The 288358-nt window shown below is 37.3% G+C and overlaps 2 protein-coding genes and 1 non-coding gene across 13 annotated transcripts; 1 reads left to right on the forward strand and 2 right to left on the reverse strand.

The window, feature by feature from the left end:
* Positions 1-26284: 26284 nt before the first annotated feature.
* DCUN1D1 (defective in cullin neddylation 1 domain containing 1) lies at positions 26285-56615 on the forward strand. Of its 2 annotated transcripts, none has more exons than XM_043473626.1 (7): positions 26285-26421; positions 37994-38210; positions 39379-39547; positions 41694-41824; positions 52105-52187; positions 52432-52528; positions 53816-56615. In XM_043473626.1, the coding sequence occupies exons 1-7, from the start codon at positions 26419-26421 to the stop codon at positions 53893-53895; spliced, it is 780 nt and encodes a 259-aa protein (XP_043329561.1). In that variant the 5' UTR covers positions 26285-26418; the 3' UTR covers positions 53896-56615. The 2 variants fall into 2 exon arrangements, with proteins under 2 accessions (XP_043329561.1, XP_043329562.1); XM_043473627.1 differs by lacking the exon at positions 26285-26421 and adding an exon at positions 34728-37770.
* Positions 56616-87337: 30722 nt separating this feature from the next.
* ATP11B (ATPase phospholipid transporting 11B (putative)) lies at positions 87338-197449 on the reverse strand. 10 transcript variants are annotated; one of them, XM_043473630.1, is made up of 32 exons: positions 197134-197449; positions 173621-173737; positions 166944-167033; positions 165224-165304; positions 162484-162591; positions 162170-162298; positions 161460-161563; positions 159088-159135; positions 157535-157615; positions 156888-156952; positions 154124-154205; positions 146592-146742; positions 145555-145752; positions 143519-143761; positions 142741-142916; positions 141446-141514; positions 140049-140122; positions 139861-139964; positions 136428-136609; positions 133912-134115; positions 128763-128916; positions 127438-127540; positions 124129-124274; positions 122902-122961; positions 121032-121159; positions 119432-119570; positions 110613-110678; positions 109994-110097; positions 108429-108594; positions 105744-105829; positions 95029-95162; positions 87338-90894 (listed from the first exon to the last, which is right to left on the reverse strand). In XM_043473630.1, the coding sequence occupies exons 1-31, from the start codon at positions 197158-197160 to the stop codon at positions 95060-95062; spliced, it is 3588 nt and encodes a 1195-aa protein (XP_043329565.1). In that variant the 5' UTR covers positions 197161-197449; the 3' UTR covers positions 87338-90894; positions 95029-95059. The 10 variants fall into 10 exon arrangements, with proteins under 10 accessions (XP_043329565.1, XP_043329568.1, XP_043329564.1 ...); XM_043473631.1 differs by having other exon boundaries at positions 90841-90855; XM_043473633.1 differs by lacking the exon at positions 105744-105829.
* On the reverse strand, positions 178368-178439 carry TRNAE-UUC. Its single transcript has one exon. It is a non-coding gene; the product is annotated as a tRNA-Glu (tRNA).
* Positions 197450-288358: the final 90909 nt, after the last annotated feature.

A 288358-nucleotide genomic window follows, 5' to 3' on the forward strand; every position in this document is an offset into this window, starting at 1 on the left:
TGCTGAGTTCCCAAGTAAATCTGATCACACAGTAGTTAGAACATCCATTTTTCCAACAAGGCAGCAGGAAACTCAATACACTAAGATGTGGGTCTGGGTGAAGGTTGATGGCATATGATGTGCAGAATACAGGTCTTCAGGAGCTGGGGGAAGAGACTTCAGTGGGCAGGTGTGCTCAGGGTAGGTTTTTTTTAAGGAAGGAGAACCCAAGGGCAGTAGCAGGAGTGCATGGAAATTATACACTAGAAAGGAAGGAGCAGAGCCCACACTTGAAAATGAGCAAGTTGGGTATATTCAGGAGCAAATCTGCCCAACTGGAGAGGGAGGTGCTTGGATGGGCGAGTAGGGACAATAAGAGATAAAGTATGAAATTTAGGTTGGGACCAGAAGGTAACTGGCATGGAATGACAGGTTTAGATTTTATCTTGCAAGTTGTAGTTATCCACTGAATTATTTTTCAGCAGGGAAAGCAGTGATTTTGGAAAATTTTATCTGGTTTATTAGAGTCTGTTTAAAAAAAAAACTTTGACATTATTTTATAAGGGTGAACATTTGTATACCTTATGACCTAACATCCCAGTTCAGAAATGCACAAACACACTTGTGCACCAAGAATGTTGATAGCCACGTTACCCGTAATAGCAAAGCGTTGGAAAGGATCCGAGTTGGTTGGCAGGAGAAGGAATAAATCACTGGTATGGCACACAGTGGAATACTATGTAACAGCAAAATAAACAAGTTAAGAGCATCAACATGGATGAATCTTGAATTCATAATAGTGAAATAGCATGTACCAGGAGATATACACAGTATGGTACTATCTTTACAGATTTGCAAAATCAACTATATTCATATGTATATATAATAAAACTATATTTTTTTGTTAAGGTATGGTTGATTTATAATGTGTTAGTTTCGGGTATACAGCAAAGTGGTTCAGTTTTATATCTATTATTTTCAGATTGTTTCCCATTATAGGTTATTACAGATTATCAAATATAGTTCCCTGTATTATACAGTAAGTCCTTATCTATTTTATGTACAGTAGTTTATATCTGTTAATCCCATGCTCCTAGTTTACCCCTCCCCCACCATTTCCCCTTTAATAAAACATTCTTTAAAAAGTAGAATTAAAAATTAAGACAGTGATTAGCTCCAGGTAATTAAGCAAGGGGTTGACATGTATGAAGTATGTACAGGTAGATGCAGGTTACTGTTTAGTGTCCTAGTTGTACGGCTGGATGTTTGGTTGATCACATACATTACATATGATTCAAGTAATATTTTAGAAAATTTATTCTGGCAGTAATTTGCAAGTTGGATGGAAGAGAAAAGGACTAGAGGCTGGAAAACCAGTTAGGAAGAGATGCTTACAGATAGTCATGAGGAAGTAAAGGAAGAGACCATAAAAACCAGGGCTTTTTTTGGTGGTGCCACAGCACTCTCAGCAATGAAAGCATTGAGTCCTAATCACCGGACAGCCAGGGAATATCCTAAACCAGTGCTTTTAACTATACTTTTAGCAACACAGCCTTTTCCCTTGTGTAAACAAAACTTTCTATTTTGACGAGAGGGAAGAGCAAAGGTGCTTTGGTAGAAATTTGGGGTTGCTGTATGGCCCCCTTCATACCCTTCAGGGGCACAAGTTCTTTTCTATTTCATGGTGGAGGAGCTCTGTGGATCACAAGTAATGATGTGTAGAGAAGGAATTGGAAGCCAGCTACCCCAGTTACCCATAAACTGGAGACATTCTTTGAGATCACTGCTGTGGTGCTGTGTGAGTATTTCCTTTGCACATGACTACATCTATTTCTTCTAAAACACTAGGGCATTTGCTGTATACCCGGGCCTCTGAAAGCAAAGATGGTAAGAAATGGTTTTTGCCCTTGCCTCAATTAACGGGAAACAAGATCCAGCTGTATCCAGTAATGTACTGTAATTGATGGTAAGTAGTATAATATGCTTGGGCACCAGGTGCCCTCAGGGGGGAGGGTCAAGCGACTGGAGTAATAAATTCTACTTTGGGTCAGGAAGCTGAGGGAGCAGCAGTGACATTTGAACCAGCCTTTGGAGGAAAGCCATTTGCCAGACGCAGAAAGAAGGTAAGACCAGGCCATTGCAGGGAAAGGAACTAGCAGGGCTAATAATAACAGCGAGGTGTGAAGGTGCACACTGGGGCACAGGGTGATCCAGCAGGGGCTGGGCCACGGTGGGCGTGGCCGAGCAGGGCTGCCCATCGGGGACGGGCTCTATTCTGAACACAGTTGGGAGCCCTGGAGATTTTCAAACAGACAGGTTTTTCAGAGTTATTTCTGGCCACGGTCTGGAATATAGATTGGAAAGTGGAAAGAGGCTGGAGACAGTGAGTCCGAAAGAGGCACCAAATATGGAAGCCTGGCCGGGGTGGGGGGTCCATGTTCATGTCTCCTTGACTTCAAAGTAGCTCTTTTTTGGATAAGATCCATTTGTAGGCGTGGATCAAAACCTGAGCCATATTGTTAGTTGGAAGAAAGCTGTTTGCTACCTTATCTTTGACCATAACATTCTGGATGCAGTGTTTTAGGACTATAATAACAAAACAAAATTTCAGAGCCCTGATGGTTGCTTTTTAACCACTGAGGAAGACATATAGCGTTGTAGACAAAACAGCTTTGGAGTGACAGTTCCTGCATTCAGGTCCTAGCCTGACTACTTACTGTAGTATCTTGGGCATGTCCTTCAACTTCTCTGAGCTCTGCCTGTGAATGAGGGTAGTAGCACTACCTCCCAGAGTTGTTGTGAAGATTAAATGAGAAAATATAGAGGCTGACTATAGCACTGGGCTTGAAACATCATTTATACTCACCTGGCAGTTATTAGTAATTTCTAACTTCAGTTACTGCGTAAGAGCAATTAAGAAACTGCACTAAATTAAGCCCAGCTGGTTATTCTTGCCAGAAAAATTCCCAGGACCTGTGGTGGAGGAAAAATCCTGCCTGGTCATGCACCACTCTGTCCCCTCTCCCCACTCCCTCAGCTCTAGCCCGCTCCAGGGTCAGCCAGGCACCTGTCGACCTCAGGCAGATTGGTGCTATCAGGGGAAGCCTCCATCAGCCCCTCCCTCTACAACAGTCAGCTGCCAGGCTGGCTTGTCCCAGAGCCTGTCTGCCTGCTAATGGGACAACAGTGCTTCCAGAAGCAGCTTGCCTCTTGCGCAAAGGCTGGGCCTGGACCTGCTCCACCGTCCGCATCAGTTGTCACTCATGTTTGTGGCTGATACTTGGAGGGGAAATCATGGTATCTGGCTGAAGCCTGTTTGAGTGGGCATTACCATTCCACTGGGCAGCATTGTAGAGAGGGCTCTTACTTAATTCAACTATCTTTTTTTCCCCCACTATCACTGGCTTCTCTTCTCTTGCACAAATACCATTTTTGACTCCCCAGTGGTTCCCTTAGGAATATTGGGTGTCGGAATGTGCATCTATCTTCTGCCTACACATAGCACTTCTGCTGTTGCCGTTAAAATATTTACAGTGTTGATAGTAATACTTTGCATTTCTGTTGCACCTTTCATCGGAGGATCTCAAAAAGCACTCGTAGATATTCACACTAAGCTTCAAAATACCCAGGAAGAGGAAAATGTGATTTAAACTGCATGGTGAGACTGGAGGAGATGGCTGTCCCCAAGTACTTTGCTCCAAGCCCAGAGCAGGGAGTCTTGGGTCATTAGTCCCTTCCTGCTAATGACACCCTGCTCCCTGAGGGCTGGCCCCAGGGAGCTGCAGCCTTGGGATTAGTAGTCTAACTACTAATTCAGAGTCTGGGTAGACTCAGAGTCTGAGTCTCCGAGTATAAGTTAGACTGTACTCAGTATAGGGCATCCCAGGAGGCCCTGCTCACAACTCTCAGTCTCTGGCTGGGTACGAGCAGTCTTGCCTATCCACCCCCACACCCTGTGAGTAACCCTGGAGACACTATTTCTTCTGCGAGTGCCTGGACCATTAGCAGATATCATAGCCCTGATACCAATGATTACCCTGTCAACCTGACATTTGTCTCCCCACCTACTGGATTCCAGGAAGCAGAATGACTTGGTGCCTCTAGTTCGGACTCAGTCTCCTGCACTGAGTTGCCCTCCCTGAAGCCTCCAGCCACAGCCTGTATGTAACTTCCTCCCTCCCAAGAAGGCTAACATTCTCTGTTCTTACCACTGCTGGTTAGCATTTTCCTAAACCCTTTGATTACATTTGAAATAACTCTCATTCCACATACACCACTCCCACCACCAGAAAAAAATTTTCAAAATCACTAACAACAACAAAGGTAACCTGGGATGTCTCTGTCTTCCCAATTGTTTTTATTCCTTTTTCATTACCTCCTATATCATAAAAGCCATATGGTTTTCTCCATTACTGAAAGCAGGCTTCGTGTTAATTTTCATGCAGACTGGCACCTGCCTAAGTTTGTTCCTGTTACATATTTGGCCACACACAGAGCTTCCTTTTTTGATGTCTCCGTCTAAACAGACTTCTCACCCACAGTTGCCCTTGACCTTCCCTGCTCCTCTCCCAGAACTGACCCCTGCTGAAGTCATTCCTTGCTATCGTATACGCAAGATAAGCCATAGATAGATCTTTAGTTCCTCAGCCATGTAAATATTATTAGTCTCTTCTCAAATAAATATTTAATTTTGGAACATCTACTTTTGCTTTATTAACTATGCCAAAGCCTCTGACTGTGTGGATCACAAGAAACTGTGGAAAAATCTGTATGCAGGTCAAGAAGCAACAGTTAGAACTAGACATGGAACAACAGACTGATTCCAATCAGGAAAGGAATACATCAAGGCTGTGTATTGTCACTCTGCCTATTTAACTTATATGCAGAGTACATCATGAGAAATGCCAGGCTGGATGAAGCACAAGCTGGAATCAAGATTGCCAGAACAAATATCAACAACCTCAGATAGGCAGATGACACCACCCTTATGGCAGAAAGCAAAGAACTAAAGAGCCTCTTGATGAAAGTGAAAGAGGAGAGTGAAAAAATTGTCTTAAAGCTCAACATTCAGAAAACTAAGATCATGGCATCTAGTCCCATCACTTCAAGGCAAATAGATGGGGAAACAGTGGAAAGAGTGACAGACTTTATTTTTTTGGGCTCCAAAATCACAGCAGATGGTGACTGCAGCCATGAAATTAAAAGATGCTTGCTCCTTGGAAGAAAAGTTATGACCAACCTAGACAGCATATAAAAAGCAGAGACATTACTTTGCCAACAAAGGTCCGTCTAGTCACAGCTATGGTTTTTCCAGTAATCATGTATGGATGTGAGAGTTGGACTATAAAGAAAGCAGAGTGCTAAAGAATTGATTCTTTTGAACTGTGGTGTTGGAGAAGACTGTTGAGAGTCCCTTGGACTGCAAGGAGATCCAACCAGTCCATCCTAAAGGAAATCAGTCCTGAATATTCATTGGAAGGGCTGATGCTGAAGCTGAAACTCCAGTACTTTGACCACCTGATGCAAAGAACCGACTCATTTGAAAAGACCCTGATGCTGGGAAAGATTTGAAGGTGGGAGAAGGGGATGACAGAGGATGAGATGGTTGGATGGCATCACCGACGTGATGGACATGAGTTTGGGTAGGCTCCAGGAGCTGGTAATGGACAGGGAAGCCTGGCATGCTGCAGTCTATGGGATTGCAAAGAGCTGGACATGACTGAGTGACTGAACTGAACTGGATATATTCCCATGCTTCAAAATCCAAGAATATATATTAAAAGATATACAGTGAAAATCTCCTTCCCACCCACACAGCCCCGTCACCTCTACCAGTAGTAGCCACTACTTTTTCTTTTTTGGCTGCACTACTTACCTTGCAGGATCAAATCTGTGCCCTGGGTAGTGAAAGAGTAGATCCTAACCAGTGGACCACCAGGAAATTCCCTAGTTAACCACTATTGTTTGTTGTGTATCCTTTATTACCTGAAAATGGAGTTCACCTCCAAAAGATACAACCAAGCCAGAGACTGGGAGAAGGAAGGATTTTTCACTTTCAGCAACTAAGGAGACCACCAGGATCTCTCCCAAAACAGTGTCTCTCCCAAACAACAAAATTGGGGAAAAATTTTTTTTTAATGTGGACCATTTTTAAAGTCTTTGCTGCATTTGTTACAATATCGCTTCAGTTTTATGTTTTGGTTTTTTGGATGTGAGCCATGTGGGATCTTAGTTCCCCTACCAGGGATCGAACCTGCACCCCGTGCATTAGAAGATGAAGTGTTAACCACTGGAGCTCCAAGGAAGTCCCTGGGGAATTTTTAAGCTAACAGTGTACTACATACGCATGAAGGGGCTTATGTGGTATATGCATTATTCACGAAGGGGCCGGAGCAGTTTCAGCATAGAACTGGAGCAAAGATTGACAGGCCAAGCTTTAGTTAATTGAAGTCATGAGGGTCAGAAAAGGTCAACATCATCATTCCCTAGATTCCAACTAGTCTGGGATCACCTGGGTGAGGACCAGAGTTCCTGCAAACAACTCAAAGATATATATCAGATTGTTAGGTACATTCCCTTGAGGAGCACTCTGTTGACAACTGTTTATTGACTGCTTTCCCTTTATTCCTCTCTTCTACAGTAAAAGTCAAGTTCTGCACTTAGCTTTTTTATTTAGTCATGTGTGTTAGAGAGCCTTCCTTAACCAAATATAGGGAGTTTCCTTATTTTTACAGCTGCATGGTATTCCATTTGTTCCACCAAATGGATATAATTTATTCAACCAGATGCTTATTGGCAGGCATCTAGGTTGTTTTCAACATTTTAGCATTATTAAGAAGTGCTGCAGTGAATAATGTGACAATATCTTTTTTTCCCGTACTCAATTATATCTGTTAGGATAAATTCCCAGAAGTGAATTGCTGGGTCAAAGACTAATAATGAAGTATTGAAAAATTAAGTTAAAAACACCAAATAGTTGAAGGTATTATTACTGTGCCCACAAGTAACAACTCACATTTATAAAGCCCATTTTAGGATGTAGTGACATTTCATCACCGAGAGGTACCGCCACTGTTTTGTTGTTGTTCAGTCAGTCAGTCGTGTCCAACTCTTTGCAACCCCATTGACTACAGCACGCCAGGCTTCCCTGTCCTTCACCATCTCCTGGAGCTTGCTCAAACTCATGTCCAATAAGTTGGTGATGCCATCCAGCCATCTCATCCTCTGTCGTCCCCTTCTCCTCCCGCCATCAATCTTTCCCAGCATCAGGGTCTTTTACGATGAGTTGGCTCTTCGATCAGGTGGCCAGAGCATTGGAGCTTCAGCTTCAGCATCATTCCTTCCAATGAATATTCAGGGTTGGTTTCCTTTAGGATTGACTGGTTTTATCTCCTTGCAGTCCACGGGACTCTCAAAAGTCTTCTCAAACACCACAGTTCAAAAGCATCAATTTTTTGGCGCTCAACCTACTTTATGGTCCAACTCTCACATCACCACTATTATCCTCATAAAAATTTGAAGGGACTGAGATGATGAGAAACTTCAACACAATCATATTTTCAGTAGTTGTTGGGACCAAAACTGAAACCAAGACTTTTCGTTCCAAAATTCTTTGTTAACTATATAATGCTATCTTCTGGGGGAGTGGGGTGGGTTAGCAGTTTTGTTCATCAAAAACTTACATTCCCCTTATTACCACACCAAACTGGGGTCTGCTCGTCAATTTGCAGTAAAGTTAATCTACTGACACTGGTTTGCAGTGAAGGAAAGCTCAGCATTTATTGTAAAGGTGCCAATTTAAAGCTCCCTGAAGGGTTTCCTCCTCCTGAGAAATCTGTATGAAGGTCAAGAAGCAACAGTTAGAACTGGACATGGAACAACAGACTGGTTCCAAATCAGGAAAGGAATACATCACCTATTTAACTTATATGCAGAGTACATCATGAGAAATGCCAGGCTGGATGAAGCACAAGCTGGAATCAAAATTGCCAGAACAAATATCAACAACCTCACATAGGCAGATGACACCACCCTTATGGCAGAAAGCGAAGAACTAAAGAGCCTCTTGATGAAAGTGAAAGAGGAGAGTGAAAAAATTGTCTTAAAGCTCAACATTCAGAAAACTAAGATCATGGCATCTAGTCCCATCACTTCAAGGCAAATAGATGGGGAAACAGTGGAAAGAGTGACAGACTTTATTTTTTTGGGCTCCAAAATCACAGCAGATGGTGACTGCAGCCATGAAATTAAAAGATGCTTGCTCCTTGGAAGAAAAGTTATGACCAACCTAGACAGTATATTAAAAAGCAGAGACATTACTTTGCCAACAAAGGTCCGTCTAGTCACAGCTATGGTTTTTCCAGTAATCATGTATGGATGTGAGAGTTGGGCTATAAAGAAAGCAGAGTGCTAAAGAATTGATGCTTTTGAACTGTGGTGTTGGAGAAGACTGTTGAGAGTCCCTTGGACTGCAAGGAGATCCAACCAGTCCATTCTAAAAGAAATTAGTCCTGAGTATTCATTGGAAGGACTGATGCTGAAGCTGAAACTCCAATACTTTGGCCACCTGATGTGAAGAACTGACTAGTTGGAAAAGACCCTGATGCTGGGAAAGATTGAAGGCAGGAGGAGAAGGGGATGACAGAGGATGAGATGGTTGGATGGCATCACCGACGTGACGGACATGAGTTTGAGTAAACTCTGGGAGTTGGTGTTGGACAGGGAGGCCTGGTGTGCTGCAGTCAATGGGGTCACAGAGTCAGACAGGACTGAGCAACTGAACTGACTTTTACAATGTAAAATAACTCAGGAAATGTGCCTCAGACACTACTATCTAGGTACTCCAGAGAGGAGTAAAGCAGAGGATATGGGAGAGGAGTCTGTCCCCCGAAGTGCCCATAGGGTCTTGCACAGTTACACTCTTACCCATTTTCTGAAAACCTTTCCTCCTTGGCTGAGTATTTTTTCATGCTTTCAAATCTCCACCCAGAGAACTTAATGGTACCAGGGCCCTCATGTTTGCTTGACCAGAGGATCCCAGTCATGCAACTGGCCAGATGCCTTTAAAAACTCAGTGTAACTTAAGGTGGAATTGAAACCTTGGAAATAAAAACTATTCTATTCCGAATGGGGGTTAACATTAAAATATCCTCCAAACAAACGGATCCTCTGATGGCCTCATTTCTAGAATAAGATTATCCACTTGAAGCCTTAATAGAAATACCATGTTTCAACATTGACAAGCAATTTGTTAATTTCCCAGTTGAAAACTGTGGGATTGGACAGTAGATGGAGGCAATGAGGTCCACAGTTCTCCGAGATTTATGATCCTTGAAAGGACTTTGGAAACATCTGACATTTGGGGGAAAATGTAGGTAGATTCAGTAACAGTTTAGGTCTTCTAAGCAGAAGGGTAGAATTTCACCCTTTTCCTAGAGAATGTGAAAACAGATTAAGGGAAAACATAGGACTCACCAAGTCCAGCATTTCACTTATAAAACTGAAAGAATTAAAATTTAAGACAATTTCTTTAACTCTTAACTTTTAAAAATGTTTGTTTCTTATTTAGTTTGCATACTTTTATTATTTGCTAATGTGATTCTCCTTTCAAAAAAAATCTGACTTGCTTAAATATATGAAAACATTTAAAATATTAAAACTACACAGTGGAATCTACATATAAGAAAACTGTATAGGCAAAGGGGCTTCTTCGATGGCTCAGCCAGTAAAGAATCTGCCTGCAATCGCTGGGTCAGGAAGATTCTCTGGAGGAGAAAATGGCAACCCACGCCAGTATCCTCGCCTGAAAAATCCCATGGACAGAGGAGCCATGGGGTTGCAAAGAATCAGATACGACTGAGCACAAACCCCTGCCTATGGGCAAAAATATTTGTCCCTTCCTCCAACAGAATAGCATACACATGTGCCCAGAAATTTAATTTTGTTATTAAAACAAAAGTGGTTTGATCTCTTAGAGACACTAAGAGAAACCACAGAAAAATGTATCAATACCTTAATTATTTTTTGATTCACAGAAATATACCTGTCACAAATCAGAATATGTGTATTGATTTGACTGGTGTGTTTCTCCTGGTGTGAAAAACACTTGGAAGCCAAATCATAATGTTGAAGCTTCTTGTTGAGCAAGAACCCAGAAGAAAGGAGTTTGTTGCATGGTAAAAGACCTGACAATTTAATGTGTCTCTCTCCACAAAAGCAATGTATACTGTTGGCTCCAAAGCCCCAAAAGGTTGAAGACAAGCTACCAATTTCCTCCCCTGGGATTTCCCACTTAAAAATTTTTCATTTGCTCATTCCTATTTTTTTTTAAATATATTCTTTCTTTGGATTTGTTAATACCGCTATTAGTCTATTTTCCCTAAACTTTCCTGATAAGAATCACTTGGAGCCCTTGACAAGAACAGATTTCTGAATAAATTTCTAAGGGAAAGGACTGGCATTCTTCATAGTTAACAAAGGCCCCAGGAAGCTTTGGGAGTGACAAGTTAGTCCAGTGCATCTGTGTAATGTTCCTACAAACCACTGCAGATCCTGATCCCACTGGTCTAGAGAGGGCCTGAGATTCTCTGTTCCTAACAGACTCCCAGGCACCTAGCCAAGGGATCGCATTTTGAGTAGCATGCTTCAGTGGTTCTCAGAAAGCATGCCAGGCCAGCAGAATGGACAATAGCTGAGGACCTCTTAGAAATACAAAGCCTCAGCCCCACCCTACACCTACAGAATCAGAAACTCTGGGAAGGGGACCCAGCCATGTGTTTTAACAAGGTCTCCAGGTAAGAGTTTGATACACCTTAAAATTCAGTAAGCCCAGATCTAAGGCTATGCTTAGCTGCTTCTTACTGTTTCTGATCAGGAAACGATTTCACTTGAGATGAACCTTTGTGTGTTTCTCATTTTCTTCATCTGTGTACATTTAGATAATTTAACTTCATTTGAGGTGGTGACTTGCTAGCACCATTGTAAAGGGTTCAGGAAATGTTGGCAAAAAAGTCATCATGGAGTATTTGAGGGGAGTTTGTTCCTTCTTATCTTTACATTTTATTTTTTAAAGGTCACCGAAGAAAGGATTTTGTATTAATACAAGGTAATGGATTGTGCATGAGTGCTTAGTCAGTCAGTTGTATCTGACTCATTGCGACCCCAGGGACTGTAGCCCGCCAGCCTCCTCAGTCCATGGGATTCTCCAGGCAAGAACACTGGAGTGGGTTGCCATTTCATTCTCCAGTGGATCTTCCTGATCCATGAATCGAACCAGCATCTTCTGCATTAGCAGGTGGATTCTGTTACCACTGAGACCACTTTAGATTGTCAGTACAAATGCATAAAGGGACCAAATACTCAGACAACACCTGTAAGTGAAGTAACTGGAGTTCAGGGAGGAGGTCTGGCCTCGGAAAGTAGATGTTCTGCAGCTCTACCCAGCTGGTGCCAGGTCAGGTGGGAATGTGGGCCCAGAAGTGGGCACATCTTCAAACTGCTTACAAGAAGTCAGAAAGTCGACTTTTTACATGATATCTCTTTATTTTTTCAAAAGGTTAGCAAACTATTCACGTTTGTTACAAATATTCTGTGTGCCTAACAAGGTGTCTGTTAGCAACTCTATCTCAGAAAGACTAGTCCGGGAGGTAACAGGCTGGCCTAGTCCTCCTGTGCATCACTGAGATGTACTGAGTATGTCTCAGGAAGAACAGACAGCCAAGTGAGATCTATTCCCAGCTCTGAGGGGGCCACAGCTGTGAAACGCCAACCCACTCCGCGTACCATGCTCCTGTGAAAGGCCAGTCAATTCTCTTCTCTAAGCAGCTCTCAGAGTAGTCAAGGGGTAGTGCTCACAGAACTATTCGGCACATTCTAAATGGGGAAATGGCAGTTTTACACTCTGTAACCCGTCTGGAAGCTAACAATACCTAACAGTCAAGATAGTGGTCTAAGGGCAGATTCAGATTTTGAGGGTCCTGAAGCTTATACAATTTGCGGGGACTCTAAGGAAAAAAATGTGAAATGAGGAATACAAAATTAGCTATGAAAGTACACAGAGGTCTTAACCAAAGATGAGGAAATGTTTACTTTTGCAAACTTTACAAAAAAACCCAAATGCCCAGGGCATTGGAAGCAGAGGCCCTGGAGTTTCCGAAGTGTCCTTACACATCTGCCTCTGTCCTGGTGACCAGTGGGTGCAGGCAGGAGTTGGGGTCAGGAAGGCAGGTGTTGGTGTTCTAGGGTGCTGGTGATGTTGGTTCTTAACCTGGGTTGGGGGTTCATTTCACAACAGCTTGTTAAGCAGTGCACTTATGTTTCTGTATTCTTATGCATATTTCATAATTTAAAAAATAATTTAAGCTTTTTCTAAGTCAGCAAAAATACTCATTGGGTGAAGCAGGTCATCAACAAATATTTGTTGAATGAATGAACAAATGAATGCGTTTTTGAATCTATTCGGCCAATATATGTCAAACACTAATGTGTAAGGATCCCTGCTAGGTATTGTGTTATTAAATGCTTTATAGTATTTAATACTTAAGTAAAAGAAGTAAAACTTAAAAAAGAAATTATATTTTATTTCACCATGTTTAAAAGTTAACCTGACTCTTTTACTATATTTTATATATAAATAAAAATATAAAAATTGTTTTATATATTTATAAGCTGGATACATACTTTAAAAAGAAGAAAACAGGGACTTCCCTGGTGGTCCAGGGGCTAAGACTCTGTTCTCCCAATGCAGGGGGTTCGATCCTGGTCAGGGAACTAGATCTCACATGCCGCAATTAAGGATTTGCACGCTGTAATTAAAAACCCTGAATGCTGAATCTAAACCTGGTGCAGACAAGTAAAGAAATAAGAAGAAAATGTATTTAAATTTAATACTCTTTTTAGTTTTAAATAAAAGGACTTATTTATTTAGCATATTCTAAAGGCCAGTTGACTTATTGGAAAAGACCCTGATGCTGGGAGGGATTGGGGGCAGGAGGAGAAGGGGATGACAGAGGATGAGATGGCTGGATGGCATCACTGACACGATGGACATGTGTTTGAGTAAACTCCGGGAGTTTGTGATGGACAGGGAGGCCTGGCGTGCTGCAATTCATGGGGTCGCAAAGAGTCGGATATGACTGAGCGACTGAACTGAACTGAACTGAAAGGCCAGGAATATATTTTTAAAATCATGCATAATTCCCCCACACTAGCAGAGTCACTATTATTATTTTACTGTATTTCCTTTCAGCCTTCTATTTACAGGTACACTTTTTACATAATCTAAATCATTATGTTCATAAAATTTCAACCCTGATTGTTTTTACTTATACATCATAAGCATCTTCCATCTTGGTACATGGTCTTCATAATTCTAACTTTAAAAACTTGTTAATTATCCCTTAGTTATCCTGGTAATCAAATAGGATATAATTTATATAACCATTTTCCTCATCTTAGACATTCAGCTTATTTAAAAATTTTGCTATTATAAAATGAAGTAGAACTTATTTTGATGTACAAAACTTTCTTTTTTCCTATTAGGATCATATGCTTAAGGATACACATCTCTCACTTGTTTTTCCTATAAATTCATATATTTTATTTGTCCACAGTAAAAAAGAACTAGAACTGGTGTGGAAGTGAAAAGGAAACAGGTGGGGAGATGGTACAAAAGGGAAAATCCCTTGTGCATAGATTTTCAAAACTTTATCTTGAGTCAATCCAAGACAAACCTTCCATTTTTGTATTAAAATTCATAGGATGCATTTTTCTCCTATCAAGGATGTTCCCTTACTTTTATTTGGTGACCATGGATAGCATGCCAAAACTGACTGATTCTCTCTAGACAATTAATTTCTCAGGTTGTCAGAAACTGTGATAGCTATCAAGAGAGAGTTTTAGTAGTCAGGTGTTTCAGATTTGCATTTGCTCATGTCAAATATAACATTTTCATTTCAATTTAATTCAAGAAATTGAGGATCTATATTGTCTCAATTTCCTGTACCAAAAATCTGGACAGGTGCTGTGATTACTTTTTTCTGCTTTGAATATATTTACATGGAAAGTCATAAAAAGTTCTCATTACACGTTTAATTAATTATCTTTACTGTGAAATCTGGGTGTAAGTATTGGCAAAGCACTCAGAAGCAGGCATAAATAAGACACAGTCCCTCTGCTCAAGGAGTCAGTAAATTATTAGGAAATCAAGAACATAAACCTGAGTTAATTAACTTTCTAAGTAAAGTTTATGTTCTTAAAAAATGTGTAGACACTCCAGGGAAATGTAAAGACAACACATTTACTTGATGATATTAAGGAATTATTGTTGCTTTTTTAGATGAGTTACTGGTATTGTTTTTTTTCCCCTAAAGACCACTTCTTTTAGAGATACTAAAATACAAATGAAATAATAATATCTGAGACTTGCATCAAAATCATGCAGGCCATAGTATAAGTAGGGTTAGATGATGCAAGGCTGAACTTGAGATGATAATTGTAGAATTTGGGTGATGCTTGCATGAGAATCAATTATACCATTGGTGTATTTTTATATATTTGAAAATTTTTACAGTAAAAAATTATTATACCTTATTTAGTCTTCCTTTGTTGTGATATCAAAACACTATTTTTTATATATGTTTTGATATATACGTGACTGGAGCCTCAATAATCCAACATACCATTTGACACCCTCTCCACCTTCATACCCCAGGCCAGTCTGCCTGCATTTTCCTCCTGGGCCTCGACCAGACCCCTATGATCAGGTCTCAGCATCTGCCCTGCATTACTTAGAGGCAGCTACCTGGGAGGGAGATGTTGACAAAGTAGTGTGGTTAGTGAGAAAATTGACTCCTGCCTGAAGTTTAAAATCTATGTTTATTTTGGAATAAACCAGAAATGATTCATCTTATGAATTTCCTCAAGGCCAGTGGAATCCTAAATTCTCTTGGGTGAGTTTGTTCATTCTGAGCTCTAATTGAAACCACAACATGGAAACTGGTTGGCTCTTCTCTTATATACAGTATCTGTTAGAAGCAGTAACATCTGCCAGCATCTCAATTCTTGTCTTCCTTGACATTGGTATTGATTTAATCAATAGAGTATACAACTAACACAACAACAAAAATCCAAATCAAAAAGCTTCCAGTAAAATAAATGGAAAATTACAAAATAAAAATCTTAATTTTATGCAGTTTTTACAAGCAAGGTGAAAGTGATTTGCTTTTCTTTTGAATTGTTTTGAACTAAAATTGAAATTGGAGTATAAACTTGGTATACTCTCATAAACTGTTTCTTTTCTTATATTCCCTCTTTGTTGAAATTGTTCCCCTTAATTCATTGAATTATATGACTGTAATCATTTAAGTCACTGTTACTAAATAGAAAATCAGATGCCACTATTATTTAATTTTAGATATATATTACACATGAAGATCCCATCAATGAGAAGGGAGTAAATTTTTAACATTTTGAAAGGTCAGTTTCTAATATCTATTGCTATCTAGTTTAATGGTTCCCAAGTTCTTTACCCTTTCATTTTTTAAATTAGTTTAATTTTTTTTTTTTTTTTTTACTTTTTGGCCACAAAGTGCAGCTTGCAGGATCTTAGCTCCCCCAAACCCGGGTCAAGGCAGTGAAAGCCCAGAATTCTAACCAATTGGCCACCAGAGAACTGCCCCCAAATACACAATGAACTCTTTTTTTCAGTTGGACCAGGCAGCATATGAGATCTTAGTTCCCTGACCAGGGACTCTACCCTTTTAGATTCTCCTGAATTGTTTCTATTAACGAGGACTTTTGGTGTTAAACCATTTTTTTTCCTTATCAACATGCATTTTTAAAGAAGTCATAAAGTAATTTCTCCACTTTTTTTTTTAAAGCAATGAAAGAACATAGGCAGTTCATAATGAGCTTGGAGTAACATGTATTACTACTTTGAACTGAAACAGTCCCAGCTAAAATGAAAGAATTTCAATCATTTTAGCAGTAGAGAGCTTTTCTTTAGCTAAACCATTTCTGTTGGACTTTGTTAGATTTTTTTACATGTTGAAAATGGTCTGTGCTGTGATCTATATTGCTATCTTTCCAAATGGTAGTTGGGGTAATAGCTCTAATTCATAGAACTATATCATTCAAGGCTCCTATAGAAGTAAACTGGTAGCAAAAAACAAATAATGTATGACTCTTTCAGATGATTTTCCTCCTCATTGATAAGCATTATTACACATAACATTGTGGGAATTAGTAAATAATTTTCTGCTTGCATGTGTGTGTACTGGATTGCTTCAGTCATGTCCAACTCTGCGACCCTATGGACTGTAGCCCGCCAGGCTCCTCTGTCCATGAGAGTCTTCAGGTAAGAATACTGGAGTGGGCTGCCATGCCCTTCTCCAGGGGATGTTCCCAGACCAGAGATTGAACCTGCATCTCTTATGTCTCATGTACTGGCAAGTAGGTTCTTTACCACTAGCACCACCTGGGAAGCCCTTTTATTTGTATACTTGCTCCCATTCTTTCGTTTCTGTGTTCTCCTGGTGTAAGACCAATCCCTGGCTCTTGCCAGAGATGAGAGGCATCCCGAGGCTGACAAGTAGACATGTGCCCACCAGGCAGGCAGGTGGTGAAACAATTGGTTTATGTGGAAGCCCTTCATGTCCCTGCCAGGTATAATTGATTCATAATATTATATTTGTTTCAGGTGGACAACATGGTAATTTGAAGTTTTTTACAGATTATACCCCATTTAAATTTATTATAAAATATTGACCATATTCCTATGCTTAAATATATATAATATGTACAATATTATATGTATGCATATGATATATAATATATTTAATATGTATGAATATATATATAAATAATTCAAATAATATATTAATATAAATAAGCTACCATATATCCTTGTATTTATTTACATTATACATAGCAGTTTGTACCTCTTAATCCCCTACTCCTATTTTGCCCCTCCCCACTTCCCTTTCCCCACTGGTAACCATTAGTTTGTTCTCAATATCTGTAAGTCTGTTTCTTTTTTTGTTAGGTTTATTCATCTGCTTTATTTTCTAGATTCCACATGTAAGTGATATAGTATTTGTCTTTCTCTGTCTGGCTTACTTCACTAAGCGTAATACCTTCCAGGTGTCACTCCATGTTGTTGCAAATGGCAAAATTTCTCTTTTTTTATGGCTGAGTAGTATTCCAGTGTGTGTATATGTGCATGTGTGTACTCTCACATCTTCTTTAGATGCACACTTAGGTTGCTTCCATATATTGGCTATTGTAGATAATGTTGCTGTGAAAACTGGGGTGCATGTATCTTTTGGAATTAGTATTTTTGTCCTGTTTGGATATGTACCCAGCAGTGTAATTGCTGGATCATGTGGCAGTTGTTTTTAGGTTTTGAGGAAACTCCATACTGTTTTCTTTAGTGGTTGCACCAATCTATAGTCCTATCAACAGTGTAGGAGTGTCCCCTTTCTCCACATCCTCACCAACATTTGTTATTTGTGGTCTTTTTCTCACTGATTTTTCACACAATACTCTGAGGTAGATATTTTAGAGATGAAGGAACTGGATCCCATATTAAGGAAAATGCCAACATTGTCTTTATAATAAGTGATAGAGTCTGGTTCAAGCACAAATCCAGGTAACTCAAAGCCCACACTCTCCTGCTTCACACAGCCTCCCTTGTACCCATAATCCTGGTGGGTTTCCTGGATGCAGTGCTTGTAAACCTGTCCAAAGACTCTTTCTTCAAGTCTCATTGTTTCCACAGTGCCTGATCCTAAGCTCCTGGGGTGGGTAGGCAATGATGCTGGAACTGTTCTTTCTTTATATTTCTAGCACTTCATACTGTGGCTGACATGTAGGTGTTCAATAAATGCTGAGAACAATTACATATCCTGAAATTTTGAACAAAGCTCAGACTTGAAGTTGGAAGGAAACCAAGAATTTATCTAATCCAAACTTGCCAGTCAGAGGAACTGAGGCCCAAAGGAGACAGGTATGATATACTCAGTCATATGCAGACATACTAGAACACTATTGTCTTAGTCTGTGACTTTTTCATGTCATCCCATAGGTCTATTTCAAATATTTCAAAGCTGATGCCACTCCTCAGTTTGTTAAATAAAGAGAACTACAGGGACTCTGTTAATGGTCCAGTGGCTAAGACTCCATGCTCCCTGAGCAGGGGACCCAGATTTGATCCCTGGTCAGGGAACTAGATCCCACATCTGAGAGTCCGCATGCCACAACTTAAAGATCCTGCACGCTGCAATGAAGATCAAAGATCATGGATGCCCCAACTAAGATGCAGTGCAGCCAAGTAAATACATAAAAATAAATATTAAAAATGAGAGAGATACAAATGTAAAGAGGAGAAAAAAAAAAAAACAACGGATCAGAACTTCATATAACGCAAAGAAAATATTCCAACTGCAGGTCACTTCATAACTATTATTCAAGATTTCTTTTGAGGAATCATCCATCTCAAAGACTGGAGTCAAATCTTAGGCACTTCCCAGCCACAAGATCAACCAAACAAATGAAACACCTGACTCAGAGGGTAGTGGACTGAGAACCTGGGCTCTGGGCCATATACTTCACCCAAGGTATGTGGCCCCGTCACATGCACCCAGCCCAAGCCAGGTGTTCTCTTACACATTTCACAGCTTGTTGTTACTCTGTACGGCTGTATCCTATCGATCAGGAATGAAAATAATCCCTTCCTGTCTCCTAACCCCTCCCTCTGGCTATTCTTTCCAGCCAGACCTGATCTGCCAATTGTGCTGTCACCAACGCCTGCCTAGAGCTCACCGGTCAGGCTGGACCCTGGACCTTCATGCTTGCTTCCCCTCCACTCAACCCTCACCCTCCAACCCTTCTTCCCGGTCAGACTATCAACCAAATCAAGGGACCTCTTCAAATTCTCTAAAATTCATTACTCAGTTGATCTGCAGCCACATTTTCCTTTCTTTTGCTTGTGGTCAATTAAGGGTGGCTAGGTCACATTTCATCTCTAAAGAACTTTGCCCTGTCATCTCCTGTCCCAAATGACCTAAAGGGTGTTTCCAGGTCTCCCACGACAGATTAACCTATTTGGGTTTCATCTTTAGATTCCTTCCCTGACTTCCTCTTTCTGTATATTTTTTTTCAAAATTATAATCTCATAATATTAACAGTTTTTGGTTTTTTTTTTTCTTTTTTAACAGTGCTATCGGGCTAGCCTGACCTTGATATTAACTTTTTAAAAGTTTTACAACATTTGCACAGAAACTTTCTTTTTCACCAAACTCTTCTCTCATCACCCATCCCAAATAATTTCTTTGAAAAGAGTGACATATCTTGAAGGGAACAGAGGAAATGGCATTTATTTACTGTGTAGCCCTGAGAAAAACACCTCAAAATTCTAAAGTGCTTGTGAAAGGCATTTTAGTGTTTAATATGTCTTCTTTTGATTGAAAAATACAGAAGTTACATTTAATAGGATGACATGGTCAAGGATCAGGCAGATTATTGTTGCTTGGTAGACATTTATAAATGTGTATAGGTGATTTTCCTATTTTTCTATGCACACTGAAAAACATTTATCCCAGATATAGGTGCATATTTAAAGAATAAGTCTTGGAACTTCCTTGGCCATCCAGTGGTTAAGATTCTAAGCTTCCAATTCAAGGAGTGTGGGTTTGATCCTTGGCTGGGGAACTAACATCCCACATGCCTATGACACGAAATAAAAAAAAAGGAAGAATTCTTATCACCCCTTTGCCAATGTTTTTCTAAAATATTTATTTATTTACAGCAACACTGGGTCTTCACTGCTGTGCAAGGGCTTTCTCTAGTTGCAGAAAGTAGGGACTACTCACTAGTTGGAGTACATGGGCTTCTCATTGCTGTGGCTTCTCTTGTTGTCTCTTGCCAATTTTTTTCCCCTCCAATTGAATTATGTTAGCTTCCCAAATGCTACATATTTTTGTGCTCATGTGTGCTCAGTCACTCAATGGTGTCTGACTCCTTGTAACCCTATGGACTGTAGCCTTGCAGGCTCCTCTCTCCGTGGGATCTTTCAGGCAAGAATACTGGTGTGGGTTGCCATGCCCTCCTCCAGGGGATTTTCCCTACCCAGGGATTGAATCTGCGTCTCATCTCCTGCATTGTAGGCATATTCTTTAATGCTGAGCCATCAGGGAACCCATTTTTGTACTATTATTGATTATATATTGATATTCCAGGTTTACTTTGGTTTTCATCTATCTCCTGGAAGTAAGGTCACTGGCTACTCCTATTTGTTGGGCATCCTCTCCAGGCCAGCCACTGTCTAGGCCAGTGCTGACTGATACAATAGCCATTCAGCATATGCCCAAAGCCATTCAGCTTTGGACCAGAGCACTTCAAATGTGACTGGTCTAAACTAAGATGACTTTAAGTGTAACATACATATCAGATGTCAAAGACTTACCATGGAAAAAAGTAAAATATCTCAGTATTTGGAGTACATGTTGAAATGCAGATATCTTAGATATCTTGGGTTAAATATTGAAAACGAAACAGGTAAAAATCTGTTTCTTTTCACTTTAAAAGTTTTTCAATACTAGAAAAACTTAAATGTCATACATATCTCACATTTGTGGCTTGCATTATATTTGTCAGACACTGCAGTGCTGGTGTAAGTGCTTCATACATATCACAATGCATGAATGAATGAATGAATAAATGAGACAAGCTCTACTTTCCTGATCTTCCAGGACAGTTCACAATAGACTACCAGAAAGGAACCAAACAAACTTAGGGGTTGATAGAATCTCATTATAATTCAACCCAGTCTTTTCATTTTGAGAATAACAAGTCCCAAAGAAATTTGCATGACATGCGCTCTTCACTGAATAAAGACAGAAAAGCAAGGTTTTGATTCAATACCAGCTTTTCCTCTGTCATCATCAGCAGAGAATGCCTTGGGGAGGATACCAAAAGTACCCAGGAATAAATGCCTGGGATTCTAGGGGATCATCTAGCTTACTACCTGCAGAACTGTTTCAGTCATTAAGATCTCAATGAATTTACTCTTTGCAACTGACCAGAGTTGTTCCAGACAGACACCTGGTCTGAGCCACAGTCCCATGAAGGAGGGACCAAGCTGAGCCAGGCAGGGAGGTCCAGGATGGACATCTTGGGACAGTAGGGCATTGTGACATCATCAGTGATGGTCTCAGACAGTTTCCCATTGCTGGCCCTCCAGTCTCAGCTGTTACTGCAAGTCCATTCCTCTACCATGAGTGTGGAGCAGCTAAAATCAACAGATCCACATGTACCTTGAGGTGACAGACTGGCTCTGGTGAATATTCCCATTTTCCTATTTAGAGGGTGACCCACTAGAATACTGCTTTTGTTAGCTCTCTACTATTAGGAGGACAATGGTATCCAGTTTCCTAGGGACATTCCTTGAGGTTTATTCCCTTGTCCTAATTAAGGATTCCTCTTCAAATGGTTCAGAATGTGGGGGAGAGTCTCAGGCAGTCACTTCTTTGGCATCACTGGTAACATTTGTCAGTGACAAGAGAGCCCCAAACCTTTCAGCTCTTCCCCTACTCTAGTGAGTTTGGTGTGAATTTGGGACCATGGCTCTCACACTAGACAGCCCTGCCCTGAGGCCTCTGCTTTACCCTTTAAAAAATTATGATTCTGAACTGATAAAGTCTAAATGTTATGTTTCACTCAAACTAAAACAGTCTCATTTACTATTAACATATTTATAAATAGGCAAGCTTGAATTCAATAAGCACATTTATGTAAATGTTGGGCAAAACTGAGTCCACTCAAGTTAAGAGTGGGAGGGTGCTGGCTGTGCATCCCAGACTAGTGCCTTTGAACTGTAACTGTGTCTACATAGTTACCCTGCAAGCTTAATTTTAGCTAGATGAACTACCAGAAATGTTAGCAATCTGTCTTTTCAGATTACTTATGCTCTTTCTTTTTGCTGAAAGATAGATTTTGAAAGTATGAGATCCTTGGTTTTACATGTTTCTTTAAACAGACTCGCAACAATTTTATCAGCAAATATATATGTCTTAACATGAATTTTAAACTTCGAAGGCAACAATCATTTTCAAATAGTTTCATGTTTTACCTTGAAAATTGTATTATGTACAAATACTGAATATTACTTTGTCTATATAGCTATAGGTATACAGTGACTATATATGTGTGTATGCACTCACTATACATACACATAGGTATGTGACATATACATATGTGTATCTGTATATCAACATCTTTTTCTATATCTATGTGTGAATACAGATTTCTAGTGGGGGAGAGGGAGAATGATAGTGAATTCTGGCTAGATGTTTCCATCTTATTTCCTGCTATATTGAGATTGTCACTGCAGAAAATAATCTTTACAAATTCTGTACTTAAAAAACCTCAAGTTCTTAAATTAAATACTTGAAACCTCATGACGAAAGAGTGATATGAACATGTTAATTAATATTCTTTAGTTAATTAAATCATGTCATTTATGCTTTATCTTTAGGAATTTTCCATTTAACAATAATCAGGACAATTTTAACAAGTATGTTTCTCTCACTCAACCACAATGACTGAGTAATAATTCTCCATTTCACATTCAGTACTGTAGCTTGGAAGTGCAGTAATGGGTACAGTTGCTACTACATTTACCATCTGACCATATGGTATAACATACATCTGCCAAGGAGTAAAGACATCCCATTACAATAACAAACAATACAGGCACAGTCTTAAGGCAGATCAAAACATTAGTCAGATATCATCTTTCTTTTAATTTATCCAAGTATTACCATGGAGTATGTATATATGTATATATATATATCTCCTATATTCAAGGGACTCATTTTGACACTGAACACTCAGAGATGAATGCTACTGAGTGTTCTGGCCTGGAGCAGCACACAGTCTGGCAGGGGAGGTCATGGAGGCAAACATTATCATATATGATGTCATAAGCATAATAGAAGTGTATATAAGCTGTCACAGAAGTACAGAAGGAGAAATATACCTGGTGGAATGCAAGGAATGAGGTCAGGAGCTTATCACAGAGAAGATGGTCTCTGAGTTGAGCATGGAGGTTTTGGGTAGGAAATAACAGTGAAGTGGTTAAGAGAATAGAGTCTGTTGCCAGATTGCACACATGCTGTCGCTTCAATTTTGTCTGACTATTGGCAACCCTATGAACTGTAGTCTGCCAGGCTCCTCTGTCCATGAGATTCTCCAGACAAGAATATTGGAGTGGGTTGCCATGCCCTCCTCCAGGGGACCTTCCCAACCCAGGGATCAAACCCACATCTCTTATGTCGCCCATATTAGTAGGCGGGTTCTTTACCACCAGTGCCACCTGTCTGGGTTTAGATCTCAGCTTTACTACTTATCAGCTGAAGAACATCTGGCATGTTACTCAACCTCTCTGTGCTCATTTCTTCCTTGGTAGAGTGGGTATAATCTTTGCACACACTTCATAGGGTTGAAGAAAATGGCAACCCACCCCAGTATTCTTGCCTAGAGAATCCTGTGGACGGAGGAGCCTGGTGGGCTGCTGTCCATGGGGTTGCACAGAGTTGGACATGACTGAAGTGACTTAGCATTCATGCATGCGTAGGGTTGAAGTGAGGATTATGTGACTTAGGCTGTGTATGGTTTTAACACAGTGCCCAGTATATGGAAAGCCCTCAGTCAGTCTTAGGCTGCTACCCAGAGATAGCAGAATGAGAGATGGCAGGCTTGGGTTGTTAAAACAAATATGAGGTGCATTTGTGTGGAAGGGGGTGGAAGATTGCAAGGTTAGTGAACAGAATACGGGGAGAGAGCCTTGTATGCCACACCAAAGGGGCTCACATTTATGGAGCCCAATGAGAATGTTAAGGATGAAATTCAGATTTGTGTTACAGCAAGAGAAGTCTGAAACAGTAGGGAAAGAGTAGAGGCCAGAACTTGAGTTAAGAGGCTACTGATGAGAAGAAATATAATAGAGGCTTGGCTATAGAAGGATAGAAGATAGAATGCAGATTCAAAATTATTTAGGAGGTGAAACTGATGAAGTTTGGTGAGCAATTAGATTAGTGGGATGAAGTAGGAGGAGTCGTGAATGACTTAAATTTCTGACTTAGCTGATCTGAGAAAAAGACAGGAGAAAAAGATTTGTGGATAAGGTTTTGGATCTGTCAAGATTGACAGGCTGGTGAAGTAACCAAAATTAATGTGCAGGCCTGCCACTCAGGACCTAGAAGTCAAGATTTAGGACTCCTGAAGATATAGATAATAGTTGACATTGTGGAACTGTGAGTGAGAGCATGACACAGCTCATATACAGGAAGAGATTCAGGGATAGTTCTGAAAAGTCTACCATTTAAGACCCAAAGAGAGCTGAGCCAGCAAAGGAGAGTGTCTCATAGCAAGGAGGAAACATAGTAAAAGGTGGAATCATGGAACATAATGGAGAGGAAATCTAAGGCGAAAGTGTTCAAAGGCAGTAGAGAGGTCAGGTAGAATGAGAAGAACTGTTTGCTGGAGGTGCTCTTGTTTAGTCGACAAGTCATATCCGACTCTTTTGTGACCCCATGGACTGTAGCCTTTCAGGCTCCTCTGTCCATAGGATTTTTCTGGCAAGAATATTGGACTGGGTTGCCATTTCCTTCTCCAGGGGATCTTCCTGACCCAGGAACTGAACCTGCGTCTCCTGTATTGGCATGTGGATTCTTTACTGCTGAACCACCAGGGACGCCCTTGCTGGAGCTGGCAGTCAGGAAAAAAGAGCTTAAGAAAACCCATGAACTGTTACCTTAGTGAAGTATAAGTTTGCGGAAAGAGAGACAGTGAACACTCTTCATTAAGACCCTAGATGTTAAAAAAAAAAAAAAAGACCCTAGATGTTACTTGATATTTCAGGTCAAATGCTAGGTGAATTCCTGGAAGGAGAACATCTATGGCTGTGGTCCAGCTTCAGGCTTGCTGCGTTAGGTAGATCTGGTCTGTCTTTACCGAATATTTTCCCAGGGCTTAGCAAGGAGTCTGGGACATTAATATGTGCACATTGAAGGCTGGTGAAAACAAATGAATGTATGCTTATTGGTAGCCAGGGATGGGTCTTGGCAGAGTCCTGGGAGCTCCTGATACACGGCTGCTCCAGGAAGTGTCAGGAGGACCCCCGGAATAGCCAAAGAAGTTTTGATAAGAATTTCAAAGCCATGAAGTCATTGGGTTGATCTGGCAGCCTATGCTAGCATTGGGGGGAAAAAGATGTTGGTGAGTACAGTGATAACAGGTGAGAATGATAACACTTCCACTCAGGTTGGTTCTGTACTGAAATACAGATTTTTTGGCTTCAGCCCTAGATGTGATTTTTTTAATGTTTGCTTTATTACCTGTTTTCTTATTTCCTTCCTTTGTGAAAGCGTCTCATCTCTTTAACTGGATAGTCAATTTTTTAAGGTCAGGGACCACTCCAAAGAATCTTTTGTACTCCCTGTAGCACTTGATCCCCAGCAGAAAATCCAGGTACCCTCAGACTCATCAGATTTATAACCAAGACTGTGTCAACCCTTGGTTAAAAAAAAAAAAGTTCTTTATTTTCCAAACTTATCATAGGAAGGTTGAACTAAGCAGAGACCAAGCGGAAGGCACTGATATCCGCCACCAGAGTGGCATGAATGAGGCCCTGAAAGCTCAATCCTCCTAGCCTGGAACCCTAGGGCCATCCCACTGGTCTTCCTGTGGACACAGGTCTGGGAAGAGTCTGGGCCATTCTAAAGGGCATTCCGGCTCCCACATGGCTAGACCATGGTTTCCTCTAGTATGTCCACGTGGGGGACCCGATGCAGTCCAGATACTGGACTGGGATAAGAAAACACTTGGGGGTAGGAGGTGTTTTTACTATTTTCTCCACCGCCCCCCCCCCCCCCCCGCCCGTCTTTTGGTATTGATGGGAAGGGGTGGTTTGGATCGGATCTAGCGCGTCAGTCCTGGCCCTTCCAAGTGGTCCCCGGCTGCTCAAGTCTTCGGCCCCGGCTCTTCCCCTCCTCGAGTCGGTGGAGACCCGGCCCGGCAGTCCCACGGCGTAAGGAGCGCGTAGGCAGCGTAGGTGGTGTCCCCTGGCCCCCCACACGCCGGGGGCCGCCGGGCGCGGCGGGAGGATGTCTGCGCGCGCGGTGCGTGCGTCGCCCCCTGCCCCGCCCGCCCCACCCGGGGGGACCCCCGCGCCCGGGGGAAGCCCCGCGCGGGGCGCCCGCCGCCCGCCCCAGTCCCTCCGCCTCCCGGAGGCCCGGGGCTGCCTCCTCGGGCCGCGCCGGGGCCGCCCCGCACTGCGCATGAGCGGGAGCCCGGCGAGCCCGTGAGAGGAGCCGCCGCTGCCGCCGCCGTCCATTCGCTGCGGAGCCGGAGGAGGAGGGGAGAGGCCTGGAGGACACCAACATGGTGAGGCACTGCGGCCGCCCGCCCCGCCGGCTGGGGGCCGGCGCAGCCGCGCACCCTCGCCCCGGCCGCCCTCCGCCCCGCGGCGACCCCGCCGCCCGGAGCTTCGTCCTGCGGCCTCCGTCCCGCTCTCCGGCGGGGCTCTCCTCCCTGCCTCTCCCTTCCTCCTTCGCCCCTTCCCGCCCGGGCGCCGCCGCTACGCGAGAGCCGAGGAGGCGGAGCGGAGCCGGGCCTAGTCGGGAGCCCCGGGGAGTTTGGGACGCGGGGAGCGGCCCCCGGTGCCCCTCGCTGGGCCCGACGCGGCGGGAGCAGGCGTTGGGGCGGGGGGGAGGGGATGGGGCAACGGCCCGGTCCCTGCCCGGCCCCCACGCCGGCTCCATTGTGTCTGGCCGGGGACCGGGGTCTGGGGTTCCGGGTAGGAGGCTCCCCCCGCCCGAAGCCGGGGCTTCCCCCTCCGCCCCGCCGGGAGAAGGAAAGACTTTCCCGGCGCTCTTCTCCCTCCTCCGCTCCGGCTCCAGCACCCCTCAAGTCTCCAGGCAGTTTTGCTTGGGGCGGGGTAACAGCCCTTTTCTTTCTCCATCACCTCTCGCTACGTCCCGTGCTCTTGGAAAATGGGAGTTTCACTGGCCAGTTGGTGGAGGTTATATTTACCTCTTCTGAGAACATGGGAGACCGCTGAGCTGGGGGGACGTTGGGGGAGGGGGGAAGTACGGAAGTGCAACCTGTTCTCATTTCATAAAATTAGGAGAAACAGACTTGCTACCTTTTGAGCACATATTTTGTTTCCTTGAGGTGGGAGGAGTAATTGCTTTATTATGCCAGTTAAAGACCATTTGTGATTTTTAAAAAACAGTTTGTCAAGTTAGTCCCCTCTGCTTTTTTGTTTGGAAAACGTCCTACAAGCTTCAAGACGTGGTGTTCAAGTTATCTGTTTACAGTTTGGTAATAATGTACCTGACTCTTGGACTTTTTGTTTTTCAGAAGCGATGTTGGCATTGTAGTCTGAGCATGAGTTGAATTCCGTGCAGGTTACTGTATGAATAGACAGTAAAAGTGATATTATTGTCCTTTTGCTCATGGGGAACATAAAGGCCTCTTTGAGGAGGGTGTATGTGTCTTTGCTCCAGTGTCTTTGTTTTTGGTTGGTCTTATTTCTGCTGAATGACACTTAACTCGTCTCAGCTTCCAACTTAGCAGAATTTTGGTGTCGTGTATGAATATGTGGTTTAGTTTGCCGTGTACTCAAGACCTAGGTTCTGCGGTAAGTTCAATGAAAGCTGACCATTTGTATTTGTAAGAAAACTTTGCCATAAACTACTGGTTAACGTTTAGACTGATATTACAGTGTTCAAAGATCCAGCAGGGCGGCTAAACAGTTTCCAATTTCTTAAGTATTTTGACGGTCATAGATGTTACTCCTAAAGTTTCCAGACGCTTGGCTTGTAAGAGTAAGCTTGAAGTAATGAAATGTAATTCCCTGGTAAACACTAAGTGAGCCCATCGAAATGCGTTCTGTTCATAATAGCCTCCAATCACCATTATCCTCTGGAATCCAAGGTGTTGATAATACTCATTACCTGTTCATGAATTCAGGATTCACCTGATTCAAATGAGAGTTCACCTTGTATTGGGACTCGTAAGCTTTTGTCCTTTTATTGCTATTGAAGTAGCTAGTTTTGGAACTTAGCCATAACTCATTTAATTACACTAGTAATGGGAAGATATTACTAATTTAAAACACTTTTTTTGTGGCTGAACTCAGATCATGTCACCAGAATTGTCTTGGTATGCTTTTGTTAGTTTGGAAGCTAAATCACCACGGGCCCTAAAAGAATTGAGGCCATAAGAATTTTCTAGTTTTTCATTGTAAATTTATTTTACTTACAGTTGCTTCTTGATACAATTTTGGGGCTAATGTTTCTCGGTGTAACGCAGTCCATTTCTAGAGCACATGGTATATTGTCATTCCTGGGATTTGGGGTCAGACTTAAATGATGGAATATCTGAATTTTTTTTTAAATATTTTATTTTGTATAAGAAACATGTTCATTTAACCTACCTGACACCCACATAGAAAGGTCAAAAATAGCTCCAAAACTAGACAATATTTTGTTACTCCTGAAAGTCTTTTTAAAAAAAGTGTTTGACTTCTGGCTTGTTTTCTTATTTGTAAGAGACAGGATTTGATAAAGGTACATTCAGCTAAAATTTTTGATTTTAATGATTTTTCTTAGATGTGTGAGAAGTTGTAAACTGTGTGACCTACTAGATTTTTATAGACTCAGCATCATGAAATTTTTAGACCTGAAATATATCTTCAGAGATCATCTAATTGACTCCTCTTCCCTCTTACAGAAGAATAAATTGAGGATCAAAGAGGTTTTGAGGTTCAAGTTTGCAAAATTGTTAATTGCAGAACTGAAACTAATTTTTCCTGGTTTTACTATTTTCCCCAGTACTTGTGGTACATACAGTCTTAGCTCACATGAAATCTAGCGAAATGGTTGAAAATTGATTTGAAGTTAATTTATTCATTTAAACAGAGGAAAACCCAAGTGTTATTAATGAAAATGTTAAATAACAAAATTCAGATGAGTGGTTAGTGCTGTTAATTTACTATGTTTTTAATTTTTTTTAAAAATGTGTGGACTTTGAAATTTAAGATTATATTTTCAACAAATGTCAGAGTTTGTAAGTGTAGATTAATGTAGGCCTGTTCAAGGTTGTCTTCCTTTTGTTTCACATTGTTTTGCATATACATAAGTAGATTAAGGGAGGGCCTTAATTAATTTTAATAATTATTTCTTAAATGCCTACTGTATGCCAGGCAGTGTTCTGGGCACTGGGGATGTGGATACACACACAGACAGACAAACACATATATGTATATATATGTGTACACACACACACACACACACATATATACATATATATATATATATTTTTTTTTCCCCCCCGCCTTGAGATAAAAATCCCTGCCCTGGTGAGGGTTGCATTTTTACTAGGGAGAGAGAAATAATAAGCATAGTATATATTTTTTCTTCCTTACTGTGTTAGAAAATGTTAAGTGCTTTGGGAGAAAAGTAGTGTTGGGTGGGGGGAATTGGGAGTGCAGGGGTACAGTAGAATTGGGGGTGCAGAACGATGTTTGCACCACTGATGAAGTAGATTTTGAGCTGACTGGGAGATGAGGGAGTAAGCCACCCAGAAATGTGGTCAGAGAGTTTGAGGAACAGTGAGTCCAGTGTGGCTGGGGGAGAGGGGCATGTTGGGCATTGGAGCAGATGAAGTCTGAGTGGTAAGGAGTGGAGATGGGCATGGGTAGACATTGGAAGGATGTTGTGTTTTTACTCCAAGAGAAATGGGGAGCCAGTGAAGGATTCTGAATGGTATGATAGACCTTGTTTTACTGTCTCATAGTGTCCTGTTACAGTTATAGATAATTATGTCCCAAGCAGTTTTTAAAGACAAGAAGAAATGCAGCTTCTGTGTGAATTTGAATTCTGAATAAGGTGACTGCCCAATATTTAATAAATACTAGATGAACATCAAGTTTACCTGGCCATGCTAGTTAATAAAAACAGCACAGTACAATCTCTTTTGTAGGTTGTTTTTGAGTTTGTAGTAGTTGGCATGTCATTTAATGACTATGCAAAAAAACTGGACCTTTAGGGAGAAAGGAGGACATTAGTGTTTATTGAGAACATACCCTCTGCTAGTCAAACAATTCACAGCTGTTTTTTATCTCCACTCCAATTTGTGGGATAGGGCATTGCTACTTCCTTGTATCATGTCTGAAAAAGTATGTTCAGCGTTTCTAAAGAGATGACCAAGGTAAAGAGTTAGTATGTGAGAGAGCAGGGATTAGAAGCCTGGTCTCTGGTTACACACTTTGTCTACCCCTCCTCTTTTTTTTTTTAAACCCAGCAAGCAGCCTTTCTGTATGGGTGTGGAATTTTTGATTGATTTCACTCTGGTTTCTTCCTTATATTGAATAGTGACCTAGTTGTTTCCATATCAAATCAGATGATCTGATGTAAACACTTAAGTAATTGAAAAATTAGAACTCTTTTGGTACATGTGATAAAAAAGTTGAAGTAAAATTAACTTGTGGTGGTGGGGCTTTTCTTTTTTTTTTAAGTTTTAAAAGAGCTGAGCTTATTTGAGTCAAGTGGCTCTTTTGATTATGACTTCATAAGTTGAGTCAAGCATAATGAAAATCTGTGTGAAAGCCCCCTTTTAAATTTGAGTGTGTGTTGCTCAAGTTGTGATAGTATTAGCCATGACATTTGATGAAGAGAGATAGTTCCAAATAGGATTCAGTTGCTTTGTGGACACAAACAAGCTCTTGAATAACCTGCTGACTATCTAGTTTACCTAGTCACTTTAGATGTATATCCCCACCTAAGAAAAAGCCAAAACAAAAGGGGGAAATGCCACCGAAGTGTCTTTCATCATTTTGTTGAATCCATTTTATATAATTAGTACCCAGTAAGAGTGATTAGACTGCTTATTTGCATTGTAAAATTTTAAGAGCGGTTTTACTTTTAAACAGTTTTTTGCTAAAGAGTTCTATTGCAATCCATTTTCGAATCCCTTAACACTGAACAGTGTTCAGCAACAGAGGTTTAAGTTGAATTACATGGCCTATTCCTTTGTAATATTAGGATGTTTGTATTTCAGCAAACATTCAAAGCACTTATTTATTATTCAAGGATTTTAATATTTCTAGGTTTAGGAATTGAGTAGACACCAAATTTTAGAATTAGGAGATTTCATTTTTCAAGGATCATTTATTCTCTTTGTGAAACAAATATCCATGACCGTTGAATGCTGGTCATTATTATAACTTCTTTAACTGTGAGACTTTAAAAATCTCATTTAATTCTTCGTTGTTTGTTTTCACCTTACTAATCTTTTTGTTAATATGAGATTTCATTAGAAAAGATGTTTGTGGAGGGAAAGAGCAAATTTAAATTAGCTGCCTTGCCTACTTGTTAGATGTTTTGGCTTTAAGTTTGGGATATGAGTTGAAATATGATGACTAACTCAAGTACTTTAAGGAGGTTATTTCTGTCCTATTATCAAAGGTAATCAGGAATTTTAGCAAAAATAACTTTTTAATAGTCAAAACAGTCTTCTCTAAACCAGAATCAAAACATTTATTAATTTACAGTTGTAGGCATCTTTTGAAAATAATTCTGAGGATGGGAAGAAGAAAACTCCTTTAAACTTTCACCAATGGAACATTTTTAAAAAACCTTTGAGATACAAAAGAGATACAAAAAAAACCTAAGGTACAAAACCAGTTTGGATCTTACAAGTGTACTTCTGAAATAATTTTTCAGGTGAATTGCCATTATATAAAACATCATTAGGTACAGTGATTACATAGTACAGTACATTATTCCACTTTTGACTTAGAACTATTGCAGCATCTCTCTAAGAAGAGTTCATTTTAATTGTCATTCCAAGTGCAGGAAGTATATGGATGAATGATGAGAGCCACAGAACTAAGTAACTGTTCTAAACTGCAGGTTATAATTTAGGTGGATACTGAAGCTTTGGGGTTTCGTTTTGCTTAATATTTGAAATTGTACACATTTGATTCTATTTTCTGGCCATAACCTGCATATGCTTTGTTTCTTCTCTGAGTTTTGAACTTTCTAATTGGAAAAGGAAACCCTGACTTTCCCTAATTTTCCCCTTTGTATAGTTAAAGCTATAGATTGTAGCCATGTTTTTAAAAATAGACTATGACAGGACAGTAAACACATTTTTCTTTGAAATAGTCTATCCACCTCTTCCCCCCTATTCCCCTTCCCCCAAAAACCTAAAAGGAAGTTCTACCCCTAAATTAGTCTTTTGGTTAGTAAGGGAATGCTTAATGTGCAATTTTTGGTCAGAATGCAAATTGTATACATTTGAAAGGAAAAAGGTCAGTTGATTAGTTATTTAACTTTCCATAAAAATAGGTGAAGAAATATTGCTCACAATTCCCCTCTCCCCACAGTGCACACAGTAATTGCTCAGTGGTTGCACTTTTGCCCTTTTTGTTTTCTCTCTCACTTAACGACAGTGTAAAATAAATGGAAAAACTGCATCCCTTGAAGCTAGGCACCAGGGTTTCATTTCTGGTTCTGCTACATTTTGGGTAAGTCTGTCTTTAGATAAAAGGAGCTCTGAGTCTTGATCTCCACATTGATTTAAAAAAAAATCAATGATAGGCAGCTTGGACAATTAATTATTTAATAATTAAATACCTAGCACAGAGTTGGCACACAGTAGGAGGTCAAATGTTAGCTAAAAATTTTCTGAGTATGGTAGTTGTTATTCTTTATTACTGTTTTACTTACACAAAGTTACTTTTTTCTCTGGGGTATATTCTTTGTGGACTTGTAAGGAGTCCTTACTATGTTCTGATTACAATTCTAAGAGTTTAACTTGAATTAGTTCAGATAACCTTCACACCCTGTTTACAAAATGAAGAAACTGAAGTATATAGAGATTAAGTAATGATCCTAAAGTCACACAGCAATTAAGAGGCATAGGTGGTATTAAAATCCTGCCAGTCTGATGTGACAGTCTGCATTCTTTACCTCTCTGTTGCAGGTAGAAGGGAAGAGAATTTCTAGTGACTCCTACCTAGATTCTTAGCCTGGCCTTCTGATAGAACTTTGCCCCTAGGTGAAAGTCTTCTCTGGGAATAGAAAGTAGTCTGGTTAGTTGGATTGATTTTTCTTCTACTTTTGATTTCAGACCTACAGTCTGTGAGAAGGCCTTTTTATAGATGAGTGGTTTGGGATGTTGGTAACATTTGGCTATATCTGCTGGATACTATGTATCATATATAGAAAGTATGATTTTTCTGGACTTACACCAGCTCTTCTAAATTTCAGATGAAGTTAAACTGTTAATTATATGGTAAACACATGAGAACCACATCCAGAGTTTTTAATGAAAATTATGGGTGATCATTACAGTGTTTGAATTTTTAAAACATTGTCTTTTGTGAACTAAGATTCATCAAATCCTGAGATAACTAGAATTGAGTTAGAAAATTAATTCTTTTAAAAATATAAAGGCCTTGGTGTCTGTCTTTCTGGAGTTTAGACTGAATTTGAAATTTAAAGGGTGAGAGATTGAAATTTAAGGGTGAGATTCTATTCAGAATAATAGAAATAATAAAATCTTAATTTTTTGTTTTAAAAATGCCACCTATTAAAATTATTTTTATTTTGAAATTGTTACCTAGAAAATAATTTTCCATGTTCAGTGTTTTTCTTGATGGAAGTACTTGTGTAACTTTATTATCATTTTTTGTTTTAGAGCTTTTTTGAGTCCCCATTTTTCTATTGCAGTAGACTGTTAAGTTCATTCACTTGGCTATATGATACTTGGCTATGTCCAAAGTATTTGTCTGATTTTTTTTTTTTTTTGTCCCAGATAAACTGTTATTTTAAATGTAAATTCCAAAGTTCTTGAGTGGAAAAAAAATTGCAAACATCAGCTAGATTTAACTATTAAACAATATATATTGATAACCACATTTTTTTAATTTTGGAAAGATGAGTAAGTAGGTGCTTTTTACTGTTCAGATTATAGTATTTCTAACTTCAGTAATCTTTGATATAATTGTTATTAGCTTTCTATTACAAGACACAGTGTTTCTTTTTCTCCCTCCCTCTCTTCCTTCCTCTCTCTTTCCCCTTTGTTTTGCTAGAATTAGAAATAATTAAGGTCAGTTCAGTTCAGTTGCTCAGTCATGTACAACTCTTTGTGACCCCATGGATTGCAGCATACCAGGCTTCCCTATCTGTCACCAGCTCCCGGAGCCTACTCAAACTCATGTCCATCACGTCGGTGATGCCATCCAACCATCTCATCCTTTGTTGTCCCCTTCTCCTCCTGCCTTTGATCTTTCCCAGCATCAGGGTCTTTTCCAGTGAGTTGGTTCTTTGCATCAGGTGGTCAGAGTATTGGAGTTTCAGCTTCAGCATCAGTCCTTCCAATGAACACCCAGGACTGATCTCCTTTAGGATGGACTGGTTGGATCTCCTTGCAGTCCAAGGGACTCTCAAGAGTCTTCTCCAACACCACAGTTCAAAAGCATCAATTCTTTGGCATTCAGTTTTCTTTATAGTCCAACTCTCACATCCGTACATGACTACTGGAAAAACCATAGCTTTGACTGATGGACCTTTGTTGGCAAAGTAATGTCTCTGCTTTTTAATATGCTGTCTAGGTTGGTCATAGCTTTTCTTCCAAGGAGCAAGCACCTTTTAATTTCATAGCTGCAGTCACCATCTGCCGTGATTTTGGAGTCCCCCCAAATAAAGTCTGTGACTGTTTCCACTGTTTCCCCATCTTTTTGCCATAAAGTGATGGGACTGGATGCCATAATAATTAGGGTCTATTCTGTATTTTATACATTTTACATACTTCGCCAATATTGAATTTCCTTGAAAATTTGATAATCTCTAGATAGTTTTCACACTTGAATCCTAAAGATTGTATTGCTTAATCTTGTTTAGTGACCACCCTAGTTTGTTCCTTTTAAGTAAGTCTTAAATAGCATGTACTACATTTGAGTGCTGAATCATTGTAGTTGTCATATGTTTTTGCTCTTAGGAAGATACCCACTGGCTTTGTAGTAGAAATAGAGACACTCCATCTGTTTTTTCTTCCACCTCGGTTTTCTGTCCACTTCTCATCCCTTATAAAATACTTCTTTGCTGTCTAAATACCCTTTTCCTCTTTCTCAAGTTGATAGAAATTTAAACCTTTGAGCTGTACTGTCAAAATCAGAACTCCTTGCCTGATGCCCCCTTGTGGCCTGGGAAAAGGGGATGGGTGTGTTGTAGCTCTCCTAAATAGGCTTGGGGAAAGGGTGGCTCTGTGTAGCCCACTCCAGCTTCCTCTAGGCAGCCTTTGGGACTACAGAATTGAGTACATGGCTCCCTAGTAAGAGAGCAAGTGTTAAGATTTATTCTAGGCACAGAGAGCCGACAGAGGAACCAACCGGTCAGAGTGCATTAAAAGTACAAGAAAAGGGAGGATGCTCATCAGACTTTGCACAATGGAATTGCACATTACGACTTGGCCTAGCAGGAACTCATACTGTCAGTTCTCAGTGAGGTATCACTCATTAGCCTCTGTGGTATTGGAAATGGGTAGCTGCAGCCCTTTTTCTTAAAATATATTGCTCCATATACTGGAAATTTAAACCCATTAAAATAATTTGTTTGCATATACATGGACATTATTTATACTTTTATTTCAAGTAAGATATGAAATGGAGTTAATTCACTTATATAATTGTTATTAGTTTTTATGGATAGGACTGTTTTTTATCTTTGTCCCCCCAATTTTCTAATATCTTGCTTTCTGATAGGAAGTCATTAGTGCAGTGAACAACTTTTTGACTGGCAGAACTGACTTAAGCTGTGTTTTTTCTCCCTCTCTTCAAAACTCACTCAAGCCTCAGGAAATAACATGGGATTTAATACTGTATGATATCCCCCCCCAATAATTTTGATTGCTTTGCTGCTTCTTAATTTTTAGGAAAATGGAAATGTTTAATTTAAAAGTTATTTCCAGATTGTGGCCTGTAGTTGTTATACTTCTAGGTTAATCTCCAGCACTTTGTGCAGCGTTATACAGTGGTCAGTGATGATCATAATGACCCTCAGGAACTTCCCTGTTCTTCAGAGGATTAAAACATATGTCATATACTACATCTCTTAGATACCGTATCACTTACATGTATTGTATCTCTTAGAAAGGTATATTCATTTTAAAAATAGCTTTCAGTAGCAAAAGTTGAAATCAGAGTGGTTTCCTTTCAGTTCAACAGTATATTAAGACAGGTATCCGCCTTGTCATTTGATTTCATTGTGGGTTTGTTGCAATTGAATAACATCTTTAGGTACTTTTCAAGTTGGGACTCCTAGACATTTGAGAGATGTGTCAAATAATGGGATATGAGTTATCTGGTGTCCAGAAGTGGTAGATTTATTTATGAAATAACAGGAGGCTAGTAAATTGATAGTTTCTCAATTTTAATGGAGAACAGAGGTTGAGATTTTAATGTGTAATCCTAAGCAATAACACATTTACAGAGAAGAGTATGGCTGACAGATTGGACTCCAGGGTTTTAAAGATGGGGTTGGTTTTCATATTTGATTTTTGCATAGCCTTATTTTTACTCTGTGAAAGGTGGAAATATTTATATCTTCGTTAGTCTTTTTCCTGAAAACCTCAAAAGATTTGTAAGTATGTACAGCAAGCAGTGTGGTTTATAGAAAGATTAGTAAAACTCAGATTCATGAGATCTTTCTGTTCTTGACCCATTTCTACTAATAACCTGGGTGATTTTCTTTTAACAAATTCCTTAACATTTGGGGTCTGTTCTCTCATCTGTACAATCAGGGGATTGAGGTTTGTGATCTGTCTGGGCCAGATCAAAAATGCTTGGGTTCTCAGATGTGTTGCTTAAACCACAGAACACTGTATCTATTAATGTGTGTCCTACTCACATGCTTTTTCCTCTTCATTGGCAATAGTAGCTCAGAAAGAACCCACGTGTTTTGCTGAGAGATGGTATTAGGACTTGCGAGAGGGAAGAGTAATAGTGGGGAGGCTGAAATTACACAGGAGACAGCTTGCATGAGGAGTCAAAGAATGTGGCCCTTGAGACTGGGAGAGAGTGGAGGGCCTAACTGCCCTACTTTATTTTGCTTAGGACTCAGGGCAGATGAGAAATGAGTATGTGTCAACACAAGGCCAGTGAGAGAAGGTTATTACAGTAGAGTCTGGCTAGAGAGAATGTCTCCTAGGCTCAGGCCAAGGGAAAGAGGTAATTTCTTTCACGGTGAAAGAAGGAGAATTCTATTAAAAGATTACCTTGGTTGGGAGGATGCAGGGTACTTGTTCATATTTCACTGCTTCTGGTTTGATTGAAAATACGAGGAAATTCTCTTGATAATTATCTTGGTTCCTGACCCCTGTAAGGAGAAATGTAGAGTACCTCATACCCTGTTTCTTGTCACATGTGGTAAAGATAGCAAGAAAACCAGGGTCGGGGGTGAGTAGGTTGGGTGGTGAGGTTCGGGAGAATTGTACCCCATATCCTTTACAATGTGTTTTAGGACTGCAACAAATATCTGTTAATCTCATTGTTCCTCAGGGTCACTTGAATGTTCTGACTGGCTTAAATAATATCATCTTCCCCACCACTCCTTAAGCATCCCTTGGAACTTTGTGCTTGGTTAAGGTTTTGAGAGTTAGCTCTGCTTCCCTCCTAGAGCCTTTATATATTCTCACAGGACCCACTTTTAGGAGAAATGCAGGGTGGGTGAACTTCTTTTGCCTCTGTCCTAGTTGCTTTTCCAAAATGGTAGCGATTTTGTGTTTTAGATTTTTAAAAAATTTTCCGTATTAATAGATCAAAACATTAAGCTAAATGTTATTTTATGAGGCACATGTATTGCTAAAAATGATTTAGTAAGCAGTATAGAAATACTTAGTCTTTTGTGATGTTACAAAGTTTCAGTTTATTTTCTGGTTTCAATAGAACAAGTTGAAATCATCGCAGAAGGATAAAGTTCGTCAGTTTATGATCTTCACACAATCTAGTGAAAAAACAGCAGTAAGTTGTCTGTCTCAAAATGACTGGAAGTTAGATGTTGCAACAGACAATTTTTTTCAAAATCCTGAGCTTTATATACGAGAGAGTGTAAAAGGATCATTGGACAGGAAGAAGTTAGAACAACTATACAGTAGATACAAAGGTGAGTGTTTGCTTGTGACTTTAAATATTTTGAACCAGGTTTTCCAGAGTTACATGCTTCTTGTGAGAAATCAAATAATACAGAGGACATTAATTGGGTGGATGTGTCTAACAGAGCTCTTTAGATCTTAGAATTAATTTAAGAAATCTGAAAAATTATTTCCCTCTTTTCACTAAAATTTCTTCTTAGTGTCTTTATTTCCTTACCCTTTATTTGCCTCCTTTTTTCCTTCTCTGTTACCCAGTTTGAGAATGGGGACTGGGGGGACTAGGTTTTTTCCCTCATTTTCATAAAACTCAGCTGAGCCTATTTTAAGGAAACCTGCGTAATAATTTTAATAATGTTTAAATAATTATAAAGTAATATATACTTTTAAAAAGTTAATACATAATAGGTTGAATAAAGAAAAAGTCAATAGTTTCTATGTCTTTTATTCTCCTGAGAGAACCAATATTTAAGAGCCTGGTGTCCAACTTTCTGTGTCTTTTATGCAGAAATACATATATAGAATTATTTCAAAGTTTTTCCAAAGGTGGGATTATATTGATATACATAGCTCTTCCCCCAAAGTCAAGGGATGTGCGCATTTTTTGGACAAGTGTATGAGTACTTCTTTCTCCTTGTATTTGTATCTAAATTTTTGCTGTCTGAAAAGTAAATTTTGATAGTTGGGGTTTTTCTTTAATTTGAATAGCAGATGTTTGTCTTGTGATTAGAATTGAATCACACAGTTTGGTTTTTCTGATGTTCTCTAAGAGATTTCTATAATGAAATTAAACTTCAAGGAGAAAAGAATTTCTGTATATAATACTGTTTAGAGTGCCTTTGTTAAATGTGGATATGTTCAGTAAAAATCCTTTTTCCCTGTATAGGAATGTCAGATTTTCTGGTGGTGTGTAAGTATGGGACTTTTTTCATATGAATAAATGAGACTTTTAAAAAACCAGGTCCTATCTAGTGCCTATCCTGCTGTTTAAGAATGCTGTTTCAGGGGCAAAGTGGCTTTAAATATTACAGGGGGAATGTAACAGTTAAAGCAGTATTTCTTTGTATTTTTGGTCTCTTGTGATCATTTTAAAATATGGAACAGAAAGCGTTCCTTTTGTCAGTTTTAGGAGTAGCTTAGAAAGTATGGCACTAATTTCATATTGTACTGGTGTTTTTAAAGATCCTCAAGATGAAAATAAAATTGGAATAGATGGTATACAGCAGTTCTGTGATGACCTGGCCCTCGATCCAGCCAGCATCAGTGTGTTAATCATCGCGTGGAAGTTCAGAGCAGCAACACAGTGCGAGTTCTCCAAACAGGAATTCATGGATGGCATGACAGAATTAGGGTGCGTGTGTAGTCTTCATATGAAATCAGTGCACTGCTATAAGAGTCACTGTGGAACTGATATCCGTGCCCCAGACATTGCTGTAAATAGAAATGGGCTAATACGTTAGTTCCTTCCCATGTCAAGTTATCTGTGTAGTTAGTACAACCTGTTCTGTTCTATTTGCTTTATGCTTTTATCATTAGTTTCTGAGGGACGTTCATAGTATTAAAATTACTGTGCTTTAATATTTTATGTGGGTAAGTGAAGTGAGCAAGTTTTAAGTTATTTCCTAATGTGAGGTGGTAAACTCTGAATTTGTAAACAAGCTCCTAGAATTTAAAAATCCTAGAAGTTACTAATTACTTTTTGTTCTACACAAACCTTGACAACTGATTAGCTAAATGTCTTGGTATAAATAGATTGAAAAGTCATAGGTAGAGGTTTTACCTGTGGCCACTAGTTGTCTGCATTTAATGAGGCTCTGAAAGTATTCAGTCTGTAATCAGTGACAGGCTGTCCTTACTGTTTTTAGTGAGTTCTTTTGAATAATAAAAGCTGAACATTTGTTGAACATTCATTTCAGGAACTATGCTAAGTAAGTACTTCACCTACCATTTCACAATAGCTTTGTGATTGTAGTAGTGGTTATACCCGAATTTTAGAGATGAGGAAATAGAGGTAGAGAGAAACTAGAGAATTAAGTAGTATTAAAGCCAGGATTTGAGTTCAGTCATTCTGATTCTTGAGCCTGCAGGACCTTGTAATCAGTCAGGGTCCAGACTGGACACACAAACCATACCAGCGATTTGAACAGGGTAAATTTTAGAAATTATTATATTGTGTAAGTGGGGTAAAAGAAAATTCTAAGTATAACAAAGGTGGCAGCTGTAAGAAGTTGTCACCACCCCTGGAGATGAGGGAAGGAAACAAGGAAGGAACCTGGAAACTTAAGAGGATCCCCACAAGGCTAAGATTCTGACCCTGGAAGACAGTGCCTGGCTACTTCTGGAGCATTGTGCCTGCTTCTCTGATGGAGAAGAAGCTAGCTCTAAGGGTCACTTGCTGCAGAGCTGTGCAAGTTGCCACCACTGATGAACACTGCTAGGACCTCCCAGTACACTGACACCCTCGCTCTCTGCAGAAAACAGACTGGGCTAAGAAAAATTCCTTCCTCCGCTTCCAGTGTTTCATCGCCCTCTATTGGTAGAACCTAATGGTGAGCCAGCTGGCAAGAAAAAAATGAAGCCTCACAATTTGTAGTCCACTGCAAACAGCCACAAAGTAGGGCAAAGAAGGGTGAATTTAAAGCTGAGAAACAATAAATTAATATTTCGTCTCGACACTGTGTTTTATAGCCAGAGCCAGCCTTATCCTGAACTTGCTGGAGTTTTCAATACTAGGACTGGTTTCACTGGAACTCTTTTTTTCCCTCGTTTAAAAGTGAGTTCATGTAAAATGTAATGAACTCCCAAAGCAGAATTTTAATTTGCAAACTAATAATCTGGGAGGTGTTATAAAGACCATGAAAGGAAAACAAAAGCAAAAATGATTTGAAGGAAAAAAAATATAGTGATTGGTTTGTGGAATCCAAAACAGAAGATTTCTACCGTAAGCAAAGTAGGACTTGGTACTTGAACCCATTTAAGCTCCTTGGAAATTGAATGGTTTCAGATATAGAAAAAAGCTTAGTACTGATTTGAGATAACTTCAGTTGGAGATGGTACTTTGAATATAATGAGAAGTTTTCAAGAGGAATGCCTGTTTCCTCGCCTAACCAAGAGACTGAGCTTTCAATTTGTTTGGAAGCTGGACCTGTGATTTGTTACCATGTAAGGAATACTACTACAGTTTAAACTGATGATTGCAAAGCTGATTAATACATTCTCATATGTTCACTACAGCTGACTTCTACCATTTGAGTGTATTGACAGTCCCATGAATACATAATTAAAAGTCATAGCCCATTTCTCTTAAAAATAGTGATTATTGCTAACATTAGAACTTTTCTTCTTCCAGCTAATCCCATACTTGTTTATGTAATTTAAAAAGATGAAATTTTAATGGATTTTTAAAAAGAGTTCTATGAAATAAACTGTTATAGGAATAAATAAGTTTTTGATTTATAAAGAAAAAGCTTATCTTTTATAAACTTAATTTTGTATAGATGTGACAGCATAGAAAAACTAAAGGCCCAGATACCCAAGATGGAGCAAGAATTGAAAGAACCGGGACGATTTAAGGATTTCTACCAGTTTACTTTTAATTTTGCGAAGAATCCAGGACAAAAAGGTTTAGGTAAGAATTTTTAAAAATTATATTTGGTGTTTCAAATACATTCAACTACATTGACCATGTCACTTTTGTTTTGTAATTAAAAGTTCTGTTTTGAGCATAAAGTTATTACTGGCTACTGAAAAACAATGAAAAACAATGAACTTCTAGTTAATCAGAAAATACCCTGCCTATTCAGTAATAGGGTTACCCTGGATACTATATATGAACCACTGATTTTTTTTTTAAGAACTACAATACAGGAAATAGTTATTAAAATTCCACTGACATGGGTATGTATGTTTGCTTGTTTATTTTTCAGAAGATACTGTAGGATCTTAGGATCATAAGTTTTTCACTGTGTATCTGTTGAAATAGCATTTTAACATTTCTGAGTCTTAGCATGTGACTTTATTCTTTTTTGTAAATCCTTTTTTGATTTGAAGTATTTGGAAACTGTAACAAAGAATAAAAAGGTGATTTTTATTTATCATCTTACCCCAAAATAGCCACTGTTAACAGTTTAGATCAGTCAGTTTATACTGTAAAAATAACCATACATTTGCTCTGGGGATGATGGCTAAGGAAGTGGAAGTAAAAACTTCAGTGTAATTTGCAGATCATTCAGAGAAAGTAGACAGTAGCACATAATACAAAATTATAAATATGAGTATGAGGGTTTTAGATAAAAGGAGAAATGAGTAAAAGCAAGAATGGTTGGAAAGTGCTTCCTGGGCAAGAGGGAATGTGAACCCAAGGATTTGATATTTGGCTGGGTAAGTGAAGATGAAAGATGTTCCAGGGAGAGGGTAGTTTTAAATAAAGGTCTCAGACTTTAGAAATAAGCTTGGCTTCTTTGTGGAAAAGAGAAAATGATTTGATTTCAGTGCAAATGCTTGTTTGGAGCATAAATTGGTGAGACACAATAAGACTCATATAATAAGGCTTCTTTTAAAAACAGGACAGAAGGGCTTAAATTGGAATCTGTGGGCAGTGGGGATGCACCGAAGATTATGATGGTGGCGCAGTGTGCCTGGCAGTGTGCTAAGTACTTTACATACATTGCCTCATTTAATGTTTAACAACTTTACGAGTTACTCATTCTTTCATTCAGTAATTCACCAGCTACCGTGTGCCACTCATAGAGTGCTAGACACTTATCCTTATTTGGCAGATGAAGAAACGGAGGCACAGCATGTTAAATGATGGAAGTGAGTTTGTTTTTTGATTTTGAAGATAAGGTAATTGGAGAGGCTAATAGGTGCATCTTGTATTAATCATTCTTTATATTTTAGATTAGCGAGAAAGAACTTTGAGAAAAGGATTATGGAATTAGACCGAGGAAGCGACTGAAAGCTTCCCCGGTAGCGCTAGTGGTGAAGAACCCGCGTGCCAATATAGGAGAGGCGCGAGTTTGATCCCCGGGTTGGGAAGCTCCCCTGGAGGAGGGATAGGCGACCCACTCCAGCATTCTTGTCTGGAGAATCCCATGGATAGGGGAGCCTGGCTGGCTACGGTTCATAGAGTCACAAAGAGTTGAACAAGACTGAAGCGACATAGCATGCACACACAGGACATGACTGAAAGCTAGTGGAAAGGATGAATGTACAACATTTGTACTAGAGAATTGATCCAAAGAGTGACTAAATGTGACGGAATTAAGGATTTACAAAATAACTATTAAGCAAAATTTGGAATGATGAAGTCGTCTTTTCAGTTAATTTCGATTGGATTTTATTCTTCCAGGAAAACTCCTCATTTTACCGACAAAATAAGCTGGGATACCTAGGGTTAATTTCTCTGTCTTGTATCTGTGGCCGCCTGTTAACTGGATTATTTTTTCTCGTCTCCTCTTATCTTCCCACAAATAAAAATCGATTGAAGCATTTGAATTTACATGTGTGTGCTTAAAGAATTATTTCTGTTGTGTTTAGAACGTATCACAATATTTTGATATAGATTAGAGAAAATGTTGTGCATATTAGATATTGATTTAAATGGGGCTGACATATTGCTTAGTTATATCCCTACCTCTCACTGGAGCACAGTATAAATGAAATTTTTGGGTGAATATGTAGTTTTGATAGTGAATCTTAGTTTTTATTGTATTCAGTCAGTTCAGTCGCTCAGTCGTGTCCGACTCTTTGCGACCCCATGAACCGCAGCACGCCAGGCCTCCCTGTCCATCACCAACTCCTGGGAGTCCACCCAAACCCATGTCCATCAAGTTGGTGATGCCATCCAACCATCTCATCCTCTGTCGTCCCCTTCTCCTCCTGCCCTCAATCTTTCCCAGCATCAGGGTCTGTTCAAATGAGTCAGCTCTTCACGTCAGGTGGCCAAAGTGTTGGAGTTTCAGCTTCAACATTAGTCCTTCCAATGAACACCCAAGACTGATCTGCTTTAGGATGGACTGGTTGGATCTCCTTGCAGTCCAAGGGACTCTCAACAGTCTTCTCCAACACCACAGTTCAAGGGCATCAATTCTTCAGCACTCAGCTTTCTTTATAGTCCAACTCTCACATCCATACATGACTACTGGAAAAACCATTGCCTTGACTAGACGGACCTTTGTTGACAAAGTAATGTCTCTGCTTCTTATATGCTGTCTAGGTTGGTCATAACTTTCCTTCCAAGGAGCAAGTGTCTTTTAATTTCATGGCTGCAGTCACCATCTGCTGTGATTTTGGAGCCCAAAAAAATAAAGTCAGCCACTGTTTCCACTGTTTCCCCAATTATTTGCCATGAAGTGATGGGACCAGATGCCATGATCTTAGTTTTCTGAATGTTGAGCTTTAAGCCAACTTTTTCACTCTCCTCTTTCACTTTCATCAAGAGGCTCTTTAGTAGTTCTTCACTTTCTGCCATAAGGGTGGTGTCATCTGCATATCTGAGGTTATTGATATTTCAATAAAATTGACATTTTTATAGCTGTTGGGTATATTAATATGATGGTATATTGGAATTTTAGATTACAGGAAAAGTTGAGAAAAGTATACTGAAGAATTAGATTTTAAAATTGTTTTATTGTAGTAAGTATTGAGGTTAAGAAAAAAATAACATTGTTCAATGGGTATAGAGTTTCTGTTTTCTAAGGTGAAGAGCTCTGGAGATTCATTGCACAATAGTGGGAATGTAACTCACATTACTGAACTATACACTGAAAAATGCTTAAGATTATAAATTGTATGTGTATCTAACCACAACTTAAAAGTTGTTTTAAAAAAGCTTCAAACTGTAGAACGTATAGCACAAAGTGAGCCCTAATGTAAAATAATACACTTTTGGTAATACTATTGGCTCATCAATTATAAGAAATATACTAAAGGCTTCCCTGGTGTCTCAGCTGGTAAAGAATCTGCCTGCAGTGCAGGAGACCCTGGTTCAATTCCTGGGTCTGGAAGGTCCTCTAGGGAAGAGATAGGCAACCCATTCCAGTATTCTTGGACTTCTTTGGTGGCTCATACCAAAGAAGAATTGGCCTGCAATGAGGGAGACCTTCCTTCGATCGCTGGGTTGGGAAGATCCCCTGGAGGAGGGCATGGCAACCCACTCCAGTATTCTTGCCTGGAGAATCCCCATGGACAGAGGAGCCTGGCGGGCCGCAGTGCACGGGGTTGCAGAGAGTCGGACACGACTGAAGGACTAAGCGCAGCACAAAGCAGTACCTTAAAGATGGGGGAAGGTCGTGGCGTGGCACTAGTGATAAAGAACCCTCTGACAGGAGACAAGAGACTCGTGTTCAATCCTGGGATCGGGAAGATCCCCTGGAGGAGGAGATGGCAACCCTCTCCAGTATTTTTGCCTGGAGAATCCCATGGACAGAGGAGCCTGACTGGCTACAGTCCATAGGGTCTCAAAGGGTTGGACATGACTGAAGTGACATAGTATACGTGCATGGGGTAAAGATACATGGGAACTGTGTACTTTTTGCTTAGTTTTTCCATAAACCTGAAACTACAAAGTCTTAATTTAAAAAAATGTAATAAAAGATCATAATTTCTCTTTTTGTTTTTGCACCGATGTTGGGTGTCAGGAAGTGTAATGACTTGCTTAGTTGAAGTTAATTAAAAAGAAAGTAGTTTTCTTGACAGTGTTTCTAAGGGTTTACAGGGCTCTAAATTATAATATTTGGCAGAAGGGAATTAGGAGATCGTAGGAGAAGAGTTGAGGCCTCAAAAAATTGGCGGAGTGACAGTGACAGCATTGTGGTTTATTTATAAATAGCTGGGCTAGCTATAATGAGAGCTGGTGTTTCCCGTATTTTCTCATTTTCTGTAACCTTATTTCTTATGACACCAGGATAGGATACTTCCTTTGTCACCGTCTGCTTCAGTCACCTGCCATTTCTGGTAGTCTTCTGAATCTTAAATTTGAAAGGGATTTCATAAGTTCTGTGTTAAATCTAACCTATGCAATGTAGCATCTGTACCTGATGCTCATTTAGCTTTTATGTTTGAACATACAGGGTGGGGATTGAACACATGTCATTTTAGAAAGTGGTTCATTCTTATCACAGAATACTATTGTTATTTTTCCTTATGACATCTTCGTCTTTATAACTTTTACCACTGTTCTTAATTGTCTTCTGCAGCAACACAAAGGAAGGCTAACCCTTTCAAGATTTTTCTCATTTATCCTTTCTCATTTTTTTCAAGTCAGCATTCCAAATTTTAACCATTCTTCATTTGAGAAGACCTTTGTTATTCCTGTTGCTGTCACCCCTAGATAACATTTCCAGTTTCTTGGTTTCTCTCAAAATAGATTTCTTAAAGCTGAATATAATACTCCAGAAGGAGGCTATTTAATGTAGAACACCATGGGTCTGTTATTTTTTGCAAGACTGTTCATTCTATTAATTTGTCCAAAAATTGCTTTTGTTTTTTAACAGCCATATTATTTTTAGGATCATCCTGAACTTACTAAAGTCTATAGGTTATTTTCTTGTAAACTGTTGGGGTTCAGCTAGAATTTAGAAATTTTTAACATTTATTAAACATTTAATATTTAGAACTTATTTTATAGTTTTTTAATGTGTATTTTTATTTACACAATCCCATTTGGTTCTCATAACAACCCTTTGAGCTAAGTAAAACACCCTGTCATTAAGATAAGGAAACTCATGGTCAGAGAGGTTGACTTTTAAGGTCACGTAACTTTAGAGTTGTTAGAATTGGGACTCAACCTCAGATCTTCTGACTCCACATTTTATGTTCTTTTTATTGTATTATGTTGTGCTAACTTAGATATTTCTAGGTAAATTAAGACTTTGTGAATAGGATTTTAAATCACCATTCATCCTCCCTAGTGAGTTAGCAACATTTTGTTTCCCTTTAGGGACTATGTTTGGATTCAGTCTCAATTCATGTCCATTTTTGTCTGGCACTCAGCTGATCATCTTTTATGAAACAGAACATAGCCCTTGTTGATTCTCTGTGAAAGAGTGACACTGGGATTACCTCTGTTTGCATTTTTAATTTTATTATAAGGGCTTAAGGCTTCATTCTGCAAGTATCTCAGCTTTAGGTAATACTGTTACTGGGCCTTTCTTGTGTCTCTTTCCCTCTGTGTCACCCTTCTGTTTGTTCTAATTGCTGTCATTGCTTCTTGTTACATTATAGAGTTTGTTTTCTTTCCCATACTGCTTCAGAATCTATAATAATAATTTTAAAAATTACTCAAACAACAGTAATAGTAAGAACATATTCCAGACTGTTCTAATACTTCATGTGTATTCTCTCACTTAATTCTTAAAACAACCTCATGAGGGCAGGTGCTGTTATCTTTATTTTAACCTGAATTACAGCAAGGTGAGCTTCGTTGCCCAGGGCCTGCTTAATTAGGGGAGGAATTGAGATTTAAGATGTTAAACCACTACATTAAACCGCTTCTCTCTCGCTGAGCTGTTCTCTGTTATTCAGACATTTCTGACTAAAGGGCAGCTTTTCTTTTTTTTTAATGGCTGAGCTGTGCATCTTATGGGATTTTAGTTTCCTAATCAGGGACTGAACCCAGGGCCCAGACAGGTAGAGCGCTGAGTCCTAACCAGTGGACCACCAGGGAAGTCCCTAAAGGGCAGGCAGTTTTTCACGTGCTTGTGGCAATTGACATTTTATTCCTGTAAAATTTAATCTTCTGTGTTTCAGCTCCTAATAAAAATTTATTAATATTTGAGTATTCCTGTTTCATCCAAAAACATTTATTGACTGCTTACTCTGAGAGCATGGAGTTAGGAGCATCTTTGTTTGGGTGAGTTTGCAGAGTCTTCACAAAGATTATAATTTTTGATCCTTGAAGAATGAATATATTATTTCAAAACCAAAAGAAAAAGAAGCCATCTTGAATGTGGAAAGATTAGCAAGTTCAATTTCTTGGAGGTGAGAGACAGAGCACCTTTGAGAAACTGCAAGTAAGTCTATTTGACTAGAAATGTAGATTTTATCTGAAAGCAGTGGGAAACGTTGCAGACTTTTTAAAAGTTAGTAGATCTTGTTTCTTGATTTGCTTTAGATTTACAGCAAAATTGAGCAGAAGATACAGAGATTTCCCAATTATCCCATTCCCCTATATTTACATAGCTTTTCCCATTATCTAATCCCTACCAGAGTGGTACGTTTGTTACAGTTGTACCTACATTGACACATTGTTATCAATCAAACTTTAATTTTACAGTCGGGCTCACTCTTTTTCTTTCTAAAAAGTTTATTGAAATATAGTTGATTTCCAGTGTTGTGTTAGTTTTAGGTGTACAGCAAAGTGATTCAGTTATATATGTGTGTGTGTTTATACACACACACCTTTTTTCATTATAGATTATTATAAGATATTGAATGTATTTCCTTATGCTATATACTAGGTCCTCGTTGGTTCTCTGCTGCATATATAATAGTGTGTATATTTTAATCCCAAACTCCTACTAATTTATTCCTACCCTAGGGTTCACTCTTGATATTGTGATATTGTACGTTCTGTGAATTTGGACAAATGTATAAGGACATATATCTACCATTATAGCATCATACAGAAAAGTTTCACTCTTCTGAAATAATTCTGTGCTCTCCTGTTCATCCTTTCCTCCCTCCTAACTATTGGCAACCACTGATCTTTTTACTGTCTCCAAAGTTTGCCTTTTTTTAGTTGGAATCATACAGTGTGTAGCCTTTGCACACTGACTTCTTTCACTTAATAGCACTATTATGAATTTGTTTTCTCCCATATCTTTTTGTGGTTTGATAGCTCATTTCATTTAGCACTGAATAATTTTCCTTCATCTGGATGTACCACAGTTTATATGTGTACCTACTAAAGGATATGTTGCTTGCTTCCAAGTTTTGGCAGTTATGAATAAGCTTCTGTAAACATTTATGTACAGGTTTTTTCATGGAAGTGAAACCAAATTTATATGCCTGCAAGGTCCATCAGAAAGCAGTGTGGTCCTTTAAAAGGAGTGGAGGCAGAACTAGAGGACGAGAAGTTGGTTATGAAGCTAGAAATGAAAAGGACCCTGGCATAGGCCCTTTTCAGGGCCTGTGGGGATGGAGAAGAGAGAGATTCAAAAGGTACTTAGAAGCCAAAATGAGAAAGCTTTGTTTGAAAGTGTGATGAGGAAGTTAGCATTAATCCCCATTTGGGAATATTTGGAAATGTGCGAGGGATAGTTTTGGTATTGTTAGAATGACAGGGTTTCCTTTAGGATTAGGGGGCTGCTCAGAGACCTGCAGTGCGTAGTTCTGTTGCTCACAATGAAAAATTGTGTTTCACTGAGATAACTGTAGGTTATCACTGTAGGGTGATAACATTCATTGAAAGAGCAGGAAATGGTAGATCTGTAGAAGTAAGATACTGAGTTGAGTTTGAGTCCTTTTGAATTTGAATTGTTTGTGCATATCCAGTTGAAGATATCCTTAGGCAGTTAGATGTAAGAGTCAAGAATATATATAGAGAAGTTTCAGATTTTAGGACTTGTTAGAGACGGTTGAGCGTAAAACTTGAAAGAAGGTAAAGGTTTGAAAAATCTGAGAGAAGTAGAAGTGGTTATTACTGACATTCAGTGTTATAGAACATCAACATTTAATGGATGAATAGAGGAAGAGGAGAAGTAAAAGAAAGCCAGAAAGGACAGAGGGAAAAAAAGCTAAAAGAAGTGACAGTTCCATCCAGGAGATGTGCTCAATTTTGTGAAATATGGCAGAGAGCCAAGTAAATTAAGGACATTAAGGTTTATCTGGCAACCAGAAGGGCTTGGTGACCGACCCTTCAGAGATTACTTTCAGTGGGGTGAGTGAATTAAAATTAAAGTGTCTGGGGGGTAAAGAAATTGGACAATGAATGTAGATTACAAAAAGTTCTCTTTTACAACCTGAACTTTCAAACATCATGCATATATACTTCTACTCTTTTAAGATTCTTAGATTGGTATATCAGCTGAGAAATGGGCATTTATAGGTGTTTCATGGTTTACAATTACTTGAATATTTCATTGTTTCTCATTCTTATTTTCTAAAAGTTAAAAAAAATGCTAAGTGATAAGCTTAGTTTTCATAAATTTAATGCATTTGAAGTGAAGGATATCATTAAGCATGCTAATAACAGCAAATCCTACTAGACAGGCTAATGACAGCAATTTTACTGCACGTTATCTCTATGATTTGTATGCTCTATGTTTAATTGGTAAGAAAAATAATAAAGAACCTGAAAGGAATATTTGGTGTAAAGCTTTAAAGATTGTGAAGATTAAAAAGGATTTGTGATTAGGGACCGAGGTCCTGTTTCTAGTTCTCATAAAATATGGGGATCTGAACTTGACTTTCAGACATGTTTTTGTGAGCACATTAAAAATAAAAGTAGAAGACTCCATGTACTGTTCCAAAATGATCTGTGAAGGGAAGGAGAAAGAGGGTAGTTAGTAAGAGGGTGGAGAGATACAAGAAAGAAAGATTTTTTTTTTAAAGTTAGTTGATAACTTGAGTGTGTTTGTTTGTGGAGGGGGAAGCCAGAAGACAGGGCAAAGTTGAGGATACAAGGAGAGAAGAAAACTAATCTGTAAACTAAAAGGCAGGATGGCATATTGGATCCAGAGTAATGGTGTTAGGGGCTTAACCTTGGATAGGAGGAAAAAAGAGGCACCTTTTCCATTGAGTTTGAGGGAAGACATAATGATGAATTTGGAGGTGAGTACATATTTGTAAATAGAACCATACGTAGGAAGCTTGTTCATTCAGCAGTTTCTGAATGCCTGCTATGTGTTTCAGTGCTAGTTTGGGGATATGTAGTCCCTATCCTTGAAGAGCTTAGGATCTAGTGAAGATGGGAGATTTTTTGCCTTATGTTCTGTTACATTTTTCTTTCAGGTAGGATGTGAGCCTGTTTTTGGAGTCTTAGTCTCTCATGATTCTTCAGATTATTCAGAGTAGTTTGGAGTTCATATCAAAAGAACTTTTAAGTTACTTGGGATGGAAGTTTTCCTGACCTGGAAATGTAAATTTACTCATAAAAGCTTGACATAACTACTTCAGTTCCTCTTTTAAGACAGATACATATTTTGTCATGCGGTAATACTGCTTCTTTACCCTTCTCTGCTCCAGTTAAATAGTCATTTATATCCTCTTCATCAAACTTTTAAAAAGACAGATCTTAGTTAATTATTAATTTTAAAATTTTAATCAGTCTTCTTAATGGTCTCCTTGAGGTGAGACCATGATCAGTCAGCCAACAACTTGGAGTGTAAGATTAATTAGGATTGCGGATAGCAACTCTTTGCATTACAGCATATACATGTACTTTGGTGGTTGTCATCTGGGGGCAGTTTTGCATCCCAGGGGACCTTTGGCAATATGTGGAGATATTTTTGGTTGTCACCATTGGGGATAGGAAACTGCTCCTGGCATCTAGTGGGTAGAGGCCAGGGATACTGCTAATGCTGTAATGCGTAAGACAGCCTCCCGCAACAAAAATGATCTGGTCCAAAATGTCAAAAGGGCTGAGGTCTGCTGTACATTAACATTTCAATACTTATGATGTAGTCAAACATGTTTACCTACATTATCTCATTTAAACTTCAGAAACCCCTAATGAGGTAAGTGATACCCTTCTTGCCCTGAAGGAACCTTTGCGTTGGTGATGGAATCAGGATATAAAGCTTGGACTTAACTCTATAGGAAATTTTTATTATGTAAGTATTCAGGACACAAGCCTTTTTTTTTTTTTTTTTTTAAATTAAGGCTATCTTTGTCTTACTTGGTGTTTTTTTTCAGGGACAAATATTCCTGGCATTTGAAGTACATAATTTATTTTTAATATTACAGATCTAGAAATGGCCATTGCCTACTGGAATTTAGTGCTTAATGGAAGATTTAAATTCTTAGACTTATGGAATAAATTTTTGTTGGTAAGTTCATGTTTTCTGCGGTTTGGTGTTTTCTAAATTTTTGCTTTGTTTGAAGATAAATTAACATTTTAAAGGATGCCTAACTCATTTCAGAACATGTAATGGATGTAGAATGAGAAATTTGATTTCCAGAATTTTATTACATAGGTTGTTTTGCATTCTTGTACTCAGCATCTTCTGGACTGTTTTTTTGAAACTCTTTTTAGTGAATTGGATGCTTCTTGTTATTTTTTTTTCTTAATAGGAACATCATAAACGATCAATACCAAAAGATACTTGGAATCTTCTTTTAGACTTCAGTACAATGATTGCAGATGACATGTCTAATTATGATGAAGAAGGTAATGAACATTTTGCTCTACCAATTCTTTAAAAATATCTTTAATCATAAACCCTGGAACTTCTTGTCTACTTTTGTTTTTCTTAGATTTCCCTCTTCTGAGCTTTTATTTGTGCTCTTCTGAATGTAGAAAATGCCTTCATCCTCTTTTACCAATCTGTATTGTTTCCTTAAATACCAGCTCTGTATTCATGTCTTCCAGAAAGGCATGAGTAATTTTCATTCATGTTTTAGATTTTCAGTCTACTTTAGGAACTTATTCTTTTCTTAATGTACTTTTATAGTACTTGTATTTATTTTTTTATTGTCTGTTTTTGTCTGTGAACTTGATTGTAAACTCCTTGAGTTTTGTGACTTAGGCCACGTGGAAATGGACTTTATTTTCCTACTGTAGTACTATTGGCATTCAGTAAATATTCACTGATTAAATACTTGTCTGCTGTTTCTTCATGTATATAGAAAGGTAACTCTACCATCCACTATCAGGATATTTTTGTTTTCTGGAACTGGTAGTAGTTTACATTGATTTCTTCACAGATACTTACCTAGTTCCCCTTGAGAATTAGCAAGATATATTTTGATATCTTTGAATAGACAGGTGTTCTTTGAAAAATCTTTAATAACCTTGGTCTCCTTAAAAGTGTTCTGGAACTATTTAACCTAACCACAGATAATGTTATTTCATCTTTGTTTTCATTGTCATGTATTGTTTTCTTTATAAGAATTGAGAAATGACTGATAATTGATGATTGTGCTTTCTGTTAGGCTTTATGCAAAAGTGGAGAACTTGCTGATTTGGAAGTTACCATAGCAGCATGTATAGAGGCATGCATATATGTAATTTAAGATCCTTTAGTAATTTATTATCATGAAATAGGTTAGTGTCTGATCCTTGCTTTTAATTTCTTTTGTAAGATTGTCCTAAAATGCAGAAAAAGGTTAATTTCAACCTAATATGCTTTCAGCACTGGCAATGTGTCATCATATCAAGGCCGGATTTGACCAGATTACTTCAGTGGCCTTCAGAAAACCATATATTACTAATTACCAGGAGAGTTATTTTTTATCATTCAGAAAATGATCAAGTGTTGGAATAATAGAACTATGAGAAAATGCAAGGAATAGGTAGAAACTTTAAAGAACTAGAAATTTGGAGGTCTTATCAGTGGGGATATTTATAATGATATATTTTAACAATTATAGGGAAGATATTAAAAAAGGATTCTATTAAAATACTATCCTTATTTCTGCTTTTGTTTCTTTCCTTTCTCACATATCCCCCCCACAGGAGCATGGCCTGTTCTTATTGATGACTTTGTGGAATTTGCACGCCCTCAAATTGCTGGGACAAAAAGTACAACAGTGTAGCACTGAAGGAACCTTCTAGAATGTACATAGTCTGTACAATAAAAACAACGGAAAATTGCACAGTCAATTTCTGCTGGCTGGACTGAACTGAAGATCAATCCTCACAATTCAGACTGAGGGTTGAGACAAAACTTTAAGGATACATCTTGGACCATATCATATTTCATTCTTCTAATGGTGGTTTGGGCTTGTCTTCTAGTCTGGGCCGCTCTAAACATTTATTATTCCAACATTGTGGATTTCATCTTATATCTGTGGACCATCCTAGTTTATTCTCCCATAAGTCTTAGAAGCTTTATGGTGATTATTTTGAAGTTTCCATTCTTGCATAAAGCACAATGCTGTCTTCATCAGAAAACAAGTTTGGCATAAGAATTAAACATATGAACATCACAGTTTATAAAAACTTCTTAAATATATGCTTTGGGCTAGTTGCAAAGACTATGCTGATAGCACTTCCAGTGAGAGTGATATATTTAAGTGTACCAGATCTGGAATGGTGTTTTGGTATGGGGGGATTTTTTTTTTTTCCTGGCAAATTACATGTATTGTTAATGTGAGTAGAGTATCTGATGAAAAAAAGTCAAAATAACCAACGTGAAAAATTTTTAGGATAACTTGGTGTGCCTACCCAAAATTTTATTGTGTTTTAGACCCTCGATTTCAAAAGGTTCCACAGAACCTAGTCTGCACTTATCTTACCCATGTTTATATATAGTTGTCTTACAGGGGCTTTTATTTAGAAAAACATCTGCATAATGTTAGATTCTACTCCCGTCTACATTATGCACCTCATAATTGGATTTCATTATGATTTTGAAATGCTTATATGCCTGTTGAGTAAGTTAAACTATTTAATTTGTTTGAATGTTTTAGATTGCTACATAATACAATATTCTAAATTTAGGCATGAGGGTTTATTTTTGTTGTTTTTTTTTTTTGTCAGCACACTATGGAACACAAATGAAATTCTCTTAATTTATAAGAAGATAGTAGGAATTAAATTTTGAAAATGGTTGTAATGAGCCATGAAGTTCAATTCTTATAGGTACTGCTCTTTCAGAAAAATAGTCCATTTTTGATGACTTCTTATTTTGTTGAAATTGTTTTAACTGCTAATCACTGTGGTTGCCAAATACTTGAGGAGCAAAGATTTTCAAGCAAGCATGCTCTTGATGCAAAATACAAATCTGGCTTCTATTTTCATAAATTATTTAGTTTCTACTATGTTTTTATTTCACTCAGCTCAGTTTTCACATCAAAGCGGACCTGTATCTTGTGTCTATTTTTTTTATTACAAGACCGGTGAACTGCTTTCATGCTGAAAATGCTCATTTCTCTGTTCACTTCTTGACACGTGAAGAAGGGTTTATTGCTTTTTTAAACATTTCTTTAAGGCCGGTTTAAAAAATGAAAAACTTCAGAGATTGGATGACTGGTTTTTAGCAGGAGTAGATTTTGCTTGGTGTATCCAGGCATTCTGTAAGGTCTAATGTTGAAATTATCAAAGGAATGTACTTCAGGAAAGCAGTACATTATAATGTAGATGTGGAAATGATTTAAAAAAACTTATATATTAAAGCTACTTTTTATTTACATGATTTTGAAATTGACTAGAAAGCTCTTCCCATAGATATTAACATTCTAATCATAACTTTAATTAAAAAATATGATTCTATCAAAAGAAAATTTTGAAAATTTCTATTCAGGTTACTGGAATTGGTTATTTAAAGAAAAAAAGAAAGAAAAAAGAAGAATCCTGCTGCTTTCAGTATTTCCTGATTTCATATTTGTAAATATTAAGAGGAACTTCAATTATGAAATATTTTAATAAGATATATATATATATATATATATGTACTATTTTGTTTCCTGTCTTAAAGATTTTGAGTTACGGTATTGTTTTTGAATTGATTAATTAATTCCAGTACGCTGTGTTTTGAAATGAGATCCGATTAGCTTTTTTCCCCCAATATAAATTGTTTTTCATAAAAGTCCGATATTGGTTCGTGGCCTAGTGCCTTGGGTTCTACAGACTTTTCCTTTTAAATGCAAGACCTTTTCAACAAAATAGTGTTTGTCATCAGTTTGGTACTAAACATTTATAATTACTGTGTAATTATAAACAAAACAATACATAAAACTTTGAATATAATTATGTAGCATAAAAGTTAAGGTTGTTAACTCTATGATGGCATCTTAGAATTAAACAATACTATTACTAGGGCCTGAAAGAGAAGACTGATTTAATGTGGTGTGATTTTTCTGAGGATAAATGTCTGCTTACAGGGAATATTTTGTACTAAGAATGCTTATACATAATGGCCATGTGTGTGTGAGTGTGTGTGAAAGAGTGAGATTGACAGGTTGAAAGGGACACATATGCTCACACACACACACAACTTGAATTGCTTTAATTAATTAGTGTTTCAGTCTTTATTTTGGTTAACTCCCCATGCTGATTCTTTGTTTTAAACTGAACCACAGGTACAGTTTCCTTTTTGCCAAATGTCAAAACAGGTACACATTTTAAAATGTAATGCTTTTTAAATAGTAAAGTGTATAAAATTAGAAGTGCCCACATATAAAAATACTTGAGATCAAGGTTATCTTTAGTGACTATCATCTGCATATCTCTGTAAGTTCAATTGTGTTTCTTACATCCCTGTCATATTACCAACAGAGGCAATAAAAGCTTCAGTGAAATTGCCATGACTAAATCTTTTCACATATTATTTCAGTGTAATACTTTTAAAGACTAAAATATACCGGAAAACTTTTCTAGAAAGGATAATTATTTATGGAAAGAGCATTGTAATGGCAAGTTTTTGGGAGAAAAGACCTGCCAAGTCTTGTTTACTATATTTAAAATGTTTACAACTATACTGGGCTGCTTTATTTAATTAACAGTACTGTAGTTGTGTAATATGGCTTTGTAAGTATATGTTCTTCATTAGACTTTTAAAAAGTTTTAATGAGTGAAAGAGAGTTAATAAAATAACATGGGAAATCTTTTATATAGTACCCTTACTGGGAAATTCTTATTTAAGCAAGGTATACTATTTTTTTTTTTTCCTCAGAAAGATTTAAGTGAATGAAGTGTTCATCTATTTTTTATTTGATGATAATCAAGAGGTTTGAGTAGTTGTAGCCAGTTTAACATGCACTTTGCTTAGATTTTTTAAAACATGTTACTATGAAGACTACGTATTGTAAACCTTCTGTAACTTTTACATATGAATGACAGAAGAAAGTTAAACCTAATGAAAGAATTTTGGAATAAAGGAAAGTGGTGCTGGGGAAATTTATTATAGTTCACAAAGTATGCCTTTGTAAACCTGAATCAACTTTTAGCAAGAATTAATTTATGGAGTTCTAAATGTTAAATTGTATATATTTAATAGAAAATACTTATTTGACACCTTAGCAGTTTTCTTTAAATGTTACTTTATACTTTTAACAACATGATTTATATTGCATACATAGATGTTTTGATAAGATTTTATCAAATTTGATAATGTAATGATAAAATGTTTTTAAAATGTGAACTATTTAACATTTATCTTAATAACTGAGGACACAATACCGGATTTGTGATTTCTACATAATGTGATAATTAGGGTTCAAATTATGGTTCATCATTTAATTGATTATAAACAAGTATATTTCTGAACTCTTTACTTGCCTCCATTTTTACAATCATATAGCAATAATTTCTATTTTTATTTTATAGAAATGTGGTGAAGTTCTGATACCTTTACCTTTGATTTCAGAAGGGGAAGTGGTTTACATTTTGTAGTTTTACGTTTGAAAATTCCTAATAGTACAAATCCCCTTTTCCAGGTTTACCCTTACTCTTTGTTGCCATTTTGGTTGAATATTTGCTTGATTTGTATTTGATTCTGGAGGCGGATAGTTCTGTTTTTTTTTTTAAACTCATAATACAGTTACATAAATGGTTTTACCAGAGCATTCTTGCTATCTATTTTCTTTACTGCCTGTTGGGTACTTGGCATTTCTTGCTGACAAACTCATTTATTTGACAACTTTCCACTAGGCTCAGTGTTTTGTGTTAATGTGGCTTTTGACTTCTCTTTCTTTGGTCTTTTTTTAATCTGCCATAAATAAGGAAATTATGATTTTAAAAAAGTGCACAGCTGTTGTAGTAGATGGAATTCCTAAAAAGTAATGTCTTTATGGAGTTTTAAAGACAGATATTTGGGGAATCATTTTATAATTATGTTTTAAAAATTGAGTTTCTAAAACATTTTTTTAATCTAAGTATAACCAAGTTTTTCTTAAAAGTATTGCTTATTTATTTTCAGCTTATCTTTTGTGTTTGTGCTGTGCAGAAATCAGTGTAGCTTGTAACTTAGAGCATTGTTTTTCAAGAAACACCTTGAGGCTGCTATATTTCATGAGGTCAGAAGCTTTCTACTGTATCTCTTGTATGTTATTGGCATTTCACATGAGATTTGGTCTGGGGAAAAATGTTTGGTTAAAAAGGTGTTTTTCTTTTTTTAATACCTGGCTTAGAGGGAACATTTTTCAGTGGGCTAGGAAGAGATGGAGTCAGATTGAAATTAAAGCAGGCTTGATTATGGAAAGCAGCACTGCTTTGAAAAGAAGAATCCATCACATGAGGTTAAAGTGAAGAATAGTTTAGAACCAAAAATAGTAAAAACAAAGCTTGATTTAAAACAGTGAAAAAGTTTGGAAACGTAGAGGCAACATGTGAATGGCTTAATGAGCAAAGCAAAGAAAAAAAATGGATAATATTCATTTTATATTTAGTATATATATTTAGGCACACATATAATTATTAAAATTTTATTTCAGGTTATGAAATATTTTAAGAAAACTCTGGATCTAATGGAAAACTTGGGCAATGCCAAATGAGATTTTTACAAAAAGGAGTACTGTAGGGCATAAGCTTAGTGGCTAAGGAGAAATGCTAAGGTAAGCTATAGAAAGTGCTTTGTCATATAGTTACATTACACAGAGATAAAAGAGCAATATTTGATCAGTAAGATTTGGAGATGTGTGTACATGAAATCTTTTGAAAATACTTATGTTTAGTTTCCAATTCTTAATCCTGAGAGTGTGTTGGTATTCATTGTACTGAAATTATATGTAATGAAAGCCAGAGCTTTAAAATAGTCATTCATAAGACTGTTGTAATGGTACTCAATAGGAACAGCTTTATTGAGGTATAATTTACACACCATGAAATCCAACCATTGTAAGTGTACAATTCAGTAAATTTTAGTAAGTTCATTAAATTTTAGTAAATTCATAGAGTTCTGAAACCATCACAATCCAGTTTTGGAAAATTTCCATCATCCTTAATAGAAGTTCCTCTCATTCTCCTTTGCATTAATTGCTGCTCTTACCCCAAGACCTAGGCAGTCACACTGATCTGTTCTATAAATTTCCTGTCCAGAAATTACAGGTGACTAGAATCATACAATCTGGTCTTTTGTTTCTGGCTTGTTTCCTTTGGCATAATGTTTTTGAGGTTCATCCATGTTATGGTATATACCTGTACTTAATTCTTTTGGTTGCTATGTAGTATTCCATTATATGGATATACTACATTTTGTTTATTAATTCACCAATTGATGGACATTTGGATTGTTTACATTTTTGTTATTATGAATAATCTGTGAATATTCCCTGTATATGTCATTATGTGGACATATATTTTAATTTCTTTTAGGTAGATTCCTAGGAGTGTAATTGTTGGATTGTTTCAAAATTTTACGTTTCACTTTCTAAACTGCCAAACTTTTCCAGAGTGGCTGTACCATTTAAACATATTCCTAACACAATATGCAGGATTGCAGTTTCTCTAAATCCTTGTGAGTATGTTATTATTATCGCCATCCTGGTCGCTTGCTTCAGTCGTGTCCGACAGGCAAGAACACTGGAGTTGGGTTGACATTTCCTTCTCCAGTGCATGAAAGTGAAAAGTGAAAGTGAAGTCGCTCAGTCGTGTCCGACCCTTAGCGACCCCATGGACTGCAGCCTACCAGGCTCCTCCGTCCATGGGATTTTCTAGGCAAGAGTGCTGCATTGGCTTGCCATCATCATCCTGGTAGATCTGTATTTCACATGTACAAGTTATATATATCTACCTATCCTAATTCGTGTGTATGTTGGATGTGCAATTTAGTTGAGTATAAGGTGGCCTCAGGGATTGTTATAAAATTACTTGCTATGTACATATATTTGGTTGAAGGCAGTATTTTCTGCAAATCAGTGAGGGTAGTTACTGCACTCTTCCAATGGGGGTTCCAGTCCCTTGGTGAATTCCAGTGAGGAAATGAACTGTGTAGGTTAAGAGTGATACTGATGGCTGTTGCATTGTGCTACTTTGTGTACAGTGCTTGATGTAAGTTCCCAGTTAGCCTGTGACTGGTGGTAATACTTAAAATGTTGTATAAATAATTGCACAGACATATCAGTCTCATTATTAATTTTCCCAGAGCTCTTTTGTTCTGGGAATGAATTTCTTAAGTTTGTAAAACTTGTTAAGTTTCTTAAGTTTGTAAAACTTTAGATGATATTGTTTAGCTGCTTCTAGCCACTTTTGCTCTTAGAGTGGACATTGGAGTAGTGTTTATTTGTAATAGAAAATTTCAGGATATACAACCGTAGATTAGTATAATGAACCTACTTCAACACAATAAATTCATGTGGCTAATCTTGATTTATTTATATGCTACCCATCTTCCCAACCCTGATTTATTCTGAAGCAAGTCCCAGGTAGCAAATTTCATTTGTAAATATTTCAGTATGTATATCTGATAGATAAAGCTCTTAAAGATAACCAAAACACTGTTATCAAGCTTAAATGTTAACAATTTCTTAGTAAGTCAGCATTTTAAATTGTCTCATAATTTATTTTTCCAGTTCAATGTATATCTGTAAATTTCTTTTAACTGATGGGTCCCCGTACCTGCCTCTCTTCTGCTTGAAGTCCATTTGTTTGAAAATGCTTTGGTTGCTTTATATTTTAAAATTTCTGTGCAATTTATGTTTAAGGTAACCTTTGATGTGCTTCATCAAAAAATATTATAACTTGAAAATATTTTGGAAGTTAATGAAGTGTGGTATAGAAAGCTATAATAATTATATCAATAGACATTCCCTTAACTTTAAAAATATAATGGGACTTGTATTCAGAATATATAAAGAACTCTTACAGTTAACAATAAAGATAACCCAATTTACAAATGAACAAAGTACTTGAATAGATCTTTCTCCAGAACATATATACAGATGAAAAAATATTCAACATCAATAGTCATTAGGGAAATGCAAAGCAAAACGACAGTGAGTTATCACTTCACACCCTCAAGGATTCCTTTAGTGAAAAGGACAAGTGTTGAAGAGCATGCGGATGAACTGAAACCTTCGTACATGGGTGGGAATGCGAACATGGTGCAGCAGCTGTGGAACAGTTTGGCTGTTCCTCAGAAAGTTAAACATAGAGTTAGCATATGACTCAGCAGTTCTACTCCTAGAAATAGAACTGAAAACATTCTCACATTCCAGCCCCTGGTAACCACTGTTTTACTTTGTGTGTCTTATGAGTTTGATTGTTTCAGGTAGTTTTAGGTGCTTCATAGGGCTTCCCTGGAGGCTCATCTGGTAAAGAATTCAGCTGCAATGCAGGAGACGTGGGCTCGATCCCTGGGTTTGGGATTCACTCCAGTATTCTGGCCTGGAGAATACCACAGTCCATGGGGTTGCAAAGAGTCAGACATGACTGAGCAACTTTTACTTCACTTCATGTACTTCATATAAATGGAGTCTTTATTACAGTATTTATCTTTTTGTGGTTGGCTTATTTCACTTAGCATGATATCCTCAAGCATCATCCTCATTGCAGCATGTGACAGGAATTCATTGTTTTTAAAGACTGAATAATATTCCATTGTAAGTATATATATCACATTTTACTTTATCCATTTATCTGTCAGTGGACATTTGACTGTTGTGCTACTGTGAACATAAGTGTGCAAATATCTTTTTGAGAGCCTCCTTTCAGTTCTTTTGGATAAATACCCAGAAGTCCTATAACTGGATCCTGTGGCATTTCTTGTTTACATTTTTTGAGGAACTTCTAATCTGTTTTCCACAGCAGTTACACCATTTTAGTCTTACCAACAGTGCACAAGGGCTCCAGATTCTCCACACATCTTCATCAACACTTCCTGCCTCCCTCCTTTCCTCCTGCCTTCCTTTCCTTCCCCCTTAGTATTTGTCATCCTAAAGAATTGAGATAATATCTCATTGTGGTTTTTAATTACATTTCTCTGGTTAGTGATATTGAGGATCTTTTCACATGCTTGTTGGCCATTTGTATATCATCTTTGAAAAAATGACTGTTTAAGTCTTTTGCCCATTTTTGAATTGGCTATTTTGTTTTTTTGTTGTTGAGTTATCAGAGTTCTTTTGATATTCTAGATGTTAAACACTTGCTCAAATGTTACTAAGTTCAGTGTGTCTCTATTGGTTTTCTGTCTGGATGATCTTATCCATTGATGACAATGGGATATTGAAGTCCCCTACTTTTATTATGCTGTTGTCTATTTCTCCCTTTCAATTTCTTCTTTTGTTTTTCTTTATATTAAAACAATTTTTGTGTGTGTGTGTGTAATCTTGGATTTTCAACATGAAAGATAATATCTGCAAATATAATTTTGGTTTTTTCCAGTTTAGATGCTTTTCATTTTGTTCTCCATCTTAATTGCTGTGGCTAGGACTTCAGATACCTTGTAGAAGTGAGAGAGTGGGCATCTTTGTCTTGTTCCTGATCTTAGAGGAAAAGCTTTGCATCTTTCACCATTGAAGTATAACGTTAGCAGTGGACTTTTCATATATGATCTTTAAATCTTTTATTATGCTGAGGTAGTTTCCTTCTATTCCTAGTTTGTTGATTTTTTTTGTTGGTGGTGGGGTGACAGGAAAGGGTATTGAGTCTTATCAAGTGTTTTTCTGCATCAGTATGGTCATGTGGTGTTTGTCCTTCACTCTGTTACTGTGGCATATCAGAATGACTGATTTTCATATGCTGAACCATCTTTGCATTCCAGGAACAACTCCCACTTTGTCATGTTGTACAGTTCCTACTGGAACTCTCCACAGAAGGTAATCAGAGATGTTACACCTCTTCTCTTTAAGGCTCTTTGTTGTTGTTGGGTGTCTGGTGCAGCAGTATGGCCTTACCTAATACAACATGCACTGAATGTGAAGGTTTTCTAAGGGAAATAAGAAAACTTACTGAATTGGATTCTCACTTTTTATTTCCAGATTCATTAACAGCTAAATCTGTAACTTGCTTAGAGGCTTGAGGAGAAGAAAGTTTAGCTCACTGGATCACAAACTTTATCTCTGTTTTTTAGTTTACTTATTTTTAAGGTAACCACCTAGTTCTACTTCTGGGGATTCTGCAGAGCTGGAGCTCCAAAAGAAAAGGAGGCACCCACGTGATCTAGATCTAGCAGAGAACAACAGTAGTTCAAAGTCCCTGAAGCATGTATGAACTTGGCAAGTTCGAGGAATGGAGGGTAAGGTAGTGAGGTGGCTGAGGAGCAGAGACTGGGCCATGAGATGAGAGGCAGGCAGGATTGCACATGATTCCACATGGCATATGATTTTGTGAGCTAGCACAAGGAGAGTGAATTTCTAAGTGCAGCCTTTGGAGATTTTAAAACAGGAAAGAAGAAAACTTTTGAGTTTTGCTTTTAAAAGATGACTGGCTGCTATTTTGAGAATGATTCCCAGCGAGTTAGGAGTTTGCCATCTGGACAAGAGGTGATGCTGGTTTGAACTAGTGCGACAATGGTAGAAGAGAGGTGGGCAAACGAAGGATATATTTTAAAGGTGGGGTCAAATAATTTAATGATGGATTGTGTTGGGAGGGAAGGAAAAACTCTTAATTGAAATGGTTGTATAGATGATGCTGTCATGTAGCATAATGGGTGATCATTGGATTAGAAATCTGGGAAAATCAAGTGTTCTGTTGTTAGATATCAATGTTTCTTACTCAAACAAGTAAAAATAAGTAATGTCCCAAAGTATAGCCAGATACTTGAACATTTTTGGGCAGGACAGTCCTGCATTGGATCTCGGAGCTGTACATTTTACCCCAGGAAATGAAAAACTGCCTCTCTAGGGTGACAGTCTAAACTGCACACATATTTTTAAATGCTGGGTAGGGTAGTTCTGGGGGCTTCCCTGGTGGCTCAGCAGTAAAGAATCCGCCTATAATATAGGAGACACAGAAGACACCGGTTCAATCCCTGGCTCGGAAGATACCCTGGAGAAGGTCAGCAGTCTCCTCCAGTATTCTTGCTTGGAGAAAATCCCATGGACAGAGGAGCCTGGCAGGCTGCAGTCCAAAGAGTGACACAACTGAAGTGACTCAGCACACGTGACGTAGTTCTCCTTCAGGCTGTACCTCTAGTACACCATTGCAGGCGTAAGGGGTCTTTACATCTGTGTGTGTGTGTTCTCAGGCATGGACACTAAAAAGTACAACTTATGCCATCAGTTCAGTTCAGTTGCTCAGTCGTGTTCAGCTCTTTGCGACCCCATGGATTGCAGCACACCAGGCCTCCCTGTCCATCACCAGCTCCTGGAGTTTGCTTAAACTCCTGTGCAGCGAGTCAGTGATGCCATCCAACCATTTCATCCTCTGTCGTCCCCTTCTCTTCCTGCCTTCAGTCTTTCCCAGCATCAGGGTCTTTTCCAGTGAGTCAGCTCTTCACATGAAGTAGCCAAAGTGTTGCAGCTTCAGCTTCAGCATCAGTCCTTCCAATGAATATTCAGGACTGATTTTCTTCAGGATTCAAAATATTATAAAAATAAAATACTTCTATATTTTAAAAATATAATAAAAATAAAATACTTTTTATGGTACTTTCAGTCCTAAAGGAAATCAGTCCTGAATATTCGTTGGAATTGGAAAGCATTATAAAATAGTTTTACAAAACTTAATTTCTTTAAAATAATTGTTTAAAGCAAAAGGTGTTTAGTTGGGTTTATAAATGTAAACTACATGACAGTAGTACAAAGGATTGGAAGAGTAAATGGAATTTTAAGATTATTATAAATGAGGTGAGTTAATATGTAAAGACTGGTTCACTGCAAGGATGCTAATTAAGTTGCTTCAGTTGTGTCCAATTCTTTGTGACCCCTATGCACTGTAACCTGCCAGGCTCCTCTGTCCCATGAGATTCTCCAGGCAAGAATACCAGAGTGGGTTGCCATCTCCTCCTCCAGGGGATCTTCCCAACCCAGTGTAGGAACCCGAATCTCCTGTGGCTCTTGCATTGTAGGCAGATTCTTTACCACTGAGCAATGTAAGGATGTTTTGTAAATCCTAGGAATTGCCACTGAAAACAGGTATAACCATAAAGCTAGAAGGAGATTGAATGCTAAAAAACAACCTGAATGAAGGCAGGAAAGAAAGAAGCACAAGAGACAATAGAAAAGAGCAAGATGTGAAGTTTAAATACAAATATATTAATGATTATATTAATTAGACTTCTGGAATAGACAAAAAGCAAGACCCAAGTAGATGCTTTATACAAGTCATGCATTAAATATAAAGACAGAAGGACTAAAAGTAAAATGATATATCATGTAAACAAGCATAAAGGAGTGTGGCTATGTTAATATAAAGTATAAAAGGACATTTCACTTTGATAAAAGATCAGTTCATCAAAATATAATCCTAAATGTGTATGCACCTAATAACAGACCTTCAAAATGTATGAAGCAAAAAAAAATTACAGAAATGGGCAAATTCACAATTACAGTTGGAGATTTTACTACTCATTCAGTAATTAGTAGAACTGTCTAAAAGCCACACACACACACATACTGATTTGAAAATGACAGTTGATGTTTATAGAACATTCAGCAACTGTAGAATACAAATTCTGTAGCTCATACATGCTACACATTCTATAGTGCAGTTGGTAGAATCTCAACTGGGAATATGTTGGACGTGTAGATCAGTTTAGGAAAAACTGAAATCTTGACAATACTCAGTTTTAAGAGTTTAGGTTCTTTTAAAAAAGTTTTATTTTTGGCAGTACTGGGATCTTCGTTGCTGCATGCGGGCTTTATCTAGTTGTGGTGAGTGGAGGCTACTCTCTAGTGTGCAGGCTTCTCATTGTGGTGGCTTCTTTAGTTGCAGAGCATGGGCTCTAGGGCTCATGGACTCAATAGTTGTGGAGCGTGGGCTTAGCTGCCCCTTGGCCTGTGTTCTTCCTGGACTAGGGATTAAACCTGTGTCCCCTGGGTTGACAAGTGTACTCTTAACCACTGGACCACCAGGGAAGTCCTATTTCCATAGCTTGGCTATTGTGAATGATGCTGTGATTAACAAGGAAGTGCATTTATCATGTTAAAATCCTGTTTGTATTTCCTTTGGGTATATATATCCAGAGGTGGAATTGCTGGATCATGTGTTAGATCTATTTTTCTAAATTTTTTGAGGAACCTCCATACTGTTTTCCATAGTGGTTAGACCAGTCTACATCCTCACCAACAGTGAATTGAGGGTTTTCTTTTTATCACACGCTCACTGGCATCTTTTTTCTCTTGTATTCTTAATGATAGTTATTCTAAGGTGTGAGGTGATATCTCACTGTGGTTTTGATTTACATTTTCCCAATGATTAGTGGGATGTTATCTTTTCATGTGCTTGTTGACTGTTTTGAGTCCTTTCTGGAAAAATGTCTATTAATTCTGCCCATTTCTTAAATACATTTTGTTGCTAAGTTGTATGATTTCAGTATGTTTTGGATATTAACCCCTTAACTGATACATGGTTTGCAATTTTTTTCTCCCATTCTGTAAGTTGTCTTTTCATTTCGTTTTGTTCTTTTTGCTGTGCAGAAGCTTTTGGGTTAGATGTACTCCCACGTATTGATTTTTGCTTTTATGGTTGTACTTCTGGTGTCATGTCCAAAACATTGCTGCCAAGACTAATATTGATGAACATTTTCCCTGTGTTTTCTTCTAGGAGTTTTATGGTATCAGGTCTGATGTTTAAGTCTTTTGATCCATTTTCAATTGTTATTTTGGCCACACAGCAGGCAGGATGTTAGTTCCCCAACCAGGGATCAAACCTGTGCCCCCTGCAGTGGAAGTGGAATCATAACCCTGGACTGCAGGGAAGTCCCTCAAGTTTATTTTTTTTGGGTGATGTGAGAGAGGGGACCAGTTTCATTTCTCTGAATGTGTTTCTCCAGTTTCCCCAGCACCATGTGTTGAAAAGACTGTCCTTTCCACATTTGGTGTGCTTAGCTGCCTTGTGTATGCTAGGATTTAGTTCTGGGCACTCTATTCTGTTCTGCTCTAGCAAGTACAGTAATTCCATCACTGTATTGAATAGAAGTGGTGAGAATGGGCATCCTTGTCTTTTTCCTGATCTTGGGGTAGACACTTGGAATTTTTCTTCACCGGGTATAATTTAGCTGTGGGTTTGTCATATATAGCCTTAATTAAGTTCCTTCTATACCCATTCTGTTAAAGGTTCCCCCCGCCACCCCCTCCCCCAGCCCCAGCATCAGGATTATGGATCTTTTCTTTCATTATCCATATCTGGTTTTACTATCAAGGTACGCTGGCTTTGTAGAATAAGTTTGAAAGTGTTCCCCTTTCCTTGATATTTTGAAATTTTGAGAATGATGGGTGTTAAATCTTCTTTACATGTCTGGTAAAAGTCTCTAGAAGCCATCTGGTCCTGGAGTTTTCTGTGTTGGGAGATTCTGATTACTGATCCAATTTACTGACTTTTGGTCTATTCAGTTTTTCTGTTTCTTTCTGCTTCAGTCTTCGTAGGTTTTGTGTTTCTAGAAATATATCTATCTTGTCTAGGTTATGTAACTTTTGGCATATAATTTTTCAAGTAGTCTTATGATCCTATGTATTTCTCTAGTATCAGATGTCACATCTCCTTTTCATTTCTAACTTCATTTAGTTAAGTCTTTTTCTAAGTGTAGCTAAAGACTTGTTAATTTTCTTTATATCTTTTCAGAAAAGCAGCCTGTAGTTTGGTTGATTCTGTTCTTTTTCTGGTCTCTATTTCATTTACTTTCACTCTAATCTTTATATTTTTCTTCTGCTTAATTTGGGCTTCATTTGTTCTTTTTCTAATATCTTTAGGTTATTTGAGATAGTTTTGATTTCTTAATATGTACTTAATACTTGATAGGTTGTATTTCCATTTTCATTGTTTTGAGATCATTTTATTTGGCTGTGCCACGTGGCTTTCGGATATTAGTTTCCCAACCAGGGATTGAACCTGCACACTCATCTGTGAAAGCATAGAGTCCTAACCACTGGACCACCGGGGAATTCCCAAAGATAATTTTTAATTTCCCTTTTGATTTCTTCTTTGACCCATTGTGCTGTTTAGTGTCCACATATTTGTAGATATTTTGGCTGATTTCTAGTTTCATACCATTTTGGTCAGAAAAGATAGCTGGTATGATTTCAGTTTTCTTAAATTTGGTAAAATTTGTGTTCTTGTTTTATGGTCTATCCTGGAGAGTGTTCCGTGTGCACCTGAAAGAATGTGTATTCTGCTGCTGTTGCATAGAGTGTTATGTATATGACTGTTAAGTCCATTTATCCTAATTCCAACATTTTCTTACTGTTTTTCTGTCGGGAAAATTTATTCATTGCTGATGGCAGGATACTGATCTTTCCTACTATTATTATACTGTTGTCTACTCCCTTAAGGTGTTAGTTCAGTTCAGTTCAGTCGCTCAGTCGTGTCCGACTCTTTGCGACCCCATGAATCGCAGCACGCCAGGCCTCCCTGTCAATCACCAACTCCTGGAGTTTACTCAACTAATGCCCATCGAGTCGGTGATGCCGTCCAGCCATCTCATCCTCTGTCGTCCCCTTCTCCTCCTGCCCCAATCCCTCCCAGCATCAGGGTCTTTTCCGGTGAGTCAACTCTTGGCATGAGGTGGCCAAAGTACTGGAGTTTCAGCTTCGGCCCTGGGTGTTCATTGGAAGGACTGATGCTGATCTCCTTTAGGATGGACTGGTTAGATCTCCTTGCAGTCCAAGGGACCCTCAACAGTCTTCTCCAACACCATAGTTCAAAAGCATCAATTTTTCGGCGCTCAGCTTTCCTCACAGTCCAACTCTCTCACATCCATACATGATCACTGGAAAAACCACAGCCTTGCCCAGACAGACCTTTGTTGGCAAAGTAATGTCTCTGCTTTTTAATATGCTATCTAGGTTGGTCATAACTTTTCTTCCAAGGAGTAAGCATCTTTTAATTTCATGGCTGCAATCACCATCTGCAGTGATTTTGGACCCCCAAAAAATAAAGTCTGACACTGTTTCCACTGTCTCCCCATCTATTTCCCATGAGGTGATGGGACCCGATGCCATGATCTTAGTTTTCTCAATGTTGAGCTTTAAGCTAACTTTTTCACTCTCCTCTTTCACTTTCATCAAAAGGCTTTTTAGTTCCTCTTCACTTTTTGCCATAAGGGTGGTGTCATCTGCATATCTGAGGTTATTGATATTTCTCCCGGCGTTAGTATTTGCTTAAAATGTTTGGTTACTTGGGTGTTGGGAGCACATATATTAATGATTGCTCTAACTTCTTGATGTATGGGCTCTTTTTTATCATTATAGAATAACCTTTGACTTTCATTACCACTTTTGGCTTGAAGTCTCTTTTGTTTGATACAAGTATGGCTTCACCATCTTTTGGTTTCCATTTGTTTGAAATGTCATTTTCCATTCTTTTACCTTGAGCCTGTGTGTGTCTTTAGAGCTGAAATAAGTCTCCTGTAAACAGCATATAGTTGTCTTTTTTTTTTTAAACCCGTCCAATCTGTGCCTCTTGATTGATAAGTTCCACCCATTTACATTTAGGGAGATTATTGATATGTAAAGATTTACCACTGCCATTTTATTTTTTGCCTTCTGGTTATTTTCTCTCTTCATTGTTATCTTTTTCACTTTTGTAAGTTGGTGATTTTCCATGGTGATTTGTTCATTCTCTTTTATGTATGTGTGTCTGCTGTAGCTTTTTGTAGTTACCATGAGATTTACATAAAATATCTCATAGAAATAGTAGTCCTTTTTTTTGCTGATAGCAATTTATTTCCATTTGTCTAAATATGTTCCATCCTTTACTCTTCCCCTTTTATATTTTTGATTTCTCAAATTATCTTTTTTTATGCTGTGACTTTGTTACTAAGTTTTAGTAGCTATAGTAATTTTTAATGTCCTCCTTTTAACATTTCTAATTGTTTAATATACTATTAAATTTTAGTTTTTCAATTCTATCACCTTAATCACTTGTATGTACTTTTTTGCCTTTTAATTTCATCTTGAAGAGCTCTGATCAATGTTTCTTTTAAGGCAGGTATAGTGGTGGTAAACTCCTTGAGGTTTTATTTGTCTGGGAAAGCTATTATTTCTCCTTCCTATCTGAAGGATAACTTTGCTGGATATGGTGTTTTTTTAAAATTGGAGTATAGTTGATTTGCAGTGTTGTTAGGTTCTTCTCTACAGCAGAGGGAATCAGTTATACACATATCTGACCTTTTTTTAAAAAAAAGATTAGACTGTGCTGGATCTTGTTGCATCACGCGGCATCTTTTGTTATGGTGCATGGATGCTAGTTATGGTGTGGGCTCCAGAATTTAAGGGCTCAGAATTTCACGGGCTTACTTGCTCTGCGGTCTGTGAGATCTCCCCATACCAGGGACTGAACCCAAGTCCCCTGCACTGCAAGCCAGATTCTTAACCACTAGACCACCACGGAAGTCTCATATCCACTCTCTGTTAGATGATTTTCCCAAATAAGTCATTACAGAGAATTGAGTAGAGCTCCCTCTCCTGTACATTAGGTCTTTATGATCTATATATAGTAGTGTATATATGTCATTCTGCATTGGGTATTCTTGGCTGAATTTTTATCTTTCAATATTTTGAATATGTCATCTCACTGTCTCCTGGTGTGTAGAATTTCTGTTGATAAATCTGCATTATAGGAGTTCCTTTGTAGGTTATGGGTTTTGCTTTTTTTCCCAATGGCTGCTTTTAAAATTCTTTATCATTGATGTTTGAGTCTTAGTGTATCTTGGAGGTCTTTTTTTCATTGAGATAAGGTATTCTATTAGCTTCATGGACCAGTATATCCAGTTTCCCAGGTTTAGGAAGTTCTCAGCTATATTTTTTTGAACATGTGCTCAGCTCTTTTTTCTCTTCTCCTTATGGTATACCCACTAATGCTCTGTTGGCACCTCTAATGGCGTCTGTAAATTCTCATGGGGTTTCTTCATTTCAAAGTATTACTTCTCTCTTGTTTTCCACCTGAAACACTTCTATATTGCTATCCTTGAGCTCATTCTTTCATCTGACCTGCCCTATATCCAATGCTTTCTAATGCATTCTTCATCTCTTTTCTAAGTTCTTGATACCTGGAATTTTTTTTTTTTTTTTAGAATTACAATCCTTTTGGTATAGTACTCCTTCTACTCATTGATTTTATTCCTGAGGTCATTGTTATTACCTTTCTGAGTTTTCTTATAGCTTGTTGAATTTCTTCGTAACAACTATTTTGAATTCTTTATCTTTTAGATCACAATATAAAAACTTTTGTGAAACTGTAATACCATGATTTTTTTCAATAGTATTTGATGAAAAGTGCCTTTGCTGCTGCATTTGAAGTAGAGAACACCTTTCTTATTTAGGTAAGACTTTGATTCAGCAGGTTAGCAATTAGGAACCTTCGTTTTTTCAGAATGTTGCACTATAGCACAAGTTTTTGATTTCTCTTAAAGCTCACTCACCACTAAGGGGTTGGGAGTGTGCATATAAAGAAAGAAAAAGTTAGCAGACAGAAATATAGGGGAGAAAAGGGCAGTGGCAGAGTTGGGTGAGGTATGTCATTGGCACCTGGGGCTGCCTAAAGCCTGGTAAAGGGATCCTTGAATATGTTTGTGGGTGGCCTTCTTGCCAGAATCCTGGGGCAGACAGCAGAAAAGAAATCCTTTCAGTTCTCTGCTTTCTTATTTTAATATTATTGGTAGTTGATTTACAATGTTGTGTTTCAGCAGTGATTCAGTTATACATAAATATATGCTCATTCTTTTTCAGATTTTTCTCATATTGGTTATCACGAATATTGAGTAGAATTCCCTGTGCTATACACAGTAGGTCCATGTTGATCATTTACAGTAGTGTGTGTGATGTCCACCCAAGCTCCTGATTTATCCCACTTCAGCATTGTTTTTGATATCTGAAAGTCTGCTAGTGTGCTTCTGCTTTGTAAATATGTTCATTTGTATCATTTTACAAAATTAGATTCCACATGTGAGTAATATCATATTTGTCTGACTTCACTTAGTACAATAATCTGTAGGTCCATCCACGTTGCTGCAAATGGCATGATTTCATTCTTTTCTAAATGGCTAAATAATATTCCATTGTATATACATTCCACATCTTCTTTATCTATTCCTCTGTCGATGGACATTTAGGTTTTTACCTTTTTCCCTTTCCCTCTCCTCAGTCACTGTAACTCAGTCGCTGAGAGCAGTCGGTCCCTCCAGCATGTGTGACCAGGGAGACCCCCACTCACTATCTTTGCCCTCCATCTCCATTGCCAGAATGGCATGCTAGCCCACCATTGCCACTAATGTACTGGGTCTTCTGCCTCCTCTGAGATCCCAATCCACCCACTGTTGGATGTAAGGTAGATGGATCTCTCTCAGGTCACCTGGTGTGCTGTGCAGAGATACTTTTCCTGGGCTATGGATGTCCAGTTAGTTGTAAATCAAAGGGGAGAGGAAATGCTTCTGAGTCTGAAGCACCCCTCCTGATTTGCTGAAACTTTTGATTTTACATCTATGTTTATGAGAGATACTGTGGTTTAGTTGCCAAGTTGTGTCTGATTCTTCATGACCCCATGGACTGTAGCCCACCAGGCTCCTCTGTTCATGGGATTTTTCCATGCAAGAATATTGGAATAGGTTGCCATCTCCACCCATCAAAGAGATTTGGTCTACAATTTTTTTTCTATGATGTCTTTATCTGCTGTCAGTATTAGGGGTAATGCTGGGCTCAAAGAATGAGTGTAGAATGTATTTCCTCTCCTATCTTCTAAGAAAGAATTGGTATAATTACTTCCTTAAATGTTTGGTAGAATTCACCAGTGAACCCATCTGGCCTTGTTGCCATTTTGCAACGTTATTAATGATAAATTCACTTTCTTTAGTAGATATAGGCCTATTCAGATAATTTATTTCTTCTCATTTGAGCATTGGACAATTGTGTTTTTAAAGGAATTGGTCAGTTTATTCTAGGTGGTCACAGTTGTGGTCATAGTTGTTCATAATATTCCTTTATTATCCTTTTAACGTCCTTGGGATCTGTAGTGATGTCCTCTTTCATTTCTGGTGTTAGTTATTTGTGTCCTCTTTTTTTCCTCAGTTAGCCTGGCTAGAGATTTATTGATTTTATTGCTCTTTCCAAGTACTGGAGTTTGGTTTCATTCATTTTCTCTATTGATATGTTTTCAACATCATTAATTTCTGCTCTAGTTCTCACTCTCTCTTCTGCTGCTGACTTTGGTTTTAACTTGTTCTTTTCTTTCTGGTTTCCTAAGGTGTAAGTTATTCTAGATTTTTGTTTTTTTTCTAATGTATACACTTAAATGTTATAAATTTCCTTCTAAGCACTGCTTCTGCTGCATCCCACCAATTTTGCTAAGTTCTGTTTTCATTTAGTTCAAAATACTCAGTTTAGTTAAAATTTCGCTTGATTTCTTCTTTGACCCATGTGTTATTTAGAAGTGTTGCTTAATCTCCATGTATTTTAGGCTTTTCCAGTTATCTTGTAACTTATTTTTAGTTTAAGTTCTAGTTCTGAGAGCAGATATTGCATAATTTCTGTTCTTTTAAAGGTGTTTTTTTGTCCCAGATATGGTCTATCTTGGTGAATATTTATGAGCTTGAGAAGACTTTGTATTCTGTTGTTGGATAAAACAGTCTACAGATGTCCATTTTATTCAGTTGATTGATCGATTTTTAATTCAACAATATCCTTAACTGCCTGTTGGATCTGTCCACTTCTGATCAAGGTTGGTGAAATCTCCAACTTTGACAGTGAATTTATCTATTTCCATTAGTTTTTGCCTCATATAGTTTCATGCTGTTTTTAGGCACATACACAATAAACTAACCCCTTTATCATCATTTAATGCCCTTATTACTGATAATGTTTCTTTCTTTGAAGTCTGCTCTTCTTGAAAATTATATAGCTGCTCTTTCTTTTGATTAGCCTTAGTGTGGTCTATTTTTTTTCTATCCATTTACTTTTAATCTACATGTCTTTATATTTAAAATGGGTTTCTTGTAGATAACATACTGTTTGTCAGAGTGGATCTAAAACGAAGACCAATCTATTTTTAAACTGGTACATTCAAATGACATTCAAAGTGATTACTGATACAGTGGTAATATTAATACCTATCATATTCATTACTGTTTTCTAATTGTTGCCCTTGGTTCTCTTTTTCTGGCTTTTGTAGTTTTAATAGCATATTCTAAGATTCTGTTTCTCTCCTTAGCATATTATACTTTTTTCCCTCACCTTTTTTAGTGGATGCCATAGAATTTGTATGTACTTTTATAGCTAATCCAAGTCAACTATGAAATAACACATCACAGGTAGTGTACATTATAGTAACAAAGTAATCCTAAGTCCTTTGTACAACTGCTGTTATTCACTTCATTTATATATAAGCATATACATTAGCATACATAATCAAATACATTGTTGGTATTTGGAAGAAACTGTTATCCTGTTAGATCAATTAAAAATAAGAAAAAAGTTTTAATTTTACCATCACTTATTACTTCTTCACTGCTCTTCCTTTATACAGATCTGAGTTTTTGACCTGTATTACATTCATTCTCTCTAAATGTTTCTTGCATGGTGAATGAATTCCATCAGTTTTTGTTTCAGAAAATCTTTATCCTTGACTTTTGAAAGAACAGTTTTTCAGAGTACAGAAATCTACGTTGGTGATATTTTTTTCTTAATCTCTAGCTTTCTTCAGATTAGACTGGTGATCTCTGAATCTCCTGGATCTGTGGTTTGATCTCTGCCATTAATTTGGGGTAAAATCTGTCATTGTTTCAAATATCTCTTCTCCTTTCTCTGTTTCTTCTATTGATATCACCATGTGTACATATGTTATACCTTTTGTAACTGTCCCAAATGTATTGGTTTTTTTTCAGTCTTTGCTTACCTCTCCAATATTGGGGTAGAAGTTTGCTCTCTATTCTCCAGTCTCTTATGAATCTAGGAAGAGTTATTGATTTTTCAATCTGTTTCAACTTCTTACTTGCTGTCGGGATGGAGTGGCGACTTTAAGCTTTTAAATGTAGAACCAGAAACAAAGTCTTGGATGTGCACATGGAACATTCACCAAGATATATCCAATGCTAGCTTTTAATACAGTCCCAAGGTTTGAAATCAGAGTATGTTCTTTGACTATAACAGAATTATAAATTAAAAATAATATATACCCCAAGTACTTGGAAATTAAAAATTTCTTATAAATTTAATCACTAAAAGACATAGAAAACTTAATTAGATTACATAAAGCTTAATTCCTAAGTAGGTAAGTCACTCATAAAGCTAGCATACAGATTAAAGTAGTAAAAAAAAAAAAGTGATATACAATATAAAAAGTAAAATGTGATATCAAAAACCTGAAATGTAGCTGGGGGAAAGTAAAAATGTAGTTTTAGAATGCGTTCCAACTTAAGTTGTTATCAATGACAAAGACTTTTGTTATATGTAAACTTCATGGTAACCACACAGGAAAACCTATACTAGATATACAAAAGATAAATAAATCTAAACACACCGCAAAAGAAAACCATCAAATCACACAGGAAGAGAAAGTAACAGAACTGCAATACAGCCTGAAAACAATGCACAAATGGCCAATGAGTATATACCTACCAATATGCAGAGTAGCTGAATAGATAAAAACCAATCCAAGACTAAGCTATATGCTGCCTACAAGTAATGCACTTAGATATAAGGACACACACTGACTGGAAGTGAAAGTGAAAGGACTGAAAAGATTCCTTGTAAATAGAAAGCAAATGAAAGTTGTTTTGGGTATATTTACATGAGACAAACAGGCTGTAATAAATGACAAAGAAGGACGTTACATAATGATAAAGAGGTTAATCCAACAAAAGGATACAATATTTGTAAGCATTTATAAACCCAACATAGAAGCACTTAAATATATAAAGCAAACATTAAGACTTACAGAAATAGCAATACAGTAATAGGATACTTCAATGTCCCATTTTCATCAATAAATACATCACCCAGAGAGAGAAATCAATTAGAAAAAACCACCACTGTCTTTAAATGACATGTTAAACCAGATGAACTTAGACGTATATAGAATATTTCATCCAAAAGCAACAAAATATACATTGTTCTCAAGTGCACAGGAACATTCTCCAAGACAGATTTTAGGCCACAAATCAAGTCTTCATAAATCTGAGAAGAATGAAATCAAGGTTCTTTTTTTGAGTACATGGCATGAAACTAAAAATTACAGAATAAACCTGGAAAATTTGCAAATATATAGATTAAACAACATGCGACTGGACAATCAAAGGATCAAAGAAGAAATCAAGAGAAATAAAGGATTAAAAAAAGGATACTTTAAGGCAAACAAAAATGCAAATAATACCAAAACTTAGGGAATACAGTTATTAGAAGGAGGTTCATAGTGAGAAGTGCCTAGAAAGGAACTAGAAAAAGATGACTAAAGAACACTGTAATTAGTAGATGGAAGGAAATGGATTCAAAAGATAACAGAGAAGATCAAGAGCTGGATCTCTGAAAAGTAAACAAAATTGACAAACCTTTATCTAGACTCATTAAGAAAAAGAAAGGACTCAAAATGAGAAATGTTAGAGATGTTACAAGTGACACCACAAAAATACAAAGGATCATGAGATTATGAATGATAGTATGCCAACAAACTGACTAGCCTAGAAGAAATGGATAAATTCCTAGAAACACATAGAATGAGTAGATCAATTGCTAGTAAGGAGATTAAATCAGCAATCCAAAACCTCTCAACAAAAACTCTAGGACCAAATGACTTCACTAGTGAATTCTACCAAAATTTAAGTAATACCAAATCTTCCTCTTTTCCAATTTTTTTGCATGAGTAAGTACTTCCAATTTTACAAGGTTAGCATCACCCTGGTACCAAAACCAGAAAAGGACACTGCAAGAAGAAAAATTACAGGCCAATATCCTTCATGAACATAGATACAAAATCCCTCAACAAAATACCAGCAAACAATTCAAGAATACATTAAAAGGGTCAGAAACCATGATCAAGTAGGATTTATTGAAGGGATCCAAGGATGGTTCAACATTTGCAAATCAATAAATGTAATATACTATTATTGACAAAATGGGGGATAAAAATCATACAACAATCTTGATAGGAGAAAAAGCTGTTGACAAAATTCATTCATTTATGGTAAAATTCTCAACAAAGCAGGTATAGAGAAGATTCACCTCAGCAAAAAAAGGCCATTTGACATGTACACAGATAACATAACATGCTCAATGCTGAAAAGCTAAAAGCTTTCCCTGTAAGATCAGGAACAAGACAAGAATGTCCCCTCTTGCCACTTTTATTCAACATAGTATTGGAAGTCCTAAGCAGAGCAATTAATTAAGCAAGAAAAAGAAAAGGCATCCAACTCAGAAATAAGTATACCTTTGCAGATGACATACATACAGAAAACCATAAAAGTGCCACCAAAGACTTAAAACTAATAAATTCAGTAAAGTTGCAGGATATAAGATCAATATATAGAAATCTGTGTTGTTTTTATACATGAATAACAATTTTGAAAAAGGAAAAAAAAATTCTTTCTGAAAGCATCAAAAAGAATAAAATATCTAGGAATAAATTTTAACCAAGGAAGCAAAAGACCTGTATACTGAAAACCATGACACTGAAGGATACTGAGGATGACACAAATAAATGGAAAGCTGCTTTGTGCTCATGAATTAGAAGATTACTGGTAAAATGTCCATCTTATCCAAAGCAAATTACAGATGTACTGCAATTCTCATAAAAATTTCAACGGAAATTTTAACATAGAAAACAAACAATCCTAAAATTTGTATAAGACCATCAAAGACCTCAAATAGCCAAAGCCATCTTAAGACAAAAGAGCAAGGCTGGAGGCATCATGCTTCCTAAATTTCAAATACATCACAAAGCTCTAACAGAACAGTATGGTATTGGCATAAAAACATATATAGATCAATGGAACACAATAGAGAACCCAGAAATAAACCCATACACCTGTGGTCAATTAATTTAAAATGAAGGCATCTCTTAATAAATGGTACTGGGAAAACTGGACCAGAAACAAAAAATAACTCAAAATGATTTAAATTTTAGACTTAAAACCATAAAAGTCCTAGGAAAAAAAAAATAGGTGGTAAACTCCTTGACATCAGTATTGGCACTGATGTTTGGATTTGACATAAAAAGTAAAGGCAACAAAATAAAAAAGTAGGACTACATCAAGCTAAAAAGCTTCACAGCAAAGGAAGTCATCAATACAACGAAAACACAACTGAATGGAAGAAAATAGCTGCAAATCATATTTCTGACAAAGCGTTAATTAATAATGCAAAATTTATAAGGAACTCTTACAACTCAATAGCAAGAAAATAAACTCCAATTAAAAAAATGGGCAAAGGCTCTGAACAGGCATTTTCCCAAAGAAGACATAAAAATGGTACATGAAAAGGTACTCAACATCACGAATCATCGGGAAAATGCAAATCAAAACCACAGTATCCCCTCACACTGGTTGGAAAGGCTATTATCAAAAAATAAGTACAGGTGAGGATGTGGAGAAAAGGGAACCCTGGTACACTGTTGGCGGGAATGTAAATTGGTGTTGCTTTTATGGAAAACAGTATAGACATTCTACCTATGATCCAGCAGTTCTACTTCTGGGTATTTATCCAAAGAAAACAAAAACATTAACTTGCTAAGTCCACAACATAACCTCAGCTATGTAGATGACACCACCCTTATGGCAGAAAGTGAAGAACTAAAGAGTCTCTGGTTGAAAGAGAGAGAGGAGAGTGAACAAGTGGCTTAAAGCTCAACATTCAGAAAACTAAGATCATGGGATCTTGTCCCATCACTTCATGGCAAATAGGTGGGGAAACAGTGGCTGACTTTATTTTTCTGGGCTCCAAAATCACTGCAGATGGTGATTGCAGCCATGAAATTAAAAGACGCTTACTCCTTGGAAGCAAAGTCATGACCAACCTAGATAGCATATTAAAAAGCAGAGACATTACTTTGCCAACAAAGGTTCGTCTAGTCAAGGCTATGGTTTTTCCAGTAGTCATGTATGGATGTGAGAGTTGGACTATAAAGAAAGCTGAGCACTGAAGAATTGATGCTTTTGAACTGCGGTGTTGGAGAAGACTGTTGAGAGTCCCTTGGACTGCAAGGAGATCCAACCAGTCCATCCTAAAGGAGATCAGTCCTGGGTGTTCATTGGAAGGACCTATGTTGAAGCTGAAACTCCAATACTTTGGCCACCTGATGCGAAGAGCTGACTCACTGGAAAAGACAGATGCTGGGAAAGATTGAGGGCAGGGGGAGAAGGGGACGACAGAGGATGAGATGGCAGGATGGCATCACTGACTTGATGGACATGGGTTTGGGTGGACTCCGGGAGTTGGTAATGGACAGGGAGGCCTGGCATGCTACGGTTCATGGGGTCATAAAGAGTCGGACATGACTGAGCGACTGAACTGAACTGAACCATGTTCACTGAAGCATTATTTACAACTTACAAGATGTGGAAACATGTTCAATAATAAATGGATAAAGAAAATATACATACATATATAAAGGCGTGAAAGTGAAGTCACTCAGTCATGTCTGGCTCTTTGCGACCCCGTGGACTGTAGCCTACCAGGCTCCTCTGTCCATGGGATTCTCCAGGCAAGAATACTGGAGTGGGTTACCATTTCCTTCTCCATGGGATCTTCCCAACCCAGGGATCGAACTTGGGTCTCCCGCATTGGAGGCAGACGCTTTAACCTCTGAGCCACCAGGGAAGCCCACATAAAGGCATATTCAGCCGTAAAAAAGAAATCCTGCCATTTGAGACAGCATGATGGACTCGGCATTATGCTAAGTGAAATAAATCTGACAGAGAAAGACAAATATCATATGAGCCAACTTAAATATATGTAGAATCTTCCAAAAAAAAAAATCCCAAGAAAACTGAATTCATAGAGATTAGAGAAGATTGGTTACAGGTGGGGGCTTAAGAGTTGGGTGAAATGAATGAAGGGGGTCAAAAGGTACAAACTTTCAGTTACAGAGTAAGTCATGAGGATATAATGACAGTATGGTGACTAAATACTGTATTGCAAGTTTTAAAGTGCTAAGAGATCTTAAGAGTTCTCATCACAAGAAAAAATTTTGTAACTATCTTTGGTGAGGGATGTTAACTAGGCTTATTAACCATTTCACAATGTATACAAATATAAAATGATGTTGTACACCTGAAACTAATGTTATCTGTCAATTATACCTCAATTAAAAAAAAAACAAAACCAAAGAATGTATGGAAAATAACCCAGAAAGGAGAAATTATTTCAGACATATGGAGGTAAAGTCTTATGAACTAAATTGAAATATTTAAAATGGATAAACTCCTAGAAATATATAAAATGTATAGGAATAATTTGAATAGACTCATCAACTGTAAAAAGGGTATTAGAAATAGTAAAGACCTGTCCTCTCAAAAAACCTCAGGTCTAAATGTTTTTACTCTATCAAATTCTACCAAACTTTCAATAGCTGTTTTATGCAAGTTGTTTCAGAACCCAGAAAATGGGGAAGTGGGAAGCTTCCCATCTCATAAACAAAAAATCCATACCAAGAGAGTAAAAATTATAGGCCCATTTTGTTTATGTACACAGATGCAAAATCCTAAATAAAGCGAGTTAAATGAATCCAACATAGCACTAAAAATAACAGATCATGAACATGCAGAATTTGTGCCAATAAAGCAAGGATTACTTAATATCAGAAAAACTCATCAATATACTTCTCTACATTAGTAAAACATTTCATGATAATTTTAATTGAACCAGAACAATCACTTCATGAAGTTCAACACCTGTCTATAATTGGTAGTAAATTAGGACTAGAAGGAAACATTTTTAACAAGGGAAAAGCTATGCATATGCAAACCTTACAGTACACGTCACGCTAAATGAGTTAAACTTAGATGCATTCTCTTTAAGATAAGAAACAAGATTAAGATATCCTTATTACCACAAATGTTTTAACACAGAACTGGTACACTATTAAGAAAAAGTGTAGGGAATGGAAGGAAAAAAAAGTATATCTTCCAAATGTTTAAAAATCAAAACACTTCTAAATAATCCAGGGGTCAAAAAAGAAATCATAAAGGAAATAAAATATTCTGATTTTGAATAACAGCAAAAACAAAATCAGTGGGATGCATCTAAAGCAGTACATAGAGAAAAGTGTATAGTTTTAATGTTTAATTAAAATCAATTATTATATAGTTTTAATGTTTAATTAAAATCAATTATCTAAGGTTCAATTATCTAAGGTTTAATTAAAATTATTATATAGTTTTAATGTTTATTATATAGTTTAATGTTTATTATATACTTTTAATGTTTAATTAAAATCAATTATCTAAGGTTCCAAAAGCCAAAACAGAAGATCAAATTAAAACCAAAATAGAAAGGGATAATAAAACTGAGAGCATAAAGCAATACAAATAAATGGATAAAATTAACAAAGCCAAAAGTTGGTTCTTTGAAATAAATCAATAAACTTGATTAAATCCCTAGCATGATTTGTCAGGTAAAAAAAAAATCAGGAAAGAAGCTACCAATATAAAAAAGAAAAGCAGAAACATAATACAGATCCCAGAGTCATTAAAAAGATATAAAAAATATTCTGAATTATGTCAGAAATATTGGAAATTACATAAAATGGACAAATCCTTAAAAGATACAACTTTTCAAATTTTTCACAAAGAAACAGAATGAATAATCCTGTATCTGTCATGATCCACAATATCTTCACTGAAATGCCCCAAAACCCCTCTTACTCTCGGTCTTATGACTTCAGTGGTAAATTCTTCAAAATATTAAGAGTTAAAAATAACATCAACCTTATAAACTCTTCCAACAAAGGGGAGGAAGGGACATTTCCCAAACTATTGTGAGGCCAGTGTAATAACCCTAGTACCAAAACCTGACAGGGATGTTATAAGAAAGTGAAATTACAGATCCATATCCTTCCATAAGCACAGATACAAAAGCCCTTAACACAGTATTACCATATCAAACAGCAATATATAAAAGGGTAATACATCATAACCGAGTGAAATTTATCTCAGACATACAAAGTTGATTTAACATGGAAAATTAACCAGGATAGTTCACCATATTACCAAACTGAAACATAAAAAATCACATGATCATCTTGAAATATGGAAGGAAAAAATGGAGAATTTTTGAAATTCAACACCTATTCATGGTTCTCAGCATATCTATTAAACACTGTACAGGAAATTCTGGCCAGTGCAATAAGGTGATAACAAGAGATAAAAAGACATGAAAATTGAAACAATTCTTAGATGACATAATTGTGTGTATCAAAATCAAAAAGGTTCTACACAAAAGTTAGAAAAATTGAATGAATTTTGCAATGTTGTTAAGTTACAAAGTCAAAGGCACAAAATTAACTGCATTTGTGTAGAACAGTAATAAGTAACTGGAAGATTAATTAAAAAACAATTCTACTTACTGCAGCACCAAAAATCTTAAACATTTTAGGAGTTTGCCAGATTTCTACACTCTTGAAGACTACAAAACCTTCCTAAAAAGACCTAAGATAAATGGAGAGAGATAACATGCTTATGAAATACAAGAGTCAATATTAAGATGTCAGTGCTTCAAAAAATGATCTATAAATTCAGAGCAATCAAAATCATATCAGGACTTTAAAAAAATTCATCAGCTGGTTCCAAAATTTATATAGAAATGCAAAGAACCCAGATAGGAGAGCTAAACTTACTACCAGATCTCAAAGTTAGGCAGAAAGCTATGGTAATCAAGAGTGTGCTACTGGTATGAGGATAAATGACCAGAATAGAGTCCAGAAATAGACCCATATTTATACAGTTTTATATAGTTTTCAGTTTTTTGGCCACACTGTGCAGCTTGCGGGATTTTAGTTCTTAGATCAGGGATTGAACCCATGCCTCCTGCAGTGGAAGCTTGGAGCTCTAACCACTGGACTGCCAGGGAATTCCCCACTCAGTTAATTTTAAAGAGGCACCAAATGAATTCAATGGAGATTGAGAACATTTTCAACCAATTAAGTAAACCAAACATATTTTACAGGGTTGGGAGGAAGGAAGTTATTCAATCCTTACATAAATGAATTTAAGATGGATCATGAATTTAAATATGAGACTGCTTTCAGAAGAAAACATAATTACCTTTATGAACTTGGGGTTGATAAGAATATTTTGGATAAGACAGAAAAAACACATAACCAGAAAGGAAAAAAAAAGAACTTCATCAAAATAAAACACTTCTGGCTCCTCAGATCACTCTGGCTCCTGTATAAGAAAATATACAAGCAGAGCACAGACTGGAGAAAAATGCAAGTAATACATACATCTGACAAAGAACTTACATCCTTATGAAAAGGATTCCAACCATTCTGTAATGAGACAAGCAGCCTATTGAAAAAAATGGCCAAAGACATCAACAGATTATTTCAGAAAAATATAAATTGCTAGTAAACATAAAAAAAGGAGTTAAATGTCATTTGTTATGCAAATTAAAATCATGAGCTATAATAAAACTGAAACACATTATTGTACACAAATGCACATAAAATGGCACCCACAATCACTTGGGAGAACTTTTTGACAGTTTCTCATAAAATGAAACATAGACCTACCTTATGACCCAGCAATTCTACTTGTTATTTAATAGAAATAAAAACATGTCCATGAAGAATGTTCATAATAACTTTATTTATGATCACCCTGAACTGGAAATAACTCAAATGTCCATAAACCAGAGAAAGGATAAATTGTGAGATGTTCACAAAAAGGAACACAACTGAGTAGCAAAAAAATACTCCAAACTATGCAACAAGATGTATGAATCTCACTGACATCGTAAACAAAGTAATATACAAAAGTGAAAATGTACAATTGCATTTATATGAAATTCAAGAACAGGTAAAGTTAGTCTATGTCAACAGAAAACAACAAAAAAAAATGGTTGCCAAGGGCAGAAAGGGAGAGAAATTTCCTGCACACTTTGAGAAGGTGGAAAGGTTCTCTATCTGGGTTAGGATTACAGAGATACACATTTGTTGAAACTGATAAAATGTAATCCTAAAGTCAATGCACTTCACTGTCCACAGATTTTACTTGAATACAGACCATTTTACCTTAAAGTCTGCTACTTCCAAAAACAGCTGTTCACAGATATGTGAATTCACTTCAATTGACTGAGTTGGCCAAAAAGTTTCTTCAGTTTTCTACGTAAAATAAGTCACATTTTTCATTTTCACCAAGAACTTCATTGAACAACAAATTCACCATTTCATTCCACTACCTTCTGTCATTTTTCAGGCAACTTCAAAATTCCATCTTCCCAAAACTTATCTTTTTGAGCAAAGAACTGTTCCAGGTACCTTTTACAGTCTTCCAGAGTTAAAAAATTTTCCACTAAGAGGATTTTGTAAAGACAGAAATAAATGGACATCTCAGGTACAGTATCTGGTGAATACAGCAGATGAATCAGAACCTCCCAGCCGAGCAGTAACAGCTTTTGTCCAGTCATCAAAGTCAGTCGGTCTTGATCCTGATGGAAGATTATACATTTTCTGTTGACTGATTCTGGATGCTTTTTGTTGAGGGCTTCTTTCAGTTGGTCTATTGGGAGCAGTACGTGTTGGAATTGTTTGGCTTTCTGGAAAAAGCTCACAACAGGACTTCCTTCCAATCCCACCATAAGCATTCCAATCCCACCATCACTTTCTCTGAAGACTGGCCTTTGGTGTGGTTGGTGGTGGTTCATCTTGCTTGCCCCACGATCTCTTCTGTTCCACATTATTGTACAGTATCCACTTTTCACTGCCCATCATAATTTGTTTTAAAAATGAAATGTTTTTGTTATGTCTCAGTAGAGTATTACATGCAGAAATATGGTCAAGAAGGTTTTTGTTTTTCACTTGACTTGTGTGAAACCCAAACATCAAAGCAATGAACATAACCAAACTGGTGCAAATGCCTTTTAACTCTTGATTTGGATATTTGTAGTTTGTTGGCTTTCTTCTGATGGTATATAACGCTGATCACAGTGCCTTCTTCATACACCACACTTATCTTTTTTTTTTTGCATTTCAGTTGCATTTTTGTCTTTCTTAAAATAATAAGGCATAATAAATAATAAAGCTGAAAATACTGCTTTTTCTTCCATCTTCAATATTAAAATGGTTACACAAAAATCCACCAATTTTGATTTTTAAAATGCACATTTATATGACAACTGTCACAGTACAATCTAACAAAATTGTTTCAAATTAAGTTAAAGACAACTAATTTAAGTGCTACCAAAGCCAACTTAGGAAAAAACTGAATGAACCTTTTGGCCAACCCAATACAACAGCTTTGAGTCAAAATAAATACTCTTTAAAATAAAACTTCAATTGTTTTTTAATTCACTACATGTTCTGGTGAAATGCTGCTCAGAAAATTTTACTTTCTTGCCCTATGTCTTAATCATTAGGAACATGATTCATTATGTTGTACAATAAACATTAAAGGCTGAATATCTTAAAGACAGTCTGAGTCCTCAATGCCTTTTAAAACAGATGCCTATTTCCAGCCATATGACCCAGCAATCCCACTCCTGGGCATACACACCGAGGAAACCAGATCTGAAAGAGACACGTGCACCCCAGTGTTCATCGCAGCACTGTTTATAATGGAAGCAACCTAGATGCCCATCAGCAGATGAATGGATAAGGAAGCTGTGGTACATATACACCATGGAATATTACTCAGCCATTAAAAAGAATTCATTTGAATCAGTTCTAATGAGATGGATGAAACTGGAGCCCATTATACAGAGTGAAGTAAGCCAGAAAGATAAAGAACATTACAGTATACTAACACATATATATGGAATTTAGAAAGATGGTAACGATAACCCTATATGCAAAACAGAAAAAGAGACACAGATGTACAGAATAGTCTTTTGGACTCTGTGGGAGAAGGTGAGGGTGGGATGTTTCAAGAGAACAGCATCGAAACATGTATATTATCTAGGCTGAAACAGATCACCAGCCCAGGTTGGATGCATGAGACAAGTGCTCGGGCCTGGTGCACTGGGAAGACCCAGAGGGATCGGGTAGAGAGGGAGTGGGAGGGGAGATCAGGATGGGGAATACATGTAAATCCATGGCTGATTCATGTCAATGTATGACAAAAACCACTACAATATTGTAAAGTAATTAGCCTCCAACTAATAAAAATAAATGGAAAAAAAAGATACCTAGATAAATTGACTTGTCCAGGGTCGTGTTCTAGCTCATTTCAGAAATAAAAAAATATATACATTGTCATCCCTTGCAAATACTAACACATGTACAAAAACAACAGCTTACCTTTTTAATAAACACCAATGAAATAATGTGTTTACAATGATTGAGCATCATTAGGACAGTGGAATATTTCAGACATAAATATATACAGTATATTTTAATAAACACATTTCTTTTTCTTTTAAATTTTTTGGCTACACCATGCAGCAAGTGGGATCTTAGATCCCTGACCAGGCATCAAGCTTGTGCTCCCTGCATTGGAAACGTTGGAGTCTTAACCATTGACTGCCAAGGAAATCCCAGAAAGCACATATTTTCTATTCATTGAAGGCATTTCCAAATTTACACTGGCTGGTTTTTCATGAATGATGCATTTGTAGTTGAAGTGTGTTGGTCTTTACAGTCTGTACATTTCAATCAGACAGCTTTCAGAAACTGTACTGATAATCTATAAAACTTGGGTAACAAAAGAACTGGATTTCTGAAAACTGCAGTTAGTGAAAGGCATATAATAACATTTCTTTACTGGAGAATAAATGCAGTAAAATTTAACTACAAAAACTTGGCAGTGCTGGTTTTGATGAGGAGAGGGTGGTTTAAAATGCATTTAAATAACAGAAAAAGACTTACTTATATAGGAAATTTTTTATTTAATATAATTTCATAAACTTTAAAAAATTACTGAGCGCTGCACAACAGGTATGCTACATTTACTGACAATGAAGATAACAAGTTATATTAGATAGCCACAGTGTCTGAGGTCCAGAATTTTAAACTGTTACAATAGTATTTCCAACTATTCTTTTTATTCATAAAAATCTAACAATCACCATTATTACAAACATATCATTAGTTATGCTCTTTTGCAATAATATCATTCAGGTTATCTCACATAAACAGCACTTTAATAATGTTCTGTTTTTATGAAAATAGAAGGCATTTTAGATAGAAATAAAAGTGTCTCTAAAGGGGGGCCAAAAATAACAAAACATGTTTCATATAAGTCTTTGGTGTGTTAAGTTTTATTAACACATGCTTACACCCCAAATTGATCTTTAAAGGAAAAACACAAAACATGGGATGATTTTTCCCTTTTCTCCATCCCCAATAACTTTTCAATAACTTTTCAGTGTATTTTAAAACTTTTGGTATAAATTGTAAATATTTTAGTGGTTGTGATTCCTGCCTATTAGATAGGAGGCTCAAGCTTATCACACAAGGCCAATTTCACAATCTTATGCAGTAGAAATGACCCTGTTTAACCTCCTACTCAGGACAGTGCCAGAGTCTGGATCAGGTCTGGGAAGCCGCTGGACATCAGAGAGATTAAGACCCAAGGAGGTGGTTAGTTAAGAGAAATTAAAACTTAATTCTCTCCTTTTTCCTTCTCAACCCCACAGCAAGCCTGGGTAGCTATAGTTCCCCTGGCCCACACTCTATTCCTTCCAGTGTGAGCCTAATGCTTGTTGAAAGTTGAGGCAGGATTGCTGAGTCACCTAAAGCAGCTGATGGGTAATTTTGGAAACTGACTTGGTGATTGCTACTATCTTCAGGGCTACAGCCTTAAGGCTAGGCAAACACAAGCAAGCGAAGCAAATAGATTTGAGACCAGTAACTAGCAATAACACATGTAGCATGGTACCTGGTGTTGGCAGATAAGAGTAAGTTAATTATCAACATCGTACTTTCCAAAGAATTTTAAAGAGATATGCAAGGAGGAAAATTTACAAATACTCATTATGCAGTAACAATTTTACAAAATGACTATCTACAGAACTATTGGAGGTTTGCAGACAACACTGTTACTTTCTTAAACAACAGAAAATCCTTTTCTTACAATTGCAAGAATTCCTTTAAAGGGAGTAGGTTTTGAACAACAGAGTAGGATAAGCATGTCAGCAGATGCTATTTTTCAGATACAAAGTTCCTAAATAACTTCAAATAGTGAATGCAAAAAATTGTATCAATCATACTTTGAGCACCAAATAGGCTGGCTGAGTTCATGCCTTGCTATAGTTGGTCAGAGACTGCTTGATGGCTTTGCAGTCCTTCCCTAGTATTAGTAGTCAGTTAAATTGATGGCAAATAAACACCAAGGTAGATGCAATGCCCGGCTACCAAATGTCATTTTGTTATATGAACATTTTACAAGACATTCTAAGAGCAAGTTTGCCATTGTCATCCACTAATACTCTACTGAATATTTTCTGCAGTATTTCCTCTTCTGAAACATGAAGTGGTAAGGGTACACACTGTAAATTTTTATTATCCCTTTATAGTATTTCCAGAATAACAGCATTTTCCTAAACCCAATCTAAGGTAAAGATGGGCTATTTGCAAAAATTAATATTTAGGCTGAAATTTATAACCTAATATATCCTTGCATTATTGAAACAGACAAATGTTATACTGGCAAGAAAACAGCTTACCAGTGAACAAAGGTAAAGTCTTAATTGTATGATTCTTTCCCTACAAGCCCAATTCTAGAAGTCTTATATTCATGAAATGGGAAAGGGGTGGAAGGGTTGTGCAAAAAATAAATGTACAGAAAGGAATTACCATATTCAAAAAACTTTGGCAACCATTCCCATACAATTTTAAATGTATATGTATTCAATCATATGCTTAGGAAGAGTTTTAAACTAATAATCATTTCCAAATTTTAAAACAACATTACTTTTTATGAAAACAAATGATAGCACTGGATCTACATGTTAAATTCAGGATGGAAATCAAGTACTGAACTGCAGTGAATTAATGGCAATCATACAAACCTGATTAATCATTTACAGCACTTAAATTTACTGCAGCCATTACCGCATATAATTTAGCATTTTAGAGTTTATTTCATTTACATTCTATAGCCATACCTTATAATGGGACACCGGGTAGACTTGACTTTACTGTGGTAGGCTGCTGTAACTTAGATAACATACTAACCTAAAAATAACAGGATTCTCATCTGAAATTCTTCATTCTAAGAGCTAGCTTACTGAAAGGCAAGAGCAGTTCTAAGCTAGTCACAAAAAGAGGCTCTTCTCATTTTACTGATTTAATTATCCTAAAATTTTGATTCATATAATTAAAAGTATTTGCAATATTTGAATACTTTCCAAACTGTTTTTTATTGATATAGTTGGACTTCACAACAGCACTGTAAAATACTATAAACAAAGCCTTCAGATAGACAAGAAAAAGCAAACTGACATATATTAACCAGATTAAAGCATGCAAAAGATCCAATGATAAACACATTAAGTAATATGCAAATGTGTCTAATTTACCCACTACAGGTTCTTTACATTGTCATGAAAATAGTAAATATTAATTTGAAATTTGGTGAATGGACTTGATTCTTGATTTATATATGATATGGTATACCTTTTTGCATGTATATGGTTAACTTAACTGGTTGTGTTACAGTACACTGAAAGTTTGGAACTGATATATATTTATCTATACTATCCATAGTGCAAGTAAATAATGGTTGGAAATGCATTCTCCTAATTTGTTCTGTGAACTTAGAAAGCACTAAAGAATTAACATGGGTCACCGAGGGACCAAAATTCCTTACTATTCACATTAACTTTTCCCATGAAAAGCTTCAAATATAACTCTAATAAAAAAATAGAGTTTTCAAGGCAAACTTTTCAGCATAATTTACAGAAGCAGATTTAAATAGAAGACTCAATAACCAAGCTAATACTAAAAAATACAATTAACTAGGAATTAGCTCCCTTTTCTACCTTGATATTAAAATAGAGTGGCCTTAGGAAAAGGCTGAAATGCCATTAGGAGTCCCATAAACACATGGGGACAACCCAGATAAAGAGATGAAAAATGTCTCTTTATTCACAAATTTTAACATGTTTAAATTAAGATGGTGGCTGACATGGGTGCATGGTAATATTTTTTGTTTGTTTGCCATTATAACTCTGAGTGGGCATGAACTACTTCAGAGATTTCAGAAAGTAATTCCACAGAGGTAGTGTGGCCATTACCAGGATGCTCACACTCAGTTTTAGGTAAGGAGTTGAAATGGCTCCCACAAAGTACTACTGCCCCTTTAACAAGTAGATGAGTCCATTGTGGAGAGGGTCAAGATGCTCCTGTCGTTGGTATAGAAAGGATCCGATGCACTCCATGATCTAAAGTAACAATAAGAGAAAAGTTTGGCTCACCAGGACCTATGTATCAATTGAGAAAAAAATTAACTCTAAAACTTAGGAGCAAAATGCAGTTTGAGTATTAAACTAAGCACTGATTGATTCATTTTTAAAAGCTAAAGAGAAGTTCTTTTTACTAGCACTGAATGACCAAACATTATATTATACAAAAACTTGGGAAAATTAGTCATCGTATAAAAATATTAGCCAAAATCCACTAGTATTAAAACAATTTCTATAGGTAGTAAAGCATGAGACACTCTTAAAATCTTAACAATTCAGTAAGAAACAAATATGTTATTAAAGTTATGCACATTTGGTTTTCCTGAAAAGCAACTAGGCTGTATTTGATATAACAAAAGCAAACAACAAAAAGCCCAGTTACCAAAAGCTTTAGAATGAAGTAATAGTATGTTCATATTATATTATAATTTCTTTTCAGATATAAATTCTATTCTAAAGATTTTAGCATAATTAGCTTGAACAAAGAAGATGTTTTAATTCAACAGGTATCAAAGACACCTGGAAATCACTAGGATTTTCACTTAACTAAGAACAAATAATCCTCTACTGGTCTGTAAAAAGTTAACTACTGTCTGAATGAAAAGACCATATGCAATTCATTATATAGTAGTTTATTTGCAGCTGTACCAATTTCAGCTAAAAAACTTAAGAATGAAAATAGCCTGCCATGCTTAAAATAGCCTAACCTATTTCAAGGACAGTTTAGAATTACCAAGTTAAAGGTGGCTGTTCTTAGAAGACTTAAAAGCACTTAACAATAAATACATTTTATATAACTTTTACCAGGGTTCCCACTTTCCTTAAATAAAGATGTTAGAAGAAGAGAGTAGCACTTAAAATGGCTCAAATTCACTTTTCTCAAAAATCTGTTTCCTAGAGACTCTAAAGTGTGTATGTAGTTCCAGTTTAAATCGATTAAGTGAGCACAATCACAATGAAGTTTAGAAGCTGGAAAACTTTACAAAGCTGGCGAAGAGGCAGACAGACAAGTAACAACTATACCAGTGGTTTACAGGTTCTCTAATTTTACTAGTTTCCGGAAAACTTAAACAGTATCTACCCTCCGTTAAGAAGGGCTTGTTCACTACTGTCTCTCTAGTACCTAGAACTATGCCTGGTACATAGTAGGTACTCAGTATTGGTAAAATAAATGAATGAAATGGGAACATTTCCTGGTATTGAGGCAAGGAAAAGTATGCTCAGGCACAGATGACAAAACATAACCATAAACAACACTCCTAAACTGCCAATATTTTGTACTAGTTTTTCCTATTTTTCAACCACTGCTTACATAGAAAATCCTCTTAGGTAAGCTGTCTTTCATTTTTGATCTTTTCAAAGCACATATGTGCATTTATATTGTTAAATATCATATTTGACAGAACATTAAACCCGGAGTTATATATTAACTATTAACTCCTTTCTATTTAAAAGACAATTTTGATTAGAATAAGTAACTGCTGGTAAATTACATACAGAAAAGCATTTACTGCTGAAGCACAGACCTTCAGAGTACAACATGGCATATCTTTTATAGAGCACCATGATGCTACCTTTGAAACGTAGCTTGCAATATGGCATATTTCTCTGACAACATCAATTAATAAAATTTAAGTAGAATAAAGGATGGTAAAACTTTATTAGTTTTATTAGAAATCTGTTATATGAAAGCACTAGTTGTATTCAAGTAATTACCATTATCTCTTATGTTTAATGTTAATGGAACAAATATCCAAGGGATTCTACATCTTGTAATAGACGTTAATCTTGTCCTACTTTTTAAATTAGACATAAGAGAGAGATGTAGAATAGAAGCTGTTCCAGAATCAAAACAGAGTGCCAAATGTACTTCACTAAAACAATTACATGTAAAAAACAAAAACAAATGACTTTTCAAAGTTTAAATATAATGTTAATGGATCTATGGTAATTTTCATATAGCCCTTAGAAAGGCACAAAGTGGTTTTGCATATTATATAATTTTATCCACTAAAAAAAAAATAGAACAAATCGAACAAATCTCAAAAGACTTTTTGGATTATTCATTTGAAGAAAACAGGGAGATAATGACAGTAGTAACCAATAACATAACCGGAGATGTTGAACAAAATTGGAAAGCTATTTATAGTCTGTCAAATAAGATATTCACTACTGTTAAACATTTTATTACCAAAAAAAAAAACAAAAAAAACACCCAACTCTTACACAAGAAAAAAGTGAGATACAACTTTAAGTGAAAAAAAGTACAGATGAGAACAGACACATTCAATAGAATATGCAGAAAGAAACCCCATATAATCCCTCAGGCAGGTTCAAAAGGGATAACGTAGCAAAAAAATGGCTATGTTAAGAGTAATGGGGCAGATTACCTTAATAACTGATATCCAGAAAGTGGGAATATATGTAAAGCAGAAAAATATTCTGGGCTTATTTAAAACTAATTCTAATCTGTTTTAGTAGTTAGTGAAGACATTTATTGTCATTAAACAGAAATCTTGTGCTGAAAAGATAAATAAAAAATTCTATACAAGTTCTATAGCAGTCTCTTAGTCTAATTCCCACCTTAGTTCTGTGCAGTAAACCTGTCTTAATAAGTAAAATAATATATATTAGGTCTTTCTGGAACTTCCTTTGGGAGACTCACTGGCCTGGGTACATGACAGAACTATTTCTTATAATGCATTTTATAATACAATTTTGTAAGTCATACAAGTCACAATAAATTCAGCTGCTCATAGTAATTCTTATATATGGAATAAAATGACTATAAAATAATGTCACAGTGTTATGGAAATGTTCTTGATCACATTATAATCAACAAATGGGGACTGAAACCATATACATATTAAAAGAATTCTATTTATAAATGCAACTGTACCATAAAGAAATGGCCATAACTAAAGGCAAAGTGGGAGTGAACAAGTTTGCCAGTAAAAGTTACCTGAATTCTAAGGTACAAGAATAATGTACCTTATAATAATAATATATAATCATTAAGAATAAGAAGAAGAATGTCATGCTCTTCACTTTTAAAACATAAAGCCAACCAAATATTAAAAATTCTTTTATCAACAGATAAAAGCAGTGTTGCCTCCACCCTTGATTTCCTGCTCCATGGGGTCTTTCCACACTTTTCCCCAGCATGGCACATATAGAAAGTGATCCTGTTCATGTGGCACGCTGTGGACAATGGAACTCACCACTCATCTGTGCCCATCTCTAACACATCATGGGCACGAGTGCACTGCTGCTGTCACTTTGGAACTTTAATATCATTCACTTAAAGAACACCAAAGTGTGAAACAATTTTCTATTTCTTAATATTGCCTAAATAATAGTATGTCTCTTGGGGAAATGTAGAAAGAGCTGAATCAATTTCACTTTTAAATAATTTAAGTGGTAAATATGGCATTTTTGTTATGATTCAAAAGCACAAGTCTAATTCAAGAAATACATTTGGGAAGGGACAAAAAACAATAAAATTCTTCTAAACCATAATTTAAAGACCCATTCTAACTTATAAACTTTTAATTAGGCCATAAATAGCAGTAAAAACTTAAAAACCACAACTTATTTTAAAACCTCATTACACAGCAGCAGCACACAGATAAAAAGGTATAGGAGAGCAGAAATACAGCCTTTTTTCTGTTTATAAATATCCCAAAGTCTCAAATGACTTACTAGACAATATACATGAAGAATAAGAAAAGCAAAATCTCTTGATTTTTCCTATTATGTGCATATTATTTTGTAAATACAAAAAGCAAACAAAACAAATACAGGAAATAAAATAGTATAGGTATAACAAAAAAGAGAAAGTTATAAAAGCAAGAGTACCATATACACACTCCTATTCACCACATTTGAGAAAGACTGTAAAGCAAAAATTTTTTGTTCATTAGATGAAAAGTCTCTTCAAAGGTGCCTTCTCTTCCTTTGTTAGTGAAAGAACCCCCTATCCTAAAGCCACGAAGTGAAATAGCATCAAAGAGTGCTAATAAATAGCACACTTCCTGCTTCAACTGGTAAAAGCAGGGGCTGACTGATTAGGTATCTAGAGATGTAGGTTCAACCTGTTCCAGTTTATAGGATACTCATCTGCAGCAAAGGCTACTTAGAGAAATTTCACACCTGCTGACATGGGATGGACTACATCTTCCTATTACTCGCTCCAGCATTCTTCCAACAGATGCACACGCTGTTTCTCCTTCTGAGAAACAGCACATGGAGTCCAAGCACTTGATACTTGAATTTGTTTCAGTAAGCTGAAGGAGGTGAAGCAGAAAAATATTAGTTACTGATAGATTTGGACTTCCAAAAAGCATTAAAAAAAATAACAACAAGTACTTTAAAACCAAAAGTAATGCATACATGTTTTATATAATATGGAAAGGTATGGGAAACTTTAAGAGTGATTAAAAGGCACTATGTCCTAAATTAGAGGTTGAGTAAAATAGTTATATAAAACAAGTAGCTGAATCTTGTATAAATCTGGAAAGTTTGTGCATTTAAAATTTTTTTTCAAAATTTATCTTTTGGCCCCACCACACAGCACGTGGGATCTTAGCTCCCCAACCAGGGATGGAACCCACGTCCCATCCCATGTCCCTTGCACTGGAAGCACAGAGTCTTAACCACTGGACTGCCAGGGAAGTCCCAAGATTGTGGATTTCAGTATCTTAATATATTATGATCAATATGATCTACATCAACCGCTCAGAAACTTAAAGAAGTTTAATTCTTCTTTGAACTTTTTAGGTGAAACTGCTCTTGCAACTTCAATTAAAAATGTCCAGTAACTGAGAAAAGCAGAGTTTAAATTATTTTGAAGACTGGGAAATAACCAGGCAGGACTGAATTCCAATCTTCAGCAATAACACCAACAGCAGCAAACACCTTACATAGTGTTTACTATGTGGTAAGTTCTAAACACCATATAGATATATATACATACACCATAAATAATTCTTGAAAAAAACTATCATTTGCCTCAAGTTGCTAAGCAACTATTAAGTGCTAACCATGTCCATAAACAGCTCATCTTGTTTTTTTAAAAATTAACTGATGATAAACTATTAAAGTCGATTAAGTAAGTAGTACTATTTAGGTTTAAAACTGAATTAATTTCTGTAAGTATGCAAGCTTTATATTGAGGAGGGATAAACAACCGGGCAAGATTACTTAAAGCTACAGTAGTTAATAATTTCAATCCTGTTAAAATAAGGAGGAAAATGGTATAACCACATAGCCCAATGACTCCCAACCTGGTTTTGACACAGTCAAGGGTACTCCTAAATTTCTCAAGGGTTATTTTAAACAAACTTATTTTCATTTACTTTACATGTATAACATACTGCATAACAAATCTCTCAAAAATATAGAGGAAGGAAAACAACAACAATAGATCATTGGAGTGCTACAATTCGCAAAGGTTGGGAGTCACCAAGTGTTGAGTACAAGCATGGCAACAGGGGACATGCATGGGTGGCACAATGGACAGAGACACAAGCATGATGGAACATAAATAACCTGGCATTCTGAACCTAACGCAACTGGTCAAAGAAAGTAAGTTAGTCGCTCAGTCGTGTCTGACTCTTTGCGATCCCAGCAGGCTTCTCTGTCCATGGAATTCTCCAGGCAAGAATACTGGAGTGGGTTGCCAATTCCTTCTCCAGGGGATCTTTCTGACCCAGGGATTGAACCTGGGTCTTCTGCATTGCAGGCAGATTCTTTACCATTTGAACCACCAGGGAAGCAACTGGTGAGGTCCAGCAAAAACCCTGCTCATAATAATCCTGCCAAATACCAGGCAATGTGAGACAACTTGGTTTCTTTTTGGCAATGAATGGACTGCATCAATGTCCTAGGATCTGCTGAACACTGAGGAACAGCCAAATTTCAACCTGTTCTTTCATTATAATGCCCTTGATTTAGGACTGTTTACTATTTCTTAAACTGAATTTTTTTGAGGTATTTACAGATATCACATGAAAAAAGTTTTGTGCTAAGTTTGAGAAACCCTAGTTCAAGGAACGTCTAAACAGACTTTTGTGAGTAAAGGACTGCCAAGAAGTCATGTTTGTATGGTCAGTCTCCAGGGGGAGAGTTAGATACAGTGCAAATTTGGTTTTTTTCTGGTGAACTTCCCTTCTTCCCCTCCCCCCAAGGAACATTAATTAATCAATACCAGGGCGAATATTAATATTCAGTAGAAGATTTTAGGAAATCTTGGTGTAGGTAACAGGATTTAACCAGTTTCCTAGTTTCCTTCTTGGGTCACTGGGCTCCAGCTTCCTCCATCTCAAAACCAGCCCTTTATAACCTGACCTCAGGCTGCCTTTCCTTCTACCTTTAAATGCTCCTGTGTCCACACAGCCAACCAGGCAGTGTTCCTTGCCTGCGAACACGGGTCAGGGCCTGTCACCAATTAGGGGCAGCATGCTGACTCCTAACACCAAGATCAGTTTAAATACTGTCATTTCTCTAAAATCTTCCCACCTGTCCAACTATCAGTAGCCTCTGTCTCTCTGGATTCTACTCCAATGGTTGTCTGTATCATTGAAACGGCAGAAGCACTTAAATTCACCTTGTATTTCACTGAGCAGGGCCCTGCACTGGTTTTTTACAGGGGACAGTCTATTGAGTTAAGGATAAAGAAAAGGGTGGGAGGTAAGTCAGAAACGGCAGTTATGTTAATGGAATGCTTACTGTGTGCCAGTTACTAGGTAAGAAGCTTCTCATGGATTATCTTATTTATAACCACCTTTTGGGATAGGCACCAGACTTAAACACATTTTACAGATGAGGAAACAGAGAAGTTAAAAAAATATATTCAAGCTCACCCAGCTGGGGCTTGAATCTTGGGTTTCTCTGATTCCAGGGCCCAAACCTCTTTACCATGCTACTATACTGCTTTCTTATAGTTACGGTATAAGGCAGACTACAAATATCAAAAAAGGGAAAGGAGAGCTCAAAACCAGCTGCTGTTGTTGGTATTAGTGGGAGAGTATTTTGATGAAAAAGATGGCATCTGAAATACATACTGAAGACTGGATGGGATTTCAATAGCTGAAGATGGGAGAGAAAGAGCATTCCAGGCTAAGCAAAAAGAATGAGTAACTGTGTGGGCAGAAAAGCATGATGTGCACTCAGCACATATTTAGCCTAAGTGTTGAGAGAGCAGCTGTTACTTGTGCCCCCCTGGCAAAAACACCAGTGTGCCTCAAAGTGTGATCTATGGATCATTGTTGGTCTGAAAACACGTTACTGGCCCATGAGAACACAAATGCATCTGGTCAGTGAGATTAAGAGATTAGACAATTTTACTGCAATCCGACAGAATATTTTTGTTAACTGTTCAATCTAATAATTTCAAAATTGGGGCTTATTTTATATATCTTTTAAATTTCATTTCCTAGTAATTCATTTTTATTGTATTTTACAAAAGTATTGATCTGTGATGAACTAGAAATGAACAACAAAACAAGAAAACAATCTGGTCCTTCACATTTATCTGCGGAGCAATGAATTAGACTAGAAACCCGAACAAGGAGTTTGTCTGGTTCTTCTTAATTTAACAGCATGTGCTTTACTAACTGCTAGGGCTCAACCAACTGACAGGGATTCACTAAAGATGACATCCGTAAGGGCAACAGCATTTGCGTGTCCACATACTGATACATGTAGAACAGTGCTTAGGTCTGGATCTGACTTTAGGTAATTATCTTTCTTTGCACTCATCACCTTTTACTTTAAAACCTGAGGACAGGTATTAAACTATGGGCAACTCAACACAGAGAGTAAACATCTTAAAATGTCAAACATATATAAAGAAATGACTTCTCAGATCACCCTTTGATCACACTAAATAAAATACATTTCTTTTTCTTCCCTAAGGGGGAAAACCCCCACCTGATTTGAAAATGCTGAATGCCGGTTAACTGCATTTCTGTAAAGCTATCTATTGGAAACACTATACTGTTCTCTAGCAAATCTCCAAGCTCTACCACTTTCCCATATATACATCTTTGATCTCATATCACAGCTTCCAGTATAACTGAGTGTGCAGCATTTAGGTCTCATTTCATTCAAAGTAAGGAGAGGGGGTCACTACCTTAAAAAAAAAAAAAAAAGACTATTAATAAATACTAGAAAAGAAAAAAAGGAAAGTACTGGGAATGAAACCCTACTTAGTGGACTAAATAGTTACCTTTTAACTTATCAGAAATTTTGATTTATTGGTAAGACTCACTCTCCACAATACTTCTCAGAAACCACCACATAACTCAGAGCTAAAAGGGCTGCCAAGCAAAACAGCTATGGAGAGCCAACATGGGATGTAAGGCTAGTGGAAATTTTCATCTTTACAGAACTTCCCTTCTGAAATAAATTCTAGCTTACTGCTTTTATATCCAATATTTTCACATCAGTGATGGCAAACATCTAGAATTTTCTCCTGTTGCTTCTACAAAAATCTTTCTTGAATCTTCTAAATTTTGGAAAACTCATAACATTTCTAAGTTTTTTAGTCACTCCCATGACATTTTACCCTTCAAATAAAGTTTTATCAAACTATTAACCACATTTGTTCTTTTGCTCTTAAAATTATTTTATATACTTCATAATCAAAATGAATACCTTGCTTAGCCTTATAGGAGGTATTTGGAAAGAAGCCTTAAACTATAATGATGGTGAGAAAAAAAGGCTCCTGTTTAGGAAATGTTTTTCTTTTAAATGTAAGATCGAGAAAGTCATTGAGTATTACCAATTTCCAAATTTGGTTACGAATAGTAAAACCCCTAAAACTAGTAACAGCTTCAAGTCCTTATTGAGAGTTGGAAGACATGGCTGTTTAATGATTGTATTTAAATAACTGCTTCTCTTACTCAAGGTCTTTTTCTCCAAAACATGCTGCAAGTTCATATTTACTTCCCTAGACTCCCTCCCTTTTTTCATTCTCCCCAAATAAACAGTTTTGAAAGATAGTTATAAATAAAATACCTCTATACTGACTTTTAGGGATCCTTAGAAAGGAGATTTCCATATGTGTTGCCTAAATTTAAGTATGAAAATAAGCATACATTATTAGGCAAGCTTACAAATTTGGCTTATTCCTTCTTTCAAAAAGACTGAGACTCTTTTAATAGTGTGATTACCAGAAAAACAAAACAACAATATCTGACTAGGAATTTTTAGTTTAGATGAATAAGAGTATGAGGTATCTGTGAAAAATGATAAAATCTCCTATTTTAATGGAGATGGTGAATCTGAATAGCAATTATTAACTCATCAGCAGAGCTAATGTTAAGAAATCAGTTTTCTAAGTATCAATCATACACAGCATATCATTACTGTTTGGTAGAAATAATATTAATACTAGTACCTTTCTTCATTTTAACCTCCAGATGAAAATGCTGTTCAGTAAGTCAGCACAGATTTGAAAATAACATTAGTTTTGTAAAATGTCACACTTATCAGATATGCCTTATTATTATCAGCTTTTTAAATGTTTGATTCTGTTTACAAAATTTTACTCATTCAGAAAAGTGTACCTTTTAGAGGCAAATAACTGAATACAGGCCATTCAGATTTTCTGTTCCTCTGTAGTTAGCTGCTTTGTTAAATGAAGCAGTATTTCTATGTTATCTTTGTCACATAAGGAGAGGAAGGTGACTTGTAGTTGGTTTAAACTGCTTAAAATGTTGTTGGTAGTGGCAGATTTCAGGTCTGGGACTTAAGTACCCTGATCCACAATGAGAAGGTTTAGTAGCCCTAGCATCCTGTTGATATCTCTATGGTAGCTACTAGGTGCAAGCTGGAAAAGGGCATCCAGAGTAGAGCCAGGACTCCAGAGAGAAAGAAATGACAGACCAATGAAGGCCTAAGAGGCAGGTGACAAAGAGGGCGATAACTCGGAGAGTCTATGGCCCATGGTAACATTTAGGGCTCAGCGTAACTCTCTGTCTGATTTGGCAAGGCTAACCAAATTTTGATTAGAGAAATAAATGCCAATTCAAGAAAGAAAATATAGAAGAGGGATTATTTAACACTTATTTTTAAAAGTGATTTTTACCTCAAAATATATGCCAAAGACAGAAATACAGGAGAAGAGATATACTCAACATACATTTTACTCAACCAATTTAAGTTTAGTGATATGCAGAAAAAAACTGCAGATCAGGGTAACACCTCCAGCACTTTTACTAAAATCATATCCATGGCCTAAGGGTTCTTCTGCTTTCTTATTTATAGGAAGAGAGACCATATGTCACAGCATGATAGAAGAATTCACTTATCATTCCTTTGGAAAAGTAATCATAACAAGGCCCTTATTATTTTTAGGGGCATTCTATGAACCCAATTCTCAACTATACTCTACATTTTAATGCACATATTAAAGCAAAGCAGCACCAGATACATGTCTTATGAAACATCCACTTGAGCTTGAGCCTTTGGGGAACTTTTATCACAGAGGACATAATTTCACAGTATTAGCACAGCCAGGACCCAAAGGATTATCTGCTCTAGGAAATAACCAGGACATAATCTAAATCCCAGCCAGCTTCCCCTCTTTAACCAGTGTGCATCCTTCAGCTGAGTTTTCCTTTCAGCCAATGAGTGCATGTTCTAAAAACTAAAAATCTTTCTATGTTTATCAAAATACAAGATAAATATGTTGTAAAGATAATCACATGAAATATCCCTGAACAAAATAAAAATTCTGAGTTCTTTTGGATTTCTTTTCAACTAATTAAAATAATGAATGATAGCTGACTAATCTTCAGCATCTTCCATTTTGGGCAATTCATTAAAAGAATCTAATTTTAAAAACATTTTTCAATGTAATTCATATTTTTTTTCAAATTACTGTATCTGTTCCACTGTCTTGATTTACAATCTTTAAGTAGCTTTGTTTTAAAGTTTCGCTACTTATAAGCATTATCTCAGATGACACAGTACCACCTTCTTGATCAGTAATTACAATATCCAAAGTGGCAAACAGCCCAAGTAAAAATATAATTACTAGTGGTAAGAATTTTTATCTTCCTTGGTTACTACCAATTAAAGTATTTTGCATATCCCAATTAGATATAGAAGTAGTTGGTAGGGTTTATTTCTCAAGAGGGGAGTGAATCAAGTCTTTATTAATTCACACTTTTCTATTACAAAGATGTAACTATGAAAGCTAATGAAAAGTTAAGAACTGAGAGTTTGGTGAATATCAGTCAACAGAAAATTATTCAGTACCAGGTCTAAGCACTCATTCATTTGACCATTCAACTCAAGGGGGAGACTTAGGTAAGTAATGTGGTGTCTAACTACATTAACATGTATAAAATGACATACAACTACAAAGTGGGAAAAGTGACTTCAGAAATAAGAGAAATAGCATGACATATTTTCAAAAGAAGTGAAAAGGAATAAATGCTTGATTATAAGACAATAAGACAGAATCTGAAGTAAAGTAAGATTTAACTATAACTCCAAAAGAAATGAAATATTTGGGTACAGACATATAAAAAATGTGAAGATCACCAAAAAAGGAAAACAGGTAAATGAAAACAACATATGAGAAACAGTGAAGGAATTAGTAAAGTAAAAACTGAAATGTGAGGCCAGTTCTCCCATAGCATGCCCCAAGCTTAGCGGATATCCCCAGGAAGGTCCAGCGCAGTACTACCTAGTGCACGCAAGAACTGTCCTGCTGGCTGCAAGCCTCAGCTAGCAGGTGCCTACTGTCCTCCCCTCTGTGCTTGCTTTCAGCAAATTCATATGCTGAGCTGACTGAACCCTTATCTTCTTCCATCTGGAAGGACAGAAAAGCAACAAGTCTCATATTACAGAACAATACTCTCACTGTATATAAGTTTAGAATCAAAACAGCAAGTCAGGGTCCACAATCTGTGAGGCACAAATGAAAGTTCACACACCACCACATTCATTTACTGTCACAAAAGAGAGCTAATAGGAGCTTAAGGAGCATACAATGGAGCACACCAAACAAAGCCATGGTTATCCAGGGCACAAAGTTAAATTACAACCAGGTTTCCGGCAGGAAAGTTCAGTTTCTTCCATTAAACAAATTCCTTGTCAACAAGAATTAGGGTTCTTATTGCAAAGGTATGTCTCATTTCATATTTCTCATGCTCCTTCTCAGAAGACTTCTCTAACTGGACTTCAGCAGAGTGGAAGGGTTAATCAAATAGCCTTTCAAATGTTAGACATATGGGTAGGGGGGAAGCTTGACTTGATTTAGTAAACAAAATTAATTTAATCCTTAATTTAAAATATCTTTTTTTTTAGTATTAACTAACTCAAATCAATTTCTATTCTTTGCTTTTTCTATTTCATAGGGGCCATGCCTCATGGCTTGTGGGATCTTAATTTCTCAACAAGAGATTGAACCCAGGCACTCAGTAGTGAAAGCGTGGAGCCCTAACCATTAGACTGCCAGGGAGTTCCCTCTATATTTTAAGTATTAGAGACCTTCTAAGGAATATGTGCCCATAGCCAAGCTAATTTAAAAATTTTAACCTTTCTTAAATTACCAAAAAAAGAAAGTTCCTCAATAAATAAAACATACTTTTTCCTCATTTCTGTGTGTTTTCTCAGTCTTAGGACTAATCAATAATTATTTCTATAAAAAATGCTGTAGTAAATTTCTTATATACATAAAATAGAATTTCTTGGTTTCAAGAGTACAGTAAGTTTATGTAAAGATAGCTTATTATTATAGCTTTGCCTTTTATAAGGGAGTGGAAAATATTCAAACTGAGCTTTCTTTTATTTAAAAAAATTATTAATAGCTTTGTGTTAATGGTTCTTAAGTATCAATACTAACCTTACAAAAGATTTGAAAACTCTTAAAGACATTCAATATATGCATAATTTTCCAGTTACAATAGTAAACAAGTCATCATGGACCACACCCAGGAATATTGCTCAACACGATTCAAAAACAAGATGCATTTAAAATTCACAGGATACACCAGCAGACAGATATTTGTGGGCACTTTTTCTTCATGAAGCTATGAGCAAATGCCCATCCAGTGGTCATTCACCACTCATGTAATCAATTGTTATTTCTGCCTGACCTTTGGTTGATTATATTTCTTTTTGTTTTTTGCTGATGCTGATATTAAGTAAATAAGACTATAGTATGTAAAATGGTCATCTGATAGGTGAAGAACCTTGAAGCTCAATTAATATTCTAATCTGATTAGAATATCGGAGAAGGCAATGGCACCCCACTCCAGTACTCTTGCTCGGAAAATCCCATGGACGGAGGAGCCTGGTGGGCTGCAGTCAATGGGGTCGCTAAGAGTCGGACATGACTGAGCGACTTCACTTTCACTTTTCACTTTCATACATTGGAGAAGAAAATGGCAACCCACTCCAGTGTTCTTGCCTGGAGAATCCCAGGGACGGGGGAGCCTGGTGCGCTGCCGTCTATAGGGTCGCACAGAGTCGGACACGACTGAAGTGACTTAGCAGCAGCAGTGCTTCATTCCTTTTTTGTCTATCACTACTCAAAAAATGTTGCTTGATTTGAGCCACCATGACATGTGAAAATATGATTTAATAAAAATACTAAGATTATTCACAATGCAAAAGTTAATCCTCACAAAAGTGCTTACCAGAGTGTTATTTTAAATAATGAGCTCTCCTATTGCCTTATTAGATGTTCAAAAATGTGATAAGTATGCACTGTTTTCAGAAGGCACATGTAGATAAAAATGATATACATATTTGGCTCAACCAAAGTTGGTGGTAAATCTTCCAAGTGTGTTTTCATTTTAGTTCTCGTTTTGAACATGAAATTTAGTTGACTACCACTTAAACTCCCATTTGTATATCATCTATAATTATATATCTTTGTAATTCAAAGCAGAATATTTGAAAAACCCTCATACTAATAGGAATAATAAAATCAAAAGGCTTGGAAAATTTTGGAAGAACTCAAAATTACAAGGTTACATAAGTTATTTAAGCAGGGCTTTGTCACAGTCATTCATTTGATCAAGTGAACACAGATTAGAAATCTACAGAATAAAAAAGAATTTAAAAAATACATGTGATTAAAAACCCAGGGTGAGAAGCTGAAGGGTGCCAAAACTAAAAACAAAGAAACTTTATATTACTTTTCCTCTTCAAACCAGACTGGAATTAAAGTTAATATATAACTTTGGTATCTTAATATGAAAAGTTCTAGGATTTAAACTTTCAATTCTGTTCCATCAAAAGACACCTTGGGATTACTAATTATTTTTTGCAGAAACTGACAGAATGAATCTGTCAGTGGAGATAAAGATATATATGAGATACAAAATCTATTATTCAATTTATAGATGCACTAAACAGTAGCAAGGATATGAAATATTTCAGCAGCCATTTCAGTGTACAAAGACAAATATGCATGTGTATTTACAACACAGATTAAGGCAAGATAAAAAATAGGCAACTCTCACTTCTAAGTAACTGAAACTTAAAACTTTAAATTGTATGATGAATTCCTGTAGCTTAAATTAAATTACTCAACATGCAGGAGCATTCTTAAATACGAGTATGACAAGCAGAAGCATTAGAATTGTGTTAGGAAAGGTAGTTAAGGTATAAAACATATAACAAAGTACAGATCTCTGTCCTGTTATGCTGAATTTTCATCTCAAAGAAATGGATATTTTTTAGGTTTTAACATACATAATGGTAAAGGTCAAATTAGAGACAGAGCTGTGCTAACAAAAACGCCCCACTCTTAATTCATGCCTCTGCCCATCTTTTGAATATTTTTAAATTGACCTTTAGCATGCAGAAGAGTTAATGAGGTTCTACTCATCCTACTCTACCTAAGTTTGCTCAGCTGACTCCTTGCCCTCGACAACGGCTGCAGTGCGATGAACTCGTCACTGAAAGCGACTGTGTTGGAGTACATCTACAAGTGGACAGAAGAGGGACGGGACATGCGGCAAGTCAGTGAGCTGGACTTATCATCTAAGAGACAGACACACGACAAGCTTGGTAAAGACATTTGTTCCTACAGGAGCAGGAAGTATCATACACAGTACACATACATGACTGACATTTGCTATCCCAACAATTTACTCTTATTACCACACTGCTGTTCTGCAGGAAAAACTCAGAATCAATGCTGCCGCCTCTTCTTGTGATATAATTTTTCTTGCTACTATTTGGATGATAGCAAAATGAAGTTAAGGAACTGACAGCTTTCTAACAATTTTCTTATCATTTGAAATTAGGGGTGACAGTACAAGTCTGAAACAATAAAAATTACTGACTATAGCAAAAGAATAACATCACACATGGGATTTGAAGGACCATATACTGTCTTAATAAAAACAGAAAAATCCCTGAGTGAAAGCAGAGATTTCCTCTTTATTTTTATATGTTCATTTTTTACAGAAGTACAATTGATTTACAATGTTGGGCCAATCTCTGCTGTATAGCAAAGGGACATAGTTTTATACATATATACATCCTTTTCCTCTTTAGATCAGACTCCAGTTGAATATCCAGTCAAATCATTTAAAAAAAATTTAGTAGGGGTAGAAAGGGAGATTATACTGGCTTTCACACATAGAAAAATGATTGATTTCTTAACTCTATTTTTAAAATCCACTAACCCATGGTAAAAGAACCAAAATATAAAGCACTTTTAACTTTTTCTTGTTTAAGGGTCCATCTTAAGGTATCAAATACTTCCTATGTAATCCTTTAAAAAGAGGCCCGTAAAAATAAGGACTAATATTATCATCTTGTATTATCATTAAGAAATCTCTTTGAAAAATGTAAGTATGTAAATACTCTGACTAAAGAAAATTTCCAAGGATAAATGTAAATAATTCTGATTATTTACTTTTATAAAAATTTAAGTCTTTAAGTGATGTCATTAATCTATTTTGGTGAAATATAACTTTAGGCAAGAAGACAAAAATGTTCTTCATAAAGGTCTAGAAAAAGTATAATAGTCAATGTATTAAAAGTAGTATTCTATTATCAAGAATATCTCTGAAGCTTAGAAAAAAGGCAAACAAAAGATATTTAAGTAATATCTTGCACAGTGGAAAAATTTGTCCATATTCGGATACAGGTAAATGCATAGGCAGACACAGTAAATAGATTATGCAAATTTTTTCAACCTGAGCTGAAGATCAGTATTAGAGCAGCATCCTAATCATTCTTATAATTATGTTCTTACTGAGGACTTACTACATACAGACCCAGGTGCTTCATATTAATTGTCTCTAACAATCATGTAAGGTAGTAATTATTATTCTGATTTTATATAGGAAGAAACTGAGGCTTAAGGAAGTGACTTGATTAAGAATATACATTGTATGGTTAAAACAGTATTTAAATTAAGTTTGTCAGGCTTCAGATGCCTGCACTGCTTCAATGGTGTTAAACTGTATACTGGCTAGAATTGAGTGACCAAAGCAAGTAAATGCTAAAGAAATGTTAATATGATCAATTGAAATTAAACCCATATACGATTTAGGAAGCCTAACAAATCACTAAATACTTAGGAAGCACTTATTCTATTTGTAGCATTAACACACAACTGAATTTCCAAAATTTAAACAAAATTTGCTTTGCATACAACAAACATGCAAAAACAACAACCCCCGCCCCCACCCCCCATCTGCAACAAACACTCAACCTAGGAAGAATTAAACAATTAATAAACTTGGTGTTTACAGGGGCATAAAAGTTGATCAGAATGTGTTCCTGAGGATATATATTCAATGCCATGGTACAGTTAACAGAACAAACTAGGATTTCTAGGTTATGTACAAGTCAAATTACAAAGATGGTACATTCAACTAAATAGCTTTTATTTCTTGAGCATCCACTTTGTCTGAATATTATTTCATTTAATCTTCAAATGCAATGAAATAGACATTTCTGTCATAATTTTACCCATGAGGAAACTGAGAATTAAAGTCAGAGCTACCCAGTGGTAGAATAAGGATTTTGAACCCACAACTATCAGGTCCTTAAGAACATATTCTTAAACACTATGTAAACACTGTTAATACCTGTTGTAGTTTAAATACTTTAGTGAGTACTCAATGAGAGAAAATATTTTGTAAAAATCCATTCTGTAGAAGTTATTTAGGTTAAAGAACTATTTCTTTCTTCTGTTGCCAACAATATAACCTAAAGAAGTACTACTGAAATTCTAATGATTCTAAAGACATGGATATATATCCCAATTATATATATTTGATCAAATGCTGTGATATTACTTAAGATGTATTTATACTATTATTTGGATATAACTTGATAGTTTTATATTTCTACTCTACTTCTATGAAATTTTAAAATTATAATTTTTCAGGAGTCAAAAACTTAATACAACTTTAACAGTATCACATTTAACAACATTTATATTGCAAAACACTTGATACAGGAATAGTTAATTTACCATTTTCTAATAGGAACAAATTATAATGACAACTACTCATTAAAGACTCCTAATTAAAAAGGTACTGTATATAAAATGTGGTTACCTGTGCCTTTTCAATATTTGTAGGATGGAACTGATGGTCAAATACTTTTTTCACAATATCAAGAAATAAGCATGTAACAACCATGAGGATTATGGCAAACCAAGCAGAACCACTTGATAGGAGCTGAATAAATACAAAGTACATATTCTGGGAGCTCAAAAATGGCCTGCAAAGAAAGTGGGCTTAATAAAAGAAGAAACTGACAAGACAGATTCTTAAATCAAGACATTAAGTAAACCCACTATATTCGAAGGTTATAATTTTACGTATACGGAGGTAAAATGTTCAAAATTCCAAATCAATGTAATTTAATTAACTAACTAATAAAATGTGATACACTTTCACTGTCAAAAATAAAATCCAATTTAATTCGCTTGAATGACAATCAGTTTTTCTAATTAGGAAAGTGCCAAGTAGTTGACTTATTCTATCCCAGTGGTAGGAAATCCAAAGAATTATGTTGTAATACAGACTTAAGAGGTTAAAAAAGCAAGAAAAGTATGTAACAAAATGTTTTCTACTAAGCAACTATAAGCTTGATAACCAAAATTTTAGGTTGGAAAGCTCTAGTTAGAGGATCTTCTCTACACACTTATTTAAAAATAAATGTACTCACAAATATTAGTTCTACATAGTAATAGGTTTTGTCAAAATACCATTTTTGGGGTTTTGTACATATCACTTCAAAGCAATATGGGGAAATACAGGAAGAAATGAAGAAATAAAGAGGATTAAAAACAAATGATAGTCATGAGCATCCTTTTATAATCCTAATTAAAGTTAATGTTTAGCCAATCCAAATTTTTTACCTGCTTTTTGTAATACTTTGCCTGATACAATATTTTGCAGACACAGTAGGCAATGTAATATAAATACTCTAATTCAGAGACTTCAGTTGTCCATGATTTATCAAAGAATTTTAGGATTCTTTAGGATAAGCACTCATTTTTTATCTATCAGAGAAGCTGAATATCTGATTTTAGCAATGAAAATACAGCACACTATTTACTTTTGAGAGATAAGTTAACTTATTCATGAAACTTTAATGTTTTTATGTGACTTATTTTATTATATACATTAGTAATAATTTAGAGTATCAATACTATGGTTAGCATAAAGAACAATAATTTTCAAGTAAATCTTATTTTTAACCTTTGTGATCTTAAAGAGTTCAGTTTCCAAATAGAAAAAAAGGGACAGTAAGATTATTGTGATAATCAATGTTAATACCTCAGGTAAAACACTAGAATGCAGTAGATAGAGTAATTGTTAGTTTCTTTTTTCTTCCTTATTAGTAAGATCAACTGAAAGAACTAAATTTCTTACCAGGATAGGGTCTAAAACTATTCTGAGAGTTAGGGACGCCCCCTCCCCCCAGCCCTGAGGAGGGCTATGGGAGAGTTCTACACAATTTTTGGAGGTCTTGTGAGATAAACAAGACCAAAAAAAAAAAAGAAAAAAGAAAAAAAACTATTCTGAGCAGAATTTGTTCATAATATAACCTATCATAATAAATATTTATTAGAGTTGAATCAATGTAATTAAAATACAATATAGTAACTCACCAGAGAATCCCTCCATAAAACAAAGAAAACACAAAATAGAATAAAATAGATCCCCATGTAACAAGATGATTGATCCAGGTCCAAAAATGAGTTTCCAAAGCCATCTAAAAAAATAAATTAAAAAATCCTTAATGTAAATTAATAAATCTTTAACTTCTCAGATACAACCCAAGAATAAGTGACTAAAAAGTTCCTATGGCAAAGTCCCTCAGAAGACAAATATTAATGAAAGGCTCCTAGTATGAAACTGAACAATTTCAAGTTTATACTATTCTTCTTCTGTGAGGAAGCAGCATTAAAATTTCATGAGTACTTTATCAACTCCATGGGCTAAACCAGCTTGTGTTATCTTGCATTACATAGAGAGAAGCATAATTTCACAGGTGGGTATTGAGGAGTTAACTTTCCTTTGACTAGAAAAATCAGCTGAGGCTTTCCAAAATAATGAATTAAAAAATGAATTCATAATGAATTTTTTGACAAAAATTAAAATTATCAAACTAGCCATCCATGAAATTATTCTTGACAATAAAAAGAAAAACTGTATCACTAAAATAATGAAGAAAATTTAGAACTCTATAGACAAAACATGTCCATGCTCCTAATTTCTGTATCATACCTTTGCTGTGACTGTAATAACCATGACTGTGAAGACCAAGGTGCCAAATGTCCAATTTCCAAACATCTAAAACACAAAGAATAAACTAGTACTGTATTACATGTTAAAATGATGCTGAAACAGAAGTGATGCAAAGAATAATCACATTCTTCACTGAAAATCACTTGCATCATTTACGTCAGGTACATCTGAAATCTGATTAGATTAGTAAAGTTAAAGGAGAATGAGAAGAAATACCATAAAGCATTACTATGTTTATTACATAAATGATCCTTTGGATAACACTATCAGACTGGAAACTCAAAGACAGGTTTGAAGTTGTGTGGCACAGATAGTTTTTAGTGAGAATTATACACCTGTTAGTAACTGCTTTACTCGTCACAGAGTAAATATGATAATAAACCCTGTTCAATTATAATTATTTTCTGAAACCACTCCAGCCAAAAGTCACAGGAGAATACCTGCCACTGTATTTCTGGACACAGCATAGAAAGATCAAGTAAAAAGAAATTTATACACGAAACCAACACTTGAAAGGAAAGGTAATGGCTAGTGGAATGACTCAAAGGATTCCATGTAAAAATGCAGTTAATGCCAATCAGACAGTATTGCTCTGGGCTTTTTAGCCAAAACTGACTAAGATTTATTAAAAATGCAGATTCCCCAAAGAACATCAGGATTTAATTTCCACAAACAAGAGCATAACCAGAACTTTATGTCAATTTAGGTCACCAAAAGTCATAATCTTTACCATTGGTTAAAAAAAAAAAACTATTTAAAAGACCAGTCATTTAAAAACAAGTGGGTTCCAATGGCAATAACACTTATCTAAGTAATTCAAAATAAATGACCAACTCAGTGCTTAAGACCCTGAATAGCCAAAATAATCTTGAGAAAAGAATAATGGAGCTGGAGGAATCATGCTCCCTGACTTCAGACTATACTACAAAGCTAATGTAATCAAAACAGTATGATATTGGCACAAAAACAGACATATAGATCAGTGGAACACACACAGATCAGTGGAACAGGACAGAAAGCCTGGAAATAAACCCATGCACCTATGGTCTAATTAATCTATGACAAAGGAGGCAAAAATATACAATGGAGAAAAGACAATCTCTTCAATAAGTGGTGCTGGGAAATTGGACAGTTACATGTAAAATAATGAAACTAGGACATTCCCTAACACCATAACACCATATAAAAAAATAAAATCTAAAGAAATTGAAGACCTAAACGTAAAATTCCTAGAAGAAAACATAGGCAGAACACTCTGACATAAAGTGCAAGAATGTATTTTTGGATCTGTCTCTTAAAATAATGGAAATAAAAACAAAATAAACAAACGGGACCTAACTAAACTTAAAAAAGTTTTTGCCAGCAAAGGAAACCATCCACAAAACAGACAGACAACTTATGAATTGGGAGAAAATATTTGCAAATGATGCTACAGACGAGGGATTAATTTCCAAAATATACAAACAGCTCATACAGCTTAATTAAAAAAAATAAATGGGCGGAAGACCTAATAGACATTTCTCTAAAGAAAACACACAGATGGTCAACAGGCACACTAAAAATTGTTCAATATTACTAATTATATGAGAAATGCAAATCAAAATTTCTTACAATGAGGAATCACCTAACATTGGCCAGACTAGCCATTATTAAAAAGTCTGCAGAAGAATTTCCTTAGTGGCCAACTGGTTAAAAACCTGCCTTCCAATGCAGGGGATGTGGGTTCAATCCCTGGTCCAGGAAATAAGATCCCACATGCCTAGGGGCAACTAAGCCTGCATGCTGCAACCACTGAGCCTGGCGATCTAGAGCCCATGCTCCGCTACCAGACAAAGCCCACACAGTGCAACAAAAAGCCAGCATGCCGGAACTCTCCCACACTGTTGGTGGGAATTTAATTAATGCTGCCACTAGGGAGAATAATGGTCCTCAAAAAGCTAAAAACAGTTACCATATGATTCTGCAATCCCAATCCTGGGCTTATAACCAGAGAAAACTACTTTGAAAAGACACATGAACCCCAATATCCATAGCAGCACTATTTACAATAGCCAAGACATAGAAGCTACCTAAATGTCTACTGACAGATGAATGAATAAAGATGTGGTGTATATACACAATGGAATATTACTCAGTCATAAAAAATAATGAAATAATGCCATTTTTGGTAACATGGATTCACCCAGAGATTATCATATTAAGTGAAGTAAGTCAGACAGAGAAAGACAAATATCATGTGATGTCACTTATACACAGAATCTAAAAAAAAAAAAGACATAAATGAGATTGTTTATAAAACAGAAATAGATTCACAGAAACAGAAAACAAACTTATGTTACCAAAGGGGATAGTGGGGTTGGATGGGGAGAGAAGATAAATTAGAAGTTTGGGATTAACATATACACCCTACTATATATAAAACAGGCAAACAGTAAGGACCTACTGTATATATAGCACAGGGATCATGTAATAACCTATAATGGAAATCTGAAAAAGAATAATATATGTATACATACAACTGAATCACTATGCTATACATGTGAAACTAACAACACTGTATGTTAACTATACTTCAATTAAAAAACAAATAGCTTAAAGGTAAAAAAGCAACCAATAAATAATGATTCTTACAATCAACAATGAAACATTAATATCCCTTTATTTGAGGGTATTTTGGGGTGCTTATTTGTCAAGGGGAAAATAAAGGAAAAGTCAATATGACTTTTCCTGCTTTTATCATCTCTAGAAATGACTTAGAATACTGAAAAACCATTGTATCTCACTCAATTCAGCTCTTAAGAATGCCAGATCCTCTTTCAGTGATATGGAAGCAGGTAATCAATGCAGTCAGGCCACATGGGCCTGGAAATGGTAACAACCACACATATCTACCTCTCAGTATCTGGTTTTACTGGACCCAGATTGAGGCTAATTATATGTATCCTCCTTTGAGGCAGAGGATGATTTAAAATTTGAGCATTTAAGGACCTAGAGGGAGCTGTAGAAAACAAATTCACATTCTCTTTTTTGGGTAAATTAGCAAAGTAATTTATTTCAACTGCAGCAATAACTTAAGTCTATTTCCCTCTGATTTCCCCTTGAATTTAGTTTAATTGGTGATGAAGTGAGTGGCAGAGGGAATTTGGGGATCCAGCTAAAGAGAAGTTGAGATGGGCGTATTACTTTGGCTTGCTCTAAGTAGAAGCTATTTATGTCACTCACAATCATTTTTACATATACTATGTTTGTACTTACAGTTTTATGTTTTTTCACTGAAAGAAGGCCTGCCAAAATGAGTAAGGTTTAGACTACTCTACTAAACCTGGATCTGCTCCTGCTCAGAAGAGACAGATGCTCAAAACATTTTCTATCACAATGTTTTGGTTTTTTTTAATCACTTCTTTTAACTTAATTTGATACCTAATAATTTAATAAAGCCAATCATATAGTTCAAATTAAAGAAGATGATTCATTACTCACTTGTAAAGCCAATCAAGAAATAGTAACTGAGAATCTATTCCATGCCAAGTACCATTCTAGGCCTTGGGGAATGAAGCAGTAATAATGTAACATTCCTGACCTCATGGAGCTTGTATAATGGAAAAGGCAGGACATAAACTTAAAAATATGTACTTTCAGGCAGAGGCAGGCACCATGAAGAAAAATAAATGTAGAGTAAGGGGTCGGGAAGTGACAAAGTGAGAGGGACAGATTTTACTGGAGTGGTCTAGAAAGTCTGAGTCAAACCAGTGATAGTTCAGGAGACCTGAAGGAACTAAGGGATTCAGCCACATGACCACATGAGGGAAAAGAATCTAGGCAGAGAAAGAGCAAGTGCAAAAGTCTTAATGCAGGAATAAATTAGTCTGAAGGAGCAAGAAAACCAGTGTGGCTGGCATACAGTGACTAAAAGGGAAGGTGGTAAGGAAATACAGTCCAAGAGGTAGTCCAAAATTTTTTCATTTTTATAAGATCACTTGGGCTGCTGTGAGAAGAATGGATAGTAGGAAGGGGAAGAACAGAAGCAGGAAGAAGGTAGCTACTATGGTCCCTGAAAGACTGAAAAGGAATAATTGGTAATGAAGCCAAAGTAACTTATAGAGACTGAGAGAAGATACTGTGGCAGGCAGGAAGTCTTCATAAATTGTACCCAGTGGTTGAGTTCATAAGTGCTGAGGCATGTTCTTGGATTTAGCAATAAAGTGGGTGCTGCTGACCATAAAGAACATGGTTTGAATGGGAGAGCTTTGGGGGAAAGTCCCACAGGAGTACATTCAAGGGAGAAGAGGAGGCCAGGAAGTAGAAATAGTAAAAAATATAACTTCCTCCAATTTTGTAACAGGTTTAACTATACATTGATCTATAAGACAATTACCTTCTATAGAGTTAATCAGTTGTTCAGTTCTCCAGTACAAACTCTTTATTATTCATTTAAAACATTGACCAATTGTTGGGTGATACCATAAGCAGCAAGGTATATTTTTCTGTTCTCTGTACATGAAAATTTCCTATTGACTGCTTGAAGTATTATTAGTGCTTTAAATATTCTCATGAATAAGAGAATACGCAGGGAAATTATGCAATGAACTAGATAATCAAAGGCATTTCAATCATACAAGCTTTAATTAAAATAAATCTATATCTACTGTTAGGAATTAAATTGCATATGTGTCTTTAATGACCTGATTGGTAATTACAGTGGTTAAATCATTTGAATTAAAATAAAGATACTGACTTCTCTGTGTAATATAAATATAAAATAGTATATTTCTATCTTAACACAGAGCTCTTATCATTTGATGATTAGGTTTCAACAGTTGATGACATTATAGTGCGAAAGAGTAATTAAAATCATTAACATTAAAAAAAAAAGCTTTGTAGTAAAAACTACAAAAAGGTTTTTCTTTCTCAAAATTACAACCTAGGCTCAACCCTGAAGAACAGTCATAAGAGAAAGAGGTAAACAGCATTCTAGAGAGGAAACATAGAAATAGCTTTGAACTCTAGAAATGAATGTTGCATGTTCTGAGAGAGCCAACAAGGGCAGTTTAACTTATATGGTTATAGAGAGGGTTTGTGGGAGAAGTAGGCTAGATGGGATTGGGTACAACAAGGTCTTCAATAAAAAGACTTGATAGTAATAATAAAAGTAATACTCTGAAGATTGAGTACTCTGTATGCTAGCCTCTATGCCTAATGCCCTGCATATATCATTTATTCTTCACAGCAAACCTGCTGCTGCTGCTGCTAAGTCACTTCAGTCGTGTCCGACTCTGTGCGACCCCATCCCTGGGATTCTCCAGGCAAGAACACTGGAGTGGGTTGCCATTTCCTTCTCCAATGCATAAAAGTGAAAAGTGAAAGTGAAGTCACTCAGTTGTGCCCAACTCTTCGCGACCCCATGGACTGCAGCCTACCAGGCTCCTCCGTCCATGGGATTTTCCAGGCAAGAGTACTGGAGGGGGGTGCCATTGCCTACTCTGTCACAGCAAACCAATAAGGTAGTAATTAAACTCCTAATTTTGATGGAGGAAACTGAGTATCAGAGAGGTTAACTGATTCATCCCAAATCAGTCAAATGATAACTTCAGATGCCAGGATGTAAATCCAATCTGACTGACTGTAACATATGCCTCTTTCCCACTGTATCTACTAGTACTGGTGGCAGGGAGTGGTAGATAAATTTCCAGTGGTATATATCTGAGTGATAGAACTGGTAGGCTAAAAGGGGAAGGAAGTTAATGATATACAATTTGAGTTAAAAAAAAATGGTAGTTAACAAGTGGTAAAAAGAAAAAAAGAAACTTTTATACCAAAGGGCCAGAACAATTTACCTTGCATTAAGATTTTTTAATTTCATATAAAGCATGCTCAAGATTTAATTTTAAAAGTCACTAAAAACTAGAAGCAAATCAAAGCTGTAATATTCTTAAATAATTTATACCATGTAATGAATATTATGTAGCTATGAAAAAAATATTTTTGAGGCATTTTTAATAACAAGAAAAATCACTGAGGCAATATTAAGGGGAAAATGGTGATGAGGTTATTGAGAGGATATAAATTCTGAGGTTAATGAAAAAATAATAGGAGAAATATGTAAAAACGATAGGAATAATTACACCTGGGTACAAGGAGAACAGGTAGTTTTATTTTTTATTTTTGTATATTTTTCCGATACAGTATTTCAAAATCAGAAGAAAAACTAGCACAAAAGAGATCTCTTTAACTTCCTTTTTATCCAATGACATCTTCCTTTTTTCTTAACTTTTTCCCTCTTTATTCTGTCCCGTTTTTACCCCAGTATTTCAGGTGAAAATGGGCATGCTCACCCATATAACTATATATTTGATGACTGAACTTCCCTGGTGATTCATTGGTTAGGAATCTGCCTGCCAATGCAGGGACACAGGTTCGATTTCCAGTCCAGGAAGATCCCACATGCAAAGATGCAACTAAGCTCATGGGCCACAACTGCTAAGATCACACTCTAGAGCCCCTGCTCTGCAACAAGAGAAGCCACCACAATGAGAAGCCTGTGTGCTGCAGCTAGAGAGTAGCCCCTGCTTACTGCAACTAAAGAAAGCCTGTGAGTAGCAACCAAGACCTAGCACAGGCAAATATATATATATGTTTGATGGTCCTTGCACAGGTGGTAATACTGCACAGAAGTGTACTAGGCTAATAACTGTTTCTCAACAGAATTTAGGATCATGGCAAAGCATACAGGCTTTGACATTATACAGATCTATACTGTATAATATAGAATATTATATATCAATTATATAATATTGAATTATACTCTTGTAATTTATTTACTATGTGACTTGAGGCAAGTTTTTTAACCTGAGATTACTTTTCTAATATGAAAAAAAGTAACATATATTTTCCTCACATAGGATTGTTGTTACAATTTAGTAAGTTAATACATGGAATATACCTGCAACAGAGAAAAAAAAACTGAATAAAATTCAATTACTTGAGGGAATTGCTGTAACATTCATGCTACACAAACTAGATTCATATATTTGTCCAAACCTGGCTAAGTATGTCCTCAAAAGTGGCAATAATATGTATGTTCCTATTGTACATCCTAAAGGGATTTGCATGGTTAAAGCCTCTCTAAAGTTGAAATCCATTTCCTTTATGCTCTTGAATATTGTGTTATTTCAGTTGCTCATTTCCAGTACCTCTCACAAGACTCTAAGCTCCATAATGGAGTGTGTTAGTTCCTCTCATAAATCCAGACACTAGTATAGTACATGGGAATGGCTGGTCCTCAATAAATGTTTGTTGCACAGATAAAACTTCATATTCTCCCAACTGCAAATATATTTTGGAGTTCTTAAGTACTGCCAACAGAAAACAGAAACTAAGGTGACAAGTATTTTCAGTCTATCACGGGACTACAGATGTCATTTCTTTTTCCTCCTAACCTATCTAGTTAAGCCTAGAGAGAGGCCTAGTTCTGCAAAGAATCTCTCAACATGAGCATTCCAGTCAGGACACGGAAGCAACATACTGTGTGGTACTCCTTTCCAATTTTACATTTCAGAAATATGGCCATTCTAAACTGTAACTTGACATCTTCAGGATTGCTGCTGTGCACTTAAGAGTAGAGCAGCACTTTTTAAGCACACCAAAAAAAAAGTTCATCCATTTAAAAGCAAAACCCTAGACACTGTCTCTATTTCTCATTTGAAAAGGCCGAGTAATAGTATCATTCCAACAGAATTACTGTGAGGATTAATGGAAATGCAGCATGTAAAGCACTGAGCACAATATTAAGTACTAAATAAACAGTTCAGTTCCGTTCACTTGCTCAGGCGTGTCCGACTCTTTGTGACCCCATGAACCGTAGCACACCAGGCCTCCCTGTCCATCACCAACTCCCGGAGTTTACTCAAATGCATGTCCATCGAGTCAGTGATGCCATCCAGCCATCTCATCCTCTGTCGTCCCCTTCTCCTCCTGCCCCCAATCCCTCCCAGAATCAGGGTCTTTTCCAATGAGTCAAAATAAACAGTAGCTATTATTAAAACACAATCTTTTTTTTTTTTTTTTCGTAGTCTAAAGGTTTTTATTTATTTATTTATTTTTTTGTTTTGTTTTTGTGGGCAAAGGATTTTATTTTCTGTTTTTTTTTTTTTTAATTTTTTATTAGTTGGAGGCTAATTACTTCACAACATTTCAGTGGGTTTTGTCATACATTGATATGAATCAGCCATAGATTTACACGTATTCCCCATCCCGATCCCCCCTCCCACCTCCCTCTCCACCCGATTCCTCTGGGTCTTCCCAGTGCACCAGGCCCGAGCACTTGTCTCATGCATCCCACCTGGGCTGGTGATCTGTTTCACCATAGATAGTATACATGCTGTTCTTTTGAAATATCCCACCCTCACATTCTCCCACATAGTTCAATAGTCTGTTCTGTATTTCTGTGTCTCTTTCTCTGTTTTGCATATAGGGTTATCATTACCATAAACACAATCTTGAAGTGAACAGCATGCAGTGGCATGAATATATTCCCTTATATGAATTAATTTTTGAACCCACAAAACTACTTAGGTAACTTGAATTTCACATTAAAATTACACTTCACTGCCTTTCTGTTTTAATTTTCATTTGTATGAAATTTGATTAAGTTAAAACCTTTTAATAACTGCATTTTAATTTAATATATACAACTTTATAACTTAAACGTAATTTTACTTTATTTTTTAAGACAGAAAGTTATCAAAAGCCAAACTACATTAATTATTAAAAACATTCTGTAAAAAAACTGTATATTTTACCTGGCCATTTCCAAGCAGAGATGTATCTTTCCCTATGAGAAAATAGGATCCAAAAAAGAAAATAAAGGCATGACTGAAACCCAAGATGGTCCAATAAAGAAATGTTTTCATGCTTAATCGACGATTTTTACTTATGTCTCTGCAAATTTAAAAAAAAGGAAGAGAAAAAAAATACATCACGACTTATTATTTACCTACTAAATAATTATTACAATTTGATAATTAAAAAAGATGGCTTTTTAATTCAAAATTGCTTACAATTTTAGCAAAAGAACAAAACCTAATTTACAAACCACTGCTTGTAAATCATACAGCTTATATTTTCATAACATATTCAAATACAGGAAATATGATATGGGCATAATTCTTCAGTTTAACTATGTAAAGTTGCTATTTCTTTTTTGGGGCCATAATGTGTGCCTTATGGGATCTTAGTTTCCTGACCACGGATTGAACCTGACCCCCTAGTAGTGAAAGCCCAGATCCTAACCACTGGACTGCCTGGGAATTTCCTCTTTGTCAAATCTGTTATATTCTGTTATAACCAGCCATGATTATTTCTTTATGGCGGAGTCATGTGAGCTAGGTTCAGCATTGAGGTTCCTAACTGAGTTCATGTCTATCAACAGCTATTATGAGCAGAAAAGCCTGTGCCAATCTTGGGTCAGGACTTCGGTAGCTCAGCTGCTACAGAATCTGCCTGCAATGTAGGAGACCCTGGTTCAATTCATGGGCCAGGAAGATCCCCTGGAGAAGGGATAGGCTACCCACTCCGGTATTCTTGGGCTTCCCTGGTGGCTCAGGTGATAAAGAATCCGCCTGCAATGCGGGAGACATGGGTTCAATCCCTGGGTTGGGAAGATACCCTGGAGAGGGGCATGGCAACCCACTCCAGTATTCTGGTCTGGAGAATCCCCATGGACAGAGGAGCCTGGCGGGCTATAGTCCATGGGGTTGCAAAGAGTCAGACACAACTAAGCAACTAAGTACAATCTTGGGTCAAGCCCAGGCCTAGATATCCTGGGAAATCAAGGTAAGTTATTGCCATTTCTGGATAACTGAGTATCTCTATAAGCATAAAGGTCAAGTTAATGTGGGAATCATAAGCTAGTCCTGAGCTGAGTCCATGTATCTATGATTACCTGGTTTTGAGAAAGGAATAACCCAGGGGGCCTGGGATGGGATTTAATGGCCTCAACTCTCCATCTTGCATCAATTACTACCCATAAATTCGGCAGGGCTAGAACACGAACTATTTTTCAGGTAAGTAATGAGTAACTTTTGTGTGTGCCCATGAAACAGAGTATTATTGGTTTAAAACAGTAAGTGCAAATCACGCAACTGCTCAATGCATTCCTAGGACGAAACTATTCATTCCTAAAAACATTGGAAAACTCATTCAAATATTCTCTTCAATGTTCAACAATTATAAACCATACGAAAACTTAAGTACTTTCCTTAGTAAGACATTAGTCACCAAGAAATTGCCTGATATCTTTGCTTATTTTTAAGATACTTTTAAAAATGGGTAACTATTGAAATATAATGTACTACTTGCTGCAAGAGGTGGTATGGATATTTAATATTGGAAAACACTTACCGATAGAGGGCGGGCTTGTTCTGTAATACATGAGGGTCTATATGTTGTTCCAACAGACTATATATCAGAATAGGTAGGGATGTAAAACAAATATTGTATAAAGTCAGGTACACGCTGTCATATAGTGTCTAGAAAGAGAAATTTGTCGGAATTTGTAGACTCTAGACTACATTACTATTATTCATTACAAAGAAGCATCATAAAAATTACATATTGTCAGTTTACACTGAATCCATTTTAGTAAGTCTAATTTGTTTCTTATATAGACATAATGTTTCTACATTTATATTCTTTGTGGAAACTGGAATATTATGACACTTGATTCTACTATTACAGTCAGATGGGTCTATATTTCAAGATATCCTAATTTGATCACTGTGATGTAATTTTACACAATTCTCTTACGTGTCCTAGGTTTGTTATTATTTCTTTGATATGCTACACATTTAGTTTTGTTTTCATTGCTTTGTTTTCCCACCTAAGTCCTACACTTTCTTTAATCCATGATCCATGAAACTTAAAAACACTGGCTCAAATTCCTGATGATAGCTGCCTCTTCTAAACAGTTATATGTGCTACTGTTGATACTAAGTGCTTAGCAGTTTGTCTGTTCTTTACATATAGCTTTTATTAACATTGATACTGTCTCTCAGATTATACTATAAATTCCCTGAAAACCTAAACAAAATAGGTTAAGTCTTCTTGTCACATGCTCTCACAGCTTTCTTTATTTCATCCAAGTAAAACATTTTTACTAGCAATCAATGTCCAAGCAGGCTTCCCTGGTGGCTCAGAGGTTAAAGTGTCTGACTGCAATGTGGGAGACCTGGGTTTGATCCCTGGGTCGGGAAGATCCCCTGGAGAAGGAAATGACAACCCACTCCAGTATTTTTGCCTGGAGAATCCCATGGACGGAGGAGCCTGGTGGTATAGTCCACGGGGTCGCAAAGAGTCGGACACAACATTAACTAACTTAATGTCCAAGCAGATGTCTCAAATTTAGAATTCCAGGTTGTAAACAAAGGAGAAAATGGTGATTAAGAGTAGGAAACTCATTAAAAAACAAAAACAACCCAAAACCTAAGATAATTAAAAATTTCAATAAGTTAGAACAAATGTCTTGATCAATTAGAGATGTTGAGTATGGTATGTGAGAAGCAGGTAGTCAGGTAGTCAGAAGCAATAGGTCCAAGCATGGTTTGGTTATTAACTTAGCTATGTAATCTTGGGCAAGTTACTTAATCCCTATGGATTTCAGTTTCCTTCTCTATGTGACATGTATACAAAGAAAAGACCCATCAAGTGTTCATTATAGCTACTGTTAACCTACTATAAGGTTTTCCCTCTGAGCATATAGCCATATAGCTTCAGAACCCTTTTCAATATAGCACTCCTAGAACCTCCATTTAATTACCTTCTGAGATGAAACCTATATGTCATCCCTGGACTCAATCACTATGTTTCTTCCAAATCTAAAAAAAATTCTATGAGTCAAAAAATAAATAATGATGTAATCTTACAATAATTATGTGGCCTGGCTTGATATGAATTTTACAGAAATACTATACATAAGTTGAAAACAGTTAGCAAAGTCCTCTCATAAGCTATTAAGAGTAATAATATCTATTTTTTTAAAAAGCATCCACAGTTAAAATATTTTTTGGCATTCACACTCACTTCACACTGAAAATCAGAAAAAAGAATATTGACGCTAAGCTAATTAAGTATACTGTAAGAACAGTTATGTCTATCTAGTTATTTGCAGGACTAGGAAAAATGGAAAAAGTCCCTCCAAGTATTTAACAAGACCTGAACAAACATACTCTACTCTTTATCTAAAAGGATAAAACAAAAGACTCTATTTACTTACTTGTTGAGAAAACAAACAGTAGAACTGATATAAAAATTGGGGTGTGATAAAGCACACATTCTGAAAAACAAGATTAAATGGAAATAATTGAAATATTTAAGTCTAAATGTGAAATGATTTCTAAAAATAACTTAAGAGTCCAGAAAATAATCTCAGTTGATATGGTAAATAGATCTGCCCATAAGAACTTTTCCATACAAAATAGGAAAATAAGAATCCCATTTTATTAAAAAATGCCTAAAAGTAGTCTATGTAGCACTGCAAATGTCAGCATGAAAATACCTTTGACTCCTGTCATTGCCAAACAATATGATAATTTTGAATTTATAACTATTATTCAATACTTTTCATACACAACACAATGAGGAAGGTTTATTTAAACTTTAGGGCTAAAATTACTTTAGAATGCAAAAATATTTAAAATAAAATAAATGGAGTATCAAAATTTCTTTCCATTACAAAAGCCATAGGTCACAGCAAAAGTTATTATAATAAGCTAAGAAAAAACTGCCAACATCATCTATTAGCATTATGCAATCTACCTGTGTTCTTTCATTGGGCTGCAGCTACTAATTATAGAAATACATGCAACACAGAACACTCTGATGTAGTAAATGTTTTGGTATTCAGAGGTGCTTAACATTGGTTCCAAATAATCCTATCTTTGCCCAAAGGGTCAAGAGATAGAACAATAGTTCAACATAACTGGCTTCCTTGTAATTCTATGTATTTTATTTTATGCACCTAAAATCCCTATACTGAGTAGTTTATACTACTAGACTACCAGTCATTCATGGCCCAAAAAAGATGAAGAACTTCTGCTTAAAATCATAATATTAGAGGTAAAATTAAAACTTATTACTGGTTTGGGACAAAATAACAATAAAGAAATCAAACTAATCATGTTCTAATTTGCATAGAATAAAATAAGTGTGAATTTTGATGTATCCTGACAAATTCATATATCCACAATCAAGTTAAAGAACTTTTCTGTCAAGCAAAGTTCTCTCATATACTTTTCTAGTCAATTCTATCACTCACACTCTTGGCCTCAGGCAACCACTGTGAGTACACATTAGATTTATAAAAGTATATTCCATAGACTATTATTTTTACTTATAGAAAAAATTTTCAGACTAACTTGTATGGTAATATTAATAACATTCTTTAAACTGAAACCTCAAATACTGTTAGCAATTAACTCTAGACTATCTCCATGAAACTCACCTTATAAAAAAAATACTGTACAAGGGTAGCTATTCTAATATAATAAAAATGACCATGAACGAAAAGCAATTTGGAGAGAAATTTAAATCTAGCTATTGCATAGTCACTGTTCCTTGCAGCTTGTCTTCCTTCTTTACCCATGATTCCTGTAATACAGGGGACAAAAAGATTAGTTCACTGATAATTGGTAAATGTAAATTTTAAGATGTCTGCAAATACCTTAATTATCTGTAGCAGCTGAACGTGGATTTAGGATAATTATATTCTAAATTATAGTAGACAATAGATTCCGAAAAGGTTGTTCTACTTATATCAGATATGTAATTAATACAAAGCTATAACATATACTAGGCGTGTAACATCAATCTTCAAAGAACTAGAATAAAATAAAATTGATATAAAATATTAAAAGTTCAGGATCTAAGAACATTTTTTTATTCTAATCAAGAGAATGCCATAAAACAGCTTTCACGTCTCTTATTTCCAAGGAACATAAAAAATATGCTGAATCAAGTAGAAATAACCATGTTTAACAGTTTTAAAACTCTCATGCAAAACTCAGTGTGCTTTTTAAAAGAAAAATGTACAATATTACTTGAAATCAGTACATAATTTTATCTGACAAATATGAGCACTTTTTTTGAGGTTACCATAGTTCATTAGGTTTCAAAAATTATTGCCAAGTTTGTTTATTCCATGTGAAACCAGCTTCAAAAAAATTATTTTTTCAAAATTAAAATTTTCTACTCCTGTTATAAAAGGATCAAAATGTTACAAAATGTAAAGAAAATCATCTGTATTCACAGGTCCTAGAGAAAACCACTATTTCTGGTCTATATACTCTTAGAAGTTCTCCTTATGCATATTTCATATATGTTCACTTAACACATATACAAACAAGTACATAAAGATGGGATTGTTTTGTAATCTGCTTTCATCACTTTCTACATTATGGACATTGTTTACTTACTATATATGGACATATGTGCTTGCTAACATAGTCATTTATTTTCTTAAAAGGAATTCCTGGATGCCTAGTCACTAGGTCAAAGGGCACACATTTATTTTATTTTTGCTTTGCAAAGGCTTTCACTAGTTGCAGCAAGGGGAGTTACTGTTTGCTGTGGTGCATGGGCTTCTCATTACAATGGCTTCTCTCGTTGCAGAGCACAGGCTCTAGGAGCATGGGCTTCAGTAGTTGCAGCATGTGGGCTCAATTAGCTGTGGCTCTTGGGCCCTAGAGCATGAGGGCTTCACTGGTCATGGCACGAGAACTCAGCAGTTTTGGTGCACAGGCTTAGTTGTTCTGTAGCATGTGGAATCTTCCTGGACTATGGATTGAAACCACATCCCGTGCATTGACAGGCAGATTCTTATCCATTGTACCACCAGGGAAGTCCACAGGGCACACATTTAAAATTGTTATATATAATAATGCAGGGTGTACCAATTTACATTCCTACTAACATTTAAGGGCATTTGTTAATCTGCATGTGTGTGTGCTCAGTTGTGTCCAACTCTTTGTGAACCCATGGACTGTAGTCCACCAGGCCCCTCTGTCCATGGAATTTTCCAGGCAAGAAAACTTGAGTGAGCTGCTCTTTCCTACTCCAGGGTATCTTCCTGATCCAGGGATTGAACCCCATCTCTTGCATCTCCTGCATTGGCAGGGGAGTTCTTTAACCACAGTGCCACCTGGGAAGTCCATACCCCTGATCAATTTCAGGGTATTTTTGCCAATCTGACAGGCAATTTCAACTTACTTTTTGATTATTAGGGAGATTTCTACTAGACTGTTTTTCTTATTCTCCTTAATTTAAGACCTCACATAATAGGAATACTATAATCTATTTTACAAATATTCTTTATTAGTTTGTCTTAAAAATTTTTTTATGGGAAGTATTTACTTCTGTCACACATGTTGATCTTTTGCCTTTTCAGTTCCTTGCTTTCTTTGGTTGTGTATTTAAAAGATCCTTCCATACCTCAAATAACAGGATTATTCACTAAAGTCTATTATTTTTATAGCCTTCAAAAATTATTTAAATCCTAATCCATCTGGAATTTGTTTTGCTATAAGCAATGGAAAGGGACTCACTTTTCCCCCCCAGATAACTAGTTATATCAGTGTTTTATTAAATCAAATAATTTGTTTCCCTACTTATTTGAAACATCTCCTTTGTTACATACTAAATTTCCAGGCATTCCGAATTGATTCTGCTCACTGGTCTGGCTGTTATCATATTACTGATAAAATCAAAAGTACTGTTGTTTTTTATACTCTAAATATGATACAGTTAGTTATCAAATTATCGTGAAGATTTCTGAGAAACAACAGTATAAACAATATAAAGAAAGCGAGGTTTTCAATATGAAGAGTTAATTATCCCAAAGAGGAAGGAGTTGATTTGAGGGATACACTGGAAATATGGACCCAATCAGTACTCATCACACAGGCAACTCCAGAGCAAGGACTATCTTCTAACTCTAAAATTTTATCCTTCAACAAAAATCCATACTCATCTCTTTTGCTTCCTCAATAAAATTATTGAGGAAGACAGGTCAAAATATTGTTTAAGTGGGAAATGACTGGTAATATAAATATAATAAAATGATTTTAGTATTCTGAATGTAATAAAAATTTTAGGCAAAAATAGAAAAAAGTTAGCATAAAGATTATTAAATTAGAAAGTTACTTGAAATTTTATAGTTTGGTATAATTTCCTGTCTCTAAAAATTATCTTTAAAATACATTCCAAAATCTTTAGACTAATGGATAAGGTAAATAATAATATTCTAAAATAAGATAATTATACATCTTATGTATATATCATGAACTTATAATTTAAAAATGATAAAAATACTGTGTAAAAGTATTTAAAAAGGTACAAAATTGCATGTAAAACTAAACTAACTTTACTGGGAAGAAGAACTGGAGAGATAAAATTCACTAGTGGTATTTATTTCCTTGAAAATTTGCAATTAAAACATCCTGCAGCTTCCCTGGTGGTCCATGTGGCTAAGACGCCACATTCCCAAAACAAAGGGCCTGGGTTCAATCCCTGGTCAGGTAACTAGATCCCACATGCTGTAACTAAGACCCAGGGCAGCCAAATAAATATTTTTTAAAAATCCTAAATATTGGGCTTAATAATGATAGGTTTCTGACAGAAATATGATGTGATATATTACACCACTGCATTTAGTTTTCATTTGTATATGTGACATTGTACTTTATTCTACAAAAGGAAAATTCATCATCAAATAATTATACCAACTTTACAAGTTCGAAGAAAAAATATCAATCACCTATGCCAACATGTGCTTCTTGTATCATGCTTACATCGTTAGCACCATCGCCAATAGCCAATGTTATTGGCTTCTCAGGTGAGATTTTTATCAGTCTTATTACCTGAAAGACATACAACTCATTAATTATAATAAAACTTCAATTTTCTTGTATTTATATAAAATTATTTATCTGAAATGATCTGTTGTAAGAACAGTAATGAAAAAAATTAGTTTTATACTGGACAGTAATATGCACTGGGGTTCATTGTCTGATGTCTCCATTAAGACGTTAGCAATGTCTTTCAGTCTTTGGATTTTATGATGGGATGTAAGAATCTGTTAAACACAGCTTAAATTTGTAAAAAGCTTAATAATAACTGTGTAAAAAATTAACTACAATTAATTGAACTTTGTCAGGCAATTCTTTTTTCTCAAAGAAATTATTTTCATTTGATACATAGGAAAGATAATTAGTTTCTCTTGTAGTAAAGTTTCTTAAAAATTTAAAAAGCCATCAAAATTAAATTCAATAAAATCTAACAAAAGGTTTCTTTGGAATACTTGAACGTACTTTTCTAAAGAATTTAGGCATTAGGTCTGTTTGGTCTCCAGTTTAACGTCCACAGACTGGGGTATATGGGTTATCATAATAAAATAGGCACTGTAATAAAACTCCATAAAGCCAAAAAAACTGGATATATAGTTTATTAGCTCTATATGTGAAATAATATGTTTAGAGGTATATTTCAAAGCATATACTTGTGAAGGTTTCAGTTACAAAAGATATTTGTATAGGTTTTCACTTGAATCACAGCTGAACATTAAATATTTCCTAACTACGGCTTCATATCACAATTAATTGGCTTTTTAACTCTTTATTAAAGTTCTATTTAGCACTTAACAGTCATTTTTAACAAAGAGAATTATCAATTCATGAGAATCCAAGAATAAGCAAAGATCAACAGAATGACCTAGAGGTGCAGATGAACTGAAGTCTTATAGGGTCCTTGACCCTGTAAGTTAAGTAACGAACTCGTGAGACTTGTTACCATAGTTCAAATTTGTGTCTCAGGAATATCACAAACTGCTATCTATCACATGGTCACTTTTAGGTTACAATGATCTATTTCTATGTTATTATGAATAATTAAAACTTCAATATTTACTGTGAAATTTCCAAAGGCCTAATGTATATGGTTAAAATTCATATTATGAGAAGTGACTGACTCCTGGTTAAGATTCATATACTGTATATCACCAAATGGAACTAGGTGAGGCATTAATGTTAAAGAATACTTTTAAATCAAAGTATCTCTAAGGGACTTGTTATGAAATAAACATACCTTTGCTTTCTGTAGTGGTGCCATACGACAGCACATTACAGCTGAACAATTTCTACAAACGTCCATAAATAGCTTTTCATGCTCCCTGAGTGCAAGAGACAGACTGGTCCCGTCTACCACCAGACCATGCTGAATCACATGATCCTCTCTAACCCTAAAAAAATAGAAAATGATGATATTCTCTGTAAGATATGTATAAAGCCATATTATTTACATTCATTTAGTAAACAAAAGATTCTTACTGAAAAATGGATCATTCACCCATAGACTTCACTGTTGCAAAACTGACATGTTAGGGAATAGAGTTCTACCATTTGAAAGTTAAGATTAAGCAGAACTGGGAGTGACTGATATGAAGAGTAAAATAGATGATATTCAATTTTTCAATGAATTCATATATATATATACACACACACACAAAGAGAAACTGTATTTTCTAAAAAGTGAATTGTTACACATAATTTGAGGATATTCTCCCAAACTGTATAAAAAATCTTAGAAAAATAAAAATATGACTAGTTATACATTTAGCAAGTTCTAATTTTAAAAAATTAAACGAAATCAAGAATGTTCAGGAAAATTTACAAGCTAGATTCACTGTATATTTAAGTAGCAAGGCAAGGAATGAAGAAACCATCAACTGTCTCTTGATATTTAACCCTACAATGGACTGTAATGCCAGGTATTACAATGGTGGAAAATGGGTAACACCTCCCTTGTGGGCATATACTATACTGAGGACTATTTCAAAAATGGTCTAATAATTGGCAGTTGAGAGAACTACTTGCGACAAGAAAGAGAAAACAAGTATATTATCATAATAAGTATGTTATTGCGTCAGTATGTAAATAAAGTATATTATTGAGCACACTATTTCGTTCAGCTGCTTCACCCAACTCCCCCTTTGGTAATAAGAATTTCTCAGTGAAAGAAGCAGTGTATAGATTTACATTCTGGAGCAAGCTTCTTATGCAGTTGAAGGCCAGCACTCAGAGAAGCATTGTGTTCAGGTCAGCACAAGGAAAATACTACAGTTCACCACTGGGTTCACAGTATAGCAGGACTGCTACTGAGAAACACCCACACATTTTCATTTTATTTTTTTTCTCAGCTTTATTGAGATATTATTGACATATATATAAGTTTAAGGTACACAACATGATCTGATACATATATATACACTGCAAAAATGATTACTACAATAAGGTTAATTAACACCTCCATCCTTTCATGTAAAAACTTTTTTTTGTCTTGGTGGTAAGACTTGAGAGCTACTCTCTTTACAATTTTCAAATATATAATATAGTACTGTTAATTATAGCCACCATACTGTACATTAGATCCCCAGAACTTATTCATCTTATATATAAACTAGAAGTTTGTACCCCAGACTATCACCTCCCCATCTCCCCCACAGACCAGCTCCTGGCAATCACCATTCTATCATTGGTTTTTTTAGATTTCACATATAAGTATTTGTTTCTGTCTGACTTATTTTACTGAGCATAATGTTGTCAAGATCCATCCATGTTATCACAAAAAGCAAGATTTCCTTCTTTTTTATGGGTGAATAATATTCCTTCATGTGTTGAAGGAACATCACATTTTCACTGTCCACACACACATTAATGGATATTTAGGTTGCTGCCATTCTTGGCTATGGTGAATAATGCCGCAGTGAACACAAGAGTGTGGCTCTCTCTGAGACAGTGACTTCATTTCCTTTGTATAAATATCCAGGTGTGGAATTGCTGGATTACATGGTAGTTCTGTTTAAAATTTTTTCTATACCATTTTCCATAGCGGCTATTCCCTCAATTTTTAAATGATAAGTGAGAAGACTATTAAATGAGCAGTAAGTTATGAAAACTAAACATACTGATGACTTTCAGTCTAATACTTAAATCTTTTCTGTAAGTTAAAATGATGTCTTCATTGTATGCCTAGTAACTATAGTGTTGCACTGTATAAGTGGAAAGCAATTAACATTTACAATATAAACTTTAAAAAATGTATACTTCCTTTATCAATTCTCCAGTACCTGAAATCGGCATCTAAACTGACTGTTTCCTCTCTGTGGGCTGAACTTCCTTAGCAGCCCCTGCTGCCTACAGGCATTCCGTGTAAGCACTGCCTGAGCACATGGTCTCAGAAGCAGCAGCAGCCAAGAGCAGGACAGGTCAGGTAAGCTTTCCTCGGGAACATTCCCAAGGCACACTAAGTGACGTTCTTCTCTGGACAGGCTTCATAAATCAGCACACACAATCCATGGTGTAACGTCTATGCAATATGGAAAAGCCCCTCATAGTTCTGGCACATAGTAAGGTTAGCATCTGCTTACTTCTGTAGCCTCATGTTTCAGTATTTCCCACATCCTGTCCCATCTACTCCATTCCCTGGCCATACGTAGCTACTATCAATTGCCTGAATGAGCCTCTCAGCTCTGGGAATTTGCATACATGGGCCACTTTGATTCTTGGTGTTCTTTTCTGACAAGTTTACATCTCAAAACAGGAGACAACAGTCATGAGTTCCCATGTACAGCGTTCTAATGTACAGAGCTGTTTCTAGGATAAACTTGGGCTGAGTTTCCCACTTCGGTCCACAGACAGCTCTCTGTTCTTGTCTCAGTTACAATTCAGTCGTGATGGTTGTGACAGTATACTTACTTCTTTTTTCTGACACATTGTAAGTATTCTGGGAATAAACAACACACCTTACATGACTGTCCCAAACGCCTACATAGGAGATAATCAATGTGGTTTCGAAGGATTAGATACATACACTAAAGCTTTGAAAGATATGGAATTTTTTTGCTATATCCAAGATTTTTAGAATAGATACTTCCTGAAAGTCTATAAATCAAAATCCTATTGACTTATATGGTTAACTCAGAAAACATATTTCAGGAATTCCCTGGTGGTCCAGTGATTAGGACTCTGTGCTCTCACTGCAGAGATCTGGGTTCAATCTCTGGTTGGGGAACTAATATCCCACAAGCTTTGAGGCTCAGCAAAAGAGAAAAAAAAAGGAAGAAAATATATTCCACTAAGATGGTATCTCTGAAACATACATTTCACATAGCAAGCCTAAAATTAATTTCAAGGTATAATATTCACTTTATAATACAGCTTTTGTACAAAAAGGGAAATGAACAATACCCATGATCTTAACAGACTCACCAAAAGCACATATATAGAAGACTTAAAAATATTTGAAAATATAATTATCTTCAGATGGCTGTATTATATTACTAATCATCATATCTTATTTTCAGTGCTTTAAAATGAGTATTTATTACTTTTATAATCAGAAGTAATATTTAAGAAGCAAATGATTCTGAACAATTAGTTTGTATATTTTAGGGAGTTCTGGACATTATGCCCTTAAATGCTTAAGTAGCCACAATAGTGTTGGCATTGCTTCAAAACCCGTGTCATTAACCTAGATCAATCACCTTTCTGAGCTCAAGCAAAGATCTTTCTGAAAGTTGTACTGTCTCTTTAAAACATTCCTTAAATAAGCTTTTCTCTGATAAAATCCAAAATTTAGTATCACACCAATCCCTGCATAACAAACATAAATAAAGCACTGAATGTACAGTGACAATTGTGGCACTGTCTTTTCGTATTTGTTTTTCTGCATTAATATCACAAGACTGCAAAGAGAGATATCAGTAGGACATCTCAGATACCTACATACAAGCAACCCGCATGCTTACACTGAAACACTCCTATTTAAGGTAAAAAAGAAAAAAAAAAAAACCTGGGGCTCCCCTGGTGTCTCAGTGGTGAAGAATCTGCCTGCCAACGGAGGAGATATAGGGGGTTCGATCAATGATCTGGGAAGATTCCACAGGCTGCAGGGCAACTAAGCCTGTGTACCACAACTACTGAGCCTGTGCTCTAAAGTCCAGGAGTCACAACTACTGAAGCTCACAACGCCCTTGAGCCCATGCTCCGAAGTGAGAGAAGCCACCACAATGAGAAGCCTGCGCACTGCTAGAGAAGAGCCTGCACAGCAATGAAGGCACCCAGCACGGCCATAAAGAAATAAAACTTAAAGAAACTGTTAAATGAGGGCTCCTAAAAAAAGCTGATCTACCTAAAGAAGCAGGTTTAGAGAAAAACAGAACAAATTAAGAGCATATATACTTATGAAAGTATCTTTGAACAGTAAAATGCAGATGCATTTCCCAGTATGGTCATGTGAACTATATCACTGGTTGGTAAATGTTTTCTATACAGCACCAGAAGTAAATATTTCAATTTTAAGCTTTGCAGGCCATGAGACTAAATCGAAGGTATTATATAGGTTCTTATACTACAAAAGAAGAAACAAATTTTGACAAAAATTTTTAAGTAAGAAAATGTAATAATAATTAAATACAATTTTAAAAATAATAGAATAGAAATCTTTTTCTTGGCAGGGAAAGAACATTTTAATTGGGGTTCAAAGTTAATGTCCTTTATCAAAGTCAGCTGGCACATGTCCATCTGTTAATGCTGATCTGTAATGAGATTTTACATTTTATTACAAAAGAACCATAGGTAATGAGATTTTATATTTCATATTTGATTATATCTTAAATAGGCAGTATATTAAAGCTTACTGTCACTGAATAATAAACACAATGCTTTGCCATCTAATTTGATAATAATCAACACTCCACTGTGCTTTAAGAGTGTGATATTAAAAGTCCATTTTTCTTTTTATGTTGGACATGATAGTTAAACACTGACAATAAAAATATACCAAAATGCCATACAGCAGTGTGGCAGAGAAAACATTACTGAGTTATCACTGTGTCACTGTGATTTGCACTGTATCAAGCAGCAATGAGAAATGATAAAAGTGCTCTGGCCCAATTACTCAACTGTGCTGTTATAGCACAAAAGCCTTTGCTGATATGTAAATGAACCAATGTGGCTTTGTTCCAATAAGATTTATGTACACTAAATTTTTAATTTCATGTAATTTTCACACCATGAAATATTACTCTTCTTTGACTTCTTTTTCATCTATTAAAAAACAGAAAAGTTATTTTGAGCACATGGGCTATAAAAAAGGGCAGTGGGCCATATTTGGGTTCACTGGGCAATAGCTTCCTGAACCCTGAACTCCATGATGCAGGTAACTATATTCTTACCTTCTGGCAAGCTGCCCCAATTTTTCGGCACATTCACTGTCTGATTTCTGGTTTAGAAGTTCAAGGATGTTCATGGTTCTGTGAAAATGTCCACATGACAAACTCACACTAACAGCCGTTTCATGTTTATCTCCAGTAAGCACCCACACTTTGATACCAGCCATTCTCAAGGCTTCAATAGTTTCTCGAACTTTATCTTGTAGTCTGAAAACAAAAGAAACAAATTAGTAGTAGAGAATACTTTTTTGACTGAATTTTAAGTGTAAACAAGTACAAGTAGGGTAATTCTGAACTCCTTAACCTAGGAGTGCTACAGTGTAGTAATACAACTGACTTTTTTTCCCAGTAGGGAAAAAACAAGAATAACCCAAATCAGTGATCACCTGGCTAATACAAAATCTACAACTGTGTGCTGACACATTTGTAACAACAGGCATACCAGAGTTGTGGGGCATTTGAGGTAACAGATACTAATCACTTGGGTCAATACTGCCTTGATGAGAACATGTATGAATTCTAACAATTGTTAAGTTTCCTTCCTCTTCATTTTGGTGACAGATAATACCACTGTAAACATATTTGGTTTTTTGAAGCTCACATGGTATTAATATGTTGGAGCACTATGTACACTTAAATATAAAATCTACAACTTTGTATTTTAAGACTGTACTTTGAAGTCGATTTTTATAGAACCAACTAACTATACCATCACTTCATGGCAAACAGACAGGCAAACAGTAAAAACAGTGGCTGACTTTATTTTTCTGGGCTCCAAAAATCACTGCAGATGGTGACTGCAGCCATGAAATTAAAAGACGCTTACTCCTTTGGAAGGAAAGTTATGACCAACCTAGACAGCATATTAAAAAGCAGAGACATTACTTTGCCAACAAAGGTCCATCTAGTCATGGGTATGGTTTTACCAGTGGTCATGTATAGATGTGAGAGTTGGACTATAAAGAAAGCTAAGTGCAGAATTTATGCTTTTGAATTGTAGTATTGGAGAAGACTCTTGAGAGTCCCTTGGACTGCAAGGAGATCCAACCAGTCCATCCTAAGTGAGATCAGTCCTGGGTGTTCATTGGAAGGACTGATGTTGAAGCTGAAACTCCCAATACTTTGGCCACCTGACGCGACGAGCTGACTCACTGGAACAGGCCCTGATGCTGGGAGGGATTGGGGGCAGGAGGAGAAGGGGACGACAGAGGATGTGATGGCTGGATGGCATCACCGACTCAATGGCTATGGGTTTGGGCGGACTCTGGGAGTTAGTGATGGACAGGGAGGCCTGGCGTGCTGCAATTCATGGGGTCACAAAGAGTTGGACATGACTGAGCAACTGAACTGAACTGAACTATATGGTCTTCACAAACTTATTTCCTGTTGCAATGGTGAATGGTATTGTTTCCTTAATTTCTCTGTTTTCTCATTGTTAGTGTATAGGAATGCAAGGGATTTCTGTGTGCTAATTTTATATCCTGCAACTTTACTATATTCATTGCTTTCATCAGCGTTTTACAGTTTTCTATGTATAGGTCTTTTGTTTCTTTAGGTAGACAAACTTATTTCTTAAAAGTCTTAAATTTCAAATTAGAAGATTTTCTTTTTTGGTAAGAAAATCTCTTAAATCAGTAGTTCAAAAATCAGACTGCAGACAATAAAGGTCTACATAACTTCAGAGAGTCTGAGAAATCTCACAAGGATCACTGAAAAGTAAATGAACACTCGATCTTAAAAAAATGCAAACACCCTTAGATCTAGGTGGTAGAAAAAAACATTAACAATAGACTTAATTTGTAGAATTCAATAATTCAAGAAACTGAAACATACATGGAGAGAGAGGCTAGGGAACAAGGCAATAAGTAAATAGATGGCATGGAATTCACAGGCTGAGTGGAAAGTCTTCAAACAAGTAACTATAATATACTGTCACAAGGACAACAGCAGAAACTATCTACAAAACATGAAGGCTTCCCAAAGAAGAGAATTTTTAATACTATTAGGAGTCAGGAAAGGTCTTTCTAGAGAGTGCGGGTAATATATGAACTATAATTTATGAATGGGTATTCATAGATGGATAAGAGAAAAATGATCCGGGCAGAAGGCACAGCTTTGCAAAGGAAAAAAGGCAAAAACAGAACAGTTTTAGTTAAAACAGTCTTCACTGATGTTCAGAAAACTACAGTTTGGTACTGCTGAAATGTAAAGCAGAAGGTGACAATGGTAGGAGCTGAGGCTGGAGAATTAAGCAAGAGCTTAAAATCTTTGAATGGTACACCGAGTAGTTGTCTAAAAACTCAGAACTATACATGGCTGGATTCTATCAAGTATTTCAGATAGCTGACTAGGAAAAAAATTGTATGTATGGACTGGGAAACATTAAGGCTTTAACTTTTTATTTTAAATATATTAAGTCGTCATAAAATGTTAAAAATGGAGTTTGTCATATATTAGAAATACTTGGTTAAAAAAATTCTTATGAGAAAAATGACATTGGCTATTTATCTGATACTTACTTGTCTTCTACTGCTGTAGCTCCCAGTAATATCAGGTCTTTCTCTATGAACTGGAAGACACCTGCCAATTTCTCTTCCCGTTGCTGCAAGGCGGTCCTGGCTTCAAATAAACGTCTATTTATTTCCTCATACTCTTTAGATGTAAACTGCCTATAGGCCATACACAGAGTTCTTAGCCCTTTCTAAAAGAGAAAAATTAAAGACAAAATTGAATGAAAATAACTAATGGGGAATCAAAGTCACTGAAATAAACTGAGGATACCATTACCAAAAATCAACTATCAATAATTTAAAAATTATCACCATCTAGTGATAGGAAACTGTTATAAAACCATAGTCACCTGAATTGTGGGATACATATCATTGCTCTTTCAATTTCTGATGGGTTCTTAAAAAGTTGCTCATAATAATTAAGGTCACTGTATTGTAGAACATTACAGACCCTAGACAAGATCATAAACATGATCTATCTATAATTTTAAAACTGTTTCTACCAGGAAAGGATAAAAGTTCTACAAAGGTACCTTCAGGCCAATCAAAAGAGGCAGCACTAGGTTCTACTCTCTTGTTTTAACCACTATAAATTCACTTTTATCTACTTAAAAAAATTTTTTTAAGCAAAGGGGACTATAATTTCCTGAGGCTTCATGGTATGACAAATTCACAATTTAAATAAAGAAGACTGTAAGGTGGTCATTATCAATCAACCAATACTTTTCTAAAGCCATCGAATGAATGATTTTTAATTGTATCATTATATCTTCACCGGTGATTTGGAATTACACAAAACTTAGGAATACATGTTTGATTATCTGATTGTACCAAGGGTCAATTTTTCTTATGGTGTTAATATTTGAAAGTTGGTATCTAACTCTGAAAACTTATAAAAGTTCTTTTTCTTACATTTTCCTCACAAAAACCCAAAATAAAGATTCTAATAAAAGGACTCAGAAAGGAAAGGCTTTAAAATACTATATGACACTACTTAGTAGATTCCTAAATATTGGCTTTCCTTGATTTACATATGACCTACCTTTATAAACACCTCTTCTTAAAAAAGCCAAGAGACTATGAGAGTTATAAATAAATGAAATGAATTCATTCCACAAGTATTTATTGAGTCCCAGCTTAGTGAAAGCATTGTTCTAGATATTAAAATGACAGAAAAGTAGAATATCTTTGTTCTTACAGATGTTACAGTGTGGTAGATGAACTAGACCATAAACAATTAGAAAATAAGTAAAGGGAGAAAAGAAACTAAGGAGGCAGAATGATAGAGATAAGTATGAAGCAAATATTTACAGAAATGCAGAAATGAGAGATCATGATGCTCTAAGACTGAGACAGAACTGCTTAATAAGTTTCCTCTTCACATGAATCGTGGCACTGTATTTTGTAAGATACTCCTACATTCTTTTATTAAGAGGGACATAAGTCACATACCATAATTCACTAAAGAGTACAATTAGGTGGTCCTTAGTGTACTCATGAAGTCATGCAATCATTACGACTATCTGATTCCAGAACATTTTCATCACCTTCAAAAGGAATTCCATACTCATTAGCAGACACTTCCCTTTTACCCCTTCCTCCAGCTCCTGGCAACCACTAATCTGATTTCTGGCTCTATGAACTGGCTTCTTCTGGATATTTCATATAAACAGAATATGTGGCCTTTTGTGACTAGCTTCTTTCCTTAACAAGGAACACCATTCCTTTTAAGGGCCAATTAATATTCCATTATACAGATAGGACACTGTTTAATCCATTCAAAGTTGACAGACATTTGCGTTTTTCCATTTTTTAAGCTATTAGGAATAGTTCAGTTCAGTTCAGTCACTCAGTCGTGTCCGACTCTTTGCGACCCCATGAACCGCAGCACGCACAGCCTCCCTGTCCATCACAAACTCCCCAAGTCTACCCAAACCCATGTCCATTGAGTCGGTGATGCCATCCAGCCATCACATCCTCTGTCGTCCCCTTCTCCTCCTGCCCCCAATCCTTCCCAGCATTTGGGTCTTTTCCAATGAGTCAACTCTTCACATCAGGTGGCCAAAGTATTGGGAGTTTCAGCTTCAATATCAGTCCTTCCAATGAACACCCAGGACTCATCTCCTTTAGGATGGACTGGTTGGATCTCCTTGCAGTCCAAGGGACTCTCAACAGTCTTCTCCAACACCACAGTTCAAAAGCATCAATTCTTCGGCGCTCAGCTTTCTTTATAGTCCAACTCTCACATCCATACATGACTACTGGAAAAACCATAGCCTTGACTAGACAGACCTTTGTTGGAAAAGTAATGTCTCTGCTTTTAAATATGCTATCCAGGTTGGTCATAACTTTCCTTCCAAGGAGTAAGCATCTTTTAATTTCATGGCTGCAATCACCATCTGCAGTGATTTTGGACCCCAGAAAAATAAAGTCTGACACTGTTTCCACTGTTTCCCCATCTATTTCCCATGAAGTGATGGGACCAGATGCCATGATCTTAGTTTTCTGAATGTTGAGCTTTAAGTCAACTTTTTCACTCTCCTCCTTCACTTCCATCAAGAGGCTTTTTAGTTCCTCTTCACTTTCTGCCATAAGGGTGGTGTCGTCTGCATAGCTTGTGCTTCTTCCAGCCTGGCGTTTCTCATGATGTACTCTGCATATAAGTTAAATAAGCAGGGTGACAATATACAGCCTTGACGTACTCCTTTTCCTATTTGGAACCAGTGTGTTGTTCCATGTCCAGTTCTAACTGTTGCTTCCTGACCTGCATACAGGTTTCTCAAGAGACAGGTCAGATGGTCTGGTATTCCCATCTCTTTAAGAGTTTTCCACAGTTTATTGTGATCCACACAGTCAAAGGCTTTGGCATAGTCAATAAGCTGCTACAAATATTTGTGTCCAAGTTTTTGTTAGATGTATATTTTCAATTCTATTGGATGTATACCTTGACTCATATAGTAACTCTATATTATTCTATATTGTACGAGGAATTGTAAAACTGTTTCCTAAGTTGGCCATATCATTTATATTTCCACAGCATGTATGAGGGTTTCAGGTTTACACATTCTTGAGATTTTTTTGTATAATCCCCTCCTTTTTTTGGCTGTGCCGTGTGGGATCTTAATTCCCTGACCAGGAATAAAAACCTGTGCCCCCTGCAGTGGAAGCAAGAGTCTTAACCACTAGACCACTAAGGAAATCCCTCCTTTTATAACACAGCAATTTGAGGGGTCCTTAAAGCCATAAGTACTCTGGCTGTAATAGGTTCAAACAGAAGATACATGTTTGCAGGTTAAAAGGTCAGTATTTAACCAAAGAATGAGGAACCAACACATAATGTAACAGAACTACAGAATTACTGTAATTTTTGATAAAATACTAATGCAAATATCTTTCACATATATTTTTAATGGTTTTTAAAATAAGAGAAATTTGCACTTACCAAAGCAAATTCATCTACATGAATTCTGGTCTTTTCTATTTCTCCACCTATACATGCAGGGAGAACTGATGATTCAGCACCTTTAACAAATAAAAGCTTCTCACCTGAAAAGAAAAATGAACATTTAAAAAACTGTATTAGATACAATATTAAATAAGTACAAATTCATTAAAGTTTAGATTTGTTACCTGAAGGTGCCTGAACAATTACACTCATTCTTCTACGATCTGGATCAAATTCCAAAATATGAAGCAGCTTGTATCTAAGCAAAAAAAAAATAAGAAAGACAAAATCTTTACTTTTTGAATAATATTAAGTGACTATTTGGAAAGAACCCCCATAAGAGATAAAATGGTTAATTCAGAACAATAAATTAATCTCAACTATATTTTTCAAGATGATGGATCATGAGTCAATTAATAATACAAGATAGAAAAAGAAGGAACAGACATTTATTAAGTATTGGGTTGGACAAAAAGTTCATGCAAGTTTTGCCAAAAGATCTCATGGGAAAACCTGAATGACCATTTTGATCAGTCTAATACTTAACCAAATGCCACATACTTTACATACCTTCTATCATTTAACATCCATGAAAACCAAAGGATATAGGTCTTATCTCACTTTACAGATGCAGACTATTAAACTCAGAAAGGCATATTCATTTGCCTAAGCCAAATAAGCATATGAGTGGCAAAGAAAGGATTGGAATCCAGATCTGCCCAGCTTCATGTTTCCTCACTAAAAAGGGTGACTGATTCTAAATCCTTTTTTCTGCCCAAACACATCTGAGAAATATAAGCCCTCACATTAGTAACAGAGGCTCATTATAGCAGTGATTCTAAACCCAGGACAGGGCACATGTGTACAACTGGCCGGGGTGGGGTGGCGGGGGAGATTTCTCTAGGGAGCTGTAGAAGAATTTGGTGTGTGATGGGTCAAATGTGGAAGTTGATAATATGAGCTAGACAGGGTCCCAGATAAAAGTAGTCAAAGACTGGGCACTATTTAGTTCAGAAAAGCATAGTCTGGATGAGCAGGGCTGGAGCTGAGATGTGATCAGAACTGATAAAAATCACAAAAGATATATGAATATGGTAAGAATGGACTAATTTATCCAACAGTAGAAGTACTGGAAATGATACAACAGTTCCTTAATGTTTGAAAGATAAAAATCATAGGAAAGATAAAGAAATTTTTCTTTAGTGAGTAGAAACTTACAAAACTCATTACCCTTACATGTAAAAATAAACACATAAGTAAATTCAAGAACCATGAAGCTAAAGTATAGATGAAAGATTCAGATCATTATATTATTATTGAGATGAGATACAATGTAATACTGACATCATTCTAGAGCAGGCCTTGGAAAACTTTAAAGGTGCCAGATGGTAAATCCTTTAGTCTTTGAACATCATATATGATCTCTGTTGCATTTTTGTTTCTGAAAACGCTTTAAAAATGTAATTTAGTCTGTAGGCTATACAAAACCAAGCTGTAGGCCAGATCTGGCTTCTGGGTCATTTTACCAATACCTGTTCTATAGTATTTAATACATAGAAAATTACATATAGAAAAAAATTACCGTTCCAGTTTTCCAAGAGTTTTAACTTCCATAATTTCTCCAGAATTACCAATAAACACGATGCCAAATCTAGGAAATAAAAGAAAGAAATACAAGATATAAAGGATGAGAGGTGGACCATAAAGAAGGCACAGTGACAAAGAACTGATGCTTTCAAACTGGTGTTAGAGAAGACTCTTAAGAGTCCCCTGGACAGCAAGGAGATCAAATCAGTCAGTCCTAAAGGAAATCAACCCTAAATACTCATTCGAAGGACTAATGCTGAAGCTGAAGCTCCAATACTTCGGCTGCCTGATGCAAACAGCTACTCACTGGAAAAGGCCCTGATGCTGGGAAAGATTGAAGGCTGAAGAAGAGCGCAACAGAGTATGAGATGGTTGGATGGCATCACCGAGTCAGTGGACTTGGGCACTATGAACTTGGGCAAACTCCAGGAGATGGTGAGGGACAGGGAGGCCTGGCATGCTGCAGTCCATGGGGTTGCAAAGAGTTGGACACGACTGGGTGACTGAACAGCAACAACATTTCATATTTTACAATATAACTTGAGTAAACATTTAAAATATAAGTTTAAGATGTATTTTAAAGTATTTCCTTTGAGTATATATAGCATTATTTTTAAGAATTTAAAGGATTAGAGTAGGTACAAAACAATACACACAGAAGTATTTTTCACAACATATTTCATAGCAATCAGACAGCAGCCAGTGGTGCCTGGACCTACTACAACACTACTTCTGCTGTGACAGTAAAATTTGCCATCAGAAGACTGAAGGAATTGAAGGACCAGTAGAAGTGTCATCATTTGATAACACTGCTAGCCTATAATAAATGTGTTAATTTATGCAACAAAGTTACTTTGGCTTGTTGTTAACTTTGGGTATGGGTATTCCGCAATGGCTCAGCAGGTAAAGAATCTGCCTGCCAATGCAGGAGATGCAGGTTCGGTCTCTGGGTTGGGAAGATCCCTTGGAGGAGGAAATGGCAAACTACTCCAGTATTCTTTCCTGGGAAATCCCACAGACAGAGGAATCTGGCAGGCTACAGTCTGTAGGGTCACAAAGTCAGACAGGACTGAGCACACAGGCAGAATGCAGTAGACTTTTAAAGAGATCTCTTCAAAACACGACTTAATGCAAGCTTGACAACAAAATTAATGATATTTCACATTCTTATTTATAATATCTTTATGTGCTTTTGATTTTTGTCTGAGAATTTTAAAGTATTTTCTTGTATTTTCACACTTTTATTTGAAAGGTATTCTTCTGAAGATTTGAAAATTATACTTAAACTACCTTGCAGCAGCTTCCACAAGAGCCTTTTCATCTGGTGAAGATGCATAGTACTCCAACTGGGCGGGTGCAAAGTTGGACTGCCAGGGACCATCACCAATGCTATCAGTCTGAACACTGCTAATCTGCACAGTGTGACAGAGACTGACGGCTTTAAAGAAGAGATCATGTTCTTTATTCTGTAGAAATATAATTAATATTCACAATAAAAGTATCAATACCAAGTAACATGTAGGAAACCAGAAACAAAATTCTAAAAAATGCCAATAAATACAGTTTGTAATTTGATAAAATAAGATGTAGAACAAGAGTGCTATAATCTTGAATTGCATAAGTAATAGCTAGCTGGCTGCTTCTGACTCCAAGGAGTTAAGACGTCATGTTTGCTTATGACCCTTCAACATCTGACTATCTTTTTAGTAGACATAACCAAATTGCAAGTAAGGGTGAAAACTATTTTGTGGCAGAATTGAGATGGAAAAGGTATTAAATCAATTTAAGCTCTGTTCCTTAATAAAGTCTTATTTACTTGAAGGCAAAAAGTGCTTTCCTTAACCTAGTCTCTATTTAAACACCTAGAGAACTAAAGTAGATACATAATAAGTGACAATTTAAGCTGGCTTATGACTATAAATTCTCAGTGCTGAACCAAAGTATAAACATTTCAAATGTATATTTCTTTCCCCACTAATACTTAAAACATTTTCTTCTACAACCCCCCAACTACAAAGAATTACTATTTCAAATGAGATTCTTATTTATTAATTTAAAAATTGCTTACTAGTTCAGTTCCATTTTCAGGACTGGTTCTAAAGGAGGAACTGGTTGCAAGATGAGATAAATTGTTAAGATGGGATAAACTAGTAAGATAAGATAAGTTTCCTTCTGAAGAGTCTGGTGTTGGTCCTTCGGATACTAGTCTACCATTGATTTCTTGGTATTTTGTACCATTAATTGAACATTCCCGAAACTGCATCTCATTTTCTGTCAGTGTACCAGTTTTATCTGTAAACACATACTCCACCTAGAGAGAGAAAAGAAAACAAACTTTTCTGTTCAGGGTCTTATATTGGACAAAACAAACAAACAAACAACAAGCTGCCCTCTGTCTCCTGATGTTGTTTACCGATTAACACTGATATACTGATGTTGAGACTACAAATAATTAATGATGCCACAGAGACAGGATAACACAAAACATTTAAAATCTATATACTTTTCTAAGTCTGTGGCATCTTTAGGGTCACGTTTATCTATAGAGGTGACTGATAGTTTTTGTTGAACAAACAACAGAAATAGTTCCCTGGTCAGGGAACTATATTTCACATGCTGCAACTGAAAGATCTTATCTTGCATGCCCCCACATGCTAAAACCAAGACCCATCAGCCAAATAAATAAATTCAAAAAAACAAACAAAAACCAGCTGCAATACTTCTGATGGCCACTTCTAAAAGTATACTTTTAGGTCTTTTTCAAGATAAAGTGCCCTATTTATTGTACTACTTATTTATTGTATCCACCATGTTTATTGTATTTCTTAATAATTTAGCAAGTACTGTTGTCATTAGGTTCCTCTCTTTTCATTTTAAATGTATTACTGACAAAGTTTTTGTTATACCCCAATCCCATTTTCCCATAAACCCTGTGGTTTTTACTAAGTAATTTTGCACAGCACAATGATTTTTAGGAATGGATATGTCACATTACAGTAGAACTGATGAACTAAGATCCTGCAAACCACAGGGCAGGGCCAAACAAACACACTGTTCTGATATACTATAATATCAGAAATTTAAAATATTATAATAAACCAAAAGATAGGTGGAAAGATAGAAGTGCATGACTTCTCCCAGAAAGCATATTATAAAAACACAGAAATGAAAATTCAAAGTCAAAGAGAATTAGGAAATCAGGATAAATGGTCTGACACCCAAATTAAAAAATTTCAGAAATAAAATTCCACAAAACAGAAAAAACTTGTTACCAAAGAAATAAGGAAAATTCCTAGAAGCGAAGGACATGTTTCTAGATTAAGAGGACTCAGAGTTCTTTGCCCAAAGGAGTAAAAAAAAGACACCAAGGTGTATCATCATAAAATTTCAGATTCATTCCACAAAGAGAAGATTGTAAACAGGGTGACAGCTGAGAAGCTGGCCCAGAAAGAAGTCCAAATTAAAGCAGAAAAATGAAAGGTTTCAAAAGAGAAAGCGAGCAACAGAATAAAAAAGAGAAAGGAAATCCTAGATTACCTGCTGTGTTTGAATATGTGGAGAGGTGGTTCATACACTTGTCAGATTTGTTTGTGGTAAATGAAAATTAAGTGAATGGAAAAACAGAACAATTAAGTGTAACAAAACCAAAATACATAAGAAAAATGTAAATATAGTACTACACAGCACACAGACAGAACTAGGAGTTAATAAACAATAACAAAACAGTTCTAATAATGTCAATAAGTGAATATTTATTAAATCCCAAATTGTGATTTAACAATATTGGGGAGCTATGGAGAGGCAAAGTGGGTATATGTCTGGGTATGTGTGTAGAAGGAATAGTGTAAGGGTTATATCTTTGTATTTCATAGTAAATAATGTCTCAATTTTAAAAATCCAGAAAGAATACCATATAAAAATACAGTGCTAAATAATGAAGAACAGCTTAAGATTTCAAAATGGGAAACAAGAAATAAGTTGTGGAGCAAAGAAAGTGGGGCTGTTTTTTAGCATAAGTTTTGTAATACTTAGTTTTATTAGTCTTTGTACATTTATTGTTTTGATAAAAATAACAAATTAAAAAAACAAAAGGATCATTTTTACCTGTCCAAGTTCTTCATTCAGATCAGAAGTATTGACTTGAGCTTTCTCATCTGATTCTTCATGATAGAGATCAAGATCCCAGCCAATAAAAAATGATCCAAGAAATTTTTGCAGTTCCACTGTCACGTATAATGAAATTGGAATGATGAAATTGTAGAGGACCAAAAAAGCAAGGAAGTCTGAAATGAATTTCAGAATCTGTGGGAAAAAAATGATTTTTGGTAAGAAAAAATATGAGAATTTCTTTATCATCACTGAAGAAAATAATCAGTTAAGCATTTAAATAGACTATCAACTATATTCTGAAACAGAATAGCCTCATGAGTTGAAATTCATTTATCAAATTGTCCTTTCAACACATTTACTGCTCTTTAGAATCTTAAACAAAGAGAAAGAAAAAAAGGTTAAAAACAAATTACTTAATTTGTTACTTTTTGTGCCTGTGCGCAAGCCTGTGCCCAGCTGCTCAGGCAGGTCTGACTCTGCAACACCATGGACTGTAGCCCACCAAGCTCTTCTGTCCATGTAATTTTCTAGACAAGAATGGGTTGCCATTTTCTACTTCAGGGGATCTTCCTGACCCAAGGATTGAACCTGCGTATCCTCCATCACAGGTGGAGATTCTTAACTGCTGAGCCACCAGGGAAGCCCAGTGAATTACTCTGATAGAAATGAAAATTAATTAATTTACTCTTTAGTTAATCTATAATATACAGTAAATGGAATAAAAATTTCAATATCTAGTACTGAAATGGAATGCCAATACAGATAATCTAAATTTTCATGATCTTCTTTAACCATTCTAGTTATGCCATAGGGAATGTAATTGCTTATGTCCTAAAATGTAAAAAGCGTACCAGTACAAACATGTTGGCTACTCTTCACATGCAATATCCTTTTGATATCCTTCAACAATAATACTTTTAGGGGATGACAGTGGTAACTCCTATCAGAAGACACTACAAAACATTAAAAGATACAAAATTTCCAAAGAATAAAATTTTCTTTATAACAGAGTCAAAAGCATCATAAAATACCTTACTACTATTTCTTTGATGTTCTGTTTTTTGGTTATACCAAGGTTCATCCCATTTCTCTTCAGCTTGCCATGTATATTTCAAGATAGTACTGATGATGGCTTCAGAAATAAGGATTATTAGATAAATTATCAAAAATGTATTCATTGACCTGAAATGAAAAAAAGAGAATATAAAATGCATTAATAACACGTTACTATACTCATTTGTTTGGAAATTATTATTGGTATTAAATAAGACATTAAATATATAAGATATTATGATAGCTATCTAAATGACACAATTCATGACCACTCAATTGAATCTATTTACTAGAAATAAAAGAACAGATACATATGATTACAACCATATTTACTATAGTTAAGCTACTGTTCAAAATGCTTATAGTAAATGACAGTTTTGGCCAGTTATTTTGCTGGAAACAATGATCAAAAGATTTTCTACATTTTCAGGACCTATCTTACTTTATGTGCAAACATAACTAATATTTGTATAGCATTGATATTTTATAAAACTTTTGTCACATCCACTAACTTGCCTTATGTTAAACAAAAAGCAAGCTTGTCTAATGTTTATAAAAACCTGTGAGGAAGAGATTGCATCCTTTTTAAAGATGGTGACCAAAACTCAAAAATCATTCTGTAGATTTCCCCAAATCATACAAGTCATGAATTGACTTTAAAACCCTCTTCTTTTCACTGGGCAAGCTTCATACTGTATCTCTAAAGTCCTTCATCAATGTTTTGTTCTTTTCAGCACATGGATTTTATATGGATTTTGTTAGGTGTCCACCTAGGTACTTCTTTGGGGGTGGTAACTGCAAATGGCATAATTTAAATTTCAGTTTCTGTCACTGGTGTTTCTTTTTCAATGTTATTATTTAGTGCTGTGACAGTTAATTTTTTGTGTTGACTTGACCAGGCTAACAAGAGAGCTTGTAAAACATTGTTTCTGGATGTGTTTGTGAGGGTGTCTCTGGAAGAGATAGTTGGTTCAGTAGACTTAGTAAAGACATATGCCCTCACCAATATAGGCAGTTAGTCGCTCAGTCATGTCTGACTTTTTGCAAGCCCATGGACTGTAGTCTGCCAGGCTCCTCTGCCCATGGAATTCTCAAGGCAAAAATACTGGAGTGGGTAATCATTCCTTTCTCCAGGGTATCTTCCTGACCTAGTGATTGAACCTGGGTCTCCTGCACTGCAGGCAGACTCTTCACTGTCTGAGTCACCAGGGAAGCCCCAATATACGCAAGCATCATCCAATTCATTGAGGGCTCAAATGGAACAACAACAAAAAAAGGTGAAGGAAGGACAAATTCTGTCTCTTCTTGATTTGGGACATCAGAGCTGCTGGTTCTTAGGACTTTGGATTTGGGCTGAATTATACTGCCGAGTTTCCTGGGTCTCTATCTTGCATTTGGCCGACTGAGACGTCATGGGCTCCACAACCACGTGAGCCAATTCCTGTAATAAATCTCCCCTTATATGTAACTGAGGTATAGTCTACTGGCTTAGTTTCTCTAGAGAATCCCAATACAAGTACTATAAATTTCTTTCTCAGCACTGCCATAGCTACATTCTACAAAATATGATTGTTGTATTTTCATTAATTTCTAGGTATTTAAAAATTTTTTATTTGAAATTTCCTATTTGACCCACAGATTACTTAGAAGAGCTCCAGCTGCTCCATATCTTTGCCAATAATTGGAACGTTCACTTGTTTCCATCTTCACCATTTCAATACATGTCTTGATATCTGTCGTTCTACTTCGTATCTCTTATGACTAATGATACACACTTTTTCATGTGCCTATTGGCCACATGTATATTCTCCTTTGTGAAATATCTGTTCACATCTTTCCTATTTTTTCACTGGGCTGTTTTTATTATAAATATGTAGGAGCTTTTAATATATCATTATATATTTTGAATACAAGTTCTTTGTAAGATAGATCTTGTGAATATCTTCTCCCAGTTTGTGGCTTATTTGTTCATTTCCTTAGTTGTGTAGTCTGATGACAAGTTTTTAACTTTGAGGAAGTCCAGTTTATCAATTTTTCCTTTTATTTATGCTATCTGTGTCCTAAAAAATATTTAGTTATCTCCAGGTTGTGAAGATATCTTCCTAAGTTTTCTTCTAAAAGTTTCATAGTTTTAGCTTTTATGTTTAGGTCTATGATCCATCCTAAAAATTTTTTTGGTGTACCGTGTAAGGCAGGAGTTGAAGTTTATTATTTTTTTTTCCCACTTGAATATCCAATTGTTGTTACATCATTTGTTGAAAAGACTTTTTCCTCACTGAATTCACTTAATGCTTTGGCTGAAAATCTATTGACTATTTCTCAACTCTCTATATTTTAACCTACTGAAGTATCTTTTTATGCTAAAATCATACAAAACTTACTGTAGCTTTATACTGTCTTGAAATGAGGCAATGTAAATCTTCCAGCTTTTTTTTTCTTAAGAAAGATTGTTTCCATTACGTATTTGCCTATGTATTTTGGCTACTGCATTTCAATATTCAGATTAGAATCACCTTGCCAATTACTACAAAAAAAAACTTGCTAGGATTTTAACTAGGAATGAAAGAATTTACATATCAACTAACAGCTTAACAGTATTGAGCCTGTCAATCTACTATGATTTCTCCATTTATTTAAGACTTTAACATCTCTCATGTTTCATAGTTTTCATTATAGAGATCTTGCACAAGTTCTTAAAAATTTATTTCTAAATATGTTTTCTCGACACTAATGTAAAATGTAACTATTTTCTTAAAAATTTCATTTTCCTACTATTTCCTAATATTCCAAGACCTTGGTAGTATCACTTACTAGTTCCAGAAGTTTTTTGTTGAGTCTTTACAACTCTCTATGTGACCAGTCATGTGTCTTCTGATGGGGAGAATTTTACTCCTCACTTTCGAATGTTTATGCCTTTTATGTTTTTGTGTTGTTGCACTGAATAGGGATCTAGGATAATGCTGAAAGAAAGTAGTGAGACTGGATCTTCTGGGTACAAGCCCTTTACAAGACATGAGCTTTGCAAATATTTTCTCCTAGTTAATGGCTTGTCTTTTCATTTTCTTAACATTATACTTTCATGAAGTTTATCAATTTTGAGTTTTGCTTTGGGTTCCTTTTTTGTACGTTTCCTTATCTAAGAAATATTTTCTTAATCCAAGGTCACAAATATTTTCCCCCATGTTTTATAGATTTAGCTATTATGCTTAGGTCTTACATTTTGAAACAGATAAGGGTCAAAGTTTGGTTTTTGGCGTATTAATGTCAATTGTTCCAGCACTGTGCTGAAAAGACTATGCTTTTGTGTGGAGATTTTTAAAAATAATTCTCTTTGATACATAGAGTTATTTAGACTTTGTTTCACCTGTGACGATCTTTGAAAGTTATGTTTTCAAAGAATTTGTTCATTTCATCTAAGCTGGAAAAATCTAGAGACAGAAAGGTTAATTTCTTTATCTGTGGATCAAGTGACCATGTACGTAGGATCTGCAGTGATATCCTCTCATTCATCCCTGCTCTTTGTAATTTTTAAGCTTTCTCTCTTCTACCGCTTCTTTTTCCCTTTGATCCCTTATCTAGGTATGCTGCTGCTGCTAAGTCGCTTCAGTCCTGTCCGATCTAGGTACAGATTTACCCATTTTAATATTTGCAAAGAAGCAACTTTTGGCTCTTAATTTTGTCTATGGCTTGTTTTTTATTCTACTGTTTAAAGCCTGCATTTTAAATATTTCTTCTCTTTATTCTCAGATTGGGTTTAATTGTTTCTTTTTATCTAGTTTAAGGTGGAAATTTAGAAGACTAATTTTAAGCCTTTCTTCTCTCCATCAACATTTAAAGCAAAAAAATTCTCTTTAACCTAGGTTTTGCCTGAGTCTGCAGATTTAATATGCTGGATTTAAAATTATCATTCTGTTCTCTTCCTGCAATTTAGAAATTATCAGTTATTATTTTTTCAAAGATTTTTATTCTTCCCCTTTGGCTCTTTTTTTTTTTCAGGGGCAGGGACACATTTAAATTTATGCTAGATAGCTTAATATTGTTCCACATGATTCTGAAACTCTGTTTTTCTTCAATCTTCTTTCTCTGTTCTTCAGACTGATGTCTATTGCTCTTTCAAGTTCACTGACAACTTCTGCTTCCCTTAATCTGGTATTGAGTCCATCTCATGACATTTATATTACAATAATCATGTTTTCCAATTCAAGAATTTTCACTGCATTCTTTTATAGTTTCCATTTAATCTGCTGAGATTTCACTTATGTTCTTTCACACCTTCCTTTAGGCTCCTGAACATATTTATAAAATCTGCTACCAAGTTCTTGTCTACTAATTACAAGGTCTAAATCACTACATAGTTTCTATTGAGTTCTCTGAGTATGAGTTACATTTCCTTCACATGTCTGCTTTTGTTTTTTTACCAGAACAAAAAACAGGGGAACTTTAACCTTGCTTTACATAACTCCTTTTTAAAGTAAAACACAATACATAAAAACCATAAAGAAAATTACTGATAATTTCAACTAAATAAAAATTTTATATGATAACCATATTACAAACTAAGTACAAATAGTAAAATGAAAAGGTATTTAATTACAATATATTAGTTATGGTACTTATTTACATTTTTTATTAATACAAGATTTTTCAAAACTTTTAGTTTTTTATTGAGGTATATAGCCAATTAACAATGTTTTGACACTTTTAGGAGTACAGTGAAGGGACTCAGCCATATATACACATGTATTCATTCTCCCCCAAACTCCTTTCTCATCCAGGCTGCCACATAACATTGAACATAGTTCCACGTGCTATACAGTAGGTCCTTATTCATATCTGCTTATTTTTGACTACATATTGGATTTTATAAATAATACATTATAGAGACTGTATTCTTTTATGTTTCCTCAGATGAGTGCTGCTTTTTATTTCAGCAGGGAGTTAACTTGACTAGCTTCAAACATCAAATTCTGTTTTCGACTGCTGTTGAAACAGCAAAATTATCTGTTTGGTTCTTTCAGCTTCTTGGTACTGACTTTTTGCCAAGCCCACTGGAGTCTCCCCTGTACATGAATAGTTCTGTCAGTCAGTCAAGGCTTTGGGCAGAATTTATGTGCCTGTTTTGGAGTTCATTCCCCTAAATGATTTTTCCCTTTTTAGCTGCTCCTTCAGCTTTGAACTTCGTCCTTTAACATCTACACACTATACAGCTCAGGCTCTCTCACAGCCTGTGCAGCAGCACAGTAAGTAAAAAGGGCCCTCAGGTAAGAAGATGCACTCCCCCTTTTTGCTGCTGTCATTTTTCAGGAGTAGACTCCTTGCCAGTTTATGTTTTTGATCACTTTCCAATGCTTTCAAATACTTGTTTATTAATATTCTGCCCAGATTTTATAATTGTTATCTGCAGGAGGTTTAGTCTGCTCAAGGAGTTCCATTATTATTCAACAGTATTTATTTTAAAATCATAATTTTAGCACCTGCAATATGCCAAACATTGTGCAAAATGCTACATGTATGCAGAAATGTTAGAAACCATCCATTCCTCTTTGACATTGATCTTAATATTTGGAGGGGTGGTTTCCTGGTGGTCCAGTAGTTAGGACTCTGAGCTTTCAGTGCTGTGAGCCCAGGTTCGATCCCTGGTTAGAGAACTAATATTCCACATGCTGTATGGCATGGCCAAAATATATATATATTTGCCATCTCCTCAGGCACAAAAGCAAGAAGGGACTATATCAAACTAAAAAGCTTTTGTACAGTGAAGAAAACTATCAATAAAATGAAAAAGCAGCCTACTGAATTAGAGAAAACTTTACAAATAATTTATCTGACAAGAGGTTAATATCCAAAATATATAAAAATTCACATAGCCTAACATCAAAAAAACAATCAGATTAAAAAACTGGCAAAAGATCTAATTGGATACTTTTCCAAATCATCAGGGAAATGCAAATCAAAACCATGAGATACCACCTCATATCTGTCTGAATGGCTATCATCAAAAATACAACGAATGACAAGTGTTGGTGAGGATGTGGAGAAAAGGGAACTCTAATACACCAATTAGGAAAACAGTGACAGACTTAATTTTTGGGGGCTCCAAAATCACTGCAGATGGTGACTGCAGCCATGAAATTAAAAGACCTTGCTCCTTAGAAGAAAAGCTATGACCAACCTAGACAGCACAATAAAAAATAGAGACATTACTTTGCCAACAAAGGTCCGTCTAGTCAAAGCTATGGTTTTTCCAGTAGTCATGTATGGATATAAAAGTTGGACGATAAAAAAAGCTGAGTGCTGAGGAATTGATGCTTTTGAACTGTGGTGTTGGAGAAGACTCTTGAGAGTCCCCTGGATTGCAAGGAGATCCAACCAGTCCATCCTAAAGGAAATCAGTCCAGAATATTTATTGCAAGGACCGATGCTAAAACTCCAATACTTTGGCCACCTCATGCCAAGAATTGACTCACTGGCAAAGACCCTGATGCTGGGAAGACTGAAGACAGGAGGAGAAGGGGATGACAGAGGATGAGATGGTTGGATGGCATCACTGACTTGATGGACATGAATTTGAGTAAGCTCCAGGAGTTGGTGATGGACAGGAAAGCCTGGAGTGCTGCAGTCCATGGGGTCACAGAGAGTCAGACAGGACTGAGTGACTGAACTGAACTGAATACACCAATGGTGAGACTGTAAACTGGCACATCCACTGTGGAAAACAACATGGAGGTTCCTCAAAAAAGGTAAAAACAGAACTGCCACATGGTCCAGCAACTTCACTTCTGTGTATTTACCCAAAGAAAACAAAAACACTAGTTTGAAAAGATATATGCACCCAAGGTTCACTGTAGCATTATCTACAATAGCCAAGATATGGAAGCAACCTCAGTGTCCACCAATAGATGAATGGATAAAAAAGATGTGGTATATATACACACAGTAGAATATTACTCAGCCATAAAAAATGAAATATTGCCATCAGTGACATGGATGAATCTAAAGGGTATTATGCTAAGTCAGACAGAGAAAGGCAAACACCATATGATCTTACTTATATGTGGAATCTAAAAAAAACAAAATGAAAACAGACTCATAGATTAAACAGGTGGCTGCTTGATGGGGTTGGGGTAATGGGTAAAATGGTGAAAGGGTTTAAGGGGTACAAACCTTTGGTTATAAAATAAATGACACGAGGATGTAATATCTGTATAAGGGATATGGTCAATAATACTGCAATAACTTTGTATAGGGACAGATGATTACTAGTCTCACTGTATCATTTCACAATTGATACAAATGTCAAATCACCACATACTACACCTGAAACTAATATTATTCATCAACTATATGTCAATAAATCAGAATTAAATAAAAATGAGAAACTCTCCCTATCCTCAAGGACACCAACTTTTGTTGACTTGAAACATACATTTATACCACATATTTTATATATATATATAATAATATCCATATCAACAGTCATATTTACGTGTAAATAAAATAGTTTTCTTACTTTTCTACTGCAGATCGTTTCTGCGATTTGCTCTTGTAATTTAATGCCATCTTAGTTTCCATTCCGGTATAAACAGCAACACCTGAAAAACAAAGCAGTCTTAAACTAATCCTCCACCATGTTTCACAAAAGGAATGTACTCACTAGCATGAAAGCAACTAAGAAAATGTATCAACTGACAGTTGTTAGAATTCGGCTTTCCTTTAAGTCCCAGAGGTTTTTGGGAAACTCCAGTCATTCAGCCTGCTGACTGAGAAAGGCATATAGATTCTGTTCCTGAATTATAACTGAGATATTTGAATGAAAGCGGTATTACTTGAGTTGGAACTGATAGGGCAAAGAATTTGGAAAGATAAAGATGGCAGAAAATGCCATTACAGATATAGCAAATAGTACATTAAGTACAGGGCAAAGACAGAAATGGAAAAGCACTTTCTATTTGGTTGCAACAATGGATTGGGGTCAGTTTGAAAGGCCTTGAATGCCAGGATCTGGAGTCTAGACATAATCTCATAAGCACTAGAAAGATAATATGGAAATCTGTCAAGAGTAAATGAAGTAAATACAAGGAAACTGCTGTTCTAAAAACTCGTGCCTATGAGAAGGACTCTGAGATGAAAGAGAATGACAGTAATAATGGGACTAAAACTGAGAAGAGCAGTTTGAAATTAGGTAAGAGCTGTCTTATTAAAAAAGAAAAAAAAAAAAAACTTTGGAGTTAGAACTTTGTTTGAATGCTAGCTCTGCCACTTAGTTCTGCAACCTTGAGCAAGTTATTTAATCTTTCCTTGTCTCAATTTCTCCATCTTTAAATGGGAAAAAATACCTCATTAAAACTGTTGCAAGGTTGTGTGACAAATTAGCAAAAAGGCTAGAAACAGAAACACAATCAATAAATGTTTATGCCTGTTCCTAAACAGTATGATGTGAGGAACAATATTCATTATGCTCTCTTCCTAAAGATCTGTGCTGGAATTTTCACTATTAGAATTATTCCTTAAAGGCAGAGATTACAACTCAAATGATAAAGGCCAAGAAAATTATAGAAATGTGAGAAATCAATCTGCAAATTATTGGAGAACCAAAATATCTTAATATCAGCCAATGAGAAAAGATCACTTGTAAAGGAACAATAATTTACTGACAACATATTTTGCTCAGCAATAAGACAGAATAAAAGCAGAAAATAAAGTATTGAAATAAAATTAAAAAAAAAAAAATGTGAGAAATCACACAGAACGGTACAACACAGACAGGCGATGCTGAGGAAAACAGCAACAAACTCATCTAAAGGAATACACATTTCCTGAAATGTAAGACTGTGAAAGGCATTATTGCTAGAAAGGTGTTAAAATACGGCATTATATGAGAGGGCCTAAAAGTCCTGGAGGTTTCTCTGGACTTTTTAAACCATAAAACTTTACTATGGTTTCCTTTTTTAAATTGTGGCAGAATACACATAACATACAATTTACCTTTTTAATTCAGAGGTGCTTAGTTACATTCACAATGTTGTGCAACCATCCTCACTATCTAAGTTAAGAACAGTTCACCACCCCCCCAAAAAAAAACCCTGAACCCATTAGGCAATCATTTCCCATTCCCACCCCCCAGCTCCTGGGAACCACTGATCTAGTTTCTGTCTCTATGAATTTGCTTATTTTGGGTTTTTTAAATAAATGGAATCATACAATATGTGGCCTTTTCTGTTTGATTTTTTTCACTCAGCATAATGTTTTCAAAGTTTATGTTGCAGCATGTATCAGTACTGCATTTCTTATAGGGGAGTAATATTCGATTAGTTGGAAAGTCTACATTTTGTTTATCCACTCATTAGTCGATAGACATTTGGGCAGTTCCTACCCTTTGGGCTATTATGAACAATGCTGCTATGAACATTCTCATACAAGCCTTTGTTTGAGCACCTATCTTCAATTCTTTAAGGTATATATCTAGAAGTAGAATTGCCAGATGATATGTTTCTAATTCTACGTTTAACTTATTGAGGAACTGCCAAACTATTTTCCATAGCAGCTGGAACATTCTACTCCTACCAGCAATGTATGAGAGTTCCAATCTCTCCACATTTTTGTCACACTCATTATTCTCCTTTTTAAAAAATTATGGATTTCTTTATCAGAGAGCCTAACACTGATAAGATATAGTACAGTTAACAGAAAACAAAAGAATGAGAAAGAAGAGCTCAAAAGCTAACGGGCCATTCCTTAATGCTGAGGAGCTAGTTGACAGCTAAAGGTTACCATTAACTTCACCATTTACCTAGAGTTGACTCAGAGCACAGTGAATTGAGATCTCCAATGCAAGAACACTATTTATCCTTTGATCCAGTCAGTGTATGTTAAAACATCATCTGATATACAGTCACAGATCAGTAAGAATTTGCTGAAGGAATAAATGAACTAGCAGTTTTAACAATCCAATCTAACTATAATGGAATTATACAAGTGGTTTTTTGCACCATGGTGCCAGATAATATAGTTCTTAACACCATTAATACAAATGCCAGAATTTTCTTCTTAGCAGAAGTATTCACGAAGAAAATATAACAGCAAGGTTCTAATCTATTATTCAAAAGTAGGAATTAAGAAAAAATACAACACAAAATTATATTAACACAATCTTTGAAAGAAAATTATCGTAGACAATAAATTATCTAACCAAAATAACACAAATGCTGTGCTTTCAAAAATACTTCATGTAAAGCACCAAAACAAATTATTAAAAATTTTTGACATATACGAACCAAAAATTTCTTTTGTGTTTTTTAATCTGGCTCCACGAAGCAAGAGACTCTCTGGCCCCAGAGGTCTAGGGGGAAAAATAACCAAAAGCATTAAATATATTAAATATTCAATTAAATTTTAAATGGCATCTTTAGCAGACAGAAGGAACTTAAAGCTATACTTACAACAATGCTTTCAAATAAAACCAAAATCTCAGCTAGTATAAAGCTGTCTAGGTCAATCATGATGTTAGTTACTGTAACAACAAACATCTGCTTTAGCATTTCAGTCATTTTAAGGTTAATGACTCAGAAATAAATTATGCCTGTAGATATAATCAGAAAGCCACTAGTTTCAGAAGTTTAGACATAAAATTCAACAAAACCAAAAAATTAAGTGATAACTTCAAAATGTTTCACAGAAGACGAAATTTTAAAATTTTGACCAAAATCAATAAACAGTTTTTAAAGGGAAAATACAGAATTAAAATGCAATGTAAACAGGTTGTGTGAAGAAAAAAAGCAATGTAAACATAAATTATAGTATGATTCGTATATAACTCCATGTTTTCTGCACAATTAAAATTATACTAGGTTACAAAAGATAACATAGCAAGTGAGTTAGTAGTTTTTTAAGGCAAGATCAACACTACAAGTTGACTACTTGCATTGCATACTTCTTGGAGCATGGGGTCTTCTTGCTGTTTGAATTTCTCTCCATAAGGGAGATGTAAAACGAGAAGAAATAACTAGAAAGGAAAATTGTATTTTCTTAGTGATAGCAAATGATAACTCTGTTATGGATGGATTAAAAAGCTTTAATTTTGTTGATATTCCTTATCATAAGGCTTTCCAGAAATATACATACAAGGTTATCCAAATTAAACAGAATCTGAACCAATTTTGAAGAGGTCTATAAACCCAAATACTTAAAAAAAAAAATCCAATGAATACAGGGGGCCAGGTGTTTGGCTATGTATAACAAGTATGGTTTTATTAGATCATATATTTGGAACACACTGAATGGATATTCCAAAATCAATTATTCAGGAGATTTATTACAGTTCTTTTTCATTTGGTTCCAACAATGAATAGAAAAACTTCGAGCTCAAGTTGGCATATAAAATTAGGATATAATGGTAGAAAGCTTCAAATTAAAAAATTCATTTGTTTACTCTGGTTGCCTCAGCAAAGAACAAGGCTCCCTTAAAAAAACAAACAAACAAACCAAAAAAACCATTCTACTTGCTAACATAGTTGATCTTTTCTTTTACGAGCCACAATATCTTAATGCTAGTCATACTATGTATCCACACAAGCATTCCAATATGTCACTATAGAAATCAAAATAAAATCCAGTCATTGTTGTTCAGCAGGGGTCCCTAAACTTACAAAGACCTTGTCACAGAGTTCACTGAACGTGCTTCTATGTTAACTTTTATTAAAAATGTGAATCCATCCTGATGCGTATTTTTGGTGGCTTGTCTTGAAGATTTTATTAAAACAAATTCTCAATTCTTTGTTAGTATCTTATTTTATGCAGCCAGTATAAACTGAACATTTCCAGAAAATAGGCAGAATGCTAATTTAATTAGAAGTTCAAGGGTTGATTCCAAGATTTATTCTAAATTCAGCTTTGTGGCATGAGTAACAATGTAATCTCACCCTATCAGAAAATCTTTGATAGGACAAGAAGTTTTTCCTGTATGTTACCAGAAATTAACCTGAATATTGAGGGAAAACAAACCAAAACAACCAACCAACCAAACAAAAGAGTAAATAAGAAGTTCTAGATTGCCCAGTACTCTAGTTTCTGAGGAATGATTCTGAAGTGAAGACGACCATAAGACATTTTTTGTATTCTAGACTTAGGTGGTGGTAGTTTAAATGTGTAAGAATATGATCAGGAACCAGTGTTTCCTTTATGTTACTATCTAATATTATTAATACTACCTAATATTATTAGACCAAAAAATACTAGTACACCAATAATCTTACTAACTTATTTTAATGTCATTTCACAGCATTTGCTTCATCCTCATCTCATTTGCTGCTGCTGGAAATTTGCTAGAAGATGAAATGTTAAATGTTTTCAACTCCTTCATGATCCCATTGCTTACTTATCTAATCTCCCTTTAACTTGATTTTAGTCCCTCCCCAAACAATTTTCACTTAAAAGTGATTGGATAATGATAAAAGTGATTGGAAAATTTATTCTTACCTTACAATTTCTTCCATTTGTTGAGTTATTGTCATTCGTCCCATGAATCTATCAAAGAATTCATCATGTTACAAAAAACTAATAATACATTTATGACATCAATAGGTGGAAATTTTTAAAGTTTTGGCACTATTCTTACACATGAAACAAAACCAACCTTTTGCATGTATGAATGATCCAATATTTGTACTAGAAATTACAAAGGTAAATCAGTCACTAAAAAATTTTAGTGTCATTAAAAAAATCAATCACTTTAAAAAATTAGTATTCTTAGATTCTCAGGGAGTGATCAGTGGTGCTGTTTTCCTTCTCATGCTCTTTTGCTTCATCCCGTTTCATTTGTGGAGGAGCAGTGTAAAGCCTTCCCCCACTATGCAGTGCTCTCCCTGCCATCCCCTGCACGATTTTCCTGGGCTTTGCAGATGATGTACAAATATGGGCTGGTGCCATAAGCTGTTGCTGCTGCCCACAGCTGTCTCACTAGCTCTCCTTATGGTCTATTTCACCCACTTTTGCCATCAAAATTGTAGCAGGAATTAACAGCCTAGAGGCTGGCCAGTTGCTAGTCATTTCTGCTTCCATCATTGTCTTCAACCTCCTAGTGGAGCTGGAAGGTGATTCCTGGGATGATCATGTCTTTTCCTTCAACTTCATATCTTTTTTTCTCTACCACCATGGGACTGCTCTACCATAACTGGTAGCAGGGAGCCTCAGGCTAGTGACAGTGCACCAGAATGAGAATGAGGACAGTGCCTCCATGGAGCGTAACAACATGACACTCATCCACTTGCTACTTAGTCTTTGGGCCCATGAATGAGAGAAACCCCACCCTGCTTCTGCTGCTGCTACAGGTCATGGGCGGTGCTGTCACCTTCTCCATTCTGACCAGCTGTCCAACTCTTCTGTGTCAGACGAGTTGATCCACTGCGCTTTGATTCACAGCCTCCAGGATTTCTAACTCTGGCTGACCCCTTCTCAACCAAGACTGCTTCCCAGCCCAGGCCTCTTCCACCCTTCATTCTCCTCCAGATTGTGACCTCAGCATCTCGTTCCCCTTGTGACTACTGACATCCTGGGCCTTTCTTGCCCTCTAAAAACTACTGCTCGGACTCCGCCCAGGGCTTTCTTGAATTTGTCACTCTCCTTTTCCATTCTGCTTTCCAGCCTCCTAAGGCAGAATATTGTAGTTTTTATGCAATTATCCACAATTCTGACACTCAAGGAGTTATGCTGGGCCTGGGAATAGAACCCTGGCTGGGGGTAGGGATACAAGTTCAAAAATGATTTGACATTTGGCTATAAATTATGTATTCTGATTAAGAGCAGACCAGGGGGTCAGGTGCTTTCAGTGGTGACAATAAAATGTTGTATTTCTTATTATAAAAAGCTTTTTTCAACTTTCTCCCCATTTTTCAAATAAGGCAAAACCACTCAAAGCATTAGTCACATTTGATCTCATTATTAATCTTATGCTTCCTTAATGCTGCATCATTTTCTAGTTTTCAATAATCCTCTTATAATTCACCCTTTTCTGAGACTTAGAAATAACAGCAATATAGAACTCAAAGCACTGAATTCTTCAGTTAAATCTATCTTATAATTTAAATGCACAGAACTTCAAATTTTTACAGTTAAGTGGAAAATTCCACATTGTTTTTGTTTTTGATGAAAATGTAAGCTTTTTATATCACACAGAGAAAATTCCATTATAAATATATGGATTCAGAACAAAGATATGTAAGAGATCTGAAAAAGCCAATGACTAATGATAACATCTTAAGCCAATATATGCGGAGAATGACAAAAAGCTGAAGCCAATATTTACAATGTGGTTGTGATTTATATACCCGTTTTTGAGTAAAAATGAGCAGTTTTCTCTTTAATAATTAAAGTTGTTTCCATTTCATAGATGGCAATAATTAGCATATAGCTCACTGAAAGATGACTAACAGTGTTAAAATGAGTTAGTTCCTAACGAACACAAAGACATGGCCCTTCATGGAGCACATATACACATGTGCCTACATGCATACATACACACACACCCCATTAGATTATTTTCTTCCAAGGAAATAATTTTATTTCCCTCATAACTACTATTATAGTTATAATGTTTACTGCTATTGTTATAAAGCCAGTTCACCCCAAAGTAGAAGATAAAAGGGAGGAACATGTGAATAAAAGCACAGCTTTTAATACTTCAGCTTAGAATTCTGCCAAATTCTGCTTTTAGCTTTGCCCCCATTTAATTGATCTCCTGCCTTGCTCCCCCCAATGTCTTCAAACAGCTATTTCATTGCATGTTTTATGACCCTAAAAAATGAGATCTGTAAATAGACTTAAAATGAATATGGTGAATATTCACATCATACCTGTACAAGTCCGCTTCTGGTTGCTGACATTCTATCACAGCTATAAGAGTGTCCAAATTGGCAACTGTCTGTAATACTGCTGTTTCTGGAACTGCCACATGTGTCTGAAAAAAAGAAAAGTTAAAGCCCATAGTTTTGAGATTTAAATGGGACCTTAGACATCATTTATTTCAAATCTCTTTTATAAATGAGATCATAGCATTCTGTACTTGAGATCACTAAGCTAGATGGCAGAAGAGAAGAGAAAGAAGAATGTAAAGTAACAAGCAATAAAAGGAGCTACTGTGATTACCTGTCTACAAAGGCCATTTGCATACAAGGAAATTAAGTCTGTAAGTGTGTTAATAGTCTTACTGCTCAAAGTTTATTGCAAATAAATTTAACAGGGAGAAAAAAGTGAATCAAGTAAAATTTCTGCCTGTACTTTGAAAATTGAGAAAAATTTAAATGTGCCCCCTATTTAAGAAAGCACCAGTATATTAAAAGATTATAGTTTCTCCAAAGCACTTTTTACTTTTCTTAACTTGACTAAACCATGTGAGGCTAACCTTGAAGTAAAATGTGTGCTTTCATGGAGTAATTAACAGTAATTTAAAACATTTCTCCTTTGTCGGGTCAAACGTTATTACCTTAACCAAAGGAAAATATCACTATAATCCAGAGACGTTTTGTTCACCAAGAGCCACACTCAAACATACACATGTACAAACCTTCAGGTTAGTTTCTCCATCCAAACTAGCAGTTGTAACGTGACAAGAACCATCAAGTCGATCTGAGGACAGAAGCACCAAATCTGCAGGGAAACTTTCATCTTTGGCTACTCGAACAATATCACCCACCTATGAAGAATTTTAGGGAAAAGTGAATATACAGATTTTTAAAGGCAGGACTTATTTTTATTGGGTTCTAAACAAGTGGTCTACTATAATATTTTAATGTAGGAAAGCAGACTTTAACTAAAATATAGTCAGATTAGAATTGTTTTTAAAATATAATTGATTTCTATTATTTATTAAATGCATACCCGAATATTTTTTGATCTAGTTGTTACAAGGCCACCACTTCGAACAACATAAACAGGAGCTCCATTTACTTCATTATCTGAGATATGTCTCAACCAATCTTCATAACCCTGTAAACATCAAAAGAATAAAAAAAGCTCCTCTGAGTATAATTAGAAGATATGTGTGTGTGTGTTAGTTGCTCAGTTGTGTCTCTTTGTGACCCCACGAACTACAGCCTGCCAGGCTTCTCTGTCCATGGAATTCTCCAGGCAAGAATACTGGAATGGATTGCAATTCCCTTCCCCAGAGATACTTTTATCAATTGAGAAAAAGAAACATAATTTCTGCAAAACATTTCATTCATTAGAACCATGTTAGACTACTTTGGCATTCATTACTGTTAGAAACACTCTCTTCACTTGGTTTTCATCACACACATGTTCCTGGTTTTCACAGTACCTCTCCAGTTACTTCTTCTCAATTTACTATGGGAGGCTCCTTCTATATCATCTTAATGGGCCCTTTTTTCACCCTTCTCTTACTTCCTATACAAGATTTCTTTATCCCTGTGTCTTCAAAAAATTCTGAAATTTCTATCTCCAGCCTGTATCTCTGGACTCTAATAAACGTAAATATCCAACTGTATTCCTAATATCTCCATTTTGATGTCTCATAAATAACATTAAACATTTAAAAACTAAACTGATGATGTTATCCTTAAAATCTGCTGCATTTCCAATGTCTCCCATCTTGACAAATGACTCACTTTGGAAAAAGACAGGTTGTAAGTCATTATTATTATATTAAACTCACTCCTTTGGCAGATATATTATAAACTCACCAACATATTTTCAACTTAGTTACAGCATCATATTCCAACTAAATCCACTCTTTATTTGGCCAAATTTATACTGGGAAACCAAGGAAAGAAGTATTGCAACATTTAACACTTTCTTAAAAATATTCAAGAGGTTGGTTCATTCATCTATTCATCTATCACATATTTATTTCATGTCAAATATGTGCATAACCTTGTTCTGGTCACTGGTAACAAACTGATAATACAAAACAAAGTCTCTGCCCTCAGAGAACTAAACATTCAAATGAAGGTGACAGACAAACGAATAAACAAGCATTTATTCAATAGAATAGGCAGTGAATGAGAAATGATATAAGCAAAAAGACCAGAGCAGGGAATGAGACAGTGACACAGAGGTCAGGAAAAGCCTAAGGTGTCCAAGAGAAATAGTTGTATTTTCAAGCATATATTGTTATATATGTGTCTCTGGAGTTCAGAGCATAGTTTCAGGATACATGTAAATTAGAAAACCACTAGACTTGATGAAATCACCGAAGAAAAAATTATATATAAAAAAGAAGCCCAACGGACAAATATTTGTTACTCTGATGCAATAAATGACATCTACAAAACCAAATGAATATGTAATTGTATTAAGTGATCTGGATGCTTACTGACTTACAAAAATCCTAGTCTCCAACAGAGCAGTGAATAAAGGGAAATCAAACTTACAGCAGTAGCAAGTTATTCAGACACACTAGATTAACTGTTGATTTATAGACTTCCCTTACCTTTATCAAATAAGTAATAAATACACTACATCTCAGAATGATCAAATGTCTGCCAATTTTGTTTCTGTCAATTTAAACCTTATCCCTAAATCTTACAAAATGAAAACTTATCAAACTGGCACATGAAAATTCAAATTAACTCTTTCAAGAGGAAGGGAGCAGTTCTGTATAGTTGAGCTTCTGCCAAGATATTTTGAGAAGTGGCAGCTATATAAACATGATGCTTCTAGGAATTTTAAAATTTCTTGTCATGCTTATCCAATAATACTGTTTTTCTATACCTAGATTTTAATATCAAATCAGATCTAGTTGAAGCTATACCCTTAGAGTACTACTTTACATAAAAATCAATTTCACAGAGAAACCTGTAAAAAGTAGGAAAGTACTATACAATTTTTATTCAAAAATGTTCATGCCAGAAGTACATGTTCACTCCTAAACATACCCCCTTTCTTTGAATTATATATCCTTTAAACACTACCAAACTCTACAAAGATGATTATAACAATCTGTTTCACACTTAACTTGGCTTGTACTTAAAAAATGCTTGCTTTTGGATACTTCTTAGGTATGTTAAAGGAACAACATACTTTAATAACTGTAATCATCCCAAGAGAGGCTTACTTTCATTTAATTTTTACCATATGCAGGCTTCTCCGGGAGCTCAGGTGGTAAAGCGTTCTACCTAATTTTTACCATATGCAGAATCAAACAAATTTGTTGCTTTTTTTCTTTCTATAATTTTATTTATTTATTTGGCTGTGCTAGGTCTTTCATGGCTGTGCGGGCTTTTCTCCAGTTGCAGGGAGCAGGGGCTACTCTCTAGTGCAGGGGCTTCTCACTGCAGTGGCTTCTCCTGTTGCAGAGCACAAGCTCCAGGGCACGCAGGCTTCAGCAGTTATGACTCCTGGGCTCTAGGGCACAGGCTTAGAATTTGCGACACACAGGCTTAGTTGCCCATGGCATGTGGGACCTTTCCAGATCAGGGATTGACCCCATGTCTCCTGATTTGGCAGATGGATTCTTTATCTCTGAGCCACCAGGAAAGCCCTAAATTTGCTTTCTTATGAAAATTACTTTCGCAACAATAAATCTTACTTTGGAGGAGAAATATTAAGTTAACTTCTGAATGACTTGGGAAGAAAGCAAGCAACAGAAAATATTTCGTACCTGCTTTATGGCAGTAACTGTTATTACAAAGAACAATGGAAGTCCACTGGTAACTGGACTGGTAGGTGTATCAATCATAAGCTGCATTAAAAAAGAAAGAACGCAGAGTATTATATTTTATATTGTACATATCACTATTAACATCTAGAATCTCATAATTATTGGGAAATCTGAAAACATTGTACAAAATACATGTCGTAGTTCAGATGAAAAAGTAACTTGAGAGAGATTATGCAGTGAATGTAGTTTACTTCACAGTTTCACAAGTACACTTTGTTAGCTATTATATGGGGTTAGTAGACTATCTAAATCTATTGCATACCCACAAATATTGCTAGAGTGGACTCAGTTTCTCTGCTTTCTTAACACACAGAGTACTTAAGGTCTTCCTCAGTATTTGTCTTGGAGGGGAGCTACAGCTATTCAGAATCTCAATTCACATTTCTTTGCCCATCCAGAGAAATGCTAAAAAAAAAAAAAATCTGTCAATTTTTATTCTGGGATCCAGAATAAACTCACACTGGAGAGAAAACAAGAAATGGGACTAGGCAAACGGTTTCTTTCTACAAGTGATTTTGTTACAGCTAGTAGAACCAGAAGGGTACAACTTGGAAAACGATGCTGCAATTATCTAAATCATACAACTGATGTTTCAATAAACTGCTTTAAAAGAAATATTTGCAGTAATTATATTTGGTTATTTAGAACATGGGTCTAATAATTTATTAATATTGCTTTATTCTGGTTAGGCCAATTAAGTTTGTTCTATTCCAAAGACAGGCTGAATTCCTGATCTTAGGCAGTAATTTCACAAATGCATGTTACTTGTATGTAATAAGTATAAATTTCTCGTTTTTTTGGACTAAGCAAGCTGATGGTCTACTGATTTAAAAAAAACACAAAAAAACAAAACCCAGAATTTCTTTTTTTCTGCTCACAAAGAGAAACAATTAAAAAAAAAAAAAGCTTCCTCAAGCTTTAACGTGACTACTTCACAAGTTTTTTTTTTCTTTTGAAGGTCCAGGTTCTATGGAGAGAAAAGTTCAGAGTTTATAAAAAAAATTCAGTGCCACACTGAAAGAGACTGCTAACGTATCATCAGAAAAGAAAAACCTCTTTGAAGGAAAACAACAGTCATTAATTCTAAATCTTGGTTTGTACTCAAGTTTCATACTGTTCTCTTGATATTCTGATATTAGGGAACAAAAAAGCACAATGAATATAGATTTAGTTTAAGAAAATGGCCTCCTGGATAAAAATCTATATTCATGAAGATCCTCAGAAATTATAATAAAAACTTTTAAAATAAAAGTAAAATCTATAAATTAAAAAAAAAGAAAAACCAAAGGAAGATTAATTTTGTACAAAGATGGTTCCACAGGCAGAAATGTGCCAAAAACAAGTGCTGTATGTTAAAAGCCATAATATTTATTTTCTGAGGCAGAACATCTGAAAGGATGATGCTATTTTCTTGGCTTTAATTATGATTATCAGCACTATAACACATAAGTGATAAAACAAAATACAACTGATCTTAAAATTCACTGGCCATTCTTCAGACCATTACTATATTCACTGAATACAATGGGGAAGCTCTGCAGGAAAAAAAAAAGGGTCCCATAGTCACATGATTTAGAATGCAATGTTAACTTTTCCTTGAAGATATATGTTTAGCATTCATGTCTATCAACTTAACAATTTATGGAGTGATAAAGCTTACCTGAACCAAAAATATAATAAGAAAATAAAAGTTTGCCACTCTTCTGAATTGTTCAAATAAATTTTTTGGAACAAAATTCCACACAGTATACTAAAAAAAAACAAAAAACAAAAAGATAAGTTAATATTTTAAAATAATATGTACTATATACAAATAATAAGAAAACTTGTACACATCAGATATACCAAGTCTTTACACAAATTCATGTAACTCAATGCTACAAAAACTATCCGGCTTTTAGAGTTTCAGGGCTTTTATTCTACTTTTTACCTGAGCTTTTATTCTACTTTTTACCTTTTACTATTTATTGGCGATTTTAGTATAATTTTAAAAAAGAGATAAAGGAATCTATCAATTTTGCTATTAAATTCCTAGTTTTTTTAGAAGTTGGAGATGGCAGATCTAAAATAATATTTTAATACTTTGGATTTTGATTACACAAAACTAAACCTAATGTTGAAAGATGAATTAAGGGACTTCCCTGGTGGTCCAGTGGCTAACACTCCACGTTTCCAACGCAAGAGATCTGCGTTCGATTTCTGGTGAGGGAATTAGAACCCATATGCTGCAACTAAGAGCTCACGTGCCACAACTAGGACCCAGGGCAGCCAAATAAATAAAAATAAATTTAAAGATGGATTAAGAGTTGATAAAAATGCTAACACTAGATTCAGTTTACTTTATAAGTATTTTCTTTAGGTTTTGTCAGAAAAAGAGAAGACAGTAAAATTCTTCAATTACTCCTCGGTAAACATGGGATATGAAATGCGAAAAAGATTGAAAATTACTTTAGTTAAGTGATCACTGGTATAACCATGAAGAAAATCTCATAAAGGACATGAAAATCTGTCACAATGTCTATTTTCACAGTGAGACAGTAGAGTATAACGGTTATAAACATTGACGGTAAAAGGTTAACAATTTTTGTGATCTAAATCCTAATTCATGGTCACCGAAGGACCTTGGATCTTATTTCTCTGTACCACATTCTATGCTCTATAAAATGAGGACAATTATAACAATCATACTGTATAGGTTGCTACAAAGATTAAATGAGCTGATATATAGTGCTAAGTGAAGTCGCTCAGTCGTGTCCGACTCTTAGCGACTCCGTGGACTGTAGCCTACCAGGCTCCTTGTCCATGGGATTCTCCAGGCAAGAATACTGGAGTGGGTTGCCATTTCCTTCTCCAGGGGATCTGCCGGACCCAGGGATCGAACCCTTGTCTCCCGCATTGTAGGCAGACACTTTAACCACTGGCCCAGACAATAAAGCATCTGCCAATAATGCGGGAGAACCGGGGTCGCAAAGAGTCGGACACGACTGAGTGACTTCACTTTCATAGTGCTAAGGACAGAACCTAGTTCATAATTGCTGTGTCTGTTGCTATATTATTAATCAGTTTATAAAAGGAACAAAGATAACAAGTTTAAATAGAGGGGATTAAGAACAATACTTTTATCACCAGCTATATTCCAAGATAAAGTAAAAGAAGTAATATACAAACAATTCAACAAGAAAGAAAAATTTAATGAAGGAGGTTACATTCAACATGGGCTTTAAGGAAGGAACACTCACAATCTGAAAACTGGGGCAAACAGAGGGAGAACATTTCAGGAAGGAAAGAAAGAATGAACAAAGGCAGAGAGGAGGGAAGTTCATCATGGCTTTGTGACAGAAGATAATGCAGTCTGAAAAGAGTCTAGGGAAACAGTAGGAGAGTAGAAAGGTAGTAAAAGGGAACATTGAGAAGCCAGGCTCAACTATGGTCAAGAAAAAAACAGACACTGCCTATATAAATATCTGGGCTTCCCTGATGGCTCAGCGGTAAAGAATCTGCTTGCCATTGCAGGAGATGTGGATTCAATCCCTGGGTCGGGAAGATCCCCTGGAGGAGAGCATGGCAACCCACTCTAGTATTCTTGCCTGGGAAATCCCATGGGCGGAGAAGCCTGGAGGGCTATAGTCCAAAGGGTCGCAAAGAATCGTGAACATGCATACACGCATAAAAATGTCTCCATTCTTGAAATTATGGTTAAAAACATGAAATCTATATTCTCTGCAAAAATATACAACCTATGTTCTTAAAAGTTGAGATTATCAAAACAAAATCATAGCAAAGCCAAGGTGGTAGGGAAGTTAATTTATGGAATAGCAGGTAATCTGCTTTGGAAGTTTAAAAAAGCAGTAGTGGAATAATAATAGAGGAGAAATGAGAAAGACAGTCTTCATTTATGTGAAAAAAGGCAACATTTATTTAAAAGTCTACACTTTAGAAACCTGGTCAAAAACACTAAACCTAATACTACTACATTTGATTGAATATCAAAATATTCATATAAAGATATTTAATCTCAGAAGTTTTCCAGGACACTCAGTTTCAAGTATCAGCAGACTGTGAACTCCTCAGTTCAGTTCAGTTGCTCAGTTGTGTCTGACTCTTTGTGACCCCATGGACTGCAGCACGCCAGGCCTCCCTGTCCATCACCAACTCCTGGAGTCTACTCAACTCGTCCATTGAGTCGGTGATGCCATCCAACCATCTCATCCTCCGTCCTCCTCCCCCCCCCCCCACCCCCAATGCCTTCAATCTTTTCCAGCATCAGGGTCTTTTCAAATGAGTCAGTTCTTCCCATCAGGTGGCCAAAGTATTGGAGTTTCAGCTTCAATATCAGTCCTTCCAATGAATATTCAGGACTGATTTCCTTTAGGATGGACTGGTTGGATTTCCTTGATGTCCAAGGGATTCTCAAGAGTCTTCTTCAACACCACAGTTCAAAAGCATCAATTCTTCAGCACTCAGCTTTCTTTATAGTCCAACTCTCACATCCACACATGACTACTGAAAAAACCATAGCATTGACTAGACAATTACTTTGTTGGCAAAGTAATGTCTCTGCTTCTTAATATGCTGTCTAAGTTGGTCCTAACTTTTCTTCCAAGGAATAAGCATCTTTTAATTTCATGGCTGCAGTCACCATCTGCAGTGATTTTGGAGCCCAAAAAAATAAAGTCTGCCACTGTTTCTCCATCTATTTGCCATGAAGTGATGGGATCAGATGCCATGATCTTAGCTCTCTGAATGTTGAGCTTTAAGCCAACTTTTTCACTCTCCTCTTTCACTTTCATCAAGAGGCTCTTTAGTTCTTCTTCACTTTCTGCCATAAGGGTAGTGTCATCTACATATCTGAGGTTATTGATATTTCTCCCCGCAGTCTTGATTCCAGCTTGTGCTTCATCCAGCCCAGCGTTTCTCATGATATACTCTGCATATAAGTTGAATAAGCAGGGTGACAATATACAGCCTTGATGTATCCCTTTTCCTATTTGGAACCAGGCTGTTGTTCCATGTCCAGTTCTAACTATTGCTTCTGGACCTGCGTACAGATATCTCAAGAGGCATGTCCAGTTGTCTGGTATTCCGATCTCTTTAAGAATTTTTCACAGTTTGTTGTGATCCACAGTCAAAGGCTTTAGTCAAAGGGACAGTCAATAAATCAGAAATAGATGTTTTTCTGGAACTCTCTTGCTTTTTTGATGATCCAACGGATGTTGACAATTTGATCTCTGGTTCCTCTGCCTTTTCGAAAACTTAGCTTGAACATCTGGAAGTTCACAGTTCATGTGCTATTGAAGCCTGGCTTGGAGAATTTTGAGCATCACTTTGCTAGCATGTGAGATGAGTGCAACTGTGCGGTAGTTTAAGCATTCTTTGGCAATGCCTTTGGCATTGGATTGGAATGAAAACTGACCTTTTCCAGTCCTGTGGCCACTGCTGAGTTTTCCAAATTTGCTGGCATATTGAGTGCAGCACTTTCACAGAATCATCTTTTAGGATTTGATAATAGCTCAACTGGAATTCTATCACCTCGACTAGCTTTGTTCGTAGTGATGCTTCCTAACGCCCACTTGACTTCACACTCCAGGATGTCTGGCTCTAGGTGAGTGATCACACCATCATGATTATCTGGATCGTGAAGATGTTTTTGTATAGTTCTTCTGTGTATTCTTGCCACCTCTTCTTAATATTTTCTGCTTCTGTTAGGTCCATACCATTTCTATCCTTTATTGTGCTCATCTCTGCATGAAATGTTCCCTTGGTATCTCTAATTTTCTTGAAGAGATCTCTAGTCTTTTCTATTCTATTGTTTTCCTCTATTTTTTTGCACTGATCACTGAGGAAGGCTTTCTTATCTCTCCTTGCTATTCTTGGGAACTCTGCATTCAAATGGGTATATCTTTTCTTTTCTCCTTTGCTTTTTGCTTCTCTTCTTTTCACAGCTATTTGTAAGGTCTCCTCAGACAGCCACTTTGCTTTTTTGCATTTCTTTTTCTTGGGGATGATCTTGATCCCTGTCTCCTGTACAATGTCACAAACTCTCTGTCCATAGTTCATCAGGCACCTGTCTATCAAATCTAGTCCCTTATCTATTTCTCACTTCCACTGTATAATCATAAAGTATTTGATTTAGGTCATACCTGAATGGTCTAGTGGTTTTCCCTACTTTCTTCAATTTAAGTGAACTCCTAGCAGATAAGAATTATGAAAACTAGATTAAAATGAACTATTTAAAATCTTGGAACATGTCCAAAATATAGATAGAAAAGTGAAGAGAGTTTAATTTCAAAAAAATTACAAATGGAAGGTGTATGAATTATAAGCAATAGCCTCTTAGCCTGGAGATACTATCCAGCTTGTATAGCTATGTCAGCCAAAGGCGGGGGCGGGGGGACTACTCCCTTATCAACAAAATACGACAAAGATTTAGAACTCAGGGCTAGAAAAGCAGCTGGAAACTTAAGGGGAAAATACTAGTAGTGAAACCACCCAAGGAAAATGACCCAAATTCAGAACATAAACTACCCAAACCTATGATGACAACTAAAACATGCACTAAAAAGGAAATGAACACAGATACTGACACTTGGAACAACAAAGATCGACCTCAACAGTACTGTGTTAAGTGAAAAGAAATTCAGACACAAGACTACCACCGTATCCATTATTTATATGACATTCTAGAAAATACAAAACTATAGCTACAGAAAGCAGATCAGTTGCTATTGTTGGAAGTGAAGAGAAGGGAGAATGGCCACCAACTTTTTGGAGTGACAAATGTATTCTGTATCTTAATGACAGTGGTCATATGCTATACATTTGTCAAAATTCATCAAATTAGTAAATTGTATTATATATAAACTATACCTCGTGTTTAAAAAATTTTTTTTTCAAGAAGGACTTTTATTTCTTCCATCACTTACTAAGAACTATGTCATTAATCTAAAGTTCCTCTATTATCTTGACTTCCCTGGTAGCTCGGACGGTAGAGAATTTGCCTGCAATGGAGGAGACTTGGGTTTGATCCCTGGGTCAAGAAGATCCCCTGGAAAAGGAAATGGCAACCCACTCCAGTATTTGTGCCTAGGAAATTCCATGGACAGAGGAGCCTGGCGGGCTGCAGTTCACGGGCTCACAGAGTGGGCATGACTAACAAAAACACACATGCTCAAAAATGCCTGTGAGGACTCCTGAGAGCCCCTTTAACAGCAAGGAGATCAAGCCAGTCAATCTTAAGGGAAATAAACACTGCTGATTTGGAAGGACTGATGCTGAAGCTGAAACTCCAGTACTTTGGTCATCTAATGTGGACAGCTGACTCATTGGAAAAGTACCCAATGCTGGGAAAGATTGAGGGCAGAAGGCAAAGAGGGTGTCAGAGGATGAGATAGCTAGATGGCATCACCAATGCAATGGACATGAACTTGGGCAAACGGCGAGGGACAGGCCTAGAGCGCTGCACTCCATGGGGTAGCGAAGAGTCAGACACGACTGGGTGACTGAACAACAATGCTTAAAGAACTTTACCCTCAGTTTCTGACTCACATCCTCTGTAACTGCACTGTCCAATAAGGTAGCCACTAGTCCCATGTGGCTACTGACAATTTAAAATAAATTAAAATTAAAAATTAACTTCCTCAATTACATACTATATTTCAAGGCCTAAACAGCCCTATGTGTTAGCTAATGGTTATTATCACATTAGACAGCAAGGAAAACATGTCTGTCATGACATGACAGCATTATTCTATAATCTTCAGCTTCAAAATGCCACAGGAAAAAAATGAATCAAGGAAGAATATGTAAGAATGAGTAGGTTCTTTTGTACTATAAAATGTTTATAAAAGAATGATAAAATTGGAGGAAGTCAGGCTTTAAAGTCACACAGAACTGAGTTCAAACTCCAATCCCAACCCTGGGTAAATTATTTTCCAGCACTTCAATTGGAGAAACTGATATAAAATGAGTATAACAACACTCATTAAACATATCTTAAAGTTGTTGTAAGGATTAAATAATATAAGAAGTACCTAATATAGTGCCTGGCATATGGTATAAATATCAGTTCCTTTGGTTTTAACTGCTTCCTTAGTTTAATTCCTTCCTTAATTAGTTCCTTAGTTTAAACTAAGGGTACCTTTTGGAACATTGGCTATCTGACATTAGGAACCAGCAACTCTTTTTATTTTACAGTTCACAATTTTGGTTAAGATAAATCTACCAACCACCATTTCCTTGAATTTTTAAGGATATAAATGTATACTACACAAACAAATCACTTTTTAAAGCAAAATAGTACATAACCACAGTTTTAATAATAGAAGTGTTAATTCTTACCTTAGATGAAATGATCCGGTTATCTATAAATTTCTGAGGTGTATAATGGCCATACTGAGGAAACCTGTTGGCTATGTAAATAGTTCTTGTGTCACTTTGATGTGGTGGGTCAAAACCCTAAGGCAAAGCAAAAGAAAAACAACTGTCAGCAAAGTTAGTTGTCATGATTCTTTACTGGTGGTACTTTTTAATTGATCATATTATACCTATTACTTGCCTTGAACTGCATATAGGGTTAATCTATTTAAGCCATTTCTTTTTCTTTCAAAGTAAGTGAAAGTTGCTCAGTCATGTCCAACTCTTTGCGACTCCATGGACTATACAGTCCAGGCAAGAATACTGGAGTGGGTAGTCTCCCAGAACCAGGGGATCTTTCCAACCCAGGGATCAAACCCAGGTCTCCTGCATTGCAGGGGGATTTTTTTACCAGCTGGGCCAACAGGGAAGCCCCTTTCAAAGTAAACAGGTACATTTTCTTTAGATATAAACTAACTAGGTAATAACCTCTGGTAATGAAAAATAGTCCATTCTTTGTCAGAGATGCAACCACAAGAAAAGAATAATCATACAGAAGAGCTACAGAAGTTCGTGAAGGCTTCTTTCCTTCTCTTTCATTCCTGGGGTTCCTTGCTTTTCTCTTTCTTACTTCCGTGCTTTTCTCTTTTCCTAGTCTTTTTCTGACTCCTAGTCAGTAATGTGGAAGCCCAGAATAGCTAAGGCCTACTCAGCACCTACCATGTCTGATGACAAAGGCTTACATTTTATTTTACACCCAGATCAACTCGGTTTCAAAGAGCTTTGTTCCCAGAGAACTTAAAAACGCATTGTATAGCCCAGATTCATTCCATACAAGCATTTCTTTGTGCTAGTTACATTATCAATCGACTCTCTGACATGTGGATATATTAATATGTTACAATTCTGGCTTCAAATTTAGAAGACATTCAATTAAGGTACATTTACTAATCATCTCCAGTGGAAAGGTTTGCCCTGGTGACAAGAATACTGATACTTCATTCCTACAATATTACACTCTTTTCCAAATTGACAAGTAAATCTTTTTATTTTTAAAAAATTTATTTATTTTTTTAATTGAAGGATAATTGCTTTACAATGTTGTTTTTCTGTCACCTCAACATGAATCAGCCATAGGCATACATATGTCCCCTCCCTCTTGAACCTCCCTCCCATCCCACCTCTCTAGGTTGATACAGAGTCCCTGTCTGAGTTCCCTGAGACATCGGCAAATTCCCATTAGCTATCTATTCTACATATGGTAATGTAAGTTTCCATGTTACTGTCTCCATATATCTCACCCTCTTCTCCCCTCTCCCCATGTCCGTAAGTCTTGTTCTTTATGTCTGTTTCTCCACTGACGCCCTGCAAACAAATTCTTTGGTACCATCTTCCTAGATTCTGAATATATGCGTTACTATATGATATTTATCTTTCTTTGACTTACTTCACCCTGTATAATAGGCTCCGGGTTTTTCCACCTCTTTAGAACTGACTCAAATGCATTTCTTTTTATGGCTGAGTAATATTCCACTGTGTGTATGTACAACAACTTCTTTATCCATTCATCTGCTGATAGACATCTAGGTTGCTTCCATGTTCTAGCTATTGTACATAGTGCTGCAATGAACAAAGGGACACATGTGTCTTTCTCAATTTTGGTTTCCTCAGGGTATATGCCTACGAGTGGGACTGCTGGGTCATATGGTGGTTTTATTCCTAGTTTTTTAAGGAAACTCCATATCATCCTTCCATAGTAGCTGTATCAATTTACATTCTCACCAACAGTGCAAGAGCATTCCCTTTTCTCCACATCCTCTTCAGCATTTATTGTTTGTAGACTTTTTGATGATGGCCATTGTGACTGGTGTAAGGTGAAATCTCATTGCAGCTTTGATTTGCATTTCTCTAATAATGAGTGATATTGAGCATCTTTTCATGTGTTTGTTAGCCATCTGTATGTCTTCTTTGGAGAAATGTCTGTTTAGGTCTTTTTCCCACTTTTTGATTGGGTTGTTTGCTTTTCTGGTATTGAGTTGTATGAGCTGCTTGTGTATTTTGGAAATTAATCCTTTGTCAGTTGTTTCATTTGCTATTATTTTCTCCCATTCTGAGGGTTGTGTTTCACCTTGCTTATTGTTTCCTTTGCTGTGCAAAAGCTTTTAAGTTTAATCAGGTCCCACTTGTTTATTTTTGTTTTTATTCCCATTACTCTAGGAGGTGGGTTATAGAGGGTCTTGGTTTGATTTATGTTGAGTGTTCTGCCTATGTTTTCCTCTAAGAGTTTTACAGTTTCTGGTCTTACACTTAGGTCTTTAATCCATTTTGATTTTATCTTTGTGTATGGTGTTAGAAAGTGTTCTAATTTCAGTCTTTTACATGTAGCTGTCCAGTTTTCCCAGCAAGACTTATTGAAGAGGCTGTCTTTGCCCCATTGTATATTCTTGCCTCCTTTGTCAAAAATAAGGTACCCACAGGTGCATGGGTTTATTTCTGGGCTTTCTATCTTGTTCCATTGGTCTATATTTCCATTTTTGCAGAATGACAAGTAAATCTTCAAGACTTCTTTGATTAGGGAACCCTTGACAGGTTGAAGTGAAAGTTGCTCAGTCGTGTCCAACTCTTCGCAACCCCACGGACTGTAGCCCACCAGGCTCCTCTGTCCATGGAATTTTCCAGGCAAGAATACTGGAGTGGGTTGTCATTTCCTTCTCCAGGGATCTTCCCAACCCAGGGATCAAACCCAGGTCTCCTAGCATTGCAGGCAGTCTTTACTGTCTGAGCCACCAGTGAAGGACTCACTGGTGTTGAAAGCAATCACCAAATGCAAGACCTTTTTTGGTTCTAACAAGCAACGATTCAAATTTTCTTAGATTTACATGTTTTTCATGATGGTCAAGGGCTATTTACTAGTACTATGAAGTTATTAAGAGATCAATTAAACTTGGTATTCATAAACTACAACGATCTACTTTTGTAAACTAAGTGCTCTAAAGCGAGTAATCTCCTAAGTCATGTGGCTGCCTTCCCATGCTTGGCAGCCCTGTAAAATTTCCATTAAGGACAGACGTACACAGGATAGTGCAGATTCCCATACTACCTAGAGGGATACTTTGTTTAGCACATTAGAATATTAGCAGTGCTATGTTTGGGTTTCAATGGCTGTTGTTCATGGTTTTAAACAATTTATTTTGTGATCATAGAAACAGCACACAATGGTGCAAATTAAATGTATTTGTATGCACCATTAAAAAATGAAGTTTTATTTTCTTTGTTATGCTATTTAAAGTGATGACCACACTTTGTGGATGTGAATGTGCCATTACGTATATGATTTCAAAATCAGTTTAAGGATACAATGTGGCACATATTTATTTTCCTCATTAATTTTCTTCTAAACATTTCATAATTGTGCCCTGTAATAATTCATGGGAGAAAAAGGTGGGTTTCAAAATCAGAGTTGGAACTCACTGCTCTATCTGGAATATCATAATCATTTAAAAGATATATACTATTTATTCAATCAACAACTATCTACTGAGTTTAAGCACTATGCTAACCCATGAAGGACAATATGATTTATTAAATACGCAAGCAAATCATAATATGCTCCAACTCAATAAATAGATGAACAAACAGTCTGAATGCTACTGCTGTAGTCTATGACTGTGTTTCTCAAAGAGGGTCCACCAGAAGTCTGTCTACACGGTACATAAAACAAGAAGAGACACACACAGGTAACTGAAGCACTAGACTCCATGGAACATACTCATTCTGTATCCACTCTGTAATCATGTTAACCTAAACCCTAAGTTATACACCATGCATGTAAAGCTTCTGAGATAAAAGAAAAAAAAGCAAATCTGAGGACTTGAAAGAATATATAAATCTTTAAGATGTCAAGACAACTGAGACTGAGAACCACGGATACAAAATTCTTTTTGCTGAATCCCAAGATTATTACTATGTACATCTAAAGTTAAACAAAAAACAAAGAAACCACGACCTTACCCCAAAATGTATTATGATATTAGTACTATAACCTCTCATATTTCACAGTATGAATATACTATATATAAATGCATGCATTTTACAGGAAGCAAATGCTCACCATTCTCCATCCCTCTCTACTGAATGAACTGGTGATCACACACAAATGCTAGAACTCCTGAGATTTCTACAATTACTTCAAGAAGATAAATTGAAATGTTCCAAAAATCAGTTTTAAATTAAACTGAATTTTAAATTCAGTATCACCATATTCCAGGAAATCATATAAGATGACAATACTAAAAGGCAAATAATGATAGCACGTCTTTCCTTATTCCCAGAGATGCTATAACACCCACTTAAGCATTCTGAATTGTTTTTCCAGTGATTAATTCAAATGATCTCACCCAATTTTGTTATAATCAATGGCATGTATATACATGTGGGTGTATTTTTTTACACACACCAAATAGTTTGATTTTATATTTGCAACTGTAGTATAAGGATAGCTAAGCATTCCTCATGGAAATTAAACCTATAACTTCAATACGTGAACATCGTCTTCTCTGCCACAAATTCAAGTAGCCATGAACTAAATAAAAACAAAAGAATAAAACTGTCCAAAAAGGAGAAAGGTAACTTAGAGCAGGGCTTCAGGTCTGTGTCTCTGAAATTGCATGTAAATTTGCATATATGTGCATTCAAATTTTTTTTTAATTCTGGCTGCACTGCAGGATCTCAGTTCCCTGACCAGGGATTGAACCTGGGTCACAGCAGTGAAAGTGCAGAATCCTAACCACTAGACCACCAGGGAACAAGTATTTTTCTGATGACAGAATAGTTTTCAACAGATTTTGATGACATTAAGAAAGCTAGAACCACTTTAAGGTCTTGTTTTTATACTCAGCTGCCCACCTCAACATTCCATATTTTAAAAATGACACAGAGGATCTTTATTTCAATAACACCTCTAGTTTCTTTAACAGAAATCAAAACAGATATCTTTTATCAGAATTAAATAACTATACTGTTAGTGTGAAGTTCAAGCACAGTTTCACACTATTTCTAGCAAGCATTATCAGCAATTCTATGGTGCTGCACAAACTGAACTCCCTAATCACTAGGTTAAGGCCACACATCAGGGTCCAGAAGCCTCTGGCATATTATACTTTTTATTGTCCACCCAGACTATCCACTCACACCCTGAACCTTGGATGGCTTGCTTCTTTCTTCTCTGACTTCATCTTGTCCTGAGTAAAGGAACTGAGATACAGTAATGCTATTCTAGCCATCCTGATTTTTGCACCTGCTAAAAAACAGAGTATAGCTGACTCTTGAACAACTCAGCAGTTAGGGGAGCCGACCCTCCATGCAGTCAAAACTCTGAGTGTAACTTCAGAATTGGCCCTCTGCATGCTCGGAATCAGCCCTACAGTCCTGTAGTATTTACTGTTGAAAAACCCACATATAAGGGGACCTGCACAGTTCAAACCCATGTTGTTCAAGAGTCAACTGTATAGGATTTTGGAAGCACACAAATTTAATTTTTATTTAAAAAGTAAAACTCTCATATTCTAAGAAAGTATGAAATTAAAAATCTCTTTTTTGTCTGGATTTGTGAGCATATGCAAAAACCACAAGTATTTTTTTTTTTAAGCGGATGAATATTTAAGATGGGAAAAAAAAACCCACAATGGCATTCAAGGAAAAAACCGAAAACACATGGGACTGATTTGAAAGAGATTTCTTTTGTTAACAGCAAACTCATGAAGTCTAGAAAAACCAAACCAGAAAACAGCTTATAATTTTTAGAAGCTGGTCTGTGGAAAAAAGCGGTACTTGGAAATGAATCATAACATATTTTCATACCAAATATACCAACCTCTGTACTATTCTTACAAATCTCAAAGATTTTATCAAAAATGCAAGCATTACAAATAAGAGCTAAGAAAAAACTAAAACTACAGTCCTGTAATTAAATGTCACACTTCCTTAACAAAACTGAGAACATTTTTAGAGCTTAGTGATCAAATCTGTACATGTAATCATTCTTATATGTGATCTATCTCCTCCAAAATACAAAGAAAAAGCTACAAAACAAATAAAAAATCCATGAAAAATAACATAAAAAGAAGCTTCAGAATCAAAACTTCAATGGCACTGGTTATTAAAAGAAATGATCAAAAGTTTTATTTTAGTCACACACTTCATATGACAGAAAGTGTTGCCTACATGTTCCAATGTAACGATGCTTCTGGGGAAGAATGATTTAATGTACTTTACCAAATCTACAAAATTAATAGTGAATTACTGTTTCCTGGATGTGAACTTCAAGTAAAAAACATTTATGTTGTGTTATGCTCAGATGCTCAGTAATATCCAACTCTTCCGACCCCATGGACTGCAGCCCACCAGGCTTCTGTTCACGGGATTTCCCGGGCAAGAATACTGGAGTGCATTGCCATTTTCTTCTCCAGGGTATCTTTCTAGCTCAGGGATTGAATCTGTGTCTCTTGCATTGGCAGTTGGATTCTTTACCACTGAGCCACCTGGGAAGCCCAAAATACATCTATATGAAGGTATTATAATTTTACACTGTTAACAGCCCAAAGCAAGGTGAGAGGAAATAACTTAAAATGCTTATGATGTAAACACAATAATTTAACTTTTTGAATCATGTTACATAATTTTCATTTTAGGATTTAAGGTAGTCTGCCATCTATCAGACCAGTCTGGGCTTCCAGGAACTGCTCCTACTGCAGAGGTAGGTTGGAACTAGCTTTCCAGTTACAGGATTCAAAATATAGAGTAATCTTTGGCATCACCAACACAATGGACATGAGTTTGAGTAAGCTCTGGGAGTGAGTGATGGACAGGGAAGCCTGGCATGCTGCAGTCCATGGGGTTGTGAAGAATCAGACACGACTGAGTGACTGAACTGAGCTTAACTCTAAAATTCTTAAATTATTTGCAAATACTTTACTATAAGAAGTTCATCTCTTACAGGAAGCTCATCTCTTCTGTTACTCCCCAGCCCTAATTCCCCACTCCAACACATAGCAGTCCCTGTGGCAATGACATGGCAACTCCTCAGAAAAGTGAACACAGAACATCCACATGATCCAACAATTCTACTTCTGTGTAAAAACTCAAACAGATATTTGTAAACTCATATTCATGGCAGCATTATTCACAATAGCCAAAAGGTGGAAGCAACCAAGTGCCCATTGACAGAAGAATGAAAAAACAAAATGTGGTATGTACGACAGGATATTATTCAGCCTTAAAAAGGAAGATTCTGACACATGCTATAACATGGAAGAACCTTGAAGACATTATGCTAAGTGAAATTAAACCTGTGACAAAAGGACAAAATTGTATGATTCCTCTTACATAAGGAATAAGAGTTGACAAATTCATACCTTGTCAGGCATTTATTCAAGGTGTGGAGGGGAGAGTAAAAGGGCATTAGTGTTTAATGGGCATAAAGTTTCAGTTTGTAAAGATGAAACAGTTCAGGAGACAGTGGCGATGGCTGCATAACAATGTCACTGTACTTAATGCCACAGAACTGTACATTTAAAAATGGATAAAATGGCAAATTTTATGTTAAGTATATTTACTACAATTAAAAATGTATCAATTTCACCCATTTGGGACTTTACCATAGATTTTCTGGATTAGAAGTTTCCTATTTGGCCATAATTTAACTGTGACAGTCTCTTACTTGCTAAACTGGTGATTTCTGTGTATAGAATCACAGAGACATTTATGATAAAAATAAATCTGTGAAGTAGTTTTAGCTTAGATCAAATTTTAAAATTACAGATTTCACTGAGAGAATTCAAGGTTTCTGTAACCAAGAACCCTAAATTAATTTTCTTGATCTACCTATATCTATACCTATAATTGAACACTGGCTGGATAACAAGTGAAACTAGTAAATCTAACTGTGGTGTCCAAATTGGAGATAGATGAGTGAACAATCTACTGAGAGAAATCTTAGTACTGAGAAATCTACTTAGTACTCCTAAATACTAGCTAAGTACTACTCCATGCAGACCCCAAGGACTGCAGCACGCCAGGCTTCCCTGTCCCTCACTAACTCCCAGAGCTTACTTAAACTCATGTTCATCGTGTAGGTGATGCCAAAGATGACTCTATATTTTGAATCTTGCAGCTGGAAAGCTAGTACTTAGTAATACTACTTAGTACTCCTTAGTACTACTAAGAAATCTCTTAGTACGATGAGAAATCTACTACTGAGAAATCTACTAAGATTTCTCAAACACTTCTAAGGCTCCTTTTTCTCTACTCACAATCATAAACAACAATGGCAATGAAGATGGCTTCCTGGGTCCTCAGCACATCAGAAGCAGTGGGTTTACAATTCTGAGGCCACAGACAAGAATCCTTGATGAAGAAAACATATCCTTTACAAAGTACCTTCAAAATTTAATATCTTAAAATACATATCAATCTACAAAGACAACCATAAAATTCTAAACAATAACAACATTAAAAAGAATGGCATCTGTTAAAAAGAATGAAATCTTTTAAATCCACAGATGGGTTTTAAGGGCATTATGCTCAGTGAAAAGAGTCAGTCAGAAAAGACAAAATATTGTATGATCTCACTTATATGTGGAACATAAAACCAAAAACAAAAAAGCCCAAGCTCATAAATACAGAAATAATAGAAAACAGACAAGTGGTTGCCAGGGTGGGGCTTGGGGAGTGGGTAAAATGGGTGAAGGAAGTAAAAGGTACAAACTTCTAGTTATAAAAGAAGTTACAGGATGTAATGTACAGCATGGAACCATAGTTAATAATGTTGTATTGTATACGCAAAAGTTGCTAAGAGTGTAGATTTTAAAAGTTCTCATAAGGAAAAATTCTGTAACTCTTGTGTGGTGATGGATGCTAACTAGACTTCCTGTGGTGATTATTTCGCCATGTATAAAAATTAGCAATAAAGTATGGGGTTTAATTAATAGCAATGTATTAATACTGGTTAATTAGCATAACAAATGTAGCATAGTAATATAAGATGTTAACAACAAGAGAAACTGGGTGAGAAAAATGTATAGGAATTCTCTATTATTTTTGTAACCTTTCTGAAAATCTGAAACGATTTTAAAATAAAAAGCTATTCTTTTAAGAAGTTAAAAGCACAGTCCTCAAAAACAAGGACATATATAAGTTAGAGCAAAGATGCACAAACAGACATGTGCATAATACACTGACCTGGTATTTCTCATTTTGCCACAGATCACCGAAAACTTTATCTACAAGAAACATTATGAGGGAACTCACGGTCTAAGACATCAGATAAAGACTGATAACAGCATCTCTAATTATTTAAGACTTGACTTTCACTGTCTCATAATAAATTCCTAAGCTTTTTGTTTTTTTTAATTCTGCAAATATATGCTGGAAAAATAGTTGATCAAACACTGGTAGGTAAGCACTGTCTCCCTTTAATGCTGCATAGGAGCTGGATTCACAAAGTCTCCTGTAAATCTAAGTTTAGAGGCCAGTTCCTCTACAATATTTAAATTTCAATAGAAAAACCCAAAATTAGAGAACAACTTCCCTGTCTTTCAATAGTAAAAAATTAAGTTTACCCTCAATCTTTGTTAGAGTTTTCTGAACTAATATAGAGCATAGTGGAGAAGCGAGACAAGGAAGGATATCTATATTCCTTTCGTAGCTCAGGAGATGCAATAGTGAAGAAACAATTTCCTAGATAAAATGTGATTAAGACTTGAACTGACTGTATACAATTCAAGCTTTAACATTCAATTGCATTCACTGCAAAAAATCTTACGAGACCAATATGTACCCAAGTACATATCTATTGATATGCAGAACAATACATATCAATACAATTGATATGAATACAATACAATAGATCTATTGTATCTGTAGAGGGAAAAATGCTTGATACTATGCTAGGTATCTAGGCATAGAATGCTAGATACTATGCAGATGGTGACTGCAGCCATGAAATTAAGACGCTTACTCCTTGGAAGGAAAGTTATGACCAACCTAGATAGCATATTAAAAAGCAGAGACATTATCTTGTCAACAAAAGTCCGTCTAGTCAAGGCAATGGTTTTTCCAGTGGTCACATATGGATGTGAGAGTTGGACTATAAAGAAAGCTGAGGGCAGAAGAATTGATGCTTTTGAACTGTGGTGCTGGAGAAGACTCTTGAGAGTCCCTTGGGCTGCAAGGAGATCCAACCAGCCCATCCTAAAGGAGATCAGTCCTGGGTGTACATTGGAAGGACTGATGTTGAAGCTGAAACTCCAATACTTTGGCCACCTGATGCAAAGAGCTGACTCATTTGAAAAGACCTTGATGCTGGGAAAGATTGAGGGCAGGAGGAGAAGGGGACGACAGAAGATGAGATGGTTGGATGGCATCACCGACTCAATGGACATAGGTTTGGATGGACTGCAGGAGTTGGTGATGGACAGAGAGGCATGGCGTGCTGTGGTTCATGGGGTTGCAGAGAGTCAGACACGATTGAGCGACAACTGAACTGATGCTAGGCACTGCACTCAGTTGCCAAATTGCCAAATTCAGACTTAAATTGAAGAAAGTAGGGAAAACCACAAGACCATTCAGGTATGACCTAAATCAAATCCCTTATGGTTACAGTGGAAGTGACAAGTAGAGTCAAGGGATTAGATCTGATAGACAGAGTGCCTGAAGAACTATGGATAGAGGTTCATGACATTGTACAGGAGGCAGGGATCAAGACCATCTCCAAGAAAAAGAAATGCAAAAAGGGAAAATGTTGTCTGAGGAGGCCTTATAAATAGCCGTGAAAAGAAGAGAAGCGGAAAGCAAAGGAAAAAAGGAAAGATGTACCCATTTGAATGCAGAGTTCCAAAGAACAGTAAGGAGAGATAAGAAAGCCTTCCTCACTGATCAATGCAAAGAAATAGAGGAAAACAATAGCATGGGAAAGACTAGAGATCTCTTCAAGAAAATTAGAGATACCAAGGGAACATTTCATGCAAAGATGGGCACAATAAAGGACAGAAATGCTATGGATCTAACAGAAGCAGAAAATGTTAAGAAGAGGTGTCAGGAATACACAGAAGAACTGTACAAAAAAGAGCTTCACGATGCAGATAATCACGATGGTGTGATCACTCACCTAGAGCCAGACATCCTGGAGTGTGAAGTTAAGTGGCCCTTAGGAAACATCACTACGAACAAAGCTAGTGGAGTTGATGGAATTCCAGCTGAGCTATTTCAAACCCTAAAAGATGATGCTCTGAAAGTGCTGCACTCAATATGCCAGCAAATTTGGAAAACTCAGCAGTGGTCACAGGATTGAAAAAGGTCAGTTTTCATTCCAATCCCAAAGACAGGCAAAGCCAAAGAATGTTCAAACTACCTCACAATTGCATTCATCTCACACGCTAGTAAAGTAATGCTCAAAATTCTCCCAGCAAGGCTTCAATAGTATATGAACTGTGAACTTTCAGATGCTCAAGTTGGTTTCAGAAAAGGCAGAGGAACCAGAGATTAAATTGCCAACATCCGTTGGATCATCAAAAAAGCAAAAGAGTTCCAGAAAACCATCTACTTCTGATTTACTGACTACGTCAAAACCTTTGACTATGTGGATCACAACAAACCATGAAAAATTCTTAAAGAGATGGGAATACCAGACTACCTGACATGCCTCTTGAGAAATCTGTACGCAGGTCAAGAAGCAACAGTTAGAACTGGACATGGAACAACAGACTGGTTCCAAACAGGAAAAGGAGTAGGTCAAGGCTCTATGCTGTCACCCTGCTTATTCAACTTATATGCAGAGAACATCATGAGAAACGCTGGGCTGGATGAAGCACAAGCTGGAATCAAGACTGCCGGGAGAAATATCAATGACCTCAGATATGCAGATGACATCACCCTTATGGTAGAAAGTAAAGAGGAATTAAATAGCCTCTTGATGAAAGTGAAAGAGGAGAGTGAAAAGGTTGGCTTAAAGCTCAACATTCAGAAAACTAAGATCATAGCATTCAGTCCCATCACTTTGTGGCAAATAGATGGGGAAAGAGTGAAACAGTGACAGACTTTTATTTTTTTGGGCTCCATAATCACTGCAGATGGTGACTGTGGCCATGAAATTAAAAGACGCTTGCTCCCTGGAAGACAAGTTAGGACCAACCTAGACAGCATATTAAAAAGCAGAGACATTACTTTGTCAACAAAGGTCCATCTAATCAAAGGTTATGGTTCCAGTAATCATGCATGGATGTGAGAGTTGGACTATAAAGAAAGCTGAGTGCCAAAGAATTGATGCTTTTGAACTGTGGTGTTAGAGAAGACTCTTGAGAATCCCTTGGACAGCAAGGATATCCAACCAGTCCACCCTAAAGGAAATCAGTCCTGAATATTCATTGGAAGGACTGATATTGAAGCTGAAACTCCAATACTTTGGCCACCTGATGCAAAAAATTGACTCATTTGAAAAGACCCTGATGCTCGGAAAGATTGAAGGCAGGAGGAAAAGGGGACGACAGAGGATGAGATGGTTGGACGTCATCACTGACTCAACGGACAAGAGTTTGAGTAAACTCTGGGAGTTGGTGATAGACAGGGAGCCCTGGCGTGCTGCAGCCCATGGGGTCACAAAGAGTTGGACACAACTTAGTGACTGATCTGACTGACTGATTTGACCATTCTGAAATATCAAGCAACTTAGTATTTCATTTGTTAAGTGACTCTATAATTTAATTAAAAAAATTCATTATAAATACTATGAGCATTGTCTATGTGCTAGGTAATATGCTTGGTATTGTGAAAATACCAAAATGAGAAGTCAGGACCCTTGCCCTGAATAAGATGTTATTAAAAAAAAAATTGCCTTTAATAAGCACAAAAAGTGAAATGAAAATCAAATAAAATGATTAAAATTTTGACTGAAATAGCAGTAAGTCATCACTAGATGACTTGCTTTTTTTTAACCTACAGAAAATTATCAAACACATTCTTCTGAATAGTTAAATAACAACTTTAAATATATAAAAACTATAAATATATATAAATTTATAAACTATAAATATATTAAAAAACTATAAATATATAAAATATACTATAAATATATAAACTATAAATATACAACTATAAATATATATAAAAAAGTATGGCATAATTTCATTACAAATGTAATTAAAGTTACTAATAAAAAAGGACAGCTAACCTATATCTTTTCAGCATTTCCAATTTCTATTTCAACATCATGAGGTTCTCAAATATCAAAACAATTTTGTGGTTCCTAAGGTTTAAGATGAAAAAAGACACTTAAAACTGAAAACCTTTCTAAAAATTTGACACAATGTTCAAAATCAATTAAAATGTGTTGCATTTGATATTAGATAACATATTCAAGAGGAGATATATATTAGGGTACAAGCAAGGCCTAGCTTCTTCTAGTACCTAAAATATTATGTCAACTTGAAAATGGCTACACTGGCTAACTCCAGGAACTCTTGATCACTTCTCTCCTTTTCCTCTCAGACCTGTCACCTCCATCTCCAGAGTACCACTGCTACCTACAAATTTCTTTCCCCAACTCATTCTCTCTTCTTGCCTTACTCTTGGTTAGATTTAAAAATGGCGGGAATGGGAAAGAGATATACAGGGAAAACTGCTGCTCCTGCTAATTCTCTTCCACACTCACATATGCCCGCCAAAAACTCTGGGTTATGTCCTGCCTCTAGCACTAATTAGTTAGTAACTTTGGAAAAGTACACACTTTGAACTCTTCCTTCTACTTCACAAGATAAAATTAAAAAAAAAATTTTTCTTTTTTCTTCTTTAAGATGACTTAGCTAGGCTTAAAATAAGGTAATCTTTTCTGTAATCAGGGGCTGAGCCTTTGGTACTCTGGCTCTAGAAATAGGCAGTCTGAAGTTCAATCCCCTTCTGTATCAGGGTCCAAGAGTCAGGTTCAACTGAAAGGAGGCTAAAAACTGCTATGTACTTTTAAATATGTGTAGAATCTCCAAAGAGGTAACAGAATAATACTTTTTTTTTTTTTTAAGAACAAAATATTACAAGACAAATCAGACAAATATGCATCAAGAACAAATGGAAATGAAAGAGGTCCAATAATAAATTCGGGGCCGGGGGGAGTCATTTAAATTAAAAATTCAGAAGACAAGGATGACCTCTAGACTGGAGTGCAGCCCATGGCTTTTCCTCCCTGGCCCTGGATCCTCCCTTCCTGCTAGGAGATGCTGCTGAGGCCTGGGGTGGGAAGGCAGGTGAGGGGAGAGAGGTGAGGCCGGTCAGGCGGGAGGTCAGAGGCCTAGCCCATGGATACAGGAGAAAATTGGTGACTACAAACTTGAACTGAGAATTCACACAGAAAGCAGCAGAGAGAAAACAGATGAGAAATATGAACAAGAAGAGCCACAGAGCACAGATAAAGATCAAGCAAGAGTTCGAGAATGAGGAAACTGAAGTCGGAGAACCAACATTTAAAGGGGGAAAAAAGCTGTAAAATTTTCTGAACTGTAGAAATGACAGCTTTCAAATTGAAAGCACACGCAAGAGTATAGCAGGAGAAACAAAAATCATATGAAACAACGTAAGTACAGCACAGTTAAACTGCAAAATAGAGGACAATGAGATAATCTTAAAAACAATGTTACAGAGACTACCAGCAAAGTAATGACTATTAGATTAAAAGCATACTTCACACCACTAATAAATGTCTGAAAGCAAAGGAATAAGTAGGAATAAGTAGTATCTTCAATATGCTGAGTGATGGGTTCGATCCCTGGTTGAGGAAGTTCTGAATGCCACACAGTGTGGCCAAAAATAGCAATAATAACAATACGTTGTGCGAAAGTAACTATTAATCTACAATTCTGAATCTACCTAAATTAGTATTCAATAATAATTGGGAATAAAGACATTTTAAGCCATAAAAACTAAGAAAGTTTACCACACATGAAGCCTTGCTTAAAAGTAACTAAAGAATGTATGTCAGCAAGAACAAATGTAAATACATAGGCAAGAGGTGGGCTTCCCCGGTGGCTCAGTGGTAAAGCACCCACCTGCCAATGCAGGAGACTTGGGCGGGATCCCCGGTCTGGGATGATCCCACCACATAACTAAGCAAGCCAGTGCGCCACAACTACTGAGCCCGTGCTCCCGAGCGGGGGGCCGCAGCTCCTGAAGCCTGCACTCCACAGCAAGAGAAGCCACCACAATGGGAAGCCTGAGCGCTGCTCCGAGACAGTGGCCCCTGCTCGCCACAACTAGAAGACCCAGCACAGCCAATAAGTAAATAAAATTTAAATTAAAAGAAATAATGGTGAATTTAAAAAAAATCACTGTAGTAAATCAAAATGAGTGACAGTTAAAAAGCTAGAGAATGTTTTGAGTTTAAATGTTTTGAGTTTCCACAAACATTAAGGAAGAAAGTATTTGTGAATCACGTATCTGGTAAGGGTCTTATATCCAGAACATATACATATAACTCTTCTAACTAAAAGAAAAACTTAAAAATGTGTTAAAAGATATGAATAAGCATTTCATCAAGAAAAGCCTCACAAAGTACAAACAAACCAGTTAATAGAGAACCTAAAAAGATGTTTGAAATCATCAGTCATTAGGCAAATATAAATCATGAGTTACACTTACATTCATGACCATAGCTAGAATCAAAGACAAAAACAAGTATTGGTAATGATACAAAGACATTGGAAGCCTTATATTATACATGCCTGGTAGTAATGTAAAACAGTGCAATCACTTTAGAAAAGTTTGGCAATTTCTCACAAACTTAAAAACAGAGTTACCACACGACCCAGTAATTCCACTCCTTACATATTTACCCAAGAGAAATGAAAATATATATCCACAAAAAACTTGCACATGAATGGAAAAGGAAGCATTACTTCTAACAGCCAAAAGGCAGAAACAAACTAAATGTCCATTAATTGATGAATGAATACAATCTCTGGTATATCTATACAATGGAATTTTAGCAACAAAAAGAAATGAAGTATGGATATATGCTACAACACAGATGAACCTTGAACACATTATGCTAGGTGAAAAGGTCATCACAAAATACCACATGCTATATGATGCCATTTACAAAAAATGTCTAGAGGTGGCAAATCTATAGAGACAGAAAGTAGATTAGTGATTGATCACAGCTGGGGGCTAATGGGGCTAGTGACTTGTAGGGGAATGGAGAAAGTGGATAAGGAATCTCTTTTAGGGAGTATAAAAATGTTCTAAAATCAGAGTGTGGTGGGGCTGCACAACTCTATGCATATACTGAAAAACTGAACTGCGCACTTTAATGAAAAAATTGTATGTGGTTATCTCTCAATACAGCTGGTAAAAGAAAAAAAAACAAAACAGTTAGACTATTAATAGTAATGTGGAAGGTAAGAGGGAACACAAGTGAAAATCTTATAAATCCCTGTATTATTTGTAGGTAGAGAGAGATAATAAAAGGATAAAAATACAATCTATAGCTGCTGCTAAGTCGTTTCAGTCGTGTCCGACTCTATGCGACCCCATAGACGGCAGCCTACCAGGCTCCGCCGTCCCTGGGATTCTCCAGGCAAGAACACTGGAGTGGGTTGCCACTTCCTTCTCCAACAATCTATAGCTTCTACATGATCAAATGGAAAAATATTAATAGAACTTAACAAATTCAATGCAAAGCCAATCAAAATCCTAGAAAGATTTTCCACAGAATTAGACAAACTGATGACATAAATAAAAAATAACATAAGGAAGAGTAGGGAGCCAAAGCAATTCTAGGGGAGAAAAACGGATTAGGGGTTTTGCCTGGTCAGATATCAAGACTTCTCATAAAACACTACATTAAGACAATGTATTATATTATTCATGCACCACCAGATCAACAGATGAATGAAACAGAGAACCTAAAAAGAGAACACAACACAAAAAGAATACTGGTATATGACAGAAGGCAAACAACAGAGATTAGTGGGGAAAAGATGGCCCATTCAATAAACAGTATTGGGACAAATAACTTTCTATATGGGAGAAAATAAATTCTCTCCTTTATTTCGTATACAAAAATAAATCCCAGGCATATTCAAGACCTAAACGTTGTAAAACTAGATTTTTAGACAACTAAGAAAATGCCAGAAAGATAGCTTTATGACCCTAGGAAGGAATTCCTAAACAAGTAATAAAAAGTAGAAATCGTTCACCTAATAATAAGTTTACCTACAAATAAATTTAAAATATCAGAAAAGATATCATTAAGTTAAATACAAAGTGCAGGCTGGAAGATGCTCACATTATACACAACAAAGAATTGGCATCCAGACTACAAAGCAAACTAATAAGGAGAAAACAAACCACTCAACAGAAAAATGGGAAATCTACTCATATGAATGAAATCAAGGGGGCTTCCTTGGTGGCTCAGTGGGCAAGAATCTGCCTGCCAGTGCAGGACACACAGTTCAATCCCTGATCTGGGAAGATCTGACACGGAGCGGAGCAACTAAGCCGGTATGCCATAACTATTAAGCCTGCACTCTCGAGCCCAGGAGCCGAAATTACTGAGCCCACATGCTACAACCTCCGAAGCCTGCACCCTAGAGCCTGTGCTCCACAAGAGAAGCCACTGCAATGAGAAGCCTGAACATTACAACAAACAGTAACCCCCCCTAGCTTGGCTCAACTAGAGAAAAAGCCCATGCAGTAACAAAGCCCCAGAACAGCCAAAAATAAGTAAATTTTTTAAAAAAGAAAAAAATACAGGACATCTTAATCTCACTAGCAATCAGGAAAATGCACATTAAGCAAAATGAGATACCTTTCACACTCATCAGATTGCTAAGCTTTTTCAAGTCTGACAGTACAAAGTGTTGACCAAGATGTAGGGAAAAGGGAACATCGTTTTGGAAAATAACTTAGCAATATTTAGTAACAGTTATAAAATGCACACCCCGTGGCCCAGCAATTCCACTTCTAGGTATGCCAATTTAAAAAAACACACAAGCAAGAATGTCCATTGCAATATTTTTTTTAAACAGGAAAAAACTGACAGAAATTCAAATATCCAATAGTCCTAGAAGAACGGCTAGGGCAGGGGTTGCTTCATTTTGGTAGTTCCAGGGCCTAGCAATATGCTATCACAGAGTATATGTTCAGAAAATGTTTGAGTGAATGAATAAATGAGAAAGAAATAGTGTTACCTAAAAGTATGGATGCAGAGTTGAGAAACAGTTTTTGTTATATGGAGAACTAAAACAAAATAGGCAAAAATCCTTCCCTTCATGATATAAATGAGACGAGTAAAGTACAGAATATATTAAATAGTGGTAAGTGCTAAGAGAAACAAAAAAAGGCAGGGAAGAGGGCTAGGGAAATGGGGGTGGGGATTTACAATTTAATACTGAAAAGGCCTCAATGATAACATCTAAACAAAGACTTGAAGGGACTGAAGGTGCCAACAGGTTAACTGGGGCGGGGGGCGGGGAGTACATTCTAGCCAGAGATGACAGCCAGGGCAAAAATCTTAACACTGAATGAAATCCATCTGGCACTTCTGATGAACAGCAGGGTGTATGTGGATAAAGCATAAAGCAAAGTGGGTGAAGAATGATGGGAGACAAGAAGTGGTCTGGGCAGGGACTTGGGTACAGATCTAGCAGAGACTTTGGCTGTTACTCTGAGCAAGAAGGCAAGTTTTTAGAAGGTTTTAAACACAGGAATCACATGACCTAACCTGTGTTTTAATAAGATCACCCTGGCTGTTAATACTGAAAACAGACTGTAGGGATAAAGGGGATAGTTAATGTTGATAGTGGCAATCACAAGGTTCTTTGGAGCATTTGGGCAAGGTCCCTACTTCAGTACAGCTAGGATAATTGGGATTCTACTAATGCTTGACCAGGCTTCCCTGGTAGCTCAGCTGGTAAAGAATCGGCCTGCAATGTGGGAGACCCCGGTTCAATCCCTGCGTTGGGAAGATACCATGGCGAAGGGAAAGACTATCCACTCCAGTATTCTGGCCTGGAGAATTCCATGGACTGTATATTCCATGGACCCACAGGGTTGCAAAGAGTCAGACATGACTGAGCGACTTTCACGTTACTTCACTAATGCTTGACCTCTTCAACCAAATGAAAAATTGAGTATCTGAGGATAGATGTCTGAACACAGAGATAAAATAAAATATTCTAAGATTTAGGATCTTAAACATTAATATTTTTTTGGCTGCACTTTGTGGCATGCAGAACTTCCCAGACCAGGGATTGAACTGCAGCCCCTGCAGTGGAAGGACGCAGTCTTAACCACTGGACCACCAGGGAAGCCCCAAAACATTAACTTTTGAGGTTAAAATTTACTTAGCCACACCAAAATACCACCACCATAGGCCTTGCTTCCTTGGCCTACTCCTCATTCATTCCTTGAGAGAAAGGCAAAGAACACAGGTACTTCCAAACTGACATGGAAAGAAACCTGATATTCAGTCAACCAACATTTGGTGGGTGGGTACCTTCAATGGGCCAGCTGCTGTCTTGAGTGCAAGGGCTCTAAAGATAAAATATAGCCCACCCCAAGATATTTACAGCCTAGTCTACTGTGTAAGGTATCTAGACTTACATAATGTGCTATAAGGAAAAATGAGTTCACTTTTAATGTTATACGGAATTACATTTCTGTAGTTTTTAAATTTCCAGTAACCATTTTTTTTTAGTAACCATTTTTTAAAAAGTAAAAAGGAACAGGCAAAATGAACTGCAGTATTTTACTTTACCAAATAAATCCAAAATATTACTCAACATGTAACCAATATAAAAAGTTGAGATATTTTACATGCTTTTTTTTTACACTGTTTTTAAAATCCTATGTGAATTTCATACTTAAGCATATTTCAGTCTGAACTAGCCACATTTCAGAGTACTGGCAGCATAGTTATATAGGAAAGACCTATTTTTTAGAAAACTGAAAACATTTTGACACAGATATGGGGCAAAGTAAATTAATAGAGGGAGGCATGAATGTGTTCACAGCTGAAAGAAAAAGTAAGAGTAAACAGACTACAGATAATTGATGCGGAGAGCAGGATGAAAGAACACAAATGGACTGGTTAGTCTGGAAAAGAGGACTGTCACACCTTTCTTTGTGACAAGTGTAAAGAGAGGAATAGAGGAATAAACAAGTTTGGTGAATGTGAATAGGCTGAGTTTAGGCTAAGAGCTTACCATTTTTCTCAGTGAATCAGAAGACAATCTTACTAGCCTCCTTCTGCCACTGTAGATATAAACCTGAAGGGACTATATTTATAGAACAATTTAAGAAACTGTATCCTAGTATGACAACATTAAGTCGTATTTTTTGATTTTCCAGCTTTCCTTTGGACTGGTCAATCTTGAATTTTGTCACTTTATCTCAAAACACAGAAGCAATAATATGGATTAATTCTTTATCTTCTCACCTATTCATTTATTCAAAAAACATGTACCCAGTGTCTACTCTTATATCAAGTCCTGTGTGAGACAGAAAATAGAGATAAATAAGGCCCTCACTGACCGACATTTGTGTCCCCACTATTTAGCTTATTATGCATGCACACAGTAAGTGCTTTAAAAATATAGCATTACATTGCACTGTAAAGAAACATTACATGTCAACTAAAACATGAATTGACAAAGACTTCCATTTAAATCTAATGTAGTGCTGTACAACAGAATTTTCTGTGATAATGAATATGTTCTACTCTGAACTGTCCAATATAGTAGCTAATAGCCATGTGGAATTTTAATTTAATTAATTAGAAATTTAACAGCCAATGTGGTTAACGGCTACCATAAAAACCTAAATATGAGACTACAATGAGTTAATGTCATTTGTTATCATAATCGAGGTGCTGCCATCTCTAACGAGTTAACACATATGATGCTAGAATAATACTCATTATACCAGAAAGACATCATAAGAAAATTTTCCTAGTGTAAAATAACTAGGATTGTGAGCTCAAAAACGAAGAATCAAGAAGAAAAAGGAAAGGATAGTTCAATCTTTTCAGTCTGCTTTCCCAAAGAAAAACATCAACTTTCTGACAACCTTCTTTATTTTTCTCATTGTGTCAAGAAGTGAAAATAGTTTGTGGAGATAAGCAGTCAAGTTGTGTTTAATTTAACAAGGAATTAACAGAACATACAAGTTGTTTCTGTAACAAATGACAAACTTTTTGGCACGACAATCTAAGAGGCTGGAAATCAGGATTCATATAATAAATAAAGTGTTTATAATTTCAAAAATCCTGTCTTTGTGATCTGCTTATTAACCTCTCCAAATCTGTCTTATTTATCTGAATTTTCTTTGTGTGCGTGTCCTACTTTTGCGACCCTATGGACTGCAGCTGGTCAGGTTCCTCTGTCCACTGGATTATCCAGGCAAGAGTACTGAAGCAGGTTGCTGTGCCCTCCTAGTGCCTCTATTGCTGAAAGACTCAACCCACTGGGCAAATCGAAGTATACTTTAAACTAGCCTACGAACTGAGTAATTTCTGGTGCAGTAACTAGAAAGGCAGTTTATGACTGGGATAGTAAAATATACTTATTATTCTGTGTATTCACTATCCTTTACATATAATAAGTGACTGTACAAACTTAATCAAAGAGACAAAGTCCTACATAGGCACAGGTCTGATCACATACTTAGAAGATCTGATAACTTAAAAGTACAACCAGTGAAGTGAGTGACTAATGTCAGAGGTAGCATTTTTTATGCACAGCAACTTGTTCAACTTGTTAATCACCCCATAAGGCATTTCTTGTAAATTAACCACACAAGACTTTTTGCCCCTCCTGTTAGCTGTGTTTGGCTGAAGCCATTTTTAAAAAAATTAACAGACTGCCTATTCTGAAGGTGAGAATACAATCAGGATTTTATCCAGATTAACAAAAAATACCTAACACTGAGAAGTGGTGTCTTAATCTACTAGGAAAAACTAGAAAAAACCACTAGCACATAAAAACACCATCAGGTAAACAAGATTTCTATACACGAAGATGGGCAAATCAAACTCATGAAGTCAGACCTGAAATAATTAACTTCTAGAGTCAAGTTACCCAGCTGCGGCTTAATGCAACAAAGCCAAACTATTACAACAATTTGGTATTATAATGACATCATTAGCTTCGTCGTCTAATAAGGAGTATATCTGGGATATCTGAATTCACAATTACCTAAAAATAGAGAGCCAACATGTGCTTGAGGGAGTGGCAGGCAGTTCTAGTTTTATTTATAAGGTATTTTTTTGAGAATGATGCCCACTGCCAAATGAATTAACAGAAGGCTGGCTCTGAAATAGCATACTTCTTAAACATAAAAATGCTCTTCCAGAGTAGGGAAAAGGAGGTATCAATGTTTTTAGTCCCCAAAAATCTTTACAGTCCCACAGAAACCGTTTCTGCTTCACTGCCTTTTAAATTAGTAAATGAAAACACCGAATTGTAGCAGCATCTAACTACTAATGCGATTTAGAAATTAAGCAGCAACCAGGAACAGACATCATGGAGGTACGGGTAGACTTCTCCAGTCTGCAGCAGTTTCACTCCTAATTGTCAACGTGGCCTAAGCGTTGTATTTTGGGGGCTGTAGTTGCCAGCAAGCAAGAAAGTTTTCTCTGTGAATTAACTCGGAGAAAGGTGGCGCTTTTTATATGCCTTAAATCACACTTTTCTAAAATTCTTTTTTTCTCCAGATGTTCCAGTAAAACTGAAAAGTTAACCATTGGGTCCAAATCGGTCTCGTTGACACTGCCTCGAGAACGGAAAAAAAGTAAGGTTCCCATTCCAAAAGTTTCACCAGGGGTGGGGTGAGGACAAGGCAGGAAGAAAACCGTCCTTCGTGACTATCTCACTTAGCTTCGCAACTAGACGGGGTGTTAGAATATTCTTTCTCACCCAGGCCTCCGGTAAAATTTCTCTAAGAGGAGTTAGACTAGACAAGTTACCCTTCTCCTTGATAAATCACGCAACCTTGAAAACAGCGAGGAGAGGGGGCTGGAGACAGATCCTCCCCGTCCCCTTCACTCAAACCAGTCCCAAACTGTTAAAGGCAGGAAATGCGAGCCTCTTTTCTCTCCCCAACACCTACTCTCTTTTCCGTTCCCCCGCCCGAGTTCCTCAGCCAAGACGCCGACCCCGCTCCGCATCCACTTTTGGTCGCAAACCGCCCAGGAGCGGCGAGGAGGAGAGAATTAACCTAGAAGCGCGACCAGGAAGCGGCAGCCCCCCGCCGCCGGGCTCGGGGGTCCCGAGTTCGGCGGTGAGACGCGTGTGCGGGGCTGCGCGGGGCACTGCCGGCTCCGGGACCCCCTTCCAATGAGGCCTAGCCCGGAGCTCCCGCCCCGGCCTCGCGGCTCTGCGCCGCCGGCCCTTCCCCGCCACCCGGGCCCGAGAAGCCGCGCGAGAGCCAGCGTCCGAGAGGTGAGAGGCGGAGGTACCTACCAGCTGCTGCCGGACCCAGCGCCACATGCCCCTTCCGTCGCCGTTCCCGTCCCGCGGGACGCGGGGGTCGAGGGGCTCCAGGTGGAGGCTAACGAGCCGGAGGGGAAAGCGGGAGAGCCCCTCCGGCTGAAGTTGCGCTCGCCGCGGCCGCCTCACTCCCCGCGCTGGGGCCCCATCTTCCGCGCCGGCTCCGAGGTCCTACAGGCGCGTCCTCGGCGCCGCCCCCACCCGGCGCAGCTGAGTCTGCTGCCGCGCCGCAGCCACCTTCATTATTGACCGTTGTCACCCGCAGTACCGCCACAACCCCGCCCCCGGCCCCCGGCTCCCGGCCCCACCTGGGCCGGCCGCGGCGCCACGGCCCGCCCCCGGACGTGACGAAAGAGGCTGCGCGGACCAAGGGCAGGGGCTCAGCAGTGTGGGTGGGAAGGCGGCGCGCGTGGAGGCGGGCGGGCTGTCAGTCGCCGCGTCTGCCCCCGCCCCCCGTTCATTTAGCGGGTTGGACTAAGTCAAACGGCTGTGTCCTATATACCGAGGCCGCAGCTTTTGGCAGACGCCTCTGTTTCTACCCCCTGTTGCAGGTCTGCTTCCGGCTCTCTACTTTCTTTGGTTCGTTCAGCCGCCCAACACACGTACTATCAGGAGTGTAGTGACTGAAAGTTCATCCCCAGAGGTCTCCAGTTTCGGTTCAATTAAATTGTCCGAAGTGTTTGTCTCAACACATCGCAGCTCTCGTTAGTAAACCGGCGAGCTGGGGCTAGGGGAATCTTGATCACTTAAGTAATTTTGAAAGAGGATGCAACTCCCCTGTGCCTGGTCGGGTGGAGACCAGTGTTTCCCGGGGAACAGACAAGATATGCTGTTTTGCAGTGCTAAATCGAACAGGTTAGGGGGAAAACACTTCCTGTGGGAATGTAGTTGTTTACTGTTAACTGCCGAACTGCGGTTAAGAATACCGCGAAAGCGGCAGTCCATAGGGTCGTGAAGAGTCGGACACGACTTCACTTTCACTTTCATGCATGGAGAAGGAAATGGCAACCCACTCCAGTGTTCCTGCTTGGAGAATCCCAGGGACGGCGGAGCCTGGTGGGCTGCCGTCTATGGGGTCGCACAGAGTCGGACACGACCGAAGCGACTAGCAGCAGCAGCAGCAACAGCAGCAAGACCTAAGTAAGATGAGGGTATGGAAGAATAGAAGTAAGAAGGAATATATTGTAAAGACAACAGGAATAAAAATTTGACTTGGAAGGCTGAACTGAAGCGCCGGGTCTCGCTTTATTCAAAGCAAGCTCTTATACATCTTGAGTGTTATGTATGTGTATCGTGTACAGTATTTTGCTGAATTAAAGCACACTTCAACACACAAGAGTTAATTTTTTTTTAATTAAGCAAAAACAAATTTAAATGAAATTAGCAAAACTGGGCAGTTTTTTTCGTATATATACAAAATTTTTTAGTTTTACTTGTTGTTTATCCTCTAAGTTGTATCCCACCCTTTTGCGATCCCATGGGCTGTCCATGGGATTTACCTGGCAAGAATACTGGAGTGGGTTGCCATTTCCTTCTGCAGGGGATTTCCCCAATCCAGGAATCCAACCCGCAGCTCAGGCCTTGTCTCCTGCGTTGCAGGCGGGTCCTTTACCGCTGAGCCACCGGGGAAGCCTTAATTTCAGTAGACATTCCTTATTATATAATGATTATCCAGCACCACAAATAGAGCCTTTTCTTAGGGGTATTAATGATCTATAAAACCAGAAGTGGAATTTTACATTGTATGTATAGTCTGACTACAAAGAGAAAACGTAATCTCCCTTCTGTCCTTATGACTAAATCTTTCTTTATGACCCTAAAAGGAATTTTGCCATACATTTACTTGTTTGTTACAGTGATCAAACAGTACATTCATGGAACACTTGTGTGTCCAAGCCCTGTAATAAGCTCTTTACTTGCACGGTCTGTTTTAACCCTCATCTCTCCTTTGAAGTTGATACTATTATTTCCATTGTGTGGATGCAGAAATCATGAGGTTCAGGTTAAGTAACTTGCTCAGGTTAAGTCAGCAGTGAAGTGAAGTAAGTCACTCAGTCGTGTCTGACTCTTTGTGACCCCATGGACTGTAGCCTGCCTGGCTCCTCCATCCATTGGATTTTCCAGGCAAGAATACTGGAGTGGGTTGCCATTTCTTTCGCCAGGGGATCTTCCCGACCCAGGGATTGAACTGGGGTCTCCCGCATTACAGGCAGACTCCTTAACATCTGAGCCACCAGGTAAGTCAGCAGAGCTGGGACTCAAATTCCCAGATGCAACAAAAGCTCATGCTCTTATGATATTGTAAAGAAACAAAAATATGAATGTATCTACTTTTATTCATCTGCAAGTTGTCTGATTAAAATTGGGCCTGGAAATTTTTATTTATATGCCACTAAAGTTTGTCAAGACAAGAAATAGAAAGCTAAAGGACATTTTGTGTATTATTATTTAACTGTGTCCCAATTTTCAAAATGCAGAGTGGGAGGAGTTGAAATTGATTCTAAATTCTGTAGTGAAATACAGTAAGATGTTATTTCAAGATAACTGTGTAAAGATAATTGTAGCTCAAACTGTCGGTAACAGAATGAGTATTCATGGTAGTGTTTTGGTCTAAGGATTTTTCAAGAGCAATATTATACACTTCATGTTGATCCAAGAAGTATTAAGTTTTTATACTGTAGATTATAACTCTTTATTGGCAATGAAATCAATTTAATGTGTCATGATCAGTGTCTCTAAAAAATAGAATATAAAACATTGGAATATATTGCTTAGTGTAGATAATATGTATTGTTTTGTGAAGTTTTGTTTCAGGTGCTCATGTGTGTATGCACATGCATGTGTGCATTCATGTGCATACACATGCACATGTGCATGTGTGTATGTGTATATACATACACACCAGATCACATTATAAAAGAATGTCTTCCTATTGGTTGTGGTTGGAAAGTTTTGAAAACATTGAGATTGGAATACACAGGACTTAAGGCAAGCACCAGCTACAAGGAAAGGAAAAAAAAATGTATTTGCAGTCAGTGGTAATTCATTCATTCCATAGCTACTTCCTCAATGTATCGGACACCAAATGTACTCGTAACAATTGCCTAATATTAGGAGGAGACACAAGTGCATACGACTTTTAAGATGAGCCCCTTCGCTCTGGGGAGAGTTTACAGTCCCCTTGGAAAGAGAAGTTGCAGAGAGGAAGCAGTTAAATAATAGTCCAAGGCAGTATGAGATTAAGTTCTAAAGAACTGTACCAATAATAGTCACTAATTTCAGAAAATTGATGTGGGCAATATCTTTTGAAGAGAGTTCAGAAGGACAGAGATGAATTTGAACTGAACTTGAAATGGGAGGATGAAGGTGGGAGAGAAAGGCTTCCCAGCAGCAAGAACCACGGAAAGCTAAAGATGTTTGAGGTACAACTACTGTGGAGTAATAAGAGGTGAGGTTGGATAAGTAAGGGAAGGCATAATCTTAGGAGAGTTTCTGGCTAGTCAGTTTACCAGAAATTGGTCAATCACTGGAATTTTCTGAACAATGAAATAACAGAATGAAATCAGAGTGTTATGTTCATAGACATTATATGTGATAGGGTGAAGAGAGAAAAAACATCAGATAGGAAATTATTGCTAGAATGAAGCATCAAGTTCACAAATGCTGCCCTGGCAGAGAGCCACATAATAGGAAAGTTGTGCTCTGGTGTCAGACAAAGAAACTTGAACTTAAGCCATTTCAAGTGAGGTGACAGGCCTTCCAAGGGAATAATAGCATCACACAACAGTCACTGAATTAATGCTAAGTATGGTTCCTTTTTTTGAGTAAACTTGTTTATATAATTCTGTGTTAAATATACCTGTGAGATGTATTTATTCCAAGGGAGTAAAAAAAATCTCCTGGTTTTCTGTAATAGAGATTCTTAGGTATAATAAGGACAAAGAGGGATATTTTTCTCGATCAGAACATCTTGGACCATCAGTAGGAAGCACAGACTGAGCTTGTTAAGGTCATGATTCCTGGCTCATTCGTTTTGGAACGCATAGTGTGTAAAAGGTACTCAGTATGTGTTTGTCAAATTAATATCAATAACTGAGTAGTCAGGGAAGAAAACATCTGGTTCTGAAATATCAAAGTGGAAGAAAGTGAAGTATACTGAATGATTTCAGGAGATCATAAGCTATACAGTACGAGTGCTGGTTACCATCCTTTAGACTCAGGGCACTCTCTGTTGCCTGCCTCTCAGAACCCTTCAAGGTTCAGTCTGATTGGAGGAAAGTGAGCCTTGACAATCTGTTGCTTTAATTATTTTTCCACAGATTAAACCATCAGTTGGGCCCTAGAATCTGCTCTCATTTTTAAAAGGACAGCTGTCTATTTTCTCAAAATTAGAAATCTAGTATATTATAAATTATTATGCTTAAAAAGCAGTTTCCTTTTGGTTAACTGTCATTCTAGAATTTCCAGACCAGACTTCAGGCAAAGGAAACACAGACTTCAGGGATGCTTTTTCCAGTAGTGACCAGGCTTGCATATTTTATCAACTGGTAAAGAAATTCATTAGGAACAATTTTACATTACATATTTGAAACTTTTCTTGAAAATTTCTGAAACAGATGTCAGGACTAAGTTGTATGAACACAGTTTAATTTCTAGTTATTTATGCTTATGAATAACTCAAAAGCCACTGAAACTCAAGAGTCATTGTGAGAGTTAGGGTCTATAAAAATGATCCCTTCTTGAAAAGTCAAAGTATGTAAAGCATAAATATATTCTGAATTGTATACTTAAAAATGGTTAAGATAATAAATTTAAATGTGTATTTTACCACAATAAAAAAACCTGGGGGAAAAAAAGACTGCATAGAGAGATGTTTGTTAACAGTTACCTCATTGATTTTTCTAGGTTAAACCATCACAGTTGTGTTCAATGGCAAAATCTTGTCATTTGCCCTTTTATCTATATTAGAATAAATCCAAAATTCTTTTCTGAGTAAAATCTTGGCTTAGCCCACAAATGTCTCCTCAGTTCCCATCTGTTTCCTTAACTTTTATAAAACCATGTGAAACCCATCCTCAGTTCTGCTGAGTACTAATGGAAGTGAATATACCCTAAATTGCCAACATTCCTTTCTGATTTGCAGATTTGTCAGAAATGCTTAGCTGCGAGAAGAAATGTTAATGGAGGATTTCGTGAGGACTATGTACTTTCTTTTGGTGATGTCTATTTTATCTTCAGATTAAAAAAAAAGGTCAGAAATCTGTCTTTAGATAGTCTTATTTTGGCTTCTGCTATGGTGACTTTTACTGAACTGCAGTTTAGGATCATGTGAACAGCCTAAGTCCAGAGAAGGTAGGAGAAGTAGCCTCAGGAACCCCATGACTGCTTTTTGCTGTGGAGGTGCAGCTGGGAACACCGCTCACTCATCACACTGTGTTCTATTGACGAGAGCCTGCAGAAACTCCTCACCACAGATGACTCTGCTTCTCTTGAGCAACTAGTTTGTTTTGTAAGCTTCTGAGCATTTTGAATTATGTAATTGAATGAGCTTCCTTCTGTCATTTTGTTGCTTTTTTTTTTTTTTGCTATTTTAAAATTTCAGGGAATTATTTATGGCAAGTGCCTAGACTCTACAGCACACATTTCGTGAATTACTCTTACCCTGGATTTCTTGTTTTGTCTAGTTTTAGTTTTCCTTTGGCTAGTTATTTCACCTCCTTTGTATCTTATTATACCTTCTATATTTTGTTAAGCCATCTTCAATTATTTCTGAATAGAAGGAATAAAAGAAAATAAGATAGTCATTCATATTATAAATCACAAAGATTAGTTTTAAGATAACCGTTCAGTTGTGTCCGACTCTTTGCGACCCTGTGGACTGTAGCCTACCAGGCTCCTCAGTCCATGGAATTTTCCAGACAAGAGTACTGGAGTGGGTTACCGTTTCCTTCTCCAGGGGATCTTCCCAACCCAGGGATTGAACCCGGGTCTCCCACATTGCAGGGAGACACTTTACTGTCTGAGCCACAAAGGAAGCCTGTATGCTTTAAGATAACAATAAGCCCCAAATAATCTAATCTGAAGATTGTGATTTCCTTTACTGCCACCACAATTACGTGTGTTTTCCCTACTTTATAGTGAGTAGAGATGTTAATTTGTGTGAGTCGGAGATTAACTGTAAGGAAACAAACCAATGAGTACAGGTTGAAGTCAGGTTTGGTAGTATGTGAAAGGAGGGGAAAAAATGTGATCAGGAGGAAAACATGATGAGTCAAACAAAGAACTGTATTTTTTAAGGTTGCAAGAAGTAGAATGTGTTGAAAGTTGAGTATTAAGAAATACTGCTCCAAGAGATTTCTGTATGGGAAACAGAAAGTGGCTGCTTGTTTGAAGGGGTTTTGGTAATGTTAATAGCTTACTATTAAGGAAGGGTCTGGGCTTCCCAGGTGGCACTAGTGGTAAAGAACCTGCCTGCCAATGCAGGAGACGCAAGAGAAGCAGGTTCTATCCCTGGGTTGTGAAGATCCCCTGGAGAAGGAAATGACAACCCACTCTAGTATTCTTGCCTGGAAAATTCCATGGACAGAGGAGCCTGGCGGGCTACAGTCCATAGGGCCAGAAAGAGTTGGACAACTGAGTACATACATACATACACAAGGAAGGGTCTGGTTGATTTCACAGAAATACCAGCAAGGAAATAGCAGAGGGCAGGTGAGCGTGGAGTGGGACATAATTCTGGATAACATACAAAGCCTGTTATTGCCTTAGTGCTCAGGGAAGGAGGGCTCTGGGATGGACTGAAGACAGTGGCTGGGTTGGTTTGGGATCAGGGGAGATAGGACGCTGGGGCAGAAACAATACAACCAATAGGAGAAGTCACACCTCTCTGGGAATCAGGTGAGAAGAAGATCTCAAATGAAGATAGCTGAGATCAGGCAGTAGCCCCGTAAGAACCCAGAGTAGGAAATTCTCTGGTAACCTAGGGCCTGGCACATATTATGTGTTCAGAATTTTTTTGTTACAATAAATATGCGTGCGTACTCAGTCGCATACAACTCATTGTGACCCCGCCAGGCTTCTCTATACATGGAATTTTCCAGGCAAGAAAACTGGAGTGGGTTGCCATTTCCTCCTCCAGGGGATCTTTCCTGACCCAGGTTTCAAACGCATGTCTCCTGTGTCTCCTGCGTTGGCAGGCATATTCTTTACCACTGTACCACCTGGGAAGCCCCAGTTACATAAATAAAGCTGTACCAAATTGAACTGTGTGTCTGTGTTACTGTGTTTGCCCACTTGCTTGTGGTTAATATTCTGATGTGGCTCTCACAGCAAGGCCATTTGTTGTGCATATATGACAGGATCTGGGTGCATCAACCTTTCACAGTGACTCCTACAGAGAAGAGGAAAGAGATTAATGGGGCTGTGGTCTCAGCCAATTTTGGGTGGTTTCACATGCTCCATGTACTTCTGTTTGGAAGTCTCTTCTGATATCCTGAAGAGAAGGAAGCTTCTTACTTGACTAATTCTTCTTCATCATTTAAGTCTCAGCTTAAAAGTTACTTTTCAGAGAAGCTTGGGTTCCCTTAAGACATTTATAAGCACTCAAAAGATCCCAGTGGCTGCCACCACCAACCCGACCTAAATACAAACTGAAACACACACACAAAAGTGTGAAACATTTACCTTTTTTGGAAATAGCATACAACAAAATGTATACATATCCTGAATAACTTCTTTCTAGATTTTCTTCTGATCGAAATTATCCCCCTCTATCTCTCTTTCATACATGCTGCCCTATTCTCTCTCTTGTCTCCTTTTTCCCCCCTTGAGTCTCTCCTTGTGCCCCAAACAAATGCTGAGTCAACTGTCAAGGTAATTCTGCACTCTTCTCATTAAGCATTTCCAGTGTCCTATACCTTCCCAAATATTTTGCACACTGGTAATCACGTAATTTTTTGCTGAAATCGCTTTAATGTCTGTCTTCCCTATGACACTATTCTTCTGTGGGGCAGGGTGTCAGTTTGTTCAAACATTTGTTTACTCGACCAACTATCCTGCCAAATGTAAACAATTTGGGGGCTTCCCGGGTGACTGAGCGGTAAAGAATCTGCCTACAATGCAGGAGATGCGGCAGGAGCCCCAGGTTTGATCCCTTGATCAGGAAGATCCCCTAGAGAAGGAAATGGCAACTCCAATTTTCTTGCCTGGAGAATCCCACGGACAGAGGAGGAGGAGGAGCCTGGAAGACTACAGTCCGTAGCATCCCCAAGAGACTGAAGCGACATAACACACACACACACACACACACACAGGCACGCAGTCATTGTGCTAGGTGTCTGGGTTAACGTTCCCAGACACCTTACACTTAAGGAGTTCATTGTTTAAGTCCTGATTAAGTCCATCTTAAAATTAAGTTATTAAAGTAACACAATTTTATATCTGTCATCTTAAATATAGTAAAAATATTATATGTGAAAGTATTAAAAGTTACTGGTACACAGAGTAAAAAAGGTCTATAAGAAGATAAAATTTAAAAATTTCTTAGTTCTGTCACCTCCAACTTCAGACTTGCTTTTTCACTGATCAGATCCTCAAAGTTTCATCTGGGATGTGGTAACTTTTTTAGATGGAGCAATGTTTTATGCATATGCGTCATATGCATACTTAGGGACTTTGCATGAAGAAGCATTCTGTCTGTAGAAAAGGAGACTGCACTTCTACACAATGCAGGGCTGATGGTTTGTCAGTGTGTATGTGTATTTATGCATGTATATGTGTGCATCTGGGTGCCAGGAGGGGAGGAGATGAAGAGGTGATGTGTGCATGTTTTATTACTTAGCACATTTAATTTTTATCCAGAGTTACTGATGAGTGTAAAGTCATAGACTCAACCCTCAGAGGTGGTTGTTAGCTTTACCAAAAGAAAAGTTTATCTCAGGACTATAGCCTGTATTTCCAGCCCCCAAAATAGGACAGGAGAGAGCAGATAATTCAGTGAAATCACCAACATGATCATAAATTCAATTCATATAATGGCAGATCAATAATATCATTTCTTTTTTGAGGTCAGGTCATCATTGTAAAGAGATTACTGTTAGATGTATCACACTGTGACTTTCCACTGTCCTATGAAAAAAAGAGGAACCACAATAGGAAAGGTAAACAACTTTTAAACACATACATATATATGTTCTCCTCTGTATTATTATATGTCTTTTTATTAATGTACCTGTACAGAAAGATATAAATCTAATTTAACCTTGAATAATATAATAATGCATGTGAATTCTAATGAATAAGCCTTAGTCCAACTCCATAATTAATGATAGCTTTAATCAATGTGAGTGCTCCAGCAAGGTTGCGTTAGAATTCTGAATGGCATCTTATTTTTACTTTATTGTTTTGAAATGCCAGACAAGAAAATGTGACTTTTCTCCTGTGTTAATTAATTAAATAGTAAATTGGGGGAGATGCCAGCTTTTAGATTGCATCCATCAGTTTTAGCTCCCTCTGTTGTGTTTTATCAAGTTGCTATTTAAATGCTGGTACAGTACTGCATTTGTAGTTTCGATATTGTTCCCATTATCTTTCCTAGAGTGAATATTTCATTACTGACCCGTAAACATGCTGTCATGCACCTCAGCAGGGTAGGTGTGCTGGCCCGGTACCAGAAAGAACCTCTTCTTTCCTGAGGTCGGATCATGGACACATGAGCATCTGAGAGTCTTAATTGTTCTCCTAGGGGCTCTTTGTAGAACATATAAATGGAATTTGTCTTCAGTTGGAACCTGGGAGTCTCTTCTTCCTGGATTTCCCGTCTTCCTTTTGCCATATCTGCTCTTTCCCAGAATCTCCATTCTCAGCCTTTCCCTGCCCCTTGGGTCAGAGTCTAAGAAGATGCATCACTGAATCCAACCTGGGAGAAGGACAGAAAGTACTTGCATTCTTCAAAGTTAGGAATTTGCTGCTATTGCTCATTGGTTTTAATATAACTTTGATGCTTTATTAATTTTACTATTAATATTTATTTAATAATTATAATAACCACAAGTGAGCAAATACAGCCTACCCTGTAATTCTGCTTTATTCATCTGTCTCAAATTTCTATTGATTAGATGTTAAACTGAGAGTAAAAGTATGCTTATTTAGAGTAAATTTGGCTCCTTATAGGCAGATGCAGCTTAACTGCAATGCAACAATCATACTATTTAACACTTTACATTTTTATAACTAATAGAGAAGTTTTCTTCATAACATATTTAATTATTAGCAAGTGGGGAGATCTCAGTATGGTGCTCAGAGAAAATAATTGTGGAGTAAAAGACATCTTTTGTGAGTATACTCTGCTGAGGGTCTCAATGTCTATATTATAAACACTTCTTTGTATTTCTTTCTCCAACAATATCATCTCTGTAGATAAGAGATATTCGATATCTTGCTCTCATCTCTTTCTCCCCAGTTAGTTTCAGCTTCCTTCTCTGCAAGCAATTGCCTTTATTTTATCATTCAGATAGAGTGAGGCCTTTGAAAGCTAGTGAATCAACGGAAGTCAGAAAATTATATATCATACATTTAATAATATCATTTATTTAATAACTGTGTACAATCTGAATACTGTGAGTACAGTTTTTTATTTATTTACTTGTGGCTGTGCTGGGTCTTCGTTGTGTGCATGAGCTTTCTCTAGTTGTGGTGATCAGGGGCTACTTTCTATTTGCGGTGCTCAGACTTCTCATTGCAGTGGCTTCTCTTGTTGCAGAGCACAGGCCCTAGAGTGTGCAGGCTTCAGTATTTGCAGCACATGGGCTCCGTAGTTGCAGCTTGCAGGCTCTAGAGCATGGGCTTAGTAGTTGTGGCGCATGGACTTAGTTGCTCAGAGGCTTGTGGAATCTTCCTGGACCAGGGATCAAACCTATGTCCCCTGCACTGGTAGGTGGATTCTTAACCACTAGACCACCAGCGAAGTCCTGTGAGTACAATTCTGTTTAAAAAGAGTACATGACAAAAAAAAAAAAAAAAGAGTACATGACAGCAACCTTTATTCTCTCGGGATTATTTGAGTGGAAAAATCCCTTGAAGGGTATAAAAGAACTCGTGGTATAATTTTGATTTATCAGTAATGCAAATTAGCTTTGATCTTACCATCAAAATGTCAGGGAGAATTGACTCAAAATTGGAAGTGAGATCCTCAGTTCTGGTCCCAGGCTGCTTAGGTGGTTGATGCCCTCTGATAGTTCCCTCATAGCAATAGTGAAGATTGCCATCTTATGGAGTAAAAAAATTAATCTGGCCTTTACTTTCATACCTGAAATAAAGCTAAGAGGAAAATTATGTCAATTTTAGCTGTAGCTAAGTTCAATAGAATTTCACTTCACCTCACCTACATTTCCCAAACCACTAGACCACTAAATGTTCACTGGAGATTTAAGGTCATTGTAAGATGAGATGGCATTTTGGTAATTAGCTGATTTAATGTTGAGTGCCAAGACACAATTGAGGCTCAAAGCCCACAAACCTCAAATCCATTAAATTATCCTATTTTGAAAGTCTACTTTAGGAAAAATAAGCAGATGGTTTTAAGATAGCTATTTCATTTTGTATAACCACAGTCTGAAGAAATGTTAAATTGTAAAGTCCAAGAAGGCTTTCAGAAGACTCTCAAGATGTGAACTGATATATTTCATTAGGGAAAGAACATTACCTGGTTGTTAATTTAGCCAAAAATATTACTTATCTCTAATATAAACTCCCAGATATGAAAAAATATTCCATTAGATTTTGAATTATCAATAACTGTTAATCAAGACTCAAGTTGCCTCAAGGATGCTTAGATTTTATTTGACTATTTTCTCACTTTATATTGTTTCTTCTCTGGGTTTATAGGCAATAATTTTTCAGGTGCAATTATATTTAAAATTTTAATTTTCTTTTGTGTTATTTGACAGGCTAGGTGTATTCCCAGATTATGAAATGTTTTATAGGAGTTATTGGGCTTCTCAGGTGGTGCAGTGGTAAAGAATCTGCCTGCCAATGCAGGAGATGCTGGAGACCTGGATTTCATCCCTGGGTTGGGAAGACCCTCTGGAGGAGGAAATGGCAAACCACTCCAGTATTCTTGCCTGGAAAATTCCATGGACAGAGGAGCCTGACAGACTACATACAGTCCATGGGGTCACAAAGAGTCAAACACGACTGAACATGCACCTCACAGCTGCTGCATATGAGTTGTTGTTTTTCTTAAATTGTTCACTATTTTTCCTATTATTTCCCACAATCTTACAACATGAGTACAGTAACCATTTAGTAGCTAGATAAGCTGTGATTATGCAATATTTGCTTGACCCTGATTGACCTTTTAATCCACTGTATCCAATTTAATTCACACAACTTGGTATTTAACCTAATCAAGAATTTTCAGTTACAAAAGTCACATTTTACATACTTTTAAACTATGTCTACTTTTATATATAATTTTAATGTCCAAAATCCAAATACCAATTGTTGAAAACTCTTGGCATTATATTTTAATTCTCTATCTATGTGTTTCATCTGTTATGTCTTTCTCTCCGTTTCTGACAAAAAGCGAGCCTCCAATTTAGCATACATAAATGTCCAGGTCATTACCCAACCTCATCCTTAGTATCAAAGGAAATTCAAATGTTATTATTACAGTGCTATGTATCTTTCAGTGGGCTTCCCTCACAGCTTCAGTAGGTAAAGAATCTGCCTGGATTCGATCACTGGGTTGGGAAGATCCCCTGGAGAAGGAAATGGCAACCCACTCCAGTATTCTTGCCTGGAGAATCCCCATGGACAGAGGAGCCTGGCGGGCTACAGTTCATGGGTTGCAAAGAGTTGGAGGCGACTGAAGCGACTTAGCACATGTTACATTTTAAAGACTGTTACTTAGCACCTGTATGTGGATCAACAAATCTGCCAACTTTGGAGTTCACTTTTACTTAACAAAATGCAATAAACCTTCCAGGATTGGATAGTCCCTCATCCCTGTGCCAACACAGGAAAACTGACTAGGGGGAAAGCAGAAATCCTCTGGACATGGTGAGAGAAGCAGTAAACTTTATCCATATGCAGCATCTGGAGAGAGAAGTGGGAAGACCTTTGGAAGGTATACATATGTGGCATCTCAGCAAGGTTTCTTGCTGAGGTCCCAGTCTGGCTCTTTTTCTGGGACAGCAGCCTGTGCCTCTCTCTTCCTGGTCTGTTCAAGTTTGCAGTGGGGCTTCTAGCACTATCTGAACCCCATGGGACCAATGGAGGAGTCAGCCTGCAGCAGCACTAAGCAACCTCTCCGCAAAGCAGCAGCAGGGGTGGGATACCTGCCCATGCTCTTCACTGGGCTCTGAGCGACGCCTGGGGCCCACACCGCTCTCTGGTGACAGTTAACCCTGGGACTTACGTTAGCATTTATGAAGGGATGCCACCTGCCCCATGATCACTTCTTCACAGGTTCAAGATGGCTACAGGCAGGATCTGAGCTCAGAGAGTTAAAGAAACACATCTTCAGCCAGAGCAAGTCCTCCCTGTTCCACGCAGGGAGGTCAGAATTGGTGATGAGTGGTGATAGTAGGAGCTACTGTGGCTGCTGAGGACTGGAGCAAGGAGCAGTGGGAATCTTCTGGAACCCTGCTGGAAGGCAGAAGGGACTTGTCAGGGGAGGGCTGAATCACTAGCAAGTACCCCAGAGAGGCCCTGAGCTGGTGATGATTGTCTCATCCTCATTTCTTTGCTTTATTTTTTTCCCCTGGGAACCTGAGAAGTATCTGTTAAAACAAAAAGTCTCCCAAGTTTTGGGAAGTTCTGCTGTTTTTATGATTACACTCTGAGACTAAATCATCCCAGCTATACACAGTCACAAAAATATTCCCACAATGGTGAGTTGCCTCCTTATCCTTCGTGAGAGACCATCAAATATGCACAAGAGCAGCCATCATTTCAACATAAATTGAAGGCCTGCTATGTGCTAGGAGCTGTATTTGCTATAGAGATCAAGGGAGGTGGGGCAAGTGAGGCCTGTTTCAACTGAAGACAGAAAAGAAAGTTAACTTCTGGATATCATTCCAGAAGTTGGTGCATCCACCATTCTGTTTACATTCTGTAGCTGACCTGGAGTGCACTGTGCTCACTAGTAAGGGTGTAGATAGGAACAGGAAAGGTTTGTTTGACACTTTACCAATGCAGAGGGTATTACCTGGGGAAGCCTTGGAGAATTTAACTTCGATAGAGTCTAAATGTTGCACATTAGAAAATGTTTCATCAGTAGTTTGAAGTTGATCAGACTGGGGATGTTCAATTTAGCAAACCTCCCAAAAGACTGATATATGAGATCAGAAAGGTACTTTTATTAATTTACAATGAGAAATAAAACCTTTAGGGATTGGGGAGCCCGTTGTTTAATTTTTCTTCCTGTCATTATCCTCCCCTGTAAGAAGCCAGAAATCTTGAGGGGCAAAGGCTTAGGAGAGGAGGCTTAGGAGAGGAGGTATTTGTGAGAGACTTATGGCATTATGTTAAGATGGCCCAGTGTGTGCATTTCTGCTCTAAGAAAATACCTACCAGGCAGACCAGATACTATGAAGAAACTGGCTGGATTTTCTTTCCTCAAAACACAAATTGACTGGGCTCGGTCAATGTTTATACTGTGAATCTCCTTTTCCTCTATTTTTTGGGCAGATCTAGTCTCACTACCATTCTTACCTTTATTAATTAGGTAGCAGGCTATTTTGTTTCAAGGTGCATCTCAGTGTAGATCTTTGTTTTAAAACCCAAAGGGCAATCTTATTTCTCATTCTTAAAGAGTATCTGCTCATGGAATGTACTACTACTTGTGAGTGATTACTAAACTTTTAGCTATTAACTATTTTGACATCATTTCCAGTTTTACCTTAGTTTCAGAAATGGGAAAAATAGCATGGAAATAGAGTGTATCATTAACAAGCTAGGTTTAAAATTAGGGTTTCCTAATACCTAATCTGGCTTCCCTGATAGCTCAGTGGTAAAGAATCCACCTGCCGATACAGGAGACCCAGGTTCGATCCTTGGGTTGAGAAGATCCTCTGGAGAAGGAAATGACAACCCACTCCAGTATTCTTGTCTGGTAAATCCCATGAACAGGATGACCTAGGGGGCTACAGTCTATGGGGTGGTGAAGAAAAAGTTGGACATGATTTAGCAATTATATAACAACAATGCCTAATCTCTTGATAAATTCACTAGGTTTTGAAAGCTAATTACATGTTATTATTAATTTTTAATTGACACACTTATTATTTAATTAGGCACTAAGGTGCCAATTAAAGAAAGAAAAGTCTATTGTATACTAAGGAAAACAGTTTATCAAGTTTCCTAGAAGTCATTTTGCATTCTACTGCTTGGAGATTAAGTAGGTGGCTCAGTGGATAAAGAATCCACCTGCATTGCAGGAGACACAGGAGACCTGGGTTTGATCCCTGGGTCAGGAATATCCCCTGGAGGAGGAAATGGTGACCTGGGATAATCCCATGGACAGAGGAACGGGCTACAGTTGATGGGGTCACAAAGAGCTGGACACCACTGAGCATGCACACACTCACACAATCAGCTTGGGAGATATAAAATGTTCTGTAAAATCATTGTCAACTGGGCATTCTCTCGCTGTGACTGTGTCTCTATGGGTTAAGAAGATTGCGAAGACCAGCATACTATTCAAAACGAATAAGAAGAATCCTTGTCAGTTTTAAATCAGCTCAAGCCAGTTTGGTTGCCTGATACAGAACCCTGGTCTAGCCTTGAGCCAGGTCCTGGCAGCTGCTCTGTAAATGCTCTCTCCGGAGCTGCCTCTCTTCATGCTTGCTTCTGCAGATTAGGCCAGAGCCACTGTTTGGCTTGGAAAGTCACCTTCCCAGGGGAACAGGCAGCACGCTGACTTGTAACTGGATGGCCACAGGGCTGACTGTTAAATCCACTGGGTTTTCCAATGAAAAAACAAAATGGGAAGAAATGTTATGATATATTCAAACACTCAGGGACTCTTCCTTCCCAAGACAGCACCCTCTGCTCCCATTACAAAAAAGGAAATTGAAACCAGAAATATTTATATCCACTCCTAGTAAGCCAATTTGTGAAAACAGAAAATTCACCAGATTCTGAAATCCTGTGCTCCTATTACGCAGTTATGTTGTTCGGGCATGCCTTTTAATAGTTTAAGAAAAATCTCTCTTCTACCCTAGGAAACATAGTTACAAATAGATAGGCAAAAAAATGTTATTCCTTGATAGGAATCCGAAGAATGCAAGTGAAAGCAACGTTAAAATAACATTTTACATTTACTAAAATAGCAAAATAAAAGTATGACAATTGTCAATGTTGAAGTGAAAGTATTATTTCACTTCATAAAGTACATATTTCACTTCACAAAGTACATATTTTTTTTATGTACTCATTCTTGATGGCACTGTAAATTAATACTATCCTTTTGGAAAGGAATATGGAAACAAAGAACGACAGACAAAAGTAAAATCACGTCCTTTGTTCTATCAATTCTACTTTGAGGAATTTTATCACAAACAAATTAATTCAAAAGAAATAAAAAAGGTATATACATGAATACATTCATTACCTCTTTATCCATAATAATAAGACATTGGTACAGAATAAATAATCAACATTAGGGGTATAGATTAAAATTTTGGTTGATCACTTTCACAAACTAGGTATCACATTCCTTCATCTACCATAATTGAAAATCCCGAGCACCTATTTCATGATACAAATGTGTACTACAGACACTACCGACACAGTTCAGCAGCTGACAGTGGCAAGAAATGATGGATTCTGCAATATAATGTCAAACATAAAATTTAGTTACTACAATTTTAATGAAAGTACAGTTTCAATAGTCAAGGATAGTATTACAACATGTACCTCAAAATAACCTAATAGTTGTGAGGGAAAGTTTCTTTTTTATAGTATCACAGCCAATAAACTAGGAAGAAATCAGAGTATCACTACGTAGGTATTGCTCAACAATGGCTATTTGCATCTCAAGAAGATGACCAGACATGTACCTTCTGATGGAAGTTCGTAAACATCTGTGAGGTGGTTTTGTCCTACACCAAAAAAAAAAAAAAAAAAAAAAATCTAAATATGATCAAGTCTCAGATTTTAGTTTATAGAAGATAAAATGTGGCAGATGGCAGTATGACTAGAAGAATATGTTTAAAAGAGTCCATGGATATTCAGTCAGCAAAATCTAGACAGTGAGAACTTCTGTGGGCCTATGACCTTTTCCTTCAATAATAAAATTGCAACTTTTTTTTTTTTAAAGAGAGAGATCCACAGAAACATAGATTAAAGAAAAAAGTTATCAAAATATATATCAATCCATAACAATATATGGACCATTGGTATCAAGATTTGAACAAACTGTTTTTTAAAAAGATTTCATAGTGCAATAAGGGAAATGTGAACATTGGGTATTAGTAGTATTAAGAAATTTTTCCTGACTTTGGAGAGAGTGAAGTATTGTAGCTTTTTAAAAAGAGAAGTTCTAAAAATATGAAAATGAAAAGGAAAGTACTTTTAAAATGATACAATATTGAAATATAGAGAGAATGAATGGTATCTTGAATTTGCCCCAGAACAACCTGGAGTTTCTTTAAATAGAGCTCATATCAATTTTTAAAATGCAACTAAAGCCTACAGAATGTTGCACATGTGCTGCAGGTCTTTCCATGTACAAATTTATTTATTCCTTTGAGGAACTTATCTTTTTTCACCAGAGCCTATTTAGAGCTTATTTCTGCTTCACAGATTTTTGCCTAGCTTCTGACACTACTTCAATACCATATGAACTATTTGCCACCATTTGCTTCTTTAAAAAAAAATACAAATACAAATTCCACTATTAAAATGTATTCTAACCAGTGGCATCTCATCATAAAACGAAAGTCATAGAATCTGAGGCAGATTAAACCCATAAGTACTTAACAGATGCACATGATGGATTTTGCATGGAGCGTGATAGAAACAGGTTAAAAATAAATTCTCTGTCTTGAGAAATTAGACCATCTTAAAGGGGAGAAAGTTGTATGGAAATAATTATAAAAACCAATAACATTTATTGATGTCTTACTATGGGCATGGTACTAGCTAAGTGCTTTACATGCATTTGATTTTAATCCTCACAATGACTCTATGAAGTAGGTATTATTATTATTATTCCTAAAAAGAAAATTTAAAAACTAAAATGTACAAAGTTTATGTAACTTGCTCAGTGTCATACAGATAGCAGAAGGGCCTGGAACCCAGATCTCTGTGAAACAAAAGCTCACACTAGCACAGTCACACAAAACTATCTATAGTCTACTCAGTTGAGTCGACTCAATAGACTCTGGTAGCTGTAGTCTACTCAGTTGAAATTTACTCCAAATCTTCATCGTACACAGCAGTATACAGTGAACATCACTATACAGACACTGCTATCTGCCGCAGGAATATGATGATGGCTAATTTTATGTGTCAACTTGACTGGGTCATAGGATGACCAGATATTTGGTCAAATTTTGTTCTGGGTGTTTTTGTAAGGGTGTTTTTAGATGAGGTTAACATTTTGATTGGTAATCATATTGCCCTCCACAATGTGGGTGGGCCTTATCCAACCAGCTGAAGGCCTGAATTGAACAAAAAACAGTGACCCTCCTCCAGAGAAGGAGTTCTCCAGCAGATGGCCTTTGGATTTTATCTGCACAGTCAGTTCTCCTGGGTCTCTGCCTGCTGGCCCACCCTGTAGATTTGGACTTGCCAGTCTCCATAATCACATGAGCCAATTACTTATAATAAATTTCTTTCTCTCCTTCTCTCTATGTGTATATTTAGTTCTCTTTCTCTGGAGAAGACTGACTAATGCAAATGTTTTTCAAAGAAGCAGTGTTTAAATTACCACTAAATTTTGCAACACTGACATAGTAATTCTATATGAAAATGGCCTTTTCTTCCCATGAATCATATTCCTGAAAAAAATGTGCTTCTAAAAGTCGTAAACAGATGATCCTACCTGCTATATTTGATTCCATCTTAGAGAGAAGACCAAAGGAAACAAGTTTTAGTTGTCATCACCAATCTATTTCCAGGTCATTCTATTGATAGAAATGTTGACCTTATATCTGTATTATACAACTACTTTGTATAATGGAAAAAAATTATTAACTTTTTCAATACATTTTGGCAGTGCCTTGCTAGGCACTGAAAAACCACAGAAAAAATAGTCCCTGACTTCAAGTAACTAACAATCTTAGTTTGAGCCAGATAAGCTAAAGTCTAGGCTCCAAAATCACTGCAGATGGTGACTGCGGCCATGGAATAAAAAGACAGTTGCTCCTTGGAAGAAAAGCTATGACAAAACTAGACAGCATATTAAAAAGCAGAGATATTACTTTGCCGATAAAGGTCTGTAGAGTCAAAGCTATGGTTTTTCCAGTAGTCATGTATGGATGTGATAGTTGGACCATAAAGAAAGTTGTGTGCTGAAGAATTGATGCTTTTGAACTGTGGTGTTGCAGAAGACTCTTGAGAGTCCCTTGGACTGCAAGGAGATCAAACCAGTCAATACTAAGGAAATCAACCCTGAATATTATTTGGAAGGACTGATGCTGAAGCTGAAGCTCAATACTCTGGTAACCTGATGAGGAGAACTGACTCATTAGAAAAACCTCTGATGCTGGGAAAGATTGAAGGCAGGAGGAGAAGGGGACAGCAGAGGATGAGATGGTTGGATGGCATCACTGACTCAATGGACATGAGGTTGAACAAGCTCTGGGAGTTGGTGACGGACAGGGAAGCATGGCGTGCTGCAGTCCATCGGGTCACAAAGAGTCGGACATGACTGATCGACTGACTTGAACTGATCTGAAGCTAAAGTCATTAGGTTTCCCTGATGGCTCAGTGGTAAAGAATTCGCCTGCAATGAAGAAGATACAGAAGACCTGGGTTCAATCCGTGGGTTGAGAAGATCCCCTGGAGGAGAGCATGGCAACCCACTCCACTATTCTTGCCAGGAGAATCCTATGGACAGAGGAGCCTGGTGGGCTACAGTCCGTGGGGTTGCAAAGAGCTGGACACAACTGAAGCGACTGAGCATGAGCTAAAGCCACTGCAATACCATTATACCTGCTGTATTGGAGGCATGTGCCAGCTGCAATGGGTACAAAGAAGTACTGTCTAATCTCCAAGAGAGTCAGGAAGACACTCCAGAATAATAGTTTTAATATTTAAAAAAATGTATTGTGATGATTTTCCTTTCAGATCTTCATTTAAGGCAAGCTCCACACTATATCAACACAAAAGGAATCCTGATTATATTTTTTTCTTGTTTATTGACCTCTGTACCTACTTCTATAGTTAATAAGGAAGCTACCTTAAAACCCAGGAGGAGCTCATGTTTTTCTAGGCAATTCCATTTTTCTTTCTGTCTTTTTTTTTTTTTTTTATTAGTTGGAGGCTAATTACTTCACAACATTTCAGTGGGTTTTGTCATACATTGATATGAATCAGCCATAGATTTACACGTATTCCCCATCCCGATCCCCCCTCCCACCTCCCTCTCCACCCGATTCCTCTGGGTCTTCCCAGTGCACCAGGCCCGACCACTTGTCTCATGCATCCCACCTGGGCTGGTGATCTGTTTCACCATAGATAGTATACATGCTGTTCTTTTGAAACATCCCACCCTCACCTTCTCCCACAGAGTTCAAAAGTCTGTTCTGTATTTCTGTGTCTCTTTTTCTTTTTTGTTTATAGGGTTATCGTTACCATCTTTCTAAATTCCATATATATGTGTTAGTATGCTGTAATGTTCTTTATCTTTCTGGCTTACTTCACTCTGTATAATGGGCTCCAGTTTCATCCATCTCATTAGGACTGATTCAAATGAATTCTTTTTAACGGCTGAGTAATATTCCATGGTGTATATGTACCACAGCTTCCTTATCCATTCATCTGCTGATGGGCATCTAGGTTGCTTCCATGTCCTGGCTATTATAAACAGTGCGCGATGAACATTGGGGTGCACGTCGTCTCTTTCAGATCTGGTTTCCTCAGTGTGTATGCCCAGAAGTGGGATTGCTGGGTCATATGGCAGTTCATTTCCAGTTTTTTAAGGAATCTCCACACTGTTCTCCATAGCGGCTGTACTAGTTTGCATTCCCACCAACAGTGTAAGAGGGTTCCCTTTTCTCCACACCCTCTCCAGCATTATTGCTTGTAGACTTTTGGATAGCAGCCATCCTGACTGGCGGTGTAATTGGTACCTCATTGTGGTTTTGATTTGCATTTCTCTAATAAGAGTGATGTTGAGCATCTTTTCATGTGTTTGTTAGCCATCTGTATGTCTTCTTTGGAGAAATGTCTGTTTAGTTCTTTGGCCCATTTTTTGATTGGGTCATTTATTTTTCTGGAATTGAGCTGCAGGAGTTGCTTGTATATTTTTGAGATTAATCCTTTGTCTGTTTCTTCATTTGCTATTATTTTCTCCCAATCTGAGGGCTGTCTTTTCACCTTACTTATAGTTTCCTTTGTAGTGCAAAAGCTTTTAAGTTTCATTAAGTCCAATTTGTTTAGTTTTGCTTTTATTTCCAATATTCTGGGAGGTGGGTCATAGAGGATCTTGCTGTGATTTATGTCGGAGAGTGTTTTGCCTATGTTGTCCTCTAGGAGTTTTATAGTTTCTGGTCTTACATTTAGATCTTTAATCCATTTTGAGTTTATTTTTGTGTATGGTGTTAGAAAGTGTTCTAGTTTCATTCTTTTACAAGTGGTTGACCAGTTTTCCCAGCACCACTTGTTAAAGAGGTTGTCTTTTTTCCATTGTATATCCTTGCCTCCTTTGTCAAAAGATAAGGTGTCCATAGGTTCGTGGTTTTATCTCTGGGCTTTCTATTCTGTTCCATTGATCTATATTTCTGTCTTTGTGCCAGTACCATACTGTCTTGATGACTGTGGCTTTGTAGTAGAGTCTGAAGTCAGGCAGGTTGATTCCTCCAGTTCCATTCTTCTTTCTCAAGATTACTTTGGCTATTCGAGGTTTTTTGTATTTCCATACAAATTGTGAAATTCTTTGGTCTAGTTCTGTGAAAAATACCGTTGGTAGCTTGATAGGGATTGCATTGAATCTATAGATTGCTTTGGGTAGAATAGCCATTTTGACAATATTGATTCTTCCAATCCATGAACACGGTATGTTTCTCCATCTGTTTGTGTCCTCTTTGATTTCTTTCATCAGTGTTTTATAGTTTTCTATGTATAGGTCTTTTGTTTCTTTAGGTAGATATACTCCTAAGTATTTTATTCTTTTTTGTTGCAATGGTGAATGGTATTGTTTCCTTAATTTCTCTTTCTGTTTTTTCATTGTTAGTATATAGGAATGCAAGGGATTTCTGTGTGTTAATTTTATATCCTGCAACTTTACTATATTCATTGATAGCTCTAGTAATTTTCTGGTAGAGTCTTTAGGGTTTTCTATGTAGAGGATCATGTCATCTGCAAACAGTGAGAGTTTCACTTCTTCTTTTCCTATCTGGATTCCCTTTTACTTCTTTTTCTGCTCTGATTGCTGTGGCCAAAACTTCCAACACTATGTTGAATAGTAGTGGTGAGAGTGGGCACCCTTGTCTTGTTCCTGATTTCAGGGGAAATGCTTTCAATTTTTTACCATTGAGGGTGATGCTTGCTGTGGGTTTGTCATATATAGCTTTTATTATGTTGAGGTATGTTCCTTCTATCCTGCTTTCTGCAGAGTTTTTAATCATAAATGAGTGTTGAATTTTGTCAAAGGCTTTCTCTGCATCTATTGAGATAATCATATGGTTTTTATCTTTCAATTTGTTAATGTGGTGTATTACATTGATTGATTTGCGGATATTAAAGAATCCTTGCATTCCTGGGATAAAGCCCACTTGGTCATGGTGTATGATTTTTTTAATATGTTGTTGGATTCTGTTTGCTAGAATTTTGTTAAGGATTTTTGCATCTATGTTCATCAGTGATATTGGCCTGTAGTTTTCTTTTTTTGTGGCATCTTTGTCTGGTTTTGGAATTAGGGTGATGGTGGCCTCATAGAATGAGTTTGGAAGCTTTCTTTCTGTCTTTTACAGAGTCCTGGAGGATGGGTTTCAGAGCAACATTACACTGAATGAAATTACGCATATCCAAAATGGAGTCACTTCCCTTTCTCTCTTATAAACTCCAGATCAACAATGTCAGCCTCTGACTCCAGACCTACATATGGAGAAAGAATGATTCATTTCCCCATTGATTATCCATACTCAAATGCAATTAAGGAATTTGAAATTGTTTAAAATTATTAACAATAAACTCTCCTACTTTTCTCCCATCCTTGGATTAATTTCCCTTATGAGCCATCCCTGGGAACTCATATTTAAGAACTTGATCTTCCTTGACATTAATGGGACTAATGTTACCTTATAAGCAGCCCCTTTATATTTATTTGCCTAATCAAAACCAGATTTAATCACTGCATTGCATGCTGTGTTTTAGATAATGCTCTCAAATTAAACTCTTTGCCAACTTATGTCTCCTAGTAACTTTCTTGATCTAAATAGAACCTTGACATTAGAATAGATTTTCACATCTACTGACTAGTGAATAGAAAATAATGGTCAGACTTTAGACATACTTTCTGTGATTTAAAATTGGCCTAGTTTTATATATGTTTTAAATCAAGAGAGGTTAGGTATCTTTCATTATTATGAAAAGGTTTCTGCCCCCTGGACTCCTCCCTTCCTTCACAAAATGGCATATTGAACCACAAAACTAGCAAAGGCGGAAACATTTTGAGTGGAGGCAGATTTGTGACTTACTGTCCAGGGATATGTTGGCTGGGATGTACAATTCCAGTGGCATTTTGCACATTGGAAGGCATAACAGCTCACTAATGTCTTGTTGAGGGTGGTGGAGTGGGATGTAACAAAATTCAGTTTGTTTCAAGCAAGTGTCAGTGACCAAAGGGATCAGATTGGGAGGGACAGAGCAGGCAGCACTAGTTCTGGATATTCTGGAGCTTAAAACTGTAGAGTAAGAAGTGTGTTCATGATACAGTGAGGCATACTGTGGGCCAGCTTGCTGGGGTTCAGAGCAGAGCATCAGTCTCACAGATGTTCAGGAGGGAAGTGCAACCAGGCGCCGAGGACCAGCTGTGAGCCTTGGTCAGTTTAGTGAAGTTAGAAAGGAACAGAGGCTCATTGGTGCTCATGTGGCACCTGGGATTCACTTTTCATCATGGAGAGCTCAGAGGAACAGATGGGTATCATCTGGAGGAGGAGGTAGAAATTGTATTGGGACTTGGGAAGGGTGAAATTTTAGTTAATTGTGAAGGAGTTCACATTTGAAGTCCGGTCCTACTGGGAGTGGCCTGAGAACTCAGAATCAGGCACTCAGAAAGGGGTGGGGGTGGGGCAATGAGTCAGACACAGAAGTGTGTGTGTGTGCTCAGCTACTCAGTTGTGTCCAACTCTTTATGACCCCATGGACTGTGGTCCACTTGGCTCCTCTGTCCATGGGACTTTCCAGGCAAGAATACTGAAGTAGGCTGCCATTTCCTCCTCCAGGGGATTTTTCCGACCCAGGGGATCACACCCAGGTCTCCTGTGTCTCCTGCATTGCAGGCGAATTCTTTACTGCTGAGCCACCAGGGAAGGCCAGAAGAGACAGCTATTAATATTTCCCACATTGCTACTGTGAAGAAATTACTAAACCAGATCCAAACTGGTATCTTCCTGAAGGATGCCTTAAAGACAGTTAAGTGTATCATCTTGAAAACAAAATAAAGTTTAGAGTTTATTATGAAAAACAGTTATATTTTTTTGTGTCTGCCCTAAGTGAAGTCCACAGTTTATGGAGCCTAAGCACTGAAATGTTTGCTGCCTTGCAATAAGACATTTATACGGAAACATGTTTTTCTTGTCATATGATTGTCACCAGTTAGAACTTATTGCAATCCTGGGTTCATACCTTTGGCTCCAGCTCTTGTTTGCTAGGGCAATATTAAACTTAGATTAGATATAAACTCTCTGCTAAACTAAGTGGTTGAAAAAGTGCCTTCAGAAGTGCAATACTGATTGTCCTCCTCCTGACCTTCTCTGTGCATTTTCTTTCTTATCTCGGTAACCAGAGAAATAACTAGCAGAGGTGAAGTTGGTTAAGATCCACTGCTTCACTTCCTGGAAGGTGACAGCTGCACTAGTTCTTTGTCAATGATGATTTGATCAAAGAGGTGAAGGGTTGGACCTTGAACAGTAGCTATTTTGGCTTCTGAAGGAGTATGGGCAAAAGAGGAAGAGTGAAGGGCTCACTGCCCCTACACTCTTCTCTCTCACTGTTAAATGCACCCCTATTTCCCCAAGCCCCTACTTTTTTCCCTCTACAGATCACTGATGCCCACCCACACTTGGTCCTTCTCTCCCACTTAGACTCACTACCTCCTTCTGTTGATCTGTCATGCCCTGTATCCTCTGTCAAGGTATAAGGTGAATGTGAGTTTTGGAATGACAAGGATCTCCTCTGAGCTAGTGCACCTGATCCTCAATTTCCTGTTCTGGGAAATGGTAATAAAACCTACTTCACACAATTATTTTGAGGATTAAAAAAAGTATTTTTAAAATGTATTTATGTATACATTTCTAGGCATGCAGTACACATTCTGTAAATGTTGATATATTTTCCTGCCTATTAATCTTTATCATGTGAACATTTCCATGTTCTTTTTACCTCTAAAACTTTACTACTCAAAGTGTGGTCTGGGGGCCAGCAACATCTGAGACCCAGCCAGGACAGAATATGCATTTTAACATCTCCATGTTGTTAGTACTGCATGTTGTTAGTGCTAACATGTTTCACATACATGTTAAACCTTGAGAAGCACGGCTGTTAAGACAGAGACTGCTTCTCTCACTCCTTTTTCTAAAGGGGGAAGGATAATGAACATCACTGACCACCTGCCTGCTCTGTGTCAGGTGCAGCTTTTTTGACTGCCTTTTCCCTCCTCCTCACTCTGTGAGATTGGCACTGCCATCTCCCTTTACCTGTGAAGAAATGGAAATGCAGGGGTTAACTCCCCAACCCAAGAGCAAGTAGAGATTCAAACTCAACTCTTTTTCGCCTGCAAGCTTTATGCTACTTCAAAACTACATAAGTCTGCTGGCTTTTACTTCTGGAGAAGAAGACAAAAGTGGGGAAAAAAAGAAAATGAAAATAGAACAAAACAAAAAGAGAGGCATGGAAGCTTTAAAGGTAACCTTGAGTTTCAATTAAATCAATAAAGGACCATTATTTTTAGGCCTATAAGAAACATTTTCATATCAATTTTAAGTTAGAAAGAGGCATACTTTTTGTGTTTTTAAAAATTTATCAGTAAAGAGAAAAAAAGTTGAAAATCACTGTTATACAGCAACTAGTTTCCAATAAAATTTTACATATTTTCTTAGTAATCCATGTAAAATTTTTTTTAACATTCCATTTAAAATCATTCCACATATAAGATGAACCGTCTCATTGTCTTATGGGTGAGATACTGCTGCATTTTCTCTTTGGAGTTGGAAACCTGTATATTGAACTGAGTTCTCTCTGCTATACAGCAGGTCCTTGTTGGTTATCTTTAAATATAGCAGTGTGTACATGTCATCCCAAACTCCCAGTCTATCCCTTCCTCTACTCTTCCCCTCTGGTAACCATAAGCTCATTCTCTAAGTCTGTGGGTCTGTTTCTGTTTTGTAAATAAGAAGAACCACTTCTTTCTTGATGCCTGATTCCAACTGTCCTCAATTCTTTTCTGGGTTCCTTGCCCTTTATTTTATATTGACATACATTTTGGCAGCTAATAAACAGTGATAAAATATTTCACAAACATGAAGTAATTGTTCAGTTTTCATCCTGTTTCATGAAGCAAAGTTTCAACGGATTGTGACACCTAATCCAGCATGTGATTGTGTTGTTTCCTTTGTGAGTTTTTTAAAATGAATTTTTTCCTCCTGACTAGATTGTAATATTATAACTATCAAAGTTAATAAACCATTTCAATTTACTGAACTTTTCCTCTATTATCATTTTTCCATACTTTGAAGCTTAACTCACTAGACAACATTCCCTAACTTGCCAGAAATGGGATAACTGTTCCCAACAAATAATTTTTTGAAACCTCTCCACCCCACTTACTCATGTAAACATAAGACACCGTTCTGTAAGAGGGGATGATTATCTGAATTTATCCCCTCTGGACACCCAAACTGGCAGAGTCAGGTTGTAGTAGTCATCCATCCCAGATACCTATCTGTTGTGGGAAAGAATTTCAGTTCACAAACAGCCACGCAGGAAATATGATATTTCTTTATTTTCCCTAAATCACTGAAATCTGACTTGGAGGCCCCACCCTGCAGAACAGGAACAGCACTCACTCACTGTTTTGATGGGGTCTTGCCACGGAACCGTGCTGAGATTCTGGGGAGAGATGGACCACTCTGGCACTGACCAATGGGCCAGCCTGGCTTTTGTTGCCAGGCCTGTGTCTCATCAGCGTGGGCTGAGGGCTCAGCTGCTTCTGGACCATGCCTGAGAAAAGAGAACCCTGGGACAGCCATGTTCTGTCCCCCTTTGGAGCACTGTAAACGTTCCTCTCGGAGGCCTTGCCTCATCCTGTAGCTCTGCTGTTGTGCAGCTAGTCCCTGGTGATCTGCAGAACCTGCTGACTTCAGGCCCCTGTCCAGTCTCCCAGAATCTTCTCTCTCACTTCTGATTAAAAAAAACACTTTCCAAGGACTTCCCTGGGTGGTGATTTAGAATCCGCCTTCCAATGCAGTGACTCGGGGTTTGATCCCTGGTTGAGGAACTAAGACCTCACATGCGCAGGGCAACGAAGCCCATGAGCTGCAACTAGAGAGACGTCTATGCACCGCGAGGAAAATTCCCACATGTTGCAATGAAGATCCCATGTGCTACAACTAAGATCTGCCACAGCAAATTAACAAATAAATACTTAAAAAAAGAAAAATGCTTTCCTTTCTCCTCTTCCCATGTAGGACACTCACAATTATGTCTTTTATGACTTAGGTGTTTCAAAAGACCAGAAGAACTCTGATTTCATATGTACATGCTTTCAGCTCTGTAAAAATTCCTAAGTTACAAATGAACTTCATTCTTGCTTGAGACTGAAAGAAGAGATAAAAACAGGAGAACTGGGTAAATTAGAATTTTTAAAAAATTATCCAGTCTATACCAGTCCTTTGAAAAGCTTTTTGTGGGATTTTTGTGAAGATAATAAAGGCATTCATGTTTGATTAAATCTATTTTGGAATGAAAACTCTACACACTTTATTATAAACTATATTAATGATAAGTATATGATTCTGATATAAATTTCCAGTGCCTGCCTCCTGGAACTGGGGAGAACTCGTAGCCCAGGATTAGGCCTGATCTGTGTTCCTCTGTGGTATTTCCTCTCCTACTTTGGCTCATGGGGCATTTCAAACTTCCTTTTTGAGGAAGAGACACTCTTTACTTGCTGTCTTCAGGGAAAACAGATTCCCAAACCAATTCCCCCGTAATATCATTAAACATTCCTCCTGCTCTACATATGCATCATGCATGATGATATAAATATATCATCCTGTTTTTGATTCATGGATTTAACATTTTATCTTTTTTCATTGATTAATCATAGTCTTTTTGAAATTTATTTGTGCCCTGTAGGATTCTCTAGTATAGGAAACTATGTTACATAAGTATATACATATACATTGGAGAAGGGAATGGCAATCCACTCTGGTATTCTTGCCTGGAGAATCCCATGGACAGAGTAGCCAGGTGGGCCACAGTCCATGGGGTCGTAAAGAGTCGGACATCACTGAGCAACTAACACTGCTGCTGCTAAGTCGCTTCAGTCGTGTCCGACTCTGTGTGACCCCATAAAAGGCAGCCCACCAGGCTCCCCCATCCCTGGGATTCTCCAGGCAAGAACACTGGAGTGGGGTGCCATTTCCTTCTCCAATGCATGAAAGTGAAAAGTGAAAGTGAAGTCGTTCAGTTGTGTCCGACTCTTCCTGACCCCATGGACTGCAGCCGACCAGGCTCCTCTGCCCATGGGATTTTCCAGGCAAGAGTACTAGAGTGGGGTGCCATTGCCTTCTACTATACATATATATATTTATGTATTTCCAAATAGATAATCATGTTTTTAGATTTGAGTATATTAAATGTATATTTCAGGTATATTAAATAAAGATCCATGTATAGGTCAATTTTAAGGCATTTAACTAGATAATTTGAAGGTGAAAACCATTCTAAAAGGAGAATAATATGCTGTTTTTCCAGAGTGAACTAATAAAAACTAACTTATGCAAATTATGTGCTCCTGAGATGTGTGAGCCACAGTTTTATAAATTATATTATATTTTTAAAGTATTAAGATATGTTGATAGAACTTTTAGGAAACTCTTTTTGAAAGTGAAAAGTTGATTGATAGTTTACCTCTTTTTAGCATGATGAGATGTTTAATAATAAGGGCTCAGAAATTGGACTCTATTGCTTTAAAATCTATCTTCACAGCTTTTGTGTGATGTTGAACAAATTGCTTAACCTCTCAGAACCTCCGTAAAATGAAGATAATAATATCTACTCACAGGGTTGTTGGGATAAAATGAGAAAAATACATGTAAATCACTTAGAACTATGCCTGACACTCATTTAGTACTTAGTAAATGCTAGTTATCATTAATATTTTAAAAATAGAATGAGGCGCCATTGTAAATGATCATGGCATGTAATCCATCCCACCAATTATTTATGGTTGATTATTACTTATTCTTTTGGTACAAAGTATTACATATGATGGACTCCCCTGGTGGCTCAGATGGTAAAGAATCTGCCTGCAATGTGGGAGACCTGGGTTCAATCTGTACCAGGAAGATCCCCTGGAGGAGGGCATGGCAACCCACTCCAGTATTCTCGCTTGGAGGATCCCCATGGACAGATCCCCATGGGGTCGCAAAGAGTTGGATATAACTGAGCGATGAAGCACAACACAGCACCGCACATTATGTATGATGTGTTTGACCTATTTGCTTCTTGTAACAATGAAACTTCAGAAAATTCACCATGTGTTATCAAGTGTGATTGTCTTGAAGAATTATTGAGTATAATAATCTCAATCATAAGACTGGAAAACCTTACTATGGAATCACATGGGACTCTTCCATGAAACTCTCTGATACACACCCATCCCCTTACAACACCACACACTCACATACACACAAAAGATACTGCTTGTCTCAATGCTTGCATGCAAGAACAAACAAGAAAATGTGTGTCTCTGGAATAAAACGTTAACTTTTCATGCCAATATAGGTATTTATTGTTTGCAGGAATATCATTTAATAGATAGGTATTAAGATTTTACAAATGGTTATTTAGGCTGCTGTATTTTAACTCAGCATTGGTCAGTTTTTCTGAAATGTGATACATTTTCTTCCTCCTTTAATAACTGTACTAATAACAATAGTGTATGCATGCTTAGTCACTTTAGTTGTGTCTGACTCTCTGGGACCCCATGGAGCCTGTCAGGCTCTTCTGTCCATGGGACTTCTCAGGCAAGAATACTGAGTGGGTTGCCATTTCCTCCTCCAGGGGGTTTTCCCTACCCAGGGATTGAACCTGTGTCTCCTGCACTGGCAGGTGGATTCTTTACCACTAGCCACCCGGGAAACCCAATAACAGTGGTACCTAACATTCATTGACCAATTACTGTGCTTTCTTTGTATTAACTTGGAACAGCCTGATGAGCTGACTTCTATTTTATAGGTGAGTCACAAAAGTTTGAAAGCTTGACTAAGTTAAAACTAGTGAGTGGTGGACACTGAATGTGAACCAGTCATCTCTAGTACCAACTCAGTTTAACCGTTACACCATACTATACATTAAGTTGAATGTATTATGTTCTACAAAATGCCTGACTGGGGTTTGCATTTGCCATGGAGTTTATTTTAAATCAGGTGAAAATCAGAAGTGTGACACTGAGACTATGTTACAGTGAACTTTATGACATTTTTGTAAAATGTTTTATATAGACACGTATGTGTCCAGCAAACATAGATTTTGTTATTTTAACCTCTGAGTAGGTTTTTTAAAGTGAATTTTTTAAAAGCCCTTTTTTAAAGGAAAAAAAAACCCAGGCTTTATAATGAAGCCTACTTTGTCATGAAATGTGTTGAATGAGACTGTGAAAATAATAAAAATGGGACCCTGCATTTGTCTGGTGGTTCATTTAAAAAATGTTTATAGGTGTTAGATTCACTATTACAGGAGAAGCACGTCTTTACTTTGCAAAAAAGATCTAGCATCTTCTAAGAATTACATTATCACATTCACTTGACTAATGAACTCCTTAAAGCTTTATAAATAATATCCACTGTCCTTAAAAAAGGGTCACTGAGTTACTGGCCTCAAGAATGTTGGTCTGATGAGCAAACATTTAGTCTCTTTTTAATTTCAAGGAGCTTCTAAAAATAGTGATTGGACATTACCTATTCATTTATACAGGCATCAACTTTATCTTTTGCTTCATTAATAAGAACTCCATTTGGCGGAAAACTGACCTGTGAAGCTCGAGTTCTGATGAAAAGTCTCCAAGGCACTCACTTTTATCTCAAGTCATCTGGGTAAACTTTGAAGTAGGGCTTGGTATTAGGTTAGTGGGAAAAATATCCTTTATCTGCAAGCTTATAAGATGTTTGCATTCCCCTTAGAACTGTCATTTTCAGAAGTCTGTTCCTACCTTTTCTAGAATAGCCCCACAGACACATGGGGACTCAAGACAGTCCCTGACTCCTTCCACTGTTCTTCCCTTCCTCCCTTGTGCTCTCCTCCCCTCCCTTTCTTCCTTTTAACCAGTGTCTTCCACTTACTGTTTTTTATCTTTCCTACAGAGTCACTCAAAATAGATTCACTTCCTTCCCAGACTTACGGTTTTACAATTAACTAGAGGTAATTATTATCTTCATTCATATCCCTCCATCTAAGATTAAATAATCACTTTCTATTAAAGCGGATAAGTTGTTTCAAGCTTTCTTTACAAACTAGTTATAGCATCTACTGAGCACCTACTATGTGCCAGGCAATATACCTACACCATTTCTAATCCTTACAACTTTGCTAGATGAGTTAAAGATACCTAACTCATCTATGACAGCCTTTATCATCATAGCATCCAAGATATGGTAAACACAACTAAAGCCATAATAGTGACTGACACATAGTAACATTCAATAAGTGTTAACTGTTTAATTTTGTACTTCTGCAAGCATCTGGAAATTTTTTTTGCCTCAACTATAGTATTTATTCGTTTTAAAATTTATTCATTATTCATTTAAAAAAAAATTTCAACATAATAGAATTAACCTGAGGAAAACTTTTGGCTCCTTTTATTAGTTCACTGTTTCTCCTAGCTTTATATTAACCCATATTTTTGGTCTTTAAAGTTATTCAAAAGAATGATAAAAGATCAAGGATGGAGGCCTTCAATTTTCAAAAACCTTCAGGTTATACTGGACCAGGCCTGCCTTGTACAGTTCTCTGAGGTTTCCTTCTTTTGTGGAAAAGCACTATCCTGCACAAGAAGGGGAATGGCACCTGAAAGCAGACTTTCAGCTCTAACAGGAGAACACTAAAAACATAGCTCTAGTGTGTTTCCATGTATTAAAATTCAGTTTGAAAAGATGCAATTTTTTCACAGCTCACTTAAAGAGATGGAGAAAGAGTACAAGGCTGTGGTGATCAAGGGTAGGGTAGTTGACTCAGCTGGGTCAGCCACCATTCTAGCTTGGGAACTGGTATACAAAGGCATTTCCTATTTGGGGAACATCATTTAGTGAACAGGCATTAGAATTTTTCCATTGGCTATGTAGGATACTGTATTTTAACTTAGCATTGCGTTTTTGCCCACACATCAGCTTGGATTTTTGGCCAGTTGCCCCGGGGCTTCCCCAGGGGCTCGGTGGTAAAGAATCTACCTGCAGTGCAGGAAATGCAGGAGACTGGGGTTCAATCCCCGGGTCAGGAAGATCCCCTGGAGGAGGGCATGGCAACCCACTCCAGTATTCTTGCCTGGAGAATCCCATGGACAGAGGAGCCTGGTGGGCCACAGTCTGTAGATCATAAAGAGACATGACCAAAGCGACTTAGCACGCACGCACTTGAGGTCATACTTCTTTGAACTGGGAAGGACTTGCAGAACTAGTCTAGATGGTTAGAGAAACTTCAGTGGTGGGACAGCTGTGGCTGTTTATCTGGGATGCTCCCCTTTGGGGAAGGAAATGCTCTGGAGTATAGAGTGCTTGGTCAGATTAGGGAACATGAGAAGAAGCTTACTGGAAGGAGATCTGGGATTTGATTTCTGTGCGTTACACCCAATCTTAAGTGGTACTGGGAGCTGTTCTTGCCCTGAAGATGACTGTATCAGCTCCCCAGCTCCGTCTTTTCCGTTTTCCCACAGTATAACTTCAGCCTGAGGGTTAAGCTGCCTTCCAAAGCACAGAAGGTCACCCCTATTCACAAAATGTCAAGGACAGAAGCAGACTGGGAAATATATTTAATGGAGATTTTAGTAAAATATATTTATATGGTTCACTGTCACTTCCACAGATAACGTTGTTGCCAGTCATTCCAGTGTAGGAAATAGAGTGGCTTCTAAGAACATTCCTACCAATCTCTGTGCTGACTCACATGTCATTCTCTACCCAAGAGCTCAGGCCCACTTTCTTATCATGAGAAGTATATGTTCCACAGAGACCTGTACCCGTGGCACTATATTATGGAGGAACACCAAGGTTTAAAATATTAGGAGCCAGAAGCTAGTCTAAAATTTTTTTTTCTAAATCTGATAAATCATAAATAGAAAAAAAAATCTGAGGATAGAGAGTCTCTCAAATTTGACAGCATCCTAAGTATTTACATGACATTATCAAATATGAGTTATGAAGCGAAAGTATGTCAATAATACATCAATAATAAAGAGCAAAAAGCTTCAAACACTGAATTATTTATTTTCTTTATAGAAAATATTACAAAATAATTGTCAACAGAAGATCTGATGAAAGAATATACAGGCAAAAATCTTCCCAATGAGGATTATAATTATAAAGGGGTGCCAGGGGTAAAATCAATAAAAATATGGTTGCTTTCTTGGATCTTGTGATTTTGTGACATGTCAACTTTTCAAAATTTGTAATTTATTGTAATTTATTTTATCATTCCAAATAAATAGTCATTTCCATACCAGCTTTTTCTGTTGTTACTGATCTTTTGGCTATATGCCCACAATCTGACAAGAGATGCTGTCTTCTGCTTTTGACTTTTGAGTGGTACTTTGTTTGACCCAGCTCACAGTCAATAAATGTTAATCTAGGGAATAAAAGCATAAATCATTGCAGTCTGGAGGGTTAGGTGGACCTCAAAGAGAGTGGACTACTCTTGGATTTGGAGAATGGATAGAATTTGAAGAGTTTAGAGGGGCAGTGACATCAGCAGAGATGTAGAGATAGGAAGACTATGGAGAGATCAGAGGATAACAAATAGTTAAGATTAAGCTAAAAAAATTGAAACTCTGTGAGGTGGTGGAGATGTTAACTAACCTTATTGTGGTAATCATTTTTTCAATATGTACTTATATAAAATCACTACGTTATGCGCTTTAAACTCACACAATGTTATTTGTCAATTATATAGCAAAAAGCTGGGAGAAAAAAGATTGGTTCAGGTGAAAGGCTTGTGTTGTATAATGGGTGAGCAAATAGGAAAGTTTTAAGCCACATTAAGGTAAAAGAATCTATTATAGACTGTCAGATTAAGGGAATTTAACTGTATTGTACAGTCAAGGGGGCGTGTATTGGCCATCTGTTGCCTGTGCCTACAGATAAGCCCATCCTCTCATCTTGTAATAGCACCCTTATTTTCTAGGGGAACCATGCTTTTTCTGCTTTTGCTCTATGTTGATTGGATGGGTTCACATCACCCCAGGCTCTAGGGATGGGCCCATGACCCAGGTCTTACATCTCAGACTCAGTGTTAGGATTTCTGCCAGACTATTGGGAAAGAGTCCTCTCTTTCTGCTAATGACATTGCATTTCTCTAGTATGAGTCTGCCGGTAGTGGTGGCTGAAAGTGGTGGCCAAGTGTGTGGTGGCACACACTTAGGAAGAGTGTGCCTGCGAGTGAAGCCGACGCATAGCCAAGAGATCGAGGGAGAAAGACTCCCAGTGATGTTGCTTAAGTACTAGGCACTTGGGCAACCATGCTTGAAGAGAGATATCCTTGGCTTTTTCAGTTAGGTGTGAGCCAGTACATTTCTTTTTAAATTTGTCAGTATGAACTGGGTTCTTTTATTTGCAACTGAAAGACTTCTGATTACCACAGACTATAAAAAGAGTAGGGTTTTATGAAGATTAATCTAGTAGCAAATCAAGGATAGAGAAATCAAGATGCTGGTAGTGGAAATAGGAAGGAAAGAAAAGTAAAGAGGAAGAATTAAGAGGGCTGATTTCTAGAATAGGAAGAGGAAGCAAAAATGACTGGTATTTGGAGACTAAGTGAATTACAAAGAATACCAGGTTCCCCACCTCCCCCTCCTCCGCCATTGTCTCAGGGTTAAGTACATTTATTCTTAGGTTTTCACTTTGAGGTGATGACAGGAAAATCAAGTGGAAATATTTAGCAGTTCATTAAAGCGTAGAATTAAACCTCGGGAGAAAACTCAGGATCCAAGATATAATAAGGACACGTGTTGGCAAGATGGAACAATGTGATAATCTGAGCGCAAAGTTAAGTCTCTGACAGAAGACTGAGAAATGGGCTGATGGACAGGAGACACAGGGCTTGGAATGAATCAGGTTCTTTTCCTCTGCCAGACAGCTAGTCTCCACCCACTGCAATTCAGGAAGCAAAGACCATGAAAGGAGGACATGCAGCTTGGTGGGCACAAGGCGAGAACTGAGCGTGTGCGGGTGAGATTTCTGAAGGAGTGGCTGTGGACAAGAGAGTGATGAAGAGCAAAAGAAACAGAGATGGGAAGGTTGATTAGAAAGCTCTCTTGGAATTCAAAGAAAGAGAACCTCTCAAAAAGTGGATACTCAGCTGCAGAGAGATGAGAGGAACAGCCTGGGAGACTGTAGCTTCACTGGGCTCTAAATGTGGAACTAGATTCAAGGGAGTAGGTAATATAAAAGTGGAAGCAGTGGGTGGAGACCAGAAGTTTGGCAGAGAAAGGAAATAGAAGGGCCAGGGTAGTTTACTAGTGGAGCAGCTTAGTCAAGGCTTTTTGTTTGCTTTGTTTTAAATCTAGGACAGAGGAGGCTAGTTTCAGAGGGTAGACAGAAGAAAGGGCAAGTGAATTAGTGGGGAGTGAAGAAGATAGAGAGGATTCAGCTGAACAGAGGCGACAAGACAGACAGTGGTGGAGACAGCAGATGGGAAGGGAAGCAATACATCCCCCATCAGAGACCAGTGGGGAGGATGAGAGAAAGGGTGTAAAGAGAGATGCTTGGAGGCAGAATGGAGAGAAGATGAGGCATCTGTCATGTGTTTCCAGGATCGATAAGACAGTAACATGAGGTGTCTGATGCATTCAACAGAGTCTGTGAATCAAGTTACAGTGGGGATGTCCAAATTGCTTTTCTCCCCAGGAGACTTCACAGAAGATTATATTTCTGTAAACTGATGTTTAAGCAAGGAAAAAGAAATAAAACTAAAAGGATACATAGTCTGTTGCGCACCTTAGCTTTGTAGCTCCCAGTGAAAATGGGGTGATTGTCTTGTCATGACAAGAAGTAGATAATGCAAAACACATTATGACATGATATAGACAATTGGTCATCACTTATATGAAGAAAAAGTACAGATGTAATTGGAGGTGACATACATTTCATAATTGTGCTGTGGGACTTTCTCTGGGAGGATCCCGGAGAAACCAAATATCAAGTCTGGTGGCTGTGACTTACTTTGATGAGTAATAAACTCATTAGAAGAAGAAGAAAGACTTGCTATGAATCAGAGGCAGAGCCAGGAGGTAGCCTATCTTTGGTTCCTACTATCAGATCAAACCACTCAATGCCAGAAGAACTGTAGAAACCTGTAAGAAAGGAGAGAGTCATTGCACCTTGTCTGATAAAAGTTGCTGCACTCTGTCTGTCTGTCTGACTGTCTCTCTCTGACAAAATTGTACTATTGTTCAAGGCAATGGTTTTCACCCTGAAAAGGCAGCGTGTGCCAATGATGTTATGGTGATTGTGGCCCTCACTCAGATCTTCCCTTTTTGAACCAAGACTCTAACCAAGCCCCTTCTTGGCACCTTTTGCGCTCCTGGACACACCCCTCCTTGAGTCTATATAACGAAATAAAAAGCATAAATAGTGGCAGGACTGGGTGGCAGGTGAATGAAGGAGGGCAGTACTCTCTTATTAAGACCTTTTACTTAATGACAACTACTTCAAAGAAGTGCGAGGCCAAGAGAATTGGCCAAAAAGTCCAAGCAGATGCTTGTAGGGGAAAAGAGTGTGGGAAAATATAACTATTTCTTGCAAAGTAGCTATAATCATGCCATTACCATGGACTCAGGATAATATAATTGAATTAGGCCCTATGATTATAACAGTTTTCTGTCAAAAAAAAAAAAAATTCAGTCACTAAGTTGTGTCTGACTCTTTGCAACTCCATGGACTGCAGCATGCCAGGCTTCCCTGTCCTTCACTATTCCAAGTCAAGGGGTCCTAATATATGTGTAATTTGTGAATCTCTGCTGAGATGGGTCAACACTCTCCAAGGAGTGTTTGGAAATGTGAGGGGGTGTTTTAGATTGTCACAGTGACTAGGATGAGGCTGGTTTTAGTGGGGATGGGGTGCAATGATGCTTAATGTCCTGCACCAACTGCTTAGAGAGCAGCACGGGAAAGGATGGTCCCACCAAACATGATAATATCATCCTGATGAAAAATACCAAGTCACAGACACCTCCCTCATGGAACAGTCTTCATAACTTTTGATTTATGAATAAGATTCTTTGAAAACAGAAATCCACGTAAGTTGGATGTTCTAACATTGATTACTTTCAATACCATTTTCAAATATGAAGGATAAGTACCCAGGGAGAGAGCCTAAGTTTGGGGATAAAGAATAGACTTGTTTGGATCTATGTTCAAAATACAGCATAAATGGGAGAGGGAGGTAGGGAATTACTGTTTAATGGGTAGAGGGTCAGTTTTGCAAGATGAAAAACTTCTAGAGATCTGTAGATACAACAATATGAATATACTTATCACTCTTGAATTGTACATGTAGTGCTCACTTCGGCAGCACATATACTAGAATTGTACATGTAAAAATGGTTAAAATGGTACCCACAGACATAGAAAACAAACTATGGTTATCAAAGGGGAAAGGGGAAGGAAGGGATAAATTAGGAATTTGGGGCCAATATATACACATTACTATATATAAAACAAACAGGGAAGTATATTTGATATTTTGTAATAATCTATAATGGAAAATAACCTGAAAGAGGGACCTCCCTGGTGGTACAGTGGATAAGAATCCACCTGCCAATGCAGGGTCATGGATTCAATCCCTGATCCAGAAAGATTTCAGATACAATGGAACAACTAAAGCCTGTGTGCCATGACTACTGAGCCCACGTTCTAGAGCCCACAAGCCCCAACTACTGAGTCTGCATGCTGCAACTACTGAAGCCTGTGCACCAAGAGCCTGTGTTCCACAATAAGAGAAGCCGTGCACCCCAACGACGAGTAGCCCCTGCACACTACGACTAGAGAAAGCCTGTGTGCAGCAACCAAGACCCAGGGAAACCAAAAATAATTTTAACAAATAAAATGTATACGCTGCCAGGGGCTTCCCAGGTGGCACTACTGGTAAAGAATCTGCCTGCCAATGCAATGTAAGAGACGTAGGTTTGATCCCTGGGTCGGGAAGATCCCCTGGAGGAGGGCATGGCAACCCATTCCAGTATTGTTGCCTGGAGAACCCCACGGACAGAGGAGCCTGGTGAGCAATGGTCCACTGGGTTGCAAAGAGTTGGACATGACTGAAGTGACTTAGCACGCACACATACATTACGAAACTTATAGAAAAGGGAAATAATCAAAAAAGAATACATATAATAAACATATATATCTAAATCACTTTTCTGTACACCTGAAACTAACACATTTTATTTTTAAAAAATGGTTAATATGGTAAATTTAATGTTACATATTTTTTATCATTAAAAAATCAACAAAATAATAAAATTTAAAAAATATATAAATGGCTTGAGAATTGGATGCACCCCTCATTTCAAACCTTTGAAGCAGAATTTCCACATAGCAGGGACAGACCTAGGGAAATCAAGGAGAAGCTTGTATTTAGAGCTCCTGGTCATCAATCTTAGCGTTCCTGTATCTCTTTCCCAGCAGGAGTCCTCTCTGCCACCCCTCAGGATGACACAATCTACTGATAATTCCTTAGCTTGGTACAGTTGAGCAATCCATTTGCTGCCCTTGATCCCTCTCTTTCCCTTGTCTCTCCCATCCCTCTGCCCCAATCCAGCCTCACCCAGGCTCTTCTGTCTCTCCCCTGGGCTCCAGCAGTAGCGTACAACCTAGTCTCCTGCATCCCTGCTACTCCTTGCCACTACCCCCGATCCATTTCCCTCACATATCAGCCATAAAGATGTCTTTTACACATTATTCAGATCGTGCCATTCCTTAGCTTCAAATCCTTTAATACCCTCCCTTGGAGAAGGAAATGGCAACCCACTCCAGTATTCTTGCCTGGAGAATCCCATGGAGAGAGGAGCCTGGTGGGCTACAATCCACGGGGTCGCAAAGAGTTGGACACGACTGAGCAACTTCACTTTCACTTTGCACTGAAAATGAAATCAACCCCTTTCATGACTCTCTCCTTCCTTGTTTGAATCTCCTGCCCCTTCCTCACGTGTGCCCAACTCATGGCCACCTTGGGAACTTTGCGCTTGTTCCCTCTTCTTGGAATGCTCTCTAAACAGCTAGCTGTTTCTTAGGCTTTAGGAATGGCTGACAATGTCATCTTTTCTAGATTCCTTCTTGGTCCTCCCCCACCCCTATCCTCATCTCTGTCTTCTTATAAAATTGCCCGCTTCCTCATAATCACTGTTTACTGCAGTTACAACACTTATCTCAATCTGAAATCATCCTGTTTATTTGTTCATATTTTCATTGTTTGCTTGTTTTCCTCTATTAGAAAATAAGCTCCATGAGGACAAGGCCTGCCTGTTTTGTTCACCATTTTATTACCAGCATCCAGCACAACACTTTTCACATAATAGTCATACAACAAATACTTGTTCAATAAAAGAACAAGTGAAATGTGAGTCTGATTTTCCTGAGTCCTGTGAGACAGAGAAAATATTCTCAGTCCTAGTTAACCGACATATTTTGCAGAATATCTGTGCTTACCAAAACCACATAAGTGATTTTTTTCTTCTAAGTCCTCTATGCGGCATTCTATTTCCTGGTTTGTAAACAGGTAATCTTAGCCCTCTTCGAAGATGGAAGAGGCAGGAAATGAGGCACTTGAAGAGACTACAAGTCATACTATATACACTTTCTTATTCATAAAACTGTAGCCACAGACAAAGAAGTGTTGGGGGAGGGTCCCATCTCCTCCATGTCTCTATTGAAGCCACGCATAGCATAACTGGACGAGGAGGAGAGCACTGTGGGTCACTGCAGGGGCTTTGTAGGAAGATAGATCTGGGTTCCAGTTTTACTTCTACTACTTACTAGCTGTGTCTTTAGACAAGTTAGTTATCTTTTCTGATACTTGATCTCCTTTCTTGTAAAATGAGGATAACACCATAATCTTTTAAAGTTATTTGGGTGGGGTGGGGGGAATTCCTTGGTAGCCCAATGGCTAAGGTGCTGCACTCCCAACGCAGGGGGCCTGGGTTCGATTCCTGGTCAGGCAATTTGATTCCACACGCCACAGCTAAGACCATGTTGCAACTAAAGATTCTGCATGCCATAACTAAGACCTGGCACAGCCAAATAAGTGATGAATAAAAAGAAATATTTAAAGTTTTTTGGGGGATTATTAAACAAGAGAAGATCTGATGCCCGCTTCCCAGTTGGGCTTCCCAGGTGGTGCTAGTGGTAAAGATCCTGCCTGCCAATGCAGGAGAAGTAAGAGATGTCAGTTCAGTCCCTGGCTTGGAAAGATCCCCTGGAGGAAGGCATGCAACCCATTCCAGTATTCTTGCCTGGAGAATCCCATGGACAGAGGAGCCTGGAAGGCTATATAGTCCATAGGGCTACAAAGAATCAGACATGACTAAAGTGACTTAGCACACAGCAGAGGTGCTGTATAAAGAATATGGTGTCAGATTGTTAAAAACATGGGATTGAACAGGCTTACCAGAAGTTCAGCTTTCTAACACCTCCCTCTTCCACCTATAGACATGGAAGGGAAGTTAATTTCTAGCTCTTAGAACTGACAAGCTCTTAATTCCTTGAACAGCCAAGAACAGTCAAGCTACTTAATTTGTACTTCGAAGAAACTCACGGCCAGAGAAGGTGGTGACTTGACTGAGCATCCTAGGACAGTAGCAATGGAACTGGAGATGGAAGAGGAACCTGAGTGAACTACACCTGTTTGTGACTCTGCTCACTGTAGATACCATAAGGCATAGACATCCCAGATTTCCATCTGTTCCTTTTCTTGGCTGATGTATACAACTTAAATCAGGAGGTTTCCCTCAGAGCAGGTGGAATCATTCAGATATGAGCAGCCCCTGAGGAGTCCCGGGGCCTTCCCCAAAGCCCAGTTACTGGTTTGTGAAATGGACAGTCACATCTTCTCACTGATTCTTAGTTCCATCCTCTACAAAACAGGGATGGTATTGGGGGAGAATGGATACACATGTATATGATTGGCTGAGTCCCTTTGCTGTCCACCTGAAACTATCACAACTTTGTTAATTGGCTATACTCCAATATAAAATAAAAAAGTTAAAAAAAATAAGGATGATAATAGTACTTACCCCTTAGGATTGCCATAAAGATTAAATAAAATAACTCATGTAAAAATTGCCTGCAACTCAGAAACAATAATAGATCAACTTCTAAACTTGTATAAAAGTGATTTAAAAGTGCCTGTTGTAAGAGGAAAATATAGTTTTGCTCATATAATACAATATGTAATATATAATAATTTATTACTAACCTTGGAAAAATATAAAATATATAGTTCTAAAGAAATATATTGATTACCACTGAATATTGGTGACTAGAAGAGAATAAAGCATCACAAACTGACTGGTAAATTAAGTCCCTTACTGTACATGTCATATTGCAAAATCAAATAATAAGACTGCATTTTATTTGTTTGTACCAATAAGTGAGTTATAATATGAAGTACATCAGGATAAATTTCTGCATAGTCCATAGAGTAAATATATCAATAAAGATGGGCACAAAGAAAGCAGCTATATAAAATAAACTTGAGTGAATTGCTATACACAGAGTTGCAGCAATAGTAGCTAAACAAATATTTCACTAAAAACTAGCACAAAATATAGGAGCATATTATTGCATTGGCAGGAATGTCAATATTATGTGGGCAGTTAAATCAAATTGCTCACAGAAAGTTAGTATACAAAAAGCAACAAAGAAACAAATTGAATTTCAACAGAAATCTCATCTGATACCCCACAACAATGGACAGAAACAAAAAAGTGACCAAAAGTGACCAAAAAGCCTTCTTAGCAGTTTACTTTTTATCCTCAGAACCCAGGAAGCCTTATCCTTTAACTCCCACCAAACAAACCCTCTGCCTCTGCTGCATCCTCATGAGTCTCTTCATCATTAAGTGTCACTGCATTAAAGACAAAGCCAACACTCCTTCAAATCAGCAAATCCATGTTTTTAGACTGATTTCATCACTATCTTTTGCTTTGTAAGAGTGTGTTTACTATCAACCCTAGGCTTCTCTTCTAGTTTTCAAATCTTTGTAATTTTTTTTTTTTTTTTTTGGTTGTTGCAAGATCTGAATAGTATCTGGCAACTCTATTATGCTCTTTTCTCTCTAGGTCTTAAAAAAGCCTAAGACTGACTCTCATGTTAGAAAATAGCTGATACTGCTTTTGAGCCAATAACTTATATAATAAATAATTTAATTTTTAAAAAAGAGAAAAGTATAATGTGAAATAGAAATTATTACAGGAATAATATAAATTCTACACCCATCAATTTGGGGACTTAACAATCTTTTAAGATAACTCCTAAAGGGTGCTGCACCTTACCAGTAGGAGGGAATAATAATTGCCATGGCTTGATCATCCATTACATCCCTTCCCTCTTAGTTTTGAACTTTCTATTGGTAGCACTTAAGTCAACATGGGATGATTTTCAGATACCTCTTTCAGTGGAAAAATACATAGTATACATTAACTAGTATGATAATTTAAATCATTTATGCACAAACACAGGATCACTGAGGATGGTGACTGCAGCCATAAAATTAAAAGATGCTAGTTCCTTGCAAGAAAAGCTATGACAAACCTAGACGGCTTATTAAAAGGCAGAAACACCACTTTGCCAACAATAATCAAAGCTATGGTTTTTCCAGTAGTCATGTATAGATGTGAGAGTTGGGCCATCAGGAAAGTTGTGCACTGAAGAATCGATGCTTTTGAACTGTGATGCTGGAGAAGGCTCTTGACAGTCCCTTGGACAGCAAGGAGATCAAAACAGTCAGTCCTAAAGAAATCAACCTTGAATATTCATTGGACGGACTGATGCTGAAGCTGGAGCTCCAATACTTTGGCCACCTGATGCAAAGAGCCGACTTATTGGAAAAGACCTTGATGTTGGGAAAGATTGACAGCAGGAGGAGAAGGGGGCGACAGAGGATGAGATGGTTGGATGGCATCAACGACTCAGTGGACATGAATTTGAGCAAACTCAGGGAGATAGTGAAGGACAGGGAAGCCTGGCATGCTGCAATCCATGGAGTCACAAAGAATTGGACACAACTTCGTGACTAAACAACAACAACAACAACAACACTGCACATATACATTATTTCAAGCTAGGAAAACTATGTTTCCAATAGTAGCCTACTAGCCTAAACAAAGCTATAACTTATTTAAGTGCTTCTTAAAATGTGATCCATGGAACACCTGTATCAGAATCCACTGGAGGTGTCTGCTAAAAACGGAGGTTCATAGTCTCCATCCCCTTTTCTCCTCTAAAGTCTACTGAATTAGATTATAATTTTTAACAAGGTCCCCAAGTGATCCTGGGCCCAGTAGAGTTTGCCAGTCAGGACATATCACATTGGGCTTCCTCCCTGCATATCTCAGTGAGCAGGTAAAAGTCAGCTGAATGCAACAGCCCTCCTCTCAGGTATTCGCCCAGGTGGCAGTTTTTGCTTTGCTAGAATTCACAGGTTCTGTAAGATTGCAGTTGAACTTTGAATTGTGATATTTACTGCAGACCCTTCTCTTTGATTACCTCCTTGAACAGTTCTCTAGATAATCACCCTTTTCCTCCCCAATTCCCTCATCAACGCCACACACCCAGCATGGGCTGCTTTGCTCAGTATATTGGGTTCATTCTGACCCATCTGTGGTCCAGGATAAAGAAATCCTGGAGGGGTCATGCTACCAGGACAGCCTCTCTCCTTGGCTCAGACAAGCGGTGGAGAAGGGGAAATGTACAAAGACATTATAGAGAGCCACCTCACTCAGGGAGGAGGGTTTTAGACATCCCACAGGACAGACAAACCCAAAGGTACTTGTTTTTAAAAGAAAACATAAATTAAACTTAATGAGGCAGGGAGTCGGATGCTCTTTGTGACTGACTGATTTCCTATAAATTCAGGGCACCCATCCCAAATTCAGGGCAAGCTCTATATAACCAAAATCTAAGGAAAAGTCTGAGTTTCTAAGGTATATTCTTTTGGGCCACTTTTGAATGCATTAACTCTGGGAATCAGAACATTTAGGGAGCTGGGCAAATGTTCCCTGGGTACCAGAGTGTCACTTAGGCATGAAGGGAAATGGGAGGGTTCTGTTTGGCCATGTGGAAGATGCTGTAGAATCACGTGAGTTGGTTCTGTTTTTTTTTTTTTTTCTTGCTACAGAAGCAGTAATCTTTCATTATATGCCATTTTAATCATTGCTGATGTTTTCTCAAATGTCTATAAGTGAGTCTGGGTATACAGCAGTGGGTCTGTAGCTCAACAGTAGCTGCGTATGACAGTGGCCTTCCAGGTGGACTGTTCCTACAGCGAAGATGCAAGCTGACTCATTCAACTATGGAGAGAAAATATTAGAACTTCTAACTGTAAAACACTGCATTATAGATGTTTACTTCTGTGGTTTTTATTTTGTTTGTTTTTTACTGCACTGTGGAGCCTGCAGGATCTTAGTTCCCCAACCAGGGGTTGAAGCCAGGCTCTTGGTAGTAGAAGTGCAGAGTCCTAACCAATGGACCACCAGGGAATTCCCTGTGGGCTTTTTATATGTCTAATACCTGTATATAGATAATAAAAATGAATAGACATTTATTGAGGGTGTGTGCTCAATAATTTTTTACTGACTAGGGTGTACAGTTAAAAAAATTGGAGATTACTGTCCCATAAGGTAATGGATTAGGTGAAAGCAGAATAATAACTCGATTTTAGTTTCCTGAGCGATTTCTCAATTGTGTGCTGTTTACTCGTCATTTAGCCACTGGTTTGGTAGCTAGGATTGTAAAACTGTAACTAGGGGATAATCTGCTGCTGGTAACTAAGGAACTCCAAGACAAACCACTGAGTTATGGCTGTGATCAGATGCTTTCTATTTCTCCTTCCCTTAGGTGGAGGGGTGGTGGGAAAACTTTAGGAGTCAGACATACCCATGCCTGACTAGGATGACTCTAAACTCTGCCTCTTATTTTTACTTTATGATTTTGAGAAAGTAAATTAACCTTTAAGCTAGCTGAGTCCCCAATTTTCTCACTTGCATGATGTGCTTGTTATAAAAACAAAATGGAAAATGGCATAAGCTAGCAGAGTGCCAGGCGCATAGTAAGCTCTCAACAAACGTTGGCTCCTGTGCTTCTCAAATCTCTTGCTTGTAGACCAATTGTCAAGACTATAAGCTAGGGCTAAGTGAAGTACATGAGAACCACATGGCCTGGGAATTATTACATAAGACTTGCCAAACTGAAGAAAAAACAACCCTGCCAAAAATAATGACAGGGACTCATGCCAGATGCTGCTATCTAAAAAGGAGTTCTTAAACAAAAAATAAAAAAATAAAAGGAGCTCTTTGTCTACACAGAGAGCCTGGTACCCCACCGCTGCAAGGTGGGAGACAAGAGTGTGCAGTCCTGACCTCTGGTGCTGGTCTTGGCTAGCCTCCAGGTCTGGGAGGAAAGCCCTCCCATGGGAACACCTCCCACGCCTCTGCTGGAGTTCTACTGCCTGTCTGCAAACTCCGCATCTGCAAAGAGTCCCGGCTGAGCAGGTAAGCCATAGGTGACAGAGCAACACTTGCAGAGATTCTGCTGGGTCAGCCGACTTTCCCAGGCTTTTTTATGACAGGGTGGATGATGAAAGCTTTCTTTCTTGACTTCTTGAAGGCAGGATAGGTGCTTGCGTGCTCAGTCGTCTCTGACTCTTGACAACCCGATGGACTGTATGTGGCCTGTCAGGCTCCTCTGTCCATGGGATTTTCCAGAAAGAACAATGGGGGGCGGGGGGTGGGATGGGGTTTTGCCATTTCCTCCTCCACAGGATCTTTCCTAACTCAGCGATGGAACTGCGTTTCCTGCGTCGGAAGGTGTATTCTTTACCACGGTGCCACCTGGGAAGCCCAGCCAGGGTAGGGTTATCTTCCTATTCAGTTGGTTGCAGCCCAGGGTGAAATAGGCTATGGGAGAGCCTGGGTAGCAGGGGCAATTCGTTTTCAATAATAGACTTGATGAGTTTAAAAGTCACAGGACTCTCCTATTCCTCCAAAGCATAATTTGTAGATAAAACCTAAATAATGGCCCCAAAGATATCCTAATCTCTGGACTGTGCAAATATTATCTTATGATGGCAAGGAAGATTTTATAGGTATGAAGAAAAGATACCGAGACAGGAAGTTATCCAGGTGAGCCCTGAATGGAATCACAGGTGTCTCTTCTCTCTCTCTCTCTCTATATATATATATATTTTTAAATTTTATTTATTTATTTTTGTATGTGTTGGGTCTTTGTTGCTACTCTTCATTGCAGTGCAGGGGCTTCTCATTGTGGTGGCTTTTCTTGTTGCAGAGCATGTGCTCTAGAGCGAGGAGGGCTCAGTAGTTGTGGCACACAGGTGGCATGTAGAATCTTCCCAGACGGGGACCAAACCCACATCCCTTGCAGTGACAGGAGGATTCCTAACCACTGTATCACCAGGGAAGTCTGCAAGTTACAGTTTTTAAAGGTTCACAGGTGTCTTTTTAAGAAAGAGGCAGAGGGGGACTTCTCTGGTAGTCCACTGGGTAAGACACTGCACTCCCAAAGAAGGGGACCTGGGTTTGATCCCTGGCCAGGGAACTAGATTCCACATGTTGCAGCTAAGACCTGGCACAGCCAAACATATAAGTATTTTTTAAAAAGAAATAGGCAGAGGAAACAAAGTTCTACTATAAAGCACAGAGAACTATATTCAATATCCTGTAACAAACCATAATGAAAATGAATATGAAAAAGAATTGTAAGTATAATATATATAATATATATATGAGACACTTTGCTGTAAAGATGAAATTAACACAACATGGTAAATCAACTATATACTTCAATACAATCTTTTTAAAAAAAGAGCCAAGAAGCCATGGGAGATTGGACATAGAAGAAGGCAAGTAGATACTGAAGCAAAACAGGTTTCAAAAATGGTGGAAGGGACCATGAAACAGGGAATGCAGCCCAAAAGTTTGTGGCATTTTGTAACAGCAGTGAAAGGAAACAAACATAACACCTTAAATGTAATGAAGGTTTGTTTTTCCTGGAAGCTTTTCTATACATATAATCTCATTGAATCCATACCATGATTCTATGCCTTAAAGTCATAGTTCTACAGATGGGGAAATTGAGGTTCAGAGAGCTTAAGTAATGAATGGCCCAAGTTCACTGAGCTAATAATAAGTAGGGCAGTATAGGGATTTGAACCTGTTTACTCTCATGTTAGAATTATTCTCAATTAGAAATTCTGTTAACGACTGTGCCCTTTTGAATTTGTTGTTGTTCAGTTCCTCAGTTGTGTCTGACTCTTTGTGACCTCACAGACTACACCACACCAGACTTCCCTGTCCTTCACCATCTCCCGGAGCTTGCTCAAACTCAAGTCCATTGAGTCAGTGATGCCATCCAACCATCTTGTCCTCTGTCATCCCCTTCTCCTGCCTTCAATCTTTCCCAACATCAGGGTCTTTTCCAATGAGTTGGCTCTTCGCATCAGGTGGCCAAAGTAGTACTGAAACTTCAGCTTCAGCATCAGTCCTTCCAATGAATATTCAGGGTTGATTTCCTTTAGGAATGACTGGTTTGGTCTTCTTGCTGTCCAAGGGACTCTTAAGAGTCTTCTCCAGCACAGTTCAAAAGCATCAATTCTTTGGCACTCAGTCTTCTTTATGGTTCAACTGTCACATCCATACCTGACTACCAGAAAGACTATAGCTTTGACTATACAGACCTTTGTCGGCAAAGTAATGTCTCTGCTTTTTAATACGTAGTCTAGGTTGGTCATAGCTTTTCATCCAAGGAGCAAGCGTCTTTTAATTTCATGGTTGCAGTCACTGTCCACAGTGATTTTGGAGCCCAAGAAAATAAAGTCTGTCACTGTTTTCATTGTTTCCTCATCTATTTGCCATGAAGTGATGGAACTGGATGCCATGATCTTAGTTTTTTTGAATGTTGAGTTTTAAACCAGCTTTTTCACTCTCCTCTTTCACCTTCATCAAGAAGCTCTTTAATTCCTCTTCACTTTCTGCCATTAGGGTGGTGTTATCCTCATATCTGAGGTTATTGATATTTCCCCTGGCAATCTTGATTCCAGCTTGTGCTTCATCCAGCCCAGCATTTCACATGATGCACTCTGCATGTAAGTTAAGTAAGCAAGGTGACAATACACAGCCTTGATGTACTCCCTTCCCAATTTTGAACCAGTCTGTTGTTCTGTGTCTGGTTCTAACTGTTGCTTCTTTATCTGCATACAAGTTTCTCAGAAGGCAGGTGAGGTGGTCTGGTATTCCCATCTCTTTAAGAAGAGATGAGCTTCTTAATTCAAAATTCAGACTTCAATTGAAGAAAGCAGGGAAAACCTCTAGGCCATTCAGGTATGACCTAAATCAAATACCTTATGATTATACAGTGGAAGTGACAAATAGATTCAAGGGATTAGATTTGAGACATAGTGCCTGAAAAACTATGGCTAGAGGTTCATAACACTGGACAGGAGGTGGTGACCAAAACCATCCCCAAGAAAAAGAAATGCAAAAAGGCAAAATGGTTGTCTGAGGAGGCCTTACATATAGCTGAGAAAAGAAGAGAAGTGAAAGGCAAGGGAGAAAAGGGAAGATATACCCATCTGAATACAGAGTTTCAGAGAATATCAAGGATAAGAAAGTCTTCTTAAGTGAACAATGCAAAGAAACAGAGGAAAACAATTGAATGAGAAAGACTAGAGATCTCTTCAAGAAAATTAGAGACACTAAACGAACATTTCACGCAAAGATGGGGACAATAAAGGACAGAAATGGTAAGGACCTAACAGAAGCAGAAGAGATTAAGAAGAGGTGGCAAGAATACACAGAAGCACTATACAAAAAAAGATCTTAATGACCCAGATAACCACAATGGTGTGGTCACTCGCCTAGAGCCAGACATCCTGGAGTGTGAAGTCAAGTGGGCTGTAGGAAGCATTACTATGAACAAAGCTAGTGGAGGTAATGGAATTCCAGCTGAGCTAGGTCTAACCCTAAAAGATGGTGCTGTTAAAGTGCTGTACTCAATATACCAGCAAATTTGGAAAACACAGCAGTGGCCAGAGGACTTGGAAAGGTCAGTTTTCGTTCCATTCCCAAAGAAGGGCAATGCTAAAGAATGCTCAAACTACTGCACAGTGGTGCTCATTTCACATGATAGCAAAGTAATGCTCAAAATCCTTCAAGATAGGCTTCAACAGTACGTGAACTGAGAACTTCCAGATGTACAAGCTGGATATAGAAAAGGCAGAGGAACCAGAGATCAAATTGCCAACATCCACTGGATCATAGAAAAAGCAAGAGAATTCCAGAAAAACATCTACTTCTGCCTCACTGCCTATGCTAAAGCCTTTGCTCCACTGTGTGGATCAAAACAGACACTGAAAAATCCTGAAAGAGATGGGAATACCAGACCACTCTACCTGCCTTCTGGTCATTAAATGAAAGAAAAATGTTACTACCCTTCTGCTGATGTGAATAAGCACTATGACAGTCCTAGTTTGACTTCATAGGGTCGGACACTCTCCTGCCTGATATGAAGGCAGAGCTAGTGATATAAGCCTGATGTATACTTGAAGAATGAGGAAGAAGCTGATCTTTTCCTCTCTCCCCCATTTTCCTTTGATTATAAAATTGCAGCTCACCTAATCCCCCTTGCCTGCCTCCTTGCATCTTTCACAGCATCTTAAATTAATAAATTTACTTTCCTATTACTTTGCCTCTCACTGAATTTCTTCTACACTGAGACACAACGAACCTGAGCCTCAGTATGTCCAGACACAAGGTGAATGATTATAATTAAAAGACCATGGGTTTAAGTCCCAGTCTGGGTTTACGCTGCGTTCCAGTTCTGGCACAGGGGTTCAATTCCCAATCAGAGGAGCAAGTTTCAGTTCTGCAGTACATGTTGGTTTATTCTCCTTGGGATCCCCTTTGTCTACTTAAAAAAATTGCACAATGTGAGAATTGTGAGTTAAGTGTTATTTGGGGCAAAAATGAGGACTGCAGCCTGGGAGACAGTACCTCAGGTAACTGAGAAACTGCTCCAAAGATGGGAGGGGGGAGGTCAATATATAAGGAATTTTGGTGAAGGGGGAGTTCATTTAATCAAGTACTTATCTTTGCAAAAGTGTTCTGCTAGTGATGAGGAGCCAATGTCACCATGAAGGGATTAAGTGCTTTTCTAGACATGAGGAGATGCAAGAATTGGGCTCATAATATCAGTTCCTGGAAATATCTATATGAAGACCTGTTCTGCCAGTTTTCCAGAGCACGGAGTGCCTCATTCTTGATCTCCACCCTGAACTCCCTTCAGGGGATGTTGAAGGTCACAGCAGCTGCAGTAACACATGATTTAATCCTTGTAGAGGTAGATGGCAAGTGCTCATGGCAAGTGACAATTTGTAGCTGACACCTTCTACAGACAGTTTTCATAGCTTTCTCCCCTTTGCTAATGAAACAGAGTTCCGCTAGAACCAAGTTCCCCTGCCAAGTTTATGATTAACCTCTCTATACAAAGCTTTATTCCCTTTCTTGTCCTGCATCTGTTTCCCTCAGGATTGAGGGGTATCAAAGGAAAAGGGTGGGGGAGGTTTGAAATAGCAGGACCCAGTGGGGCCCTCCTGGGTACAAAAGCCTCTCTGTGTTCCTTATTTCCTGTGTGTAGAAAAAGACTTTAGTCTTTTAGGTCTTTCCTAAGTTCCAAAGCACAGGCCCATGCAGTTGCTAATTAGGGGAGTGAGGGAATGCAGAAACAAAGGAAAAGTAGTTAAATAAGAAAAGTAATAACAGTTCAGTGATAAAGCAGAGTCCCGGTTCCTACTCAAGGGATACACGTAACATTTGGACAGGTATCTCTGAAGTTGTTCTTTAGGAAATACAACCCTGACCTGAGGCACAGGATGCTGACTACTCCTGCTGAATACAAGCACTAGACCCATAGTGGATGGAACCAGAAGGCTCATGATTGAGATCCCTGAAATGTCACCCTGTTGCCTCACTACTGCCCCATCAGAGGAAAGCTATAAATCCTCCAGCCCTTGCCCCCAAAGGTTGTCTTTAAAGACACTCCCCTGAAAACCATCAGGGAGTTTGAATCTTTTGAGCATGAACCACCCACATTCTTTGCTCGAACCTGCAATGAGGGCTGTACTTTCCTTCACCACAACTGGTTTCAGTAAACTAGCTTTGCTGTGGGTGGGTGAGCAGACCCAAGTTTGGTTTGGCAGCAATAAGACAATTTACTTTCTGAGTTGTAAAATTTTGTTACATCGACTCCTATTCTTTTTGTTATGACAGATGTATACCTTTCTTTCACTGATGTTTTGGTGAGGACTTGAATTGGAAAGGAGATAAATGTATGTGATCAACCTGTTTAATTAAAAATCAGCCTTTACTTTGAGTGATTCAGTTTGTCTTTAACCATGCTTTTTCAGGGCAACAAATAATGGAATTAAAAAATTCTCCCCCACTCCCCCTAAAATTTTTTTTCCATGATCTTTTTAATTTTAAAAAGGAAGTTTAGTTCTTTTAAAGTTTTGATAGGTAAATTTATACATTGTATTCAACTGAATCCTTTTTATTACTGCCATTTTTATAGCACATTTTAAAATCTTCACTTAATTCCATGTAGATGTTACTGAACACAAGTTCATGTGCCTAACACACAGGGAGGCCAAATGAACCAAAACATTCTTGGAGCACAGAAAGGTATATTGCAGGGGCAAATAAGAACAGGTGGCTTGTGCTCAAAACCCTCAAACTCCAGGGAGTTTTTATAGGCAAAATGTGGGATGAGGGCTTCAGGGTGTGTGGCTTTCTTCTGACTCAGTTCAGTTCAGTCGCTCAGTCGTGTCTGCCTCTTTGCGGCCCCATGAATCGCAGCACGCAAGGCCTCCCTGTCCATCACAAACTCCCGGAGTTTACTCAAACTCATGCCCATCGAGTCAGTGATGCCATCCACCCATCTCATCCTCTGTCGTCCCCTTCTCCTCCTGCCCCCAATCCCTCCCAGCATCAGGGTCTTTTCCAATGAGTCAACTCTTCGCATGAGGTGGCCAAAGTATTGGAGTTTCAGCTTCAGCATCAGTCCTTCCAATGAACACCCAGGACTTATCTCCTTCAGGATGGGCTGGTTGGATCTCCTTGCAGTCCAAGGGACTCTCAAGAGTCTTCTCCAACACCATAGTTCAAAAGCTGATTAGGCAGTGGTGAAATAACAGGGCAGTGTGTCAGGAATCTTGTGCTCAACCTGAAGTTACCATCCTTCACCTGAGCAGGAGCTTTAGTTCCTACAGAAGAACTAAAATATATTGCTATGTATATTCCTTGAGGAATATTAAAAAGTATATTAAAAAGCAAAGACACCACTTGGCTGATAAAGGTCTGCATAGTCAAAGCTAAGGTCTTTCCGGTAGTCAGGTATGGATGTGACAGTTGGATCATAAATAAGGCTGAGTGCCGAAGAACTGATGCTTTTGAACTGTGCTGCAGAAGACTCTTGAGCATCCCTTGGACAGCAAGGAGATCAAAACAGTCAATCCTAAAGGAAATCAGTCCTGATTATTCATTGGCAGGACTGATGCTGAAGCTGAAGCTCTAATACTTTGATCAACTGATGCGAAGAACCAACTCATTGGAAAAGACCCTGATGCTGGGAAGGATTGAAGGCAGGAGGAGAAGGGGATGACAGAGGATGAGATGGTATCACCGACTCAGTGGACATGACTTTGAGCACACTCAAAGAGATAGTGAAGGACGGGGAAGCCTGGCAAGCTGTAGTCCATGGGGTCTCAAAGAGTTGAACTGAGCGATGGAACAACAACATATTCCATGGGGAGGAAGCAGGATGCTGCACTGTGGCTTTGCCTTTGTTTCTCGATTATTCCTCCCTTGTTTATACATTCCCTCCCTTCCCTGATTAGTAACTGTTTGAATTTGCCCTTTGGAACTCATGGAAGGTCAAGGAGGCTGAATGCAGCCTGTTTCCTACAAACAGGAAATGGAGGACACAGAAAGGATTTATACCCAGGAGAAATCCACAGGCTCTTTGCTCCATTTAATAGATGACCTTCAAATGTTTTAAATACAGTTCTTTAGTTTTAGTCTTCTAAATACTTCTATTCCATAACCTTGAATTTGAATTAATTATCTTTAAGCCATCCCTAGAGGGTCTGTCAATATTTTCCAGCTGGCTAAATTCATTTTCTCCTTCCTAACAAAAACAGTAATAATATCCATCTGGAAGTTTATTGTTTTAAAAGTATCTTCATGCATACCATACCATTTTCTTCTCCCATCGCTGTAAAGAAGGCAGTGAGGATATTTTCCGAAGTCAACAACAGGGGAATAACCAGAGGTTGAGAGGGGTGACTCACCTAAGTCCACATAGCTAGTGGAGTCAAAGCCAGGCCCAAGTCACCCAGCTGTTTAAGGTACTCTTTCCACTTATAAACCTGCTGACATTTGTTTCTCATGGTAATAAACTAATCTTTCTCACACATTATTCCCTCCTGTACCACCCCACAAGTCAAACCCTTGAAACCTCAAGTTCAATTTACTGAGTCGGTTTCTTCTGCTGACTTCCCCCCACCCCTACCCCATTTGAAAACACTGACCTATTGCGCTTTTCCTTTTGTCCTACCTTCCTGAGTGTATTTCTGTGTTACTTACTGTTCAAATTTCTCAGACTGATTTTCAAAGCCTTCCAAAATCTCATAGCTACCAGTTATCTGGTGTTTTCTGTATGTCAAATGCCATACTAAAAGCTTCACACATACTAATTCATTTAATTTACTTACCTATTCAGTGAGATAAGCACTACTATTATATTACCATTCTCACTTGAGAAAGGGGGATAGTAAAGATAGTAAAGATGAAAGGGGCAACAGAAAGATGAAGTAGCTTTCCTGGTAGCTCAGTGGTAAAGAGTCTGCCTGCCAATGCCAGAGACGTGGGTTCCATCCCTGGGTCGGGAAGATCCCCTGGAGGAGGGCATGGCAACCCACCCCAGTATTCTCACCTGGGAAATCTCATGGACAGAGGAGCCAGGTGGGCTATAGTCCACAGGGTCACAAAAAATTCAGACACAACTTAGTGACTAAACAACAACAATTTGCAAAGCTAGCCACACACCTAATGAGTGCCAGAGCTCAAGGTTTGAAACCAGGTAGTGGATCTCTGGAGCTTTGCAGATCCCATAGTCTCACTTCCAGCTGTTAAAATGTGTCATACAAAAGCCCCATCTCTACTCCTGCCTGAAATCTGACTGGAAATTGCAAAAAGCAACTAGTTCACTTTTCATTTTCCCACATCTTAGATATCCAATAACTCTTGTGGGTAACAAAGACTAACCTAGGATTCTCCACTTTTTGCTGACCATCTGACTTCCTAAAGAAGTGCTCAGGGTCACTTGCCCTTCAGTCAAATTGTTGCAGAAGTTGAGATTGAAGTTGAAGGTCTACTCTTACCTTCTCCATCTACTTTGCCCTCTTGTTATCCATAGCGTTAGGCATGTGGTGTTTCTTGGAGCACACCCCTAGTGAGTCCCAGAGTCACAGGATTTTATTTCCTTAGCATGAGCTTTACTAGCCAATTTCGTGTGCGTGCAGACTCTTTGTAACTCTATGAACTGTAGCCTGCTTTAGACTCTGTCCATGGGATTTTCTAGGCCAGAATATTGGAGTGGGTTGCCATTTCCTCCTCCTGGGGATTTTCCCAACCCAGGGATTGAACTCACACTATCTGTGTCTCCTGCATTGCTGGCGGATTCTTTACTGCTTGAGTCACGGGGGAACTGCCTCACTATACTAACAGACTCCTTAAATTAATTTGAAGTAAACACATCAAAGGGCTTCATGGTGGATCAGATGGTAAAGAATCTGCCTGCAGTGCGGGAGACCTGGGTTCGAACCCTGGGTTGGGAAGATCCCCTGGAGGAGGGCATGGCAACCCACTCTAGTATCCTTGCCTGGAGAATCCCCATGGACAGAGAAGCCTGGCAGGCCACAGTCCATGTGGTGGCAGAGTCAGACACGACTGAGTGACTAAGCACAAACACGTCAACATATTGACAGTTAAATATTTTTTCTTTTTAAAAGTTAAACACAATTTCATTGTAGTAAAAAGCATATAACACAATATTTACCATCTTAACCATTTTTAAGTGTACATTTCAGTAGTGCTAAGTATATTCACATTTTTGTGCAACAGATCAGCAGATCAAACCTTTCTAAAACAGTAAAGTTCTAAGTGGATATTATTATTTTTGTTAGGGAAGAATAAAATATCTCAAATATTATGCAAATATTGGTACGTGACAGAAATAGGGAATTTGGAAGGCTGAAATTTGTGGGAGGCATTAATACTTATTTCTGGGTTGTGGAATTATGCATGATCATTTTCTTCTTAGTATCTTAAATTTGATGACTTTCCTACATTGTGTATGTGTTACTTTTTGTTGTTGTTGTTACTTTTTTTTATGAATGAAATAAAAGGAGAACACAATAGCTTCCTGGCAGGTGTCAAGCATGTATGCCCCAGTTTCATATCAGTACATTGGAAGGTTAATTTTAGGCATACTCTTGTAGGGGAACTTTCCTGGTCTTATCCAAGATGAAACAATTTCAGAAGTTTGGGCATAGAAGGGTGAAGGAAGCTGCTGACAGCTGGAGCTCCTTGGGATGCCCAAATTAACTTGGAAGTTCTTGCTGTGTTCTTAGACTTTCTGATTGGACGGGAACATTTTGTCCAGGGCATAAAACCGCAGATTAAAACACCATTTGGCGCCACCTAGTGTTAAAGTGAGCAAATTGCACCTATTTAGATTGGTTTCTCTGTAACGTCTCAGCAGTTAGACTTTCCATGAACTGGAGAGATAAGAAATTTATTTTTGCAACTATACACTTTTTCCAAATTTACTCTTATGTGACATGATACTTGAATTGTTTGATACTAGGATACACGATTCAATTAAGCATTTTTTTGGACAAATATTTGTGTGGAATGTATATACATTTCTATCAGGTTCTCCTGTTTATATCACAGAGATGTCCTAAGACTCTCTTGGGATGATGTACCTGAGAACACTTTGTATATGATATGATTGCCAGGGGAGAACAGAGCTAGGAGGTCATGGATAAATTGAAGGAGAGATGTGAAGTGAAGTGGCTGTCGTGTCCATGGCTCAGTCTTTTCGACCCCATGGGCTGTAGCCCACCAGGCTCCTCGGTCCATGGGATTTTCCAGGCATGAATACTGGAGTGGGTTGCCATTCCCATAATTATGGCAAGATCAGTCATTAACAATGACAGTTAATACTTTTATGGTGCTTATGGTGCCAGGTCATGATCTAAACACTTTTTATGTATTAACTCAATCTTCCCAACAACCCTATGAAGTAGGTCCAATGACTATCTCCATTTTAAAGGCCAAGAAATGGGGGCACACAGAAATTTAGTAACTTACTCAAGGTCACACAGCTAAGTAAGTAGCCAAGCCAATATTTGACCTTTGAAGTTATACATTTGGCTACGGAATCCATAGTCATTAAGCAACATTGCCTTAAACATTAACATGCTAGCAGTTATAGCTCCCATGATAGAGCAACTGCTGAAGCTGAGCAGGACCATGTGGGGATCCTGGGCACAGAAGCCTTTTTGTCCCCCGATTCTTGTTTGTAGGGAACAGACTCCAGCCTCCATGACCTTCCTTGAGTCCCAAAGAGCAGATTCAAACAGTTGCTAGTCAGGGAAGGGGAGATGCAGAGACAAGGGTGCGTGCGTGCGTGCTAGGTCATTTCAGTTGCGTTCGACTCTTGCAAGCCCATGGACTGCAGCCTGCCAGGCTCCTCTGTCCATGGGGATTCTCCAGCCGGGAATACTGGAGTGGGTTGCTATGCCCACCTAGAGGGATCTTTCCGACCCAGGGACTGAACTGTGTTTCCTGCATTGGCAGGTGGGAACCTGGGAAGCCCAGAGACAAAGGAGGAGCAGTCAAGAAACAACAGTGCAGCTTTGGGGCCGAGTCCTGGTTCCACCTCAAGGGATACACAGAACGATATCTTTGAGCTCTTTACAGAACTGAACTCCCCCCCGCCCCCCGCTCCCCCGCTTGCCCCCCACCAAATGGAAGAAGTTAGCATTCTTAATTCCAGAGATTACAGTTTGATAACCTCAAGAAGTTCATCAAGGGACCACCTGATGGTCCAGTGGTTAAGATTATGCCTTCCAAAGCAGGGGACATGGGTTCGATCCCTGGTTGGAGAACAAAGATCCTACATGCTGCGGGGCAACTAAGCCTGCATTCCTCAACAGAAGATCCTCTGTGCCACAGCTGAGATCTGACGCAGCCAAAACAAACAAACAAACAAAGAGACCATGTAGGCCAGATTAAAGGAACCAGAGAAGCTCATTAGGAGACCACCTGAGACCAGAATAAAGGAGAACAGACCCTGTGCACACTCTAGTCCTTATCAGTAACCCCACAGCTGCTATAAAACTCCTCAGCAGAACCCCCTGGGTAGAGGCACACAGTTTTGAGGGCATGAGCCTGCAGTATCCCCCTTTGCTTGGCAAAGCAGTAGAGCTATTCTTTTCTACTTCACCTAAAACTCTGTCTTTGAGATTTGATTCTGCACCAGTGCACATAAGCTGAGCTTTTGGCATCACTACTGAGTAGACTCACCTGCTTGATCTCATTTCATCCTCACACTGACCCCAAGAGAGAGGTACTAATAATCTCATTTTAGAGATTCGGAACCTAGGTTTAGGGTAGGTAAGTAACTTGTCCTAAGTTGATAGCTGTTATAGAGCTGAATCAAGATTTACCTGACTTCAGAGCCCAGTTAGTAACCACGCAGTCATATGTCCTTAGAGTGTTATCCACAGGATGGCCCATCTCTCCCCTCTACTATCACTATGCTGCATACAACTAAGAGAAAAAAGAACAAATATAAAAGCAAACTAAGAGAAATATGAATAAACTAGAAAAAAAAAAACAACCAAACCAGCACCTAGAGTGCAAAGGGCTCTCCTGTGAGTAAAAGATATGGGTCTTAGTGAACAATTTTATTAAATCTTATTTGCATTCTTTGGATAATTTTGATTTTTGTTTTTTGCTTACTACTTTTCTTAACTGTATTCTGGGTAGGGAAATAGCTAGGCAGCTGGATTCTGAAGAGATGAAATGTTACCATACATGGAAATAAAATGACTGTTTTGACTTTGTGGCCCACATTGAGATATGTCATATTTAACATATGTTCACACAATTTAGGAATGAGAAATCATTTTTCTTTACTCTTTTTTTTTTTTTTTTTTACCATGAGCACTTGCCTTCTTACTTATGCTGTATCACTTTACTCCTACTTCATTTTTTAAGAGTGCTCAGCAAACTGCTTTAGGAAGCTTTGCACCAGTCTACTAAGTGTGCTGTTTCACAGCAGTAAGATCGAGCAGGTGTCCAACTACTACTCAGGGGTTACCTATTTGATGCAATCTGTAACTGTTTTCATCCTTGTTTATCCTTATGCCATGATCTCTTTCAATTCTGAGAACATCTCAGGTGATAGCAGTGACCCCAACTGAAGTAGTGGGTGGCAGAGGATGCCAAAGTCCCTCTGGGGATGAAGGAAGGAGAAATCAGGACTGGTGATCCAGGCTGAAAACAGGACCTAGATTGTTTTAGGGGAGTGGCTGGTTCCTAGAACAGCCTGGCCTCAGGTCTCCTGTAGGTGTGGCCGTATCAAATAAGGAGCAGCCAGCTTGGGATGTCAGACCCAAGAGAGCATGGCTGAGTCCTACATACCAAGGGGTCAATAGTTTCCCAGTCTGGAATATGAATGGAGCTATTCATTGTCTTTTATCACTTCTAATAAAATACCTCAAATTTTTCTGCAGTCCCCTCTCTGGTCACACTGTCTAGGATTTTTATTTGTCTGTTCTACAACGATAGCTAACTTAGGATGGAAAGGAATTTACTGGAATGTGTTAAATCAGAATCAGAGAAAAGGTCTAGAGTCTATTTTCTATAAGGCTGCCAGAGCAATTTAATACAAATACAAGTTATTCAAGTTTCTGTCTTGCATACCAAGAGTTTTTCATTACTCGCTAGAATAAAACTCTACCAGGCCCTACACCATCTGGCCCTGGCTCTGTTACCTCATCTCTGCTTCCCCACCTACCCCCATCAGTTCCAGGTAGTCCACCCTCCGTACTCTCCCCTGACTCAGGACCTTTGAACTTGTTTCACCTGCTGAAGAAAGCTTCCACCAGAGTTTTATGTAGTTCACTTCTTTATTCAGATATGTTCACTTGTTTACCACCTCTTTTCCCCGACTTGAATGTCAACTCTATGATGGCAGGGCTTTATTGCTGAGTTTTCTGAGCTTAGAACAGGGCCAGGCACATAGTAGTCTCCAATAAATACTGACTAAATGAGAAACCAGGTTAGAAGCAGCTCCAGGGACCTCACTGGCAGGAATTGAGGGGTAATCTCTAAAGAACTGGAATGAAAAAGCTGAATGGAATATACTATAAGTTTTCTGAAAAACCACGTAAGGGTTATGGTGACTAATTCTGATGTAGTGGGGGCTGGGCAGGAAGCAGGGGTGGTTCCCACACCAACAAGCAATTCTTCACTAGTGGGTGTCCTACAATTCAACTCAATTCTGATACTATCTACCTGGAGATAGTGAAACCAAGCAGGATCCTGTGGGTCTCCTGGGCATGGAAGCCTTTCTGTGTCCCCTATTTTTTGTTTGTAGAGAAGTGGCTTCAGCCTCTATGACCTTCCCTGAGTTTCAAAGGGCAGATTTAAACAGGGATGGGAGGGGATGCAGAAGCAAGGAAGAAGTCAAGAAACAATAGTGCAGCCTTGGGTCAGGATCCGGGTTCCGCCTCAAGGGATACACATAATAATATCTTTCAGCTCTTCTGCAGAACTAAACCCCCCAGCAAATGAAAGATGTTAACTACCTAATGAAGTATTTCTCATTTCAGAGAGAAAGTCAGAGACTGATACCTCGAGAACCAGAGAAGCTCATCAGGAGACCACCTGAGGTCAGCTTAAAGGAATGCAAGCCTTATATACTCAATATGCCAGCAAATTTGGAAAACTCAGCAGTGGCCACAGGACTGGAAAAGGTCAGTTTTCATTCCAATTGCAAAGAAAGGCAATGCCAAAGAATGCTCAAACTACTGCACAATTGTACTTATCTCACACACTAGTAAAGTAATGCTCAAAATTCTCCAAGTCAGGCTTCAGCAATACGTGCACCATGAACTTCCAGATGTCCAAGCTGGTTTTAGAAAAGGCAGAGGAACCAGAGGTCAAATTGCCAACATCTGCTGGATCATCAAAAAAGCAAGAGAGTTCCAGAAAAACATCTATTTCTACTTTATTGACTATGCCAAAGCCTTTAACTGTGTGGATCACGATAAACTGTGGAACATTCTGAAAGAGATAGGAATACCAGACCACCTGAACTGCCTCTTGAGAAATCTGTATACAGGTCAAGAAGCAACAGTTAGAACCGGACATGGAACAACAGACTGGTAAAGGAGTACATCAAGGCTGTATATTGTCACCCTGTTTATTTAACTTATATGCAGAGTATATAATGAGAAATGCTGGGCTGGATGAAGCATAAGCTCAAATCAAGATTGCTGGGAGAAATATAAACCTCAGATATGCAGATGACACCACCCTTATGGCAGAAAGTGAAGAAGAACTAAAGAGCCTCTTGATGAAAGTGAAAGAGGAGAGTGAAAATGTTGGCTTAAAGCTCAACATTCAGAAAACTAAGATCATGGCATCCGGTCCCATCACTTTATGGCAAATAGATGGGGAAACAGTGGAAACAGTCACAGACTTTAACTTTTTGGTCTCCAAAATCACTGCAGATGGTGACTGTGGCCATGAAATTAAAAGACGCTTGCTCCTTGGAAGAAAAGATATGACCAACTAAACAGCATATTAAAAAGCAGAGACATTACTTTGCCAACAAAGGTCCATCTAGTCAAGGCTATGGTTTTTTCAGTGGTCATGTATGGATGTGAGAGTTGGACTATAAAGAAAGCTGAGCGCCAAAGAATTGATGCTTTTGAACTGTAGTGTTGGAGAAGACTCTTGAGAGACCCTTGGACTGCAAGGAGATCCAACCAGTCCATCCTAAACAAATCAGTCCTGAATATTCATTGGAAGGACTGATGCTGAAGGTCAAACTCCAATACTTTGGCCACCTGATGCAAAGAACTGACTCATTTGAAAAGACCCTGATGCTGGGAAAGATTGAAGGCAGGAAGAAAAGGGGACGACAGAGGATGAGATGGTTGGATGGGATCACCGACTCAATGGACATGAGCTTGAGTAAACTCCGGGAGCTGGTGATGGACTGGGAGGCCTGGTGTGCTGCAGTCCACGGGGTCGCAAAGAGTCGAACACGACTGAGTGACTGAACTGAACTGAACTGATCCTTATCAGCAACCCCACTCTTGAACCATTGCTATAAATCTCCTCACTAAATCCTCCCAGGTAGGGACAAACAGTTTCGAGGGCATGAGCCTTCTCTGTTCCCCTTTGCCTGGAAAAGCAATAAAGCTATTCTTTTCTATTTAACTCAAAACTCAGTCTCTGAGATTCAATTTGGTACTGGTGCACGGAGGCTGAGCGTTCGGTATCACTGGTTTATTATAAAAGGATGTAATTCAGGAAGATCCAGATGGAAGAGATGCGTAGGGGAAGGTATGGGGAAGTGTACAGAGCTTCCAGGTCCTCTCTGAAGCCACTTTCATAGCACCTCCACTTGTTCACCAAACCACTGTCTAAACAATGTCCTTTGGGGTTTTTGTGGAGGCTTCATTACATATGGAGGATTGATTAAATCATTGGTCACTGGCAATTGATTCAACCTCCAACCCTCTCCTGGGAGGTCAGGGGTGGGGTTAAAAGTTTCATCCCCTCTAATCATTTGGTTGGTTCCCCTGGCAATCAGCCTCCATCCGTAGGTGTTTTCCAAAAGTCACCTCATCAACCTAAAAGAAAACAGCTTTGTTGCTCTCATCACTTAGGAGATTCCAAAAGTTTTAGGAGCTCTGTACCAGAAATCGGGATGAGGACCAAATTATATTATATGATAAATATTTTATTTTTATACTATATTATACTACAAATTATATTAGTTATATATATAATAAATATATTTTATATTTTTATAAATTATTATATTATATAGAATGTCCTATTATAATTATATTATAAATCACAATATCATAGCATCAAAGAACAAACAACATAATCGACTATTACTGGTCTGAGATCTGGCAGAGGATGGGAGCTCAAAATGTGAATGCGCTGCTACTGAACTGAACTTGGGTTGGCTCGCTCATAAGCAGCAGCAGAGCCAATTTACTGACACTGATCTGTAGTGGAATGAAAGTACAGTGTTTATTGCTGGGTGCCAAGCAAGGGAAAGGAAGACAAGACAGATTCTTTCCAACTTGGTCTTCGAATTAGAATATTTTTTTTTTAAGGGGAAGAACAAAAAGGCTGGAATTAATCATAGTCTTGTGCCATTTATGTGCCACTTCTTAATTGTAATTTAGGGAGTCAGGATGTCTCTGGTTTATGAGTCTCTGGCCTAGTGGTCTGTGGCTCAGGGGTCTGTTAGCCTCTCTTGCCCTGGGTAAACAACCTGAGTTTGTACGTTAGTGATGATATATACAACAGCAACTGTAGTCATCTAACTCTAGCGGATTAGTGTTCAGTTAGCACAGGATCGAGGTCATGGAGGACGAGAAAGGGAATAAAGTTTTGGATAGAGATATTAATCATAAACTTGGGAAGGGAACTAGGTTTTAGTAGGACTTGGTTTCAATATTACTTGATGGCTTTTGCTGTTGACTCAGTTGAGGCAGCCATGAGGCTGAGTTGAGATCTCACTGAGTTAGGAGTTGTCAGAAGTAGAATCCAGGGCATGCAAAGGGTGTTGTGGCCTTATTACTGTAGCCCTCAAGGTTCCTCTGTCCGTGGGATTCTCCAGGCAAGAATACTGGTGTGGGTTGTCATGCCCTTCTCCAGGGGATCTTCCCGATCCAGGGGTCAAACCCAAGTGTCTTATATCTCCTGCATTGGCAGGCAGGTTCTTTACCAATAGTGCCACCTGGGAAGCCCCCTGATAAATAACACTCTACCTCTACTCCTTGGACTGGGAATATAGCAATAAAAATGAACTGGAAGTAAATCAGATCTCGTATGGTCTATACCTTTCCAGTCATATGGAAACCCCCTAAATTCCAAATAAAGTGATCCTGATTGCTACTGTGTCCAGGTGTCTGAAGGAAACAAATAAAAATAACACTGAGGAGAGTAAAATCCTACAGTTTGCTTTAAATTATTTCTACATATATTTTTATAAGTCTAATCCATTTCGTAATTTCTAGGGTAATTACTAAAAACAGAACAAAACTAAAAAGAGTGTATATCTTTCAAACTAATAGGTGAGTGGCATGTGCAAAAAAAACAAAAACAAAAACAAAACCAAAACACTGCCCTAGAAGGCAGGGGATAGGAGAGAAAAAGGAAAGAGTTTGTAGGCAAATAGAAAGCACATAAAAGATGGTAAATATATTCCCCAAAATAACATTATTATGTTAACTATACATGGGCTAAATGCTCCAGTTAGAAAGTTGTATGTATAATGTATAACTGGAGATATATATCTATATGTGGATATATATCTCATTGCACCTGGCAGCTTGAGGGATTTTAGTTCCATAAACAGGGATTTAACATGGGGCTCTCGGCAGTGAAAGCACAGAGTCTTAATCACTGGACCACCATGGAATTCCATATATATATATATATATTTAAATTATTTTTAATCAATATACCTAAATGAGGAAGATGATAAGGATACAGAAAGATGAAGAGTGAGATATTAACTTCCTGCCAAATTTATTTTAAAATTGGAGCAGTTACATTAATGCCAGACAAAATAGAATTTAAGGAAGAAGCACTACTAGAGTTAAAGGGCTTTATTTCATAATGATAAAAAATTAAACTCATCAAGAAGATATGGAAATTCTATATTTGCATGCTTTTAATATGATAACTGGAAGGACTGATGTTGAAGCTGAAACTCCAATACTTTGGCCACCTCATGCGAAGAGCTGACTCATTGGAAAAGACCCTGATGCTAGGAAAGGTTGAGGACAGGAGGAGAAGGGGATGACAGAGGATGAGATGGTTGGATGGCATCACCGACTCAATGGACATGAATTTGGGTAAACTCCTGGAATTGGTAATGGACAGGGAGGCCTGGCGTGCTGCGGTTCATGGGGTCACAAAGAGTCGGACGCGACTGAGCAACTGAACTGAACTAAATATGATAACAGCAACATATATAGAGCAAACTTCAGGCAGAATTGCCTGGAGAAACAAATTCACCCTAATAGGGAAGAATGAGTATTACAAAAATAGCAGCATATTGTACACTTTTCAAAGTCATGAAGAATATTTACAAAAATTGATGCTATACTGAGCTATAAATAGTCTCAACAAGTTTAAAGAACTGAAATCATATAGAATATGTTATCTAACAAAGTATATTTATTCTAACAAAATCAATAATAAAGAGATAAATAAAAAATATCTACATGTTTAGAATTTAATCAGTATGCATCTAAACAAATTATAAGTCTAAGAAAAAAATCACAAATTAGATTATAGATTATAATCACAAGTAGATTAGAAAATTAGAAAATATTTTTATTTGTATAATAGTGAAAATGCTACAAATTAAATCTCTTAAGATAGGATTAGACCAGTACTTAGGAGAAAACTTACTATCTTAAATGCATATACTAAGAAGGAAAAACAGGCTGACAACAATTAAGCCATACATCAAATCTCAAGAAATTAGAGGAAATTTCCTGACAATCCAGTGGTTAGGACTTGGCATTTTCATGGCAGTAGCCTGGATTCAACCCCTAGTGGGAAGCTAAGATCCTGCAAGCTATGGGGTGTGCCAAAAAAAAAAAAAAAAAGAGAAAAAACAGAAAAGTTAATCCACAGAAATTAGAAGGCAGGAAATAAAACAGATGAGGACATGAACTAATGAAATAGAAAACACAGTCAATAAAAAAGATGAACAAAAACCAAAATGTAGTTATTTGAAAAGACCAATAAAATCAATTAACTTCTGGTGAAAATACCAAAAAAAGAAAGAGAAGGAACACATTATCAATATATAAAAAGATAAGAAGATACTATGAACAACTTTTTATCCCCAAATTGAAGATTTAAATGAAATATTTAGACTCCTGGAAAAATAGCAAACTTACCAAAACTGACATAAGAAAACACAGAAAACCTAAATATTTCTATAACTATTATAGAAATAAAGTCTCTTATAAAGAGCATTTTGCAAAGAAAATTTATGCTCTGATTGGCTCAAGTGGAGAATTCTACCAAACAAGGAGGAAATGCCAACAATCCTATGGTTTTTTCTTCAGCTAGTTTCAGAAGATGAGCATAATCTTGTACTAATATGACAGAGACTGTGCATACACAAAGAAAAATACAGATGAATTTCATTTACAAATATAGCAGCCAAAACTCTAACAAAATGTTAACAAACTGAATTGAGCAATGTATAAAATAACACATCATGATCAAATTGAGCTTATTCTTGGAAATAAAAATACAGATTAACATCACAAGTTCAGTGTGAAAGTGTTAGTCACTCAATTGTATCTGACTCTTTGCAATCCCATGAACTGTGGTCTATCAGGCTCCTCTGTCAATGGAATTCTCCAAGTAAGAATACTGGAGTGGGATCTCCAGGGGATTTTTCAATCCAGGGATCGAACCTGGGTTTCCTGCATTGCAGGCAGATTCTTTACTGTCTGAGCCACCAGGGAAGTGGAGTTCAATAAATGTAAATATGAATATTGACAGATTATATGAGGAAAGTCATATAGTCATCTTAATTGATTCAGGAAAAATATTTGATAAAATTCAATATCTGTTTATAACTAGGAAAAAGTACTGTTGACAAACTAGAATTGAAGATATCTTTTTAAGGATAAAGGACATCTAAAAAAAACAAAATGAAACTAATGAAATGTTGGAAACTTTCTCTTTGAGATCGGTGTATAATCATGTCTTATTTTTTCATATCTTATGATATTTTGACATCTTAAAAATCTTAATGGTGGAGGACAGGCTGGCTTCCTCAGGTTAGTAATTCCTGAAATTGGTAAATACTTTACTTGGGAGCATGCCTCTCGTGTGCAAGCCAATCGCCTCCTTTATCTAATGCTTTCAGTTCAGTTCAGTTCAGTTCAGTTCAGTCACTCAGTTGTGTCCGACTCTTTGCGACCCCATGAATCGCAGCACGCCAGGCCTCCCTGTCCATCACCAACTTTACACAACAAGCAAATATTTCCCCTGGCCTAAGTCATCCCAAGGCCAGGAACCAAGTAGCTATAAAGGACCCCGTAGCCCAAAGCCCAAAATTTATTACTAATAATAACTAATCCTAAACTGTCTTACTCTGCCCTGCCTTTTTCAAAGAAACTCCAATAAGGGTTCTGGGTTTAGGCTTTTCCCTCTCTCCTGTCTGTCTCCTGACCACTCATGAGGTCTGAATGATGTGACGTGGCCTCTTCTCTCAGGAAATGTAAGTAATTCTTATTCCAATGGCATTAGCTTTCATGTCATCATTTAGTCACCTCAATAAATTAAAATCCCACAGTTACAAATCACACAATCAGGAAAAATACAAGGATGTCCATTATAACTATTTCCATTTAGAACTGTAGCAGAGTCCCAGTCTGAGCCATTACATAAGAAAAAGAAATAAGAATTATAAGGATTGGAAAGGAAGAAACAAACTGTCATTGTTTAAAGATGATATGATTATGATAAAACCCAGAATAATCTCTGAATACAATATTAGTTTATAGCCAAATTGAACAGTGGATACAAAGTCAATATAAAAATTAACTGTATTTCTATATACCAGCAGCCAATAGTTAAAAAAGGAAACAAAAAAGAGATAACCATTCAAAATAGCTTAAGAAATCAAGTCCCAAGGTATAAATAAAAAAATGTGCAAAACCTTCGTGAAAAAAACTATAAAACTTAATGAAAGAAAATAAAGGCAACTGAAATGTACCATGTTTATGGATCTGATGACTCAACACCAACAAAAAGTAAAAGGAGGAGGAGGAGAGGAAGAGAAAGAAAAAAAGGAGAGATATTGAACCCATAATCAATCAACACCATGACAAGTCTGTTTTGGGTAGAAAGTAGATCTCAACATCAAATACAAAGAAGAAAGATTTTTGAAGATAATCTAGGAGACTATCCTTATGATCCCTGGCCAGGAAAAGATATTTTAAAACAAGCCACAGGAAATAATGATTGCTGAATTTCGCTGCACAAGTCAGAAGACACATTAAGACTCATTAAGAGAAGGGAAAAAAGTCACAGAGAAGAGAAAAAAACATTCGTGACACATCTAACAAAAAGCTCACATCCAAATAGAAAAAGAACTTCTACAGTGCAATAAAAGACAAATAACAAATAACAAAGAAACAAAGACACAAACAAAGAAACAAATAACAAAAAAACAAAGACAAAAGACAAAATACCAAATAACCAGACAGCCCAATAGAAAAATGGAAAAGATATGAATTGACAGTTCACAAAAGAGGATGTCTAAATGGTCAATAAACATGTGTAAAGATATCCAAACTCAATGGTAATCAAGATAACGCAAATTAAAACTACAGTGAGGTACAACTTCCTACCACACTGGGTAAAACTTAAATTCTAACCTTAAGAAGTGTTAGCAAAGAAGTGGAACCACAGAAAAGTTCATATATTGCTGGTTGGGTGGCAGGTGGTAAACAATTTCAACCATTTCAGGAAACTGACCTTATCTGGTAAAGTTGTAGATTTGCATATCCTTTGACACAAATTCCTCTCCTAAGTATATACCCTAAAAAATGTGTGCTTATGTTCACCAGGATACATATACAAGAATATTTAGAGAAGGGGTAATTGAAACTGCCCCAAACTGGAGAACTATAAAATAAAGCAGTGGGGTGATGACTATAAAATTCAAGAGAGTTGTTAGGGGAGGGGTAAGTGATTGGGACACTCACCTATAGCCAAATATCCTGGAGTGTGAAGTCAAAGTGACCTTAGGAAGTATTACTATGAACAAAGCTGGCGGAGTTGATGGAATTCCAGCTGAGCTATTTCAAATCCTAAAAGAAGAGTCTCTAGATGAGAGTAAAAGAGAAGAGTGAAAAGCTGACTTAAAACTCAACATTCATAAAACTACCATCATGGCATCCAGTCCCATCACTGCATGGCAAATAGAGGGGGGAACAATGAAAACAGTGACAGATTTTTTTTTTTTGGGTCCAAAACCTTTGCAGACAGTGACCGCAGCCACAAAATTAAAAGATGCTTGCTTTTTAGAAGGAAAGCTATGACAAACCTAGACAGCATACTAAAAACCAGACCTATCACTTTGCCAACAGAGGTCCATATAATCAAAGCTATGGTTTTTCCAGTAGTCATGTACAGATGGGAGAGTTGGTCCATAAAGAAGGCTGAGTTCTGAAGAAAAGATGCTTTTGAATTGTGGTGCTTACACCATTAATGTTAAGTGTACCATCTTACTCTATGGTATCATTACTTCCTGTGTAAGATGAGTCTGCGGAGAAAATATGAGATGCATATGTTTTACCCAGAACCAATACCATGCCTCCCTTTTTTGTATCCCTTCTAGATATTTTAGGATACTGTAGATTCCAAGTGTTCATGTGTTACTGAAACAGATATATTACTCACTGAACTGTATAGTTATTTTGTATTTCTCTTCATATAATTTACAGTAAAAATGAGTCATTAAATGTACATATAAATGACATTTATTTGTATATTTTGAATACTTTCCATGTAAATAAATTCACATTTGAGAGGAAAATCTTTGCTAGATCAGGGCATCGTGATTGTTGGTTCAGGGACTTTGATCAACCATCACCACGGCCCTGAGTGTCATGGCTCCGGTCTCTTCAGGTGGAACAATTTCCTCAGCTCCCATGGAGCTGGAGCACAGTGTGAGGCCTTCGAGCCACAAGACAGGGCAGAAATCTTACACATGAAATTTTTGAACCTGCACCTGTGCTGTCCATAACCTAAGACTTAGTGAAAGGGTTAAATCAAAGCCAAGAGCAACATGTATGGTAAACGACTTTTATTTTTTTGGCCACATGGTTTGCAGGATTTTAGTTACGTGACCAGGGACTGACCCAGAGCCACCAGAGCAGGGAAAGTGCCAAGTCCTAACCACTGGACTGACAGGGAGTTTCTGGTAAGTGACTATTCAAAAGAACTTTTTGGTTATAAGTTTTGAAGAAGATACCTCATCAATGTTGCTAAAATAACAGGCATTTTCTTTTCTATTGGTTTTTCTCCTTAGTTTGTCTGTAATATCCTATGGGTTTCAGAAATATCAAGAAACAATTTGGTGCTGCTTGGGTGGGTTGGGATGTGATGGCATGGATGTGAGAAGGGAGAAGAAAAAGACTTACCTGGATATGGCTGTTGCTACAGCTCAACTTAGAAATGATGACAGAAATAATGAGGAAAATAATAGTGACTTTAAAAATGATTTGGCAGTAATTTTATTTGTGCAATAAAATGACTGGCCTGTGGCTGTATATGTAGATTCAGGAGTAAACTTTCAAAGCATGCTCAGGAGGCATGCATGGTAATCCTATTATCAGATAACAGGATTTGTGCATATACCTCCCACATGCAGCATCAGTAACCCACCCTTTTAGTATTGCTGTGAAATGCAATTTGTGTGCAGATGAAAAGTTTACAGAACATGGGCCTGTGCCATGAAGCTCAAAAGCCAGCGCACTGTGTGGCAAGGTTTCTGAACCCAACCCCTGTTGCTCCTGCTGTCTCCCTCCTTAGTGATTTCTGTCCCTTGGCCAAGCTGGCTTTGTAATGGGCTGTATCCATCCAGAAACTTGCAAAATGAGCTAATCAAATGGTGTAGCAGAAACCAGTCCTGCATGTCTAGGAGGTTTCAGAGTCATGCCATATAGGGAGGTGAAGAGATGACTGGGTCAAACAAATGGTGGCTGAATGTATGGTGTGAGGTGGTCAAATGGCATGAAATTTGGATAATCATTTTTTACAGAAATATCCAGAGAAGTAGGCAAGGCAAAAATTAGAGGCAAAAACTGGACTATCTTAGTCTGCTAGAGCTGCCATAACAAAATATCACAGACTGGGTGGCTTAAACAACAGGAATTTATTTTCTCACAGTTTTGGAGGCTGGAAGTCCAAGATCAAGGTGTCAGCAAATTTGGTTTCTCCTGAGACTTCTGTCCTCGGCTTGCAGACAGATGGCCTTCTACCTGTGTCCTCACATGGCCTTTTCACCAGACCTCTTGGTGTCTTTTCCTCTTCTTTTTTAAAATTTATTTTTATTTATTTATTTGGCTGCACTGGGACTTAGCTGTGGCATGCCAGATCTTTGATCTTTGTTGTGGCCTGTGAAATCTTCTAGTTGTGGCATTCGAACTCTTAATTTCAGGATGTGGGATCTAGTTCCCTGACCAGGGATCGAATCCAGGCCACCTGCATTGGCAGCGTGAAGTCTCAGCCACTGAATTACCAGGGTAGTCCCTCTTCCTCTTCTTATGAGGATCCAGTCATTGGATTCAGGCTCCACCTTCATGACCTCATTTAAACTTAATTACCTTAAAAGGTAAGACCCTATCTCCAAATATAGTCACGGGGAGGGTTTCAACATATGAATTTTGAGAGAACACAGTTCAGAACAGAAAATGACATGAGTAGTGCTTTAAAAATAAGGTCTTACCATACATTCAGCCAATATGTGCATGCTCAGTCCCACTCTTGGCGACCCCATGGACTGTAGCCTGCAAGGCTACTCTGTCCAGGAATTTTCCAGGCAAGAACACCGGAGTGGGTTGCCATTTCCTACACTAGGGTACATACAGCCAAGAGGCACATTAAAAGATGTTCAACATTGCCAATTATTAGAAAAATGCAAATGAAGCTACAACGAGGTACTACCTCATACTGGCCAGAATGGCCATCATTAAGAAGTCTATAAATAACAAATGCTGGAGAAACTGTGGAGAAAAGGGAACTCTTCTATACTATTTGTGGGAATGTAAATTGGTGTAGACACTATGGAAAAGAGTATGGAGGTTCCTCAAAAAACTAAAAGCAGAGTTGCCATATGACTTAGCAATCCCACTCTTGAGCATATATACAGAGAAAACTCGAATTTGAAAAGTGTTCAATAGCAGCATTACTTACAATCGCCAACACATGGAAGGAACCTAAATGCCCATCAACAGATGATAGGATATGGAAGGTATAGTACCCATGGAGTAATATGGAATACTACTCAGCCATAAAAAAGAATGAAATGCCATTTGCAGCAACATGGATGGACTTAGAGATTATCACACTAAGTGCAGTAAAAAAGAGAAAGACAAATAGCATATGCTATCATTTATATGCAGAGTCTAACATATGACACAAATGAACTTTTTACACAACAGAAACAGACTCACAGGCATAGAAAACAAATATACAGTTACCAAAGGGGAACGGGGTGGGGGTATAAATTAGGAGTTTGAGATTAGTAAATACAAACTACTACATAGAAAATATTGTACATAAACAACAAGGTCCTACTATATAGCAAAGGGCATTATATTCTACTACTGTAGGAATGTGTAGAATCTATAGATCCCAAAGGAAAAAAGGTCCTGCTATTCACATTTTAAGGCTTTTGTTCAATCTGTTCTATCTATTTTCTTTTGATAAAGCTTACAATAACTGGTATATATTTTCACATGAACATCATAAAGAGCAGCAGATATTAGTAACAGAAGATGCTGTGAAAAATATGGAAAAGAATACACTCATTACTTCTATTGCTTATGAGTGCAACAATACAGATTTACACTTTTATTTTCTTAAAAAATGAGTGTGTGGAAAATTCACATATTGACAGGTGAATTTCTTGATTCTTTCCAACAAGCTAATCAAAATGGGAAAGTTATTTTAATAAAATGTATTTATGTTAACCATTGCTTTTAAGACAATGTGATTGCATATGGTTTAAAGAATGGATAATCATTCAGCATTCAGTGTACAATAGATTAAGCAATGAGTACAAATAAGACCAATAGATTTAGTTGGAAGCAAGTTCTAAACCATATATACGAAATTTGGATATTGGGATTCTGTTGGTGGCTGATGAGGAAATAGATTGTTCTAGTTCTTTTCTTTTCCTTCTAAAATTTGGAATCAGCTTATCTGTTTCTACAAAAAAGCCTGCTGGGGTATTGATTGGGAATGTGTTGAATCTATAGATCCATTTGACAAGAACTGATATCACAATAATACTGTATATTCTGACCTGTGACCTCAGTACATTGATTCAGTTCTTTAATTTTTCTTAGGACTGTTTTATACTTTCCAGAGTCTATGGCTCTTGTACTATTTTGCTAGATTTACTCCTAAGCATTTCATGTTTTTTGATGCTATTGTCAATAATTCTGTTTTAAAATTTCACTTTTCAATTGTCTTCTACTGGTACATAGAATTACATTTGATATTTTTTTCCCTAAATACTTAAAATTCATTTCATCCTTAATAGATACAGTGAAATACTCTTATGATTAAATGATGCTCTTAACATTATTATCAAATGCTTGATTTTGAATCAATTCTAACACATATCCGCTTACCTTCGGGGTTTACTATGTTATGTTTTTATGTAGTTTAAAAAAATTAATTATTTTAATTGGAGGCCAATTACTTTACAATATTGTGGTGATTTTTGCCATATATCAACATGAATTAGCCATGGGTGTACAGGCATCCCCCCATCTTGAACTCCCTTCTGACCTCCCTCCCTACCCCATCCCTCTGGGTTGTCCCAGAGCACCAACTTTGAGTGCTGTGATTCATGTATCAAACTTGCACTTGTCATCTATTTTACGCATGGCAATATACATGTTTCAGTGCAATTCTTTCATATTGTCCCACCATCGCCTTCTCCCACAGAGTCCAGAAGTCTGTTCGTTACATCTATGTCTCTTGCTGTCCTGCATATAGGGTCGTTGTTACCATCTTTCTAAATTCATATATATGCGTTAATATACTGTATTGGTGCTTCTCTTTCTGACCTTACTTCATTCTGTATAATAGGCTCCAGTTTTGTCTACCTCATTAGAACTGACTCAAATGCATTCTTTTTTTTTTTTATAGCTTTGGAGTAATATTCCATTGTGTATATGTACCACAACTTCCTTATCCATTTGTCTTCTGATGGACATCTAGGTTGCTTCCATGTCCTGGCTATTGTAAACAGTGCTGCAGTGAACACTGGGGTCCATGTGTCTCCTTCAATTCTGGTTTCCTCCGTGTGTGTGCCCAGCAGTGGAATTTCTGGGTCATATGGCAGTTCTATTTCCAGTTTTTTAAGCACTCTCTACACTGTTCTCCATAGTGGCTGTACTAGTTTGCATTCCCACAGTGTAAGAGGGTTCCCTTTTCTCCACACCCTCTCCATCATTTATTGTTTATAGACTTTTTGATGAAAGCTATTTTGACTGGCATGAGATGGTACCTCATTGTGGTTTTGATTTGCATTTCTCTGATAATGAGTGATGTTGAGCATCTTTTCATGTGTTTGTTAGCCATCTGTATGTCTTATTTGGAGAAATGTTACAATGAATTTTTTTTTTATATTGAACCTATATCTTGCAATCTTACAAAACTCATACTTTATAGTAATTTTTTCTTTTTTTGGGGTATATTCTTTGGAATTTACTCCATAGAGAATCATGTCTTCTGCAAATAGGGGAGGCTTATTTCCAATATACATGTCTTTTATTTCTTTTCCTTGCTTTCATCCTTTGGGTCTCCATTATGATGCAGAATAGCAGAAATGAGAGTGGACATCCTTCTCTCATTTCTGGTCTGAGGGGGAAATCATTCAGTCTTTTATCAGTAACGTTGATATTAAAAGTAAGCTTTTTTGTGGATGTCCTTTATCAGCTTCTACCTTAAGAAATCAGAAAAAGAAGAGAAAATCAAGCCCAAAGTAAGCAGAATAAGGGGTGGGGGAGGGAATAAACATAGCAGAAATCGGTGAAACAGAAAACAACAGAGAAAATGGATCAGTGAAATTAAAATCTGGTTATTTGAGGAGATCAGTAAAATTGATAAACCTCCAATCAGACTGAGAAAAGAACGTTATTCTGACTTTTATGGTTTCTATTGAGAAGATGACTGTTAACCTTATTGTTCCTACTTTGAAGATAATGTCTTTTGTTTTGCCTGATTTTAAAATTTCCTCCTTTTCTTTTGTTTTTAGCTCTTTTGCTCTGATATCCTGGTTATGCTTTTCTTTGTAGTTATTCTGATTAGGATTCATAGGATTTCTTGAATGTGTGATTTGAAGTCTTCCATCAAATTTGTATTATTGTCCCTTATCTTTTCAACTGTATTGCTGCCAGAGAATATAGTCTTCATGATGCTGATTCTTTGAGATGTGTTGAGACTTGTGTTATGGCTGAGTTGAGTGTGGATTTTAAGAAATACTTCTTGTGAGGTTGAGAAGAATGTGTGTTCTCTACTTGTTAGATATCTAATTTAAAATACATTGATTATAGCAATTTTGTTATATTTGTTCTTCAAGCATTCTTTATTCAAATTAATATGTTGTCTTCTAGACAACCAATAATTACCAGAGGTATGCTAACATATGTTATGATGATTCTGAGGCAATTTTATTCTGTGCATTCAAATTTAAAGTTGCTGTAATTACATAGTGAACTGAAAACTTTTACTATTATATAGTAACCTTCTCTATTCCCAATAATGTTCTTTGTTTTATATTTTATCTAATATCAGTGTAGTGATCTCTGTATTGTTTTGTCATTGTCTGGAATTTCTTTTTTAATCTTTCAACATTTTTATATTTTAGGTGTGACTATTATAAATGGTTTAGCTAAAGAAAAAACAGATTAAATAAAATTTTCCTTTTAACTTGTAATTAATTTATATTGATTATCATTATTGATATACTTGGACTTGTTTCTATCAATGTAAATTTTTCCCTAGGGGCCTTCCTGGTGGTCCAGTGGCTAATACTCTGCCCTCCCAAGGCAGGGGACACAGGTTTGATCCCTGGTCAGGGAACTAGATCCCACACGCCTCAAGTAAAAGATGCTGCATGCTACAATGAAGACTTGGCACAGTCAAGTAAATAAATAAACAAACAAATATTAAAAATTTTTTTCTCCTATCTGTTTCACTTGCTTCTTTCCTTCCTTTTCCTTTTTAGGATTAATTCAAGTTTTTAGTTAAAAATTTTTCTTAACAAAATTTCCCCTCATCCAGTTAAAATAAAACATTCTTTTAGCAATTACTGTTGAAATTGTATCATACATATTAAATTTAAGTAAGTCTAAAGTAAGTTAACATGTTAAACGTGCTCCTGAACGATGCAAGGATCTTAGAACACTTTTCCATCAGCTACTTCTCATTGGTGAATCAAAACCAAAATCTGGAGACTGAAGAATCTCCAAATGCTACTTAAGTCTAGAACTTTAGTTCTGTATTTTATTGCTTAAACACTATAAATTAGAACCCCACCTCTCCTTCCTTCTTTCTTTCTAATCTTCTTCCTCCTTGAATGAGGTCATTTAAAATTAAAGATGTAAAAATTACACCTTTACCAATTTATTCACTAATAATTTGCATTTTAGACTTTTCTTTAACAATAGCTTTCTTTCTTATTAAATGCACATTCTTTACAAGTTCCTAAAACTGTTGATGGCAAACTCTTTAGATTTTTGTTCAATTGAAAATGTCTTCATTTTTTCATTATTTCTGAAAAGATAATTTTGCAGAATACATAATTATAAGCTGACAGTAATTTCTCTCCTTGTTCAGTTGCTAAGTTGTATCTGACTCTCTGCAACCCCGGGGACTGCAGCACATCAGGCTCCTCTGTCCTCCACTACCTCTAGGAGTTGGCTCAAATTCATGTCCATTGAGTTGGTGATGCTTTCAAACCTTCTAATCCTCTGCTGCTCCCTTCTCCTTTTGCCTTCAGGCTTTCCCAGCATCAGAGTCTTTTCTAAAGAGTTGGCTCTTCTCATCAGGTTGCCACACATTGGAGCTTCAGCTTTACCATCAGTCCCTCCAATGAATATTCAGTGTTGATTTCCCTTAGGATTGACTGGTTTGATCTCCGTGCAGTCCAAGGTACTCTCAAGAGTTTTCTCCAGCACCACAATTTGAAAGCATCAATTTTTCAGCGCTCAACCTTCTTTATGGACCAACTGTCATATCCATACACGACTACTGGAAAAACTACAGCTTTGATTATATGGACTTTCATTGGCAAGGTGATGTCTCTGCCTTTTAATATGCTCCCTAGGTTTGTCATAGCTTTCCTTTCAAAAAGCAAGTGTCTTTTAATTTCATGGCTGCAGTCACCATCCACAGTGATTTTGGAGGCCAAGAAAATAAAGTCTGTCACTGTTTCCATTTTCCCCCCATCTATTTGCCATGATCTTAGTTTTTTGAATGTTGAGTTTTAAGCCAGCTTTTTCACTCTCCTCTTTCACCTTCATCACAAGGTTCTTTAGTTCCTCTTCATTTTCTGTCATTAGGGTGATGTCATCTGCATATCTGAGATTATTGATATTTCTCCTGGCAACTTGAATTTCAGCTTGTGATTCATCCAGCCCAGCATTCACATGATGTACTCCACATAAAAGTTAAATAAGCCAGGTGACAGTATATAACCTTGATATACTCCTTTCTGAATTTTGAATCAGTCAGTTATTAGATGTCTTGTTCTAACTGTTTTTTTCTTGACCCACATACAGGTTTCTTAGGAGACAAGAAAGGTGGTCTGGTATTCCCATCTCTTTAAGAATTTTCCATGGTTTGTTGTGATCCACACAGTCAAAGGCTTTAGTGTAGTCAATGAAGCAGAAGTAGATGTTTTTCTGGAACTCCCTTGCTTTCTCCATGATTCAGCGATCCTGTCTTTTTGCTTCCTATCCATATGGTTGATAGGAAAACATCATTCTTTCTCTACCAGGTTGCTTTTAAAGTCTTTTTGTCCCTTGTGATCTGCAATTTCACTACAATGTATCTTTGTGGGTTTCTTTTTATTTATCTTGCTTATTATATATCGACTTCCTTTACTGATACTTCTGAGTTTATGTAGCTCATCAATTTTGGAAATTTCTTGATCATTGTCTCTCCAAATATTGCAGTTCCTCCATTCTATTTTCTTCTTTAGGATTCTGAATGGATGTATTTTAAAGTCTTTCATTTTATTCTCTATAACTTTCAATCTCTATATTAATTTTTATCTTCTTTTTTCTCTATATGGGATCCTGGATATTCTTTCAGATATATCTGCCAGTTCACCAATTCTCTTTTCACTTACATTTAATCTGCAGTGTAAATCATCCATTTTCTTTTTCAACAATTACATTTTTTATTCCCAAAAGTTCTTTTCATTTTCATTTTTTTCAAGTTGGCAGAATATTTTTGATAATCCCTATCAATTACTTGTTCTGTGAAAGCATGTTTAATTATTTGAACAATTTATATATAGAAATGTTATATTCTGTATCTGACAATTTCCAAAATATGAATTCCTTAGGGACTGGAATCTATTTGTAGTTACTGATGACTTGCAATAATGGTGTCTTCTTTACATGTATATTTTCTGATTTTTTTCCCATTTATTTTTATTAGTTGGAGGCTAATTACTTTACAATATTGTAGTGGTTTTTGCCATACATTGACATGAATCAGCCATGGATTTATATGTGTTCCCCATCCCGATCCCCCCTCCCGCCTCCCTCTCCATCCCATCCCTCTGGGTCTTCCCAGTGCAGCAGCCCTGAGCACTTGTCTCATGCATCCAACCTGGGCTGGTGATCTGTTTCACCCTTGATAGTATACTTGTTTCAATGCTATTCTCTCAGAACATCCCACCCTCGCCTTCTCCCACAGAGTCTAAAAGTCTGTTCTGTACATCTGTGTCTCTTTTTCTGTTTTGCATATAGGGTTATCATTACCATCTTTTTAAATTCCATATATATGTGTTAGTATACTGTACTGGTCTTTATCTTTTTTGAGCCCATATTTGCTTTCTCTTAATCTGAATCTTTTGGTAATACAATGGGGATAGTTTTATTAAGAGAACATTTATTTGTGATTATGCTAGGAAACAGGGAGACCATTGAGCTGGAACATTTCAGTTTCCTTTGAGAAGATCAGCTTAATGTGGGATTCTCAAGTTCAACTCTTATAGCAGCTTCTAGCCCAAGACTTAGTCCAGCTATCACAGCTCTAATATTGGCTTGTGCCTTTAGGCCACTCTACCTTTCTCTTCTTAGTCCGGCTCATCATTCTGCATTCTTGAAATTTATTTTTGGAGAGAGCATCCTGAAAAATTACCTTTTTTCCTTACAACTATAGACATGCAATAAAAGATGGCTTATCAGGATCTACTTGTTTTTTGGTAAGAGGCCCTCTCAGAATATTAGCTCCTCTTACTTCCAGAAAAGGAAATCTGAAGCCTTTTTTCTCAAGTGTCTGTTTAATAAGATTAAAAAAAATTACAACTAGATCTTCAGCTGAGTTTAAAAAAGGTAATTCAGACAACAAAACCTATCTTTTTCACCATGATTAAGCAGTGTTCCTCACAGCCCCAGCTTTATGATCTTCCCATTCAGTTTATCTTGCATATGGAATGTAAGCTTGCCATGGAGGGTTAGATTTAGAATGTTCAAATGAGCAAGTATCTTTTAACACAAACACAAGTTATGTATACAATTTGGCAGATTGAAGATTACATACAGAAAAGACTTGGAGTTTCTTACAAAGCAAATAAAACATGAGAACATTACTGAATGAAGGCCAATGAGCTCCATCTCTCTAACAAGTTAAATAAAAAAGCAAAGAGATCAAGAACTTGGCATTAATGAGATCGAAAGTATTTAAAATTTTACAACATTTTTCTCTTAGATCTTCATACACATCCAGAGCATGCATTTGTGCTCAGTTGCTTCAGGTGTGTCCGACTCTTTGTGACCCCATGGACTGGAGCCTGCTGGGCTGCTCAGTCTATGGGATTCTCCAGGCAAGAATACTGGAGTGGGTTGCCATGTCCTCCTCCAGGGGACCTTCCCAACCCAGGGATCGAACTACTGTCTCCTGTGTCCACTGCATTGCAGATGGATTCTTTACTGCTGAGCCACCAGGGAAGCCCATATCCAAAGCAATCAAAGTTTTTTTCTGTGAATACAGCAGTGTGTAAAGTTGACTATTTTAAAGTTTTGCAGGTATCTCTGAATTGTATACTTACAGTTAAAAATGTGCTGTGTAAGGTAGAACACCACTGATACATCAACTATAGTCTTCTTATGAATAATGATTGTCATGAAGTCAACAGCTTGAAATACCAGCTATATTTTTCTACAACATACGATGTATTCTTTGATGTATGTGTATCTTAATTCAGAAAATACTATTTTACGGTAAGAAGAAGCTGTGAGTAGCAGATTGAAGGGAGATTACTTTCTGAGATTGCACCACAGAGTCTTCATGGAGGGCCTGGCAAGTTGGTCTGGATTGGTTGAATCTCTGGGTAAGACTGATTTTCAGGTGCTATTTGTTGACATAAACACGTGTGGTCATGCAGAGGCTTGACCTTCATTCACGGTAAAAAAAATTATTTATTTTTGACTGTGTTGGGTTTTCATCGCTGTTTGGGTTTTTCTCTAGTTGTGGCGAGTAGGGGCTACTCTCTAGTTGCAGTGCTTGGGTTTCTCATTACCGTGGCTTCTCTTGTTGCAGAACACAGGCTCCAGGGCGCATGGGCTTCAGCAGTTGTGGCTCACAGGTTTAGTTGCACTGTGGCACGTGGGATCTTCCCAGACCAGGGACTGAACCCAAGTCTCCTGCATTGACAGGCAGATTCTTTATCACTGAGCCACCAGGGAAGCCCCCTTGTTCACATTTTAAAGTGTCTCTTCAGTTCTCATTAAATGAACTTTATGTTTACTCCCCATCTCTGGGTCTTAGTTAGTTTCCTAGTACACCAAAGAAGCAAGACCAAGTGTTCTCTAAGGTTTCTCCTAGCACTATCAGTCTGGTGTAATATATGAAGGTAGGGTATATTTTAGTATTCATCACAGCCTTCTCTCACCACCACATTAAACAGTGTACAGTAGAAAAAGAGAGGATATTAGCCACAGACAAGAAACACAGATAAGAAAAAAAAAAAGGTATTTAAACTGGAATGGAAGAGATAAAACTGTCACTATTTGCAGATGACATGATGCTGTATATAGAGAACTCTAAAGACACTACACAAAAACTATTAGAACTAATAAATGAATTCAACAAGGTAGCAAAATACAAGATTAATACACAGAAATATGTTGCATTTCTTAAAAATGAAATATCAGAACAAATTCCCATTAAATATCATGCCAAAGGACTTCCCTGGTGGTACTGTGGATGGGAATCTGCCTGCCAATGCAGGGGACACAGGTTCACCTGACAGGTTCTGGTCAGGGAAGCTTCCACATGCTGCAGAGCAGCTAAGCCTGTGTGCCACAACAGTTGAGACTGTACTCTAGAGCCTGTGAGCTGCAACTACTGAAGCCCATGAGCCTAGAGCCTGTGCTCCACAACAAGAGAAGTCACTGCAATGAGAAGCCTGTGTACTGCAACTAGAGAAAGCCTGGGCACAACAACAAAGACCCAACGCAACCAAAAAAAAAAAAAAGTGTAAAATTAAAAAAAACACAAAAATACCCCACCAACATAAGAATCAACTTAATTAAGAAGGTGAAAGACCTATACATTGAAAACCACAAAACATTGATAAAGAAATTGATAACTCAAAGAAATGGAAAGACACTCCATGCTATTGTTTTGGAAGAAATACCATTGTTAAAATGGCCACACTGCCCAAAACAATCTACAGATTTAATGTGAGTCCTATCAAAATACCCTTGACATTTTTCACAGAACTAGTACAAATAATCCTAAAATCTATATGTAACCATAAAAGACAGAATTGCCAAAGTAATTGTGAGGAAAAAGAAAAAAGCTGGAAGTATAACTCTTTCAGACCTCAGACAATATTGCAAAGTGACAGTAATCAAAAACAGCATGGTATTGGCACAAAAACAGGCACATAGATCAGTGAAACAGAATAAAAAGCCCAGAAGTAAACTCACACACCTATTGTCAATTAATCTTCAACAAAGGAGGCAAAGTGTACAATGGAGAAAAGACAGTCTCTTCAACACATGGAATTGGGAAAGCTGGACAGCTACATATAAATCAATGAAATTAGGACAATCCCTCATACTGTATACAAAAATAAACTCAAAATGGTTTAAAGACCAAAATATAAGACATGACACCATAAAATTCCTAGAAGACAACATAGACAATACTTTCTTGGACATAAATCATATCAATATATTCTTAGGTCAGCCTCCCAAGGCAAAAGACTTAAAAACAAAAATAGACAAATGGGACCAAATCAAACTTAAAACCTTTTGCACATAAAAGGAAACCATCAACAAAACTAAAAGATGACCTACAGAGTGGGAGAAAATATTTGTGAATGAAGTGACTGACATGAGGTTAATATCCAAAATATACAAACAGCTCATATGACTCAATTAAAAAATAAACAAACAAACCACAAATAACCCAATCAAAAAATGGGCAGAAGACCTAAATAGACATTTGTCCAAAGAAGACATAGTGAAAGTGAAAGTCGCTCAGTAGTGTCCAACTCATTGCAACCTCATGGACTATATAGTCCATGGAATTATCCAGGCCAGAATACTGGAGTGGGTAGCTCTCCCTTCTCCAGGGGATCTTCCCAACCCAGGGATTGAACCCAGGTCTTCCGCATTGCAGGCGGATTCTTTACCAATTGAGCTATGAGGGAAGCCCAAAGAAGACATACAGATGGACAATATGAAAAGATGGACAACATGAAAAATGCTTAACCTCACTAATTACTAGAGAAATGCAAATCGTAATCATAATGAGGTATTACGTCATACCAGTCAGAATGGCCCTCATTAGAAAGTCTACAAATAATAAATGCTGGAGAGGGTGTGGAGAAAAGGGAACTCTCTTACATTGTTGTTGGAATAAATTGGTGCAGCCACTAAGGAAAAAAGAATGGAAATTCCTTAAAAAACTAAAACTAGAGCTAATATATGATCCTGCAATCCTACTTCTGGGCATATATCCAGAAAAGACAAAAGCTCTAATTCGAAAAGATAATGGACCCAATGTTCATAGCAGCACTACTTACAATAGCCAAGATATGGAAACAACTTAAATGCCCAACAACTGTTGATTGGTTTAAGATGTTGTATCTATATATATATATGTATACACACATACAACATGGGATATTACTCGGCCATAAAAAGGAATGAAATAATGTCATTTGCAACACCATGGATGGACCTAGAGATTATCATATTAAGTGAAGTAAGTCAGACAGAGAAAGACAAATAATATGTAATATCACTTATATGTGGAGTAAAAAATAATACAAATGAATCTATATACAAAACAGAAACAAACTCATAGGCATAGAAAACAAACTTATAGTTACCAAAGAGGAAGTGGGAGGGAATAATTAGGAACATGAGATTAACAGATACAAACTGTTAAATTAAAAGTAGATAAGCAACAAAGATTTACTATATAGTACAGGGAATTATATTCAGTATATTGTAATAACCTATAACAGAAAATAATCTGAAAAAAAGCAACTGAATTACTTTACTGTATACCTGGAACAAAAACTAATACAATATTGCAAATCAACTATATTTCAATTAAAGAAAAAGAAAAAGGGAGGACAGTTTCCTCCATCATGGGCCTCAACAGGCTCTCAACAAAATTTTTTTCCTTAAATGACTTAATCTATAGATTATTTCATGAGAAAATATCTTGATTCAAACAAGTTTGTTACTTTATCTGTTATTCCTTCTTAGAGAACATTGAGTGACCTCCTTCATACAGTAATGATAATGTTGGTGATTTCATTAATTCACCTTTAGGGTGAAGACAGTACCTGGGAAGATAAAGCGGAAAAATGGAAAGAAACTAACATTTTGGTGACACTATTGGAGCCCCTGGATCAACACTTGCTTAAAGCTTGAACGGGAATTTTCAGTTACATGAGCCAATGCATCACCTTTATTGTATAAGACAGATGTGGATTTTGTTTACTTGCGTTAAAAGCATCCTAATGATAATATTTCTATTTAGAGTATAACTTGAACATATGACTTCTAGCCAATAAGTGTTTGAAGAAGCTGTGTCTGACACTTTGTGACCCTCTTGACTGTAGCCCTCCAGACTCCTCTGTCCATGGGATTCTCCAGGCAAGAATATGGGAGTGGGTTGCCATGCCCTTCTCCAGGGGATCTTCCCTATCCAGGAATTGAACCCAGGTCTCTTATGTCTCCTGCATTGGCAGGTGGGTTCTTTACCACTAGTGCCACCTGGAAAGCCCCTTTTAATTTATTATCACATAAGTAAAAGTGGAGTTTATTATTTGGCAGGGTAAACAGTAAATATACTATTTTGCTTTTGAGATGAAAACAAAGACTGAAATGCATTAAATAAATTCAGTGACAATTAACCAATGGCTAGAAGTGCTATATATCAACAAGACAGGTTTCAGCTCCTAGGGCACAGAGTGATTAACTTCTTTTTTGCATCCTGCTCACTCATCACATCACCCTTCCTTCTGAGCCAACACTTGGCCACAGTCTCCCTTTGTGGCAGCCACTGCCAATTTCTAAGACCTGGGACATGAGATAACACCTATTTGTGCTCCTTGTCATTTCATTCTATCTGCTCTTAAATGTCAGAATGGGGACTAACATGGCTATGGGTTTTGCAAGAAAATAAATGCAAAGCTTTTGAAAGAGAGACAAAAGGATTCATTCACTCATTCATTCTTTTCAACAAATATTTTATGTTTCATGGAAGAAAAGGAGTGAGACTAAACTCATAGATTTTAACAGTAAAGTAGCATCTGCCCTCCTGTGTGCAGAAATCAAGAACCACAAGGTTTCCAAGTCAGCAGCAACCACAGACTCATCAGTGAGAGAACCTGTAGTGCTCATCTCCTTCCACAGAGGGGCACTCCAAGCTCATCACTGAAAGTGCCCACAGGGTCGCTTCTGTGAGCCGTTGGAGAACAAGTGCTTCTCATCTCCTCTCCATACCTAGGGATTATTGAGTAAAATGAAAAGTACATTTAGCAGGGCTCTTTGTGAATGATGCGAAGCTATTTTAACATCAACCCCTATGGTTCCAGCAACTTCTTCTAAATTAATTCATGTTTAAAAAACTTAACAGAAATGTGAAATTAAGTTTGAGAACAAATTGGACTTCAGATCTGTGTAGATCTCCATTATACACAGATGAAATAATCATACAAAACAAAGAATACATCGCGGGCAAAATATTTCTCATTCAAAGCTTTATTATGGCTTATCAGAAAACTAGAGTCAGCTCTACCTCAAACACTCATGCCTCCATCAGAATGGGCAGTATAGAATTCAAAAATACATCTTGGATAAACAGAATTTTAGATAAATATGAGTCAGGTCTCAACACTTATTATTTTCATCCCTGTGTCTGGGAGAAAAATCTTTCAGTATTTCCAAAGGCTTGATAGCATTTCCAAATCAGCAGTGGATGAAGGTGAGACCGTGCAGCTTTGATGAATCAAATACGACTGTATAGGATGGGCCTTAAAGTTTGTTTCTCATATTACAAAATGAAACCATCAAAGGTGAGATTCTTGTCTTTCCTAGTAAATTAAAAAAGACTTCGAGGACCAAATCCTGGAAGGCTGGCGTCAACGCCGCTAGGCGTGCCGACTCCCTTCTGGGCCCGGGAGCGCCGCCGAGGGAGCCCTTGCGTTTCCGCTGGTGAGGGGCGCTCCGAGCGCTCCCACCGCCCGCCCGGGCAAACGGAAAGGGCTAATTGGCTTGCAGCTCAACAGCACATTTAAAAGGCAGCATAAAAAGCCCAGAAGAGCAGCAGCCCAGATTGTGGAGCCGGCAGGGCTGCGGGCTTTGAGGGTTCCTGGGGCGAAAGGGGAAGGGGCGGCGCGCCCGGCCTCGGACAGATGGATCCCGGGCTCCCGCGGCCCGCGCGCGGGGGGCGGCCGCACCAACATCTTCCCACTTGGTTTAAGTTTATTCTGGGCCGCCGGGAGCTGGAACAGGAAATGTTCAGTCTTTCATGTCCAATGGCCGGCTGCAGTTTTGCACCTCCCGGCGAGCGCTGATGAGTTGGTTGATTCTGCTGCGTTTGAAGTTCACCATTTATTATTAAAGAGAAGTGGCAGTGATTAGTTCGGAGTTCTCAGAGAGCTAAATAAATATTTACCAAATAACAAGATTCAGGCCTATAAGAAACGGCTCGAACAGGTTTCTGAAATCCCTGCGAGGGCCCGAAGTGCCGCCCCCAGGCAGGAAGTAGAGTCGCGGGCTTCCCTTTTGGGGGTATGCCATCTGCAGACGGCGGGCCGCTGGGAACCTTTGTGAGTCTGGGCTAAACGGAGAACCTCCCGGTCCCGAGTCCAAGTCGGTGGTCTGCGGTTTTAAATGGTGCTATAGGCTGTGTTTCTTGTATAAAGGCAGAGGCGACTGTCAAGCTAAACTTTGAACTTTGCTTTTAACACAATTTAAATAATGCAGCATTTTATTGCTCAGACAACTAAGAGGGTTGATTTGTATTGCTTCTAACATTAGGATTTTCTTAGCCTCTGTATGCTCCAAAATAGATTCAAATTGTGAACACTGAAAAGAGTATATTTAGACGGTTTATTTGGCAAACAACTTATAAGATGACATCCTTGTCAAAAGGATTTATGTTGGTTATTTTAAAAACCTTTCCCCCTTAATATTAGACTAAGACTTTAGCTTTAGAAAATGTAGAATATGGATATATTCGTGCATCGATATTATGCTATCGGTATTCCAGTTTTGTATGATTTTTTTTTCAGCCACACTTTTTTTGTGAGAATTTTCTAATGACATAAAAAATTTCTAGAAAACATTACCAATCGTTGAACATTAAGGTGGATCCCAGAATAGCACAATTAACATAGTTACACATAAGTCTGTTTGCATCTTTCTGATTATTCCCTTAGGAAAAATGCCCAGGTATGGAATTAGCAAGACAAGCATATGAAAAAATTTAAACTACTTAGTGTATCTTGCTGAATTTATAGAATGCAAATTGAAGGAATTAATAGGTACAGCACCATTTTAATTTGAATTTCTTTGATTATGAGTTGGGTTTAATATACTACGAGTTCTTTCAAAACAGGGCCGTATTTTGCTCATCAACAATTTGGTGTCTTATGTAATACCAGGTACATAGTTGGTACTTAATAAATATTTGTTGATTGAATAAGGAAAAGATGAATAAATGTTAGCAGGACATTTGAATTTCTTGTTGTGTCAGTTGCTTTTTTCATATTGTTCAGTTATCGATTATTGTGAGAGTTGTCTTTTTCTAATTAATTTAAACTGTGTTTTACATAAGAATTTAATCTTTTGTCCCTTATGTGGCAAATCATATGTGCTCTTTCCAAATCAAAAGTGTATTTGTGTGTGAGTACTTTTTGATTTCCAGAAGTTAAAAAAAAATCTCATATTTTTAAACACTTTATCACATACACAAATTAGCTGTAGCTGTGCAATCTAAGATTTGACGCAGTTTTATATATTTTAGACATGAAATATATGTTTACCAAGTTGTTCCTTGGAGTTTTTTTCTAGGACATAATACGTTAAGTAAAAAGGCATTGCAATTTTAGTCTTAGTCTGATAAACACTAGGCTCAAGACCTGTTGTCATACCAGAGAAGATCTGTCAAGTCCTTAGTTCCCAAACAACTAACAAATGGTTCTTGCTGCTCTTCCATTTGCCCTTTTCTTTTCTTGTACATTACTATTGATGAATAGAAAAAGGATCTTAGTTTTTTAAGGGGTTTTCTGCACATATCTCATTCCAAATGAACATATAATCCCCTTAGGTATTCCACCTGGTCGTGGTTGAAATGACAGAGTGTTAGGGACCACGGGATGGAAACGGGGTACAATTATTCTCAGTAGTGATAATTTAAAACTTTGGGAGTATGGATATCTAATGGAAAGAGACATTAAGCCTTAGATTTCTTTTCTTTGCTAAGTAAGAATTCCCAGAAATAAAAGCATGACACAAGAGCCAAACACTTATCTGAGGCAAACAGTACAGCATTTAAGTCACAAAATTTGACAAGACTGCATATTGTATGTATTTTTGTAGAGTTAGGCTTGAGAGTTAGAGATGGGAAAGGAGCTCATTTGGAGTATATTTCTTTTTTCTTCTTATAGCAACACCAGTTTGGGTTACCTGTAGCTCTGCTTCATTTTGTCCTGACTCTAGACATAGAGCAGGCATTATCTGGGACACTGCTGCCCTGAACTAGAAAAACCTCTGTGAACCCAATACCAGTCTTCTACTCAAGTGATACACACCACGTGGGATTCTTCAAAAATAGCTATTCAATTCAATAAGCATTTGGCACGTGCTTCCTGGGTTCCTTTGACTTTTTCAGATGCTCAGGGATATAGGCTTTAGTGGGAAAGAGTGAAGGAGAGTTAATCTGACCAGATTCTGAGCAGTTTACCACTCTCTGTCTTTCAAGGCCCATTGAATTCTTGGAGCCTTCTTGGATAACTTTATAGTCAACACTAACATGCTCCTTTCTATCTGTCTTACATTCAAAAGTATTTATTGAAGCCAAGTATGTGTGGTGAGTAACAACATAGGCATGGTTTGTATTTTCAGACAGTTGACTTTCTAGTAGGAGGAAACAAGCAATAAATAAGGACACAAGTAAATATGCCACTTTGAGATGGTGAAAAGCGCTGTGAAGAAAACGCATGTCAGAGAGTGTGGCAAGTGGGATGAGCGGCTGGCTTATGCTGCATGGTTAGGGAAGGCTTTTTCAGTGGGCAACACAGGATCTAAGAGTCTACCGAAAACCAGCAGCCAGCTGTGTCAGGGGAGGGACTGGTCAGTACAAAGGCCCAAAGGCAGGTGAGAGATCGGATGACTGAGGAATAGAAAGACCAGTCGGTCTAAGGCTAGTGAAAGTGAAGACGTGTGGTAGGAGATGGGGTCTCAGAAGTTGGCAGGTCTCGGACATCTAAGCCTTTGTGAGGATTGTACTTTTTCTTTTTTTCCTGGTAAGTGAAATAGGGAGCTGTGACAAGATTTTCAGTTTCACAGGACAAGCTCTGATTTAGGTTTTTAAGCAATCATTCAGATTGCTGTATGCTGTATGGTGAATGGATAGAGAGCAGTGAGAAGTGAAGGCAGATGGACCAACTGAGATTTTGTCACTTGCTCATTTTCAAACTAACATTCTGAGGGGTTCCCCAGTGCATGACAAGCTCCTTTAGAACAAGAACATGCTACTTCTCTTCTTTCTATTACCCTTCCTCTTTTCTCTTTTTGTCTGTTACTTCTAGAGGCTCTAACAGTGTTAGCCACATAATGGGCTCAATGAAAACTTACAGTGATCTGGATAACTTTTCTGCGAATTATTGCCACAACTTTTTGGATGTAGAATTGGCCCAGCGTATTTGCCATTTACTTTGAATGTGTGGAATCAAGTGACTTTAGCTCCTTGGAAGAAGGTAACTGCATAATGAAGACGTGATGTTTTCTTTTTTCCTTCAGTTCTATTGAGGTGTTTTGTTGTTTAGTCGCTAAGTTGTGTCCAACTCTTTTGCGACCCCATGGACTGTAGCCCATCAGGCTCCTCTGTCCATGGAATTCTCTAGCCGAGAATACTGGTGTGAGTTGCCATTTCCTTCTCCAGGGGATCTTCCTGACCCATGGATCAAACCCGTGTCTCCTGCGTTGGCAGGTGGATTCTTTACCACTGAGCCACCAGGGAAGCCCCCTATTGAGGTATAATTAACAAAAAAGATTGTAATGTATTTAAAGTATACATGATGAATTGACGGAGATATACATTGTGAAAGGATTCCCACCGCACATGTTTATTTATCTTTTCTTTTTTTGGTGAGAACACTTAAATTCTACTCTCTTCACAAATTTTAATTATACAATGCAGTATTATCAATTATAGATATCATGTCATACATTAGTTCCTCAGACTTTAATTATCTTTAAATTGAAATTTTTTACACTTTCATCAGCCTCTATTTCCCCAACCCCCCAGACCCTGGAAATCATCATTCAACTCTATGTTTCTATGAATTTAACTTAAAAAATTCACATATAAATGATACTGTTCAGTATGTATCTTTCTCTGTTGGCTTATTTCACTTAGCATAAAGTCCTCCAAGTTCATCCTTGTTGTCATGTATGGAGGATTTTCTTCCTTTTATAAGACTGAATAATATTTTTTCAATCCATTCTCTATATCCATTCATTCATCAATGGGCATATAGGCTATTCTCAATAATACCGCAATGAACATGGAGGTACAGACATCTTTTCCAGATGGTGATTTTATTTTCTTTGGATATATATGCAGAAGTAGAATCGATGGATCATATGGTACTTCTAGTTTTAGTTTCTTGAGGAACCTTCATGGAAGCTGTACCAACTATACATTTCCACCAAGTATGTACAGATGTTTCCCTTTCTTCATATCCTTGCCAGCATTTGTTATCTCTTGCCTTTTCATTTATTTAAAATTTTAATTAATTTTGGCTGCCCTGGGTCTTTTTTGCTGCACCTGGGCTTCAGTAGTTGAGGTGCATGGGCTTAGTTGCTCTGCAGCATTTGGAATCTTCCTGGAACAAGGCTCAAATCCATGTCCCCTGGATTGGACCACCAGAAAGTCTGTCTTGTCTTTTTAATAATAGATATCACCTCA

The sequence above is a fragment of the Cervus canadensis genome, chromosome 7, assembly GCF_019320065.1.
Source record: "Cervus canadensis isolate Bull #8, Minnesota chromosome 7, ASM1932006v1, whole genome shotgun sequence".
Classification (NCBI taxonomy): Eukaryota; Metazoa; Chordata; class Mammalia; order Artiodactyla; family Cervidae; genus Cervus; species Cervus canadensis.

What these genes read in the sequence shown, in the direction of transcription:
- DCUN1D1 (XM_043473626.1), top strand. An exon ending in GATGGCATGACAGAATTAGG is followed by an intron (nt 39,548 to 41,693) that starts GTGCGTGTGTAG and finishes AATTTTGTATAG; the next exon opens with ATGTGACAGCATAGAAAAAC. An exon ending in TATGGAATAAATTTTTGTTG is followed by an intron (nt 52,188 to 52,431) that starts GTAAGTTCATGT and finishes TTTTCTTAATAG; the next exon opens with GAACATCATAAACGATCAAT.
- ATP11B (XM_043473628.1), bottom strand. Translation starts at nt 197,160, where the DNA reads ATGTGGCGCTGGGTCCGGCAGCAGCTG. An exon ending in CTAGATCAAAAAATATTCGG is followed by an intron (nt 162,299 to 162,483) that starts GTATGCATTTAA and finishes AATTCTTCATAG; the next exon opens with GTGGGTGATATTGTTCGAGT. An exon ending in AGTCCATCCCATGTCAGCAG is followed by an intron (nt 90,856 to 95,028) that starts GTGTGAAATTTC and finishes TTGTTACTTTAG; the next exon opens with ATCATGGAGTGCATCGGATC.